At 39.8% G+C, this 288,358-nt stretch overlaps 1 protein-coding gene across 1 annotated transcript; it reads left to right on the forward strand.

Moving 5' to 3' along the window:
* The first annotated feature begins 15,755 nt into the window (after positions 1-15,755).
* LOC136869374 (hapless 2) lies at positions 15,756-232,707 on the forward strand. Its single transcript, XM_067144842.2, has 11 exons — positions 15,756-16,614; positions 46,464-46,589; positions 71,845-72,017; positions 80,698-80,870; positions 84,551-84,735; positions 107,688-107,938; positions 140,486-140,764; positions 159,271-159,460; positions 179,531-179,702; positions 181,457-181,546; positions 232,038-232,707. Exons 1-11 carry the CDS (start codon positions 15,818-15,820, stop codon positions 232,047-232,049), a joined length of 2,448 nt encoding a protein of 815 aa, XP_067000943.2. The 5' UTR covers positions 15,756-15,817; the 3' UTR covers positions 232,050-232,707.
* The last annotated feature ends 55,651 nt before the right edge of the window (positions 232,708-288,358 follow it).

Below are 288,358 nucleotides of genomic sequence, written 5' to 3' on the forward strand. Positions count from 1 at the left end.
TATTGACTTTCCGGTTAGTACGAAAAGGCGATTCGACGATATGGAGCTCGATCATTCAGATATTACAACTGCATACGTGTTCGCTGTTGATCTAATTGTTCTTGGCGTTGTTGAGATGATTGTGCTGCATAACTCGTAAGACTTCAGGTCTTTCTTCCTACTGATCTGCTGATTCTCTGCTCGCCTTTGAGAAGTTCTGACTCTAACACGTCCATTGTCGTTCTTTGATTGCGTGTTGAGAGTGGCGGCCTATGTTCGACCCTGGGCGAGGCATTACAGATGATTAATGAATGTCTTATTATGATTAAAGACTAAAGTACTGTGACTAACAATCTTTTATTATTAAGGATATGAAGCCCGATCATTCAGATATTGCAACTGTATACGTCTTAGCTGTTAACCTAATTGTTCTTGATGTTATTGAGACTATAATAATAATAATGTTATTTGTTTTACGTTCCACTAACTACTTTTAAGGTCTTCGGAGACGCCGAGGTGCCGGAATTTAGTCCCGCAGGAGTTCTTTTACGTGCCAGTAAATCTACCGACACGGGGCTGTCGTATTTGAGCACCTTCAAATACCACCGGACTGAGCCAGGATCGAACCTGCCAAGTTGGGGTTAGAAGGCCAGCGCCTTAACCGTCTGAGCCACTCAGCCCGGCATTGAGACTATTGTGCTGCTCTTCTTCTTCTTTTCGATGCAGCTCATAAAACTCGTACTATGGCTGGCGAAAACACGGACGACGATCGACTACTTTTAGAGTTTTGCGAGCACATGGCACATTTATTAATGTTTATTCACATTTACAATAACAGGCAATGATTTACCTAGGTACATGGAAGTACATCTCGATCACGGCATGTTGGATTCCTATTCCCACATAACAGGCAGTGAGTTGCCTAATTACATGAACTTCCTAGCAAGAAAGGTCCTTCATAAAACATGGTGGCGTGTTCCCGTCCTCCTATATGCAGCAATTCTTACCCAACGACATGAAAGATATAGACTGCTAAATATACTCGTTACAGCGCCTGTAACTGTCATGGTGGCTGACACTTCTTCGCCTTGATAGCTTTTTTTTTTCCTAGTGGCTTTACGTCGCACCGACACAGATAGGTCTTATGGCGACGATGGGATAGGAAAGGGCTAGGAGTTGGAAGGAAGCGGCCGTGGCCTTAATTAAGGTACGGCACCAGCATTTGCCTGGTGTGAAAATGGGAAACCACGGAAAACCATCTTCAGAGCTGCCGACAGGGGGATTCGAACCCACTATCTCCCGGATGTAAGCTCACAGCCGCCAGCCCCTAACCGCACGACCAACTCGCCCGGTGCGTTGATAGTTAGCCCTATTATCAGTTGAGTTGATGAGGTTATTTGTTATTGCAAATTAAATTTTTATTTAAAAATAAACACATTTTCAAAGACTCTTAATAATGCATTAACGTTATAATGAAATAAGGGCAGTGAATATGGTAGGCATTTGCTTGGTTTAAATAAGAATTACGTATGTAGAAGGACCATACACTAACTATAAAGTCCTCGACTACAGGAAGACATGTTATACGTACAGCAGTTCATTGAGGAATGCACACGCGTAGAGAAAGATACCACTGCCTTTTAATGGCATACCTTCAGTGTCATTCTGGTATAAATTTTGAATGTTGCTTCTTGGTCTAGTTTGTTAGGTTTTATGCATTTTGCTACTTACCATATGGCTACCTTCTGAGAACTGCCGTGCAACAAACACCATAAACGCCCGTTGCTTGCGGCATAGAATATATCTATGACATCTCCTGCCTCACGTAAGGGGCCACTAAACGGGGTAACTCCAGATTCTAAACTTGAGATCAGAGCCCAGGCTGAGTGTAGCCTTCCTTCCACATACGGTATTGTACCAACTTCACCACTTTAATAGTTCTATCGGACCTCACTTGGTCAACTCTCGCCTGACTTCATTCTACTGAATTCATAGCCTACATTTATTTATTTGTATGTTTTTGTTTTGTTTATTTTATCCTTGTACGCCTTGTTAAAGACCGTCCTCCATCACACAACAACTTCTACGGATCATGTCTGTCTGTAGGAGATTCAGAGGAAATAACCATGTTTTGCCTTCAAGTGTCATGGCTCCCAGTGGCTCAAGTAGATTCAAAATCGAGCTCAGTAGCTGCAGTCGCTTAAGTGCGGCCAGTATTCAGTATTCGGGTGGTAGTGGGTTCGAACCCCACTGTCGGCAGCCCTGAAGATGGTTTTCCGTGGTTTCCCATTTTCACACCGGTCAAATGCTGGGGATTACCTTAATTAAGGCCACGGCCGGTTCCTTCCCACTCCTAGCCCTTTCCTGTGCCATCGTCCCCATAAGACCTATCTGTGTCGGAGTGACGTAAAGCAACTTGTAAAAAAAAAAAAAAAAAAATGTAGATTCAAAGATGGCCATCAGATTAGCAGTCTATATGTTTGATGTTGTTGGTATATGAGCTAGCGAGAGAAAGGTTCTTTATAGAGGATCTTCGAGAATGAATGCTATTACATTCTACACCTATCTTTTTTGCTATTTGCTTAACGTCGCACCGACACAGATAGGTCTTATGGCGACGATGGGATTGGAAAGGCCTAGGAATTGGAAGGAAGCGGCCGTGGCCTTAATTAAGGTATAGCCCCTGCATTTGCCTGATGTGAAAATGGGAAACCACGGAAAACCATCTTCAGGGCTGCCGACAGTGGGGGCTCGAACGCACTATCTCCCGATTACTGGATACTGGCCGCACTTAAGCGACTGCAGCTATCGAGCTCGGTCACCTGTGTATCAGAGTGCGTTAAAAGAACTACACGACAAGAAGAAAGAAATATGGAGCACGTTTTACACTACGGATGCTATGATGACTCAAGATTGGCAACGTCCAAATTACGACCTGCGACATATCATGACGCGATTCGCTGTGCATGGATTCCATCACAAAATATGCGACAAGACAACACATCACGACCCTACTAATGACTGTACAAGCAAATTGTGCAAGAAACTTTTTTTTTTTTTTTTTTTTTGCTAGTTGCTTTACGTCGCACCGACTCAGATAGGTCTTATGGCGACGATGGGAGAGGAAATGGCTAGGAGTGGGAAGGAATCGGCCGTGGCCTTAATTAAGGTACAGCCCCAGCATTTGCCTGGTGTGAAAATGGGAAACCACGGAAAACCATCTTCAGTGCTGCCGATAGTAGGGTTCGAACCTACTATCTCCCGAATACTGGACACTGGCCGCAATGAAGCGACTGCAGCTATCGAGCTCGGTGTGTGCAAGAAACAATGCGATCGGTACCATCTTCGAGAGTGAACGGAAAGAACAACGTCGTTGACCTCATTTTGTAGTGAATGAGCAATGTACGATATTGTATTTATTTCTTGGCCATTGGCTGCATTAAATTCTATTATTTTTGATGTTGTTCTTACCGGACTATAATGAAATGGCGTATGGCTTTTAGTGCCAGGAGATCCCAGGACGGGTTCGGCTCGCCAGGTGCAGGTCTTTTGATTTGACTCCCGTAGGCGACCTGCGTGTCGTGATGAGGATGAAATGATGATGAAGACAACACATACACCCAGCCCCCGTGCCAGGGAAGTTAACTAATGATGGTTACAATTTCCGACCCTGCCGGGAATCGAACCCGGGCCCCTGTGACCAAAGGCCAGCACGCTAACCATTTAGCCATGGAACCGGACACCGGACTAAAATGATATAGCGTAAGTCGTTGTCACCTAGCGACAACCTGTCCATCAAGGTCGATCCAATCTTGGTGCGGCTTTGTAATTAAATTAATTCCATAAAATTACTCATTATAAAAAATTACCTATCCGATTTCGTTCAAACCACTTCCTAAACACGCTCGTATTTGGATGCAACGTTGTGTCAAACTTTCAAGTCAATCGACCGACTACTTTTAGAGTTTTGCGATCACAACATACGCAGGCTGAATTTATATATATAAAGATGTTCCTGTCTCCCCATTAGTGTAGCCAATGCAGTTTTTTAATGAATTCCTGTGTGTAAGTTTTAGGCAACCCATTGATCTAATTAAACTTTAACCATTAGGTGATTTTCAACGCCGGTAAACAGATATTTTCAAAGTAGTCTTGCCAACTTCAATGTTTTTATTTCTGTACGGGTCTAGCTGCTCTACAAGAAATAGTTAAATTAAATCGCCATTATTGTCATTTTTTACAATTTAATTTACTGTCTTGTGTACTTTTGTTGTTTTCACTTTCTTCTCAGATTTTAATTCTTTCAGTTTCTGTCGGAGCTTATAATATTATTTTCTTGCATCTATCAGTTGACTTCGTCAACAAGATAGATTACCTTCTGTTTCAATTGTATTTATGTTTTCGGGGTACTTTTTGAGTTGGGATGGATACTAGAATTGCTACTTTTGTCATAGGATGTAGAACATCTTCGTAGGTGGAGAATAAAATTGCCTGTTGTCCATCTCACAACATTGTCGAGGTCTTTTTTGCAGTTGCTCACAATCTTTTAACTCATTTATTACTCTATACAGAGGAACATTTTTAAAATAAGCTTTTTTAAACTTTCATGCTCAATAAAAGCATTTTTGAACTATGTTTGTAATTGTGATAGGATTTACATATTTTGAGGTTTCTGTAACAAATTTATGTACATATATATGTTAAGAGTACATACGAATCCGGACTTTTGTTATAAGCCTAAAATTTATTATTTTTGTCTTCAGTTTTGACACATTTGTTATCAGTTAGGTGAATACTTATATTGAGACGATCACAAATACCTAGTTCACTAACAGGACGAACTAACCAAACGTGGTTAAAATCATCGGCCCGGCAGTAAATCGAACCCTGAACCCTATCGAACTAAGTCCATTACGCTGAACATTTATCCAAGTGGGCGGAATTTCAGAAAAATATTCTTAAGACATTTTCCATAGGCTGGCCTATAGAAAATAATTCATTTAATCTATTCGTCTTTTGTAAAATAAATATTCAGTTTTCAGTCTAAAATTTTACAGGATCCTACCAGACTTCATCACGAATAGTTTTCGCGCATTCGTGCTAAAAGAATAAAAAAATAATATTTTAAACGTTAAATTTTCATGATGATCACAAAAATATATTTCATCATTTCGAATTTTCCTTAGAGTAATTACACTTGTAAAACCCTTACGTACCGGGCGAGTTGGCCGTGCGCGTAGAGGCGCGCGGCTGTGAGCTTGCATCCGGGAGATAGTAGGTTAGAATCCCACTATCGGCAGCCCTGAAAAAGGTTTTCCGTGGTTTCCCATTTTCACACCAGGCAAATGCTGGGGCTGTACCTTAATTAAGGCCACGGCCGCTTCCTTCCAACTCCTAGGCCTTCCCTGTCCCATCGTCGCTATAAGACCTATCTGTGTCGGTGCGACGTAAAGCCCCTAGCAAAAAAAAAAAAAACCCTTACGTGAATCAGACAATTAACAGAAGACATAATTTTATAGTACTTAATGAATAGTACTGACTCAGAAGCACGAAAATAAAGGCTCGCAAAGAAAAACTTCTAGCCCGAGGAAAACTCAACAGATGTAGTACAAATTCAGAACTACAGAAATTTGAGCAAAAACCCAACATATATTTCCTAATGGATAAGTATAGCAAAATTAGACATTCTAAAGTCGTTTTTGGGCATCTTAAGTCTCCCTATAGCATCGTTCTGACTACCGGTTAACGTGTTATTTGTTATTAGTCATAGTTTGATCGTGATCTCATGCATTATTTTGTTGCATCAGAACACACCCGCAAGTTTTATTAAAATTATATCATACTTTATTAGTACTGAATGAAATATAGTCTGACCATAAGTAATTCTGCAAAATTCAAGATATAAACAATTCTTCGCGAGTGTCAATAAGCTGGAACAGACCTATCAACTGACTCAAAACACCTACAAGCTATGCCTGTTACGAAATTCGAAGCTGAATCACACAACAGTCATCCGCCTGGAAGCCCTGTGTACCATGTAATGCCTGTCACCGAACAGAAAATCTATATTGAGGCTATGTAAATCAGAGAAAGATATATATATGTATATTCTTAGAATGATCCTAACCCCGGTACTGGAGACAGCAAAATTCAGAGTTCTACCCCCGATAGAGAGGCTCTATGAGGCTCTATGACTGAGCCAGAAAAGCGAGAGCAGTTTTCTATCTTCGTGTGGCATGATCATCTCCCAAACGACTGACCAATCGCCGATTCAGGTTCTGGCAAAATAAGAAAGTCCGTACCGCAGGGCTATTGGAGAGTGAGACATAAAAGAACTGGAGCTGACATACAAAACAGGTAGATTGTGAGACAGATCCTAAAGAGATTCCGCGGTTTTCAGGAAAAACCTCCGAAGAAGGAGGGTACCCCCTGGTCAGAAGAAAGAAAGGAGCTATACCGGGGGAATATGCGACAACACTTGGCAAAGATCAAAGCCCAACGGTGGAACAAGCGCGGTCTCAAGTAGGCCTGTAGGAACGAGGAAGAATCAAATTAACTTTTATGCAGTGTTTAAACAAATAATTATTCTATATATATAAGTTGTAAATTCATGAAATTAACGTATATTATATAAACAAGAACAAACTATTAAATATAACCCCTGTGGGTGGGGGACGCAGACAGAGAATACACCCACGATATCCCCTGTCTGTCGTAAGAGGCGACTAAATAGGGCGCCCAAGGGATGATCGAATTAGAACCATGAAACTACTTATGATTAGTACCATCACGCGGGGAACACCATGGGTCGCCTTTACTTGCGAGTAGTACCACTATGTTAGGTACACAGTAGGTTTGTGATCAGTAGCAACAGAGAGTGGTTCACTGTGGTTTTACAGTAGCCAGGATCAGTACCTGTATATGCGGAACACCACTGGCTTATGTTGCCAGTGATTAGTACCATTATGTGAGAAATACCACGGTTCTGGGCGTTGCCTGTGATTAGTACCACTATATGAGCGACACCGTGATTAGTACCCACTATGTGAGGAATATCAGAGGAATACCGGCGCCGTGATTAGTACACCTATGAGGGGCACACCATGGGTTTGCGTTGCCTATGAGTGGCGCCATTATGTGAGAAACACCATAGGTCGGTGTTACCTGTGTGACGTACAGTACTTATGAGTAGTGCCATAATGTGTGGAACACCGTGAGTCTATGCTTCTTTTGATTAGTACCGCAACATGAGAAATACCATGGTTGTACTTTATTTGCGATAAGTACCATTATTGACCTGGATTTTGGACCCCTTTCGACAACAAGCATCATCGATTCAGGATTGTGCTTTGGAAGCAGCCCCTTGGTCAGCATGTACTATTGTTTTAAGATAGTTTCTGAGAAGATGGAGCATTGCGGGTCAGATCCACTGATTGTTTTAAGTTCATTATCGTATTTTTGAATTCTATTCAATGGATCAATTCTGGAATTATTTTAAACTTTCAGTATTGTGAGTTGAATCTGCTGATTATTTTAAATTCATATTCATTTATTCATTCTTCATCATCGCGTTTTGAATTCTGGTCAGTGGATACATTTTGGTCTTTTAAATTTGCATTACATTTCGTCTCATTTCATACCATTAGGGGCCGACGACCTAGATATTAGGCCCCTTTAAAAGGGGTCATACGCTACTCATGCCATGTTTTGTTACCACTTGACAAAAATATGACTACCGGGCGAGTTGGCCGTGCGCGTAGAGGCGTGCGGCTGTGAGCTTGCATCCGGGAGATAGTAGGTTCGAATCCCACTATCGGCAGCCCTGAAAATGGTTTTCCGTGGTTTCCCATTTTCACACCAGGCAAATGCTGGGGCTGTACCTTAATTAAGGCCACGGCCGCTTCCTTCCAACTCCTAGGCCTTTCCTATCCCATCGTCGCCATAAGACCGATCTGTGTCGGTGCGACGTAAAGCCCCTAGCAAAAAAAATATGACTATTTCCTACATTATTTCAAGTAGGACATTGAAAATCAATTTAATGGTATATAACATCCTAGCGTATTGTTTGATGTAGTACAAATCAAAATTTAATGTAAAGTAGCCGCATTATTAATTAACAAATTTTGATAAATTTATTAACCACATGATATGACAAAAAACATTATAACTCTTTAAATATGAGCTTAAAGGTTGTTTTATTTCTTTAGAATTAAAACTGACAGAATATTGTAGAGGATGGACTAAGATGAAATCTCTAAGTGCACTCAAATTAACTTGGCAGATTAAAATAATATATACATATAATTTTTACATTTTTATGACCTGTTTATATCATTATATTACGTCTAAATTTTGTTTTTGTTTGTTTGCTATTTGTTTTACGTCGCACCGACACAGATATGTCTTATGGCGACCATGGGATAGGAAAGGTCTAGGAAGTGGAAGGAAGCAGCCGTGGCCTTAATTAAGGTACAGCCCCGGCATTTGCCTGGTGTGAAAATGGGAAACCACGGAAAACCATCTTCAGGGCTGCCGACAGTGGGGCTCGAACCCACTATCTCCCGATTACTGGATACTGGCCGCACTTAAACGACTTCAGCTATCGAGCTCGGTCTCTAAATTATGTCTCAGTTCCATTATTTTAATTCATCCTCTATATAATTCCTTTTTGACCAACTATGCAAAGTTTTATTTAGATCAGACAAATGGTTCTTGTGATATTACGTCTCTTGTTTGAAAAAAAGAAGTTTTCAGGAAATCGCTTGTAAAGTTGTCACACACAGGTGAATTCACCGTTCACCTTAGAAGGCTCCACTGCCATATGTTATACCCTCTGTCTGGATGTTCTTTGATTTTTATTCCAGTCTGAGTCTTCGCCTAGTCCTTCTAGCTTCCAAAGTTGAGTTTTTTAAAACTGTTTTTTTCAGCTGAATCTACACGTACCTTGTCAAACTTGCTCAAAGCTTCCACGGTAGTCTTCCCAACTTTGATTCGCAATGCTTTCAGTACTTGTAGACTACTGCTAGCTCCATCATTAAAACTGGCCACTGCACTGTAGGTTGCTATTTGAACAATTTCATCACCATTGCATGATGTTTTGGGACAAATGGACCAAACTTTACAGTTGAATGACTCATTTGCATTTTGGTTTCTCCCTTTTAGACATCTTCTTAATAACTCTGTTTTGCCAACCCAGGTATATTAACTTCCAGGTTATTTCACATTTCCATGACACAATTTGCAACACAAATGTTCACTTACATTATCCACTAAAGAAGAAAAATCTATAATCCTGCATGACACGCTTTTAGTATCCTTAGCATCACTGACAGGTGGCCTAAGCTCTCACCCAAGTTTCCTGGCTGATGTCCTAGGCCTACTGGATACGTCAATAATAACATTGCCATTATCACCTGTCTCTTCATTAGAAAAGCGGTTTCCATCAAATCTACTCTTTTTCCGTCTTGCAACGTTTCCTGTAGGCATTATGATCACAATTCACAACACAATGTAATAGACGCACGTGGTAAGTTTCAAAACAAAGTGCTACTACCCCAAGGAGAACACAACATAAACCTTGGAAACAGAAGTTCAAAGCTTTCCACTCTCAAAAACAACTCGCTAAACCAAGGATACAGGCATGGCCTACGTGTATACTAACCAACCATGCAGCCAGTGATATAAGAAATTGACAAAAGAGAAACCACACAACCGTCTGGCGCTGTACATTTGCATCCATAGCGACGTAGCCACGCTCATCACAATGTGCAAGCTGTCACTAAAATGCAAATATCTCTAAAACTATGAGGAATTTTTACATAAAACTTCGTATCTGTGTTTAGAAAGCCTCAACATTTCCTATGAGATTTATTTTTTAGTATAATCTACTGTATGACCCCCCTTAAACAACAAGCAAAATATTCTATTAAGTATGACACTGAGATGACATATTTTTAACATTAATAATCAGTTTTAATAAAAATGTAAGTATATTTTCTTATTATCGAGGCACTGGAAGATTTTTAATATTTATGTAACCTGTAAACATTTTTCATAATTATAGTGAAACAAATTGTTATCTCCATTTTTTAGACTAATGACAGAAATCTTTGTCTCATGCTACACGCGTGTGTTAAAGCGTGCCCCGTCCGCTGGACTGTCATAAATGTATCTTTACACTTAAACCGTTGAATTGTAAAAGGTTCTGCTGTAAAAATATGTCAAACCTTTTTCTGTAAAATCAATTTGAAAGTACAAGTATAGCGTTTTTATTTGCTTCACTTTTTGTCTTGGGAAAATCCTGTCTTCCCGAAAAAATACAGGGGACCTTGCTACTACAGATGACTCATGTTTATGTAGTTGTCTATATAAATTAGGCAATTGTCTTGTATGAGCCCGTCTGGTAGCAATGATCAAGTCTTTATGGTCTGCCACCGTGGTTAGTTTGTTCGCGTTTCTTTGGTGGAAAATGAAGAATAAAATCATCCTCAAAATGTTCGCCGGCAGGGTAGAAGCGTTGATGGAATACCATTTCTAATCACTATATTGCGTGCCAAAAGCTTGGGTAATTCCAAACCTCACCGCGGTGTTCATGTGGAATGAGGGGGGCGTATGACTTTGTTGGTGGTAATTCGTGCGTCGGATTAGCACGTAAACCTTGAGCAGACACCGTGGTGTTATTCGACAAGGGTAGGCTGCGTTTTGAGACCGGGTTTCACTCTTTCCTTACCCCCATCATAATCATCATCATACACTCAGACTCGCAGATCGTCAACTAAAAATACCTGCACCAGGCCTCTCCGAAGGCAACACATCCACACATCACATCTCACATAGTCTCATATATTGTAACTGTTTCTCTTTTATTCCAGTTTTGATCTCGGTAGGATACTTCGATTTTATTTATGGGGACCCTCCAGATCAGGGCCTCTCAAACGCCCAAAATCTCACGCGTGCAAATTGAGGCGCAGAGTTCCTGTGCACAGTGCATCGGTCCCACTCGAACCAACGCTTCATCTCTGGGCTACTCGGCTAAGCTGGCTCAACTCGGCTCGGATTTGGAGCGCTACGGAGCAAGTGAGGAAGAGGGAGACAGGCGTGGGGAAATAGAGAGACAGCGCTTTTGCTCCAAATCGAGAAGTGGGGCTCTGCACTACTTTGTCAACATGCCCTCGGCTTCCGGAGCTTTTTGAATTCTCCGCAGCATGGAGTCCACAGAATTGCTGACATGTTAAATAGACGTTGTAGCCGTCATATGGATATTCGCGTGGTAAATCCACACTATTTCTTCGAGCAATCTCAGTATACACATTCGACCAGAAAGGCCTATTGCAGCACGACTGACCCTATGAGCAATACCATTCATGACAGATGCCATAACTCAGCACCACCTATACCCCAGCAGCTTCCATTTTGTCACAGCCATGGATGAGACTACGACTTGCTCTGGCCGGCCTCAAGAGAGAGATGCAAAAGAGCTGCAGCCATCAAGAAATAGTAGTAGGAACTGGACAGTTATCCTGCTGGAAAACGAATCCTTGTCGATAACGTTTTGGGGCGAAAGAAAAAAAAACGCGTTTTCCAAAATATCAATATATTTGCGAGTGGTTAACCGGCCATATGCAATCTAACATGCCAGCGTCATCGCGAGAGATCCAGCCCCAGCATGACATGCTGAAGCGTTCCGACCTTCGACGCCGTTCCCATGGCGTGGATCATATCTGGTACTAGGCTCGCGATACACTCGGAGAGAACCCCTGCCAGTCACTTGAGATACATGTCTCGACGGAGAATACGACGCTTCCTCGGACTACATTCCCTAACTGATAAAAAAGGGTTTCACGGTCCACAGCATGCTCCTCTGACATGGTCTCATTCCCGACGGCCCTCCGACTACGAAGATGACGTCTCTTCTAGGATCAGTGGTAGAGTGTCGGCCTCTGGATCACACAGATTTCTGAAGGGTGAAAAAAGAGTCATTCGACACTCCACATCGTACGATGTTGGCATGTAAAAGATCTCTGGTGACACATAGGCTGTTTTACCAGACAAAAATTAGACATGATACTGTAAAGGCTTTTGGGCTTATGCCGTGTCAGAAAATAAGGTGAAATTCTTTACGTTTCGCAGAAAACTGCGTTATCAGAAGGAAATCTCGACTGTCCACGAGAAAGGCTTCTTAAACAATGACGTTTTGAATTTTAGACGTTATAATAGAAGTAGAAATGGCTTATGCCGACGGTGGTATAGGAAAGGGCTAGGAGTGGAAAGGAAGAGGCCGTGACCTTAATCAAGGTACAGCCCCAGCATGTGCCTGGTGTGGACATCGGAATCCACGTGAAATCATCTTCAGGGCTGCCGAGAGTAGGGATCGAAGCCACTATCTCCCGAATGCAAGCTCACAGCTGCGCGCTCCTAACCGGACGGCCAACTCGCTCGGTGACCCTCGGGTGGGTCAGGGATGTTAAACCCTGATCATGTTACTACCGAGGTTGTGATCAGTAGTAGCTTTGTTGTCAGGGTTAGTTCCCTTTGACTGGCTGCCTACTCAGGTTGGGAAGACCATTGTCTTTCCCTTTTACTCACATTAATACTGGGCTGCTGCTTCTTCCGCCACATACACTTGTACAGTAGTTCATCTTCTCCACTGTAGTTACCGCTGAGGTCTTTACTCATTACTCTGAGCTTCGGCCCCCCATTTTTTGGCTCCGGGGGGGGGGGCGGGCGTCGCAGCATTATAAAGCTTCAAGATCAGGACAACATAACAACACTCTATCTAAATTAGAGACCATTTTGCTGGACGTAGATAAAATGTAGATTGTGAATATTTATAAATATAAAATTGTATGCTAAATCAGTGGCAATATTGCTTGACATAGATCATGATAGATAGGGCCATACTAATACCTAAGGCCGTAATGAAAATCCTACAGCCAGTTTCCAGTCATTTGACTAGGTCAGGAATGGAACGAATGAAGCCCCCGTCTAGTGGCGAGGGTAGATTGTGCCGGCTGCCGAAGCCTGTCGCACTCCTCTGGGAAAATGATTAATGACTGACAGATGAAATGAAATGATACTGGAGAGTGTTAATGGAATTAAATATGACAGGGAAAACCGGAGTATCCGGAGAAAAACCTGTCCCGCCTCCGCTTTCTTCAGCACAAATCTTACTTAGAGTGACCGGGATATCTGGGATATCCCGGCACTAAAAGCCATACGACATTTAACAACAGTCAGCGATCGTTTCCGATTATTTGTCCGATTATTTGATTCATAACAGCAGAGCTACTGTCTATTTTCGAACGCATGGAATATTGTGTGGCGTTACACGTTTTAATTATGGTATTTAACTCAATTATATTAAAGTTTTGAAATTAGTTTTAACTCTTGTCTGGCTTTGTCCTTCCTTCCAGAAAATACCGAAGGTGTCTACGGCAGGGCTGGCTCGTAACAATAGTAATACAGAAAACGATGGATAAAAACATACAAACACCTACATCCGGGGCCGTATTTGAACCAGTAGTTGACAGCGCACAGTTCCAAAACTTGACGCCATAGTCGGAGGTGGGCCTACATATGCCACCGAAAACTTTCTTTGCGAACAACTTGGAAGTACGCTGCTCAAGGCTCAGCCGAATTCCCATTAATCATAAACACACCTAATTCTGTCTGCTTTTCTCAAATTCGTGAGCAAAGTACACAGTATAAGGCGTGAAGTTTCAGACTAATTATTACTTTTATTAATATTACCTCTCGTGTTGTAACTCTCTTAATTGTTCGTTTTCTGTTTCAGGGTTTCTGTTGCTCTTGCGATGCTATGGTTAACGCACAGAGGCAACCTCCTTCAAACGTACTTCATCCCATCTTATTTCCAAAAGGTGATGCTGAAAATAATCGGAATAATAGCTACCTTGCACATAATTTAAAAGGTCAAGGACCCGAAAGCGAGTACAAAAACAGTAACCGTGAACCTCCAGATGATGACAGACATCGATCACGTTATTCTGCTAAAATGCGACCAACACCTAAAGAAAATAAGCCCTCAAAAAGGTCGAAAAGAAGTGCTGATAATTTCAGAGACTTTTCGAAAGAACTGGATCTATATAATCTGAATGATGCATATGCAGAAAGTGGAATACCATCTGTAGGAAATGTTATCACTCATCGCACAGTAGTAAGGAAAAAACGAAGACGAAATTATAATTATTTTCCAAATAAGAAACGAAGAATTAGAATCACAAACATTCCCAGAAGATATCGAGCACATGAAGGTGATAGGGAATATTATGGTGACCGCATGAAAGGATATTGGATAAACTCCCCTGAAGATAAAGAAATTAATGATTTTGCATCTCTAATGCCACGATATTTACACTCAGGTTTAATCATTTCCAATAAATCTATTTTAAACGACAAGAATCATCACCAGTTCTTCTATGGTAAATATGAAAATAATGATGGAAGTAGTTTGTTAAATCGCCACGAAAGATTTGAGCCGTATAAAAAAACTCAGGTAAATTTTGCACATTTTAAGGCTTATCATGACTACACTCCTCCACTTCCTTTTAATTACCTTGCAAATGTTCCGCTAGAACCTGCAAGAGGATTCATGTATAAATGGGACCCCCTTAAGAGTTATTGCAAGGATGATATCATAGACAATATGAATAACACAGTCATTGAGCACGAACTACCTCCAGTCCTGGAAGAAAGGAAATACACGTGCGAGCGTAGCGATGGAGCATTGGTTGGGAAAAACCTCTTTCCTCATTGCGTTTTAAAGACGAAATATCATTTCAAAAATAATACTGCAAATCGTCTTCATAATAGCTGTAGTGTAAACTCTGCAAATACCTACGGAAATGAATTAAGTAGGTGTAGACATGCGGATTGCTGTTACAAACCACCCACAAATTTTATTTGCCACTGCAAGAAGAAACTTAGGCGGAATACACTAGCTAAGAAGAAAAAGAAACCAATCTGCACTTGTCCTTGTAAATGTGCCTGTTCTTGCCCAGGTTCGGCAACGTTACGAGTCACTAAACTGAAATCCTCTCAATCACTAGAGAAATCAAGTTCTGACACTGAAAGTGAGGTTAAAGAACATGCCAATAAACTTTTGACTATGTTGCAGGAAAGCAATAGAGCGCAAGTTGGGCCACCCGATAATGGAAATACATACCAGTCGAAAGTAAAATACGGCCCTTATAACAGTAGCATCGGAAAAACTAAGGAGAAAAGTAATCAAGCAGTTGAGAATCAAAATAGTGGAAACAATCTTCCTCCTACTACTAATGCGAATATACAAGTAGCCACTAACATAATTCCAACAAATCAACAAAATAATAATGATAATGATAATAATGTTAATGACTTTAATAACCCTAGTGGAAACACAACTTACAACCAAAATAACAAGAATAGAAATTCTTCCCCAATGTCTTCTCAGAAGAAGATAAATCAACAAGAGAATATTAACGTTAAGACTGTTTCTCAAAAGGTAAACAGCGGAAGCAATTCTAATAAAACTAAAGTTCAGTCTGCAGACGTGGCAGATTCTCAGACTCCTTTGCCGGAGCAAGACAGTTCTGGAACTAATACAAACAAAATTCCCTCTCAGCCTACAAATATGAGGAAAGGAAGACCGAAAGGAGGCAATCATCAATCGTCTCTATCTGAGGGAGAATACTTTGAGAAAGACAAAGCTAATTTTATTCCTAATCTTCATGACCCTCCCCTATCTTCTTATGAAGGAGCTATATGCTCGTCGTCGATAAGTCGTGATCCAGCTTATAGTTCAGAAAATAAATTCCTCAAATTACTGTCTCGTGGAGCTGCAATGCCTCAAATTGTATTTCCCATAAAACAGTCATCTGCCATGAATAACTTCGTGAACGGTTTTCCAGTTATAATGAAACCACAATTGCTTGCATATCCTATTGATCCAATAACATTTCATCCAGGTTTATCTAATATCAGTCAAACTGGACTCAGTGAAGGCGAACAGGCTTTCTATAATTTGAGGAAAAAGAAATCCCCCAAAACAATACGGTCCTCAAAATCCGAGAGACCGCTGGATATTGTTGATTTGAATTCCTTACGGAATCGTAATAAAGAAGTCTACAATATATATCCACTTCATGGAATTCCAAATAGGAATGATTATCAGTATGTAGAATTGGGTGATATTTCTTCGTATTATGGGACGGACGACTATCTAAAATATGTTAAAAGGAAAGAGCGAAGCGAACGTAATAAAAAACGCACGAAGAGAGAGGTTATTTCAGAAGTTAAGGACAGTGCCGAATCAGAAGTCACTGTTAATTATGGAACAGTGGCGAGAGAAAAAATTAAAATCGGTGACATAAGTAATGAGCCGCGAATTGGACGAACTGTACCCAACATTGACAATAATTTCAAATTTAACACAAGAACAGGTGTCGATGTCAAGAGAGAGACATTTAACACCAAGGATATCAACTCGTGGATGAATACGTGCAGGTTGAAGAGGCAGGTTTTATCCAATGGATTGCAAGTTCGAGGGGGCCAAGACTGTGCAGACAGAAGTACTCCTCCAAACGCTGATCCCAGGACGTACCATGAAAGTGCCCATTGCCTCAGATTTAGTGATCTTTGGTAAGTGAAGTATACATTTATTTATATAACATAATATATTGCATATCTTCGTTCCGCCTGCGAAAACCGCTATGTGATAATGTTTTGAGAGAAATACTGACCCGCAACACATATCATTAAGAGCGAAAATGCTTTGAAGACACCTTAGACGACAGAACGTTACCTGCCAAAGTTCTAAGCTAAAATATTTCACAGAGCGGTTTTCGCAGGCGCAATGGCGATATGGATGTTAGATGATGATGATGATAAATACAACATATTTTTCTCCTATGTCTATATTTCCATCTGTAGCCGAACACAACTCTTCGTTTTGTGTCAAGCATAGTAGCTCGGAATCATTTGTAGGCACAAAAATAAGAGAAAAAGCTTACCAGTTTAAAGAAGATGGAATTGTTCATCATTTACAAATAAACATGCGCTACTTTGCGTGTCTCATCGTTCCCTACAATTCAGAATCCGTGATCCTTGAGTTTTCTAACAAACTGTGTGCACGTTTGATTGATCACTATGTCTGGGCGTGAGATATGGAGCCACCGACTCCTTTTGCATTTACTGCGCATCTCATAGTAGTATTATATTTCCACAAATTTTTCTCTTCTCTTACCTGGGGGATCGTAAGAAATATCGGGAAAACATAGTTTGAAAAGCAGTCTCATAATTTAATTTGTTACTTTGAACATATTCCCCAAATTTAACGGTCGGATTCAGTCTAAAAACGTCAATAATTATATTTTGTTTTGACATGAACAAGGTCACGCCCCCCTTCATGGCTTCATCACGACAGGAATGTAAATATATTTTTCATTTGAACAGGGCAAATTCAAAAAGGTTTTGTTGATAGATCCAAGAAGGCTGTGACAACATTGCTGTTTGGACAAATCGTACTTCAGCAGTAAACAAAGTGCTAAATGTGTTGTTATGAACAAGTTTTTGAAGTGAGCTTAGTAAGTGAGTGAATTAATTTTCAACATAATATACGTTTAGCTGATGTTAAAATGCACAAGTTTAATCCTCAAGATTTTATAAAGAAATGTCGCTATTTGCGAATTCAGAAGAAAAACACAAATATCGTGTGTAAGGAATCTACCAATAAGGTAATTCATCCGAACATTGTGGTAGAGCATCAAAGAAGAAACTTGGATATTTTACATCCTCTGACACCACTAAATGTAAGGTAAATAGTGGATACTACTACTACTAAAATGTTCTCTTTTGTTACGGTGAATGATATGCTCGGAGAAGGTGAGGGGTGTTGGCGGCCGTGGCCTATACTAGCAACTGTCCCGGCATTCGCCTTAGTGCAAGAGAATGGTAAACCACCGAAAACCATTCTCAAGAGAGCCGACGATTGGAGCCAGCCGTGAGGTCTCCCGAATACAGAGGCGTAGAGTCACGGGAGAGCCGTGGCCACCCCTCCTCTGCTCGGTTGGCCGGTCGGAGGGCAGAGCTGTTGGACCAAGGACCAGCCGTGGCCACTTGTGGGCCGAGACCCATTCTGTTTCCACCGACAAATAGTGGGTGTATACAGATTTAGAAATATTGTGTAATGTGAAATGTCCTTCTAGTACATGTGCTAACTAACTTATGGCAAAAGTAATACCAGAAATACAGGTATGACCTATATTAGTTATTTTGTTTAGGTAAACCACATGTCAAATTATCTTATTTCCCGTAAATTACATTCTTTTATAAATAAGGAACATTTTCACTTAATTTTAGAGCTATTGTTCTGAAATTTATTACAGTTAATTTAAGCTTCATTTTATAATTCTATAAACAGCTTTTTCCAGATATGTTTTGAAAGGAGATATGGATTCACGTATATACAGTATGTAAAAACCATGATCATTTTTAATTACTATCAAAATTAAAAATACGTATATTGTTTTACAGAGTTCTTCATTTGCCTTCATAGTCATTGTAAAAGAGTCATGCTCACAGGTTTTTGAGAAAATATTACTTATGTCATTGCAGAATTTTAACATAAACATAACATAAATTTGCATAAATTAAAAAATATGCATACTTTACTTTCGTAGCAGTAGGACATATTTTTCTAATAAATGTTCATGTGCAAGCAAAGTTTGGTGAAGTTATCTATGAAAAGGGCCAAGTTTGACCGTAGATCTTTTAAACTACTCTATTATTGCGTGCATCTCTCCTTAATATCGCATTAATATGTAAAGGTTTCCGGCAACAATGAAAAGGGATAGGATCAAGACTGGAAAGGTAGCTACCGTAGCCCTAATTAAGAAATCCTCATAGTGGCTTATGTTGGGGTTCGAACCCACCGTCTCTAGAATACAACCTTAAACGTATGTTGATGTGCATGCTGGTATACAATACAAGTTTAATAGCTTCGATCATGTGCTAAAAACCTTCTTCATGAAGTTCTACAAACGTTTCAGTTAATTGAAAGGCAACAAATAGAACGTGTCATTTTATTCATAAAGCAGTTGGTGTGCTGGTGTGGGTGGGGGTGGGGAAGAGAACAACCCACCTTTAAAAATTGCCATAATATATGCTACATTTTTTATTCTGAGTCACTGCTAATTTCCATTTCATTCCTTTTTTTTCGACTGACAATTATTCTGTAGTATATGCTTTCTTTTCTTTTAATCTTGCCATTCCATCAGTGAGTTTTTAGATTCCGACATTATGCGCACCAGTATGTCACCACCATCTCCTGAATAATAAGTGAACTACTTCTGTTTTTCGGATGTTTTCTATCGATATACAGCTCTGCCCACCGATGAAGAAAGGGAGGCTCTGGCTACTGATAAATTCAACAGTCTAGGCTTACTATATAATAGAAGGTCCTGACGTACCGATACCGATATTGTGTAGAAGGAATACTGACTGTGGGGTGATTGGGGATTTAACTATGGAGTGGGTATGAGGGAAACTGGGAGTGAGATTTATAGATTCTAACGGTTGGACAGGAGATACTGTCTCCCCTCAGATGGCCTTCACTTGAACCGTACTGTTACGTATTAGTTAGTGGGAGGGATTGTTTTAGAAAGGTTATAGAGTGGTACATTTAGGGAATATTGTGCACTAGGGAGCGGTGATGAGAATATAGGAAGCCGGAAGCCAAGTAGGGATCATATAAAGTTGTTAGGGTTAAACTGTAGTATTGTAAACGAAGGAATATAATTAATTTAACTGATATGTATTTACCAGATATTGTAACAGGAGTCCGGCACCATGGCTAAATGGTTAGCGTGCTGGGCTTTGGTCACAGGGGTCTCGGGTTCGATTTCCGGCATAGTCGGGAATTTTAACCATAATTGGTTAATTTCGCTGGCACGGAGGCTGGGTGTATGTGTCTTCTTCATCATTATTTCGTCCTCATAACGACGCGCAGGTCGCCTGCGGACGTCAAATCAAAAGACCTGCATCTGGCGAGCCGAACTTATCCTTGAACACTCCCGGCACTAAAAGCCATTCGACATTTCATTTCATTTTCTAAGAGGAGTTAAATCATGGCTGAGAAATTATATCGTGGATGCGGAAATTTTCTCATGGAACTGGAGTGTTTATCGTAGAAACAGGCTACGAACGACAGAAGGGGTAGTGTTCACACTGCTGTAAGAAGAATTTGTAAGATACGAAAAAGCTTTGGATCAGAAACACGAAATTCTATGTGTAAGGCTCATATCTAAAGATAATGGGCAACTTTGGGGTGTTCAGACCTGGAAGAGGTGAAGCAGATGCGGAATTATTGGAAAAGATATTGGCGGGGAATGACACAGAAAGGAACGTGATTGTAGCGTGTGATCTCCCTTTACCAATATATATTGACTGGGAAAAAATGGTAAGTTAATCTAGGAAGGACGACTGAATCAGAAAGTGATAGAACCAACTAGATGGAACGTGTCTAGACGTAGTGGTGATAAAAACAGGTGAGCTCTATATAGACACTGAAGTGATAGATGGTCTAAGTGATGGTGAAGCTGTGTCTGTCGAAGTTAAAAATAAATGCGATTGGAAAGAAGATTTAAAAAGTAGGACGATTAGGCAATATAAAGTCGTTGATAAAAGAGGCATGGGAATTTTAGGAAAAGTAAATATGATAGGTGGAAAATGGTAAATTAAACTGTAAACGACCTTTGGGATGGGTTTAAAGTAATTGTTGAGGAGAGTGAAAACAGTTATGTGCATTTAAACGTCGTAAGGAATTGTAAAGACCCACTATGTCATAACAGAGAAATAAAGAGTGAAGGAGGTGTACGTTAGAAAAAACAGAGTTAGGAATTGTTACGGAAGTAAGGAGAGCCTGAAGGAACATACCAGGAAATTGAATATAGCAACAAAAAATCAGTTAAGGATAACATGATGGCAAACATAATTAGCATTCATGTGAAATTTAGAAAACAAACGGAAGGATATTTATAGGTAGCCCTACTTCAAGGTAGAAAAAGACCCGAAGAAGGACATAGCAGTGATCATTAATAAACAAGGTGTGTGTGTGTGTATGTGTGTGTGTGTGTGTATGTATGTATGTATGTATGTGTGTGTGTGTGTGTGTGTGTGTGTGTGTGTGTGTGTGTGTGTGTGTGTGTGTGTGTGTGTGTGTGATGCCCAACCATATCTACGGCATGAAGAGAGCTTGAATTTTGAACATAGGCAGATGGAAGGGGATCCAAATGAACCTCAAAGTCGGATTTTCAATTCTCGCGTTTGTTGGTGAGTTATGAACAAAAACCGGCAGAAAAAGTTTGTTAGGATATGACGATCCATCGTGATGTCACAAGGATGAAATGCCTAGATTCACTGTCACAAGGCAATGTACATAAGACAGGTAATACAAGTCAAGAAGCCATTTTAACTCCATGACGTAGGAAGCCATTTTCTGTATCTGGCACAGGGAGCCATGTTCAGTCCGTAATATCAGGAAATGTTCGTCCGTGTGCATGTTGCGATGCCCAGCGAAATCTACGGCACGCAAAGATCTGAAATTTATAACATAAGCGTATCCTTAGATACGGTGCAACGGTTCAAATACCGTTAGAAACATTCCTCTGTATCATTATTATTATTATTATTATTACTATTATTATTATTTGTATTATTATTTATCTGTACTGTTATTATTACTATTATTGTAGCTATTATTATTATTTTTCAGTCAATTATATCATCTTATTTCTATATTTCTTAATTAAATATCGCTTGTTTAATTTAATTGCATTTATTATGTAATGCATGTGTGTGTTAGCATTAAGATTATTTATACACAGGTTTGCTGCTTTATATAGTATATGTATTTACTTGTGAAACTACTGTTAAGACATTGCAATACTGTTACAGTAACTGTTGAGTCATCGCTCTGTCATTGTATGCATTTAAAATATGAGATAATTTAGGGAGTTTCTAGTTTGCCTCAGGCTATTTAAACACAATCTGTAATACTTTGGATCTGGGTTGGAGTAATGGCATGGACTATTTTAGCTGTGACGTGCGTGTTATATCATGTGACAACTAGTATCTATATAAAGAGCAGTATCCTACAGCGGTTTGTCAGACGGATGGTGAATAGTGAGGTAGTCAGTTGGATGGACAGCCTCGAACGATGAAGTGTTGTAGTCAGTTGGAAGGAGTCTTGGTCAGTGGAGAATGAGGCTACAGTTAGTCAGTCAGTCAGCTGGAGGTAGAGCAGTGACATGGATACGTAGTCGCCAGTGACCAGATGGATTATGCTTGGAGTGAAATTAATGAAATGGCGTATGGCTTTTAGTGCCGGGAGTGTCCGAGGACATGTTCGGCTCGCCAGGTGCAGGTCTTTTGATTTGACTCCCGTAGGCAACCTGCGCGTCGTGATGAAGGTGAAATGATGATGGAGACGACACATACACCCAGCCTCCGTGCCAGCGAAATTAACCAATTAAGGTTAAAATTCCCGACCCTACCGGTAATCGAACCCGGGACCCCTGTGACCAAAGGTCAGCACGCTAACCATTTAGCCGGACATGTTTGGAGTGTGTTTCGTGTATCTGTTCGTTCGAGTTCTTGTGTCAGTTCGGTGACAGCCGAATATTAAGTCGTCGTAATGCAGACTAACAGTTATCAGTGAATTAATTGTAAAGTGTGATTATATTTTCAAGCCATTCTATATCTCGTTTGTGAAACTAAAAGGATACTTCACCAAAGTAAGTCTGAGATTCCTACATCTGATACCAACTGAAAGGAATAACTCATAATAACACTCAAAGTGTTCAAGGCACTGTTAAGTGAAACAGTGAGGGATAAATTTCTTGCACAACTTTTAAATATCCGGTCAAGAGGATTTCAAATTTAATGCCTAGCGTTTCTTTCAATTGTAATTTCAGAGTTTTATATTATCATCTGAATTACCGCAGCAAATCTTGCCATTTAAATTATAAATATACATTTTGTTTAGTATCAAATGCAATGAATTGTTTTATTTCACTGGTAGATCAGATAACCTCAAATTTTAGTTGGGAAACCAAACGACAATGTCCTTTTCCCAGAACCTATATGTTATACTGTCAAAGTAAGCGTATTACCCTACACCTAGAGATGTTCAGGATTCTCATTCTATTACTGTTACTTTTATTTGTAGCCGGTGCTCATCAACAATTGTATGTGTAAGTAATCAGGGAAGTACTGAGACTACATAGTGCGACGATTGAGTATTTTATTTCATGAATATTTTAATTCGGTTACATTTTAAATTAGTGAGCAAGCACAAAGTGTCACCCACAACGTGGAGCACGAAAAATTCAGAACTTATTCTTAATGACAAAATACCACAGGTTAATTTTGGGAAGATTATGCACATCTAAGCCAAGGGAATTTTAGCCGGCAAATGTGAGGAGTATAATTTTTTGTTACATATTTGTATTTTGGGGGCATGTCAAGGGATTTTAAAAGGGAAATCAATTTGAGATCGCGTACTATTATTACCGAACCAAAGATGGACAAGGAAGACAATAGCAAGTCACCTACCGATGAGGCTATTGTTTCTGCGAAGATGCAAGGTGAGGTTGAGAATAGGGAGCTGGTGAACACGTTGGAAGGTTCTGAGGTAATTCAGGAAAGTGCAGATGTTGAGAAGCACACTGAAACTCAAAAGGAAGTCCCAGGGGGATGAACCAAGATCTTTTTAATTTGCTCATATCCAGAATGACCGAGCTCAGCGAAAATAGTAATAAACAAATTAACTCTATAAGTAAACAGGTTAACAGCAAAATAGAAGTGATTGGTAGCTGTAGCAAAATGAAAGAACTGATTGGTAGTAGTAACAGTACGACCAATAATAAAATAGATAGGTTATGTGAATCACTAAATTCCAGAATAGGTACTAAGATATTAGAAGTAAATGATCAAATATCTAAGTTAGAAAATAAGTTAGATAAAGGAATGTTGAAATTAGAAGTGAAATGAAGTTGAGTCGGAGCTATCTTCATACTCAGATCCAGCATTCAAGGGAACATGTACAGAGAATAGTAACAATATCGTAAAGTTAAGTAATAAGATTTCTAGTAATCGGGAAGAAATTCACGAGATCGTAGAGAAAAGATTCGACAAGATCCATAATGCAGTTGTGCAAGATACGGGGAAATGTGTCAGTATAGTTGAACGGGTGGAAATGAAGCTTGGTCGGGTCAGTAAGCTACAGAACAGAGAGGAAACTTTGGCACAGAAGGTGACAAAGAAAGAAGAAAAATTACCGGAAGAATTGAGAATAATAAAAGCGAATGTTGAGAGAGTAGTGGAAGAAAAGTTTTGAATTACCAGAGAGTACTACGGCAAGAATTTAGAGGTCAGACGGCAAGAGAAGTGGTAGTAACGAGTGCTTTGTTCAGCAGGGACCAAGATTTGCCTAGGTTTTCTGGAAAAGAGTTTAATCCTATGGAATTTGTAAAACTAATTGAGAAAAGATTTGCAAGTAAGTTGAGGGATAATATTATCTAATGGGAATACGTGTTGGAGATCTCGTCAAATATTGTTATCGATGAAGGTAAAACATGGTTTCAAGTTACCAGAATGAAAATCTACAGCCTGTTTCCAGTCATTCGACTGGGTCAGGAATGGAATGAATGAAGCCCCATCTAGCGGCGAGGATGGGAATTGTGCCGGCTGCCGAAGCCTGTCGCACTCCTCTGGAAGTGTATCAGAATAAGATGTCTAATTTAGGAGAATTTAAAGGGAAGTTCATTGACAAGTTTTGGGATGAAAAGGTACAAGGTCGCGAGAGAGGCATTATGCTTGGTAAAAATAGAAGAGTATAGGGAGGGGGAAACCTGTTAGATAATTATCAGAGGAGAGATAGTTATTATGATCAGCAGAGGACTAATAGAAATTTCAATGGTGATAGGGGTCAGCAGAGTTATCAGAGACAATCCGAAGATGGGAAGCGTGAGAATTTGAGTTATCAGCGATATAATGATAGGCAGCATATGAATGGTTTTAATAGTTTAATCTTGGTCCAAGCTAGTCACTCTCTTGCTATAACCCTAATTAATATTACACAAACATGTATTATTTCGATAACAGTGGGGATAATATCATCTTCTTTTGGGATCGGATAAAGTATGTCACGTGGACAGGCCGAAGGTAGAAGTTGAACAGGTAAGTAGTATGAATAATTGTGTAGTACCAATAGATATGAAGACAATGTGATTGTGGCCTAAGTAATGTTAAGTGAGGTATTTTAAGTAATGACGAAGTCATAGTTAATAAAATAATTAATGGTAGTAATAGGTTAGAAGTAAGAAATGATCTATTAAGATATCTACGTCAAGAAGGGCAAAATTGGACGAATTCAGTTCGGGTGACAAGGTGCTACTAAGAGTTCCATTTCTATCATCAGCCGAGACAGAAAATATGTATAAATTATTTCTTATGTATCAGGGGTATTTCACGATTGTGAACCGTAACAGGAAGTGTGCATATTCCTTACAAGATCTGGAAGGGATAATTGTCGGTACTTATAACATCAGAAATTTAAAGAAGTACGTTACGTGAGATTTGTTGAAATATTAGCAAGATGATTGATTTTTGTAATAAGCTGGCAAAATAAATGTAGCTTCTGTCAGTTTGCGAATGAATCAAGTGTCGTATTGATGCACTGAACTCCAGTACATGGAAAAATAAGTGGTATATTGTTGTGAATTGAATGAGACAGAGAGAACGGGCAATGTGCGAGAAAAGTTCTCATATAAGTGATATTTAATAAAATGTATTGATATGTTGAACAAAAAGAATGTTGTATATTAATTTAAAATTATTTGTGTGCGTTAATTTCAGTGCTATATTGTTATGAATTGTGTGATAAGGACAGAACGGGACACTAGCGGTCATTTATTATGACAGTGTGCGAGAAAAGTTCTCATATAAGTGATATTTAATAAAATGTTTTGATATGTTAAAAATTGTTGTATACTCATTTAAAAGTGTTTGTAGGTGTCAATGTCAGTGTTATACTAAGTTGTTTATAAATGAATCGACTCATTGTTGTATATCGATTTATTTATGAGGGAGGCGAATTGTAACGGTTCAAATCATGTTACAAGCATTCCTCTGTATTATTATTATTATTATTATTATTATTATTATTAGTGTTATAATTTATCTGTATTATTATTACTATTATTGTAACTATTCTTATTGTTTTAGTCAATTATATAATCTTATTTCGATATTTATTGGTTAAATATCGCTTGTTTAATTTTATTGCATTTATTATGTAATATATGTGAGTGTTAGCGTTAAGATTATTTATACACAAATTTGCTGCTTTATATAAAATATGCATTTATTTGTGAAACTACTTTCAAGACATTGCAACATATGCTGCAATACTGTTACAGTAACTGCCGGGTCATCACTCTGTAATTGTATGCATTCAGAAGTATGAGATAATTTAGGGAGTTTCTAGTTTGCCTCAGGCTATTTAAACACAATCTGTAATACTTTGGAGCTGGGTTGGAGTGATGCCATGGATTATTTTAGCTGTGACGTGCGTGTTATACAATGTGACAACTAGTGTCTATATAAAGAGCAGTATCCTTTCGCGGTTAGTCAGTGAGGTAGTCAGTTGGATAGACAGTCTCGAACGATGAAGTGTTGTAGTCAGTTGGAAGGAGTCTTTGTCGTTGGAGAGTGAGGCCATAGTTTGTCAGTCAGTCAGCTGGAGGTAGAGCAGTGACATGGATACGTACTCGTCAGTGACCAGATGGATTATATTTGACGTGTGTTTGGTATACCTGTTCTGTCGAGTTCTTGGGTCTCTCAGTCAGAAAACAGGAGGTATCCAATTGTAGAATCTTCGTGTGGCTGACTTTGCTGTATTGAGGCGTTTAACTAAAAATTTTATCACGGGGGAATGTGGCAGGGTGGCTTTATGGCTATTACTTGTGGCTAAATAAGAGAAGAATTACAAACAACTTGTGGAATTTTATTTAACAAATCAATAAAATAACATTCTTCTTGATTGATAGTGGCTTGAATTTACAAACATTTCCGAAAGTCTCACTTTGTTGAATTTTACAATGTTCATTAATTTATCGAGATGGGCATGGTTCCTTCTCCACAGATTTCCCAAATAGCTCGTATTGTACAGGTTTCACGACTCATTGACGTGCAAATTAACTGAAATAGGATCAAAATAATCTCAATTAATTGAAGTTGGGACAATATTTCGACAAAATGTGGTTTAAACTGTCCTCATGGACTAAAATTTCAGCTTACAAAGTTGTAGTATCTGAATTATTCTCTTCCTGGAGATAAATAAAAATTAAAATATTCCTAACTGCGTTTAAATCTTATTCACATTCATCTGAGAATAATAATACTTTCCAATTCTTTCTTAGGAATGAATCTAATATAATCATGTGCTTCAAATTCTATCACCAATCATTTTCTATACAAAATTTACATAAATTTAATCACTCCTTCCCGTTTACAAATTTTTTAACCTATTCAACATTATTTACAATCAACATTCTCATTTTCTAAAAGAAGTGAAGCTTTCAATTACTTATATTTTAATTTTAATTGATTAATTAATTAATTGATCATCAGTGCTTAATTATTCACAAAAAATGACTTAGGATTCCTTTTAATTTTAATCCTTGAATTAATAGGAAAAAATTCATAAATTAATCAATCATGGATTAATTATCATCGCTTAGACTTAATAAATATATCTCTGATTTTTAGGTTGCTAGATTGAGAAATTGATTTATAGCGCTCAATGATTATTAGGCGTTATTTAACCCTAATATGATTTATAGAAGTCATTTCCAGCATTTTCTATTACTCATTATTCATTTGCACTTCGACTTTTCCAATGTGATACTACCATTGGATTCTGACATTTAGAAAATTATCTTCCATTGGATTCTGACAATATTCGAAAATTTATTTTGCAATGGTTAACTTTTATCTATTAAAATATAATCTATCTTTGTTTAAGAAATTATCACTTCATAAAAATTCCTATTAGAAAGTATTTAAATTATGTTGTCGAATAGAGTACCTGTACTGCCCTAATTGCTTTCAGTAAATGCTATAATTTCAACAGGACCTGACCTTCCACTACGTTCAGAACGTGAGAAGTCCAGAAATACCTTTATGGATAACATATGGCTAAAAATGTACTCTAACAGTAATACATCAATCTACGACACACACACTCAAGTACAAGTTCACCTTAGGATGTGCTACACGGTATTAGTTAATGGCAGTGTTTTTGTCGTATTTTACACGTAGCCAGCATCATAGATGACCTTAAATAACATTAAACATAAATTAATAATCTCAATTTTATGGTTTGGTGATTGAATGGTTAGAAAATCACTTCCATGGACTATCATATATCTATCAGAATATTGTCACCTTAGAAACTTGATCTGAAGAAATATTACTACAAATCTACACTGAAATTTACCTCCACATAATTAGGATTAATAGTTATCTGAATGATCATTAAACGTCAAATAAGCCAGCGGTTTCTCTCATCCGCAACACGTGCTCGAATAAATATCTTTCACAGGAACAATCTGCTCTAGATTCAATAACATGGTTAACTGATATACCGTATATTCCAACAGTTTGAATCGAACTCCTTTCGATTAATTAGCAAGTCTCAAACACTTCACTAATTTAATTGCTCAGCAAGAATGTTTACTTCAAGCTATTTCCGATCCTCATTTTCACTTATCTCATAATAATAATAATAATAATAATAATAATACTTCAGTGATTATTATTCTCAACTAATAGATTGTTATCAGAATAACATGTCCTATCACTTGGAATTAGTTTGTGAAAAAATAGTTCTACCATCAGATTCATCTCAACGCGTGGTTAGATGCAGTTAATTCAAAAATGATTTAAATGAATAATTAATTGTCGTTGTAATTATTACTATAATGATTATTATGTGCCAGAATATGAAAAATGAGTGAAATTTGAAGATTGTACTTGCATTATTTTGCTAAAATAGACTGAAGCACACTTGCAACTAATCAACCAACACCTGATAAAGATTGAAGAAAAGATGCCAATTCTACGTAAAATTGGCTAGAAATATCTACTTCAAAGAGAAAGTCATATTCTAATCTATAGATATGAAAGATTGATTACATGAATTGGTACTTAATTTGCTCTGATGATCGTCGATTCCCTGTGCTATACCTGCATTATGCTGGATGTCCGGGGTTCCATGGTCGGTCATGAAGGTTCACCGCCATGGCTTCGTCTCCTCGGTTTACCTGACCCGCTTTGTATAAAGATAAGGTAAATCCAATATATATATTTCGTTGTTCGTCTCACGCTGCATTGGAGAAACGATGGCTGATGTCCTCTTGTTTTTCTCATGCGGAGAGCTGAAACTAAGGTCAAGCCTTAAAATTTCTGTTCCCTTGCACACATCTCAAGATAAAGAGAAGCAGGATGATGATTTATTTTATTTATTTCGTATGGCAAAACAAGGATACATTATAAATAGAAATACATATAAATACATATTTCTTAAATAAGTATGTAATTTACAGGTCAGCATTCAAAACTTAATGTCCAGACTTTTCAGCCAGTCCACTGCTTCTGTAGAGGCACTATGTAATTCTTGAACAGATCCATTGAATCTTCTTTTTGGGCAGTCCATAACAACGTGCTGGATGGTCTGAGGCACATTATCACAGTCGCAGAATGGGTCTTCAGATTTTTCCCACCTGTGAAGCCAGAATTTACACCTTCCATGGTTTGTTCTGACTCTTACTTTCTCGGTAAGTTGAAACTAGGAGGAGCTCTGCAAGGATGGTGGATTAAACCCAGATGGTCAGGATTTGAAGAGGTCCATTCTTTACTCCAGATCTCATCAGCATCAAAATGTGTTTCCAGGAGCTTCTCGCCTAACTTCCATGATGGGTTTTCTGGACTTAAATCTCTTTGGTTTCTGAGGATTGCAGTCCTGATGTAAGGGCAGTTGAGGATGATGATGATGGAGAAGATGATTTCAACGTTTCTTTACCATCAGAGCTTTTTAATTCTATTTCATTTTCTAAGCAAGAAGCAATATAGTATAAAATAATATTTCAACGTCTCTTTACTATCAAAGCAAGTTCAGTTTTCCCTACAAACGTCATCGTAGAAGCACGTACTACATTCAAACAAATTCTACAGTTTCCTAAACATTAACTGTCTGCGTGTAGACACAAAGTTATCAGCAAGTTTCTGTTACCCTATGTAGTTGCAAGATAATGTAAAGACCCTTACCTACTCGTAGAAGGCCTGCAACTGCTAAGAGCGTATCAAGATTCTTGTTACACTGAGTTTAAAGCAGACATTTTAGATTTAGGAAATAAATTACGTCATGCGGGTATTATTGAGTAATAGTTCTTCAAAGTGAAGACCTTAACTTAAGCTATCTCTCTTACAGTACCCTAAATACTTTCATATTATCTTACCCCTACTCCTAAGCCTTTTTATATGCCATAGACTATATGCCTTTTCTGGTGAGATCTAGTGTTTACAATACACTATGTCTTCTAGTATAGGCTAGAGCAATTTGTACTTTCATTGATCTGTCTCAGTCTTATCCTTGGCGTTGACAATATGAAATGACTGATGTATGAGCGATGCTAGTAATGCCATTCTTACGCAGCCAGTCCTTGCTATGAATGGTGTGGGAAGGTTACTCATAGAGGCGGTTGGTGCATACATTTCAGTGGGCTTGGCAGACTGATATGTGAGAGCATCTTTTGACTCGGTGAGAAAAGCAACGGAAAACTACCTCACTCCTCATTTCCATCTTCAGTGATGCCTAGGCCATCTATGACAGTTAATGGTGGAACTGTTGAGGATCCAACCAGCCTTTGGGCTGAGGACTGAACATAGATAGTAGACTATAATGTTGCAGACCCTTTAATACCCTGCTCCCCTCAGGATGTTAACTCCGTCTCTAGCTGTAGAGCTGGTCTCCAGTCCGGATAAAAGAAGAGAAACATCCTAAATAGTAGACTAGCTGAAATTGTTGTTTAGGGGAAGTTTCAATACGCCATTCTCGTATAAATGCATTTGTAGTGGTTCTATAAAAATACATCATAACGAAAGTAACAGAAATTAAATGTCTAGCCATTTTTGACTTAACATGGTCTTCTGTACAGGCTATTTTTTAAAATGCTATTTGTTCGGAGCGGTCTAAAATATGGTCCACTCGTAGCGGTCCTGTACCCTCCTTTAACCTATATGTCTCCTTTAGCTTTATATCCATTACTTAAGCCGGAGATTGAACTAGAGTGCCTGATAGTAAAAGAATTAGCTAAAGCGTACAAGAATCGAACTTGAGCTAGAGTTAGTATTATTATAAGAGAATTATAAATTTGGTTATTTTCTATGTACCCCTATCCTATATTTTGAAAATGTAGGATTAAACAGTAGAAAAATTATGTGAAGATATAAAGTAGATAAACCGAAACATTTTAAGCTAAAGAACAATTTCCTACGACTGCTACTTTCGAAGCTACTACATGTTAAAATTAAGGGATGTTTTCATTTCCAAATTATTTTTTACTCTAAAAATAATTAAAAGTATCATCCCAGGGATTTTAACCTTAAAAGTCATTTTGCTCTGAAAACTTAAACAGTCTGGGATGAATTAATATATATATATCACCTGTTAGAGGATAATAATTGATTAATTTTAAGCTAATATTCAGTTTTCTAGGACCATCTATTTGAAAGACACTGGTATTGAGTTTTAAGTTAATGGTTGTTTACACCCCAACCTATGTTTTACTCTAAACGTCATTTAAAGTATCAGCCGAGACTTCTTTAACGTTAGATGCCATTTTTACTCCGAAAAGAAACATTCTGAGGGAGAGTTCGATATATATATATATATATATATATAAGTTAAGGGTTGTTTTCACCCCCCACCCCCACCCCTCCTATTTTTACTCTAGACGTCATTTAAAGTATCATCCGAGATTTTTAACATTAGAAGTCATTTTTACCTTAAAATTTAGAAAAGAAACAGTCTGGGGTGAGTTGCAGGATAATTTTTGATAAAATTTAAGTTAAAATCAGTTTTCTAGGACCATCGGTTTGAGAGATATTGAATTTTTAACACAAGTACATTTTAAGATACCACTATAGTTACTACGTAATACAGGTTATCAAACAAATTCTACATAAGAGTACACTGGGCTGATGACCGCGATGTTACAAAGCTCCTAAGCAATCAGCAACAACAACTTAAAAGAACAGTTTATTAATGACACAAATAGTTCACAAAACACACTACTACAGTTATTAACGTAACACAGACTCTCGAACAAATTCTACTTACATATAAGTATGTATGACCTGGATGTTACAAAGCTCATAATGAATAATGAATAAACAACAACAACTGAAAAGAACGGTTCGTTAACGGGAGAGTATGAAACACATATTTAACACAAAAAATGCGTTTAGTTACCCTGTAGATTGAAGCCTGCGAGCTAGCGTAGGGAAGGGCAGCCCGGTGAAAAGGAGGAGGCTCCAGTAAGCTTAGGGTTGAACCCGAGCCTGCACAAGCCCAGAGCCATCTACAATTAAAGCCGGAAGGTATGCTCGGCAACGCTGTATCTATCTGTCAAGCGGAGGCCGAGAGAAAAGGGGGCGTGTCCGACTTTGAATTGACTTCAATGATATTCAGCGCACTTAGACCAACATGATGGTTATGAAAAATATACACACTGTGAAAAATGACACTAAATCAAGAAATGCACTCAGTAAAGTTAGAAATACACATTTTACATGCATAAAAACAAAACCCTTTAAAGAACAGTACTCACAAGCTCAATATTTATGGAGTGTTGACAGCTTCCTTCGTTTACTGATTTTATCATCACTGCTGGCATGACTCTTGTTCTTAATCTGCTTTCTATAATTATTCAACATGACGTTGCAAAATGTGGACAATAAACAGTCTATTAGACTATTATTGTCATGCCCACAGTTACCCTGTTCAAACCAGAACTGTTGATTTTCATCTCTCCCTAAAGCAGCTCTGGATAGAGAGAAGAGAACTTCTTTGTGATTTCCACAATGCAGGTAGTCTTCCTTGTAGTCTTCAGACACCAACAAGGTAAACATTCCTGTCACTGTTACACAGACACACACAACACAATCTGATGGCACCACTAACCCACCTCTCTGAAGTTCTTCAAAATAGGGGTCATCTGTTTCATTGCACTGCAGGAGACCTAAACATGTGTCACAGCTTATCCTTTTGGATATTGCCCTTACTGCATACCCAGAAATGTATATTACACCTGACATCTCAAAATGCCCATCAGAAATGACATTTCTAACTGGCTACAGTCAAACTTCCATTTAAAAAGAAGTTAAAGAGATTACACGGTAATAGTTAACAGTCGTATTGTTATTGATTATTGTCGCTCCTCATATTCAAATATTGCATTGTTGGCTACAGTCGTGAACAAAGGGTGTAGTGTAGTCAAGTAAATATAAATAAAAATCAGCTGACCTTGTATTCCATTCATTTGTACTTCTGAGTAGGTAGTTAGTATCCGTAATTTATATTTCGCTCCCTCGATCTTTCAGTATTTATGAGCGGTTAGCTAATAATAATAAAGTTCATATATCCCAGTAATTGCAGTTAAAGTCCCTGGAGTAGTACTAGTAGTAGTAGTTTTGATAGAAATATTTGAGAAATTATTGTAGACAACCTCGTATTTTTCAGTAGGCCTAATTAAGGACACTTTTTATTTCTCCGTCCCGTGGAGTAGGGAAAATAATAGTAATCCACCAGCTGTAATAATCACATAACCACATTTCAGTAGAATTGTAGTGAAGATAAGGTATAATATATTAGATAGTATCTTGCCAGTTATATTCGTGTTTTTCTTCGTGTACGGCAATCCTTTTGATACTTAAGCATTTAACCAAACGCAGTGTAGTGTAGTGTAGATACATTGTAGTATAGATACAGTACATTTAGATAGTGCCGTATCTTGCGTGCTATATTCGTGTTATCTTTCGTGTATATCTATTAGACCGTAATACTAATAATAATTTGTCTAAGCATTTAGCTTCGTTGGTAATCTTTGAGTACAGTAGTTCTTGCAAATTTCATTTCTGTTGTGCTTAGTAGTGACATACGATACGGTACCGGTATCGTAATTAGGATACGTCTGAAAGTAGTTTAAAAATTACTGTAGTGTATTGTACAGTAGTATACGAGTAATATCCTATTAGAATTTAGTGTGCTCATTTTATTATTGTAAAATATTTGTGTAGTACTGGTGTGGTAAGAGGTATCCGTAGAAACTCTTACTAAAATATTGTTGAAATTAGGATAGGCTTAATTGCAGTTTGGAATTGTGTAGTTCTTGTGTATTACTTTCGATATTCAGTAATTAACAGCAGCTTTTATCCTGTTAGGGGTTGTAGGATAAAAAAATTAAAAAAAAAATAATAGAGCACGACTAAGTAGTATTGTAGTGTAGTCGTATATTAATTACCTTATTGTTGTGTACTATCCCAGACAATATATCCCTCCGTTCATTTATTTTTTTGCAAATAAGTTATTTTATTTTCTTAATTTAAAATTTCCCCCCCGTAAAGAATGGCTAAGGAGCGCGAGTGTACTTATTGTGGGTGTGGTGAGGCATTGAGGGGTATGAGGGAGGAGTTGGAAAGTTTGAGGGAGATAATTAGGATTCTCACAGAAGACGGGAAGGAAGATAGGACTCCCTCAAACAATGTACAGGTTACAGTAGGTGTACAAGAGGGAGGGGAAGGCAAGGGAGGAGTTGTAGAAGACAGGTGGTCTAATGTTCTAAGGGGAAGGAGATTGCAGGCCAAGGGCTCTATTCAGGATCAGAATTCAGGACAGGTGTCTGTGCGAAATCGGTACGAGTCACTCCAGGTAGAACAACAGAGGGAAGATGAGGGACAGGGAACTGTTGCTGAGATGCGTGGAAGTAGGAGGAAGGGAAAAGGTAGGAAAGGGAAATGTAGAATAGAGGATAGGAAAAGACAGGTGGAACGGGGTCATGGGAAGGAAAAAAGGGAGGAGGAAGTAGCTTCTGCAGCTATCAGGAAAGATAGGGCTGACCAGGAGGGGAGGGGATCAAATGAGGTGGGTAGGGTTGAGGCTCTGGTCATGGGGGATTCCATCGTTAGACACGTGGGGAAAGTGTGTGGAGGAAAGGGAACCAGGGTAGAATGTTATCCAGGAATTAGGTTGAGGCAGATGTTGAGGAAAGTAGAAGAGAGGGAGGAGGGGAAGGAGAAGGTGGTAGTGTTTCACGTTGGTACCAAAAACGTAAGGCAAGCTGATATAAGTACCAACATAGTTGGAGATGTGTGGGATCTGGTAAATGCAGCACGGGTGAAGTTTAAGAAAGCGGAGATTGTTATTAGTGGAATACTGTGTAGGAGGGATACTGACTGGAGGGTGATTGGGGATTTAAATGAGACTATGGAGTGGGTATGTGGGAAACTGGGAGTGAAATTTCTAGATCCTAATGGGTGGGTAGGAGAAAGGGATCTGCGCTCGGATGGCCTTCATTTAAACCGCAGTGGTACGTATAAGTTAGGAAATTTGTTTGGAAGGGTAATAGGGAGGTACATTCAGGGAAACGGGATGGCCTAGGGAGCGGTGATAAGGGAACAGGGAACTGGAAATCAAGTAAGGATGACATAAAATTGTTAGTGTTGAACTGTAGAAGTATTGTAAAGAAAGGAATAGAATTAAGTAATTTAATAGATATATATTTACCAGATATTGTAATAGGAGTTGAATCATGGCTGAGAAATGATATAATGGATGCAGAAATTTTCTCACGGCACTGGAGTGTGTATCGTAGAGATAGGATAGGAAAGGTGGGAGGGGGAGTTTTCATTCTGGTGAAAGAAGAATTTGTAAGCTACGAAAAAGTTAAAGTTAAAGATGAGACACATGAAATTCTAGGTGTAAGGCTCATTTCTAAAGATAATAGGCAACTTGATATATTTGGAGTGTACAGATCGGGAAAGGGTAGCACTGATGCGGATTCGGAATTATTTGATAGGATAGTCAGCTATGTGGGAAACGACATGGAAAGAAATGTGATTGTAGCGGGAGATCTGAATTTGCCAGATGTCAATTGGGAAGGAAATGCGAACGACAGGAAGCATGACCAACAAATGGCAAATAAGTTAATATGGGAAGGACAGCTGATTCAGAAAGTGATGGAACCAACCAGAGGGAAAAATATTTTGGATGTGGTGCTGATAAAACCAGATGAGCTCTATAGGGAAACTGAAGTAATAGATGGTATTAGTGATCATGAAGCTGTTTTTGTGGTAGTTAAAAATAAATGTGATAGAAAGGAAGGTCTTAAAAGTAGGACTGTTAGGCAGTACCATATGGCTGATAAAGCAGGTATGAGGCAGTTTCTAAAACGTAACTATGATCGGTGGAAAACGGTAAATAAAAATGTAAACAGACTCTGGGATGGGTTTAAAGAAATTGTTGAGGAATGCGAAAACAGGTTTGTACCTTTAAGGGTGGTAAGGAATGGTAAAGACCCACCTTATTATAATAGAGAAATAAAGAGACTAAGAAGGAGGTGCAGACTGGAAAGAAATAGAGTTAGAAATGGCTGTGGAAGTAAGGAGAAATTGAAGGAACTTACTAGAAAATTGAATCTAGCAAAGAAGGCAGCTAAGGATAACATGATGGCAAGCATAATTGGCAGTCATACAAATTTTAGTGAAAAATGGAAGGGTATGTACAGGTATTTTAAGGCAGAAACAGGTTCCAAGAAGGACATTCCAGGAATAATTAATGAACAAGGGGAGTGTGTATGTGAGGATCTTCAAAAGGCAGAAGTATTCAGTCAGCAGTATGTAAAGATTGTTGGTTACAAGGATAATGTCGAGATAGAGAAAGAGACTAAGGCCAAAGAAGTAATAAAATTTACGTATGATAACAATGACATTTACAATAAGATACAAAAGTTGAAAACTAGAAAAGCGGCTGGAATTGATCAGATTTCTGGGGATATACTAAAGACAATGGGTTGGGATATAGTACCATATCTGAAGTACTTATTTGATTATTGTGTGGCCGAAGGAGCTATACCAGATGAATGGAGAGTTGCTATAGTAGCCCTGTGTATAAAGGAAAGGGTGATAGACATAAAGCTGAAAATTACAGGCCAGTAAGTTTGACATGCATTGTATGTAAGCTTTGGGAAGGCATTCTTTCTGATTATATTAGACATGTTAGTGAAATTAATAACTGGTTCGATAGACGGCAATTCGGTTTTAGGAAAGGTTTTTCCACTGAAGCTCAACTTGTAGGATTCCAGCAAGATATAGCAGATATCTTGGATTCTGGAGGTCAAATGGACTGTATCGCGATTGACATGTCTAAAGCATTTGATAGGGTGGATCATGGGAGACTACTGGCAAAAATGAGTGCAATTGGACTAGACAAAAGAGTGACTGAATGGGTTGCTATATTTCTAGAAAATAGATCTCAGAGAGTTAGAGTAGGTGAAGCTTTGTCTGACCCTGTAATAGTTGAGAGGGGAGTTCCTCAGGGCAGTGTTATCGGACCTTTATGTTTTCTTATATATATAAATGATATGAGTAAAGGAGTGGAATCGGAGGTAAGGCTTTTTGCGGATGATGTTATTCTCTATAGAGTGATAAATAAGTTACAAGATTGTGAGCAACTGCAACGTGACCTCGAAAATATTGTGAGATGGACAGCAGGCAATGGTTTGTTGATAAACGGGGCTAAAAGTCAGGTTGTGAGTTTTACAAATAGGAAAAGTCCTCTCAGTTTTAATTACTGCGTTGATGGGGTGAAAGTTCCTTTTGGGGATCATTGTAAGTATCTAGGTGTTAATATAAGGAAAGATCTTCACTGGGGTAATCACATAAATGGGATTGTAAATAAAGGGTACCGATCTCTGCACATGGTTATGAGGGTGTTTAGGGGTTGTAGTAAGGATGTAAAGGAGAGTGCATATAAGTCTCTGGTAAGACCCCAACTAGAGTATGGTTCCAGTGTATGGGACCCTCACCAGGATTACCTGATTCAAGAACTGGAAAAAATCCAAAGAAAAGCAGCTCGATTTGTTCTGGGTGATTTCCGACAAAAGAGTAGCGTTACAAAAATGTTGCAATGTTTGGGTTGGGAAGAATTGAAAGAAGAAGAGCTGCTCGACTAAGTGGTATGTTCCGAGCTGTCAGCGGAGAGATGGCGTGGAATGACATTAGTAGACGAATAGGTTTGAATGGCGTCTATAAAAGTAGGAAAGATCACAATATGAAGATAAAGTTGTAATTCAAGAGGACAAACTGGGGCAAATATTCATTTATAGGAAGGGGAGTTAGGGATTGGAATAACTTACCAAGGGAGATGTTCAATAAATTTCCAATTTCTTTGAAATCATTTCGGAAAAGGCTAGGAAAGCAACAGATAGGGAATCTGCCACCTGGGCGACTGCCCTAAATGCAGATCAGTATTGATTGATTGAACTGCGCTTTTCCATACCTAGATGAGTGCAAGCCCAGAACACACTTAATCCTAATTTTCTTCTCACTTTCTATAACTTGAAGTGCAGTAACATTGTAGTTACAACCACTAAGCTGTCTGTACTGACCAAACCTTCTTTCCAGATTGTCACTCTGAAACTTCCCTAACAGTAAATAATTTGGTTTCACAGTTTCAAATGAAAATTGGATAATTTTTAACAGGACAGTTGTGGTATGTACCAAAGCTCTTGAAGTGTCAATTGTTAAGTGACCATGAATCAAATTTAAATCATCCCAACTGCTTACCCACTGACGTCACTGAGGTATGCTCATGATGTGAAATGCGCCGCTGTGCTGCGCACGTAGCGAACGATAAATGGGACACGGCGTTGGCGAATGGCCCACTTCGTACCGTGATTTCTCAGCCGACAGTCATTGTAGAACGTGTTGTCGTGTGCCACAGGACACGTGTATAGCTAAGAATGCCAGGCCGCCGTCAACGGAGGCATTTCCAGCAGACAGACGACTTTACGAGGGGTATGGTGATCGGGCTGAGAAGGGCAGGTTGGTCGCTTCGTCAAATCGCAGCCGATACCCATAGGGATGTGTCCACGGTGCAGCGCCTGTGGCGAAGATGGTTGGCGCAGGGACATGTGGCACGTGCGAGGGGTCCAGGCGCAGCCCGAGTGACGTCAGCACGCGAGGATCGGCGCATCAGCCGCCAAGCGGTGGCAGCCCCGCACGCCACGTCAACCGCCATTCTTCAGCATGTGCAAGACACCCTGCCTGTTCCAATATCGACCAGAACAATTTCCCGTCGATTGGTTGAAGGAGGCCTGCACTCCCGGCGTCCGCTCAGAAGACTACCATTGACTCCACAGCATAGACGTGCACGCCTGGCATGGTGCCGGGCTAGAGCGACTTGGATGAGGGAATGGCGGAACGTCGTGTTCTCCGATGAGTCACGCTTCTGTTCTGTCAGTGATAGTCACCGCAGACGAGTGTGGCGTCGGCGTGGAGAAAGGTCAAATCCGGCAGTAAATGTGGAGCGCCCTACCGCTAGACAACGCGGCATCATGGTTTGGGGCGCTATTGCGTATGATTCCACGTCACCTCTAGTGCGTATTCAAGGCACGTTAAATGCCCACTGCTACGTGCAGCATGTGCTGCTGCCGGTGGCACTCCCGTACCTTCAGGGGCTGCCCAATGCTCTGTTTCAGCAGGATAATGCCCGCCCACACACTGCTCGCATCTCCCAACAGGCTCTACGAGGTGTACAGATGCTTCCGTGGCCAGCGTACTCTCCGGATCTCTCACCAATCGAACACGTGTGGGATCTCATTGGACGCCGTTTGCAAACTCTGCCCCAGCCTCGTACGGACGACCAACTGTGGCAAATGGTTGACAGAGAATGGAGAACCATCCCTCAGGACACCATCCGCACTCTTATTGACTCTGTACCTCGACGTGTTTCTGCGTGCATCGCCGCTCGCGGTGGTCCTACATCCTACTGAGTCGATGCCGTGCGCATTGTGTAACCTGCATATCGGTTTGAAATAAACATCAATTATTCGTCCGTGCCGTCTCTGTTTTTTCCCCAACTTTCATCCCTTTCGAACCACTCCTCCTTGGTGTTGCATTGTCACTGTCAGTCAGTGTATCTCCGGACTGTGCTTTCACTGGGGTGAGAGAGATGACTTCCTTAAAGGATCCAAATGCAGAATGCATCATGAAAGCTTGTATTGTTCTTGCTTCTTGTAAAGGGCTATTCTTGGCTTGACCAATGAGTACTCCGTTCTTGTACCCAAGAGAGGGATTCACATAAATTTCATCAAGACTTAAAACTACATATTTTTCAATGTCTGATAAATTCCTTGTCACTCGGTAAAGAAAGTTTCTGTTTTCCTTTTCCGAATTAGGTGACACTTGTAAATTTGCTGCTAATTTTTCAAGGTACTTAGGGTGTGGTAGTATCAGTGTACCACTCTCACGCAAAGAACAATAAGCAGCATGAGACTGACAGTTCAACATAAAGGCAAGAATCAATGTACTTTTTGAGTAACTCTTTTTCCTTTTAGTACAAAGTTCGAATTGTTCCCTTAAGAAAACAAGGTTAGATGAGAAGTCTGTGCTTTCACTGCTAACCTCACAAAACTCTATGAGCTTGTCAAGCATTTTAAGTACATTACTTTGTACACATTCAACACTACTAGCAGTGGCTCCTGTATAATTTAATAAATATTCATTTAGCTGAGACCACTTGGAGATTTTACCATCAGCTAAATATTTAATTTCTTTGACTGACACCTGATAACTATTAACATATACAGTCACATGCATATCCTGGTGAATTTTTAGTAAATTACTTACATTTGGCAAATCATCCAGATTTAATCTGTATATGCAAAGAAATTCATTACAGATACTGATCTGCCATACTGACATGTCAATTTTGGTATGAAGAAGGGATCTTAAATGATTAAAGTCAGCTATTAAGTCATCTTGAAGCTTTGATTCCTCCAAATCTGTTTTCCTCTTGTTTTCCATACTCTTAATTTCCAGTCTCCTATCTTCAGGATCTTTTCTTTTTACACTCTTTGATGACAAATATCTGGGCAAATTTGGGAAAATAGTTGGACATGAATTAGGAAGAAGTTCATTAGGTTTAGGTGGTTGTACAGTTATATTGCCTTTACCATCACAAAACTTTTCCCCTTTTGAAAAACTATCGTCTGTGAAATGTTTTTTACACACGACTGAATCCTTACCAGGTTCCCAATTATCCCGCTTAACTTGACGAATCCACTTTTGTTGTAATTCCTCATCAGAAGGAAACCTAAATGAGGTAACATAACCATCCTTTTTGATGTCATAGTTGCTACGACACATGGGAACACAACATTTTCTGGGCATCTGCAAGTACACGAAACGTGTTATTAATAACCCAAATTCGGGCATGCCTTCACGTATTTCGATAATAGGTTCTACGTATGTCACTCAGTCACCTACCTTGTTACATATACTCGAACATATCCATGAAAAATACAAGTAAACACAACACGAAGTTCACTACACATCAACATACACAGATAGCTCCCGCGCTTTCGCCTCCGCCTCCGCTGGACGTTGCCAAACTTACATGACTCCGGCTTGTAAAATGTAGACGGCTCTGACAAGCCCGTACACTTAGCCAGACATGCCTACGTTTCAAATCGCCCGCGCCTACTATTCAAATTTCCCGCGCTTGTGACGTTACATTCACGTGACCGGCAACAGCTAATCATCGCAATTACCTTCGGACTGGCAGTAACATTCCGTTCTGTTTCCCTTTCAAGCGTTGTTATTTATTCAACTGTTCTACTATATTACTACGTTTTCCATTTTATAACTTTCCCTAATAATGAGCAACCGTAGGCCTATACGCACATTACAATTATTTTAAACCAGATAATATACTCATAACGTAAACTCCTTAATGTTACCTGAGAATAACTACTAATGCAACCCACAATCATACAGTGCACTACAGCTCAGTTAACTGTGACGTCACACCCTTATGGGTGGGGTGGGGGCTAGAGTAACATCCAAGTATCCCCCGCCTTTTAAATATGCGACTAAAAGGGGGACCAGGTGCTCTCAACTTGGGAGCGTGAGTTGGTGTCCGCTTTTCCCGTAGCTGAGTCAGGCAATGCTCCACTTACTTGTGGCAGGCTCCTCTCTTTCATCTTTCCCATCCGACTTCCCTTGTCAACACTTGTTCCTTTCTGACCCTTGCAATATTTAGAGGGGGGCTTCAAAAAGTAAGTTACACATTATTATGGCAGGCCAATTGTAACTTTTATTGAATTCTGCACTATATTAGAAAGTGACACAGATACATGTCACCAAGCCTCTGTAAATAACGTTCTAAACGTTCTACCAATCGTTCAGTTCCTCGACAATGGAAATCCGCTCCTTGTTCGCGGAGCCACTCGAGAACCGCTCTGCGAAATTTCTTATCGTTTTAAAATCTCTTTTCCCCCAAATGTTTCTTCAGCTTGCTGGACAGATAGAAATCGCACGGTGCAAGGTCCTGGATTGTATTGGCGGGTGCTTCGATACTTCCCATCGAAAAAAAAAAAAGGAAGCGAAGCTTGTGTTGTGTGCGCCATGTGGTGTGTTGCATTGTCGTTCAAGAGAACAATGCCTTCGCTTAATTGTCCGCGCTGCTGCTCTTTGTGGCGTTGCGCAGCGACATCAGTGTTGCACAGTAAGAATCGGCATTAATGGTTTACCCTTTGCCATAAACTCTGTGTACATAACTCATTCAGAGTCGAAGAAACTGTGGCCATGGTCTTCCCAGCTGATGGCACAGTTTTGCATTTCTCCGTTCCATAGACGGTCTCTTTGTTTGAGGTGTAAAATGATGCACCCATGTCCCATTGTTCGTAATGATGTGGTTTACGAAACCATTGCCTTACACGAGAATAACCCTGAAGGAAGTCCAGAGACGCCATAAACCTTGCGTCTTTGCGTGCAGGTGTCAGTGATCGCATAACACAATTTCCGATACTGCAGACGATCTCGAACGATGGAATGAACACTTCGTATTGAGATGCGCAACTGCTGAGCAATGTTCGCGATAGTCAGTCTGCGATTGCTGCGAATCATTTCCTCGATTACCTGGACATTGTCATGCCTGTGCGGCCTTGGTGAAATCGTTGGCACCATTTAGCTCTGGCTGGACGTGACATTGCATTTGGTCCATATACCGCCAGAATTTCACGGTGAATCCCTGAGCCAATTAGACGTTTTGCCCTCAAGAATTGTACTGTCCCGTGTACTTCAACTTTGAAGTACGTTTCCAGTTGTTACGGTCTTTGTACTTGATAGTGTCTTTGCTTACTATCAACCTGCTAGAAATAACGTTGTAATTGAGATTTGCGTTTAAGAAAGTGCCCTTGATCGGGACACTGGACAACAAGATATCAAAGTACCCAGAACTGACAGAACACAACCGCGCAGAGTGCCGAGAAGCGTGCAACGTGAGAATATTACAGTTCAATACATCATGTCAACATTACCGTAAACAGTGCAATTTAGAGCTCTATACATGTGCATAAACAAGTTAAAGGGCCGCTACCCAAGAGTATTGCCGTAGTAGGTACCAGTGAAAACAGAAGTAATAGGGGAAAGGAACTCGTGAAAGAGAATTTTGGAAAACAAGTTTGGAAATAACAAACATATTATACCAATCTCAAAGGGTAACAAATTATATTTACATCAAAACTAATAGTATGAACCAGCATAAGGCGTAATAAAAAGCGTTAGGTTCGATTTTAAGACACGTAGGTGATACCAATTTTAATTACATCGTCATAATCGAATTCCTAAGCACCAATGACTACAATCTTTGGACATATGTTCCGACACTGCAATTAGGGGAAAAAGAAAAAGAATGGAGGGGGGGGGGGACCCATAAATTCTGAAAATCAGTTTCTTTGCATTATATTACACAATACGCTAGAAGGGAGGTACATCAAATAAAGTTTCAGACTCGTGCCAGTAGAATACAAAGTTGCAAGATAAGCTCACAAATTGATACAATATTTACAATATGACATTGTAATGTAACCTCATGCCAAACAATTCAAGAGATTCAGAATTGAAATAAACCGATCTCCAGTTTCAGGGACTGATCCTTTTGGTAGATTTTAAAAAAAAAAATTCTAACAAACGATCCCAGAAGGGATTAAAACACACACACATACGCAGAAGCGATAATAAAATAGAAGCTAACCGATGAACATACAAATTAAATTAGCAGACCACATCTTTTGAGCAAGCGCCATTTTTACGCAAAATTAACAGATAAATGGGATAAGGAAAGAAATAAAATAGATAGAAGATAAAGGATAGAATGAGGAAATAAGAAACGGAGGTATGGGATAGGATAAGGATCAAGCCGCCAAGTCCCCAGCACTAACAGACGCGATGCAAAAGTTCATCACAAAAGTAAGGAATGTTTATGGACTAGAATATTAGATCAGCTGTCCAGTACACCATTTTTCACCACATTTTAGGAATATGAATGTCCAAAAGGCAGAACATTTGCGCTGCATGAATACTCAGAAGTATCCTGAAGGGAGCAAAGTTCAATTTTCGTTACTACGGCGAAGCCCAAGTATAGGAAGGTAGGGCACGTTAAATGATAGAAAGAAACAGTGTCTGCTCACCCTTAATAGGAGTCCAGTACGAAGTTTACAAGTAAAATGGACACGGCCCAGCCGTGTGGAGAGTTCCAACTCCCACTGTCTTGAACAAGGTTATACCACAACTGACCTGCCGAATGAACGACACAAGGCCATATATATGTATGCCAGCGGGGTAGATCGAGAACATACTATAGGCGTGACGTCAGAGTGGATGCGCCATACAGGCAAGCAGTGACAGCAGTAATACAAGCAGCCGGGAAGCAGACAGTTCGTAACCGCAGACGGAGAAAAGAGCACCAATTCGAAGGGGAGAATTTTTTTTAGTAAGGTAAGCACAAACAGCTCGCAACACAGTTGACGCGCCATTTCACTCGCACTCTGTGATGCAGCTGTTATTATTACCGCAGCAGAACTGTGTCTGCAGAAAGCCCGGCACATGTACTCTCTTCTGACCATGCACTACTTTTGTTCCGCAATGGTCTGTGAGTGGGACGACATGTGTAACTTAGTTTTCTGAAGTCCCTACGTAGCTTTGTGAGGCCTAGGGACCCTTTCATTTTCACGCCCTTCGTGACCCTTGTCTTTCTTTGGCCGGTACCTTAATTTTTCGAAATGCCGGACCCCTTCCATTTTATCCCTCTGATTAGTGTTAATAGAAAATGTTTACCCAGTTGTATTTCCTCTTAAAATATTAATCACCACCACCACCGCACACCCCTTTGTCAATGCAATGTGTTCGCTTCCCGTATAACCACTCTCTGCGTTTCCCAGCATCTGCACACCACTTCATTACACTATTGTCATAACTAGGGCTCGGAAGTTAAATACCTAAAGATTGCCTAAAAGCGTCTTGTAAATAGACCTAAATGTATTAAAAAAAAGGACGTAAAAATGCGATCCAAATTCACTCACAATTTTAGTTTTAATTACATGTTTAATGAGGGAATATCATCATCATCATTAATGCCCCACTCCAATCGCCTGTGTGTGGTTAACAAGCCTCCTCCACTCCTTTCTGTCCTTCCACTTTTCCTGCTCCATTACTTCGGCCACATCCAATCCGGCTTCTCTAATGTCCTTCCAAATCTGATCCATCCACCTTCTTCTCGGTCTTCCAACTGGTCTCTTTCCCTTAACTTCTCTTTCCAATTCCCTGTCCGGCTCCATGGCTAAATGGTTAGCGTGCTGGTCTTTGGTCACAGGGGTCCCGGGTTCTATTCCCGGCAGGTTCGGGAATTTTAACCATCATTAGTTAATTTCGCTGGCCGAAAAGAGGCAAAAAAAGGACAAATAAAACCCACCATTTTCTGGCCTACAATGACCCAGAATGAACATAATTATATTCCGTTGGGACTCGTCTTTTTCACCTATGTTCTTAAAAATTTTAATGAAGGAGTATAATGTTTTAAAATAAAAAAATTCTGGTGGTACTCAACAAACAGTTTTTCCTCAAGTTTCGAGCCCTAGTCATAACCAAACTCGTAAAATGAACTAGACTTGAAGGAACTGTAACTGTTTTGTGCACTGTCTCTGGAGAGTTCAGGTTTTGTTGTCTTCCATTCATGGAACGATTTTATTGTCATGTTTGCATTTGAAGTCTAAACAACTAAATCCGTGTATTTTCTTTTGAGGCAGGTACACAGTATATCGTGTGCGAGAACCCGTGACAGAGCATGCAGTCCACATTCAGCTGTTTGAAAAACACAGCCTCGTAGATGGGACTGTGTATTGGAGAGACCTCACGAGAGGAAATACGGTCAGGTAAGACTAAACATCTCCGTAAACATCATAAATGATTTTCTTCTCATAATTCACGTATATATACAGAGGTGTGAAAATTATTAGACTCAGCACTAACCATTTCTTATTTCCATTGTCGCATTATGTATTACTTGCCTGTCCATAGAAATCTTTTTGTACTGCAGTGGAGCTCCTTTATGTTTTACTTGTTGTCTGTTTAATTATAGAGGGAAAGTTACATTTTCTTGCAATTACATCAGTCAATAGACTCCTCCATCAACATGAAATAATTCTAATGTTGAGGATTTTAATTTCTCTTTTGAGTGCAATCAGATGAAATGGAATTACATTAAGTGCTTCTGTGATATTTTGCTTTACTTGTGGGCCATTAAATCCCTGTGCTTTGTACTATTTACAATCCAAATTCTTGAAAACTTGTGTTGTAGGATTAGCAAAAGGCAAAAGAGAAATATTTAACCTCAATATAATATTGTTTTAAATACGAATAACACAGTATTTTACGAAGTTTAGCAAGTCGGATGAATATTTGACTGAAAAGGAGTTCTATGGAACAAATAAGAAAGACATGTGAGGGCAAAATCTAAAACTAAGGCAATTTAATGTTTTGACTTATCCTTTGAGTGTAATGATTTTCACACCTCTGCAATATAATATAATATAATATAATATAATATAATATAATATAATATAATATAATATATGTACAAAACATAATTTTTCTTCTTTTTACGATTTCACTTTCACTTCTTCTCCTTCCGCCACGTTCCGCATGCTAGATGGGGTCGCAGTTATCTACCGTGTCAGACAATCGGCGGTGTTTTAAGGCCAGATGCCCATTTTTTAGTATTATGGCGGACAGTGCATAGTCGCGCAAAGTAAGGCTCCTGATTAGCATGAGTTTGAAGATGTTGTTTTGCCGTGTAAACGATTTGTGTCGCGGGTAATTTTTCCTCGTATTGTGCGTATACGGAAGTGTCAAATAAGTAATGCTTGTGATTATCATCTACCAGCAGACAAAAATATTATGCCACCTAAAGTGAAGCAAGTACCATTAGAGAGCCTGGTCAAGCAAGCCATCCAGGACACGCTGCGGAGGAAAGACATCCTGAGCACGCTAGTCAACCTAATAAGTGGCGAAGGTAGTTGTGGAACAATTGCAGGAGTTTGTAGATTTCACTACATAGGTAATTGACGACTTACGGAGTGCTCTCTGTGATAGGGACAAAGTCATAAAAATACCAGAGCCTCAATTACAGGAAAAGACAGAATATCTGGAGCAGTAAATGTGGCGCCAATGCTTGTGAGTGTTCGGAGTAGCTGAGTCCGCGCATGAGAACACAGACGGCATACTTTTAAATACAGCAAACTCCCGATTATCCGGGTGTGGATTATCCGGTTTGCGGGTTATCCGTGCACATCCAAGATTTCTTGTATTTTTATTTCCTTTATTTTTGTCACGAAATTTTGAATAGGCCTACGTGTGAACTCTCGACTGCAAGTGTTCTGGAGGCATGCTTTGTTCGAGAACTAAACACTGAACAATGTACTGTAGAACAGTTCTTTGTTGGTGTTCTCTGATAGCAGTCATGGCTACGAAGCGAAGGTAAGTACTGTTAACTTAAAAAAAAAAGGCTTGAAGTAATTGAAAAGTTAAAGAAATTAGAATTAATAAAGAAATTAGCGAATAAGTATGATAATGGTGTATACTTTTTGTACCTCAAGTGTTTTTTCAACAATAGACGTTGTAAGTTTTATAATGGCCTACTTGATTGATACAAGTGTTTCTTCCAGTATTGTATGTTCTGTATTATTAAAAGTTTCGTTGTGCATTCAGTTATCCGTGCGAATTTGTCTAGGATAATCGAGAGTTTGCTGTATTGCCCAGGAATTAGGGGTCGATCTCTGTCTAGAAGACACTGATAGGTCACACAGAATAGTAAAAAGAGAAGGCTCTGAACTTTGGAGTGTGGGTTGGCGACCACGGGGCCCTTATCTGAGTCCTGACATTGCTTCCACTTACTTGTGTCAGGCTCCTCACTTTCATCTATCCTATCCGACCTCTCACGGTCAACTCTTGTTCTTTTCCGACCCCGACGGTATTAGCTTCCCTAGGCCTAGGGAGTCTTTCAATTTCACGCCCTTCGTGGCCCTTGTCTTCCTTTGGCCGGTATTTTCATTTTTCGAGTTGTCTGATCCCTTCCATTTTTCCCTCTGATTAGTGTTATATAGAGGACGGTTGTCTAGTTGTACGTCCTCTTAAAACAATAATCACCACCACCATTATATAACTGTGAAGTTTGTGTCTTTTCGGAAGAGGAATGCAATATTAACAAACAAGAAAAGACTGAAGGGCACAAACAAAACTATCCGAGATCTCACTTCTCTGATACTGAAGCTCCTCCAGGAGGCAAATTCAAAGTACGGAGTGAAAAATACGTAGTTGAAGGACGGGACAGTTTTGGTGAAAAGAGGTGACAGGAAATTTCGGGTCAAAACTCGCCAAGAACTAAACATCATTTAATCATAAGCCTAAGCTAAAACGAGGCAAAATCTCTAATTCATTAGGAATACTGATTGTAGAATTTTAAAATATTTATTAAATTTTATTGGCAACTTAGATACCAAATTCCAGGAAACTGCTCTAGTTAGTATTTAGAAACTGTCAAACTGGAATTTTTTATGTTAAAGCAAGCAAATGCCTGTAATTACAGCCATCAAATCCCCCTCCTCAAACTTCAATCTCCCCTTCCCTTTCTTCAACTGCCCCAACGGCATTCCTCCTGTATCTCCAGGCTCCCTGCTGGTGGGCCACGTAAACACACAGAGCCTGCTTTCCCATTTCACTGAATTTTCAGAAATATTCTCTAACAACGATATCCGCGCAATATTAATATCTAAGTTCAGATTAAAACCCAAAATGTTACGTATGGAGAGTTACAAGCTGATAAGAAAATATAGAGTAAGAAAAGGTGGGAGAGGCATAAAGATAAATCTGCGTAGCAATATTGCGTTAAACGAAATACGCAAAATACCAAATGAATTTCACAACGCCCCAGAATTCTTATCTATAGAACTGCAAATTCGCAGTGCTAAGTGTTTACTGCGTGTTCTGTATCGTGCCCCGGAGACGAGATACGTTGAAGACCTGGAGCAAGCACTGCAGGGTCAATTAACCAGGTACGAGCATGTATGTAATTTTAATGAGAGACATAATAAAATGTGACTCTGCTGAATATTTAGACGATTGAAATCATGTTCACCTCACTCAATATGACGATTCTTCCCTTTAACCCCGCACACCATACAGCTATTTCCCAAGCACTACTGGATCTAATCATTACAAACAATAATGGCAGAATGCAAACTCGTGGACAACTGCCAGGTTTCGGACCATCCCGATATGACTTTATTTAAGTAATATGCTCACTGAAATGACCCAAATATGAGCGTAAATTAATTGCCTTCAGACTTAAGAAACCTATACGAAGAGGCGTTCATCAAGAACGCACTCAGGACACCATGTCACAACGTACAGCTTGTACATGACAGTGAAGACAGAATAATCTTCTTTAATGCACTAATTTTAGCACTCTATGACAAGCATGCCCCCATACGGACAGCGTGAGTAAAACGAAAACCATCACCTTGGTTGACGCAAGACAGGGCAAAAACTGAGGAAGGAAATTCAGATTATAAATATTATATAAAAATTATAACCTTAGAAAAGTCGAAAAGTACAGAACAATTATCATTTGTCCGTTGTCCGCTTCTACTTGAATGCCATTTGTAACTATTATTAGTCCTGTGGTGGTGCTGTGGTTGGTCTAAATCCTGATTGTTTGTCGAGTAATTTATTTGTTAGAGTAATTTATCTGTTTGTGAACGACCTTTTCTAATTCAGATCATCAGGAATGCTATCCATACGCCATACATATGACATTTAAAAAATTACCATTCTGCCAGTGTATGGAAAAGATTTTGCAACTTTGATCTGACAAAAAAAAAAAAACGAGGAAAACACTGACTTTCAACCAATTTGCATACTTCCTTGTCTTAGTAAAATATTAGAAAAGGTCGTTTACAAACAGATAAATTACTCTAACAAATACTCGACAAACAATCTAGGAGGAAAAGTGTACAGTTTAATAAGGACAACTTTGTAATTGACACCAAAAATAGATTTTCATCCCTTAGGGAAGTAAGCGATACGCAAGGTACCGGTATCCGTATAGGAAGCAGTCAAACGTATAGCGCAAAATCCGTTACGAGAAGCGGCAAAGTTAGGCCTAAAATCCCACACAGTGCACCGGCGAAAGTATCGAACGTTCTTATATTTGGTGATAGCCAGGCGAGGGGAATTGCGGAGAAAATGGTCAATGAAGATATTGCAGCATCGGCAGTCATCTATCCTGGGGCCCCAATGAAGAAGGTATTGGAAAACACGGAGCAGGCGGCAAGAAATCTCGGAAGTCGTGATGCAGTAGTGATCATCGGCGGGACGAACGACGTAGCTCACAACGACGCTAAGAATGTTATTTCTGAACTTAAATGTACACTAGGTAAGCTGACTCACACTAACATCTTTGTAGTGAACGTGCCCCACAGGCATGATTTGATTAGAGACTCGTGTGTGAACATTGAAGTGGACAAAGTTAATACAGATATGGTTAAAATTTGTAAACATTTTCGTAATACACAGGTAATTGATAGCAGCAGTTTCGAGAGACACTGTTACACAAAGCATAGCCTTCATCTAAACAACTCAGGTAAACGAAAGATAGCAAATATTGTTCTAGATTTTATTAATCATAAGATATGTACTATAAAAAAGGCAACTCCCTTGAGTTATAATACTGACCAGGAAAACTAGTAGAAAGAGCCAGCTGTACTTCAAGCTGGCTCAGCCAACTAGTAATTGAAAGTAAGGAATTTCAAGTTACCCAATTGCAACAGTCAATTTTTAGGGAGGAAGGGGGTCTGAGATTGCTCTTGGTAAACTGTCAGAGTGTAGTAAATAAACAATTAAAATTCGGTACATTGATGGAATCTTATGAGACTGATGTGGTGATAGGAGTGGAATCGTGGTTGAGAGAAGGGGTGGATAATAGAGAAGTATTTCCAGAAGGGTACACAGTCTATCGTAGAGACCGAGGAGATAAAAAGGGAGGGGGGTGTTTATTCTGGTGAAGGAAACATATTGTTCACATGAATGGTTTAAAGATGAAAGGGATGAAATATTAGGGATAAAATTAATTTGTGATAATATGAAGGAGGTGGGAATTATAGGAACATACAGGCCAGGAAGAGAGGAAAGAGACATGGAAATATTTGAGAAAATAATAGATTATACTCATACAAACAATAATAATGATGTGGTAATAATTGGGGGAGATATAAACTTGCCTGCGGTTGAATGGAATGGAGCTGCAAGTGAAGCCCATGAACAGAAACTGGCAAATAAGTTAATTTGGGAGGGAGGATTTACACAAGTAGTACAAGAACCAACTCGTCTCAATAACTTACTAGATGTATTCTTGGTTAAACCATGGGAAATTGTTGATAAAACTGAGGTAATTGAAGGAATAGGTGACCATAAGGCTGTAATAATGGATGTAGGACTGGTACCAAAAAGGCTTAATAAGAGGGTCACACAAGACAAGAAATTGTACAGAAAAACTAAAGTTGATGAATTTGGGACTTACCTTAAATCACAATTCAGTTGTTGGATAAGTGAAGGGAGTAATGTGGATACACTTTGGGCTAAATTCAAAGGAATCGTTTGGGAAGGAGAGAAGAGATTTGTACCTGTTAAGAAGGGTAAAATGACCTCAGACCCTGTTTATTATACAAGGGAAATAAGAAAATTAAAAAGAAAATGTAGAATAGTAAACAGGAAAATCAAAGAAGGTAGGGAGAGTAGAGAAAGTAGAAAACAGCTAATGAGGGAACTGAATAGAGTAAAAAAGGAAGCAAAAGAGAATTATATGAATGGCATTCTTCAAGAGCGTAATGACCACAAAGGGAAATGGAAAAAGATGTATTCATATATCAGGAATCAAAAAGGAAATGGAATGCAAATTCCTACAATGGTGGGAGAAGGGGGTGAACACTATTTAACAGATACTGAGAAAGCAAACCTCTTTAGTAGGGAATTTAGAGATTCAGTAGATTATTGTCAGGAGTTGGACACCGAAACAGAAGTTACAGAGGGACAGACACAGAGGGAAACAAGAAGCTTCTCGTTCACAAATGAAGATATTTTCAGAGAAATCCAACTGCTTCAGCAAGGAAAAGCAGCAGGAAGTGATCAAATTACTGGGGAGGTGATAAAGACAATCGCGTGGTACATAGTGCCTTATTTAAGATTTCTCTTTGACTATGTCATAAATAATAGTGTAATACCAAAGGAATGGAAGGAATCTATAATAATACCAATTTATAAAGGAAAGGGTGATAAAAGGAAACCAGAGAACTACAGACCAATCAGCCTGACCAGTATAGTTTGTAAAATACTGGAGAGCTTAATATCAAAGTACATCAGAGGGATATGTGATAATAAAAACTGGTTCATGAGGAGCCAGTATGGATTTGGAAAGAAATTTTCTTGTGAGGCACAACTGGTGGGATTTCAGCAGGACATATCAGATCAATTGGATTCAGGAGGCCAGTTGGATTGCATAGCCATAGATCTTTCCAAAGCCTTTGATAGAGTGGAACATGGAATATTATTAAATAAATTGGAGGGAATAGGATTGGACGTAAGAGTTACACGTTGGGTAAAAACATTTCTAAATTCAAGGGTTCAGAAAGTCAAAGTAGGAATTAACGTATCGCAGGAAGAGAAAGTTTGGAAGGGAATTGCACAGGGTAGTATAATCGGTCCGTTACTTTTCTTAATATACGTAAATGATTTAGAGAACAATATAACATCAAAAATAAGATTGTATGCAGATGACATAATTGTTTACAGGGAAATAAATACCATTGAGGATTGTTCAGAATTACAAAGGGACCTTGAGAGTATCCAACAATGGGTTGAAGAGAATAACATGAAAGTTAATGGAGGCAAATCAACTGTTACAACATTTACAAACAAGAGTTTTAAAACTGAATTTGAATATACTTTGGATGGGGTAGTTATCCCAAAAGATGGCAAGTGCAAATACTTAGGTGTAAGATTTGAAAGTAATTTGCATTGGAAGGGTCATGTGGATGACATTGTTGGGAAAGCATACAGATCGTTACATGTCATAATGAGGCTACTTAAAGGATGCAACAAAGAATTAAAAGAGAAAAGTTACTTAAGTATGGTTCGTCCATTATTGGAATATGCAAACAGTGTTTGGGATCCTCACCAAGAATACCTAATAAAAGAAATAGATAGTGTGCAGAGGAAAGCAGCAAGGTTTGTAACAGGGGATTTCAGGAGAAAGAGTAGTGTATCAGAAATGTTAAAGAAACTAGGGTGGGAAACTTTAAGTAAGAGAAGGGAGAAAACTAGACTTATAGGTTTATATAGAGCCTATACAGGAGAAGCAGCATGGGGAGATATCCGTGAGAGGCTTCAGTTGGAAAATAATTATATCGGCAGGACTGACCACAAGTATAAAATTAGAAGGAATTTTAGCAGAAGCGATTGGGGTAAATTTTCATTCATTGAGAAGGGTGTGAAGAAGTGGAACAGTTTACCAGGGGTAGTGTTTGATCCTTTTCCAAAATCTGTACAGATATTCAAAAACAGAATAAACAGCAACAGAGTGTTAGAGGGCATTCGACCAGTGCAGGTTAATGTAAATAAAAAATGTGTGTGAATAAATTAATTCCATCCCCTGGTCTAAGGAGTTTGGACTCCAAAGTAGGGGACTGACTGTAGGGGTGAAGTACAGTGGGGACTTCGAGGGCCCTGAGACCGCTACGGTAGCTTTGAAGGCCCTTCAGGAACTCTGAAAAGTGGTGGTAAAAGGGGCTCTGGTTAAGACGCAGCAGGTCGTTATGCTACTTAGGTTCCAGAATGGGTAAAGAAAAGAAAAAGTAAATAAATGCAATGTCAATTTTAATCTTATACCAGTTGTACAGTATCATTTGAAGTAATTCCACATACTGTACATCAGATGACTATATTTGTAAGTAGTACAGGAGATATTATAAGTAGAATTTTGTAAACAATGTAAATTTATTGAGGATGAGCTGTATGTTTAATAGAAAAAAATTGTTAGCGTAAATTATATAATATTGTATTATAGGAAAATTTTATTCTCTTGTTAATTTAATATTTAGTGCTTGACAATAATGTATTTTAGTGTACCATTTGCCACCGAGGTAAACACGTCATTTGCAAATAAAGAGATTTTGATTTGATTTGTTTTGATTTGATTTAGACCAACCACAGCACCACCACAGGACTAATAATAGTTACAAATGACATTCAAGTAGAAGCGGACAACGGACAAATTATAATCCTTGTAGCTTTAGGCCCGAGTAAAGCATTTGTCTGTGTCGATAAGGAAATATTATTAGCTAAACTAAAATCACTAACATTTCCTTCTAGCACACTTACGTGGCTGTACTCGTATTTAATCGGGTGAGAGCAGTGCGTGTCAGTAGGCACGAAAGTATCATTCTGACAACATACTGAACTACTGTACAGTAGGCGTAGTTTAGGGCGCCGCTACTCTTTTCATTGTGCTTATATGACTTACCAGAATATGTGAAACATTATAAATACCATTTCTATTCAGATGAGAGACAACTAACTATACTGTACATGTTTATTCAACTTAATTACTCACCTGAAACAACTCGTGAACCGATCAAGATATTGACATCCTGTTTTCACATTCAGTAATCGTAACAGGGGGCTCATATTCGTATTTACAGTATTTTTTCATGGTGTTATTATTTTCTGAGATATTGGTACTTTCTTTTTTAAATGCAACTATACTACCTATTTTCTATACCTAGCCTTAAACCTACAAACATTACAAATTCAGCACCGTGATTATTTTGAAAAGCAGACAAGTACTTCTCGAGAAAATGTAATGTATTCGAACGTGCTTCATTTGCTAGCTTTGGGCTGCCCTGTTCGATTCACGCTACGTATGAAACACGAACTAGCTGCTGATGTAAAAGGTTACTTCACCTTCTTCTGAGAGCTAGGTATTTGCTCTGCTGTGCTCATAAATACACTATATAAAATGTATGACTTAACACCTTTAATATCGCCGTAGGTAACAGGTAAAGGAAGAACGGATATGCGACGGGTTCTACGGGACAACATTATTATCCTGAGGTGACATTAAACCACACAAGACCGAACGAGCTAGCTGCACGGTGTAGGCCGCTTAGCTGTTAGTGTACGTTCGAAAGACGGTAGGTTCGATTCTCACCGTCGGCAGCCCTGAAGATGGTTTTCCGCCGTTTGCCATTTCCACACTATTTTCGCTTTAATTAAGGCCATGACCACTGCTTTCCCAGTCCTGAGTTAGTGCTAACACTAGGAAAAAGAAAACCATACATCACTGACGTCAGGAAGGACATATAATTGTAAAACTGGGCGAAATCGACATGCGTGACACGGATCGCAACATATCCCTACCAAGTTGTGAGGAAAGAGGCAGAGAAAGGAGAAACATTAATAAAAATAAGAAAAGAAAGAAAGACCTAATACGAATGTTTTAAAGTAATGGTGCTAGTGGAAGTGAATGTTATTTTAAAAAGTAGTGCAACTGGACAATCACCCCTTCTTAACACTAATCAGAAGAGAAAAGAAGTGGGTTCGATTCTTCGAAGAATAAACAAAAGAACAAAATGAAATTGAGAACCTCCCTAGGCTTCGCAAACCGAATGCCATCGAGATCAGAAAAGAATAAGGGTTTACTAAGGGAAGTCGGATAAGAAAGGAAACCGTCGCATATCCGGTATTCTTTTACTTGTTACCATTCAGCCAAGGAGCCGGACCGTTGTTAATTACGAGAGCCACTGAACAAGTTAGGCAAAGAGACCTCTCATTACGTAAATATAAATTTCTCCCGTTACGGACGACAGTTATATATTTTGAGTAAGATGGAGAGGCCTCACCCGCGAACCATGTGACTTTGCCGGGGTGTGGAGGCTTGTACGTCCCAGTGAAGCAGTAGTCGAACCGTACGTGCAACCATGTCGGATACGTATCTGTCGAGAGACCAGACCAACAAATGGTTTGTCGAAAGGGAGACAGTGGCCATCCAGGAGTGGAAAGGGCAGATGTGTAGCTAGCTAACTGATAAGGTCTTGTAATAATATTTATCGTGCTTTAGCTATGTTGATTGTTACATGGCTGGAAGCAATGGGAGACTGCAGCCGTTACTTCCGAGGACGTGCAGTTGTCCCTGAATGTTCGAAGGATGTTCTGATAAAAGCTTCTTCCTAGGTAAAATAGTCCCCCATTCGTATCTCCGGCTGGGGTATTATGCTCCAGTGGCAGAAATTGCAATTAAAGGCACCAAATCAATGAGTATATAGCTATAGGGCCTATACAGTTTATGAATAGTTTATCTTCATTTATTGTTCAGATCTCTTACTTTCAAGAAGCACTGCATGAACTGCAAATCGAAAGTCTCCACCAGGAACAATCTTTTACGGAAAGTGGCCGGATCATAGTGGGGTAGCCAATCTGAAACCATCCGAACTTCTGCAATGGCACTATGCTATTCTGCGGCAGAGTATGCGTGACCTGTTTGGTATAATTCAACATATGCCAAACAGGTGGATATAGCTCTCAATGAAACTTGCAGAATTATAACAGGTTGTTTGAAATCCACTCCAGTTGAATGGCTCTACCACCTTGCAGGAATAGCACCTCCTTCTGTTCGAAGAGAACTAGCTGCGAACAAGGAAAGAAAGACAGTGGAACAGGAAAGGACCCATCCTCTATATGGGCATGAACCGCATCTGCAACGTTTAAAGTCAAGGAAGAGTTTTCTCAGAACCTCAAAGGAACTTACAACTACTACTGAAAAAGCCAGGTTGCAGTTATGGAGGGCTACATCCTACCTTCCTCCTGGCTGGATAAGATTTTCTGAAACTCTACCTCCTGGCTACGACGAAGAATGGATGACCTGGAAGTCCCTGAATAGACTGAGATCTGGAGTTGGCAGATCCAAGGTTAATTTGGCAAGATGGGGCTACATAGATCAAGAAAAAATCCAATGTGAGTGCGGAGAAGACCAGACCGTCCAACATATGCTCCAGTGTCGACTATGTCCAGCCTTCTGCACAGAAGATGAACTATATCAAGCATCAAAAAATGCATTGGAAGTGGCCAAGTTTTGGCCAAATGTAATATAGTAATTATAACTGTGTATAACATGTATGTTTCTGATACGAGAATAATAATTTATTGTTTGGAGGCCTCATACTTGTTGGAATGTTAGAAGTTTGAATCGTTGTGGTAGGTTAAAGAATCTGGAAAGGGAAATGGACAAAATAAAGTTAGATGTAGTTGGTATAAGTGTAGTACGTTGGGCAGGATATCTAGTCAGACGACTAGATAATTATCAACATAATATCAAACAAGGGAAATGCAGGATTTGGTTTAATAATGAATTAGAAAACAAGCCAACGGTTAAGTTACTATGACCAACAGAATGAATGGATTATTGTTGTCAAATCAGACACCAATCCAATGCCCAGCACAATAGTGTAGGTCAGCCCACTAGTTCAGCCGATGAAGAAATCGAAAGAATATAGGAATAAGTAGATTTAATACAATATATAAAAGGACATGAGATTCTCATGCTGATGGGAAACTGCAGTGTAGTAGTAGACCAAAGAAAAAAAGTAAAATGAAATGGCGTATGGCGTTTAGTGCCGAGAGTGTTCGAGGACATGTTCGGCTCGCCAGGTGCAGGTCTTTCGATTTGACACCCGTAGGCGACCTGCGCGTCGTGATGAGGATGAAATGATAATGAAGACGACACATACACCCAGTCCCCGTGCCAGAGAAATTAACCAACGATGGTCAAAATTCCCGACCCTGCCGGGAATCGAACCCGGGACCCCTGTGACCAAAGGCCAGCGCGCTAACCATTTAGCCATGGAGCCGGACCAGAAGAAAAGGTAATATGGTAAAATATGGATTGGGCTAAAGGAATGAAAGAGGAAGTCAGCTGGTAGAATTCTGCACCGATCATATTATTTAGCCCTTGCTAAAACTTAATTCAAGCAACACCACAAAGGACAGATGTATACGTGGACACGACCTAGAGACTCTAGAGCAGTGGTTCCCAACCTTTGCCAGCTGACGCCCCCTTTTTCAGATACGGGTGGTCATCGCGCCCCCCCCCCCTCCCCACGGTCGCTTCTATAACCTCTCCGATATACTGTCGTGGAGGATAGTGACCTAACCGAATGACACTAGAAAATGAATAATTCCATTATTCAATTCTTTATGAAAAATAATATGAAGTACGCGCTTTATATCTACGACATACTAACTTCATTCTAGCACAATACAAAGAACACACTTCTTTTACAAAAAATCCTTCAATTAGTCAACAAATGTCAGTGAGAGGGTTGACACTGTTTTCTCTTGGTAAGATTCGGTATGTTTGGTTTGATATTCGACAGGGCACAGCGGAGATCACTTGCAACATCAAGCCGACAGCGCTGCTTTGTTTTTATGACACTCAGCGTTGAAAATCCTGACTCGCATAAATATGTCGTTGAAAATGGGACAGTGACACGCAATGCTGCTTTAGCTATTTCAGGATACACTGCAAGATAGTTTACCCAAAAGTCGCCCAGTCCTAATAGTTTGTATTCATCTTTTAGCTTTGAATCACACTTCAAATCTATGGCTTCTTCTTGAAGTTGTACTGGCAGGGTGCTTCAATGTCAATGGCAAATGGATTTCTTGTTAACATCCAGGACCATTCATCTGACGAGATATCAGGAAAGTAGGAATTGAATTCTTGTGCCAGGGAATCTAAATGTGACTGAATTTGCATCTTAAGTTTATTACGATCACGTTCATTTTCCGGCAAAATTTCATTAAGGCGGTGAAAGGATGAGAAGTTGTTCAACTGAAGCCGGCGTTTCCATAATTGTATTTTTTCCAGGAAAGCTCTGATGGCATCATAAGCAAGCATAATATTGGAGTTTTTGCCTTGGAGATTTAAGTTCAAACTGTTCAAAGCTTCAAAAAAATCGCAAAGATATGCCAATGAGACGATAAAATTGGCATCAGTAAACACTTCATACAGATCGTTCTTACCTTCACCAAGAAGAAAAATTTCAACTTCAGACTTTAATTCGAACAGCCGAGCCAACATGTTCCCTTTTGATAGCCAGCGAACCTCTGTGTGGAAAAGGAGAGTTTTGTGATCGGCTTGAAGGTCAACACAAAGGGCTTCAAACAATCTTGTCTGTAAAGTACTTGTCTTCGCAGAGTTCACAATTCTTATAGCGACTTTTAGAGTGTTATTAAAATCTTGGGGCAAGGTTTTGGCCGCCAAAGCCTGTCTGTGAATCATACAGTGGGTTCCCATGATATTTGGATTTTTATCTTTGGCCAATTTGAGAAACCCAGAACGTGACCCGATCATAGCAGGTGCACCATCCGTACATATACCCACTACATTTTCCCAGGAAAGTCCATGTTCTTGGAAAAAACTATCGATGGCAGAAAACATATCACAAGCTTTCGAAGTTGTTTTCAAACATTGGGAGAATAACATTTCTTCTCTTAAAATTCCACTGTCGACAAATCGACAATATACAATCAGTTGACAACAATGGGCCACATCGGTTGTTTCATCACACTGAATTGAAAACACTGGAGATGCTTTCACCTTCTCCAAAATTTGCATTTTAATGTCTTCTGACAATTCTTGAAGTCTGCACTTCACTGTGTTATCGGAAAGAGAAATTTAAGACAATTTCTGCCGACTCCCTTCACCCAAAACTATATTTGCAACTAATAACATACACGGCTTTACTAATGTTTCCCCAATTGTGTGTGCTTTTTTGTTTTTGGCAATCAGAAGAGCTAGTTCGTATGATGCTTCCACTGCTTTCTCATTTTCTTGGTTAAAAGTACCCGATGAATCTAATTTCATACGTTTTAGTGAGTTGAGTTTAGTTGCAAAAAAATCTGTGGGTTTGTCTTTTGAGCCTGAATGATTCGCGTTTAAATGACTCTTCAAACGCACGGGCCTCATCGCATCGTTACTCAGAACACAGTGGCAGATTACGCATTGAGGCTGTTGTATTCCGTTCCGTTCAACGACTGTGAAGCCATATTTAATGTAGTCATCATTGTACAGTCTCTTCTTGGACATCGTTATCAATTTAAAAAAGTCACAGTATTAAATAACACAATTCACACAGTCGCACTTTACAGCGAAGCGTACGCAACACTCACAATACACAACTTGACAGACACGTCCACTGCGAAAGTATGCGAGGCACAGAATCAACAGTCGAAGGGCCTGGCCACTGATGGTCTATCGGCGGTGTGTTGTCATGGCCATTACTGCGCCATCTCTGATGGGACAGTTGTACTATGTAGCTCTCGTCCACCGCCGTCTCGATCCTCTTATCGAGACGGCGGTGCTCTCGCCAATTTGACTGCAAGGGAAAAAGAAGAATGTGTAGGGGTAGGAACAGAGCATTCAAGGACGAGCTACCCACAAAACGAGTCTATATGCCGCAGGGTGAGAGGGAAGGAGGAACTTCCACTACATTTGTTGCTTCTGAAACTCCGATTTTATTTGTTCTTCAGAGTTAATATCGACTCCTGACTGTAGTAACTCATTGCCACTTAAGATCTTTGGTGAGAAAAAGTCACTGTTTCATTAATTGCTGTGGTTAAACATTAATTAGTTGTAGCCCAAAATACCAGTAGGCCTACATAGAATTTCACGCTAGCCGTGAAAGCCAGACATGTCATATTAAATAAATGTATTATAATTAAGCCTACTATTATTGCCTTATCTCCTGTTGTTCTCGCTACTAGATCAATTTGATATAATACCGACATTTATACGATTATCTCCTTCATGTAATATATTTTGTTTATGAGAAAAACCTTGTACAGTACGTAACAATAATACTGGAAAATGAAAGCAACTACTACATCGTTGATGAGTTGAAACATATCGCGTATGGTCATAGTTTACATTCACGCAAGTAGGTCCACAAAGTGTGCAACTAAACGTGCGTTGAGTGGTCTTGTTCCCAGACCTGCTCTCAGGTTACATTTTGCTTCTCACAACACAGCAAATTCCTTATTTCACCTCCAACCTCGCGGCTCCGCAGAGGTTTGTGCCGTCAGATGGCAATTACCAGTGCTTTTGAACGATTGACTTGGCGCGACAATCATTTGGAGAGATTCGAAAAATGTTTATTACACAAAATTGTAATATTCGAGTTAAAATCACTTCACGCCCCCCCCTGATAAAGCCCCACGCCCCCCTAGGGGGGCGCGCCCCCCAGGTTGGGAACCCCTGCTCTAGAGGATACAAATTGGACTTCGTTACGGTTATGCAGAGATTCAGAAACTAGATGTTGGATTGCAAGTCAATCAATCAATCAATCAATCAATCAATCAATCAATCAATCAATCAATCAATCAATCAATCAATCAATCAATCAATCAATCAATCAATCAATCAATCAATCAATCAATCAATCAATCAATCAATCAATCATCAGTGATCTGCATTTAGGAATGTCACCCAGGCGTCAGATTCACTATCCGTTGTTTACATGGTATTTTTTTAATGTCTTCAAAGAAAGGAGTGCTCTTTCACCTCTGCTGTTTGTGAAAGCCATGGGTGACCTAATGTAGGACTTGGTGATGACGATGCTTGTTGTTTTAAGAGGCCTAACATCGATGGTCATCGGCCCTATACGTTTTAGGAAAAGAACTCAATGCCTTGGTGTTCGCTGAAACTAGATGTAACATATTCAAATACCGGCATATAAACAGTGTATGATTCTTACCTGCTAGAATAACAGGTGATCTGCAGTACATGTCGGAGTGGAGGTTGAAGGACCATTTCTTTTCTTTAGTACTACAGTTGCCCCCATAGTAGCTTGTAATTCCTGTTTGGTAAACGTACACTGGTGACATGCTTTTTCTTTTGATTTCATGTGCATCCTCTGCACTACCAGAGAACTCAACAGTTCGGTGTTTATATTAGCACGGAATTCACTCTTGTTCTTCCTCACCAAACTAAAAAAAATTCCCACTGGAGCATTGCTATGGTGTACTACTGTATAAGAAGGTCAACATTAGGTTATACCTGAAGCATCAGTGATTTTCAATATTTCGAACCAAAGTCTGTCGGGCCCTTTCATCCTTGTCAAAAGGGAATCCATCAAATTGGAAACGACTAAACTCGGTTTCCAAAGAATCAATTTCTTCTGATGACAGAATTTTAGAAAACCGGTCAATCATAAACTCTATTGATAAAAAACTCTCGGATTTCCCCTGGAAAACATCAGCAACTTCAGCTTGCTCGAAAAACTTATTCCTAATTGGTCATTTGTTGACAATGTATTCACATGATTTTGTATAGAACAGTCTCACATCGGAATAAAACTTATTCAATGTAGTTTCAACTAGTGAAACTGCCCTTATGTTTGCCCCGATGACCAACTCACTGTCACTTTTCTATAATTTAGCAGAACTAAATTTCATATCAAGCAAATTACTATCGGACTCTGGAACAGAGGATGCCCTCACAAAGTGAACAATAAGGTTGTTGTATACAAGGAACTTGGTATACAGTAACACAACATAAAGTTTACTGCTTCAATAGTTTTATACAGTATTTACAAGAAATATAACTAAACTTTTCTTGAAGCTTGATTAATGGCACGCAGTTAATGCTGATATATTTTTTTGCTACGGGCTTTACGTCGCACCGACACAGATAGGTCTTATGGCGACGATGGGAAAGGAAAGGCCTAGGAGCTGGAAGGAAGCGGCCGTGGCCTTAATTAAGGCACAGCCCCAGCATTTGCCTGGTGTGAACATGGGAAACCACGGAAAACCATTTTCAGGGCTGCCGATAGTGGGATTCGAACCTACTATCTCCCGGATGCAAGCTCACAGCCGCGCGCCTCTACGCGCACGGCCAACTAGCCCGGTAATGCTGATATTAAAAGGTAGACTGAAGGTCTGTGGCGTATATACATTTATACAAAGAGAGAGTCCTATATACACATTCAATCCTATCTTGATGAGATAGTCTGTTCCAATGAGAATGTCCTTGGATAGTCGAAAACTATCTGCTGAGTAATAACAAGCGTAACTCGTAGCGAGAGTTCGTATTAACAGGAAGCTAGTATTAGGCTTAGACTTATAAGGAACTTGCATTAATATTCTTAATTAGCAGAATGCTAAGATTGACGTCGGAGCACTGGGAGGACTTGAGGGAGTAGCTGAATGCTTGACTCGGGGCTCGACGTGGCTACGGGGATCAGGGAAGGTGAGGCAATGTCCAGAGGTGAGACCTCACGGCCAGAAATCAGTCCACCTGTTCAAACACATTTTAAAGCGGATGCCTCTGTGTCTGACTTGCGGTGTGGTCTGGTCGTTGGACACTGGGGTAGTCCTGGAGAGGCGAGGAACGTTGCTCCTTATATAGCGCTGGCTGACGTCAGAGCCGAGCATGCCAGGTGCAGTGCAGTCACCTCGTAGTCTCTGGAAACATCGGTGATGCGGCGGGCTGCGGAGCTTTAGGTTCGGAGGACACACACAACAAAGGTCACTGAAAAATTAATTTAACATTGAATGAAGTTTATGAATAAGTAGTATCTCTTGTTGGAGGAATACATTTAAGGAGTTGAAAAGTGGAAGAACAGAGCTGAGAAACAAAAGGTAAAGCTTAGTAGATGGATTTTCAAATTGTTCCTTAACGTTCAGAAATTTTGAGTTGACCTTGTCAGAATCTGGTTCACAGAAGAGCATTTTTAAAGGGTTCTGCTGTTCTAAGACTCTTGATACACACTGTAGAAGAAATAACCATCTGGGATACTTTGGAATACCTTTAGCCTAAAGCATTTTGCCTCTTTGAACTCTTCAGGAAATAGTAATAAGTATCAATTAAAAACTGTTCAGTATTAACATTTACAAGAACACTGCACCCCTTTTGAGCAGCTAAGTGCACAAGATGACAAACATAGCCTTGCACACGAATATTAGGATTCTCTTTACAAATAAAGAAGCTCACACCTTTGGAAACACCAGTCATAGTACTTGCACTATAACATGCATAACCTACGCAGTTATCCCACGGAATCCCCCTTTTCTTCAATTCATCATCCAAAATATTGAATATTCCTTTGACTGGATTGTCGTCGGATTCCCGAATTGTAAGGATTATCGTTGAAATTTGCGTAGATGCCAATCAATCAATCAATCAATCAATCAATCAATCAATCAATCAATCAATCAATCAATCAATCAATCAATCAATCAATCAATCAATCAATCAATCAATCAATCAATCAGTACTGATCTGCATTTAGGGCAGTCGCCCAGGTGGCAGATTCCCTATTTGTTGTTTTCCTAGCCTTTTCCTAAATGATTTCAAAGAAATTGGAAATTTATTGAACATCCCTCTTGGTAAGTTATTCCAATCCCTAACTCCCCTTCCTATAAATGAATATTTGCCCCAGTTTGTCCTCTTGAATTCCAACTTTATCTTCATATTGTGATCTTTCCTACTTTTATAAACGCCATTCAAACTTATTCGTCTACTAATGTCATTCCACGCCATCTCTCCGCTGACAGCCCGGAACATACCACTTAGTCGAGCAGCTCTTCTTCTTTCTCTCAATTCTTCCCAACCCAAACATTGCAACATTTTTGTAACGCTACTCTTTTGTCGGAAATCGCCCAGAACAAATCGAGCTGCTTTTCTTTGGATTTTTTCCAGTTCTTGAATCAGGTAATCCTGGTGAGGGTCCCATACACTGGAACCATACTCTAGTTGGGGTCTTACCAGAGACTTATATGCCCTCTCCTTTACATCCTTACTACAACCCCTAAACACCCTCATAACCATGTGCAGAGATCTGTACCCTTTATTTACAATCCCATTTATGTGATTACCCCAATGAAGATCTTTCCTTATATTAACACCTAGATACTTACAATGATCCCCAAAAGGAACTTTCACCCCATCAACGCAGTAATTAAAACTGAGAGGACTTTTCCTACTTGTAAAACTCACAACCTGACTTTTAACCCCGTTTATCAACATACCATTGCCTGCTGTCCATCTCACAACATTTTCGAGGTCACGTTGCAGTTGCTCACAATCTTGTAACTTATTTATCACTCTATAGAGAATAACATCATCCGCAAAAAGCCTTACCTCCGATTCCACTCCTTTACTCATATCATTTATATATATAAGAAAACATAAAGGTCCGATAATACTGCCTTGAGGAATTCCCCTCTTAATTATTACAGGGTCAGATAAAGCTTCACCTACTCTAATTCTCTGAGATCTATTTTCTAAAAATATAGCAACCCATTCAGTCACTCTTTTGTCTAGTCCAATTGCACTCATTTTTGCCAGTAGTCTCCCATGATCCACCCTATCAAATGCTTTAGACAGGTCAATCGCGATACAGTCCATTTGACCTCCTGAATCCATCGAAAAGCGTCACAACTAATGGGTAGAGCTTTTTGTCATTCATGTCGTTGCTGTCGTATGTTGCCAGGGCAAAGAGCTGGGACTTCATTAACTCTGTTACCTTTTCCTCGCCTGTAGAAGCCAAAGTTTTAACTAGCGCTCCCGTTTTTGTTCTCGCACAACCGTACGTCGAATCTATTTTCGAATCGGGAAACATTTTCTTGAAAAACGTCCCGCATGGTCACTGCAGCTAAAGGCAAATTCTGTTCAAGAAGAAAAATCGTAAACAACAACTCCGTGTTTGTTACTGAGCTTTCATCTTCCGAGGATTTCGCAAAAATGGTTAAATTCTTGTTTGTGTCCCTCAGCTTAACTGTATCCGTTATGAATTTTGCTAGCCATGTGTTTACGGCAATCGTCTAGCCCTCCATGCACAACTGGAAAATCGCGGTTAAATTCACTACAAAACACGTGTGAAGGAGATTTTGAGTAACGCAGTAAACAGGACCATTCTTTCGAGTATTCCTTCCTAAATTTTTGAACTATTTTTGGTTTCTTACTAGCGTCACTAGTTACGTAACGTCACCACACGTAGGCGTATTTTCCTGCACAAGAAATCACTTCATTATTTCAAACTTTTCACATTTCGTAACGCACGATTAGCATATATCCTAGAAGAGCAATATATGTAAATTTGGCAACCAAAATCGCAATAAATACTTCTTCAACAGTCACGCACACAGTATTCACAATGAAACGGAATTTGTCACCACTTTGCCGCCAAAACAAACGAACTGACATCCTTGCATGGAAGTCTAATCATGTGACGAACAAAGATAACTCCGCACGATATACCAGGTGCCTATTTTTCCGGTACTGGAAGATACAATACCGGCTCAAAAGATGGATAGCCAAGTTCAAAGTTGAAAGTAAGGAAATCAAAACCCGTTGCCATGAAAATGAGTAAAAATGATACCGGTTGCCAAATACAACTTGATGGACAATATATTACAACAGTACACGAATTCAAGTTCCTTGGGAACGTGGTCTCAAACAAGGGTGGAGTAGGGCAAGAAGTACTTAAATGAGTAGCCAATGGGTCTAAATTATATAAAATCATACGTCCCTTGATCTGGGGCAAGAAGGTACCTGTACAAACCAAGATGTTGTATGAAAGGTATCTTTTTCCCCTGTCCACAAATAACCTAGGCCTGTGAAATGAAGTTTCTTAGGAATGTCATGCAGAAAACACGACACGGTCATGTTAGAAATGGCATGTCAGATCATCTTTGGACTGGAACACCCAGTGTTCCCGACACCATCTTGGATGGGCCTAACCTCACAGGGTGGCTAGATGCCCTTCCCGCCGCGGCAAGGACCTAGTTTTATGGTTAGATGCCCTTCCCGACGCCATCTTGGAGGGGCCTAACTACACTGTCGCCATCTTGCACCCAGTTTTATTGTCAGATGCCCTTCCCGTCGCCATCTACACAGTCGCCATCTTGAGCCCAGTTGTACGGACAGATGCTCCTCCCAACGCCATTTTGCAGGGGCTAGTTTTACGAACAGACACCGGATGCCCTTCCTGACACAGGGAAGGTAAATTGATGCCCTTCCAGACGTTATATTTTGCATAAGAGAGCAAGGCTAACCTCACAGTCGCCATTTTGGAGGGGTCTAACCACAATTTTATGACAAGATGCCCTTCCCGATGGCAACAGTCGCCATCTTGGAGGGGCCTAAACTCACTTTTACGCTTAGATGCCCTTCCCGACGCCATCTTGCTAGATGCCCTTCCCGACGCCATCCTGGAGGGGCCTAACCTCACAGGGTGGCCAGATGCCCTTCCCGACACCATCTTGCCAGATTCTCATCCCGACGCCATCTTGCAAGATGCCCTTCCCGATACCATCTTGGATGGGCCTAACCTCACAGGGTGGCTAGATGCCCTTCCCGACGCGGCAATGACCAGTTTTATGGTTAGATGCCCTTCCCGACGCCATCTTGGAGGGGCCTAACTACACTGTCGCCATCTTGCGCCCAGTTTTACTGTCAGATGCCCTTCCCGTCGCCATCTACACAGTCGCCATCTTGAGCCCAGTTGTAGGACAGATGCTCCTCCCAACGCCATTCTGCAGGGGCTAGTTTTACGAACTGACACCGGATGCCCTTCCTGACACAGGGAAGGTAAATTGATGAAATGAATGACATGATATATGATAGTAGGAAGTGAGAGGGCAGAAATTCGGTAGTAACTCATACCCCTTCTCCTGTCGAATGGCATCGTGAGGTTTGCATAAGGCTTTACGTCCCCATCCGACATACAAATAACTATGAACAGCGTTATATACCTCCCTCGCTGCGGAGAGGATTTTTGAAATTTAATTGTTACGCTGAATGGCTCGGGCGACGCTGCTCTTCTCGTCGCAAAAACTGTGCACGATCAATCCTGTTTTCAGCTGTGTGGGTAGGGTAGAGGGAGGAGAGATGACCCGGAAAATGCATTTCTGCAGTAAGAGCTAGATGGCTACACACCTGACAATTTTTTTGAATGCATACAACCTATATATATATTTGGTGTTTAGAACATACATTGTCTCTTGTTAACTTACCTTGTTCATAAAAATAAAAAGATGTTTACACCTTTAGTCACTCCTTACGACATGCAGGGGATACCGTGAAATAAATCTCTGACCTGTCTATAAATCGAACATAGCCACACACAAAATTATTGAATAAACGGAAATCATAAATTTAGTAATTACAATTGATGAGAAAACTGATAGTATGTTGTTGGCATGCACGCAATCTAGATTGAGCCAAATAAGTATACATGAGACAATACGATTATTATTTTTTAATATTATTATTTTCGCCATTGCAATGTAGCAGTTAATGTGATTATCTATTATATATACTCGTATATTCTTACGGAATAATCTTAAATAATCGCCAACGTGAATTTCAACTACATAAAACAAACAGCCGTTGAGAGCAGAGTGCATTATGAAGACAAATTTTGACCAATTATTGTGACAATATTAAATAATCGCTTTTATGAACTTCATTTACCCAAAAGCCAAAAACTGGCGATTACAGCAAATGTTTTAGTCAGTTATTGCTCATGTGATGATGAAGATGACGATGATGATGAAGGAGGAGGAGGCATCGTTCATAGTCTGGAATTGATTTACTGTCGCATGTGGAACATGAGTAAATGACCATTTGGTCGTCATTCGTATAGACTCTCATGTCACCCATCGATGTCCGCCGTGCTTTGTCTGGGTTACGGTCTGATGTAATTGTTGCGGGTATTGGTTGGATGTCTGTGTTTCCACACGCTCACACTAGGCACTGTCGAAAACGTCAAGAAAATTCCTTCTATCGTCCCATTTCTGTGGATCATACATATTCTGGCAACTACTGATACACTGGTCCATCATAGCATTCGAGCTCTTCGATCCGTCCAATGGAGAAGGTGATAGGACTGAAGGAACTGAACACAACAAAATAGTCTTCACCGCTGACACTGGAGTTTTCCGTCAAATACTGTTGTAGAACCCTAGCACATGGGACAAGAGTGGACGAAGTGCAAGGCCATGAAAAAATTTCTGCTTATGGCTGTCAATTGAGAGGCCGTTTCTCAAAACCAACATGCGTGTAATGTTCAGGACTCATCATCATTCCAGTGTCATTGGTTAACATCATTCAGCCTTAGGATGCCTTAATTAACTGACAATGTTTTCAAAGTCATTTGCAGTATCCATGATACTCGAAACAAGTGACGTTTTTAATGCGCTATTGTGGCTCCGAGGAATGAACAGGTCGTGGAAAGAAATGGAAAAAATCATGCCGTGAATTCCGAGCGAAAAAATAAAGTACATGTTAACTTAGTTGTGAACGACGATGCATTTCATTATCCAGTTGAGTTCCTAAATTATATTTTTTTACCTCGTTTGTAGCAATTGAAATTACGTAATGCTCTCGAGGAACCTAAACGCTCCGAAACTGTGCCACGGTATTCACCTAAGAAGTAAAGGTGTTACACGGGAATACCACTGAGGCAGTAATTTAACATGTACTGGAAGTGATGTTGCGTTTATACGACTCAATGCTTTCTAATTTAAGCGATTTCAGTTCCGTATGAGTGTTTGCTTTACAATGACCATAATTAAGTCGCAAGAACAAACGCTCACTACCGCCAAGGTAGAGCTTGGAAATTCTGGTTGTTTCTCGCCCGGCCTATTGTATGTTGCTTGTTCTCTAGTCAGGTCCCCTAATTTTCTTTTTATTCATGCGCCAGGTGGTGTGACACAAAAGCTTGGTTATAGTGAGTCTTTCCAGATCCATCTCTAGTGAGATACAGTGTATAGTGTCTCCTAGGTCAACACCATATGGGTAGGGGCAGTAGAATAGCACCCACGGTATCCCCTGCCTGTCGTAAGAGGTGACTGAAAGGCGCCCCAAGAGCTCTTAACGCGGGAGCGTGGGTTGGCGACTACGGGGCCCTTATCAGAATCCTGGCATTCTTCCACTTTTTTGTGCCAGACTCCTTAATTTCATCTATCCTATCTGACCTCACTTGGTCAACTCTTGTTCTTTTCCGACCCCGACGGTATTAGAGCATCCGAGGCCTAGCGAGTCTTCCATTTTCACGCCCTTCGTGGCCACTGTCTTTCTCTGGCCGATACCTGTATTTTTCGAAGTGTTGGACCCTTTCTGCTTTTTTCTGTGATTAGTGTTAATAGAGGCTGATTGCCCAGTTGTACTTCGTCTTAAAACAATAATCACCACCACCACCACCACTACCACCATTACTCTCCTAGGTCAAGTTTGTTACCTTCCCTTTTCTGTCTCAGTCTCATCCTTGACTTTGACGATATGAAAGGACTGTGCTTTTGCTATTTGTTTTACGTTGCACCGACACAGTCAGGTCTTAAGGCGATAAGAGGATAGCATACGCATACGCCTAAGAAGGAAGTTTAGCCTTAATTAAATTACAGTGTTAGCATCTACTTGGTGTGGAAACGGAAAACCACACGAAGAACCATCTTCAGGGCTGCCGACAGTGTGGCTCGAACTAAAGGACTGAGTATGAGCGAATCTAGCAAAGCCATTCCTTACGCTGCCAGTCACTGTGATGAATGGTGTGAAAGTGTTGCTCATAGGGTCGGTTAGTGTATGCGTTCCAATGGGCTTGGCTGACATACTGTATGTATGACTCGGTGAGCGGGAAACCACCTCACTTCTCATTTTCCTAGAACGAGGTAATCTACGACAGTTGATGGTGGAGCTGTTGAGGATCCAACCAGCATTTGGTCTGAGGACTCAACATACATACATACAAGAGAATGAATGTTTAAAATTTTACTGAGTTGCATCCATAACATATTTCACACCTTCTACATTACTGAGACTTCTAGGTCAATCGTTCACTTACCACGGAGTCTGTCATTTGACCGAGAGTGCCTGTTTTCAAACTTTCACTCCAACCGCAGATCAGATTGCTTTTCTACATTTAACTGAACCATCTACCTACATGGCCTATCTGTCGAAGAGAGTTACGATAACTTATCTAGTATCCTATATAATTAATGCTTTGGTAAATCTCTTTTTTTCAGTCTAGGATACTTCCAGAGACATGTGAAGGATGAGCTTCCAACACTGTCCTTCAAGTATAGCTCGGTGAAGAACATAGTCACGGGTCCATTCAGCCTGGATCCAGACACAGCAAGGATCCTGATCCCTCAGCCTGTACCACCAAGTAAAGTAGAGATGTATCCTCAACTCCAAGGTAAGAGATATAAGAATTTCATGTTGCTAGGCAGGTGGAATAAATGACACTACTTTAGAAAATACGCAGCTCGGTAGCTGAAGCTATGTGATCATATATAAATACATTGTTGTTGCTTGTTTTTAAAGGAGTCCAACGTTTAGGTCATCGGCCCTACATACAAAAATGCATTTATAAAACTACTGATCATTCACAAGGTGGAGTTATGCAGTAAGTAGATGGTACATCTCCAAAAACTTTCGGACGATTAGGCAGACGGCTAATATGTCTGCGTGTTGATGTTCTATATAGCTGAATGGGTATAGAACCAAACCCTATGGCACTACAGCCCTTGAAGGGCTTTGGCCTACCAAGCGACCGCTGCTCAGCCCAAAGGCCTGCAGATTAGTAGGTGTCGTGTGGTCAGCACGACGAATCCTCTCGGTCGTTATTCTTGGCTTTCGAGACCGGTTGAGTGGGTATAGACTTAGAATTATGAGGCTGTTATGCAGTGTCTTTGGAAAATCACCACAGCACACTACGATTATTGGCACTGTGATAACATTCTTGGCTCTCCACATTGCTTTAAATTTCACCGACAAATCAGTGAACTCGGACATTTTATCTGTGTATGTTGCCTGCAGATTGTGGGAACTAGGGCATGCAATATCTGTGATGTAGCAGGCTTCCTTCGTCTTATCAAGTAGCACGATGTCTGTCCTGTTGCATTGTGTCTATCGTCTTGTCAGTGATGATACTTCTATCCCAATAAATTGGACAGTACTTATTTTTGTGAGCTATTATTATTATTATTATTATTATTATTATTATTATTATTATTATTATTATTATTATTATTATTATTATTATATGTACATTCGTTTAGCCTCCTAAGGAGCACGTGGAACCATTAAATAGCACTGGTATTCTTGATCTTCTTGTTCTTATCTTCCCAAAACTTCCTCATCCTTTAACTATGGACCTGTCGTCCTTCTTGTGTCCATGAGTTTTTGAGTTTTCAAGATTTTCTCAGATGGATTTTTGGGTTTAAATTTATGGGTGTTGATCTTTTGTCTGTATGTATACCTTGTGGTTGCCATTAGTATTATTATTATTATTATTATTATTATTATTATTATTATTATTATTATTATTATTATTATTATTATTATTATTATTATTATTATTATTATTTACATACTATACGCCCACACTGGAGCACTTAAATCAATGCATTTGAGTTAATTTTTTCTTTTTCTTCTTCCAGAACTTTCTTATCCTCTCCGACCTGGAAGCCCTTTGTGTGTCCGATATAGTATATTGTTTCCGTTAAACTGTTTTTATTTTATTATATTATATTATATTATCGTATCGTATCGTAATCTGCTTACCCTCCAGGGTCGGTTTTTCCCTCGGACTCAGCGAGGGATCCCACCTCTACCGCCTCAAGGGCAGTGTCCTGGAGCTTCAGACTCTGGGTTGGGGGATACAACTGGGGAGGATGACCAGTAAATCACCCAGGCGGCCTCACCTGCTATGCTGAACAGGGGCCTGGGTGGGGGATAGGAAAATTGGAAGGGATAGACAAGGAAGAAGGAAGGAAGCGGCCGTGACCTTAAGTTAGGTACCATCCCGGCATTTGCCCGGAAGGTAAGTGGGAAACCACGGAAAACCACTTCCAGGATGGCTGAGATGGGAATCGAAGCCACCTCTACTCAGTTGACCTCACGAGGCTGAGTGGACCCCGTTCCAGCCCTTGTACCACTTTTTAAATTTCGTGGCAGACCCGGGAATCGAACCCGGGCCTCCAGGGGTGGCAGCTAATCACACTAACCACTACACCACAGAATATTATATTATATTATATTATATTATATTATATTATATTATATTATATTATTCTTCTTAATGCGTTTACCCTCCAGGTTCGGTTTTTCCCTCGGAAAAATGAAATGGCGTATGACTTTTAGTGCCGGGAGTGTCCGAAGACAAGTTCGGCTCGCCAGGTGCAGGTCTTTCTATTCGACACCCGTAGGTGACCTGCGCGTCGTGATGAGGATGAAATGATGATGAAGACAGCACATACACCCAGCCCCCGTGCCATTGGAATTAACCAATTAAGGTTAAAATCCCCGACCCGGCCGGGAATCGAACCCGGGACCCTCTGAACCGAAGGCCAGTACGCTGACCGTTCAGCCAACGAGTCGGACTTTCCCTCGGACTCAGCGACGGATCCCACCTCTACCACCTCATGGGCAGTGTCCTGGAGCGTGGGACTTTAGGTCGAGGGATACAACTGGGGAGAATGACCAGGACCTCGCCCAGGAGGCATCACCTGCTATGCTGAACAGGGGCCTTGTCGGGGGATGGGAAGATTGGAAAGGATAGACAAGGAAGAGGGAAGGAACCGGACGTGGCCTTTAAGTTAGGTACCATCCCGGCATTTGCCTGGAAGAGAAGTCGGAAACCACGGAAAACCACTTCGAGGATGGCTGAGGAGGGACTCGAAACCCCTCTACTCAGTTGATATCCCGAAGCTGAGTGGACCCCGTTCCAGCCCTCGTACCACTTTTCAAATTTCATGGCAGAGCCGGGAATCAAACCCGGGCCTCCGGGGGTGGCAGCTAATCACACTAACCACTACACCACAGAGGCGGATTATTATTATTATTATTATTATTATTATTATTATTATTATTATTATTATTATTATTATTATTATTATTATTATTATTATTATTATTATTAACTTTAGTTCTGCAGAAGTTCTTTTGCGTGCTGATAGGTCTATCGACACTAGGTGGATGGTTTAGAGCAGGACTGGCCACAACGAGGCTCGCGAGCCGCATGCGGCTCTTGAGTCAGTCTTGTGCGGCTCTTGACACCAACCTTAGAGTAAAATTAAATGATATAATTAATAGAATCTAACGACATCTCGCGGCTGGCGGCAGTCAGTAGCAGTGATGTGCGGCTTAACGTTATTAGCGCTGTAGGTCAGTGGTAAGACATGGGAGGTGAAGATAGTTCCGGCGCCTTCCATTTGATAGTGCTTTGAGCGGGAGAGTGTCAGTGAGCCAGTGTTGTGAGGTGAAGCCAGTCGCGTTCACGTATAGGCAGTAGCGAGTGTCGATACTTTTCTATGTGCAGTTGTGTGCTGTTTCAGTACAGTTGTGGCTTGGTGTCCGAACAGTTGCGATGCTGTCTAAGAAGCGTAAATATGAAGAGGAGAATCGAGCTTTTAATACCGACTGGGAGGAAGAATTCGTTTTTGTAGAAAGAAACGGTAAGCCAACGTGTCTTTTGTGTCAAATAACTTTGTCACAGTTCAAGGCCAGTAATCTAAAACGCCATCGTGACACTAACCACAGCGGTTTCAGCAGTTAAGAAAAACCAAATTGAAATCACTAAACGGAAAAACTTCATGGTCAGAGTAGGGTTATGTCAATTTTTACCAAGGAAGCAGATTTGACAACCGAAGCTGGCTTCATCTTGGCTTTTAATATTGCAAAAGCAAACACGCCTTACATAGAGGGGGAGTTTATTAAGAAGAACATGGCACAAGTTATTTCTGTTTTAGATCCCGAAAATAAGAAACTGCAGAAACTGAACAACGAAATGCCCGCTGCTAGACACACAATAGAGAGGCGAGTTTCTGTTATTAGTGCGGATATTTTAAATAATTTACAAAATATCTTAGCGAGTGCTCAGCAGTAAGTCTGGCTCCGGACGAGTCTACTGATATCAAAGATAAACCACAACTAGCTATATTTGTGAGGTATGTGTCAAAGGACTTGCAGGTGGTGGAAGAACTTTTAGACCTGGTTACTTTGAAGGATACTACTCATGGTTGTGACATTAAAGAAGCCCTGGATGGTGTTTTACGGAAAACTCAGTGCCTATCGATAATATTGTCAGCTTTGCTACCGATGGTGCACCATCTATGACTGGCACTAAACAAGGGCTTATTGGGCTGTTAAATGCTGACACATCATTTCCTGATTTCCTACCTGTACATTGTATTATTCACAGAGAACATTTAGCAGCAAAATATTTTCAGTACCCGCATATTAAGCAGGTAGTTCTAAGAATTGTGAATTGTATTCGCTCATGTACCAAAACACACCGACAGTTCAAACTTTTATAGAAGATATGAACAATGATTAGCTTCCTGATGATGTATCTTGGTACTGCTTAGTAAGGTGGCTATCAGTAAGCAATGTTCTTGACAGATATTTTGAATTACTTGATCCAATCAAACAGTTTATGGAAGGAAAATCATTCCCTGAACTTAATGACCCCCAGTGGTTGTTAGATTTGGCTTCTTTACAGATGTGGTCTAGCATTTAAAAACGCTAAAAATATCTTTACAAGGAAGACAGTGCTTTGAGCGGGAGAGTGTCAGTGAGCCGGTGTATTGAGATGAAGCCAGTCGCGTTCACGTGTAGGTAGTATCGACACTCGCTACTGCCTATACGTGAACGCTTCACCTAACGACACTGGCTCACTGACACACACTCCCGTTCAAAGCAATATCTTCCTTGTAAAGATATGTCTTAATTGGCCCAGGCTGTATTTAGCTTTCATAGGAAGTTGAAGCATTTTGGGAAAGACCTTCAGACTGAAATATTTTCTCACTTCAAGTGTTTGAAGAAAATTACTGAACGCCTTCCTGACGTTCGGGTGGAAACCGAAGATTACATGAGTAAAATGTCTGGCCTTGCTGAAGAAATCAATGGCAGATTTAATAATTTGAGATCACTTAAACCTTAATTTTAATTCCTGGAAAATGCTTTCTCTGTTGATGTTGTGGGCGATGGCAGTCCTGTTTCATCACCAATAACAAAGGATACAGCAGCTGTAGAGTTGGAGCTACAAGAACTGCAAGAGGACGAAGGACTAAAAGGACTCAAACGAAGTGTCGTTTCAACCATAGAATTTTGGGAGAATGTTCCAGAAGAAAAATACACACTAACAAAACAGTGTGCCAGAAGACTAATCTCAATCTTTGGGACTACTTATGTGTGTGAATCACTGTACTCAACGATTAAATTCATTAAATCTAAATATCGATCTGAACTAAGTGATGAACATTTAAGTGAACTTGTGCGAACTGCGCTTACCAATTATCAGCCAGATTTCAAAAAACTAACAGCAACAATGAATACTCAAGAAAGCACTTCTCAAAAGTAAAATCTCATTCCTTGATGTGTAACTGAAAAATAATGTTATGTGTAGTGTAGAAAATAAATGTTCCTTAATTTCTTATAAAATGAAAAACGTGTCTTCATTTTAAAACCATTTTCTAAACATTCTCCCAACATTTTGTCTCCTAAATTTGCAGCTCCCAGAAGTAAGGTTAGTGGCCACCCCTGGTTTAGAGTATCTTCAACCACCATCGGACTGAGCCGGGATCTTGCCCATCTCTTTGGCCTCAGAAAGCCATTGTCCTCCATAAAGTAACTCATAAGTTGGGCTGGTGATTTTTAGCATTTTGAAATCAGAAACATAGTGGTTTAAGTTTTCATTTAACATTTTGTAGTGTTTATAGTCTAAATTGAATGGATGAAAACCATAACGGTATAAGTAGCATTTTGGTCATTCAGAGAAAAAGGCATTTAAACATAGTCACCACTCATATAAAGCATGCTATTTGTAGTTATACCACCCATCACTAGAGCACAGAATATTACCGCTATCACATATCTTTTTGCTGGTGAAAGGATACATCCTCCCGGAGTTACATCCTGCACTTAACTCATTTTTTTTAAAGTCACTTATACCGTTATGGTTTTCATCCATTCAATTTATGATTTAGCGTTTTACGCGTTTTGAGGAATATAAAATTTGAGTTAATTCCGATAAATATTTTATTTATTTATTTATCTATCTATCTATCTATCTATCTATCTATCTATCTATCTATCTATCTATCTATCTATCTATCTATCTGTGGCGAAGTTAAGGCTCACGGTCCTCTCTTACACTTAACCACATAATATCTAAAATGAACTTCAGAAAACAGAATAATGAAATAATAAAATAACATTAAAATCCTAACCACACTCATTCTTCCATTCAAACTCGCATTCACACAAGCTGGTTATACATTTAATATTTAATCTCAGTAATACCACTTGAAAGAAACTAAAGAGGTGCAATTACAGTACTAACACTAACTGGAAGGGAATTCCATAGCCTTGCACCAGACACTTGAATGGAGTGGTTATATGATGATGAGCGATGCAAAGGAATTGAGAGGTGTAGTTGTCGATCGCGTGTTATGTCCCTGAGAGGAAGAGAGTAAATTAAACTTTGAGGACAAATACTGGGGTTTAGATTCATTCAACAGACAAAATAAGAGAGTTTGCCCTCTTTAATTTCAGTGTTTTTACCATGGTGGCATCTATCATTACAATATCACAATAATTAAGTATTGGAAATATGAGGGTCTGGATAAGTTTAATTTTCATGTTTATTGGAAGAAGTGATTGGCGAGTTTTGAGTGGGTGAAGTGACCAGTGAATTTTGCTATAGATTTTTGTAATGTGCTCACTCCAGTCTAGTGTGTCACTTAATGTATTGTGATAATATTCCTGTGAAATTAAAATTGCATTCGAATAGAGTTAATAGTAAAATTAAACTACATAAAATGTAACAAAATTGTGCGTTTATTTTAAACTGGGGTAAACTAAATCACAACGGAAAAGGCAAATCTATACTGATGGAGAATTAGAATAATGAAAATTAAAAAGTATCAAATTAACGTAAGTCATGTTCGTGGATCGGTAACATTGTTGCAGGAACATGAATCATAGAACATACCTTGAACATATTATTATCGTTCATGTTCTCCTATCATCTCATAAGAATGGACCCACAAAAACACCTAGAGTGTGGTTGGAGAAGAAACTCGAAGGCAAAAGGTCAAGAAGTCAGCCAAGGAAGAGGTTTCGAATCGCCGTCAGGAAATCGACAAATTTAGAAACGAGACTTCCACTCCTCGAGAAGAACTTAATCCTGGGGGTTCATTCTCTCTACACCTTAAAAAGAGAACAGGGTTAATTCCCGGGGACAAAGGTGGCCAAGGTAAATCAAAATACAGTAGAGATAATACACGACAGTCTGTGAGTTATCGAGGGACAGCGATTGGAGCTCAGTCTAGCGGAGTGACCTGGAGTTACTGATCCTGTCATAAGAGCACGTGTATTAGTTTGTGAAGTTTTTGGTGTTATTTATGCGTTTGCAATAAATTAACATAAGTAAATAGTAGCGTGTGTCATTCCTTTATATCTCCTCTTAACATGAGTGTGCTGTTTTTGGCTGCAGTAACTATGAAGTGCACAAGGATTCGCGGTCTTTCTTCCGTTTCCCTCGTAGCAAGAAAATGTAAATGTAATGTTTTTGCATATATATTCTTCCAGCGACAAAGAGATTTTTCTAGTACTTCCTAAACTTCTGACCTGCGGAACCCATATTTTAACTGGCTTGAAATAAAATAAGCTTATTTTATTGTATAATGCAGCAGTTAACCTTCACACCGATGTGTTGTTGTAGGTGTGATCTGGGTTTTGAAATTACAGAGAAGCGACCTCGATAAGGTATATATGAAAGAAGGACGTTACGGTCGAATAAGAATTACACGATCTGTCCAGATCATTTTTAGGCCAGCGACTTTACAAATCCCCGACTACATAGCGAAGGGCATATTGAATTCTTACTCTAATTGTACGTAAATATTCCTCAAAACGTAATGATTGGTAACATTTTCATGCTTTTCTTTATTTTGTCCCTCTTTTTAGATTAAAGACGTGATATGTACAACACAGAATCTCCGAAACAATAGGACATGAAATGCTACCGCCCCTTCCACAAGGGGTAGTCCTTCCTAGAGAAAAAGACAGGAATGTGTCCATCTGTTTATTGAAAAGTGTCTTAGTGTAATAATACAATCTGTTTTAAATGAGGGAATAGACAAATCTAACCGGAAACGTCCAGGCAGGAATGCTAAAGCAAAAAAAAAAAGTAATGCATAAATGAAAGATCAAGTCCTTTCAGAGCAGTACATTTCACATCTTGATTATATGTCTAAGTCCAATCTTTAAATAATAACCTGTTAATTAATTCTTCTTCCATTTATCCAGAATTGCTTTAGCAACTTTGAAGTTAATATCCTAATAACACTTTTTTTTCTAGACGTAATTTATTTATCCATTTCCGTCTATGAATTTCCGTTGATATTTGAATTTAGCGTGATATTTCAGGTCACGCCACTAGGAGCGCCACTTGCGAATTGTCTTCCATTTTGACAAGGCTAAATCCCGAAGTGTCGTGTATTGTCTATACTGTATTTGCTAGAACTAACCACTTTAACCCCATATAGTGCCGAGGTTACCAATACTGTAAGCCTTTGCCTTCCACTTCTCTAAGAGTCTTCGTAACCTGTACGGAAATGGCTTCACTTTGCTTTATGCCATGTTTTCTGCCGTAAAAGAATTAAATCACCGATTCGATAATCGACTTGCTTTTATCCACCATCACTGTATTTTGTTCAGATGTAACATGAAGTAAAATTTCGTTTCATAATTGTTTTTAAAATTATCGACAAGATGAGAAATAACATATATTATTAAATTAAACTTTTTTTGCCCAAACCAGTAATGCCACTGAAAGTCTCTTATATCTCACGTCCTATTTTTCATAGGTGGGCCTAATGAGTACCTTGTTGTGGATAATGAAGAAATTTCTTTTGACGGCGAGGAATGTGATAAAGCTGGAGTTGGTTTTGAAGCTTTTGTCAAGCAACCGGACAGATGTGCAAAGCCGAAGGGTACCTGCCTGAAGAATCAGCCAGTACACTTCTGGAGATCGGACATTGTGAGTGAGTTTTATATCATGGTATTCTTCAATCCTTTTCTATTTAAAAAACAGGTTTCATTCGCAAATACCATTAAGGGTTTTTCTCACTTTGTGAAGTATGTGTGTCTTGTGTTAACATGATCATTAAACTCACTAATGAATATTTGTTAAAACGTTTCCAACGACATGGATCAAGTACTATGTTAAAGAGGATTATAAAGTCTGGTTCTATATAGTTGGTATCGGAGATATTGATGGGCATCAAGAATGTATGAACTTCCAGCAACTACGCTCCCCAACTGTACTCTAAATTCTTCTGCTTCTTACACTTATTATTTTATAGTTTCGGAACCGTACTTGGGCCGGTGAGCGTTACAAAGACATGAAAGTTTGAAAATCGACAGTGCAGGTGATGACAGCGTTCAGTACTGTGTTTCATTCTGATAATAATGTTATTGGTTTTTACGTCCCAGTAACTAATTTAACGGTTTTCGGAGACGTCTAGGTGCCGGAATTTTGTCCCGAAGGAGTTCTTTTACGTGCCGGTAAATCTACCGACACGAGACTGAGGTATTTGAGCGCCTTCAAATACCACCGGACTGAGCCAGGATTGAACCTGCCAACTTGGGCTTAGAAGATCTCATTTTAAAGAGAATGGACAAGTGTATCTATCAACAAAAGCACGACCTCGAATTGACGTCATCGGATTATGCAATAGTGCTGCCATCTTGAGATAGTAAAATCGCAATGACGCATGACTAAAATTAGTATACCTCTGGTCTCAGGCGTGCTAGCACGTCGAGTGAGGTGTCGTTTCATTTGTCTCGGTGAGTTCGATAAGTGTGCGATAAAGAGATCAAATAGTGAACATTAGAAAAAATGCAGTGTGAAGAGCTGCGAAGAAGTGCGAAACATGTTTTCATTTCGTTAAATGTTGCGGCATATGGCAGTAAATAGCTTCAGAATGATCGAAAAGCATTGGAGAGATTAGGGCAGCTTGTCGGAATTCCAAAGGCCAAAATCACCAATGCCGAGCATCAAAAGGCTATCGGGAGCGTCTCAAGATTAAATCGGCCGAGCGTCATTAGGTGAGTTAGTTCTGCGCTGCTGGAGTCCCAACCAAGCACAACTGATGCCTTAGTGGCTGAAAATTATTTGAAGTTCATGACCTTGAAGATTTGTAATAATGTTTAGAATTTCGAAATGTCAACAGTAACATTTCAAACCTACACTGACTAGGTTGTTCATTTCGACAATACCTATTATGCGGTGTGTATTCTACTGTACGTGAAAATTTGCGACCATGACTTCAACACACCCCCAGTCGAATCTTCAAGGTATATTTTACTGGTCTAGTCTGATTTTGTTCAATAGATTTTCCTAAGAAGAGGAGAGTTCCATTCCAAGATCAAATCACAACGCACACTACAGCGGAAAAATGTGGATTTCGGTAACACTGAGTTCAGTGGACGTGTTTACTCTTTAGTTTTACTGCTCCTTCACGGCAAACAAGTCTTGTTTATTTCGTTTTAGAAATAAACGGCCGCTCGATTGTATGAAAACGATATGAAAACGATTGTAACACATTTGGAATTACGTATTTTGTACTTGCTGATGAAATTGTGCACATATGCTGTCGAACAATTATTTCGGAATGGTGCTCTATTATCATTGCCTAGCGTCCGAGAACATCTTGTTGTTCCAAATGAGGATCAGTGATAAACGGCAACCGGAAATCTGAAAATATTACTACATTAGAACAAATGTCATCGTTTCCTAGAAGAAGTTAATGCTAGATTCATACGTCCTATGTATTTTAGTGCTTCTGAGAATTCACTTCCCTCTTGAGAGGCTCAAGACTTGAGAGCGTGAAATGGCGACTGCAGGGCTCCCAGGTTCCTCACATTATTCATCTTTTATATCTGACTTCCCGTGGTTTGACTCTTGCGATCCGGACGGTTCTATGTTTTTGAATCTTTTTCTCGTCCTTCATAAACTCTTCCCTTCATTTTACCGATCCCTTCATTCTTCCATGAGCCTTAGTTGACATTGAACTTGCCAGTTTTACAGGTAAAGAAAGAATGTTTTCAATCAATCAATCAATCAATCAATCAATCAATCAATCAATCAATCACTACTGATCTGCATTTAGGGCAGTCGCCCAGGTGGCAAATTCCCTATCTGTTGTTTTTCTAGCCTTTTCTTAAATGATTGCAATGAAATTGGAAATTTATTGAACATCTCCCTTGGTAAGTTATTCCAATCCCTAACTCCCCTTCCTATAAACGAATATTTGCCCCAATTTGTCCTCTTGAATTCTAACTTTATCTTCATATTGTGATCTTTCCTACTTTTAAAGACACCACCCAAACTTATTCGTCTACTGATGTCCTCCCACGCCATCTCTCCACTGACAGCTCGGAACATACCACTTAATCGAGCAGCTCGTCTCCTTTCTCCCAAGTCTTCCCAGACCAAATTTTGAAACATTTTTGTAACGCTGCTCTTTTGTCGGAAAACGCCCAGAACAAATCGAGCTGCTTTTGGATTTTTTTCCAGTTCCTGAATCAAGTAATCCTGGTAAGGGTCCCATACACTGGAACCATACTCTAGTTGGGGTCTCACCAGAGACAAATATGCTCTTTCCCTTACATCCTTACTACAACCCCTAAATACCCTTATAACCATGTACAGAGGTCTGTACCCTTTATTTACAATCATATTTATATGATTACCCCAATGAAGATCTTTCCTTATATTAATACCTTAATTCACTGTTTGAACAATACTGTTTTAAGGGCACAATGATGTCTAACAATGGACTTAATTGCACCACACTGTTCCCTACTGAAAGCCAAAGGGAAGTAACTCACACCAATGTGGAGTTAAAGGCTTCCTTGTACTCACATCTTAGGAGCAAACAGAATCAAGTGGCATCCAATACCATTTGGCTCTATGAAGGAGTGGAGTTACTACTTTTTGACTTTGGGATATAAAATTATTTGGACTTATTACTCACTTCATCTAAAAGACCACAGTTAGGTGTAACAAAATCACTAATAAACAACAACAACAAAATTTGGAGTTACATTTCTTTAGCTCCGGGCTACAGAGTTGATTAATTACTGGATATATGCAACATTTTTGCCCATTATTCATCTTCAGGATATTACCTTATTTACTACGTTACTAGAACCGCGAGTGGATGATTTAAGATACTGTATAATATGACTTAGAATTACTTCATTGGATGTTCATTGTAGAAGGAAAGGTCCATAGGACGGTTGATGATTGTTTAAAGTTCACTGACGTTATGAATGTACTGGGTCTGTCATAAAGTTCCTTTGAAATTGTACATAAACGTGAAATCTTAGCTCACAACTTACGTTTAAAAGTTAAACATGTATGAAGTAGGCCTGTATATTTCAATTTCCATTTCCTTACCTGCTAATTTCGGTACGAAAGTTCCCATTCATCGAATTTCAAGCCGTCTCATTTTTGTTACATGTTACATGTAGTCTACTACGTTTTCATTAGTTTGAACTTCAGTTTTAAGAATTGAAATTTTATTTTTCCAAAGGAGGAGGAAATGTAGGCTATAGTGTACTAGGAAGATCGGCTTGATGAAATCTATTTGGGAAACAATAGGATTTAGTATTGTTCTATCTCTAATCATATGTTTGTTACTTGTGTCTTAGGAAGCTCGCGTGGCTGGTCGTAAAGGAAGATATTTCCTAGAGAATTATGGAACTGTCCCAAGAAAACCAGTGAAGACTAACTATAGCAGCGATGAGACCTTCCTAGCTCTGGAGTACCAGGGCAAGCACACCAGTCTGATAGACGTGGAGCTGAAGGCCGACTTTAACGCTGTTGTCAGACTCGGGTACGTCTCAAGTAAATTCTCTTAATCTATATTACTATTCAGACACTATGTTTGTGATGTGATTATTGTTTATTTTATATCAGTTACTAATTTAAACTTGTGTTCGTCATTCAGAAATATTTATGTTTCGGGATTCCTGGACGAAATATTGATGTCAACCTTGTAACGTTTATTTATACCCCAGTGTAATCTGACGTCCCTGCTCCTTTACGTTAATTAACTAATTAATGTATGTATTTATTAATTTTATTTATTTATTTATTTATTTATTTATTTATTTATTTATTTATTTATTTATTTAGGCCGCCCGGTAGACATGATCGCTAAGGCTCGTGGTTAGCCGGTTCGAGTCCCGTTGGTCGAAAAATGTTGTTCGTCAGAATGTTAGTCGGCAGGGTAGGAGAGTTGGTGGTACCGATACACAATTATTTCTAAGCACGAGGTCAGATGCCTAAAGCCTGGATTGAATTCCGAACCTCTCCGCAGTAATCATATTGTACCCTTAATTGACGACCTCGGCATCGTAAGCAAATACTTACGGACTCTTAGGGGGTGGTTTTTGTCCTTCGTCGAATGGTCGGTAGGGTACGAAAAAATATATTAACTACTTGAAATAAGAAGAAATAGAATTTTGCTTGCTCATTATTTATTAAAATTCAAAAAGGATAAAATGAGAACAGACAAATTAAATTCATTTAAGTTACACGAAGGCACATAAAAACAGAGTAAATTCTCTGAAAAGTTATCATAAATAATACATTGTTTCCTTATTAATTAACCCAATGATCTTTTGATGTTTCGTTATATTAATACCACTGTTAGTTGAAGAAAAGAAACCTAAAAACTAAATATTGATTTCTAGCTAGACTATAGGTTAAGTTGCATGCATGTGAAAGTTTGGTTTCTCGGATATCGATCTCAAAAAGTTCATCCAATGTAAGACTGCCTGCCGATCAAATACCTAAACATGGTACCAGACAATCACCCAATGGACCATTATTCAAGGTCACCCATGCCCGGATGGCAAGAGGGGGAGGCCCCCTCCCCCGCCCCTAGTTCTCAAGGAAAGGACAAAATCTAATGTAGTTGGGTGTTTATTTTTTAAGGAAAATGATTTGAAAGTCGGTATTACATAGAAGTGGTTCAACACTACAATATTATTTATATGGCATTTTTTACATATAAACTTCATTCTTTCTAAATATGAGTTCACTCATGAGAAGCTGCCGTTGCGGTCTGAAAGCGCGGTATACAGCGAGAAAGAGCGCGCAAGCGCAACATCCTTTGACTAATCATCCCCCATATTCAATCCTACCCAAGTCCACGCGACGACACAGCACAACAGACTTCAACTAGTCAGAATTAGGGATTATTTTTTGAGAACGAGTACATGGGAGTCCCGGAGCGTAAACTATGCACCTCTACTCGTCTGTTTCCGCGACGTGCCGATGAGTCGGAAAATCTACATCACGTGCACTGGCGGGGGAAAAACGATCAGTCGTGAAGAAGAAACATTTTTCTCCACGCCAGGAAAGAAACCCACTCTTCGCTATTCTAACAAAAATCTAATAATGAGTTCGAAGTGAATTTAATGAAGAAGAAGAATTTGAAGAGGTCGAAAGTTTCCCTTCTTAACAAATGGGCCTTTTCAGGGGGTGATTAATTAGGATTTTAAGTAATTTAGATTGCTACGTCAAGTAGAGCCGAAAAGATTGGGAGGTAACCAGTTAAAACAGGTCGTAAGTTAGCCAAGGCGACGTTTGAAACGGGTGTTCGGCTTATTGGTCCTTGCGACCTGTTTTAAGAGTTGGATGCCCGGGTCGGTAGAATGACTGAAGAGGATTCTAGACTTGGCCATCTTGATTATTTATTTTTATTAGATCTCAAGATAGGCGCTTTTATCATTCGTCGGAGGGTTTTATTTTGGAAACGCTGGAGTTTTAACATGTGGGTTTTCGAAATATAGCACCAGGCCTCACAGCCGTATAGCAGGATGGGCCTGACACATGCTAAATATAGGCTTCTCTTAATATAATTAGAGATTATAAAACAAAAGTCTCAGAGCTGCCACCCGTGTCGCGGTTCGCTGTAAAGCCTGTTCCTTATTCTGTTTCCATTATAAACCTCGGTCCATAATTCTTCTTTTTCTACCGATTTTCCCACACCTGTGGGGTCGCGGGTACGAACTGTGTAGCACATGTGGATTTGGCCCTGTTTTACGGTGGGATGCCCTTCCTGACGCCAACCCTATATAGAGGGATGTAATCATCATTGCGTGTTTTTGTGGTGGTTGGTAGTGTAGTGTGTTGTCTGAATATGAAGAGGAAAGTGTTGGGACAAACACGCAGTCCCCGGGCCAGAAGTATTAATCAGAGGCGATTAAAATCCCCCACCCGGCCGGGAACCGAACTCGGGACACTCTGAACCAAAGGCTTCAACCCTGATCATTCAGCCAATGAGTCGGAAACCTCGGTCCGTAATAAGATCTAGATATTTAGTTTTGTTAGACCAGGACAGTGGGACATAGTTAATCGTCAGATGACCAAGTTTAGGCCGGCGCTTGGTGAAAACAATTGCCTGTGTTTTAGTAGGGTTTATTTTCACGTTATTCCGGACGCACCACTTCCAGAACAGTGATATCCATTTTTTCAGTATTCCGACGACATAGTCATTTCACTTCTGACAGGTATAAATGGCTATGTCGTCAGCAAACTACTGGACTCCTACGCCTTGGTAGGAGGGAAGATTGTTCATTATGGGCCGTATAAAACCGGGGAGAGAGCTCCCCTTGGGATACTCCGGCTCGGAGGGCCATTGGGGTTGATTTCTCCCCCTCACAGGAGACTTAAAAGCTCCTATTTGTTGAATATGATTGTATAATTTTGACTAAATAGGCTGGAATCTTATATGTTTCCAGCAGTTTGACAATTACATTTTCGTGCCAGACAGAATCGAAGGCTTTTTCTACGTCATTGTATGTCATTGTCAGGTCCCCATTGTCGTTTGAAAGTTGAGGCTTTTCTGTGTATCTCACTAGTCAGTCGTTCGTTTTCGCCGTCGTCATCGTCAGAAATATCGTGAGTTACATATTGACTCTCAATTGAGTCTGCGAAGGCCTCAGCTTTATCGCAAGGGGAGAATACTAGTCCTTAGTGGCCGTGAAATGCACACCTGGAGGTGGAGGAGGGGGGGATAGGTTTAGTCAGATTACGAGTAATCCACCAGAATTCACAATCTGACTCATTTTTTGAGAGATTACGGCAAAGTTTCTCCCATTTATTTCCAGCATTCGGTTGCGTACTGTACCAGTAAATATACTTTAAGTTTGGATGAAGTATTTCTCAGGGCTGTTACAGGTAAATTATAACTAGGGCTTGGTACAGGAGGAAGGGTCCAAGAAAACTTGAACATTTACTAAATAATAAAGTTTTATTCAGATAAATGCATGTTGACGTGCATATCACCTTACTGCAGATATTTGCTGTCTTCAATATCGCCTATCAGGTAACCCGTACTCCCAGGTCACAATGAGAAGAGGCTGGAACACCCAGGTCGGCTTGACATGGGATCAAACTCGAAACTCTGTATGTCTGGACGGTCTCCGACGTTCTCCGACGATGTTGCGAGGTAATCACTCGTCACTTTACTCACACGAGTGTCCACAATTGCACAGTCCCCCGACACATTTGTTTAACAGTACTGTTTGATTTAATATTATCGTGACATGCAGTCGAACTCTACTAATCCCTTGCAGATAGAATTTAAAAGTTCATTAAAGATGAAGATGCGGATAGCATCGAGTTTAGAAAGAAATAAGTCACAGTTCATGGAAATAAAATTATAGAAATAATGAAACTGAAAACTGTTCACACACTATGCACAGTTTGTGGTTACTTTCCACTGAAAGATGGACGCACTTGACACAAATAAAATATGCGACTGCTCAAGAGTTTATCAAAAGACACTGCTGTTAGTACCACACTAATAATTAAATACTTCGTAGAAAAAATGCAAAGTTCAAAAAGTAATTCAGTTTGAATCGAACAGCATTCACTTCAACTCATAAATTGAAAAAATAAGAAAGTTAGTAAGTACCGTTGTACATTAACACAGTTTGAATTGATTATCGTTCAGAATGAACCACTTGTGTCGAAGCACACGAGTATACCTTTTACAATAGGTAAGCGGTAGAGTGTCGGCCTCCCGATCCCAAGATAGCGGGTTCAAACCCGGCAGAGGTAGTCGGATTTTTGAAGGGCGGAAAAAAGTCCATTCGACACTCCATGTCGTACGATGTCGGCATGTAAAAGATCTCTGGTGACACAATTGGTGTTTACCCGACAAAATTCATTAAATCTCAGCCATAGACGCCCAAGAGAGTTTCAGTTTACTCGGTCTGCCATCTAGTGGGGGCCTAGAGTAAAACGGAACGTCGAAATTGACGAGCAGACAGCCAGATGGCGTCAAATTGAAATGTCTGCACACGGTAGCTGAGGCCATACGATTATTATTATTATTATTATTATTATTATTATTATTATTATTATTATTATTATTATTATTATTATTATTATTTTATTATTTAGTGATGAAGTTTGAACACTTTCATGAACACTCTTATTAATAAAGAAATTATGCTAACTGAGTTTTCATAGAATACCATTGTCACTTTTAACAATCTTTGTTCAGAGACGAAGTTCCACAGTGGCAAAACGAGTGAATTTAGAGTAAGTATGGGTGACAAATTGCTGGAGGATCATTTACAAAACCATAGTGGAAAAGCAAAATATACAGTACATCACACAGAGTTCAAAACAATTTAATTAGTATATGTGATTCTGTGTTACAACACGAGATTGGATGCCGAGGGAATTTCTTCATCTATTTTAAAATTTGTTGAAAATTTGGGGCTTGATACGAATAAGTTGATTGGCTTCGGCTTTGATGGCTGTTCGACAATGACAGGCCATGAAACTGGAGTGCAGGCCGCAGGCTAGGATTAGGGAAAAGTATCCTTCAGCTGTTTATTTCAACTGCACATCGCACGGACTAAACGTAGTTGTCAATGACATTAACAGCGTTCAGGAAGTTCGTAACACTGTCGGAACAATAAAATAAGTTATTACGTTCTTTAGAGAAAGTGGATTGCGTAGGAAAACAATACCTAACAATCTAGTGTTCTGTGAAACTAGGTGGTCACACAATTATACATCAATCAGGGTATTCAAAGAAAACGTCTTGGCAATAAAGGATAGTCTCAATCATCTTGCAAATAACCATGAAAACAATCAAGGCACCAGATCACATGCCAGCCAACTAGATAATGTAATATCATCAACTACATGTATTACTTGTCTGCACATCATATCAAGGAATTCTTCGTATCGAGAACCAGTAGTGAACAAACTCCAGTATACTGATATGGATCTCCTCTCAGTCTGCAGATTGTCAACTCTGGCCTGCGAGTCAATTTTCAAAAGCAGAGAGAAAACAACGACGAATTCAGAAACATGTTCGAGGCAGTAAAAGAAGATAGTAAGGAACGTGACATAGAGATAAAAATCCCAAGATTGGTTGGAAGGCAGACCCACAGATGCAATATGAATGTCCAGTGCTCATCGCCCGAAGACTATTTCAACGTGGCAATTTACAATCCGTACATGGATTCTGTAATCACTTCACTTACTACAAGATTTTAAAAAGATAACTTTCAAAGGTGGAATTCTTCACCCACATTTAATGAAAAAGGAGAAGAAAGAAGATTTCATGAGGGACATAAAAAGTTTGCAAAACTTTTATCAAATCGACAACTTGGAAGCAGAAGCCAGATTATGGTATGACGTCTAGACTAATAAGGAGTGTTTGGAAAAAACAAAGCTCAATGATATACCTGCAGAAACTATGTTTTACCGAGCAGTAAGGAGATTACTTATATTCTACCAAACCATACCCCCTACAACTTGCAACGCAGAGTGTTCCTTCAGAACCCTGCGTAGAATGAAGACGTGACTGAGAAGTACAACTGGGGAGGACCGTCTGTCAAGCTTGTGCCTTCTTAGTGTCCACAGGCAAAGAGCAAAAAGCCCTGGTTTCTAGGACGAAGTGATTGACTTATTCGGCAAGAAGGATATAAATTTAGTTTGCTTTCTCGGAGAAATATTGATGCCAAATCCATAACCTAACCTATGCATAAAAATAATTTACCTTACGGTTTGGTTTTTACTTCAATACCAGTGTACAATCGTTTTTAGCTTTTCTGTGTTAATGTGTAAGGACTTTTCTCCTGCATTTGTGTTGCTAAATATTCACTGGTTTTAATAAAGCAGTTAAAATAACGTGTTATCCTTTTTCTTTTATAGAGTATGAGTACCGTGGCCTAGTATTTCAATAGCAGGACAAAGTTTTTAACTGGGTCGGAACTGGAATTTTTAATGGCTACTTGTAGCCATTCATCTTCCAAAATATTAAAAATACTACATACCCCCAGGTCTAGGCTCCCCCCCCCCCCCCCACAAACTATCATATGGGCGCCCTTGCCATTATTTAAGACGGCACAACGCTAAGTTTAACTAGGACAAGTCGTTAACTATTAGCTTACATAAGATTAAGTCAAATGTGTTCCTAAGTGAGACATACTGTTCTGGAATTCAGTTTAAAATAACAGAAGAAGGTAACAAAATGATGAATGCATTACTTGAGTAAAAGTGATGGCCAATTCAGAATAAAAATGCATAAAGCAAACACAAGGAAACCCATGTTCCAAATGAATATGTAAACGACATCGAAACTGTAAACTACTCTTAGACTTTTATGTTTAAATTATTAACGACAATAATAATAATAATAATAATATTTCCCGAACGTAGTGACAAATCACGGAGTATTTCGACTTCCCAGTGGTTGCGCTAAACTCGAATAATAATATTTTGGAACGATCCTCCCTCCACATAGATCAGAAACACATGCTCTTCCTTGCGCAGAACAGCAAGAGATGACACTTGATAAAGTATTGACCACTTGCTGTTCTGTCACGGAGGACAAATTTACAGTATCCGCGGAGACTGTAGTGGCGGTGCGCTGTGACACTGCCTTCGTGATGTCCAGGCCGTAGTGTAACGAGCGCGGGAAAGCAATCAGCTGATCTTTAGGGGGGAAGTTTAGCGCTTGAGTTAGTAGAGTTAAACATAGATTTTCGCAGTTTTATTGAGATTTTTAACGATGGCCGCGTGTTCACTCAGATATATGTGAGAATGAGTCGTCATCGACTGCATTATTAAGTGGAAAGTCGTTAATTAGTGAAGAAAACTTAGTGTCAGCGTGTATTTATGTGAAGCTATAGGTTAAGAAGATCGTTCTTCAGTGTTTTAATTTTGTAGTTTATTAGCGTAAAGTTATATTTATAGTGTAAAATTAATTGAGTTAGTGCATTCTGTGTTTTATTATTAACCACGAATTGTATATACTTAAATTAAGATGATCAGTGAGGGAAATCACCATGCCTAAGCGTTGCTGTGTGCATGGCTGCAAAGCCAATTATAAACAAGGAGAGTACACTCCGGTATTAGTGTTTCCTTCTGATGAAGAACGAGTTAAGTTATGGAAGAAGGCTATTCCCAGGGAGAATGTTAATGTTAATCACAACACAGTTGTGTGAAAACACATCGTGAGAGAAATAAGAGTGTCCCGTCCAGATGGTGAGTTAATTTTTTTATTATGTCATAAACATGGGTAACATTAGGTAGGCCCTATATTTTTATGTACTCAGACCTACGGCTTATCTGAATTTGGTGTATTTGAAAATGCAAGTCTTATTTATGAGTATCACCGAGCTCCATAGCTGCAATCGCTTAACTGCGGCCAGTATCCAGTATTCGGGAGACAGTGGGTTCGAACCCCACTGTTGGCAGCCCTGAAGATGGTTTTCCGTGGTTTCCCATTTTCACGCCAGGCAAATGTTGGGGATCTACCTTAATTAAGGCCAAAGCCGCTTCCTTCCCATTCCTAGACCTTTCCTGTCCCATTTTCACCGTAAGACCTATCTGTGTCAGTGCGACGAAAAGCAAATAGAAAAAAAATATGAGTATCAAACAGCAGTGTTATTTATGTAAATCTTATCTTCTCACAGATTCAGATCTTATTTATGAATTGCCTCCAGAAGTAAGATATCTGAATTTCCTAAATCGAGGGAGCTTAAAGTATCCATCAGACATGTCAATAGAACTTGGAATTGAGGTGTACAAAGTATTTTGTGTGTTGGTGTCAGATATAATAAGATGGTATTTCTAAATTCAGACAATCCTAAGTGTGTCAAAAAATCCCTGGCTTTGGAGTCAATCCAGTTGGCTGATTCCCTAGTCATTTGTGACTGCGGGAAGAAATTGGAAGACCTGGCCGGACAGTGTAGGCCTATAAATATTTGGGTGAATATATTTTTAAGTAACTTTTCCAAAATTCACACCGACTTGTGTATTCAACAAAGTGCTTCAAAGAGAGCAGACCTACTCCATACTGGTGTAACTTCCTGTAAGAGGTCCAGGAAAGCTGCAGTGTTCATGGAGTGGAAACAGTGAGGTACAGAAATAATTTATATTTGTAATAAATAGTAATGGTAATTGGCTGCATGTTTTCTGTCAGTGTGTATGATGTGAATGTTCCAGTTGACCAGAAAATGAATAAAATCGCAAGAATATGTCTCAAAGTGTTAGGCTGTACTCACGCAAACGAACGTATATACGCGAGAAATGAACGTTACGGAGAAGGATATGCATTGTATGTCAGAATTAACAAATGTTTGAGGATAGATTTTGGTTTTATAAGGTGTTAACAGTTCTTTAAGTAATTTAAACGAGTGTGTTATTCAAGCGGAGCGTATGCGTATCGCCTTCAAGTTCCCCCCAAAGCGTGACGTCATCAGAGGTACAGTACGGCCTGGACATTACGAAGGCAGTGGCTGTGATCACATACTTTATGTAACGAGTTCATTATTGAGTGATGACATATGATGCTGTTGATGGTGATTCGTCCGCCTGATAGAGACGTTAAGTATGGCTCAGAACCCTTGTTGCTATTCGACAGGACTAAGCTATTTGCCGGAACGGGGTTTCACCTTCTTACTTCGTACTATCATATATCACGAATTTCATTTCACTTCGTTAACTCCTCTGATGATTTTGACGTCAGGTATGGTATCCGATCGTAAAAACTCGCTACGGAGATTCAACTAACTTCATACGCGACCCAATAGAGAAAGGGGACAAGGGTTGGACACAGTTCATTGATTGATTGATTGATTGATTCATTGATTGATTGATTGATTGATTGATTGACGAGAAGAAAAGAAGTTTACAGTTTGCTTTTTCGCATAAATATTAGTGCCAAATCCATAAACTAACATATGCATAATAATTTACCTTACGGTTTGTTTGGTGATTCGACCGTCTGATAGAGATATTAAGTCTTATTTATTTATTTATTTATTTATTTATTTATTTATTTATTTATTTATTTATTTATTTATTTATTTATTATTTACATCTCAGAGTCTCATCTGACATAGCTTGGCCACCTAAAAACGGCAAGGTTCCCCAATGATTGCAAAGCGAACCACAGACATGGCAGTGGCATAAGGGACGACCAAAGACGAGATGGAAGGATTGAGTGACACGCGGAATTCTGTTCTCTCAGAGAATTATGCCTTCGACCGATTCTTATGATGAAGATGGACTAGATATAAGGCCCCCGCTGCAACACGGGAATATTGCAAGGAAAATGAATTAGAAGAAAAATATATTCTAAAATGACAAATGACATTTGTTATTGGTGCCTCGTAAAGGAGATGATATCAATGCAAGAATAACTTGTAAATGTAAAATTGTCCAATTACTTTATAGATAGTAATTTCGACTGTCGAACGGAGGCTTACGTATTAGTACTAATTATAAAGTGCTAGTATATTGTTAATAACAAACAAAGACTGAACAAAACCCAGGAAGTAACTATGGATACAGAGGGTATAGATTACGCTATCACATTAGTGTGCTAAACATCTTTTAAGTAATGTGATATTGCTTATTCATTTAGAAGAAGTCTTCTGACTTACTATGGATACCATTAGAAAGGCTGATAGGGTTGTCTTCGTCGTGATATTTTTGCGTCGATGGCAATGGCTTGGAATGTGAGTAATCTGTTCCTTATAGTAAATTGTCTAAATACTGTATCTCCTTCACCTTTCTTCAGACTTCGTACTAACTGCCGACGAATTTAGCAATGTTGCGTCAGTTAGGTATAGCCTACATAATATTGCTTGCTTTGTTTCGATACTGAATGGTCGTTGTCTGATTTATTATTAAGTGTTTCGTATGGTGACAGGTCGCTTGCTCTGTCCACAGAAAATTCGCCAGTTTGTCCTATTCGAAGATTTTTATTTTAGCTTATGATACGTCATCTACCTTCCTTTTTAAAGACCATCTGGTTGCTACATCCTCTCTTATTCCTCTCTTTTCTTCAACCTGGCCTTCAGTAACCGCTTCCTTCGCAAAACAGGCCCCATACAACTGCCTTTTCTTCGTAAAATCTCCTGAAGAATGGTCCTTCGCTCGTTAACTCTTCTCCAACACCAGTTTTCAAAATCTCTTGGTGTTTTTGTTCCATTTTCCTGAGAGTCCATGTTTCTGCTCTAAGCAGGTTGACAGTCCAGACGTAGCACTTTACTAGTTCTTTCTTTGTCCCCAAACCCAACTTGCGGGTGAGAACTGTACCCTTGGCCATGGCTTGAGCCTTTACCTCCTTCGTGCACTGCACTGAGCATTCGTCACGATTATGCTATCCAAGTCGCGATACTTGAAATGCGTCATTCTAATGTTACTGGATTCCAGCTGTAGTGTTAACTGTTTGTCGTTGATTTTTAACGTTGGTCATTATTCATACACTATATACTAACGTGTCCGTCATAATCTGTAATTCCTCCCCTTTCTTCGCCAGTATTACTAAGTCATCTGCATATCTTACCGATTCTATTACTTTTCCTCCAATTTTTAAGTCTCCCGTTTCCTCGCGAGCTTCCCTGGCAAGCCATTTCCCGTACAGATTAAAGAGAATTTGTGATGCGCAGCATCCCTATCTTGCACCCCTGTTTATCTCCACGCTTTTGGCCCCTCCTTGGTTCAGTCTTAGTTTGAATCTTTGTTGAATATACAGACTACCGATTAGATTTCCATCTCTCCAATCAATACCTTCCATTTTCTTCTTCTTCTTAATCTGTTTATCCTCCAGGGTCGGTTTTTCCCTCGGACTAAGCGAGGGATCCCACCTCTACCGCCTCAAGGGCAGTGTCCTGGAGCTTCAGACTTTGGGTCGGGGGATACAACTGGGGAGAATGACCAGTACCTCGCCCAGGCGGCCTCACCTGCTAAGCTGAACAGGGGCCTTGTGGAGGGATGGGACGATTGGATGGGACAGGCAAGGAAGAGGGAAGGAAGCGGCCGTGGCCTTAAGTTAGGTACCATCCCGGCATTTGCCTGGAGGAGAAGTGGGAAACCACGGAAAACCACTTCCAGGATGGCTGAGGTGGGAGTCGAACCCACCTCTACTCAGTTGACCTCCCGAGGCTGAGTGGACCCCGTTCCAGCCCTCGTACCACTTTTCAAAATTTCGTGGCAGAGCCGGGAATCGAACCCGGACCTCCGGGGGTGGCAGCTAATCACGCTAACCACTACACCACAGAGGCGGACACCTTCCATTTTACTTGGTCAAAAGCATTCATCCACTCAATGAAGCAGGCACTTCATTCTTCTTTTACTGCCAAAGCTTTTGTTTGTCGTTTGTTTCTTTATCGCACTTACTTCTCTAACATCCGAGCCTCTCTTTGATATTTTTCTGGGAGCACCGATGGCATCTTTAGTTCCTTCCCCTCTCCTGAACCCGAAATGGCCCTTTCCTAACACTTCCTCTATCTTCTTTACCAGTCGCCTAGTCAGTATCTGATTCATTAACATCGCAGCATGTGAGATAAGGCTAACGATCCTATAATAACTTAATTACTTGACATTCTCTTTCTTTTGTAGTACAATCATCGTTACTTATAGGAAATCCTTAGACCATTCACTGGTGGCATAGATCTTGTTAACTTTTACTCCTTCCTCTCCCATTGTTTTCAGTGTCCGATGGGATTTCATGATCTCGTGTAGCTTTCCTTCTGGCCCTCTCATCCTCACTTTTCAGTATACGTGGCGTCCGACTCGTTGGCTGAATGGTCAGCGTACTGGCCTTCGGTTCAGAGGGTCCCGGGTTCGATTCCCGGCTGGGACGCTGATTTTAATCTTCATTCGTTAATTCCAGTGGCCCGGGGCCTGGGTCTTTGTGCTGTCCCCAACATCCCTGCGACTCACACACCACACATAACACGCAGTTACCTACACATGGCAGATGCCGCCCACTCACATGGGAGGGTCCACCTTACAAGGGCTGAACTCGGCTAGAAATAGCCACACGAAATTAGTATCCGTGACCCTTTGCCGTCTTCCTTTGCTGTTCTTCTTCCAACTTCATATCGGTTCCATCTGATCGATTGGCTTTGCCATAGTGATATTCAATGTATTTTTCCCAAAAACCTTTAACTTCATTTTGTTCCCTGATTTATCTTCCTTGTTGGGTCTTCCATTTCCCGAATTCAGGTCCCATTTTACTTCCATCGTAGTTCTCTCACTTAGGTATACATATCCTATATGCCGAGTCTACCAAATCTGGAGGTCCGTTATCTCATCACTAGAGCTCGGAATTCCATGCAAATGCATGTTCCTATATAAGCTGGTTACACTTCTGAAACTTTGCAAATATTCGTTTTACGACTAATCAGTTCCAAATAACCGTATTGTTTCCATGCATGTTTGCATGTTTTGGCCTTTTAGGGAAAAAATTCATGCATAATGTATGTTATGAAAATTCTGGTTTTTAATAGCGAATAATTGGACATTTACATTGGATTATATGACTTTTCTTCTGACTTCGACGCATATATTATGTTAACTTGCAAGTTAGTGCCTTTTTTGAACATTGGTTTGCAGAATTTGGGACCGTACGTTCACGTTATTTGTCTATCATTGAAAGAGAAAGAAAATGTATTCGTGGTATAGTACTACTTGACAACCAAAGTTAGATGTATAGCGGTCCCATAATTCAGTTAGCCAGTTAGCTCTAATCCTTAGAAACAAGGTGTCCCACTAAAATCTGAATCCTAAATTTTGCACTACTAAATGACGGCTATTTCTTTCTTTCTTTCTTTTTTTTTTTTTTTTTTTTTCGTCTATGTTAGGCGAAGAAATCAAAACTAGAATCACACTTCTGTGACGCCGCATTACTGAGATAGCAGCTTACAAACCTTAGTTTTGCACTGAATCCTGTTTTGTTTTCCTGAAATTTCCTACCCCAAACTCCGAACTCTCACTGGTCACACGTCTGAGGCCAAAATGATTGAGAAAAGAAGGGAGTTGGAAAGCAACACGCTTACACGCTTCAAATTGCAATTTAGTGTTGGACTGTGCTGTGAAGTCATGACACCTGTTAAAAGTGCACGAAGAGACCTCGTGTCTAAATGGATTGAGGGAGGGGAATTTCTAATTTAAAAAAGGGATAATTTCTTCTCTCTTCGTCCTAAATATCTTCATTTAATTATGAACCTGTCACTTCTTGTGTCCTAGAAAGACCATTTTCTGCGTTCAGGAATATTCTGTCAGATAAACGAATGAACTTAAATGAAGAACATGTGGAGAAATTAGTTGTTGTACAGTTTTTCAAAAGGAAATGGAACTATAACAATGTAGAACTAAATTTTGTTAGTGCATATTTTGTAGGTTATTGTGCATGTTCCGTCATTTGAGAGTGCATGAATGCATGTATATTTTGATATTTGATAGTGCATGGAAACCCAGCCTGTACTCATCACATACTCAGCTGAATCGTGGTATTGCTTCCACTTACTTGTGCCAGGCTCCTCGCTTTCATCTGTCCTCTCTTGGTCAACTCTTGTTCGTTTCTAACTCCGACAGTATGTAGGTTGCGAATCCTAGGCAGTCTTTCATTTTCACGCCACCGGGCGAGTTGGCCGTGCGGTTAGGGGGGCGTGGCTGTGAGCTTGCATCTGGGAGACAGGGTTCGAATCCCTCTGTCGGCAGCCCTGAAGATGGTTTTCCATGGTTTCCCATTTTCACACCAGGCAAATGCTGGGGCTGTACCTTAATTAAGGCCACGGCCGCTTCCTTCCAACTCCTAGGCCTTTCCTATCCCATCGTCGCCATAAGACCTATCTGTGTCGGTGCGACGTAAAGTCACTTGCAAAAAAATCATTTTCACGCCCATTGTGGCCGTTGTCTCTCTTAGGCCGATTACCTTCATTTTTCGAAGTGTCGAATCCCTTCCATCTTTCTCTCTGAATAGTGTTAATAGAGGATGGTTGCCTAGTTGTACTTCCTCTTAAAACAATAGTCAATACCACCACCACTTCTTTGTCTCAGTTCCTTGCTCAGCCTTCGATAGTTCTTGTCTTCTCTCTTTACTGTCAATATTATTCCATCTCTTTCTCTCTTCCATCTTACCAAGTATAGCCTATGAAATCCATGGCTTTCTTAGTATCGTTTTCATCCTACTAACCATTTCTTAGAGTAATTATTAAGCACTTCTTGATATTTTTCCACTCTTCTCCAAGAATGTCTCTTGCACTTCCATGTAATTATATTTACAAATCGGTTGTTTCGTCTCGTGTACTCTTCGGATTTTCTAAGCCCCACATATACTTCTCATCCTTCTCTTCCTGATTTCCTTCATTCTGGTACTGATATTTCAAGCTAACAGAATATGATCGGAGTTAATGCCGACTGATGGTACAGTTGTCACATCATTTTCTTCTTCTTCTTCTTCCCGAGCAAGTGGCTGCGCGGTTTGGATCACATAGCTGTCAGCTTGCATTCGGGTGATAATGGATTTGAACCCCATTGTCGGCAGCCCCGAAGATGGTTTTCCGTGGTTTCCCATTTTCATACCAGGAAAATGCTGGAACTGTACCTTAAGGCCACGGTCGATTCTTTCCCACTCCTAGCTCTTTCCTATCTATCGTCGTCAATAAGACCTGTGTCGGTGTGACGTAAAGCAAATTGTAATATTCTTGCGGTGCCTTCTTCTATCGAAAGTTTGTGATCATCATGGCTATTCTACTTTTTGAGTCTACTGCCTCGAAAAAAGACACCGTGCTCGTCTCGAACCAGTCCCTCAGGTTCTCCAGCCAGGAGATTCTTCTGAGAGCTTCTTCATTTTAATGAAGGTGTTCATCTTCATCAAGATTACACCGAAGGTGGTAGGAGCAGTAGTGCCGAACACGCTCGGTCTCCGCTTGCTGACGTTCATGAGCTTGGTCTTTACCACGTTCATCTTGAACCCCTAGTTTTGCAAGCATTGTTGACTCTCTCCAGCAAGGTACGAAGATCTTTTGTGCTGTCTGCGAGTGGCACTGTATCATTTACATGATGAAAGCGGCTGTCTCCAGTGCTTCGTCCAGAATGGTCTTTGAGCAGATGTTAAAAAGCAGGGGAGATATTACACAATCCTGACCGACTCCTCGCTGGATTTCGATCTTTTCAGACATGCTGTCTTCCACGCAGTCAGTGGCTTTCTGGTTCCAGTACGAATTTGCGATGTTGCGAGGTGTTTTTTTTTTTTCATCGAAACGAAACCGATCTTATTTTATACTTACAGCAGTCTTCCGTCTTGTACTTTACTCCTTTTCGTAAACGATAAAATACGCATACACGTTATTGTCCACATCCTGGCAACGCTGTACTAGGACTTGTGTGCGGTATAGTGCATCCGGCGTCCTAAATCCATTCCTGAACCCAAATTGCACTTCCGAGAACGTCCGCTCGCACCTAGAGGAGATTCTGCCATGGATGATCTTCAGAAACATTTTCAGAACACGGCTCATAATACTGATAGTACGGTGTTCCTCATATCGATTTATGTTTGTCTTCTTCGATAGAGTGACAGACGGGGAATTGAACTAATCGATTGGAATTACATCTGTTCTGTACACGGTATGTGAGGACGTCAGTGCCATCGTTGTCCATCGGCAAACATCTGATTCTGTCCTGCTGCCTTACCACTCTTCAGTTGTCGAACAACTCCTCGCATCTCGACCTGCAAGATGTCGAGCACGTTGTGCTGCTCTGGACTGGCGACCTCAAATAGCTGCACAACGTACGCCTTCCACAGCTTAACAGCTGTGTCCGTACCAGTCGGTTTTCTCGTCGACCAGCACTTTAGCGACGTGCTTGCTATTCATCATCAGCCTCTCTTTGATGTCCATTTGCAGGCCGACGTTGTCGTGTCTCTTTTGCAGTTCTTCAATAGGAGTAACTTTGATGACAAATTTCTTCTTGAGCGGCTTTGATCTTGCTTCCATTTCCCAATGTATCAGGTTATATCTCTCATTTCCGTCTCTCGTCTATTAAATCCAGAATCTCATTCGTCATCGATGGCTGATTATTCCTCCTCATCTCTGCTGTTAAGTGCTTTTTCTCCATCGTGATGAGCATCTGCTTCACACCTGCCCACAACTCCTCCACATCGCGTTCCTCATTCTTCAGCACAGTCCTTGGCCCTTTGTGAATGGTCTTGAACTATAACTTCATGTTCTCAACCACTGGGTTGTGGTTTGACGTGCTGTCAGCTCCAGGGTATGTTATAACTGACTGGAGGTTTTTACTGGAACCTCCGGTTGACCAGGATGTAGTCAGTCAGGTTCCTGACTATGTTCCTGTTCTTTCTTGAGGCGATTTCCACGCATAAAGACGGCAAGGTGAAAGTTTGAAATATTCCACCACTTTTCCTGCTCTTTCCTCCCTTATCTTCGCATTGAACTTGCCCACGATGATATTCAGATCTTGCTCTTCATCATTCGTTATCATCTCTTGGACGTGACCTGCTCGACCTCTTAATCCTCCTCATCCACAGTTGCTGCATATATCTGGATAAATAAATTCTTAACGGTGCGGCTCACTTGGCGGGAAATTATCACACTGACTCTTTGCCGGTGAACCGACTCGTTGTTCCCCGCGTAGTACATCGTGTGGTCGTTGGACACGCATTGTCCATACTCCAGACATCTCATTTCACTTACACCAAGAATCTCGATTCCCAATCTCTTTATCTCCCGTGTAGTATGGATGATCGTGTCTGCTTCATGGATTAGGACGTCCCATGTTACAGTCCTGATGGCTCACTAGGAGATTCTCAACACCCTCTGACCATTTGAGATCTGCCGGGGACTGAGGTCATATGTTTAGTATTCTCAGCCATGACGATTTTTACAAGGGAAAAGTAATGTGGATGCCCTCCGCATCGCAACGCAATACCCGCTGATCCAGCTCCGCGTGACGGTATCTAGTCGTGAGCCCTTTCCTTGCACAAGGACTTATTCGGCACCAAGCCAGTTCTGTTGAAGCTTCTACCCTCCAACAAGATGGGTTCCATTGTGATTTTATCCACTAAGGACGATCACCCTGTCCACGGCACTCTTCCGCCCTTGCCCCTCCCAGGAGCCTCATGTTAATTAACCGTCGGTGTTGAGTCGCTGGCGAATGGTCTACTCCATTACCATGACAGGGTAACATGGCCAACTAAAACATTCTTTATGCCATTTCTAAATCTTTACTTAACTAAGATGAAATCAGTCTGTTGTCTACCCCTGTCCCCTGGACTAAAATCTCTTCCGACGCTTCTTAAACCACGTTTTGGTAATTACTAATCCATATCCCCGCTACTATTGCTTGTTCCTAGTGGATATGTATCAAAAGGAGTAATACAAGGTTGTATTCCGTCCCCCTCCCCCCCCCCCCCTCCTGTTGCTCTGGACAGGTGGTATGGTGAAGTGTCATTCGGATGAAGGATGTTACAGAATTTGCGTTTTGCTGATGATACTATTCTATTGGCAGTCAGTGAATATGAACTTACTGAATTGTTCTAGTGGATAGAAAATGAAAGTATTTGGGCTAGATTGGAAGTGAATAGCAGCAAAACCATGGCGATATTTGTTGGTAGAGGAAAGCAGTTCCAACCAATTTAGTGGTAGTCTAGTAGGCCCAGATGGTGTTTATTAATTCATTTATCTTGCCTTCTTGCTGAACAACATTATCAGCTGACAGAAAGAGACCATCGCGCCATTGTACGAAGTCATACAAGTAGGGGAAATTGTAAGATGAAGTTCTCTAATATTATGCTTGTACATGAATTGCTTCATTTCTTATCATTTTACTTTTTCGTGTGTTTTAACCATATTAATACAAGGCTCTTCAGTTTTTAGAAAAATACTTTGATATTTCATAATATTGTAGATGATTAGATAAAATTGTAGAATATAGTTTAGATATAAGTACCACTATGTTTATATGTTTATTGTAGTTTATGTGACGTATTTGCCACTGTAATTGGGACAATAAGTCCTGTAGTGTGCAATAAATAAATAAATTAATTAATTAATAATAAATAAATAAATAAATAAATAAATAACCCTTATTAAAAAGATAACTCTGCAGTTCTTTGGACATGTATTAAAGAGAAAAAAATAGCCTTGAAAAACTAGTTGTACGAGGAAAAGTGTAGGGAATCAGACGCGTGGATGAGCTCCCAGAAGATGGATAGATCAGATCAAGAACGCAACTCACGCACCACTTCGAGTGACAGTCCAGAAAACACAAGATCGTGGACAGTGGTGACAGCTAGTGGACTCCGTCGAATAGTAAAATACGCATGCGATCACGATACTCAGCCATGATTTATGTGACTAAGAAGAAGAAGACGAAAAGTCCATATGAATTGTTTTCTGCTCTTTTACCCCCTGCACTGTCCCAATATCCTATTATGGTCTGCATTTTCCCTCTTCCGTGATGATTTCTTCGGTCTTCTCCTATATTACTTCTTCTTCATCATAATCCGATGTAGGTATAATTCTAATAATAATAATAATAATAATAATAATAATAATAATAATAATAATAATAATAATAATAATAATAATAATAATGTTATTGTTTTTACCTCCCACTAACTACTTATTGATGGTTTCCGGAGACGCCTGGTATAATTTTGTTACCATATGTTTTCTTTTTCATGTAGTTCATAAATGTATTGATTCACAATTAGTTTCGGCAGAATGAAGAGCCTAACAGTTATAAACTATATAAATTTGTCACTGCAAACTTGAACCTCAATTACATGTTGTTGTTTTTTACTTCGTACGGATACAGATAGGTCTTATGGCAACTATAGGATAGGAAAGGGGTAGGAGTAGGAAGGAAGCGTCCGTGGCCCAGCGTTTGCCTGGTGCGAAAATGGGAAACCACGGAAAACCATATTCAGGGCTGCCAACAGTGGGGGTTGAAACGCACTATCTCCCGAATGCAAGTTGACAACTACGTGACCCAAACTATGCAGCCACTCTCTCAGTTTTGGTGGTTTGAACAGTTTTCTATCAAGACGTTAATAGACCTTATGTCACCGGTAGCTATTGGCCATCATCTAGTAGGGCCTACGAATTGTGCCCGTTGAGCTGCATCCTGCAACACCGGGTTTAATACTGGCCAGGGTAGCCGATTTTTGAAGAGCGGCGCTCAATATCGTAATTGTTGGCATGTTGAAGACCTCTGATAGTGAAACTATATGTGCCCTCCTTATCACTTTAACTCATAGTCAGAAATCGTGTCGACTCCTGTAATTTTTTGTTTATAAGGAATTATTTCGTTAGATGGGAGGGAGAACATTAACATTGTGCCCGTTCGCACGTCCACGACAGATTACAAAATGGCGCCGACCGAAGGTATGGGCCTTGTAATCTAAAACAAGCAAGGAATAGTCACCTGCTATGATGTCTCAGAGGGCCATATACTTCTCGGAATGGTCATGTATTCGAGTAAAACGGACAGTGGACGGTCTATAGTATTGTTTTCAAAAAATAGAAAAAAACATTCTTCATCTTGAATTTTCACGACATCGAGAGCGGACGCAATTACCGTCATCGGATATTTCTTTTGGAGAAGCAAAGGATTGTATAAGAGAAAAGAAAGAATACAACGATTGAATAAGAATAAAATATAAGTCTTCGCCTGAATTCAAAATCAGTTGAGACGAAAATAAATGTACTGAAGTCGTTACGTAAGAAAGTGCGGATACAACGAAGATACGACGAAAAATAAAAATAAGTTAAATTAAGGATAAACGACGTCAGAGAAGAATACTGAAATGGCAGTATATAGCATTATTATCTTCAACATTGACACTATCAAGAAGATGATCAAGATGATGTGCTAAATTCAAATGATGGACCGACCTGGGAACAATTCATTTTACCATACGTCCTGAAAATGACGAGGAAGGCGACGGGTAACCATCCGACCGAACCATGACGAAGGAAGGAGACGGGTAACCAGAAAGTACTACCAGAACGAAGGAGCGGATGACGTTCCGGATGTCTAACCCGTGACCGAACCGAAGACCCATCTACTTCCAATGGGAATGGAACAGCTGGACCAGGGACAACCATGAGCGAGCTAAGTCATTCATAACATTTTATTGCATAATTTTTGGTTTGCTTACACATGTACCTTAGGTATGTGCTGATGGCAATTGTGGACCGATAATATAGCAATGCAAGTGATGATTACCAACAAAGTGTAAGATAATTAAAGTTTGAAGTTACGATTTAATAATATAGCAATAGTTTATGCTATATCGACCTGAACATTTGAAAGAAGCGTGAGGTTTGTAGAGAAATATGAAACAGCTGATTGAAATGACATACTGGGAGTGTATAGAGATTTCATTGAAGTAATGCATGAAGTTGACGTCACGTATGGTTGTGCGCGGTGTAGAAAGAAACATGGAATTACGCATTTGTTTGGTTCATAGAAAGGGCATTGAACTTCATATGTAAGTTATGAGAATCTGCGACTTGTGAATTTTATTAAGAATCAGTGTAGTATTTTATCGTAGTCGTTAAGTTGGGAAACGCGATATATTTTTATGGCGGCTACGGTGTTTATAATGGATTGATGTTGTTATGAGAAAATGAATATGGTAATTAGATGAAAGTTTCGAGTTATGTATAGTGATTTGAGAAGGTTTTTACGCGATGCAGGATCTTCGTGTACCTGCTATTCAAGTTATACCACACTACAAGTGAATTATATGATTTATTTGCGTAAGAGTGCCCACACCGCGGGAGCTACATAAGCTAAGGTACGAACTGGATTTATTAGTATAGATGTATGCTCGTGACGAAATTGTATCTCAGTATAGATGACTTATTATGAACATAGAATAATACGACTTTGAATAGCTGTAGTTAAGCAGAAGTATTGCGACACCGATATATATATGAGATTATGTTTTCCAAACCTCACAGTTTAGCGCTTCCATTTTAATTGCAAGAGAATAAAGTAGCTTGCATTGTGGTTGAAAGTTATTGAAAGATAACTATTAAAAGGGACATTGAACCTATAAGGGCATGTGTGAGACAGCCAAAGATTACGCTGAAGTTAGATAGATAGCTAGATTGGTTAATATTCTCCGTTTTGAACATACATTTCTTTAACGAACTTCAGCTAGGGAAAGGCTAGAGTAGGAGCCGTATTTAACTGGCACTAGGAAAGAATGCCTTGGTTCGTAAGGAGTTTCAATGCACAACGAGATCGTTGCAACAAAATCATGTCTTCGGATTTTATTAAAACCTAACTTAATATATTCAGTTCTATTTTCGATTTCCTATAATTTACTCAGAACTACTTAAACGTAATTCCAATTAATTCACACTTAATTTATTAATCTATTTGTGATGCATTGCGGCTGGATATTATATCCAAGTGAGATTGTTTAAATACGACTAAAGAAAGTGAACTTTTGGAACGAGTTAATTGTGTCGATGTTATACTTATAATTCAAATGCGAGGTGGACCTCAGATGTGTCCAGTGATCTGTTGTAAATGAGCAAATATTGAACTTCAACTTCACAGAGGAACTGATCATTTTAAATAATTTAAATACTGAATATTATTTCATTTTATTATACGAGCCAGCGCTGACTCATTTTCATTACGTATTTTCAGTTAATTTGAATAATGCGTTGCATAATTTGGAAATTAGTCATTTAATATTTTATTAATAAATATTTTGTTATTTTTCTAATTGCTGGTGTCATGAGTTCTTTAATTATTGTCTAGATTGTAAGTTAACTACTAGCTAAGTAAGGTACCGTATAATTAAGTGTTTATTTAACCATGGCTATTTTTCTCTCAAGGTCAAACTCTGATAAGGTTTCCGGCGATGATTATCATTATGTCGTGAGTAACGATAGGTATCACCCGTGAGTTGGAATTCTCTTGGACTCACGTAAAGCGAATTCTACAGTAGGATTACATGTCCTACTTGCCACAAGTAAACCCTGAGGTATCCGCTGAGCGACTCCATTTCGTCAAACTAGGCTGCCCAACGACGAATTAGAAAATGGATGTATCGGGCAAAGAATGTTTAACCCGGAGCGGTTGCAACATTATAATTCAAATATTGTCTTTCGTCAAGGCTGACTAGTCCGACATATTTCAAGAATTGAGAAAGGAGGCTTGACTAGTAGTTGGTAATATATCGTTCCGTATCTCACTGTATTTACATTCATTTGAAGTAATCGAAAGATGAATGATATTCAATCCTCCTGAGTTAACTATAACTTGTAGAAAAAAAGACGATGGATCGTCTCCGGGTATTTAGATCTAAATACAAGCCACTACGTCTAAAATCCTTCATCATGTTACTGAAATTCCTAAGGAACTGTACAGTCTGAAGTTCCACTATCTTACTACGTTTTATTCAATGATTTCTCAACCTCTGCAGAAGGAATTTAGCACATTTCTTGTTTGTTGCAGGTCTTCCGCCCGGATCACTGGGGTGATTGTGGATAGTACCAATCCTGACACGACTGTTATTTCGATCATGGTGACTAACCTGGGTCTAGCTTCGTCGGCATATAAAGTGCGGATAGATGATTGCCCGTCGGATGCTCCTCCAAGTTGGTCCAAGCAAGAAAGCCACCTCCTCACAATTCCTCCTCAGCAGTGCCATGTGTTCCATTTGCAGCTCTCCGGTGTGTGTGGCATGGAACGCGTCTACTGCTCGTGTATGTAGTTCACTAATATCTTTCTGTCTTTGGTAAATTCATTCGCCTGTTATCACCACGTAGATTTGAAGTTTATACCAACTAAAATGCTTAGTAACGTAGCGTGACCAAAAGCACTGGGGAGGGGACAATGCTTTTCAAGAACCCTGCAAAAAATATATAATATACTTAAATGCGTACAGTTAACTTCAAAAGGGACTCTACAGATATAAGGTCGTTATTTAAGTTATTTAAACCACTAAACAAAGACAATACTATACATAAATCATTATAGAATTGAAGCTGTACTACTTCCAAATGCGTAACTGAAAGTTCTTGAATTCCATTTGGGATATCTCAATTTCTAGCATTGTCCCCTCCGTTACTTCTGCATCGGCATGGGTGGTGGCGGTAGAATAACACCCACGGTATCCCCTGCCTGTCGTAAGAGGCGACTAAAAGGGGCCCCAGGGCTCTGAATTTTGGAGCGTGAGTTGGCGACCACGGGTCCCTTAGCTGAGTCCTGGCATTGCTTCCACTTACTTGTGCCAGGCTCCTCACTTTCATCTATGCTATTTGACCTCCCTTGGTAAACTCTTGTTCTTTTCCGACCCCGACGGTATTACGTATGGAGGCCTAGGGAGTCTTTCATTTTCACGCCCTTCGTGGCCCTTATCTTCCTATCGCGGATGTCTTCATTTTTCGAAGTGTCGGATCCCTTCCATATTTTCTCTCTGATTAGTGTTACATAGAGGATGGTTGAGTTGTACTTCCTCTTAAAACAATAATCACCACCACCATCATTCTGCATCAGCAAGGTAAAAATACGTGTGTGCTTGTAATTTAACTAACAAAGTCCAGTAATAAGCTGTGTTCCATTCATTCTGCCCCAAATTCCAAACTTGATATATATTGACCACCACCATCACCACCACCAAGCTACATTGCTTAGACATAGGCCCGTTCTACAAAATACTTATTTTTGCTTTTCGTTTTAAGTCGCGCCGACAGTCTTACGGTGACGATGGATATGACAAGGCTAGACTCTAAAAGGAATTGACCGTTGTCATAATTAATAACAACGTGCGTAGTTGTACTCTTTGATGAAAACATGACCAATTTGAAGCTGACATTTTAGTCTACACAATAGTGGCATGTATGTAAAGCTAACACATCCTCAACATCGCTGTACTTTCTGTTTTTGAGACGAGCGGTATTTCCTCCCTACACGATGCTGAGGATTATCAGAAACGAAGTATTTGTCTGGTATGAAAACGAGAAACCACAGAAAACTATCTTCAGAGCTACCGACAGTGGGATTCGAACTCGCTATCTTCCGAATGCAGTTTCACGGCTATGTGACTCGAACTGCGTAGCCAACTCGCCCGGTTATATATAATAATTATATTATATTTACGCGATCATATATTTGATAGTATAATATGCTCTCCTTTTCTTGAAATCTAAAATTCCAGCCTTTAATATATAACTGCACCAGATACATTTCCGACGTTGGTGTAAGAGCTACAGGTTTGTCCGGAAGGTTTTATGGTTTTCTGGTAGTGTATGTTGGCAAGTTCCGTATGAAGTTGTACGGTTTGATAAAATCGAGATCAATAATTACAAGCTGCCATTTTTGCAACAGTGTGTTCCTTTCAACAATCACAGTTTAAACTGATATTTTTCTTTCCGATGACACAACGTTGAACGTTATTCCCCAACTGCTTCTCCAACACTTGTTCAAATCTTTCTGCCCTCATCTCACACAAACTAATAAACTTGCACACGCAACAACGATGTCTGTGTCTGGGACGTATATAATATGAACATTTAAGTTATTTTATTAATTTATTGGTTCTAAAATGAAATTCTAGTAAACGGCGAGGTTAAGTTAATCTTAGAATTTAAGGTATATATTATACATAGGCTACTCTATTAGGCCTATAATATGTACTATTTACGATCTTCTTACTGGTTTCTTTATTATGTATATGCAACAATAACTACGACAATGTACAACTGGTATGCAGAGTAATGATGAGCCATAGAATTGAATTGAATTGCGTCATAGCTGGCAGTGAATAAGGCATAAGGGTCTTGAGCGAATTAGGAAAACATTAATTTAAATAAATCCAAGTATATAAGTGGCGCTCAAATGTGTAACTTGGTCGCGATTTTGTGGAAGAAGATTCGATTAGGTACCGTAGTTGAAAACATTGACGTGTGTTTTAGTCCATTTCTAATGGTAGTAGTTGCAGGTCGGACAATGAATATGTTTCAATTGAAGACGTAAATTTCGAACATAACATATAAATCTGAGAATGGTTGCTTAAGTGAATAATTATGTAATGGCTTAAGAATGAAGACTGCGAATATAGAGCTCCATCAGCTTGAAGATTCTTTTCCGAAAGATCCACTTTCAAATAGATCATTCAACTCTTCTTCTTATTATTAGGCTAAACAAGAACTAGACAAGCAATACGTAGGTTTTGGTTATGCTACTCGCTAATCTACATGCGATATGTTATCATGTGTGTAAGCTCTTCGCCGAACGAAGCAAGCATTTCGCAGATGCATGTTGTAATGGTAAAGATTGTCGCCGAATAGGAAAAACAGACAGAAAAGCGCGTAACATCAATCATTGACATTATATCTTGTTAAACTACACGATAAATGGAAGAAACGTAAATCTAATATGTCACAGTTTATCAAGGAAGAGAATATGACAGCAATTAATTGTTATACTCTCCCTGATATTGATTGCATTTATTGGCTCTTTGTAATATCTCATTTCTTGGTCACAATGGAATACCTATGTATTAATACAGAGGGAACTTTTTTTGAACTGCTTGCTATATATGGCAGTTACAAAATCCCGCATTAACATTGAGGAAAATAGGACCAAATATTTAAGACCTCTGATCCCTATAAATGAGCTAATTTCACTCCTGTCTCACTCAGTATCAATACCTATCTATTGTAAAAACGTTAAGCAAGTTCCATCTTGTTAGATATAATCCTGAACACAACTAAAGAAGATCAGCTAAGTGTAATCATTCAATATGTTAACATAGAAGCGGGAAATTCGGTATTTTTTCCTTATAGGCCCTATTTATCCTTCTTTATTTGAGTTGTATAAGAAAGGTGAACAAACTGGACAATTGTTTAGGAAGAAAATCATTAAGATACTGACAGTAACGACTTGAATTTAACAAGTTTCACGGCCAAGGGTATGATGTTTCGGCTACTATGAGAGGAAAAATAACACAGTCTGCAAGAATGTATCAAAGATTGTGCTAACATCTGCTTATGTACACTGCATAGGTCGTAATTTAAATTTAGTTCTTAATGATTCCGTTGGTGTTATTTAAGAAATAAGGGACATTTATACAATTATTGTAGAACAAGTTTGTGTTTGTAGTGGAAGTTTTCTACGATGGCTGAAATTAAATAGTGACATGAATAAAGAGACAACCAAACGCTTAGTAAAAATCTTTGTCCAATGGGATGTTATTCGCGATTATACCAATTATTCGCATTGAAACGTGTGCTTTTGCAGATGATATATAATTCCGTTCTCGAACAATTATTTTGAAAAAATACAACTCTTGCATAGAAAAGAAAGAGTTCACTTCACTTTGTAGTACTCCATTGTAAACTATGACAGTACACCAATATTGTTTCAAAATGTTTACAAGGAAAGTCCATTTATTTATTGACGCCAACAGCAATGTTAACACTGCGCTGCTCGCGCTGTAAATTATAACGCAAGTGCTCGCGCTGATGACAATTATAATCCATTTTAAATCCTTTATTCTACCTTAAGTACTAATATACGTATTTCACAGGTCATCTTTATCTATTCAATAACGGCATTATCTATTCGAAAAATTATACCTTTTATTTTTGAAACTTAATATCACGTGCTACAAAGAATCTTTTGAAGAGTATGACAGAACTTCCCAAAAATTTACAACTGTTTACATCTCTCCGTGTCCTCAATCACTTTCACTGTCTGTTGCCCCCTCTCTTCTTTCACACGAACAGCGGAGGCAGACTATCTGCGTGATCAGGGCAAATCCATTTGAAACACGTACTGCAGGATTCCCGGGTGGTTTTGTCGCGACTTCTTCGGCACTTGCAGCAGCATCTTCGCGCTCCAACTTGCGGATGGTTAGAGGGTCTCTCATCATCTTCATTTCCAACAAATAACTTACACAGGCTCTTCAGTTCTTTGGGAATATTTCTTGTTGTATCCTCCTTAATATATGGGTATGATGAGATCCATTGACAGGTCGTATAGGAACTTCCTCCTCAAAATATTTGGAAAACCACGGTTCTTCTTATAAATGACTAATGCATTGATTCCACAAATGTTCATCAGATCAAAAAAATACTTTCAGTGGCCATCGTCGACAGTTTCTCTTAGGTAATGTCCTATGTTAGGAATACTATAGTCAGTCTGAAAACTTCGTGAAGATGATAAAAATTATAGGTAACCTAAACAAGAAATTGTGACATCAGTGCTCGCATGGATGACTATTGTACCCCTGGATGACAAAAGTCATCCGCGCGAGAACTGGAGTGTTAAAAAACGCCGAAAAAATATTATAAAAGTTAAGGCAGCAAATTTCGAGTATTATTTTAAAGGCAAAAAGCTCGAATTCCTGGAAAGTAGACCCTGTCTCCAAAACAACATAGCAGCGCAATGTTAAACAGTCCTTTGATGAATTGGAAGGTGATGAACAAATACAGAACTCAGGAGAATGATTCCGAGTATTTGTTTTTAACAGTTGCCTGGACATCATTCAGCAAACTAGCGTTACCAGGATCGACGGATAGGAGTGGGGTCGGGAGGTGAAGTTACAAAAAAAATGATAGAACATGATACCGATTTCCCATACTGCAACAGTTATAGAGTCTTCGGCAAGCATAATTATCTAATTTAAGAAATGTTTATTTTGTTTCTCTATCATCAGTTTTTGTTCATTTTCTTTTTATAAAAATTCCATGGAAGATCTAACTCCCATTACCCCCATCCTCCCTGGATACGCTTATGGTTCAGCAGCTTTAAGTACGTTTTAAAAGTATATCTCACTCAAATTGTCGCTGATCCAGCTATCAGAATTCAGCACCGAGGAGGAGATGATTGGAAAAGCCAGCGGTATTTCTGATCTGTGTACAATGGAAATGATAAAAACCTGGGGCCCTCACAGAATGCTTGCTAGCGGAAAACGTTGGGCATTCTTTAAAAGCCGGTTTTGACATCTCCATGACATTGAGCGTCCAGTTAGAAAGGAGAGGGATTAGGAGGAATTAGGGTAATGTAGGTGGCAGGCTACGATGTTATTATGTGTCACTCAACTAAGGAAAATATTTAGTGATCTAGTATTCTCATTCTTGGCAGAAATCCTATAATATTATGTACAAAAAAGTAATCAGTTTGATACATTGGTAATTATTCTACTTCTTCTACTCAGAGTTTTTCCACTGGTGCAGGGTTCACTCTTTGGATCGATGAACGCCATTTTAAGCGATCAAAGGAAACGTTCGGTGTCAGCTGAACAATCTCCATGTCAGCAGCTAGGGTGTCTTGCCACCGTTGAATTAGCATTCTGCATGGGCACAACCACCGACGGTGAAGGGCATCGTGAGCGATGGTATCATTCCCTGCTCCCACTATATGGCCGTACAATCTCAGGCGTCCTTTTCACGTTTCTCTTTGATGGAAACAACTCCTACTCTCTCCGGATCGTGTTGTTGGTTATGTGATCAAGGAGTGCGACTCCAAGAGACGAACGTAACCTGCACATCTCCATGGCATTTACAGGGCACTCGGCGCTTTTGGTGACCGGCCAGCTCTCTGCCTCCATACACCGGCACTGGACGGACTATAGTGCGGTTGGGTTGGACCGGCAGACGCCCATCGTACAGTATTCGTGTGACTCCCCTCCATCTAAGCCACACTGCATTCACTCTAACACTCTAGGAACATAATTCTAAAGTACAACATCACAATCGAAAGAAATCAGTAGTTAGACGTATTTCCGACTTGAGTACACGGTGACGATTGTACCCATCATAGCATGTACTCTTGATGGCTATGCCTGTCATTGTAGCAGAATGAGTTAAAAATGCACTTTATGGTGCACGCACTTTCTGACCAATACCACCGTCACTCTGATAATAATTCTAATAATAATTCTAAATATTTTTTAATATTTAATTTTCACTGGACCTTGACCATTAATTGTGACGCTGCATGTGCTCGGGTTAGTTTCCAGGTACTAGGTCTTCTTAAAGTGTAGATGCAAGCCGTATTGGATTTGGTGTTCACATTTGAACACAACCCTTCCGTTCCTCTTTGGTTGTAGCTTCAAGTAGGATGTCGTCGGTAATCAGTACGATCAAATTAGGGTCGGGAATTGTAACCATAATTGGTTAATTCCGCTGGCACGTGGACTGAGTGTATGTGTCGTCTTCATCATCATTTCATCCTCATCACGACGCGCAGGTCGCCTACGGGTGTCAAATCAAAAGACCTGCATCTGATGAGCCGAACTTGTCCTCGGACGCTCCCTGCACTAAAAGCCATATGCCATTTCATTTCAATACGATTCAAGAAACACTCAAACTCCTCATGCATGGGGGTGGTAGAATAAGACCCAGGGTATCCCCTGCCTGTCGTAAGAGACCACTAAAAGGGATCCAATGGGATTTTAACTACGGAACGTGGGTTGGCGACCACGGGGCCCTGGCATTGTTTCCATTTACTTGTGCCAGGTTCATCACTTTCATGTATCCTATCCGACCTCTCGTGGCAAACTCTTGTTCTTTTCTGACCCCGACGATATTAGGTTTACAAGGCCTAGGAAGTCTTTCATTTTCCCTCCTTTCGTGGCCCTTGTCTTCCTTTGACCGATACCTTCATTTTTCGAAGTGTCGGACCCCTTCCATCTATTCCTCATATGAATGTTAATAAAAGATGGTTGCCCAGTTGCACTTCCTCTTAAAACAATAATCACCACCACCATCACGAGAGACGGTATCCGTAACAAGTATCAAGAGCAGCAGTGACAGCGCTAATCCCTGATTAACTCCAGCTCCACAGGGAAGTTCCCAGAGAGGCCAGCAGTACACCTCATTCTGATACAAGTATTCTCTTAAAACATCCGGAGCCAATCCACTAATCTGGCACGCCACGGCCGCGCAACACGTACCAGATATGCTATATAGCGCGATGTTATGTTATTGCGATACACAAGCAAGCGCTCATTCTTTTCTCGACATTACTCCAGAAGCATGCAGACTGCAAAGATAGCATCAGAAGTACTGAATCATTTTGCAAAACCACACTTAGTCCAGTTAATAAATAATTTTCGATTGCGTTGAGTAAGGTAGTTCTAAAATGCTGGTACTGTAAAAGTATACATTGAGATGACTCGTGATACTAAATTTGCAATCTCGTCAGATTTCCACCGGCACCACCACCTTGGTAAAATGGCAACAAAAATATCTCGGTCCTGTGCATTTTAGCGCAAAAGTGGTTATTATCACAAAGATAAAATATACAATTTTCTTCGAATAATGTTCGTGTTTTTTCCGTGCAATCAATAGTTTAGATGTTCGGCTCCATGGCTAAATGGTTAGCGTGCTGGCCTTTGGTTAAAGGGGTCCCGGGTTGGATTCCCGGCAAGGTCGGGAATTTTAACGATCATTGGTTAATTTCGCTGGCACGGGGGCTGGGTGTATATCGATGGCCTAGAATGAAAACCTCGTATCTCACAAAGTTCTTCCTATCCATTACTTCCCTTAAGACTGGTTACGCCTCCCAGCCACACATGAATACGCAGTCCATCAGAACAATGTTCGTTGTGTTCTTTATTCCAATGCCGACATGTGAAGGAAAATTAACCTTATCGTACCGTACTGTAGGAAAGTATGTCTGCGTGACGTATTTACTGACTCCTACAGTATAATTTTATAATGTCCATTTTCCTTTACGCACCAGCATAGGAAAATAAACCCAACGAACATTGTTCTGATGGGCTGCATATTCATGTGTGGCTGGGAGGCGTGACCAGTCTTAAGGGAAATAATGGATAGGAAGAACTTTTTGAGATACGAGGTATTCTAGGCCATCGATATGTCGTCTTCATCATCATCATTCATCCTCATCACGACGTGCAGGTCGCCTATGTGTGCCAAATCAAAAGACCTGCACTTGGCGAGCCGAACATATCCTCGGATACTTAAGGCACTAAAAGTCATACGACATTTCATTTTTTCTATAGTTTAGAGAGTGAGATATTTCGTATTAGAAAAGATGCCTTTTTCGTACTCATTCACTTTATTTTTATTTCTTTTATCAAGTGATACTGTTTCTATTTTTCTTTTACTGGTTTAATGTCGCACTAACACAGCGAAAGTTAGCGGCAATGAAGGATGGGAAAGAGTTGGCATTGGGAAAGTAGCAGTCGTGGCCGTAATTAAGCTACAGCCTCAGCATTTGCTTGGTGTGAAAATGGGTAACCAAGGAAAACCCTTTACAGGGCTGCCGACAGAGGGTTTCGAACCCACCACCTCCCGAATGTAAGCTCACAGCTGAGCGATCCTAACCGCACCGTTCACTCAGTCGGGGTTTCTATTTTTATTTTTAATGTTTCATTTACATCGCTTAACCCGTCCAGCAATCCCGGACCATCGGTTAAATAACCAGCGAAAATCGGGGAGGTGAAATGAAATGGCGTATGGCTTTTAGTGCCGGGAAATCCCATGACGGGTTCGGCTCGTCAGGTGCAGGTCTTTTGATTTGACTCCAGTAGGCGACCTGCGCGTCGTGATGAGGATGAAATGATGATGAAGAAACACATGCACCCAGCCCCGTGCCGGGGAAATTAACCAATGATGGTTAAAATTTTCGACCCTGCCGGGAATCGAACCGGGGACCCCTGTGACCAAAGGCCAGGACGCTAACCATTTAGCCATGGAGCCGGACAATCGGGAAGGTAACGGCATTGCAACATCGGAAACAGTATTAATGTCTTTTAATTAGACCGTCATCATAGTTTTTAACCTGATTCCTGGCGCTGCTTAAATGTTTATTTGAATAGATACAAAAAGTCTTACTGCTTTTGTAGACGGCATTTTTGATGTGGAGAATAGCCGTGTTTGGCTTTGTACAATATACAGAGTGGGCGAGAAGTCTCCGTACCCCCGTAGGTAACAGGTTAGTATCAAATGTTATTTAGGTTATGTTACGTATGCAGGTTGGTAGCTATATTATTTCTTATTAATTGTTGGAATCAAGTGTTGGAATGTACAGTATATTGTCGCAGTCAAGTGATAGTGTGAAGCTAAGACAGATGTGAACGGTAGGAGTTATACTATTGAGGAGCGGTCAGTGGCAAGTTTGTGGTTGCACGAACAACACACGGGGCAGACAATGAGACAGATTATCGGAGCATTTCAGGAAAGGTTTACTAAGGCTCCACCACGAAAAGCAACACATCGATTGGGACAGACGTTCTTTTACCACGAGCAGTGTTAAAGACAGGCCGCGGAGTGGAAGGAAGAAGATACGAGAAGAAACACGTGCATCGAGTGAACAATCTCCTATGAAGTCGACGGGTAAACGTTCCGAAACTCGGTATACCAAAAACAACAAAGCGAGGTTACATTAAAATAGACCTTAAGTTCTGACCTTTTCGACCGAGGATGCATTTCGCACTACACCGGACATGTTCAGAAATATGTCAAGAAGAACATTGAGACGTACAGAACTGTGTTTACAGCACGATGGGAAACATACAGATATACTGGACACTTATTACGTAAATAAGATAACCTATATAACATTTGATACTAAACACTTACAGGGGTACGGGAACTTACCGCCCAGCCTGTATGTCACCCCTACCATGGAAGGTATTGTAATCATGCGAAATGTTAATATTAAAATCCGCGTCATAAGATATGAACTGCGAGAGTGAATCTTCTTTAGTTGAAAATGATAGGTACATAATACTAGATATTTCAGGCAGAGTCTCGTTGAAGGATGCAATGAATCCCATAGCGCAGCCATTCCCAAACTGTGATCCGCGGACCCCTGGGAGGTCGCAACGATACTCCAAGGGGTCCGCAATAATAATGTAAGTCGTAAGTACTTAAAGAACGAAGTACACACACAATTCATAGACCATTATACTACATTTAGCAACTAAGTCTTCACTGTTGTATAACTTATATACAGTATATGTAACTCGTAACTTGGCCGATAAATAGTACAAGTTAGCAGTGGAAAAGTATGTCCAAGGCAGTGTAAGTGATACAAATCTGAGGCACTTGGAATTGCTAATATCCACACTCAGACCATATTGTCCACCTCTGGTTGATAAAATCTCGTGGATCAGAAAACCCTTCTTTGAAACAGAACATGAACTGCCCTCCATTACGAAAGATCACCTAGCCCTTCGGTTAGCCCTTCTTGAAAGAAAGAAAGTGAGAAATAAATTGTATGATATGGGTGGAGGATCAGATGGAGTGGAATGTTTAGCTCCAGGAAGTTCCATGAATGTATCACAACTCCATGTCTCTGATTGATTTTTTTGTTCATCATACCCAGGGGCATAGCCAAGAGTGGGGGAGGAGTTTATTGTGGGTTAGAACCTAGAGGAAATTTTACAAAAGGAAAATAGTTTGCTAGTGGCTTTACATGGCACCGACACAGATAGGTCTTTTGGCGACGATAGGATAGGAAAGGACTACAAGTTGGAAGGATGCTGCCATGGCCTTAATTAAGGCACAGCCCCAGCGTTTGCCTGTTGTTAAAATGGGAAACCACGGAAAACCATCTTCAGGGCTGCCGACAGTGGGATTCGAACCCACTATCTCCCGGATGCAAGCTCACAGCTGCGCGCCCCTAACCGCATGGCCAACTCGCCCGGTCAAAAAGAAAATAAACATAAACTGACAATAAACTAAATAAACATTCAGAGACAGAATGGTAGAACCAACCGATCTGTTGAATATATTTTCTAAGAAGCCTCGAAAGTTGGATTTTAGATTGTAAACTCAACATACCATTCGCCGTAAAACTGTTTACCTTGATCTTTATTTAAATGTATGATTTTGTTGTGTACTGCAGTCTGAATACCAAGATAATTCAATTGTATCACTGTCCTTATAATGACAAGTCTTACATGCCCGCACCTCATACATAGGAGAACCTTCATTGTGTTCTACATCATTTTGTAATTATAACCCCCTCCCCCTCAGTTGGCCGATCCTGGCTACTCTACTGTGACATCCCCTATACCTTACAATTTCTAGAAAGGAAATACTGCGTTTAATGCCTTCCATGACAATATACCTGTATGAGTGTACTTTTTTTGCTCTCACACAAATGAAAACGAAGTACAGAAACAGAGCTATTGTAGAGGCTAATCTTCGATTAGAGTGCCTAAGCTTGTAAAACGCTTGGTCTTTGGAAAACAGCACTATCCATCCCATTGATCCAACAACCGTAACAAGTAATTTTTTCAAGTAAGTTTCCAGATCCAGACAGTTCTCGTAATTATTAGCGAGTGTCACGGTGTTTTATGAAATTTGTGCATGTATAAGGTATCATTATGTAAATGAAGTTAAACTAAACTTCCAAAGAAAATAAGAACTATTTCTAAATTATACGAATAAAATCAAACATGGTATCTTTACAAACTTCTGTTTTTTTGTTTACTGAATGCAGCATTATTAGGTTCTGTGGCTAAGGCGTCCTTGAAAATGCATGTAATATGCTCAAGGGGCCTCAGAAACAAGAAGTTTGGGAAACCCTGCCATAGAGGAACGAGCATGTATTAGTTTTTAAGACTTGTATTTCAAAATAGAAATCTAACGAGACCAATTTGCAATGGTGATATAAATTATCTAACCAGGCGAGTTGGCCGTGCGCGTAGAGGCGCGCGGCTGTGAGCTTGCATCCGGGAGATCGTGGGTTCGAGCCCCACTGTCGGCAGCCCTGAAGATGGTTTTCCGTGGTTTCCCATTTTCACACCAAGCAAATGCTGGGGCTGTACCTTAATTAAGGCCACGGCCGCTTCCTTCCAACTCCTAGGCCTTTCCCATCCCATCGTCGCCATAAGACCTATCTGTGTCGGTGCGACGTAAAGCAACTAGCAAAAAAAAAAAAAAAAAAAAAAAAAAGATTATCTAGATCTCGCTGCGGTGATAATCGGTTGCACTAAAGTCGTACATTTTGCCTCCCTGTTTTCTTGTTAAAATAATTCGCTTTAAGAATATATCCAGTGATTCCGGTATAATGTGGTCTACAGCCATGCAGAAAATTATCAGGAGAAGAATAGGATGATGATTCATGTAGCTTGCTTCGGATACCCTGTAGAAGCCTAGGAAGTTTTTCATATTCATATCTTCGTAGCCCTTGGCTTTCTTTTGTCGATATCTTCATGTTGTTGCTTTCTGCATTCTGCATGTTCTTCCTCTGATTAATGTGAACAGAGGATGGTTGCCTATTTGTACTTCCTCTTAAAACAATAATCACTACCACCACTATCCTCTAGTATACTGTAATTGCCACTGCCTGCTGCTGCTGCTGCTGTCTCAGCAATCCCCGGACGCTCTTCATTCACATTTCTTTCTTATTTTTATGCCAAGATTTGGTAACTGAATTACATTCCATGGTGTGGGAGCAAATAACTGGACAAGTGTTCACAGTCTCTACAATGAAAATAGACTATCCTATCCATATTTTAGCAACAATATTTCTATTGTCCTTGTATTCCGACGAAAATCTCCTCTGATTTCATCTATAAGCTCCAGTAGATTAAATTGAAATTTATCACTGTTTCCTTCCAGGAACGCATGTACACCGTCCGTCCAAAAAGTTTCGAGACTGGATTAATAAAAACAGCTAAAACTTAAGATGACAGTTTCAATGCTTCAGGTATTGTACATAGTCTCCCCCACTTGAGTACAGCGCTCAGAACGTTCGTACAACCATGTGAAACTGTCAGAAAAGTCCTTCTTTGTGATATGGTTCAACTCGCATGTCGGTTATGTCATCAAAGCGGTGACCCTGCACGTGGATTTTTATTTCGTGGAATAAAGGAGGTCACTCGGCACCAAATCGGGTGAATACGGACGGCAATTGAGAGCTTGCACTTGTTTTTCACTATAAACTGCATGACAACTCCAGCCGTGCGAGCGGGTGCATCGTCGTGCAGCAAAAATAATTCCCTCCCCTTCCCCTGTTGCGGAAATATCCTCTGAATCTTCTCGCAAAACCGATCCATAACACTCAGATAATACTGGAAATTGACAGTGGTGCCGTTGGGAACAAATTCCCCGTGGATAAAGCCGTGAGCGTCAAAAAATACGATAAGCGTTGCTTTGACTTTTGATTTCGTCATTCGCACTTTCTTGGCTTTTGGCGAAACATCAGAGCCCATTCTGCATTTTGTCGTCTTGTGTTAGGTTCGTATTGATAACACCAAGTCCCGCCACCCATGAAGATTTCTTTCCAGAAAATAATAGCCCGCGTTTCCCATTGCAATCAAGTCACGGCACGCGTTATTGTTTTTGTTCGGGAGTGAAGGTTTGCGGGACAACTTTGCACACACTTTTCTCTTCTTCAAAATATTCACAATAATGTCTTGAACACTTGATTTAGAGATTTTCAGCTCTTAAGAGATAACTTTGCATGGGAGATGACAGTCGGTATTCAAAATATCACGAATTGTCTCAAGGTTTCCGTCGGATGAAACTGAGGGGGGACGCGCTGATCTCTCACTGTCCTGAAGTGACATTTGCCCTTCTTTAAAACGTTTAAACCGCTCAAACACTCGTGCACCATTAAAAATATTATAGTCGTAAGCCTTTTTCAACGACTCCAATGTCTCCGTAGTCGTTTTACCGAGCAAAACGTGAAAGCGAATCACTGCTTGTTGCTCCATTGCGCTTTGTGACACAGCAACGTTGATACAATTCGGCTGTACGCCCACTACTTAACACTGCCTGCTCACAACTGACTAGTTGAATGCACATCTGGTGTTTACGTTGTTATTTCTAGCTGCCACCGTAGTTACTGCGCTGACGTCGTTTATACGCCAGGAATAATATGAGTCTCGGAACTTTTTGGATGGACGGTGTCTCTCTCACTGCTTCGTTTATATTTGTAGCCGGTGGACGAAGTTTCTCTTTACCAGCTGTAGGCTGTCTAGACAGTTTTTGCAGGATTTGTGATAATTCGCATCTGCTGCAACCAAGTCGGGAGAAAACTTGTTTACTAATTTTACGGGCCTATTCACGATTGCATATTCTGGCCGATTTTAGGATTGTGCCATTAACAGTTAAACCTTTGAACGTCGATCACGATTTCACGATCTCGTAGCTTAGCTCTCTTTAGCTTCTTTAATAATTGTTTTGTTTCTTCCGCATAGAAGATAAACGTTTTCTTTTAATCAGATGATTCACTCAAACTCGGTGAAGTTCACCGAATAATGGCAGCAAATTTACGCTTAAAGGAACCGACATATTTGTATATCGTTTACGGCATCGATAACAACTATAAACGTTGAAAAAAATGAAATGGCGTATGGCTTTTAGTGCCGGGAGTGTCCGAGTACAAGTTCGGCTCGCCAGATGCAGGTCTTTTGATTTGATACCCGTAGGTGACCTGCGCGTCGTGATGAGGATGAAATGATGATGAATACGACACATACACCCAGCCCCCGTGTCAGTGAAATTAACCAATTATGGTTAAAATTCCCGACCCCACCGGGAATCGAACCCGGGACTCCTGTGGCCAAAGGCCAGCACGCTAACCATTTAGCCATGGAGCCGGACACTATAAACGTTAATCCTTTTTAGATGTGTATTTTACTATCACTCCTGCTAACACTAAACACTCGACAAGTATTCAATCATTTCCCTTTCACAATCCAAGTAACACTTTCCGAAAATCTGTCTTCGCAAATAAAACACTTTTGCTCCGATGCCATCACGACACAGATGTGTACTGTGCTGTCTTACTGAATCGAAGGAAGTTTTGGGTGTCAAAGGGTCTATGATGCCTTTTGAAGCGTTAGTACTGTATAGAAGCGGGAATATTTAGCTCGACACAAAGAAAACTCGTGTCATTATAATTCTTTCGGCTGTTTCAACATCTTGCGATAGCTCACGTAAAAGTTCATGTCGGTCACCTCCATAGCAAAATTAAAATAATATACAGTGGACGCGTGGTTAAACGCGGCCCGGTCATCGCGGATTCGGATTTAACACGGTACAAAGTATATCTCAGAAAAAAAGTCATAATTTATTCAATGTAGTGATGAAACTTTATAGAGGCATTCTGCATTACACTCTATAATAATTGTTACCGACTCTGCGCTAAACAAAACTTCAAGGTATGACTGTATGGGGTCTTAGAAACTACGTTGCCTGTCTATTTACAGAAATAACGGAACGTAAACAATTAGCCAAGTTTTTGTGTACACAAGCGAAGTTAAGTTGACCTTCCGCATCTCCCTTAACAACTTAAAATTGTTTGCCTGCACTCGCACTTACAAAAACGTGACCGTGCTGGTTTTTAGCTTTTTTGAGACAATCCCATCTTGATTTCGGCCCAGCTGGTGTGATCTCACACACACAAAAAAAGCTTACTCTGTCAACTATAAATTGAACATAATCGATCGTGGGATGGACGATTCCACGAATTGTTGTGGGGTGGAATTCGTGCTTGTTAAGATGGAACTTTCATTACAGGAGAAAGAATTTGAAGAATTATCATCTTTAAACCATGTGACTTGTCCGATTGTAACACTGATCACCCACTAATCACCAGCCACCATTGACCTGCATTTAGGGCAATCGCCCAGGAGGCAGATTCCCTATCAGTTGTTCACGTAGACTTTTCTTAAATATTTGCAAAGAAATGGGAAATTTACTTGTACTGACCATCTCCCTGCGTAAGTTATTCCTAACTCCTCTTCTTATAAATGAATATTTGTCCAATTTGTCTTCTCGAATTCCAACTTTATCTATATACTGTGTTTTTTTTGTTTTAAAAACACCACTGAAAGGTACATGTCTACCAATGTCATTCCACCTCATCTCTCTATTGTCATCTCGGAACACACCACTTAGTCGAGCAGCTCGTCTCCTTTCTACTAAGTCTTCCCAGCCCAAACTTTGCAACATTATCGTAACGCTACTCTTTTTGTCGATTACCCCAATGAAGATCTTTCCTAATATTAACATCTAGGTACTTACAATGATCCCCGTATGGAACTTTCACACCAGTAATTAAAACTTGGAGGACTTTTCCTATTCGTGAAACTCACATCCTGAGTTTTAACCACATGTATCATCATACAGTTGCCTGCTGTCCATCTCACAGTGCTGTCGAGGTCTTTCTCCAGTTTCTCAACTTATAACTTATAACATCATCCACAAAAGGCCTTTATCTCAGATTCCAGTTCTCTACTCATATAATATTATTTATATATATAAGGACACGTAAAGGTATAATAATACTGCCTTGCGAAATTCTTTTCTTTAAGAGTACAGAGTCAGATAACACTTCACCTATTCTAATTCTCTGAGTTCTATTTTCTAAAAATTTAGCCACCTATCAGCCACTCTTTTGTCTAGTCCAATTGCACTTATTTTTGCCAGTAGTCTTCCATGATCTCCCCTATCAAATGCCTTAGATAGGTCATTCGTGATACAGTACATTTTCCTCCAGAATCTAAGATATTCTCTATATTGCCTCATATTTCCCGGTCAAGCTCAGCCAGCAGACGAGAGATCCCATGGTGGACCATTCGTTTGCAAGCTGTCCTAATTTTGGAGACATTTAAAGGGCAAGGGTTGACGACAATACAAGAAAAAGAACAATTTAAAATAGGCTTGACATTTATTATAAGATATGCACAAATAGTAATAAATTTAACAAACAAAATAATTCTTGCTGAAGTTATTCTTGAAGTTAAGATGGTTGAGTAAGTTTACAAAATCAATTCTTATATCTTGAGCATCGTTGACAATTTGGCTATTCTGTAAAGAATTAAAAAACGCCTTCCATTGGCTACGCAAAACAAAATTGAGTGGATGAACTCCATCCTAAACCATCATGAATCTCGATATTTTAAAGCTGGATTTCAAAGGTATCACTTTAAACAAAACAGAAACACTAGACGTCCACTTAAACTGAGTGGTGGATAACCATGTTATCCCTTTCAACTCTATCTGTATAATATTTACAAAAGTATACAACCTGTGACAATAAAGTTCGGTGATTAGTCCTGTACTATCAACATACTGTAGATGAACAATGCACGACAGTGACCTTACTGTCCTTCGAAATAGTCCCCTCCCATAACTATGCACTGCTGAGATCGGCGATACATGTCTTGCAAACTTTGCAAGAAGGCTTCATTTCGGATGGTGCTCAAAAGCCTCGTCACGTTTCGTTGGATGTCAGGAATATCGTCAAATCTCTTTCCTTTCAAAGCGAGTTTGAGTCGTGGGAATAGGAAAAAGTCTGGAGGATTGATATCTGGTGAGTATGGGGAATGTTCAAGTTGCATCACCCCCTTTTTTGCCATGAACTGTTTGACAATATTGGCTGTGTGTGGGCGAGCGTTGTCATGGACAGAAAACCAAGGACCTTTTTGTCCGTACTGGGGTCGTACCCTGCGTAGACGTTTCATGAAACGGGTCAACATTTCAATGCACCGTGCAGCATTCAACGTCGTTCCCTCAGGTAGAAATTCCTTGTGGATAATGCCTTGACTATCGAAAAAGGTGATGAGCATCGTTTCGATGCGTGACTTTTCGGCTCTGACCTTTTTCCGATGAAAGGATCCTGGAGAACGCCATTCCATGTTTTGCCGTTTCGTTTCAGGGTCGTACCTGATACACTAGGTTTCATCCTCAGTGACAATACAGTTCAAGAAATTTGGTGTCGCATCCGCCGTTTCGACAAAATCCTGTGAAGCCTCTAAACGTGCCTGTTTCTGATCGTCAGACAAGTGATGTGGCACAAGACGAGAACACGTTTTCCTCTTCCCTAACTTCTGGGTAACGATTTGTCGGATGGATTCACGGTTAATCTGCAGTTCATCCTCTATCATGCCCACACTTAATCACCGATCGTTCGTGATTAATGTCCTCGCCGTCTCAATGTTTTCGTCTCTGACGGCAGTCGCCGGTCTTTCGCTACAGGGGTTGTCAGAATCACTTTCCCGGCCTCCTCGAAAACGGGCGAACTACTAATACACACACTTCAAGGACAGTGCTTAATCTTCATAAACACGTACCAGCATCGCATGCGTTTCTTTCGGTGCCTTGCCAAGCTTGAAACAAAACTGTGCATTGATCTTTTGATCGTTCATGTTCCTGTTCACCGATCAGAACCAACGCACTATACACTCACTGTGTCAAACAGGTCTTACACGGCACTCATACGTTGCTCAACTGAACAACGTTGGGAGCAGGTGGTCAAAACCTGCTGCTACGCAGGTGCAGCGTTGTGTGTCACCAGTGTTGCCGAATCGACCGTTCTGACTTCATACACCGAACTTTATTGTCACAGGTTGCACTTTACTTTCTCTCTTAATTAATGATACATTCTCAAATAACACACGTTGAGATTATTAACTCAATTATTTGACTATCGGGCACTTAAAAATTATCAAATGAATTAATTGAAGTTAATCATGTCTTTACATGAACTTAATAATCGCTAATTATATTTAACATACCGGTAACGATCCTTTCTTTTATTTTACAAACTTGCTTATGCTTATGCTTTTAGAAAATTTCACGATCTTATTCACTTACACAAAATCGCGTTCTCGTAGAATTAAATCTGTCACTAACTTTGCATAAAAATTATTCAACAGCAGTCTCAAAGAAATGAACAAAACACAGACAACGCTGGAAAATCTGATCCACCGTGCTGAACACGTGGTCAGATTAAGAACCACATTTCAAGATATAGCACTTCAAAATAACTACTTCACACACACCATGCACACATAGGATAGTTGGATTTTATATGCAAAATGCAATAAATATCCCGCAGGATCACTATTTTACAGGCAAAATTACGTTATAATTGAGCACAGATTACATATTCCACATGAAAAATTCAGACATCATTTATCACTCATAACCATTATAATTTCTTTTAACCCGATCTTAAATTATTATTATTATTATTATTATTATTATTATTATTATTATTATTATTATTAGCAATGGTTTTTAAATCCAGCATCAACGTCTGAATTAATATTTAAATAAGAGGACACAATATGCATTATTGCGTGGCAATGCACTAGATGAAGCACAACCTAATATTCGTCCCACAGTGTTTCATGAAAATCTGAAATAATCATTTTAAATTCTTATTTATCAGAGAGGTCATTGATTATTAAGCATGATTTTAAATAATTGCACTGAGGTAGAAATATTCTCAGAAGGCAAACTACTCTAAATCTACACTAATAAATCCCAAGTTTACCAAGCAGGATGAAATGTAAAAAATATCACTAAATTACTCAAATCTAATAGAAATATTATCTGAAAGAAGAAGGTCGTTAAATTTTCTACAAAGATGGACAGGAAATATTATTGAAATGTACTTAAATTCTGCGACGAAGCTCGATTCCCGGAGCGGTCTGTTTTGCTCCCATGATGGTAATATTCGTCACGATCTCCCTCAGATGTTAATGGCGCCTACATGCTTAGCACCACATGATTGCTGTAGATTTCAAGTTCCACATCCGAGGAATCGATCCTCTTGAATGTAAAGTAGACATACTGGAATTGGTGTCGTAATTATGCTGGTGATAGTCCTCTTCTTTCTTCAGAAGTTATTGCTTAGCTGAAACTGACACAAAAATTTTAGAACAAGTTCGTGCTAGGCCAGACTGAATTATTCAAATGTACATGTAACTTGGCTCGTAGACTTCTCGAAGTAGAAGGGTATGTTCTAATTTTTTTGTATACGGGGGGCCCCCGTAGTTCGCTCCCCCGCCGTGACCATCGACTCAATCTACATGTCCTCCGACATGCTATTAATTTCTAAAAAGAAAAGAGCTGGGTAGAGTGGGAAGTTATACATGGAGTATCTGCCTGTTTCCATGTCAGACACGCTGCCAGGCGAGATTGTGTTAGGTATATGGTGTTGAAGTATGGTATTGAAGGGTCAGGGAAAAACCACATAGGCAGAAAGAAGAGAGAGCCTACATGTAAAACCTGACATCTTTTGATAGCACATGAAAGGATGTGGGCTGGAAAAAAGACCAGAGGTTGTGTTAGTTAGGAACAGGTAACATGCACAAAACATAAACCCATTCCTCGCCATTCCATCGTCTGGGGATCAGTCCGTCTGGGCACTGCTGTGACTAGCGCGGTCCTTGCCGGCTGCGGAGCTATGCGTCGAGTACCACTAGGACCTACCGCACGGCTCCACCTCCTTGGGGTACCTCGTACCCAGTCTCCGATCCTGGAGAATGAGGCCAAGCCCGCCGAGGTGGGGGCCTCCTGGAAGGGGGTGGGTCATGGCGCCGGGCCTCCTTCCTCTCTGCCCGCGCCATGGCCCGGTAGATAGGGCAACTGCGATGGGAGGCCGGGTTGCCCCCCCCCCGAGCAGTTGGCGCACACCGGCGCCTCCCTAAGTGTTGCGCAGGCCGTGTAGTGGTGATCACCACCACAGAGGTTGCACCTCACCTCGAGCCCACAGCTGACCTGACGGTGGCCCCACCTCAGACAGCGGAAACACTGCAAGAGCTGCTGAGGGGGACGTTTTACTCTCACCTGACTGCCACTACCCGCTGAGGTCCTCTCCTGATTGGCTCCTCGGTTGACTGCCGTCCTGGGAGCAGCCTTGGGTTGCGGCTGGGTGGCCCTCTCCTGGTGGGCCGGCGTCGCCTTCTGCTTCCTGGTCCGGCGTCGTCGTCTTCTGCTTCCCTGGGGTTTCTTCTCGGCAGGGGAAGAGGCCTCGTCCTGGGGCCCTCCTCCCGGCCTGGTGACCCCGGGGTAGCTGGTGGCTCCACTGCGTCACCGTCTTCTTCCTTCTCCTGGCTGGCGGCGGCGTCAGTTGGTGCTAAGACTTGACTGCGTTCCCTGTCCTGTGGGGCGCACATCGAGGTCTGTAGCTCGACAGACATGCAGGCTGCGTCGCCGTCTTCTTCCTTCTCCTGGCTGGCGGCGACGTCGGTCGGTGCTAACACTCGACTGCGTCCCCTGCCCTGAGGGGCGCACATCGAGGTCTGCAGCTCGACTGACATGCAGGCAGGCTGGGCCTGGGCAGCAGCATCGGAACGCCAGGGGGCGTCCTTCTCCACTGCTGTGCTGCTCTCCATCATCACGGGCGCACTCCTGGTTTGCGCCCGGGTAACAGGCCCTTCCTGGTAGGCCTGCGTCTGCGACCACTTCGCCTTGGTAGGTGGTCGACGATCCTGGTTGGCGGCCTTGTTGGTCTGCGTGTACTTCGTAAAGCACAGCGGTCCAACAGGGGTCGCGTCGAAGCGCCGCAGCGCCGCCGTCGTCGTCCTCGGTCCTCTGCTCCGTCTGGGTGGCTGCATCCTCGTGGCTGCCCCAGGCGTCCAGCTTCTCCTTGAGTCCTGGTAGCCGGGCGACCTGGTACAGTTGGGACACCAGCTCCGCGTAGACCTCGAAGCGGCGTGCGTCTTTAGGGCAGATGATGACCGCCCAGGAAGGGATCAACTCGCCGATCTTCTCTCCCAGGAACTCCAGCGATCACACTAAGGAGATCGATTATGTCGCTCGTTCCCCGATAGGTGTTCTTCCCCCACTGGTTGTACACCACCAGCGACGGGCGTCGAAAATCGGGGGCGTCCAACAACCTGAGCACCGCTTGTGGTTTCGCCACCGCTCCCTTGTGGTTGTAGTCGGCCGGTCTCGCTGGAACTGATAGTTTCTCCATCCTGGTCCTCCTGTAAGAAATCCTGAAACAGAAGAAAGAGCGAGCACTGAAAAGTGCTACAGCTCAGACAATGCTCCTTCGAAGATATACTAATAAGTACAAGTGCCTGGCTGATACTTGAAAAGTACAAAGCACCTGGCAAGGAGAGAGAAAGCGCAGCGAGAGGGACAGTCAGCTCGTCCTTTTGTGTTCTAAGGAAAACACTGAGTTTTATAGCCTCTCATTTGGAGGTGTGGCTCTCGGAGTAATTGTTATTGGCTTGTGTACGCGTAATTGTACATCGTGATTGGTTTAGATTGTTCTAGAAGTTACATGAAGACGGGCGAGCGAGCGCACGAGGCAGTGGGTTTAACCTTGGGACAGGCCAGCTTATCACGTGATATCCATATTTTATCGATCGATGAGGGTGAAGGGAAGAATCAATACTTTGAAATTCCGACTCCTCGAACAGCTGACTGAATGATATAGAAGACTGTCGCCAAAAATAACATGAAACTTCGCTCACATTGAATGAATGACACTGGCTATTACAGGCACATAATCAAATACTCGAAATGCACAAAATGACGGGGCATGTGCAACACATGTCAAACTGACTGGCCTGTAATCTTCGGCTTTATGTTTATCACCCCTTCCTTTATACACAGTGGCTATTATAGCAACTCTCCATTAATGATACATTAATGATACCTGGAATGTCCTTCTTGGAAAGCGTTTCTGCCTTAAAGAACCTATACATACCCTTCCATTTTTCACTAAAATTTCTATGACTGCCAACTATGCTTGCCATCATGTTGTCTTTAGACGACTTCTTCGCTAGACTCAAATTTCTAGTAAGTTCCTTCAATTTCTCCTTAATTCGACAACCATTCCTTACTCTATTTCTACTTCTCTACTTCTCTATTATAATATAGTGGGTCTTTGCCATTCTTTACCACCTTTAAAGGTATTTACCTATTTTCACAATCTTCAACAATTGCTTTAAACCCATCCTAGAGACTATTTACCTTTTTTTATTTACTGTTTCCCACCGATCATATTTACCTTTTAAAACTCCCTCATGTCTGTCTTATCAGCCATATGGCACTACCTAATAGTCCTACTTTTAAGGCCTTCATTTGTATCACATTTATTTTTTAACTACGACAAAAACAGCTCCGTAATCACTAATACCGTCTGTTACTTCACTTGCTCTATACAGCTTGTCTGGTTTTACCAGCACCACGTACAGAATATTCTTCTCTCTAGTTCGTTCCATCACTTTCTGATTCAGCTGTCCATCCGAGATTAACTTATTTGCCATTTGTTGGATTAACTTATTTGCCATTTGTTGGTCATGCTTCCTGTCGTTCAAATAACCTTCCCAATTGGCATTTGGTAAATTGAGAATTCTCGCTACAATCACGTTCCTTTTCGTATCGTTTCCCACATAGCTGATTATCTTATGAAATGAAAATTAAATGGCGTATGGCTTTTAGTGTCGGGAGTGTCCGAGAACAAGTTCACCCGTAGGCGACCCGCGCGTCCTGATAAGGATGAAATGATGATGAACACGACACATACAGCCAACCCCCTTGCCAGCGGAATTAACCAATTATAGTTAAAATGCCGACCCTGCCGGGAATCGAACCCGGCACCCCTGTAACCAAAGATCAGCGCGATAACCATTTAGCCATGGAGCCGGACATCTTATCATCTAATTCCGAATCAGCTTCTGAGCCACCCTTTCGAGGTCCGAACACTCCAAAAATATGAAGTTGCCTATTATCTTTAGACATGAGCCTTACATCTAGAATTTCATGTTTGCCATATTTAACTCTTTCGTAGCTTACAAATTCTTCTTTCACCATAATGAACAATTCCCCTCCTACCATTCTTATCCTATCTCTACCATAAACACTCCAGTTCCGTGAGAACAATTCTGCATCTATTATATAATTTCTCAGCCATGATTCGACTCCTATATTACAATACCTGGTACGTGTATATCTATTAAATTAATTATATTCCTTTATTTACGATATTTCTACAGTTCAACTCTACTTGACTTCCAGATCCCTGTACCCCTTATCACCGCTACCTACTCCACCCCGTTTCTATGAATATACCTCCTCATAACCTTTCTAAACAATATTCCTAACTTAAACGTACCACTGCGGTGGTTCAAGTGAAGGCATCTGAGCGCAGATCCCTATCTCCTACCCACCCATCAGGATCTAGAACTTACCCTCCCAGTTTCCCACGTACCCATTCCATAGCTCTTCCAGTCAGTATCCCTCCTACACACTATTCCACTGATAACAATCCCTTAAGCAATTCCTTAAACTCCACCCGTGCTGCACTTACCAGATCGCACACTTCCCCAGCTATGTTGGTTCTTATACCTGCTTGCCTTACGTTGTTGGTACCAACATGAAAAACTACCACCTTCTCCTTTCCTTCATCCTTCTCTTCTACGTTCCGTAACATCTGCTTTAACCTAATTCCTGCGTAACACTCTACCTTGTTTCCTTCACACAATTTCCTCATATGTCTAACAATGTAATTGCCCATGACCAGAGTCTCAACCCTACCCACCTCATTTGATCCCCTGTCCTCCTAGTCTCTCTTATCTTTCCGAACGGCTGCAGAAGCTATTTCCTCCTCCCTTTTCTCCTTCCCAAGACCCTGTTTCACCTTTCTTTTCGTATTTACTCTGCATTTCCCTTTCCTCGTTTTCCTTTTCTCCTATTTCCGCACTCCTCAGCAAAAGTTCCCTATTCCTCATATTCCCTGTATTGTTCTACCTGCGGTGACACATACCGATTTCTCACCGACACCTGTCCTGAATTCTGTTTCTAAACAAAGCATTTAGCGTGGAATTTCTTTCCCCTTAAAACATTAGACCACCTGTCTTCTACAACTGCCTTTTCCTTCCCATCCTTCTTGTATATCTGCCATACCCCGTACATTGTTTGAGGGAGACCTACTTTCCTTCCTGTCTTTCGAGAGAAAATTATCGCTTTCAATCTCTTCAACTCCTCCCTCATACTTCTTTAATGCCTGGCCACACCCACAGTTCCTACAGCAGCATACCTCAGCCATCTTCTTTACAGTATAATGAACAAAGCAAAGATAAAATAACTTATTCTGTTCCAAAAAATCAAAGGAAAGAAATATTGTCAAGGATATTACACAAAGATCACACGACAATAAGGCAATTATAATAACTACACTCCAATACTATTTAGTCATATTATATTATTATATTTTTATTCTACAGCGTCCTAAGAAAATGAAAACTGCCTTTAATCACTGAATATCGAAAGGACTACACAAGAATTACATAATATTAAGCTGCAGTTAAGCCAATCCTAATTACAACAGTAGAATTCTAGTAAGACCTACGTTTCTAGAGAGAGAAATGTCTACTACTACACAAATGTTTGGAAATAATAAAATAAGCACCCTAGTTTCTAATAAAATAACTACACTACAATGATTTAAAACTGTCAACTGTATCTTAATTACAATAGGTTACTATTATGAGCAAACAGAAATGATTACACTACAAAGCTAAATGGGCAGACAGATTATTACTATTTTACCCTACTATGCTCTAATAGAAATGAAAACTGCCGGTTAGTTAAATGCTGAAATATCGAAATGGTTACCGTACACAAGGATTAGGAATATATCAGACACGATACTATCTAATATGATAACTACACTACAATTCTTAACTGAAACAATAGAACTGGACTTAAAACTAAAATACTTGGTACTTGGGTTAAAATTCTTTTTCCACCTACGCGCTAACAGAAGAGAGATTTTTACCCTATCAGACAAATATTTCGCAATGATACAGTAAGCACGATAATTTCTAATAATACACTGACTGACAGAGCAAATGCAACACCAAGAAGGAGTGGTCAGAACTTTATGCCAATTGCAGGGTAGACTGACGTCACTGAGGTATGCTCATGATGTGAAATGCGCCGCTGTGCTGCGCACGTAGCGAACGATAAATGGGACACGGCGTTGGCGAATGGCCCACTTCGTACCGTGATTTCTCAGCCGACAGTCATTGTAGAACGTGTTGTCGTGTGCCACAGGACACGTGTATAGCTAAGAATGCCAGGCCGCCGTCAACGGAGGCATTTCCAGCAGACAGACGATTTTACGAGGGGTATGGTGATCGGGCTGAGAAGGGCAGGTTGGTCGCTTCGTCAAATCGCAGCCGATACCCATAGGGATGTGTCCACGGTGCAGCGCCTGTGGCGAAGATGGTTGGCGCAGGGACATGTGGCACGTGCGAGGGGTCCAGGCGCAGCCCGAATGACGTCAGCACGCGAGGATCGGCGCATCCGCCGCCAAGCGGTGGCAGCCCCGCACGCCACGTCAACCGCCATTCTTCAGCATGTGCAAGACACCCTGGCTGTTCCAATATCGACCAGAACAATTTCCCGTCGATTGGTTGAAGGAGGCCTGCACTCCCGGCGTCCGCTCAGAAGACTACCATTGACTCCACAGCATAGACGTGCACTCCTGGCATGGTGCCGGGCTAGAGCGACTTGGATGAGGGAATGGCGGAACGTCGTGTTCTCCGATGAGTCACGCTTCTGTTCTGTCAGTGATAGTCACCGCAGACGAGTGTGGCGTCGGCGTGGAGAAAGGTCAAATCCGGCAGTAACTGTGGAGCGCCCTACCGCTAGACAACGCGGCATCATGGTTTGGGGCGCTATTGCGTATGATTCCACGTCACCTCTAGTGCGTATTCAAGGCACGTTAAAGGCCCACCGCTACGTGCAGCATGTGTTGCGGCCGGTGGCACTCCCGTACCTTCAGGGGCTGCCCAATGCTCTGTTTCAGCAGGATAATGCCCGCCCACACACTGCTCGCATCTCCCAACAGGCTCTACGAGGTGTACAGATGCTTCCGTGGCCAGCGTACTCTCCGGATCTCTCACCAATCGAACACGTGTGGGATCTCATTGGACGCCGTTTGCAAACTCTGCCCCAGCCTCGTACGGACGACCAACTGTGGCAAATGGTTGACAGAGAATGGAGAACCATCCCTCAGGACACCATCCGCACTCTTATTGACTCTGTACCTCGACGTGTTTCTGCGTGCATCGCCGCTTGCGGTGGTCCTACATCCTACTGAGTCGATGCCGTGCGCATTGTGTAACCTGCATATCGGTTTGAAATAAACATCAATTATTCGTCCGTGCCGTCTCTGTTTTTTCCCCAACTTTCATCCCTTTCGAACCACTCCTCCTTGGTGTTGCATTGTCACTGTCAGTCAGTGTATAACTATAGTTCAGTTCTTATGAGTTTCGCCTTGACATTGTTGAACGCTGCCTTTTGGCGAAGACTTAGTGAATTAATAAACAGCCAATCATAGGCAGCCGATCGCTCCGATAGAGCGCGTTAGATTCGAGTTCCGGTTACCAGTGTTGTCGATCTGTTGTTTAACCACGTGCTATCAGCTGTGTGTTGTATTGTGCTCAGTTCTTGTCGCTGTTTTTGTCAGTTCACTCCGTGATTCTTGACAAAGCACCAACAATGACGGCTAGAAATAATGTGTTGATTGAGTGGTTGAAGGGGCATAATATTTCGGTTCGCAATGACATGAGGAAGGAGAGATCACATGCATCTTGTGAAACAAAACAAGCTCTAGTACCCAGTTTATGTGATGGATGAAATATGCAGGAGGCATGGGCATAAAGTTGTTCGCCCTCCATCATACCATTGCCATTTTAACACCCTAGAACCGATTTTGGCCAAGTGAAGGGTTATATAATTGCGAATAACCGACTCTTCATAGATTTTGAAAGACTTCTTTGGGAAGTCGTAGGCCATCTGCGCCTACATTCTGCGCAAGACTGGAGAAAGGCTGTGAGACGCAATCACAGATAAGTGAAGCTTGGGAAAGTGTCGCAGACGATTAAGGGCCGGTATTATAATAGAGGTTTAAACTGTTGGTTCAGTTTAAACTTCGGTTTATCTGCTAGTCGCGTATTATAAAACTTAATCTTAAGTTTAACTAGAGATTAATTTTACTGCCACTTATCTACCCTTTAAGCTGATGTTTAAGAATACATAACCTTACAACATGGCCGAACGAATGGATCTCGAAGATATTTTTGAGGTGTTTGAAGAAATATTAAGCGATGATGATGAAGTGGTTCAAATTATTGAACGACCACGGGCATCACGAGTTTTTCGAGCAAGGGCACGTCACTTGCATATATGGAATGAAACAGAGTTTTTAAATAGGTTTAGGCTTACAAAACAGACTCTCATAACCCTATTTCAGCAAATTGCTGCTAGAATGAAACATGCAACGAAAAGGTAACAATATAAAAATGAATTTTTGAACTGTTTGAATGTCAAAATATAAGTTTTAGAAAATAAAGTACCTTCTTTCTATTTCAGAAATTATGCTGTAGAACTCCTCAGTCAGCTACTAATAACATTGCGGTTTAATGCCACCGGTAGTATGTTTATTACAATGGGAGATTTAGGAGAGAATGATAAGACCAAAGTTTCACGGACTATATATAAATTTCTGTACTAATTGCACAAGCGATTCTATTTCCTTACAAGTAAAATTAGGACAATATTTATTGTTTTTATCTACCATTTTCCCTACAAGAAGTAAACAAAATATCGATAGTCATCTTTTCTCGCAAGTCACTGTTACCAAGATCGTATATTTCCCTCTTCACCTCAGTTTAACTTAGAGCGGCCATTATAAGACTCAACATCGGTTTAAACTCAAGTCACAGTTTAACTCAATCTTCAGTTTAAACCTTCATTATAAGACCGGGCCTTTGACGTTATTATCTCGTTACGGTCAAGCGAGAGTGAAAGTCAACAGACAATAACAATGCCGATATTGACTCCGAAATGAGTGGTGTATTCCCTTTGTAGGATTTTTCCTTCCTTAGGAGAAATTGAATCGTTTAGCAACGCGAGCTTTTATAGATGGCGAGTAGAAATGTTATTTCTTTTTCTCGCCTTTTATCTGTTCAAGAATTAACCTATTTTTATCTTATAGCCTTATCCTAAATATGTTATGTGTTCTTTTTAATATGAGTTATGCATTTTAATAAAATGATAATTTATTCTGGACTTATTTTCGAGTATAATTATCGTGTTGTGTGTCGTGAATCAGCTGTTTGTACTCGTAACAATTACGCATCAGTGTCTAACTTCCGGTTAACTGATATAGATGTTGATTCCCATAGGGAACCTGTATCTATATCATCTGATGGCCAGGCAGGCATAAATTTTTGGTAATGAGATGAGGTCTCTCATAGTGAATTAGCACTGACGGTGGCTCCAAGTAGCTTACGCAGTGGCCTCCACGGTATGCACTAGCCATGCGACTTGGTGGGTGTGCTATTTACCAACTGATGAGCCCAACTTAGCACACTGTGGCGAAACGGTGGCAACCAGGAATGAGTTAGCTGGGGAAAAGTAATGTATAATACCCAATAACGGACCGTTTATATTGGTATTATTCCGGTAATAATAATAAAAATCGTACGGCCTCAGCTACCGTGTACAGACATTTGAATTTGACGCCATCTGGCCAATTTCGACGTTCCGTTTTACTCTAGGCCCACTAGATGGCAGACCGAGTAAACCGAAACTCTCTTGATCGTCTATGGCTGAGATTTAATGAATTTTGTCGGGTAAACACCAATGTGTCACCAGAGATCTTTTACATGCCGACATCATACGACATGAAGTGTCGAATGGACTTTTTTCCGCCCTTCAAAAATCACACTACCTCTGCTGGGTTTGAACCCGCTATCTTGGGATCCGAAGGCCGACACGACCACTGATCCACAGAGGCAGGTATTATTCCGGTTAACTGTCAAGTCGAAACTTGTAGAAACGCTACTATACACTACAATGATTCTAAACTGTATTTAGACATATCCTAATAATTGCAATTATTGCAATTGGTTAATTGAAACAACAGAAATATAGTAAGAATAAATCCTTTTTAGAAAGAATTTTCGTTTTATTCCTACAAGCTAACAGAAATGGCTGCTCTTAAATGCTGAAAGATTCAGGGTGCAAGTATAAGTTACGCCGGAGACTTGAATTACCTACTCAGAACTACAATGAAGTTATCGGAATACAGGAATCAGCTGATTATTAACTTTGTTTTCTTTTTTTTTTAATCTGCTTACCCTCCAGGGTTGGTGTTCCCCTCGGACTCAGTGAGGGATCCCACCTCTACCGCCTCAAGGGCAGTGTCCTGGAGTTTCAGACTTTGGGCCGGGGATACAACTGGGGAGCAGGGCCAGTACCTCGCCCAGGCTGCCTCACATGCTATGCTGAACAGGAGCCTTGCGGGGAATTGGAAGTTTGGGAGGGGTTAACAAGGAAGAGGGAAGGAAGCGGCCGTGGCCTTAAGTTAGGTACCATCCAGGCATTTGCCCGGAGAAGTGGGAAACCACGGAAAACCACTTCCAGGATGGCTGAGGTGGGAATCGAACCCACCTCTACTCAGCTGACCCCCCGAGGCTAAGTGGACCCCGTTCCAGCCCTCGCACCACTTTTCAAATTTCGTGGCAGAGCCGGGAATCGAACCCGGGCCTCCGGGGTGGCAGCTAACCACACTAACCACTACACCACAGGGGCGGACAATCAAATACTAAATAATTTATAATCACGTCGTACTTTTATGCATTGTAAAACATGTAAAAACATTGTTTGTTTCTTTGGTAAAAGTTTAATTACATAGTATTGAATCAAAATCTCAAGAAACGATTACCTATTGCCGCACTTAAGTTGGTGGAGTGTGAACCTTTACCTCTCTCTCTCTCTCTCTCTCTCTCTCTCGAAATTCGCTCAGAAAGCAAAAAAAAAAAACTTTTCTTTTTTTTGCTATTTGCTTTACGTCGCACCGACACAGATAGGCGACGATGGGACAGGGAAGGGCTAGGAGTGGGAAGGAAGCGGCCGTGGCCTTAATTAAGGTACAGCCCCAGCATTTACGTGAAAATGGGAAACCACGGAAAACCATCTTCAGGGCTGCCGACAGTGGGGTTCGAACCTACTGTCTCCCGAATACTGGATACTGGCCGCACTTAAGCGACTGCAACTATCGAGCTCGGTCATAAAAAACTTACCATTTTGTAGTTTTTTCCCCAATATTAATGGACCCGGGTACTTTTCGTTGTTTATAAATTGTTATGCCCCTCCTACTTCTAATTCCCAATTACCAGACGAATTGGCCGTGCTGTTATGGGGCACGCAACTATGAACTTGCATCCGTTTCGAGCTCCACTGTCGGCAAACCTGAAGATGGTTTTCCGTGGTTTCCCATTTTCACACCGGGCAAATGCTGGGGCTGTACCTTAATTCGAACCACGGCCGCTTCCTTCCCACTCCTAGGCCTTTTCTATCCCATCGTCCCCATAAGACGTACCTGTGTCGGTGTGTCGGTGCGACGTAACACAAATTGTAAAAAAAAAAAAGTTTAAATCCCAATTGCCGCTACTTTGAAGAATTTGACAATTTGTCTACAAGCGTTAGTTCTTGAAAACAATAGGTTCAAAAAATTTACTGAATTTAATCGCTCTAATTGTGGCTACTAGAAAAATATAAAAAAGAAACATGTGCAAATGTGAACATTGTATAAACGTTTCTCTGCTCTGGGCAGTGGCGTACGGTGAGTCCAAGTCGTGGGCTATCACTAGACTTAGGTTACCCCTTTTCGATGGTTGATTTAGTGAATGCCAAGCCTTTTAAGAGGTTGTTTCTTTTTTCTTTTCTTTTGTTTTCTTTACGTCGCACCGACAAGGATGTAGAAGTAACGGGAGTTAAATACCAGCACTCTGTTATCTATGAGTATAAGGTGAGGGTATATACGGTTAGGAACGCATGGCTGTTAGTTAGCAGTGGTGATCTGATAGACCGTAGCCACTGATCTCTATTACAGATAGAGATTAGTGACCGAAGCGTAGCATACCTATCCCCCTGGTCCCCGCACCAATCGAGCTCTCTATTACAGATAGAGATCAGTGACCGAAGCCTAGCATACCTATCCCCCTGGTCCCCGCACCAATCGAGCATACATCAACAAGCCGCGCGAGGGGAAAGGGATGCAGAGTCTGGGCTGCAGTATCTTTCTCACTGCTTTGAAGTTTTGTAAATGGAACAATGTGTCAGATGCTTACATTATAATGTACTTTAGATTTCCATCGTTCTCATTTGAGGTTTGGGCTTCACCGATAGCTTTGGTAGCCCTCAGTATACGCCACTGGCTCTGAGTTGTATTTATAGGCCTAAACGTAGGTATTCATACTGGCTTTTAGAAAAATACAATATCGTAGCATTAAGTACACAAAGCAGTGATAAAGAAAGTCATATAATACAATAAAAACTTGTTTAACAAATCACAGTGAGATCGGCGTAAAAGAGTTGGCATGTGGTTACTATTCACTTTTATTGTTGAAGGGCGTCGTCCTGTTCCGTGGTGTATTGGTTATCACATCTTCATAACACCCACAAGGTCCCCTGTTCGGAACCAGCTTTTTAAAAACTAATTATTCTTGTTTTCATCGCAGAATGTTTTGTTTGTTGCAGTGGAAGTGGTAAACCATCACCATGAACTCGTCGCTACGCGTCGAATCCGGGTACAACGTAATGATAGGTGCTTTTGTCTTTGGCACTGTCTTTGCGCTTGCATTGGCTCCGTCAACGGTCTTCAGTGCGAACCGATGACTGCAGAGCATTATCATGCTGCTGGGTTCCGTGGTTCGCTGCCTGTTCCCACACAACAAGGACCACTTTGCTTCATCTACGACTTCTGGTTCAATGTTCTTGTCTTCGGTCTTTCTATGCTGTTTGTCATGTTATTTTTAGGTAAGTGTTCATAATCCTCTCAAAATCACATTCATAGACAATGTTGAATTAAATTAAAATGAGTATAAATCACGGTGGTCACAATGACTTGGTTTCCACATCAATTATTTTAATACACATGTCGTAATGTTTGACTTACTTGCCTGAAGAAATATGTACCAGAGAAATTAAAATAGCCTAATAGGGTACCGGTATTTCAAACAATTACTGTACCGGTACATGAAATTTATAATTAAGACTTAAGTACTGGTATTCGGATAATAATAATAATAATAATAATAATAATAATAATAATAATTTTAAGATGAATACAAAGGAGAGAGGAGACTTAAGGCTTAGTGTTTAATAGCTTTGGTTATTAAAACAATAATCACCACACCAAACTTACTCCCATTTTGAAAACTTATCATCCAAAATCACTGTTTAGATTTCAGAGACAGTCGGAAAAAACACGGCAAAGTAGTTAAGGAAATGATAAGATTTCATCTCTCTCCAGTCAGGGTCAATACGGTCAGTACCATCAGTACTGGAAAAAGGGGAGGATTTGGGTGTGAGACATGAGGACCCCAAGCTTTTCCAATTCATTTGAATGGCTTTTTTCTTTACAACTGGCTTTACGTCGCACTGACACGTATATGTCTTATGACGGCGATGTGACAAGAAATCGCTAAGAGTGGGAAGAAAGTGGCCTTGGCATTAATTAAGGTACAGCCCTAGCATTTGCCTGGCGTGGAGATGGGAATCCACGGAGAACCATCTTCAGGGCTGCCGACAGTGGGATTGGAACCCACTATCTACCGTAAGCAATCTCACAACTGCGCGCTCCTAACCGCACGGCCAACTCGCTCGGTCATTTGAATGAATTAATGAGAATAATTTATGTGATAGCTGAGTGGCATTTTCGGTGGCTTCTCACCCAGCTAATGCCTATGGGATTTCTGAAATGTTCATATTTCACATAAAATTGGAGGTCCTGTGTCTGTGAGCATATCTACAGTCACATACAATACAAGGTTACTTGCTTTTGCTTTAACGATCTACGGACACAAAAAAGGAAATTTTCACCGTGACTCTTTAACTGTGTTGTGACTTATTTAGAGCTGATTCTCTAGGATGGGGGAGCTGAAACTAGACAATAACAGGTTGAGTATTTGAAGAATCTATATGCAATTTAATTCAGCAGTAAATTATTTCAGTTAGGGTAGATGGGTATGGATGTCATATGTCCTCTTTTTCTCGGACATGTCCTCTTTTTAACAGCACGAAAAGCGTCCGGCCGGATTTTCGAATAACTCGACAAATGCCCTCTTTTCTTGGGTGGGGGGGTTAAATTTATTTAAACCTCGCGCGGTGCTTAGTTACCTTATTGCCACATATAAATAGGCTACTTTGTTCACAACTATTGTTTACTTCGTTTTCTTTCTAGCTCAGTGTTGTTTATAGGTTATGTTCGTACATAAATTGTGTTAAATTGAGTTCTGAAAGTTTTGTCAAGTATTATTTTACCGTAAATACGAAAGAACATGCCGAAACGAAAGTGCTTGTACAGCGATCTCTTGATCGAAAAGTACAAAGCCTTTAAGAAAGGTCGAAATGACTCAGAAGCTGAATGTTCAATCTGCCCTCCTGGAACGTACATCTCAGTTGTTAACAAAGGTATGAAATCCATATTTATTGTTTAAATAACAAACAATGAACTGTCATAACAATAATAATGAACTGAAAATGAAAATCCACAGCCTGTTTCCAGTCATCTGACCTGGTCAGGAATGAAATTAATGAAGCCCCAATCTAGCGGCGAGGATAGGAAATGTGCCGGCTGCCGAAGCCAGTCTCACTCCTCTGGGGCAACGACGAATGACTGACAGATGAAATGTTAATGGAGAGAGTTGCTGGAATGAAAGATGACAGGGAAATCCAGAGTACCCGGAGAAAAACCTGTCCTGCCTCCGCTTTGTCCAGCACAAATCTCACATGGAGTGACCGGGATTTGAACCACAGTGTCCAGCGGTGAGAGGCCGGCGCGCTGCCGCCTGAGCCACGGAGGCTTTCAATAATAACGAACTAAATTTCCAAATTAATATATGCAGAAAGTTTAATGATTTTCAAACTAATGGTAATAAATCCTTTTCTTTCACCTTTCAGATGGTTTGGACTTGGAAGCACATGGAAAACTTCTAAACATACAAAAAATCGTCAATCTGTTGGCACGTCTTAAAAAAATTAACACGTTTTTCGCTCCTAAAGATAGTAAAGTGAATGGCTTAGCCCATGCAGTAGAAGGTGCCCTTGCTTTTCATGCCGTGAGACATCGACATCGTTTTAAGTCCATGAATTGCAACAGTAATCTGCAAAATGTTTTTTTGTAAATAGTCTGCTATGGCGGGATAAGTTTCACGCAGGAGAAGTAAAAACTGAAGCGATCATCAGTTCTGTTTTATCCCCACATAATTGACGTATGAACAGTATATAGCAAAGTAATTAAACATTTCCAAAATTATGGAATCTGTATCAATAAGCAAACCTACATCGAGAGCATGTTGAACAAAATTATGGAGCACACGGGTAGGACAACCCATTCCAACCCATTGAACTTGACAAAAGAGTGACTGAAAATAGAGCTCAGAGAATTAGAGTAGGTGAAGCTTTATCTGTCCCGTAATAATTAAGAGGTGAATTCCTCAAGGCAGTATTACTGGACCTTTATGTTTTCTTGTATATATCAGTGATATGTGTAAAGAAGTGGAATCAGAGATAAGGCTTTTTGCAGTGACCTTATTCTGTACAGAGTAATAAATATGTTACAAGACTGTGAGCAACTGCAAAATGACCTCGACAATGTTGTGAGATGGACAGTAGGCAATGGTATGATGATAAACGGGGTTAAAAGTCAGGTTGTGACTTTCACAAATAGGAAAAGTCCTCTCAGTTTTAATTACTGTGTTGATGGGGTGAAAGTTCCCTTTGGGGATCATTGTAAATACCTAGGTATTAATACAAGGAAACATCTTCATTGGAGTAATCACATAAATATGATTGTAAATAAAGTGTACAGATCTTTGCACATGGTTATGAGGGTATTTAGGGGTTGTGGTAAGGATGTAAAGGAGAGGGCATATAAGTCTCTGGTAAGACCCCAACTAGAGTATGGTTCCAGTGTATGGGACCCTCACCAGGATTACTTGATTCAAGAACTGGAGAACTCAAAAGAAAAGCAGCTCGATTTGTTCGGGGCGATTTCCGACAAGAGAGTAGCGTTACAAAAATGTTGCAAAGTTTGGGCTGGGAAGACTTGGGAGAAAGGAGACGAGCTGCTCGACTAAGTGGTATGTTCCAAGCTGTCAGTGGGGAGATGGCGAGGGAGGACATCAGTAGACGAATAAGTTAGGGTGGTGTCTTTAAAAGTAGGAAAGATCACAATATGAAGATAAAGTTGAAATTCAAGAGGACAAATCGGGCCAAATATTCGTTTATAGGAGGGGGAGTTAAGGACTGGAATAACTTACCGAGGGAGATGTTCAATACATTTCCAATTTCTTTGCAATCATTTAAGAAAAGGTTAGGAAAACAACAGATAGGGAATCTGCCACCTTGGTGACTGCCCTCAATGCAGATCAGTAGTGATTGATTGGTAACTGTGCAAGTTATAGGTGGTATTTCTTGCTTCGGTGTTGCAAGTGAGGGAAGCAATCACGGTTCATTGAAGATATTCCCAATTCTTGTACAGTAGGCTACTTTGATTATAAACATGGTGGGATAAATACTCAAGATCTTAAGGTTAAAAGTACCCCAAATAAAAAATCTGAAACAATAGTTAATTATGTAAAAGACTCTCTACAGAAACTTGGGTTAGAAAAGAAAGTGGTAGTTTTTTCGGGAAACAATGCCAACACAAATTTTGATGGGATTAAAAGAGGTTCAGGAAGCAATGTTTTTAGTCCCTTAAAGAAGGGACCTAAATGCAAAGTTGGTTGGAATGGGTTGTCCTGCCCATGTGGTCCATAATTTTGTTCAACGTGCTCTCGATGTACGTTTGCTTATTGATACAGACTCCATAATTTTGGAAATGTTTAATTACTTTGCTATATACTGTTCACACTGTGGAGTTAAAAACAGTTTTGTGTAACTGTAGACATTAGATACAAGAAGTTCCTTTATTGTTCAAAAACTTGGTGGCTTTCGTTGTTTGCATGTGTTGAAAGTAGTGATGGGAATATCGAATGTTTTAAACTATCGGTAGACTACCGATTGTGAAGCGTGACTGTCGAATGTTTTCATTCGGTTTGAAATCGGTTATAACGTAGTAATACACGTTTTGTACTGCCGTAGTACCAGTAACTAGTAATAAGCCATTTGCTAGTAACTACCGAAATGTGGATTGTTGTATTATACTACCAATGTTTATAATGTGTTTCTTTTCCTTTTGGTAGTGATATACGCGGAAATATTGAGACTGGTAACAAATGTTCCACAATGGTCGAGTTAAGTGATTGGAAACTGAAATGCGTTGGTCTATAAAATAAGATGAAATGTCCCGATTTAGGTAATTGTGGTCATTATGTTTCATTTCAAATAAAATGCATTTTGTGTCCTTAATCCCAAGTTCATAAAATTAGAAATGCTAGGTAATTTCAGACGAAGGTTGGGTTTACACCTTATTGTAATGACACCACATATTGAAGTAATGTGAATACAACAAACTAAACTAAATGAAAAGGCAACATATTTTCCTAGGACCGGGTAATATTGCATATATTAATTTAAAAATAATTCCACTCATTTAAGGTAAATTTTCAATCATTAGAGGTTCATGGTTGGTATATGGAAAGTATTTATAAAAACTATAACATCATTATCTATTGATAAAGTGCACAATAATAAATTTGCATTTATCATTATACAGTTTTGAGTCAGTCATCTGTTCAATTATAATAAGTGACTCTGACTTTACTCCACAACGAAAGAGGAGGCCGATTTCAGCGCTTACTAGAGGAAACATTTGGAATTTACGATCAGAATGAAAATCGAATACAAACGGAAACAATCGGTTGTAACGCTAGTTGACGACTATCGAATAATTCGGTGCCGTATTGTTTTCATTCGATGTCCCATCACTAGTTGAAAGACTGATTCACATGTTCCCTTCTTTGCAGTCTTTTGTTCTCATAATTCTATCCCCATTATTATAAAGAGATGTTTTGAACATGAGATGAGTGGTGAGGTTGTGATATCCATATTTAATGCCAACATTCTTGAATTAGAGAAGGAATCAAATTGTGTTGCTGAAACTGTCTCTATATTAGAATCTACAGTGGAAAAACTACAGGGAAGACATAATCGTAAATTGTCTCTCAAAGTGAAAGTAATTGTTGATATGAAGAGGGAGGAAAGATATTGTGCACAGTGTGATAATTTTAAGAAGGAAGTAGGAACTGTTTATGCCTCAGCGATAGAGTATCTGAGTCCGCCTCTGTGGTGTAGTGGTTAGCGTGATTAGCTGCCACCCCCGGAGGCCCGGGTTCGATTCCTGGCTCTGCCACGAAATTTGAAAAGTGGTACGAGGACTGGAACGCTGGAACGGGGTCAACTCAGCCTCGGGAGGTCAACTGAGTAGAGGTGGGTTCGATTCCCACCTCAGCCATCCTGGAAGTGGTTTTCCGTGGTTTCCCACTTCTCCTCCAGGCGAATGCCGGGATGGTACCTAACTTAAGGCCACGGCCGCTTCCTTCCCTCTTCCTTGCCTATCCCTTCCAATCTTCCCATCCCTCCACAAGGCCCCTGTTCAGCATAGCAGGTGAGGCCGCCTGGGCGAGGTACTGGTCATACTCCCCAGTTGTATCCCCCGAACCCAAAGTCTGAAGCTCCAGGACACTGCCCTTGAGGCGGTAGAGGTGGGATCCCTCGCTGAGTCCGAGGGAAAAACCGAACCTGGAGGGTAAACAGATGATGATGATGATGATGATAATAGAGTATCTGAAAAAGTGGCTGTCTCAGTATGAACAATTTCAACCATTTAAATGGATGAAACTAGGGAACATTCCAACATGGTAAGATGCAGAAAAAAAGTGTATTATACCTGAAAAATAATAGAAATATCAAAATTGATGTTGTACTGGTACTGTGTTTCAATCAGTTTTTTTTTAATTTTCTGAACTTTATGAAAAACAGTGAAAAGAAACAACAGGAATCAGCAGCTCTATTGTAGTGCAAATATTTTAATGAGTCGCCAAAACCATTATGCTATTCAGAACTCCTAAAGTTACCTGAATTTTTCTTTTTAATTCCAAGTCATAATGAAAAGATAAAGCAAGTATTTTCATTGCTTAATTCACAGTGGATTAAGGACAGAAACAGTTTCGCAATTGAGACTGTGAAAGGTATAGTGTGTCTGCAGTGTGACTTCAAAAATTTCACCACTATTTGTTGGAGAACAAAATACTTTTACACAAGATTCCATCTTCAGAAAAGTGTGAATGGCACAGGAAAAAAAAATAATTACAAAGGTGATAGGCCAATGGTTTTTGACAGTAGCTTAGCCAGTATGAACCGATTGGAGGGGGGTATGATTACAGAATGATGATAACATAATGAAGGTGCTTGTGAATGTATGGTGCGCATGAACGAGTATCATAAGGACACTGATACAAGTAAATTATGTTGATATTCAGATTGCAGTACCGGTACATTACAAAATCTGACATTAAAATACAGAACAAGAACAATAGTATCAAAGTATAGTTTTACAGCGAATGGTATGTTCAGATTACAATCTAAAATCCAACTTTTGAGGCTTCTTAGAAAATAGATTCAAGACATCTGTTGGTTTTACAAGTTTGTCTCTATGAATATTCAATAATAATAATAATAATAATAATAATAATAATAATAATAATAATAATAATAATAATAATAATTGCTTTACGTCCCACTAACTACTTTTACGATTTTCGGAGACGCTGATGTGCCGGAATTTTGTCCTGCAGGAGTTATTGTACGTGCCCGTAAATCTACCGACACGAGGCTGACGTACTTGAGCACCTTCAAATACCACCGGACTGAGCCAGGATCGAACCTGCCAAGTTGGGGTCAGAAGGGCAGAGCCTGAACAGTCCGAGTCACTCAGCCCGGCTTGAATATTCAAAAGAACCAACCCTTTCAGTCGATTTCACTTATTTATCATCAGTTTATGTTTATTTTCATTTGTAAACATTCCATAGGGGATGGGAGTTCTAACCCCCAATAACCTCCCCTTGGCTACACCCCTGGTCTTTGATGAAAATGAAGCCGTTATAAGTGATTAAGGTGCAGTGATTCCATCAGTAGACTGTGTCCTCTTTGTTCAGGTTGGTGGTCCTGTTTTCTTAGATCGGTGATATGGCATCCCTCTAAGATGGAAGCACAGTGAAACGGAATATAACTAAATGGAAACAACAACATTTTTGAATCATTACAATTTTACATCCCCCATTACATACATGGGGTATCACCCTCCAAAACATATTGGCAGCCGAAGAAACTTACGACAGACAGAACGCAGTTTTCTGAAATGTAACATCTGTTTCATTGTACCCCACATAGTGGGGTAACTACAGTTAAATAGACTGAAGGGTACAATGAAATATGTTTATGTTGGATATAATAGCTCATTTATACCCCGTTTGAAACACTTACTTACAGTAAACATTACAGTAAAACATATTCAGTAATAAAATATTGGCAGTAGGCTTACTCAATTATAGCATAGCCTATAGGCCTATATCCCCGTGCTGTAGGGGGTAGCGTGCCTGCCTCTTACTCGGAGGCCCCGGGTTCAATTCCCGGCCAGGTCAGGGATTTTTACCTGGACCTGAGAGCTGGTTCGAGGTCCACTCAGCCTACGTGATTAGAATTGAGGAGCTATCTGACGGTGAGGTAACGGCCCCGGTCTAGAAAGCCAAGAATAACGGCCAAGAGGATTTAGTCGTGCTGACCACACGATACCTCGCAATCTGCAGGCCTTCGGGCTGAGCAGCGGTCGCTTGGTAGGCCAAGGCCCTTCAAGGGCTGTAGTCCCATGGGGTTTGTTTGTTTTATAGGCCTATACAGGCAAAATCAATACCAAAGGAAAGATACCGATGACCCTTCTGTCTTTTCGTCTGTGTGGATTTTACTTGGGATTCACGAACTGCTGCCATGCCCTCAATTTGTGCGCTTATGAATGTATTTTCCATCTTGTTACGCTTCCTAAGAAAGCTGACTTCATATTCATTATCAGTGTCCTCTCACTCGTAACTTCTCCAACACAGAAGTTGTTTTTTCTTACCTAGAATCTTATATTGGACAAGAACAAAATCACAAATGATAGGATTGAACTCCTGATCTCCAAAATTGTCAGGTTTTAATGATTTCGTCAGATCATCCAAAATTTCTTCTTCATTGTCTGTATCTACACTCATCTGAAGTTCCTAGAATTTCCAATCAATTTTCTCTCTGAATAAAGACTTTTGACTGTACTTGTTACTTCATTTCTTGGTAGAAATTCAGTAACTACTCCCTAGGTTTTATAGCATTATAAATGGATTGGAAATAGTACAAATCTTATATGGAATACTTTGTAGAGGACAGATGTGTTCACTGTGACCCACCCAACAGCCTCCGAAAGTACATTTACTTTTATAACCTAATGTAATTTATCACGCATGTCCGACTCGTTGGCTGAACGGTCAGCGTACTGGCCTTCGGTTCAGAGGGTCCCGGGTTCGATTCCAGGCCGGGTCGTGGATCTTAACCTTAATTGACTAATTCCAATGACACGGGGGCCGGGTGTATGTGTTGTCTTCATCATTTCATCCTCATCACGGCGCGTAGGTCGCCTACGGGAGTCAAATAGAAAGACCTGCACGTGGCGAGCCGAACCCGTCCTGGGATATCCCGGCACTAAAAGCCATACGACATTTCATTTCATTTCATTTCATTTATCACGAACCATTCTTTATTGCTGAAGCACTCAGTAACATTTCCATTGGCTGAGACACAATCGGATATAACGTCATTTCCAGCAATCAAGTCAAATGCATTCCATTACCAACCCGAACACAATAAAAACACAATTAAATACTATCTGTAACGAAACAATGTGCAGTACAAAATAATTTTATATTGAACTTAACAAAATGTAGCGGTGAATAGAGCACGCTCGCAACCTCAAAAAATTCGTGCACCCGTATGTCAGCGTGGAAGTTCGTCTTGAATAAGAATTCCGCCAAATAGCCGGCAAAGGCAAAGTGAACTTTTTTCTACCGAGGATCTAACCAATCCAGACCAATCGCATTATCACTGACCCGAGTTACACATTAATTCAGCTTTTCACCACTGTCCAACATAGAATGCACTGCTACCGCTCTACCTAAAAGCCGCTTCGCAGCCCTAACCTGTCACTTACACCCCCAGACAACCTTTGGCTTGATCACAGTCCTATGGTTTTGTCACTAGCCCAAATGATAAATTAATTCAGCTACAGAATGCTAGAAACAAGCCTCCGGGCCTCTCACAGCTGGGTTTCGTGGTTCAAATCTCGGTCACTCCATGTGAGATTTGTGCTGGACAGAATGGAGACGGGAGAGGTTTTTCTCCGGGTATTGCGGTTTATCCTGTCATATTTCATTCCGGCAACATTCTCCACTCTCATTTCATTTCCTCTGTCAGTCATTAATCATTGCCACAGAGGAGCGCGACAGGCTTCGGCAGGCGGCACAATTCCTATCCTGACCTGGTCGAATGACTAGCAACAGGCCGTGGATTTTCAGTTTTTTCAATCCTAAAAATCGAACAGCTACTTTGCGACCCTAACTGAATGATTTTGTCTGTACTACTAGTTCATAAGTTCAAAAGTAGTGTTGCCGCATCAAACAATGTACCGATAATTGTCAAGTTCAAGAGTTGGCAGCCTTGTGCACCGCACAGGTGCACAATCAAATCGGCCACGAGAAGTCCGCGTGAAAGAAAGAAACAAACAGTGCAATCGCGCGTAGATGTCTGCACTGAAAAAGTGGTAATTAGGTTATTCTTTTCCGGATTGTTTGTTGCAAACCTGCTCTTTCTCTTATTTGGATACTTTGGATTTTTGTGTGCCAGCCTTTGGATATCGTTTGAAGATTCCAGGGCTTTTTAACAGGTCTTCACACTGGTACCTTTGTCTGGAGTTAACCTGATACACCTCCGCCCTCCACCTCGCTGAAAAGACTGACGTTCAGTTTCTTTGTCTACAGTTCAGTAATGATGGGCGTTTCTGTAGATCCATTCTCTGGAGTAGCATTGTCAGTAATTTCCTTGGAAGGCTGCAGCACTATGCCTGATGAAGGCCTACTTGCTTCACCACTTGATGCTTCAATTATTGTAGGCCTGTCTGTCACATAGCTGCATCAGAAATCTATCAGTAAAACTATGTTGACCAAATTGAAAAAATCCTATGTTTTGGAAACCTGAGGGGCTCCGTTCACAAAGCCAGTTGTATAATAATAATAATAATAATAATAATAATAATAATAATAATAATAATAATAATAATAATAATAATAATAATAATAATAATAATAATAATAATAATAATAACAATAATAATAATATCCCGTGAGGTCTCCGAAGTTAAGCAACCCTGGGCGTGGATAAGATTTGGATGGGTTGTAACACGCTGTTGGTGGGGGGGTAAGGGAATGGAGGAGTGGAAAGGAACTGGCCACCCTACCGTACGTAAACTACGGCTCAGGCGTACCTCTGCGGAGGTTCGGACCTGCCTTCGGGCAGAATACACCCTTACATTTTTATAATAATAATAATAATAATAATAATAATAATAATAATAATAACAATAATAATAATAATAATAATAATAATTTTATTGGCTTTACGTCCCAATAAACTACCTTTTCGGTTTTCGGAGACGCAAGGTGCCAGAATTTTGTTCCGCAGGAGTTCATTTACGTGCCAGTAAATCTACCGATACGAGGCTGACGTTTTTAAGCACCTTCATATACCACCGGACTGAGCCAGAATCGAACCTGCCAAAGTTGGCGTCAGAAGGCCAGCGCCTCATCTGAGTATCAATAGCTGCATTGTAAAATGATTTTAATACCTTATATACAGCGACATCCAGCGGTTGAAGTCAGTGTGAGGAAAAGTTACAATTTATTGTTACTCCATTATATCTGGCAATGTTTATTACTTAAAGCAATAGTTGGTCTCATGATTGTTGAGTAATAACTAGGGCTCGGATCTATATGCTCGATAAAATCTCCAAATAGGACCTATGCTCGAAAACCATGTGTTATATGCTCAATAGATATGCTCGAAAAACAAATTGTATGCTCCATAAACCCATTATATGCGGTTAAATGTGTAGAAATTGCTCGAAAAACGCCGTTAAAAACTGTAGAAAGGAAACTGCAACGAAAATAAACCAATAACGTATCTTTATAAAAAATTCTGGTTCCCAAAATAGGCACATCACTAAAATACCTCACATTTCAAAGTGAAAGGATGCTTGGGGCTTCCAGAGCTAATCTGACGAGTCGCACTCTAATCCGGCAGAGGCCAATTAGGGTGTGTGAATGACCTCACTAAAGGTTAAAAACCTGCGGTTTTATTATTCGCACCAGATAGATTATTTCTGTTTTCGAACCTTAAGGATGGTCAGGGCCCGAATTCGGGGTGGGGGGTGGGGGGAATTCGAAGAAGAACAAACTAGTTAGACGAAAACCACAAGAATATGCATCTATTATGCCGTTGCTGGCAGGACCTAGTGTTTACAATGCACTATGTCTTTTGGTATGGGCTAGAGCAATTTTGTTATTTTCATTGATCTGTCTCTGTCTTATCCTTGGCTTTGACAATATGAAAATGACTACGGTATGAGCGATGCTAGTAATGCCATTCCTTGTACGGCCAGTCCCTGCTATGAATGGTCGGTCGGTGCATGCATTTCAGTGGGCTTGGCAGACTGATATGTAATAGCAAATTCTGGCTCAGTGAGGAAAGCAACGGGAAACTACCTCACTCCTCATTTCCCAAGTACGCCTCTTCAATAATGCCTAGGCCATCTATGACAGCTGATGGCAGAGCTGTTGAAGATCCAACCAGCCTTAGAGCTGAAGACTGAACATACACATACATGCATCTATTCTGAAAACTGTTGTTTTATGCATTTATATGCTCGATAAATTTAAATTCTGTTGGTCCCAGAGAGATGAAAATACCACCGAAAGGCTTCTTTCAATGTGTACTATTCAGGAAAAAATATGCTAATATGCTTGAATCCGAGCCCTAGTAATAACAATGTAGATGAATAGAGCTGTTGGTGTGGTGTGTGAATAAAATGTTTGATGACTTCAATAAAAAGTTGCATCCATCCAACGATCTATCTATCCGTCCATCTGTTCATCCATCCAAGTGGTAACAGTTGTGCTCCTTTTGCTCAAAAGTACATTTTGCTACTTGGTGAGATCCCTTTTCAGCAGTTACTTCCTGTGATTTCTGGACTGTGGATGTACAGTAGAAGTTTCATCCAAGTTGAAAACTCTAGTTCTGTTTGAACATTTTGGATGGGTGTTATATACAGTTTCAAGATTTTCATAAAACATACTGACATTGGGTCTATTGAAAGGTGCCGATCTGGATAAGCTACATGCTTCCAGACACTGAATACTTAACCCGGGTTGTATCTTCATAAAATTGGGAACCCGTCAATCCCCGCTAATTGATTCTCTTCCCAAATTTTTGGGCATGTTATACCATTAACTATGCTAAACAGTGGATGTCCTTGGTCGTCGGACCATAAAACATTCTGGAGCAAGTCAGCACATATTTTACTAAATCATTGTCTTGATCATTTGGGAGCGTGATTAACTCAGTGGCTTAGCTGTTGGTTTCACACCCGGAAGGTTTGAATCCCGGCCGATCCTGGGTTGAGATTTTCATCTCAAAATTCATGTGGCGTCAGGAAGGGCATCCGGTATTAAATCCCCGGCCATAACCAAAATGATTCTGGCTGGCTCCATCAACCCCAAAAATAACGGTGGTAAGCTGAAGAACGTATTGTCTTGATCATTTTTGAGCCACCATTTTTCTTCTTATTTACATACCTATAGAGTGTAGCGTATTTTAAGCTTTTGCTTGTGCGGCTTTATGTAAGCTTAGATTTCCTTCAGCTAAAGCAGCTTCATACGTGCTATCTTCTGATAAGTTCCCCTTTTTGAGTCTTTCTGAGCCAATTTTGAACCATGATGCAATCTGTAAGTAGCAGAAATGCTTGCACTTCAGTGTGTTCCATAACAAGTTCCTTACAAAATACACTACTAGAAAAAAAAAAAAAAAAAAAAACAAGCAACATCATCAAGGACAAGGTCATTGTATTCACAAGCGATGTGATGGGTAGATCATCATTACAGGAGTATATGCTTACAAATTCAAACCAAATGAAACACATATGTCACAGTAAAAGGTGCCCAAATACTAGTTGCATCAATACACAGTGTAACCCCTGTGGCAGCAATGCAGGCGTGTATTCGTGCATGCAAACGATCATAAAGGTGCCGAATGGCATCCTGCAATAGATTGTCGCAAGCATTTTGCACCTGTTGATGTAATTCAGCAATGGTTCTTGCAGGGTCTGCTGAACGCGTAGATTCCCGCTTCATCATGTCCCATACGTGTTCAATTGGTGAGAGATCCGATGATGTTGCTGTCTGGGGCAGTTGTTGTACACCACGCAGTGCATGTTGCATTGCAGCAGCTAATAACAGTAATTTTGTGTGGCTATTTCTATCCGAGTGCGGCCCTTGTAAGGCATACCCTCCGATGAGGGTGGGCGGCATCCGCCATGTGTAGGTAACTGCGTGTTATTGTGGTGGAGGATAGTGTTATGTGTGGTGTGTGAGTTACATGGATGTTGGGGACAGCACAAACACCCAGCCCCCAGGCCATTGGAATTAACCAATCAAGGTTAAAATCCCCAACCCAGCCTGGAATCGAACCTGGGACCTTCTGGACTGAAAGCCAGTACGCTGACCATTCAGCCAACGAGTCGGACATTGCAGCAGCAGTATGTGAACATGCACTTTCCTACTAAAAAGGCACATTACCTTCCTGGAGAAGAAATACTCCCATTGATACCCATCTATTTCTGCCGGGAAATTAAAAGATATCCATAATTTAGAGGTACCCACTATTCAGAGGTGTCATTTAAGAGAAGTCGCACTGTATGTGTATTCATAAGTAGGCAATGGAAAAGGAAGAAATAAGTACAAATCAAGTCATATGTAGAAAGAAAGGAACAATGGAAGTAATACATAACAGGGAAAATACAATGACAGATCAGTGTGGAGAAAATGGAGAAATAGAAAGTAAACACAATGAAAGGAGAATCTCCACATCATCTTCTCATCATACACTTTCTATATCAGGACTGGGGGATCTGTCAGGATGGCCTCTCAATGAGTGTCAAAGTCTGCCCTCCTGATGAGACTGGGAGGCAGAAGCGAGCTCACTGGGGGATGAGAAGAGGTGGATGTGGATAAGGGAAGATTGATAAGGAGATAGCCGATTTATCTGAGGCAGTAGTGTGTGAAAGCCGGCCCCGTGGTGTAGGGGTAGCGTGCCTGCCTCTTACCCGGAGGCCCCGGGTTCGATTCGCGGCCAGGTCAGGGATTTTTACCTGGACCTGAGGGCTGGTTCGAGGTCCATTCAGCCTACGTGATTAGAATTGAGAAGCTATCTGACGGTGAGATGGCGGCCGCGGTCTAGAAAGCCAAGAATAACTGCCGAGAGGATTCGTCGTGCTAACCAGACGACACCTCGTAATCTGCAGGCCTTCGGACTGAGCAGCGGTCGCTTGGTAGGCCAAGGCCCTTCAAGGGCTGTACTGCCATGGGGTTTGGTTTGGTTTAGTTTGGTTTTAGTAGTGTATGAAAATGTACTGTTCTTAAAATTTCTCCAATCACAAAATACAGTGACAATGACTGGAAAATTGTTACTTTCCAGCTGTGAAACTATCAACAAGCATGAGGCCTCCAAACAATAAATGGAGGGATACTTTTCATATACTGTATATAGCTATATACTCTTTGATTTGGTGCATTTGCTGTAATTGCAATTTCTGCCACAGAAGCATCTTTATTTCTTTAATGCTAGCTGTGAAAATCACTGTTTTATTGTTTTATTCTGAGAGTTTTATGGGGCACAACAAATATACCAACCTCTGGTATATTCTTCAAATTCATTTCTAAGAGTAAAGTTTACAAAAACCTTCATTTAATTAGCATAATACATGGAGACATCAACTAAATAAGGCAAAAAATAGAAGTACCTAAATGAACATGAATATGGTCATACAGAGGATCCAGGAGGTCCAGACCCTCCTCGAAATTTCCTCTGCTTTTCTGAAAGTACGATCTATTTCAAATAGTTTTTGATGCAAGCTGAAGTCATCAGTGGTGAACGTCTGCTAGAATTGGAGCTCTGTGTATAATCATATAACAATGTGTAATAAACAACATTTACAGTAATTTATATAAAGTAATTGAGAAATTTTGAACTTCTATTGGTAAAGTAGCTGGACAGTGTATCTTTTCTTGTTGCAGTGAGAAGAATACAATACAGTGCTTATTCGGTATATATGCCCTACAGCATACCCATAGAGCTAAGATAACACTACTAATATTGCTTCAGAGAATGATTCTGTATCTACAAAATTTAGGTGAAATATCACCTTGATGACAAATGGTCCCTGACCCCCATCTGTAACAAATTTCTAAAGATGAACCAACATTGATAGATCAGCATGGAAGTACCAACACAAAAACCCAAAGAGATAAGAACAGTTTCTATATCGTCAAACACTGCCATCTTCGCAATAGGAAGGCTGCTACTTGAATAGTTGACATCTTTATTTCAAAACGCATCCAGAACTGCATGATGGATGTTTGAAGAAGTGGATGCGTCAAATACGGAAACATTTCTTTTTCTCCACTTTGGACCCAGAAATTATTCAAGGGCAATGGGCAGGAAGGCATGAATTTTTGAAATTGAGATGAAGTTTCTCATAGTACATTGGCACTAGCAGTGGCTCCAAGTAGCCTACGCAGTGGCCTCCACCGTATGCACTAGCCATGCGTCTTGGTAGGTGTACTATTTATCAACTGATGAGCCCAACTTAGCACATTGGAGGGAAATGCTGGCAACCAGGAATGTGTTAGCTGGAAAATTTATAATATCCAATAACGGACCAACTATATTGGTATTAGTGCGTTAATTATGCGAGAAAATATGGTATTTATTCTGTATCTTCTTATCAACCAGCACTATTGATAGTAATCTCCCCCCATTTATGGAGTGATCAATAAGACCGGACTCCTGTTTATGCACTGAAAAATGCATAAAAATAAATATGAAATAAGTTGAAGTGCATAAATAGTACTGGTAATGGAAAAAATATTGTATGGTACATGATAGTATGCACTTTATACACTTGTGCTAAACTTTCTGCTTGTGAATCAATTCCTTATTCTTAAAACATAAATAACTATACCATATCAACATTAATTAAATACAATCTTACTGTTTATAGATTCAAATTGTATTTTGTACAGTTAGTAGCTTAGGTACCTTACAGTTATTAGCTTGAAGCATTTTGCCACCTAAGCTGTTGGGTCATTTCCCAGTGCCCAAGCCTTGGTGTGGAGTTGCTGGCTGTATGATTTTTCCATTACCATAACCTGGCAATTATTAAACAATTTCTTTATGGAAATTCATAATACTAATGTTGGTGTTTTAGCTACACGCAATTACGAACAACTTCCTCTTTAATTCTTTAATCCTTATTATGTCACTTTTGTTGCAACAAAGAAATATTGTGTTTTCCTGAAGCCTAATGCTTACAGTCCCATCCTATTTTCTGACTTAGCCATTGTGCTAATCCTAGCTTCAATTTTGTAGTAATGGTAACCCAGGAAATTTTCATTTGTCTGCCAAGTGCTTTCCTGAGGAAATCCTGGTCTGTCAGTTATGAGAGGAACTCTGTCATGCTGTATTTATGCTATCAGGTTTTGCAATCAGTTATTAAATTTCTCCTACTGACATCATATCAGCCAAAGGCACACGACTCAAAATAAAAGGGCGAATCAAAAAGTAGGTTACACTAGCTTGCTGCGAGAGCACTCTGTGTGTCGTGACTGTGGCCAACACGGAGCAAGCTACAGTAACAGCTGACGCATCTAATAGGAAGGTTGGTGTGGTATCCTGTCGTGTTGTGTGTGCAGAGCAGGCTAGTCTCAATGGCACATCAACTGAATATTCACTCCACATTAGAGGTGCGTGCAATGATCAGATTTCTCTGGGGTAAACGGCTCAATTGCACGGACATTCATCGTTAAATCACTGCTGTATGTGGTGAGCATGCAATTTCTCATCCAGGTATTGTAAAGTGATGTAAGCAATTTGATGCAGGACACACGGATCTCTCGGACGAATATTGCAAAGGCAGGCGAAAACACTGCAGGGAATTACCAGCAGGCTGAACATTTTGTATGGCAGTGTGTTCTCCATTGTTCACCAGCACCGTGGATTTCATAAACAGTATCAAAGACAGGTTCCATGTCTGCTCACCGATGTTCACAAGGGACAACATTTCCAATTGTCACTGGCATTTTTGCAATGGTATTCTGTGGAGGGCAACGAGTTTCTGTGGTGAATCATCACAGGGGATGAAACATGAGTCTACTACTTCACCCCCGAAAGAAAGGGATCATCGATGGAATGGATGCACACCACATCACCACCACGAAAGAAGGCCAAGATCCAACCTTCAGCAGGAAAGGCAATGGCAACAGTGTTCTCTGACATGGAGAGGGTGGTGCACGTGGAATTTATGCTGAAAGGCACGACAATCAACTTGGTTTCGCATTGTCAAACGTTGAACTGGCTGCATAAGGCAATTAAAGGAAAGTGGTGGGGAAAATTGAGTACTGGTGTGATTTTGTTGCACGATAACACAACACCTCACATGGCCTGCCAAACGTCCAAACTGCTGCAGCAATTCAAGTGGAAGGTATGGCAACATCCTCCATAGAGTCCAGACTTAGCGCCATGCGATTATCATGTGTTCGGTAAGCTGAAAAAAAATCTCGGTGGATGACTATTGCAAAACTATGAGGAGGTGAAAGTAGCTGCCGCCAGGTGGTCACACAGCGCTGGAGGTGATTTCTACGCATCCGGAATCGAAAAATTGGTTGACCGTTCCAAGAAATGTTTACAGTCACTCGGGGACTATATGGAAAATTGAACTTAGAGTGTATGTTGTCATAGCCATGTTGTCTATGTGTAGGTGTTTTTATAAATGGCCATAAGTTGGAAATGTAACTTACTTTTTGATTTGCCCTCATATGTCCAAGATGCTCCTCCTTTTCCCCACTAGGCCTTGCAGTGCTGTTCTTTGCTTTCTATTGACATGCCTGATATATACTGTTTCATATTAACAGGGTTCCTGAAGGCCCTCTTTGGTCTGTGCTGTCCTACAGTTGGTGTTTGGGGTTTAGGGATGTTGATAGACCCACGAACTCAGGATCGATACTATGAATCACATTTGGCTGGCAGGAAAGTGGTGTACGATGACGAAGGCTACCCGGTGCATCCTTGCACTGGTGAACGGACAGTACGGATGACTTCCAAGTAAGTAACACTTGACAGCTCTCTTTGTAGTTGTCAGGGAAGATGAATGCTGAAGTATCACAGAAATAAAATGGGAAAGAATTTCTAGCACATAAAACAGCTTGTTTTCAGCAGGAATTTTTTAAAAATGGTGTAGGGGTAGCGTGCATGCCAGGCCCCGGGTTTGATTCTCGGCCAGGTAAGGGATTTTTACCCTGCACTGGTTTCCTCAAGGAAACACTCGAATGCATATTAGCTGATGACGCGACTACTGCTGATCTGATGGTGAGATAGCGGCCCCAGTCTAGAAAGCCAAGAATAACGGCTGAGAGAATTTGTTGTGCTGACCACACAACACCTCGTAATCTGCAGGCCTTCGGGATGAACAGCGGTCGCTTGGTAGGCCAAGGTCCTTCAGGGCTGTAGTGCTATGGGGGGTATTATAAATGTCACTTTGAAGGACTGAAGGGTGAACTGCAGAATGAATTCATTCCATAGTAGTTCAGATCTATGAATGAAATAATGTAAATCCAATGAAATATATTGATTGATAATCAGACAGATTTTACTAATACAGCTGATTAGTTTCCTATGCAACAAATCATGGGCTTCAAGATAACAGGAAGTTTTATTAATCTCTGAGCATAAACACACAACAATAATTATTATTATAGAACAAATCAAGCTTTTATGCTATTTTCTGTTTTGACATTTGTTTTACATTGTAAAATTTGTCTGATTATCAATCAATATATTGAAATCTGTTTCTCGCAACACCCACTGGTGCAGTGGATTCATGACCTTCTAGCCAGGTTAAGTGATGCTGGCACCAGAATCACTTTCGCGTGGCTTCCGAGCCACGTTGAGATTGCGGGAAATGAACTTGTGGATAAAGCTGCAAAGGAAGCGGTACTTTTACTTCTAAGACCTATGAATGTACTTGCTAAAGATATTTGTTCTCAGCTACATTGAACCATCGTGGCGTCCTGGGAATCGAACTGGCTAGCTATCCAAACTCCCAACAAGCTGAGAGCAATTAATAAGACAACTGTCGTGTGGTGGTCCTCTTCCGAGCCTTCATGGAGAGTCCATAGTATTGTGTAGGCTGAGGATAGGTCATGGACGATCTACGCACTCTGATCTACTACTTTGCTATTTGCTCTACGTCGCACCAACACAGATAGGTCTTATGGCGACAATGGGACAGGAAATGCTTAGAAATGGGAAGGAAGCGGCTATGGCCTTAATTAAGGTACAGCCCCAGCATTTGCCTCGTGTGAAAATGGGAAATCATGGAAAACCATCTTCAGGGCTGCCGACAGTGGGGTTGGAACCCACTATCTCCCGGATGCGAGCTCACGGCTGCACGCTCCTAACAGCACAGCCAACTCACCTGGTGCACTCTTATCTACTAAAGAAGGAAGACCCCCTCCAGTGTCTACTTGTGGTCCTGACTTAACAATGGCCCACATCCTCACAGAGTGCGCTGATCTCTCTGGCCTAAGATGGAGCCTCAGCCTGCAGGAAACACTCAAACGCATATTAGCTAATGATGTGACTACTGCTGATCTCATCATCCACTTTATGTGCAACAGTAGACTAATCAAGGATATGTAAATTTCAAGTGTTCTGATACGCAGGGAACTCGTGTTCAATACCTTTTTTGTCTTATTTTGTATTTCGTTTCTAAATTCCTATGTTGAATAAATAATTTTGTTTTATTTTAAATTTCTTTCCCTCTCAGTTTGTTCAGAGAGTATGATTACCTAGTTGTGCTTCCTCTTGAAACAAAAATCACCACTTTTATCAGATTTACATTATTTCGTTCATAGATCTGAACTACTATGGAATGAATTCATTCTGCAGTTCACCCTTCAGTCCTTCAAAGTCACATTTATAATGCACCATTTAAAAGTAATATTGCTGAAAACAAGCTGTTCCATGTACTAGAATTGTACTGTATTGCAATTGACCTATCTGAGGCATTTGATAGGGTAGATCATGGGAGACTACTGGCAAAAATGAGTGTAATTGAACTAGACAAAAGAGTGACTGAATGGGTTGCTATATTTCTAGAAAATAGTATTAGGGTAGGCGAAGCTTCATCTGACCCTGTAATAATTAAGAGGGGAATTCCTCAAAGCAGTATTATTGGAACTTTATGTTTTCTTATAGACAGTAATTAAATGATATGAGTAAAGAAGTGGAATCAGAGATAAGGCCTTTTGCGGATGATGTTATTCTGTATACAGTAATAAATGAGTTACAAAGATTGTGAGCAACTGCAAAATGACCTCAATAATGTTGTGAGATGGACAGTAATCAATTGTATGATGATGATCATCATCATCAGTCGTATTACTCATTACTGACTGTCATGACCCCATTGTTTTGTCTCTAGAGAGTTACATGCTTCACAAAGTGTCGCCATCCAATGTGATCAGCTTTTCTTAGGATATTCTGAAGAGGAAGGCCGGTTATCTTCCTAGCCTGATCTAGCCACTTGCTTGCTGTCCTTTCACATAGTCTTATGATGATAAACGGGGTTAAAAGTCAGGTTGTGAGTTTCACAAATAGGATAAATCCTCTCCGTTTTAATTACTGCATTGATGATGTGAAAGTTCCTTTTGGGGATCATTGTAAAGTATCCTGTTTATATAAGGAAAGATTTTCAGTGGGGTAATCACATAAATAGAATTGTAAATAAAGGGTAAATATCTCTACACATGGTTATGAGGGTATTTAGGGATTGTAGTAATGATATAAAGGAGAGGGCACAGAAGTTTCTAGCTAGATCCGAACTAGAGTATGGTTCCAGTGCATGGGTCCCTCGCCAGGATTACTTTATTCAAGAACTGGAAAAAATCCAAAGAATGCAGCTCGATTTGTTCTGGGTGATTTCCGACAAAAGAGTAGCGTAACAAAAAAATGTTGCAAAGTTTGGGTTGGGAAGACTTGGGAGAAAGGAGGTGAGCTGCTCGACTAATGATCTGTCAGTGGAGAGATGGTGTGGAATGACATTAGTAGACATATAAGTTTGAGTGGTGTCTTTAAAAGTAGGAAAGATAACAATATGAAGATAAATTTGGAATTCAAAAAGAAAAATTGGGGCAAATACTCATTTGTAGGAAGGGGAATGAGGGATTGGAATAACTTACCGAGGGAGATGTTCAATAAATTCCCAATTTCTTTGCAATCATTAAGAAAATTCTAGGAAAACAACAGATAGGGAATCTACCACCTGGGCAACTGCCCTAAATGCAGATCAGTAATGATTGATTGATATTATATAGTAAGACTGGGAAGGAAGCGACCATGGTCTTAATTAAGGTACAGCTTTGCTTGGTTTGAAAATGGGAAAAACACAGAAAACCATCTTCAGGGTTGCTGACAGTAGAGGTTTGAACCCTCTATCTCCCGAATGCACACTGACACATATGAGACACAAACCCCACAGCCAACTCATTCAGTAGTTTTAAATTGTATAAAGTTTTCAAGGCATCAAAGTGATCAGCAGAAGGGAATCAAGGAAATGTTTTGAAATGGAATATTTCTCATGTGCATATCATTCCCAGAGAAAACTGTAGGCCTACTCAGGTTGTATAAATGGAAATAAAGTTGTACATTTTTTCATCAGTATTGAAGTACATGAAATTTTACTACCGTCTCTGCTGTTTTATGATCAGAAATAGTTGTGTTCTATTCCAAACATGGTCCATAGTAATCCACAAAGGTAATACATTCACCGTTATTAGGGAATTGTGAATTCTCTACTTGACACATTTGTTAGTGGAGTGTGTTCTCCCTTTACTGATTACAAAAGTTCTTAGCATTGAATCATTCAGTCTATATATAGATTGTTCAGATAATGTTCACGCAAAAATATTCAGACAATTGTGGATATGTAAATAAATGAAATAAAAAAGGTTCCACGGTTTGGCATCACTTTCCCTAGGATCTACATATCCTCGATGTGGAGCGTTGTACTTTCTCTCGTTGAGCCTCTACATTTCAGTGATCACTAGATAACGTTGCTAGTAGTGTCTTATTTGCCAGAATTGCTGTGTGGGTCAGTCATTCAATTGTTTGTGGTACTGGTATGACACCATTATAAACAAGGAGCAATATACTTGGGTGGAGAAGGCAGGCATTCATCTCATATGCAGCACAGCCTGGTCATGAGGAGTGACTGCTCAGTGTCTTTATAGGAGATGAAACAATCTCAGATGATGTCCAGACTATCATACATTCAGTTCCTTTTTATCAACAACTTTGAGAAATGGGTGTATTCCAAGGTAATAAGCAGTGTTCTCCCCAGAAATTTTTGTCTGCTGGGTGGCAGGGATAAATAGCCAGGTGGGGAATACTACGTAAAAAAGGAATATGATGACATTTTAATGTATTCCCCTCAGTAAAATCCGACAGGTAAACATTAACAGCAAAATTGAAATATTTTAGTGTTATTATCCCGAACAAGACATAACAGAGTATTTTGAACTTCTAGTGTTCTACTCCTCATTCATAATCACATAGCACTGGGTTTTACCACTCTGTTACTGTGGAATACCCTCATTGGCTGAATGGTCAGCGTACTGGCCTTCTGTTCAGAGGGTCCCGGGTTCGATTCCTGGCTGGGTTGGGGATTTTAACCTTAATTGGTTAATTCCAATGGCTCGGGGGCTGGGTTTGTGTGGCATATTCAACATTAGAAATCATCCTAGGTAGGGCCCTCACCTTCACAGACATGCAGGTCGCCTAAAAGGCTGTCTACTAGAAAAAAACCTGCACCAGGCCTCTCTGGAGGCCATACGCCATTGTTATTATACCCCTTGGGTTTGTGAAGTTATGTGAAATAATGCTTGCTTGTGATTCAACACCAATCCAGGCACCACTCGTGCACAACACTGTGTGATAGTCAAGTTAAATATTTAAATTCTGATTTAATTGATGTGCTGACAGTAATTAAGATTTATCATTTAAATTATCAGTTTTACAGTATTTAGGTCTGAATTTTAATCTGGAGCACCCAATGACTCAAATATGTATTAATATGATGTAACTAGCACACATCTTTGTTATGTTAGCCAGATGGTCTGTAAAAATGGCAGCGTGGTGTGCCCATTAAAAAGGTACTAGGGAAAACACTGAGAAGTACAAATAAAATGCAGAGAGATTGTTCTGCTTTTGTCCTTGTGATCTCATCTTAAGTTGCATATATGTATACTGTATTTCCCTGTGTTAATATTACTATTTTGAGTGCCAAATATTTGCTCCATTTTACTGGCCAGTGTACATGACAGAGGACATCCCCGTGTTGTGTGTACTGTTCACTTTGAGGAGGCTATGCTAGATATGATTGAACAAAATGCCTCACCTAGCATGCAAGCTATTGCAAGAGAATGGGATGCTATATAGCAGTTTAACTGTTTAGGAGGTTCTCATGAAAAACAGGACCATCCGCTCCATAAGCAATGGGTGCAGGCTGTGGAGCCTGATGACTATCCTGGTCATGTAAATTTCACTCAGGTGTTTTTGCAGTGTATATTAGATGAACATGATTTTTATGTTGTTGCTGCTGCTGCTGTTGTTGTTGTTGTTGTTGTTGTCGTTGCTGCTGTTGTTGTTGTTGTTGTTGTTCCATTTCTGTACAGGGGCGGGTATGAAGTGAAAAGAATCTTCATATTGTGTTTTTACAACCACCCTTCCTGATGTCAACCTCATCAGAAAGTTAATTAGATGAAATAAGTGATGTTATATATGCTAGTAGGAAGGGACAGGGTGAGACCTGGTGCTGGCACATAGCTTACTCCTGCTGAATAGCACCAAGGGGTATGCTTGAGTCTTAACAGCCCCCTCCAATGGACGAATCACCATCAGTATTATCATATGCCCTCACTCCATATGCACACTATGGAAGTTTTGAATTGAATCCAGGATTTTTGGGCCTGCACTGTAGTGATTAGAAATTGTATAACACCACCACTTGTACCCTCCCAGCCAACAGTCTGATTGTGAAATTTTTTGATGAACGGGACTCAAATGTCTAACTGTGTAGACTTGATGCCTTTATGATAACGGCCACTAGGCAGGCATGAACATGATTTTGCATCAGTTGTTTTACGTTGACCTGGGAGGGAATGTAACATATGGTGTTACAAGGATCCACATGCTACTGTTGAACATGACAATCAGTACAAATTCTGTGTGAATGAGTGGGTGGGTGTTATTGGATACTACTTGATCAGAAGATACCTGTACCAAAATGATTGGGCAATAAAATATACAGGATAGTTCTTAAGGAAATACTCTCTGAACTAATGCAAAATGTGCCTCTTGTAATAAGACAGCAAATGTGGTTTCGGACCAATGGGGACCTAACTCACTAATCTCTGCTGGTGCATCAATACCTCACTACTTTATTCCATAACAGGTGGATAGGTTGAGAAGGACCCATTGCCTGACTACCCGATCTCTGGACTTGGATCCTTTTGATCTTTTTCCTTTGGGGACACAATGAAGAGTATTGTGTATTTGATGCCCATTTAAAGCGAAAAGACCTGGTAGCAAGGATTGCTGCCATTATGTTGTTATGAGTCTGTCACTCACTTCTCTGGCTATTAATCCTTTCTGCTGACCTGGGAGGGGGACATGAGGGGCATTTGCTGGAATTAAGCAAGTGATTTGTAAAGAAGTACAAAGTACAATGCCCCAGCTGGGACCTAGGAAAAGGTGAACTATCCTATGTCATTCTTTTAGGTCACTACACTCATCCAGTTTTTTGACACATTTTTTTCAGAACACCCTGTAGATCAGATTTTCAGAAAATCTCTTATTGATTGAACTGAGTTGTTTGTTAATTATGAAAAGTAACAACTTAATTGCAGTTTTTATGGTAAACAAGTTACTTTTCTGGAGTAATTTGAACCAAATATATTTGGCTGCCTTCAGCAACTGACTCCTAGAACAGAATTCTTGTCATTTGTCACTTACCAGCATTGTAGATTACAAGACAATTTTGTATGATGTGTTTGAAAATGCATTTGATATGAACTGTGTCTGTTCTTTGAGAATGCTGGTGTCTGAGTTACAGTACATGAATACTTCATATTTACAGTTCTAAGTCTATGTATTTTATGCTTGAGTATTTTTATCCTGTGTCTAATACATGGATGCCAAATGCAGATTCAGTTATATATCTGAGTGCTCATTGTTATTTCAAGTACCTCGTGATGAAATGTCCACTGATTAGTCCAATGTAAAATGTGGGAGATTCTCTGTATTTGTGTTGGTAAAGTTGTCTGCTTTTTTTTTTTTTTTTTTTTTTTTTACATGTGCTACTGCATATAGGATTTTGGTGACTCTGGTATAGGAAAAGACTAGGAAGGAAGCTACTATGCCTAACTTAGGTACAACCCCACCATTTGTCTTGGTGTGAAAATGGGAAATGTTGGAAAACATCTTGTGGGCTGCCAATCATGTGGTTCAAAGCCACCATATCTCAAATGCAAGCTTATGGGTGCATGGTCCATACCATACAGCCAACTTATTCAGTACCGTATACATAGGTCTGTGGTTAGGTGTTTTTTTTCGCTGTATTGAGTACTTTTTTTCTTTTTTTTTCCTTCAGATTGCTGGAACAAGTTCTTGTGTGTTTATTGAAATATATTAGCATTCAGAAAATTAGGATACAAGACAGCATATATTATCACTTATCTTCAAAACTTAGCAGACAGTAAAGAATTACTTGCCAACACAGCGTAGTACAGTAAAGCCTAGGACTGTGAGGATAATTCATTCTGTAAATGCTTTCAGTTCAAAGTACTTGTACATCAATGCACATTTTGCCATAAGAAATAATTGAAACTCAGATTATTAGTCTCAGAACCCAAAAATATGTATTGATATACGGGAAGCAACTTTACTACATCTTCTAGAACATGTAGCCATTGCTTTAATACTCTCATGACTCCTTTTGCTACATCCAGACCAGTGGCAGCCGGTGGACTTCCAGGTGGGTCAGCCACAGCACTTTTTCCCACAAATCTTTCTTTGCTCCTGACCAGTACCACCCCACTCATTCAAGTCTTCCATGTGAAAACAAACTAATTCACTGCTGCCAACCCTCACAGATGCGGGATGCAAGCCAGATGCCCAATTTGAATAAAAATTTCTGGTCTCAAATGTTACAGTTCAATATAATTATTCATTATTTTTCTTCTTAAAGTATAAATAATAGGGCAAACAAGGTCATAAATTAGTCTTTAATGTTATTGTATGGAACCATGGAGATTTGGCTTGTGCATGCTCGAATAAGGGTTTGTGAGGACATCTTCTACTACTCTGTTACAGACTCTGCCCACGTGAAAGCCTCTTCCTGCATCCTCCCCTCAAAACCATCCACCAGCGCGCTTCCCCCTTACATCTCAACTCCCTCACCAACACCATATCCTCAGATGGAAGCTCGAGAGTCCATGCCTTATCTTCATCCTAAAAACATTTACCAGTGAACTGCACGCTGAAAGTCAGTCACCTAAGTTTGATAACTTATTGCCGAACCGTCTTTCTTATTGATGAGGATGTACAGTTTTACAGTGAAATGTAATTTTCTTAGCAATTATTTGAGTCCAGTATTTGACTTCAAATGTCGAGAGAAAATAAAAGAACCTTTTCGTTCTCTAGGAAGGACACTGTCCAAGAGTCCTTAAGGGCTGGCTGCTACTGGCCCTTTAGTTCTTTAATATTGTGGAAATAGTTGATGTTGATTTTTGTGTAAAATCTTACAATATCGGGCACATGCATTCTTTGTTTGTACTTCTCGATGATTTCCTTCTTAACTTTCACTATAATCATCTTCTACTTACTGCCTTTAACTCCAATCTTGGAAACATCTGCTTGTTGAAAGATTTGTTTCAGTTTCCATGACTCCATCACTTGGCATCAGGTAATCTTTAGTGGTCTCTAGAGTGCCAAATCTTGAGGCTGTGACTTATGTGTTGAATTTGCAGACAGAAATACTAAAGAAATGTCATTCTCTTTGCACAGGTTTGGAGTTTAGGTTGTCTCCAATAACCACCTTCTTCCCAACCAAGCCCCTACAGTGTGGTATAATTATCTTATTGAACCGATCAAGAAAGCGGTATCCATCTATCCAGTTCAATTTGCTTTAGTTGTAATGAGTTCCACGTGGCACTCCTGTCAATAAATCATACAGATGTTGAGCCTTACAGATGACATAAGGTGGTAAAATAGTCCTATCAGCAGTTACTGTGGACATCACAGATGTATTAGACTTGCCTTCATTCATCACTCATTCAGGATATTTGCAGCCTCTCTTGAAGAACAGTTTGTGCCAATCTGGAAAATCAGCAAGACAAGTTTCATCATAATTGATCACCCCAGGAGGGACATCTTCAAGAGTCTTTTCCATTTCTTAAAAATGCTTTGTGATGTCTGCTGATGACACCATTTTGCACTCTGGGAGACAAGAATGAAAAGGCTCAATCAGTTCCTGGCATATATTCTCTGACTTTAAACATTCTGTGTCTAAGGTGTTACTTGACAAGCCATTGGAGATCAAAAGTACTCACTGGGTAACCTCACTCACAACATTTCAGAATACACTCTATTCTTGTTTACAATTTGTTTTACACGCACTGACACAGATATGTCTAATGGCGACGATGGGATAGGGAAGGCCTAGGAGTGGGAAGGAAGCATCTGTAGCCTTAATTAAGGGCTGCCAACGGTGGTGTTCGAACCCACTATCTCCTGGATGCAAGCTCACAGCTATGCACCCCTAACCGCACATCCAACTCATGGTCCTGTTTGTCTCTAGATAATAAGTGTTGTTTAACTGTTCATATGTGGAACCATTTCATATATCTGCACAGCTGTTTATGGTGTATAATGCGTTTTTGGTATGATTGGATTGTGTGGGGACAGATTTTCAGATTATGGTGTGGGAAAAGTGCATATAAGTGAGGTAGAGAATGAAGGGACCAATCTTAACACAGTCTTCTGTTTAACTTGTTTGACATAAATATGAAATATACTACAGTAGAATATCCATGGTAGCCTGTCATAAGAGGTGACTAAAATGGGAACCCTCAGGTGCTCTCAACTTGTGACCGTGGGTTGTTGATCATGGGGATCTTAACTTAGTATGGCAGTGCTTCCACTTACTTATGCCAGCCTCCTCACTTTCATCTTTGCTATCCGACCTCAACTGGTCATTTATTGTTCCTTCTCACTCAGATGGTATAAGGTGTGCGAAGCCTAGAAAGTCTCTCATTTTCATGCTGTTTGTGGCCCTTCCATTTCCTTCACCAATACCCTCATCCTTCATATTGTCTGACACTCCTGTATTTTTCATCTAATTAGTGTTACAAGAGGATGATTACTCTGTATTTCCTCCTAAAACAATGATCATCAGCACCAAAGTGAGAAGTCTGGATACTGCGATGTAAGGACTCAGCCAGTGCAGTCCTGAGGTTACCAGTGCTGCATGCTTGTAAGTAGAGGGGCTGCCTAGCCTAGGCAGTACCAGGTGTATGCATAAGTCTTTTATGGTTTCACTAAGAGAAGGCACCAGCAAACAGTCTGCAACGTATGAATTTGACACATACGTCAGTTTGTTCATCTGACATTAACTTACAAACACACGCAAGTTGAGTCCACTAGTAGCGTCTGTGTTGTCGACGTTTGTGCCTGAAAAGGAACATTTGCAGTAGGCATTGCTTTTCTTATTTAATCAAAAGAAAAAGGCTGTGGACAGTCGTCGTTTGCTGGTAGAAACATATGGTGAACACACTCCATCAATTAGAACATGTGAAACATCATTTTGACAGTTTAAATGTGGTGATTTCAATGTGAAAGACAGTGCTTTGTGTCTGGTGGGACCAGAGCAGTATTGTGTATTATGAACTCTTGAAGCCCAGCGAAACCATTAATACACAGCGCTATTGCCAACAAATTATTCATTTAAATCACACATTGATCAAAAGATGACTGGAAAGGGCCAGAAGACATGGCAAAGTGATTTTGTTACATGACAATGCGCTGTCTCACACAGCAAAATCAGTGAAAGACACCATGAAATCGCCTGGATGGGACATCCTTCCACACCCGCTGTACTGCTCCGACCTGGCGCCATCTATCACCTCTTTGCATCAATGGGGCACGTGCTCGCAGAGCAGCAGTTCAGCAATTTCGAGGAAGTTGGAAAATGACTCCACAAAAAGTTTGCCGCAAAAGACAAGCATTTTTTCTGGTATGGTATTCATAACTTACCTGAAAGATGGATGAAGTATTTAAAAGTCGATGGCCAATATTTTGAATAAGTAAAAAATGAATTTCCCTTGAGAATTATGTGTTTTCTTTACCACAAAAACTGGCAAAAACTTATGCATGCACCTGGTAAAGGCACACTTGGTTCACTCAGAAGGAGATGGGTTCAATTCCCCATTTAGGAAGTTGAAAAATTTTAGAAACAAAATTTACACTTCTGGAGGTGCATACAGCCCTAATATTCTTGCAGCTGATACAAAAAATGAGTACCAGGTTCTTTCCTGGGGGCATAGGTGGCCAGCCATAGAGCTAACTGCTCTATTTCTCTCAGTGCCAAGGTTGTGGATAGTGGAGGCTTGTACCTTTCACTCCTTCAATGGCCTTTATGGTCTGTATGGAGATGGCTTTGCTTTGCTCCCTTATAGAAATCCCCTGGAGAGTAAAATTTAATGATATGCAGGTAATACTTTGGTCATATTATATGCTCTCACCCACAAGGGAAGAAGATTCCGTATACAAACATTATATTCTATTTTCAATGTATGAGGGTTGTTCAATTGAAACATAGACTGAGCTGGCAACACAGCAAATAATTAATGGGACATCTCAGAGGTCATAGCACTGCATGATATGGTGTTTGGTGTAACTGTTCAGAACATGGTCAATTTGAGACACATGTCCAATAAGTAGAGGAAACATTGAAGCATTTCTTCCTTTCCCATTTCATTACGGGTCAGGACTCCTCGTACTACAGTTCCACTAGTGGTAAGTTGGCAAACTTGATTTTTTTTTAAATCACACATTGATCAAAAGACGACTGGAAAGGCCAGAAGACATGGCAAAGTGATTTTGTTACATGACAATGCGTTGTCTCACACAGCAAAACCAGTGACAGGCGCCATGTAATCTCCTGGATGGGACATCCTTCTGCACCCGCTGTACTGCTCTGACCTGGTGCCATCTATCACCTCTTTGAATCAATGGGGCATGCGGGGAGTCAAACCCACGACCATCGAATTACTAGTCTGAGATCTTACCGCTATGCCAACTACTGCCCAGCATGCGTACTAATGTAAGTGGCTTATATGGTGCGAGAGCTGTGTCAACATTTTTATTTTCTATACGCTTGGCCATCTGGAGTTCCCACTTCGGGTACTTTCTATGTCCTATGAATTTGAGCGAATTCGGTGGTGATGAGTAGGGAATGCCTCCTTGTGAGTTTCTCTGTAATTAGAGTAACTTTAAAGGAACCTCTTATGTATTCATTCCAGATCTTGTTGATTCGGGTGACACCTCCAGCCCATCTAAGTATTTTAATCTCATTAATGTGCTGTGGTTGATCATACACCATTTTTGTGGTCCATCATTCTGCTCTGCAGTTTTGTAAACCTTGCCTTTGGTTCATAGTGGCATTTTGGGATTGCTGAGTACTCTCAGCAAGGATCTCCTCTCCAGCGAGGCAGTCTTTGTCCATTACGACTTCATCGACACTCACATTGGTTATCAGTATAGAAATGAAATATCTGAAATGGGGGACACTTGGTAGGTGTCCGAATAAATACAACATGGCATGATTCAGTTCTTTTGCAAAGGAGGTGCCCAGGAAAACTGTCACAAAATGTTCATGTTCTCCACAATAATACGTGTTAACACACTGCCTAAGCAACATTCGATTGTTGGTGCTGTTTCTGCTGGGGCCTTATGGATCATCCTCCTTCCAGCCAATATCTCTCAGCTTGTGACAGTCATATCTTTGGTCAGCTGAAAAAAGCCCTGAAGGGTAAGCATTTCACCTCTGATCAAACGGTTCCTGATGCTTTATTGAGGAAGGTATAGAGAAATTTGTTCAGCATTGGGACAGGTGCCTAAAAGATGGGGGGATATTGAACCTGTAGACTCTCTTAACTATCATCAGCATGCTGTCATTTTGATATAGTGTATGTTGTGCAATACACACAGGTAGTGCAAATGGTTTGTTAGTCATGTCACATACCTAATGTTTAACATGGATATGTTTCTGGGCTGGGGGTCTGTCTGGAATTGGCATAAGTAATTTAGCATTGACAGTTTTGCATTGACATAAACCCAATACCATTACCAGATAACCAGTATACGTCATATGGATGTAAGAACGATGCCATTTTGGTGGACAGAAAGACGTGTTTTTGGAAAATGTTGATGTTAGATGTATTAAACCTCCAAAGAGTAGCTGTAAACAAAGCAATGGCAAATAATTTTAATGGAAAAATATTAATTAAAATTTTGGAACACTGCAAAAGGAAGAGGAAACTATTTATTTTGATTTATCTGAACTCTTTTTATCTCCCGTGTGGGTGGAGTGAAAGGAAGTATTCTTTATCTGTACCCCGTGCATGCCGTAAGAGTAGGGCTGCCGTAAGGTTCTGGATGAAATTCAGGAGACCAACATCGATAAGTTCCAACTATAGGTGCCGACTCCATAGGAGCACTTGCCCCTATACATATAGTGGTACAGGGACGCAATTGTGTTTTTCTCCCGTAAGAATATCTGATATTTTCATTCTTGCCCCATGCTCAAGACCAAAAGTCGGCTCCTATAGTTCCAACAAGTGTATTTGGTTAATTCTGTTACCAAAATACACACTTCTTATATGATGTTAATGTTAAAAAACTAATAGAGAAATAAAAAGAAAACATACGGTACTTTATGTGAAACACCTATCATACTTTACAGACCACTCCAAAATTATATAATATTCAATGTTATTTACATATATTTTTAAGTAACGTAGAATTACTCATTTCTCAATAACACGAATAAATGAAAACTAAAAACCGTATTTATTTACCTTTGCTTAAAGATATTAATGACACAGAAGTACCCTGATGCTGCTGCCAATCATACTTTTCTGAACTTGACTTACTTTTTAGCAACTCATCAATGTTTTAAATGTAATCATGAAATACCTGCCAAGATATTTCTTTAAAATTGTATTGCAGCAATAATATTGATATAACAGATTCTACTTTCAGTCTATTTCTGTCATCTGTCCATTGTGAATTCATTAAAGAAAAAAAAATTCACACATGCATTAAGGCCAGGTAAAAAGAAATAGGACTGAGCCAATTTAAGCAATTCAGAATATTGCTCACTGGATTTACATTGCTTTAAAAACTAAACGCATGGATACAAAATAATTTTCATCATCATTCAACCCACTGCTCCCGGTTGGAAGTTGATAGCGTTAGTGTAGGTCAAGCCTGTTACCATGACATCAGGTAATGTCGTCAGATTCTGCTTCAGAATGACCAACCAAAAAAAATCCATTCCCTTTCAAAAATATTTGAGCAAAATTTTAAATAATTTGCTCTGATTTTTAAAATTCAGGACATTTAGGGATTTTTAAAAATTCAGTCAGGATGTCAGGGCACATGCTCAAATTCAGGACAATCCTGCTTTTTCAGGACGTGTGGCAACCCTACCTAAGAGGCTACTAAGAGGGGAACAGCCAAAGAATCTATACTCGCTCTCTTATCTACTAAGCCCCAAAACATATCCATGATTCTATGTTTTTCCATGTAGCAGAGAAATTTACATATATCTTTTTAAATTATAATTTTTAATATGTGGTCCATAAAATCCAGGTTCTAGAAGAGGCTTCTTCTTGTTAATGACACAGATTTTTCTTGCACCCAGATCTTATATCTAGGTTATTGGAACATCTCATCTGATATCTGTGTTTTTCCTCCTCTGCCTTTCCCCCTTTCCCCTATAGCATGAACAGGAGGAGGAGGAGGAGGAGGCTGGTTTCTGGATGTGGTGCACTAGTATGCTCCTCTTCCATTATTTTGAGAGTAAGAATTTGTGGTTTCCTGTAACCAACTCCTTCAGAGTCTGAGCTGTAGCATTTCAGTTGATGTAGTATATTGAGTTTAGGTAAGAGGTCACTTCTGATCCAGTCTTAGTGCACATTCTAATTGTAGCTTTTTAGTGGTAATGTCCGACTCGTTGGCTGAATGGTCAGCATACTGGCCTTCGGGTCAGAGGGTCCCGGGTTCGATTCCTGGCCGGGTCGGGGATTTTAACCTTAATTGGTTAATTCCAGTGGCTCGGGGGCTGGGTGTTTGTGCTGTCCCCAACATCCCTGCAATTCACACACCACATATAACACTATCCTCCACCACAATAACACGCAGTTACCTACAAATGGCAGATGCCGCCCACCCTCATCGGAGGGTCTGCCTTACAAGGGCTGCACTCGGCTAGAAATAGCCACACGAAATTATTATTATTATTATTGGTAATACATTTTGAGGTCAAATTGTTTCATTTTTGGACTTATGAGGGCAGTAAATATTGATAGCACGCAATATTTAATGAACTAACAAGTACAATTGATTACAATCCTTCAATCTACTCACCTGCAAAGTCCATTACCTTTAGCCAAATTTTGGGAAGCCATTGGGGACCACTGACAAGGTGTTCTCTGTTGATGCAGTGACAGAACGCCCTACTGCGCAGAGTACGGGACCCCTGTGACTAAAGGCCAGCACACGAACCCATTTAGCCACGGAGCCGGACACTGTTGCAATAGGTGCTTGACACTGTTTGCGTCAGTACAATGTGTGTTGTCATGCAACACGATAGCGCGATCGTCTCGCAAAAAAAACATGGACGTTTGTACCATATAGCAGGATGCAGATGTCGCTACAGAAAATCGGCAATAGTAGTCGCTGTTGACGATTTTTCCCTCAGGCAAAGCATGCATAAGAATAACTCGCTCGTAGTCATGTGCTCCATTCAGCATAAGTTTCACCCGACTGGGTTCCTGTCAACATTTTTGTGGATGTGGTGAACCTGGGTGACGCCATTCATTCGATCAATGTTTTAATTCAGACACGTAGGCTCGTGCCCAAGTCTCATCAGTGGTGACAGTACACTGCACAAATGTGTCTCATTCGTTGCGGTATCTGTCCAGGTGCATGCCTGCCAGTGTATACTGGTGCCATTTCTGTATGTCATTGAGTTGATGTGGAACCCAATGGGTCGCAATTTTCCTCATGTTATGACATTTCGTCAGTACTCATATGTATTAAATGTTTAACAATTAATTTATTGAAAACCACCTATTCAATACTATTAAAGTCCTTAAGACTATAATACAATCATTATATTAAAGTTTAAGTATATGTGTATTCATTTGTGCATGTTAAATACTAATCAGGTACCTGATTTTTGCCTTGAGGAGGTAATTTGACTGATGATGCCCTCAATGAAGGGCGAAACATGTCTCAAGCGGAATTAATAATAAATTCCTAAATGCACAATTTATATGTATTGAATAGGTGACAAAATAAACCATTTAGCATCCTACATTCATAAAATAAATATACAGAACGTCTACAATGAACAATATATGGAGGTGCAGAGGAGTGTCAGGAAAGCCAAGCAGCAGTGGGTAGAGGATAAAGCCCTCAAAGCAGAGTACGCCATGGGAGTCAGCTACTTGAAAATACTCTCTGAGGTGGTCATGGAGAGGAGGCCCTATGAGAGTAAGAATAGCAACATATTTCCCTGTTTTAATGGAGAAGAACAACTAGAGAGATTGAGCGAGCTTTCTGTGAATCTGTTAAAACATAGCCAGAGAGAATGAAGGATCAGAGGAAGAGAGCAAGGAGCCAGCAGTGCCAGACCTGAAAATCAACATTAAAATGCCAACTAAGGAGGAAATTATTGTGGCCTCTGAAAAGATGAAGAATTGGAAAGCACCCAGGACTGATAATACCAATTCTGAAATGATTTATTACACTTTCAGCTGAGCTACTTCATCTTTTTGTAAAGGTGCGAGAACAAAAAAAGATTCCAGAAGACTAGGAAAGAGGTTTCTTGGCAAAACTGCCAAAGAAAGGTCATGGAATACTGTGCAACAATTGGTGAGGTATCACCTTACTATCAATCCCAAGCAAATTGTTCATGAAGTTAATTCTCAGCTAAATTACAAGGTGCGTTCCATAAATAATGCAACCAAATTCATAAAAAATCATTTATTGAATATATTCGTACAAATAATAAAAAATCTTCAAAATAGCACCCTCTTGCGTCAATACACTTCTGGAGGTGGTGTTTCCATGCCTGGAAGGCCTTTTCCGGAATGTCCTTTAGGGCTGATATAACATGCGCCTGGATTCTTTCAATCGTGTCCCAATGTTTTCCTTTCATGACTCCTTTTAACCGAGGAAACAAATAAAAGTCAGCGGGAGCCAGATCAGGACTGTAGGGAGGCTGGAGAACCAATGGGGTGTTGGTCCTGGCCAGGAAGTCATTGACAATGAAGGCGCTGTGACTCGGCGGATTGTCTTGATGAACTTTCCACGTGTCCTGGATGTCGCTTCGGCAGCACAAGACCCTCCTTTTCAGTCTTTTGAGAACTTCCAAGTAGAAAGCTGAGTTTACTGTAGTCCCGGTAGGTACGAATTCATGGTGGACAATGCCTCGGACGTCGAAGAAGACAATGAGCATGGTTTTGATCCTGGACTTGCTCATGCGTGTCTTCTTGGGATGGGGCGACGATGGGGTGTGCCACTCTGAACTCTGCCTTTTTGTCTCAGGGTCATACTCAAAAATCCATGACTCATCACCAGTGATAACTGAGTTAAGAAAATTAGGATCATTTTCACACATTTCCAACATTTCTTGGCACCGAAGCACTCGCATGTTCCTTTGTTCGTCGGTCAACACTTTTGGGACCAGTTTGGCACACACCTTTCTCATGTTCAAATCTTCGGTCACAATGTGGAAAATGGTTGTTTTTGCCATGTTTAGAGTTTGTGCTATCAATTGAAGGCTCAGCCGTCTGTCAGAGTTCAAACAATCGCGCACACGTGTCACATTTTCGTCGACTCATGAGGCTGATGGCCGTCCACTGCGAGGTTCTTCGGTGATCTCCTCTCGGCCCTCCATGAACGACTTGTGCCATCGGAAAACTTGTGATTTGGACAAGCAGTCAATCCCAAAGGCCTGCTGAAGTAATGGAAACATTTCGATGGCGGACTTCCCAAGTTTAACGCACAATTTGATAGCGTACTATTGCTCTACAGAACGATCCATTGTGCCGTGTTACATGAACTCAAAACAGGCTTGACGGAAACGCACGTCCTGACTCTCCGGCAGCTCGCTGCCGAATGAGATGAAGAGCGTTTGAAGCTAACATGCCCATCCATCTAGCCCAGCAGGTTAGAACACGCTGCAGTGTACAGTTGCATCAGAAAAAAATTGGTCACATTAGTTATGGAACGCACGTTGTATAAGAACAGATCCTGTGTCAAGAAGTTGACTTAAGAAAGCAAACATGATCATAGCCATGGGACCTCTAGTTTTATGTGGAATACAAATCACAGGGAATTAACATTTCAATTCAAATATTCTACCTGCATTGGCTGGAATCCGACAGATTAGCAGTTAAGCAGTGCACTCTTCGCTGATGAATTAATCCTCACCTTTAGGTCTCCAGATGGCAGGCAAGAAGGCCTGTGGTGCATTTTGTTGTCTGTACCTTCTTATAAAGGATATTTGTGAGGCACTATTCATATATTAATGGCTCCTTGGATTAAATGTCAGCATACTAGCCTTCAGTTTAGAAGGCCATAGGTTTGATTCCCAACTTCCCAACCAGGCCAGAGATTTTGACTTTGGTTAAGTCCTCTAGCTAGGGGATTCGGTGTTTGTCTTTGTCAACAATCATCTTCATTCTCATACAACACATCTTACTACAGACCTTCACAGAAATATGCAATAGTGAATATTTCCCTATACTGTACGTACAATTGATATCAGGAAAGGCATCTGGCCATAAAAGTGGTCTGATTCAGTACCTACCTGAGAAAACTGAGAAACGGCTGGAAAAATAAAAAAGAAGATCATTCATATTTTCTTTCCTGTTCATGGCATCATTTCCAGAAAGATTGTAGATTTAATCTGTTACTCTTAAAGTTATTAAGTTATCATAATTTCAAGTAAATTTTCAGAAGTTATCAACTTGAAAGATTTCTTTGCCACTAGGTGATACCATAAACCAATTCAGTACTATGTCTTTCACATTCTTTCAACTATTGATGTTAAGAGATGCCATTGCCAGACATTGCTCTGACAGGGATTTATTTAACATGCCAGTAAATGTAGTGACATGCATTTCTTGTATTTAAGCACTCTTCTATGTCAGCTGACACTGCCAGGATTCAATTCTACAACCTTGAGCAACCAAATAAACTGCTGAACATAGCTAAATCGTATGTTATAGATCATATTGGTTGTCATTGGAAATGTGGTCAAGCTTATTTGTACGTTATCTCTTAGTCTTTATTCTTATGGTACTGACCTTCTGACTTTGACCCTCTCAGAATTCCTCATATGAAATCAGACAGATCAGAAAGCAATGATGCAGGGAATTGGTACTTGCTTATAATGATATTTTAGCTGTGCTGAAAGTAAAGTTATGAGACATATTATGGCCATTCTGAATTATTAAAGACCTTTAAATTTTTCTGTTACACTGTAATATACTTGTTTATGACCATTGATCAGATGTGTAAGTGAATGCCCATCAATGATTAGGCCAAAGACAAAAAAAGATCATTTATATTTTCTTTCCTGTTCATGGCATCATTTCCAGAAAGATTGTAACTATTGACACTATATAGAAATACACTGTTATGTCAGTCATGTTGTACCGAGTATTATCTTTCTGGAGAACAAAATTTACTGCAGTCATGTTGACATTCATCAATTGATTCTATTCCTAATATCAGAAATGTGTTTATTTTTTTCAGAATAGGAGAATTCTGTCTGAACCTAATCTTCTTCTTGGCCTTCCCGTTCGTGATCTTGACTGCACTGTGCCGGCGCTGTTGCAATAGATCACCATATGACTGTGATGCTGAAGCTGGTACTTGCTTCCGGTGGACCAACTCTGCTGTTACAAATCGAAGGGACTACAGGAAGGTACCGGAACATGGCTCTGAATCATCTTGTGACAGAAGTGATGTAGGAAGTAGATAACGAATCCAGTAACATTCATGAAAAAAAAAAAGAAAGTATTGGATGAATGTTAATTATAGAAGGAATTAAAGACAGTTATTAAGATACTGAAATGCTTCTTGAATGTTTATTCCATCTCAAGGACTACAATATAGTTGTCATTTAAATTATGACTAAAACTTGTAACACCAATCTCTGTAGCAATGTGTGTTAAGTCATGAATGTCTGTGCTAGACCATCATGCTTAAACTCAAAACAGTTGTAAAATCAGAGCTTTCTGTGTTATGAAATCGGTGCAGCATGTCAGCTATGTTATCAAAGTGACAAAATTAGCATGTATCCTCTCATGATCTAAGATATGATGTACCCTTTTCAATTCCTCTTTATCAAGGAGCTCAGATTGTCCAAGTTATTAGAGCTTTCTTTGCACTTTGGTGCATAATCAGTTTTAACATGTGAATATTCACATTTCTTTTTCACAACTGCATAACTCTTCTAACCCAATTAAAATTCTTGCTCGCTCTGGTACTGTTTATATAGTATACACTTTTGCTGCTGTCCTCTTCTCAATTTTTCCTCTCAGATTTCCCTTGTCCATCTCTCATTCTCCTGCATCTCAGCCTTTGAGACTCGCATCAAAAGCTTTGACCTATCATTGTCTGTTCCAAATCTTAACCTTGATGATAATTGTTAAATAAACACAGTGTTACCCAGATCAAAGTATATTCCAGGTATAATAAATAGTAAAATAATAGGAAATTGGAACAAAATATAAACATAATAATCAAATGAGGAATTGATCTGAGAGTTAATGTGGAGGACTAAGGTACTAGTAGTATGCAGATTTAAGATGGTAAGAGTTGTATCCTAGGTAAAATTCTCTTCTGTGTTCTTTAACGTTTGCTTTTATTTAGCTGTTGACGAGCCCAATATCTTGTTGAAGGGTGGAACGCCAACAGGTAGGTAAAATGCATCAAAAATACTTTGATTTGGTATTCTCGAACTGTGGACAGAAAGCATTGTACAACAGTAGTTCTGAAAAAGACATATGAGTGCTGGGAAACTAGATAGCATCAAAATTGTTTGTCAACTGTCACAGTAATTTATATAACTAGCATTCATGATTTCATTATACATTTCAATTATATTTCTGTTGAAGTTACGAACAAATGTAATTCACAAATGTAATGCATGTTGAACCTTGAGGGTCACATTACTCCCAATTTAAGAAATAAATGATGATATACTTTATTTCTTCTTTTTTTTAATCTGCCTAAGGAATTGAAACTAGGTGTGATATTGGCTAAGATAATGTAATGGAAAAGAAAAATTGTATCTTGAAGACATTATATTTAAATGGGTAAAATGAGGCTGGGCACATGCCCCTTAAAGGAAGAGGAAAGAATTCCAGTAACTGAAATTATAGGATATTAGTGTTGAAAAAAAAAATTAATACAGAATTATAAATGGCTGGCTCTAATAAAATGAAAAAAAAAAAAAAAAATGAGCCAAACGCTGAGCTGACAAGCTGTAAATCCTGAAGTTCCCTTTTAGTCTCCTTTGTGATGATATGGAATACCATGAGGGATACCTTCCTCATCACTTAGGGGAAAAGAAGGGAAATCCAGAGGAAAGATTTGACAAATATAAAAGCAGATTTCTTTAGTCTCTGTTTTATTGAAAACAAATGGAAATGGATTTCTTTCTTTTTCTTTAAGGAGTGTCCATGCCCCTATGAACGTGCCTGTGACAGTGAGGAGGAAGATACCAAGTACGTGATGGGTGAACTACAAAGAAGTCGTGAATCGGTACGAGTAAGTAATATAAGGAGAGTAATGTTCCCAGAAGTGAGAGGATAACAAGAAAGTTAATATTTTAGTTAAGAGTACTGAAAGGTAACTTTATTGTATACACTTGATACAACATCATCAAAGTTAAGTTAACATGGATGTACAAGGAATTTCAGGGAGGTTTTAAGAGTTCCAAACGTGTATCGAAATTCATTTCAAGGAGATTCAGAGGGTATATGGGAAAAGGAATATGCATGAGATGAAAACAGATATACTGTAGCTGGTAATTGGATTGTTTATGAAGTTAGGAGAACAGGACTTTATAAAGTACTATTCCAGCATTCACATGAAATGAGTACAGTATGGAGAAAATTCACACTTGCATGGGAAAGATTTGTACTCAGTCTGTTTAAATTCTTGTACACAGTTACTCCAAAAAAAATCCTGTCAGGATCTTTGTTTTGTGTAGGTCTTGCAAGGAAACTGTTGGGGATGGACCAGAATGAGTGCAATGAAACTTGGAAGGATAATCAATTTTGCCAGCATAAACTGGTGATAACAGTCATTCTGCTATAAAATAATGCTTGCTTAATAATAGTATTTTGTTGCTGCATTTTCAAATGAAACAAGATGTATCAAAGGCATCGATTGTAATGAAATGTAGTAGGATGATCAGTTGAGACATCAGAATATTGCTGCATATCTGTCATTGTTACATAGGCTGTCCACAGCATGACAAAATGTGTGATCCTGAACAGGAATGCAGCAATTTCCTTGTTTGTGCTAATAATGGAATTATATTAACGTGTATTTTATATTTAGATGACCAAGATTTTATACTATATAACATTTTAGCTTTGATTATAAATGATGCAGAAGTATTAAAACGCTAATATTTTGATATTTTCATAAAATATACATGCTAGCAAAATAGGTTTGTAGAGTGTAAAATTCTATTTGTGATGCCAAAATCTTATTTTTGGTATAAAGTGTTTTGTGTTCTTCCAAAATAGAACCATTTGTATATTTCTACAGTAGCCTGGCCAGATGTCCTGCAGTCTGTGTGAAATATCAAATATCTCAAAACTATCCTGCATTTTAATATTATCCTACTAAAAGTCCTACAAAATATAATTAAGTTCCATCTTGAACCATTTTGAATTCTTCAGCTGTTTCCTTGGACAGCAATGTTTGCTGAAAACAATGCATTCAAGTCCAAAATATGAATAAGCAGTTCTCTGACTGTGGGAAAAAAAAAAAATCATGATGTATGATGCTTTTGCAGTGTCATTGAATGAAAGTTATAAACAGGAAGAAATATTTATGAATTTATGCTCCTTTGCAAGTTATAAATCTCATTCCGTATTGACTGTTATCACTTTACAAATAAAAGTATTTATAAAATCTGCCTTATCAATACAAATCAACTCATCTGTTAGATGGAACTAAGTCTATACATGTTTCAGCCTATTCTCAAGGCCATCTTCAGTAGCAGTTTCCATCTAACAGATGAGTTGATTTGTATTGGTAAGGAGGATTTTATAAATACTTTTATTTGTAAAGTTTATGCTCCTTCATAATGAGATTACATTATTTCTTATTATTAATAGTTACCTAGACTTGTATTTTGTAACATGCTGTATTTGTAAAATTGCCTTTTGTTAATGCTGATTATTGTTTTATAAATGTAGTTTAGGTATTCTGATACATACGGTAATGATAACATACATGGTGTGAAATTTTGGCCACTATTCTATAGTACATATGCAAGGTCATTGTACATCATCCTCATCGTCGTCATCATCGACTTACCGCTCCAATTTTCATCACTTATAAGCTTCATGTTCTGTATCATTTGTGTGTAAATAAATAATAAAATTGGTGGATGTTCCTCCTAATCAATACAATTTATATATGAAATACACAATATTATACAGTATTATGGTACTAGATTTGGCCCAGCATAGGGCCATCCTCAACCATATAACCATGAATATCTTAAAGACTAATATTAGCCTAAGCATAAAAATGTTTCTAAACCTATACACTTAAAATCTTGTGAGTTTGTTACAATAAGGCTTGGTAAAGTGATTCTGTGCTTATGATGATGATGACATTTAAAGTGGTTTTATACTGTACACTCCTGAACTCTTTGAAGTGTGGGATAGTTACGGTGTTGAGCTTTATGTCGACGACATATAATTCGCGTTATCCATATACAAAATGTGGTGCAAATACATCGTCCCCCCCACCCGCCTCTGGCAAACTAACGAATCTGAAAAAAGTCAAAAAATTAGGAGAGGTGAAAAAAGTTGTGATTACTCATGTCAAATCAGTTTTTATATTTAATGATTGGTTTAATGTGTTAGCCATACAGAACGAGCTGCAGATGTGAGACTTTCTCAGAGGGTAGACCATTAGACCAAAACTTCAGAACTACAAATTTCCAATTTTGTCACTTTCGCTAGTTTGCCAAAGCGGTGATGACATATGTAGGTGGTTGACAAGTGATTCAGTCCACACACACACACACACACACACACACACACACACACACACACACACACACACACACACACACACACACACACACACACACGCGATGACTAGGAGGGAACATCATTCTCAGTACTATTTGAGTTGGTTGAATGGAACATGTAGTGTTGTTGAAATCTGAGGTTGTAAGTCAGTTGTGTATGTCTGGCTTACATGTACTGGATATCTGTAAATATAGAGAATTTATATAAGAAACTTGACTGCGCAAGGCTAAAGGTGTGAGACATGTGTTAAGTAATGTACTTACTCACTCTGGTTCATGCACTACATCAAAGTCATATTGCCCGCTGTCATATGTGCAAGATTCGCTGTGTGGTGAGAGGTCTTGAGTGAGGGGAGGGGAAGGCGTGATGGTTAGCTTGGAGGTGGAGCTTCTATTCGTAATGGGGTTTGATGTGTGTTATGTGGGTTGGAGAAATTTTTGAGAAATGTTTTGGGAATTGGTGGAATAATGAAATCAAATACCGGTAACTGACTTTTTCAATTAGGTCATTTAGATTATAATTCAGATTGGCGTACTGATCGACTTTAATGAAGAATTCTCAGAAATGTTGAGCTGAGTGCATTTTTGAGAAATTTTTAAGATGTGTGAATCTTGTTTTATCACACTGAAATTGTGTTTGAGGTCTGTCATATGCTGGTCCTTAGCCAAAAATCTATTGTGTTTGATAGCATTGGTGTGTTCCAACGCAGTGTGTAACAAAGTTCCTTCCTGTCTGTGCCACGTAGCTTGCTTTGCATTCTTTGCATTCCAGTCTGGGTATATTTCTAGATTATGAAATTTTTTAGTGGGATTAATTGTATTTGAATAATGAAAAAGTTGGGTAGCATTATTGGTAGTTTTAAATGCTATTTTTACTTTATGTTTCTTAAACACAATAGTTACAGTATGTGGTGGATATTGCTGTGGTCCAAGGTGAAAATTGAAAATACATTTTTCTTATTTGATTCCTTGGCTAATTTAGATTTAAGTTTATTTTTGATTTTAGATATTAACTTGTTAACAAAGTCCTTGTTGAAGCTGTTGTGATTTGCTATATTTCTAATAGTGTTTATTTCTCTGCGTAGATTTTGTTTTGATAATGGTGTGTTGTGTGCACTATAAATAATGCTATAATAAGCTGCTCTTTTTTGAGATGTAGAATGTATAGAATCTTGTCTTATAGTGTTTGTTCTTTTTATGGATTCCTGTAGATATTTTATTCTAAATGGTCACTTTTTCTGGCAAATGTTAAATCCAAATAGTTGAGTGATTGTTTAATTTCTATCTCTACTGTAAATTTAATGTGTGGATTCATTGTGTTTAGTTTCTTTAATATTTGGTTGCTATGAGTGTGTCATGTATCTAGAATTGCGAACACATTGTCTACATATCTCATCCAGTAATAGATGTTATCAGTTTTGCTGGTCTTGGTATAGTGCGTACTCAAGATGGTCTAGGTATATTTTGGCTAATATGCCTGATGCTGGCGAACCCATTGGTAATCCTTTTTGTAGGTAGATGTTGTCATTAAATTTGAAGTGATTATTATCAAGAATGAACTGGAGAATAGCGATAAACTCATCTACTTCATTTGTGCTAAGATGACCATGTGATCTGAGATTGTTCTCTGTTAGTGAAATAGTATGATATGTTGGTATACTTGGATACATATACTTGATGTCATATGATGCTTTATTACGATAAGGATAGACCTTTAAAGATTTTGTGTTGTTGTAAAATTCTATTGTGTTTTTGATGGTTTTGTTAGCCTTAAAAGTCAGGAATTTACGTGTAAATTGTATGTGGGACTGGGTCTACAATATATGTTTCATGGGTATGTTGTCTTAATGAATTTTAGAAAATGCTTTTGCTGTAGGGATTTTTGTGTTCATAATAATCATTTTGCTGGATTCTTGACCATTAAGGAGAAAGCTAATGTCTTTCATTAGTGTTTTTAGTTTGTTTTGGATTTTGGTAGTTGAGTCTTTTTTAATAGCTTTAAATGTGTCATTATTTCAAAAAAAATGCTTGTTCTTACTAATATAGTTCACATAATTACTTCTTCTAGACACTACATCAGAGTCATATTGCCCGCTGTCATATGTGCGAGATTCGCTGTGTGGTGAGAGGCCTTGAGTGAGATGTAGAATGTATAGAATCTTGTCTTATAGTGCTTGTTCTTTTTATGGATTTCCTGTAGATATTGTATTCTAGCTTTAGCAGATTTAGCTATTATAAGGTTGTTAATTTTTATTTTATTTTTGAGCGTTGTTATTTGCTGGTTACTGGAATTATTAGTGTCATTACTATTATGATTTCATTTGGTTTGAAGTGTCTTTATGTAGTTAGTTTCTTTTTAACCCCAAATCTAACCTCATCATGTAGTTCAATAGGTAATTTACTACTACTACTACTGCTACTACTACTACTACTACTACTACTACTACTACTACTACTACTACTGAAGGGGCAGGCGGGCCTCTTAGACGGTGACGCCGTCCCTCAAGCCAGGAGATTTGTTACGGTGAAGGAGATGCTTGCAGAAGGTGAAAGGGTTGGCGGCCATGGCCTATACTAGGAACAGTCCCAGCATTCGCCTTAGTGCAGGAGAATGGAGAACCATGGAAAACCATTCTCAGGACAGCCGACAGTTGGGGCCAGCCGTGAGGTCTAGCCCTGTCCCGTCTCCCAAATGCAGAGGCATAGAGCCACGGTTGAGCCGTGGCCAACCTTCCTCTGCTCAGTTTGCCAGTCAGAGTGCAGAGTTGTTGGACCACAGACCAGGCGTCCCCACTTATGGGCCAAGACCCACTCTGCATCTACCAACCGCAATTTATTTATCGCTGCTTCTGTTTCTACTAAAGTGGTTGCTAAATGGTCAAATGTATTGTTTCCGGGCCAATTGTGTTTGGGTCCTCTGTTCAGAATATTTAGTTCTTCCTCACTGAATTTGGTATTAGTTAATTTTTTTATTGGAGGATGAAATTGTTTGGAATTATCTGGTAGAGTCACTGCTGCATGATTCAACTTTGTTTGGTTCGTTGGTACTTGTTATATTATGGTGGGTTTGGTTATTGTAGTTGTTATGTGCCTGTTTGAGTTTATTTTCATATCTAAGGTGTGCTGTTTTTTGATAGTGATATCCTCAAGTTTTTAGGGCATTTGGATTAAGAAATTGTTCCAATACATGGTTGATACATATTGAGCAGCTTCTAAATGGGCCTCATATAATTTCAAATTCCAGAAGTTATTCTGTCTATATAAGAATTTTACTTTGTCTCAGAACCATATCATGTTAATAATAATAATAATAATAATAATAATAATAATAATAATAATAATAATAATAATAATAATAATAATAATAATAATAATAATAATAATGTTATTGGCTTTACGTCCTGCTAACTACTTTTACAGTTTTTGGAGATGCCGAGATGCCGGAATTTAGTCCCACAGGATTTCTTTTATGTGTCAGTAAAACTACCAACATGGGGCTGATGTATTTGAGCACCTTCAAATACCACCAGACTGAGCCAGGATCGAACATGCCAAGTTGAGGTCAGAAGGCCAGCGCCTCAACCATCTGAGCCACTAAGTCTGGTCAAATCATGTTAGTCTTTGCATTGAGTTAAACATGTCTGGTGTGTGTTTCTATGTTTTTTGTGAAAGCCTTTCAAAAATTTTAGAATAAAATTATGTGATATACATTTTTTCAAAAACTTTTTTATTTTTATTTATGATGGCCAATTTAGTTTTTAAGGTAGCTCTGTATATGCCTTCTAATGTGCCTGGTTAGTGTTAGGTTCATAATTAAGTTTTTACATACATCCAGTACATTCAAGCCAGACATACACAACTGACTTACAACCTTGGATTTCAACAACACTACATGTTCCATTCAACCAACTCACATAGTACTGAGAATGATGTTCCCTCCTAGTCATCAACCATTTTTTAGACTGAATCACTTGTCAACGCCTACATATGTATTTGCACTACATTTTGTATTTTTATCTTTTTAACATATAGAGAAGAGAAGAAGAAATAGAAGAAGAAATTCCACAGCCTGTTTCCAGACATTCGACCAGGTCAGGAATGGAATGAAAGAAGCCCCATCTAGCAGCGAGGTTTGGAATTGTGCCGGCTGCCGAAGCCTGTCACACTCCTCTGGGACAATAATTAGTGAATGACAGATGAAATGAAATTATATTGGAGAGTGTTTTTGGAATGAAATATGACAGAGAAAACCAGAGTACCTGGAGAAAAACCTGTCCTGCCTCCACTTTGTCCAGCACAAATCTCACATGCACATGGAGTGACTGGGATTTGAACTATGGAACCCAGCGGTGAGAGGACGGCGCGCTGCCGCCTGAGCCATGGAGGCTCTTTTTTAACATATAGATAACATAAATTATATGTTGACAACATCAAGCTCAACACCATAAGTGGCCTACAATGCAAGAGTTCAAGAGTGTACAGTACAAAACCACTTTAAATGTCACCATCATAAGCACAGACTCATGTTACCAAGTCCTAATGTAACTGACAAGATTTTAAGTGTATATGTTTAGAAACTTTTTTATACTTACCGAAAATATGGCTTACTGGGCGAGTTGGCTATGCGACTGTGAGCTTGCATCTGGGAGATAGTGAGTTCGAATCCCACTGTCGGCAGCCCTGAAGATGGTTTTCCATGGTTTCCCATTTTCACACCAGGCAAATGTTGGGGCTGTACCTTAATTAAGGCCATGGCCCCATACTGGGGCGAAACACTCGTAATTTTGACGATTGAGTTTCCTGAATTTAATTAGCTGTCTCAATCGAAAGCCATATTTTTGGTCATGGTAGCCCGGGAGGGCATATATAGCAAGTGGAGATGCAGTTCTCCCCTACTACTCGGCATTGCATTGTGCTTATCACCTCTATAGCTTGCAGTGGTGTTGTTACCGGTGTGCTAGCCGGCCAGTGTCTTGGGAAGGTGCGGTATCCAACTGATGAGCCCATGCCACACTGGGGGTGAAACATTGGTAATTTTGACAATTGAGTTTCCTGAATTTTATTTTAATGCTCAGTGTAATTAGTCTTTTTATGGATGACGATAGCCCCATGCTGGGCTAAAACTAGTACCATTATATAATATTGTGTACCAAATATAAATTGTATTGATTAGGAGGAACATTCACCAATCTTATTTTTTATGTATTTTGTGTCAATCTTATAAAAAAGAATATTTAAAATAGGATACTGGAAAGATCTGCCTTTACACATGATAAAATTAATTTTTGGATCCGTATTGAAAGTATTTGTATTAAATTAGGAAATTAGAGAATTAGGAAGACACTGAACAATATAAACATATGTGTCATTTAAGATCTGCCTCGCCAATACACTTTATGTTCAAAAGTCTTATTTATTCATTAAAAACATCGTACATGTTTAGAGAAAAACAAACATTCTCTTCCTCAGCAATAATCTGAACTTATTTCTTGCACAAAACAATGTTTTCGATATGAGTTTAAATGAAAAACTTACAGATGAAAATCCATTTTATAAACAAGCATTTAAGAAAGAACAATAAGATTTGAATATCTTGAACATATTTAACAAGTGAATCTTCTATATTCAGTGTATAATCATTGCTCTGGATTCAACCAAAAAAAAAAAAAAAAAAAAAAAAAATGGATCTTTCCAGCATCCTATTTTAAATAGATTATACAAGTCAATACAGGAATGAATAGCACCTATTATGGTCAAATTTATCAATAGTGACCACTCCAAGTCACCCAGCTATTATTCAGTAATTAATTAGAACAGTACTGTTTATTTTACAGCAAAACGCTTTTATCATTAAATCAATCAATCAATCAATGATTTGCAGTTTGGGCATTCACCTAGGTGGCAGATTTCCTACCAGTTGTTTACCTAGCTTTTCCTTAAACGTTTTCAAAGAACTTTGAAATTTATCAAACATTTCCCTTGATAATATATTCCAGTCCCTTACTTCTCATCCTATAAATGAATATTTGCCTTGATTTGTCCTCTTGAAATCTAACTTTATCTCCATATTATCTTTCCTACTTTTAAAAGCTACTAATGTCATTCCATGCCATCTCTCCGCTGACAGCTCGAAGCATACCACATAATACCAATAATATTTGGTCTGTTATTGGATATTATAAATTTTCCAGCTAACTCATTCCTGCTTTCAGTGCTTTACCCCAGTGTGCCAATTTGGGCTCATCAGGTGGTAACTAGCACACCTACCAAGACTCATGGTTAGTGCATACCATGGAGATATAACAAAACTAAAATGTTTTCATTCCTCCCATGAAGGGGGAGGTGGGCCTTTAGATGGTGACACTATCTCTCAAGCCAGGAGATTTGTTACGGTGACGGAGATGTTCAGAGAGGGTGAGGGGATTGGCAGCCATGGCCTATACAGGAACTGTCTTGGCATTCAGGTTAGTGCAGGAGAATGGAAAACAGCGGAAAACCATTCTCAGGACAGCTGACGCTTGGGGCCAGCCGCGAGGTCCAGCCCTGTCCCATCTCCTGAATTCAGAGGCGTAGAACCACTGTAGAGCCATGGCCACCCCTCCTCTGCTCGGTTGGCTGGTTGGAGTGCAGAGCTGTTGGACCACGGACCAACCGTGGCCACATATGGGCTGAGAACCACTCTGCATCTACCAGTGATGAAGGCCACTGCATAGGCTACTTAGAGTCACCGGCAGTGCCAATGCATTATGAGAGATTTTGTCTCTTTTTCAAAAACTGATGCTTGCTAGGCCATCAGATGTTGCAGAATGTTACAGAATATTTCAGGTTCCCTATGGGAATTGATTTCTGTAACATACCACATAGTCAAACATCTTGTCTCCTTACTCCCAAGTCTTCTCAGCATTAAGTTTGCAATATTTTCATAACATTACTCTTTTCATAATTTATAAGTTTCACTTCCGTGTTGACATTTGACTTATATGATAGGAATCAGTCGAGGGATGTTTTACCTTTCTACACTTGATATAACGTTTATCATTTATACCTTTAATAAATGAAGATTAGTTTTGATTCTCTTGGAATTATCATCAGTTTAAACAAATACATAAGTCAGAAAAGGTATCAGGACTAACACATTTTACATGGAATATGCCTTAAAAATTCACTTAAGTTAGTTAACATGAGTTGTATATCATAAAAACACATTGAAGTTTAAATGACTTCCTTAGCGTCCAGGTCACAATAATTGAGCATGTGTGCAAAATTTTAAGGAAAGTCTTAAAATATTGTGTAAAACTTGTGGTTGAGATAAAGTTCCTGTAGATGCTGTGAATGTATCCACAGATATAAAGATATATGTTAAAAATGTAAACACTTGATTTGGTTTATTTATTCGTAGTTGAACCATCAAATAGTTTAAAAACGTGTGTCAGAACTGACATGCAGACATGGGCAAGCAGTGCACCTCCAGCTTTCGTAGCAATAGGATTATGAGAGCAAGGAGTAAGAGAGTAAGTACTATCAAACCACTCTCCAATAGTTAAAGACCAAACACACATTAGCTCTCACAAATTTTTTCTTCTTTCTCCACAGACATTCACCTTTTTGTGACTACATGTTCCATACAACCAAGGCCCTACCATCATTATAACTTTTAACATCAACATTCAGCAGTGTCACTTTCAAATTACAGCAGCTACTATAAGCAACGAAGGATGTTCCTCCAACTCCTTGGCAACTCTCTACATAATTCATAAATAAGCAACAGCTGGGTACAACCTCCGACTGCCTTAACATCGGCGCTCTTACAAGATTTATTTATTTTTTTGCTAGATTTGTATGTAGATGAAAGAAACAGAGCAAAACAATTTGTTGTTGAATTCAAAAAGAAGTCGTGGGAAGATTTTGGTAATAACCTGGAAAGGCTAGGTCAAGCAGCAGGGAAACCTTTCTGGACAGTAATAAAGAATCTTAGGAAGGGAGGGAAAAGAAAATGAACAGTGTTTTGGGTAATTCAGGTGAACTCATAATAGATCCCAGGGAATCACTGGACAGGTGGAGGGAATATTTTGAACATCTTCTCAATGTAAAAGGAAATCATCCTGGTGGTGTTGCAAACCGCCAAGCTCATGGGGAGGAGGAAAAAGATGTTGGTGAAATTATGCTTGAGGAAGTGGAAAGGAGGGTAAATAAACTCCATTGTCATAAAGCAGTAGGAATAGATGAAATTAGACCTGAAATGGTGAAGTATAGTGGGAAGGAAGGGATAAAATGGCTTCATAGAGTAGTAAAATTAGCATGGAGTGTTGGTGAGGTACCTTCAGATTGGACAAAAGCAGTAATTGCACCTATCTATAAGCAAGGGAACAGGAAGGATTGCAACAACTATCAAAGTATCTCATTGATTAGTGTACCAAGCAAAGTATCCACTGGCATCTTGGAAGGGAGGGTGCGATCAGTCGTTGAGAGGAAGTTGGATGAAAACCAGTGTGGTTTCAGACCACAGAGAGGCTGTCAGGATCAGATTTTCAGTATGCGCCAGGTAATTGAAAAATGCTACGAGAGGAACAGGCAGTTGTGTTTGTGTTTCATAGATTTAGAGAAAGCATATGACAGGGTACTGAGGGAAAAGATGTTCGCTATACTGGGGAACTATGGAATTAAAGGTAGTTTATTAAAATCAATCAAAGGCATTTATGTTGACAATTGGGCTTCAGTGAGAATTGATGGTAGAACAAATTCTTGGTTCAGGGTACTTACAGGGATTAGACAAGGCTCTAATCTTTCACCTTTGCTGTTCGTAGTGTACATGGATCATCTGATGAAAGGTATAAAATGGCAGGGAGGGATTCAGTTAGGTGGAAATGTAGTAAGCAGTCTGGCCTATGCTGACGACTTGGTCTTAATGGCAAATTGTGCCGAAAGCCTGCAGTCTAATATCTTGGAACTTGAAAATAGGTGCAATGAGTATGGTATGAAAATGAGCCTCTCGAAGACTAAATTGATGTCAGTTGGTAAGAAATTCAACAGAATTGAATGTCAGATTGGTGATACAAAGCTAGAACAGGTCGATAATTTCAAGTATTTAGGTTGTGTGTTCTTCCAGGATAATAATATAGTAAGTGAGATTGAATCAAGGTGTCGCGTCGCCATAAGACCTATCTGTGTTGGAGTGACATAAAACAAGTAGCAAAAAAAAGATTTTTCACTACATTTTAAGTGTCCTTAACCTATTTGATAGTTCGACTATGAATGAATGAACCAAATCAAGCGTTTACATATATCTTTATATCTATGGTTACATCCACAGCATCTACAGGAACTTTATAAAACTCTCAAATACAAGATTTTACACAATATTTTAAAACTTTGCTTAAAATTGTGCATATGTGCTCAACTCATGCTGACTACTTAAAGTGAATTTTTAAGGTATATTCCATGTAAAATGTGTGTTAGTCCTGATACATTTCCTGATGTATGTATTTGTTTGAACTGATGATGATTCCAAGAGAATCAAAACTAATCTTCATTTATAAAAGGTACGATGAAAAAATAAAGTGTTGAATGGTGGAAAATCCCTCGATTGATTTCTATCACATTACTCCTTTGTCAGAAATCCTCCAGAATAAATCGTGCTGCTTTCTTTTGAATCTTTTCCAGTTCTTGTATCAAGTAGTCCCGGTGTGGGTTCCATACACTGGAACCATACTCTAATTGGGGTCTTCCGAGAGACTTATATGCCCTTTCCTTTACATCCCTAAATACCGTAAAGTGGGGTAACTTTGGCCATACAGGGTAACTTCGGCCACTGACGAATAGCAACACTTATTTTCTCCTAGCTCCTATATTGGAAAAGATGAACTACTTGCAACAACTAAAATGCTCATAAAACAGAATGCTCTTTCAACACTCAGTTGTCCAGATAACATTGTTGAGTCAATCGATTCTTTTTTTTTCTGGAGCCCCGACTATTGTCTTCTCTGGTAACAGCGGAAAACAAACTGTTCTCTAGCCCCAGCATTCGATTCTCCATTCCAGTGGTTTATGGGGTCAAAATGTAAGTTTGTCTGGTAACTGATCAACACAATTTGATGCATTTTATTCAAATAGGTTTTTCAGGGAATAGTTTTGTGATGAAAGCTGTCCTCTTCCGGGTTAATTTCGGCCATGACAAGAACGTACAGAAAAACATTACATGGCCATGGATATTGTAGTTACAATCCTGTTTACTTTAGAAGAGATTAATAAAGGCACAATAACAATAAATGGGGAAGTTTATCCCAACAGGGAGGGGAAAGACAGTTTCCATTTTCAATGATAAATAGACGGATATCAGTTGATATGGACGATACACATTTAAGAACTTGATGACGGCCCAGATATTTTCTAATTTAGAAGACAGTGTATTATGAGGACAGTCTTCAAGACTGCTTGTTTTCCGACCGCCTTTTCTCTCCATACAATTGGGCTTTATGATTTCCGTACCTTTTATTTATTATCTTTTGTACCATTACAAATATTTATGCAATGCAACATGTAATTTGTAATATCATACAATGCTTGTACACTTAGGCTAAATAAAATAGCTTCCTCTTTGAGGAAAAAGTTAATTTGATTACTACACATCTGTTTCACCATAAATCGTTTTAATTTGTTTGTGATTGTTGATACTGGGCATTTTGCAGGTTTTTTAAAAACATTCATGGTGGCCGAAGTAACACTACATCAAAGAAAACTTTGTTTCTTGAGTTATTTTTATGGCGGCCAAAGTTACCCCAAAACATGGGGTAACTCCGGCCACTCTTTCGATAATCATTATTCATTTGAATAACAATTAGAATTATGTTCATATTTAAAAATGAAGAACAAAACATGGCAGAATTTATATTATATTTTTCAGAAAATTAGAGGGAATATTTCACATTTTATTTTTAAAAATATACGAAAAAGTGGCCGAAGTTACCCCATTTTACAGTACTCTCATAACCATGTAAAGAGATCTGTAACATTTCTTAACAACCTCGTTAATATGATCCCAATGAGATTGTTCCTTATTAACACCTAGGTACTTATAGTGTTTTCCATGAGGTACTATCACTTCATCAACACAGTAATTAAAACTGAGAGGACTTTTCCTCTTGGTGAAATTTATAACTTGACCTTTTATCCCATTTACCATCATACCTTTGACCACTGTCTATCTAACAACATTGTCTAGGTCTCCCTGCAGTCGCTCATGGTCCTGAAACTCATTTACTATTCTATACAGTATAACATCATCCACAAATAGCCTTATCTGTGATTCCAGTTCTTTACTCATATCATATATATATTTAAGAAAACATACAGGTCCATTAATACTGGGATCCACTGTTAATCATTACAGGATGTTCTTAAATACATGGATTTTTAGTTTATTCTACAAAATAAAAATTAACATCTGAGAAAAAGCATCAACACAATTGTGCATGTCAGGACTTAATTCACTATTTACAAAAAAGAAAAATTACCTCAATGCATGTGAATATACATACGTACATGATCAAATGTTCTATTCTACAGTGGGGAATAATTTAAAACAAATCTTCGTTCAAACCTACTCTAATTCTCTATTCTATTTTATAGAATTTTAGTCACCCATTCAACCACTCTTTTGTCTAGTCCAGTAGCCCTCATTTTTGTCAGAAACCTCCCATGTTCTAATCTATCAAAAGTCTTAAATTTAGGATATGTTAACTGATTGTTCACACAAATTATATTGAAATCTCTCTAGACAATCCAAACAATTCCCTTGTGAGTTAGCCTGTAATAATGCCTGGTTTTAAACCTAGGGAGTGCGTAGTGAACTGTTTGGTTCAGACAGGTAATTTTATTTTTGAACAAGATTTATTAAATAATTACAAAACTACAGAGGTATTTTTTTCTGTGACTTTTTATTTGATTGATATAGTCTACACATTTCTTTCTATATGTATATGATGTTTCTGGGGTAATGGAACAGCTTGTAGGTAACTGTGCAGTAGGTACACTATTCAAAATCAATATTTGAACAACCTATAGAACTACATTATAGAGATAAGAAACGAACATTCTTATATTCAGAAATCAAGCTGACTGCAAAATGCTTAAGTCCAGGACAAAATAATAAAACCTTACCAAATATACTAGTTCAGTATGTTGGGTGGGAAAAGAAAATAGTTGAATTTAGTTGGACCACACAGTTGAATGGCATTAGAGGCTTCGTCTGGCTTTAAAGATGGACTGGGTGAGTAGCATATGAGCTGCCCGTGCGCGCAGTGGATCCAGTTGCTGTATCAGCCAAGATCACAACTGACAAGCTGGGATCCTGTGCTTTGGGGGAACTGTGAGTGAGTTATCAGTCTGAGCTAAACAGCTGCTGAAACTGCACATGTACAATAGTGTGCTAAGAAAGCTATTGTTAACAATGGGTCTTTCTCTTCCTTAATGAGTGTTTGTTTATGATTTGTATGTGCATACAGAATTAGCTCATTCTTAAAGGAGGCCCCTTGGGGGCTCTGAAATTTCGAGTGTGGGTTAGCGACCACAGGGCCCTTAGCTGAGTCCTGACATTGCTTCCACATACTTGTGCCAGGCTCCTCACTTTCATCTATCCTATCTGACCTCCTGTGGTCAACTCTTGTTCTTTTGCAACCCCGACGCTATTAGGTTGCCAAGAGCTAGGGAGTCTTTCATTTTCATGCCCTTTGTGGCTCTTGTCTTCCTTTGGCCGATACCTTAATTTTTTGAAATTTCAGATCCCTTCCATATTTTTTCCCTGATTAGTGTTATATAGAGGATGGTTGCCTAGTTGTACTTACTCTTAAAACAATAATCACCACCACCACTTAGCTCATTTCATCAGAAGACTGTTTTAAAAAGAATTCCCTGATAATTAAGCTCCAAGTTTCAAGTCAAGAACTAGCAAATGAAATGGTTTGTTCTGTTCTTTTCTAGCCATGATGTATTACCTACAGTAGATATCAAATTTTTATAAAAAGTAGTTTGTTTAATAAGGAATGAGAAATTAGAAAACCACACCTGGGCATCTGGAGTGGGACGTTGATGATGATGATGATGATGATGAAAAAATGGAACATTAGTGAGTTACGATTGCAAGTATACTGGAATGTTAGTTGGTAAGACAGGTACCAAGCCAATGCCCAGCACAATAGTTCAGCAGATAATAAAGAAACTGAAATAATATGAGTTGAGATAGAAGGTTAAAAACAGAATGTGAAAGTAGATGTGATTCTTATATTGGTTAAAAAATTTCAGAAAGTGGGGAAAATGTTCAAGAAGTGAAGATGATAATGTACAGTGCTGACAGAAATAGTTCTCAGTGTCATCTGCCTTTCAAGAACTGAACCAAGATACCAATAGCACACTAAATAATGTTACTGAGTATACATGGCCCACTTATTAATATGAACACTGCCTTCAAGAGGGGTACAGAAAATTTTATCCAGACACCTCATGTTAAAAAACATATTTTGGAGCACTTTGAAGAGAATCAAGGTACCAGGATAAGAAGATTAGCCTGAACATTGAGGTGGATATGAGGACCTCCCATGAATTCCCAGGAATTCTTTACCTATACAGTACTTTTCTTTTTTTTTCTGTCAAAACTATTCTGTTAGAAGACATGCTTTTTGCAGTAAAAATGTGTAGCCTATGTGGCAATGCATGATGGTACTCATCCTCATTTCAATATTTTTAGATATAGAAATCATCATCAGGTATCATAATACCTCAATGGAATCAATCATTAAAAGGTCGAATACTGGTGTTCTTTTTTGTCAGTGTACATATTGATAGTGCCTCATTCCTAAGGACAGATCAACAAAACTGAAAAGGAAAACAGATAGGCATAAGTTATAATTGATATAAATTATACACATTGATTGGAAGTTGCTTTCTGGTTATATAACTACAGAATTATTACAGTATCTAGAAATCAAATTTTTAAAAAGGTAGTTTGTTTAAAATAAGGAATAAGAAAATGGAGCATTAGTGAGTTACTATTACTAGTGTATTAAACTGTTTGTTGGTAAGACAGGCAGCAATACAATAGTGCAGGTTTATGCATCTAACAGTTCAGCAAATAATAAATGAATTGAAATAATATGAGCTAAGATAGAAGATTAAAAATAGCATGTGAAAGCAGATGTAAACTTATGATGTAGGAGTGGAATACAATATTGGGCTAAGGAAGAGAAGATAATATAAGGACTAGTACATAAACAAAAGAGGAAGTTGGCTTGCAGAATTCTGTACTGATCCTAAGTCGGCCCTTGCAAATACTTGGTTCAACTGCCAGGATGTTCACTGTTGAAGGATCAACTTCATTCTCAGTCTTTCAAAATCATTACAAGGAAATTATACTCTGCGACACTATCATCTAAGTTTGACATGCTTCACATGGTTTAATTATTCTTGTACTCATAAGCAGCATTGGTATTGGTGTTTAGAGATTTAGGAATTGAATACACACCAGTTTCAAGTCAAGAACAAGCAAACTAAATGGTTTGTTCTGCCATGATGTGTTACGTACTATTCAGTGCCATATTATGGCTTGCAGAAATACCATGTATAAGGGTCCTCTACACACTCATACTTATTCAGAAGCAAGTCTTTGCAAGCTAGTCATTTCTTACTAGAATGTTGATAAGGTAGGTAAAATATACACTATGTAGTCTAAAATCTCTGGACACCTCAAAGAACATGCTCTGTGTGACGTCCCGCTGTGCATCACAGTGTATCAACGTTAAAGGCATGTTTTCTGTCAGAATGAGTCAATGTAGAGAACAGAGTGAGTTTGAATGGGGCATGATCGTAGGGATCTACAAGTTCGGGCATTCCGTCAGAGATATTTCACGGGAGTTACATGTGTCCAGATCCAATGTTAGTGATGTTGCTGTGAAGTGGAAGTATCAAGGAAAGCACTGAATCCAATCATTGCTTCCATAGGCCTAAGAAATTAAGCGATCGGGGCCGCGAGCATTGGTTCTGGTCAATGGCAAAATGAACACATTTTAGACATCTACCACTCGACCCGTAACAATAGCAACTGCAAAAAGATCTTTCTCCACTCTCTATCACTTGAAACTGACTTACATAATAATTTTGCAACAAAAATTGATGTCATGGCTTAGCACTATTGTCAGTACATAGATAAATAAATATGAACCCAAATGAAGTATTGGACATTTTGGCTATAAAAATTATTCAAACTGGACCTTGTCTTATATTGAGCATTATTAATTTAGTTCTAACAAACAAAAGATTGTACTGTGTGATTTTCGAATAGATTTTTATGAGGAGGCATTGCCCATTTTTACTTTGCATTGTTTTCATAATTTTCAACATTTAAAAAAATAAATATGTGTCCATTTTGATTAATTTGAATTGCTTTATTTAGAACCTGAAAAAAACTTAAGTTTAGATTTTAATTTACAGCTGGCCTCTTGAGTGGTGTTTTTAAAAATAGGAATGATCACAACATGCAGATAAAGTTGGAATTCAAGAGGCCAAATTGGGGCAAATGTCTGATTATTGGAAGAGGACTTAGGGATTGGAATAATATACCAAGAGAGATGTCAATAAATTACCAGGCAAGTTGACTGTGTGGTTAGGGGCGCGCAGCTGTGAGCTCACATCTGGGAGATGGTGGGTTTGAACCCCACTGTCGGCAGTCCTGAAGATAGTTTTCCGTGGTTTCCCATTTTCACATCAGGCAAATGCTGGAGCTGTACCTTAATTAAGGCCACGGCCACTTCCTTCCCATTCGTAGGCCTTTTCTGTCCCATCGTCACCATAAGACCTATCTGTGTCGGTGCGACGTAAAGCAACTAACAAAAAAAAAAAAATCATCTTTGGGAGTGGAGCACCCTCTGGAAGAAAGACTAAGGTCTGATAGACTTAAATAGTTCAGGCATGTAAAGTGAATGCCAGGCACTCAAACACCACATGCAAACATGGAACAGAGAGTCAGTGGAAGGAGACTTGTTGGATGACCAAGGGAATGGTGGCTGCACCAACTGAAGATAGACACAAAGAGAAGAGGAGGGAACTGGAGAGTGATCATTGGCAGACAACACTAGCGAGATCTCACTCAACAGCACCCAGCAAGCTAGAAGTGTTACATTATGATGATGATGATGATGATGATGATAAATCCTTGGTCTATTTATCAGTGAGAAGGACGGTGATAAATAATACGAAGTGAGCTTTCTTAGAAAGAAAGAGTATCCAGATGGAAAATAGGTTCATAAAACCACAAACTGAAGGCAGGCCAGCAGAAGAATCCCTAGTACATACAGCATACCACAGTACCAACTGCCACAGAAACACACAATAGTGAATACGCCCCTCCTCCCTAAACACACATTATTGAATGAACGAAGAGACAGAAGGGTTACTTCTCCTTTGGTATTGATTTTGCCCACATAAGCATCAAATAAGCTACAGAAGTGTAGGCCTTCTGCCATTATTTTATTACTGAATAGGTCATAATCATCCACAGCCTGTCTCCAGTCATTCGATTAGGTTAGAAATGTAATGAATGAAGCTCCCAGTGGCGAGGATAGGAATTGTGTTGGCTGCCGAAGCCTGTCACACTCTTCTGGGGAAATGATTAATGACTGACAAATTAAATGATATTGGAGAGTGTTGCTGGAATGAAAGATGACAGAGAAAACTGGAGTACCTGGAGAAAAACCTGTCCCACCTCTGCTTTGTCCAGCACAAATTTCACATGGAGTGACCAGGATTTGAAGCAAGGAACCTAGTGGCGAGAGACCAGCACCCTGCCACCTGAACCATGAAGGCTCTTACTACTGAATATATCTAGTTTTTTTTTTTTTTTTTTTTTTTTTTTTTTGCTAGGGGCTTAACGTCGCACCGACACAGATAGGTCTTATGGCGACGATGGGATAGGAAAGGCCTAGGAGTTGGAAGGAAGCGGCCGTGGCCTTAATTAAGATACAGCCCCAGCATTTGCCTGGTGTGAAAATGGGAAACCACGGAAAACCATCTTCAGGGCTGCAGATAGTGGGACTCGAACCTACTATCTCCCGGATGCAAGCTCACAGCCGCGCGCCTCTACGCGCACGGCCAAATCGCCCGGTACTGAATATATCTAGCTATAATATAACATGCTTAAATTCATAAATATGTGTTTCAAATAGAGTATAAATATGCTACTGAATTCAACATCAACATTTCATTGTACCCCCATATAGGGGGTCTATAGTCCCTTATTTCAGTTGCCAACATGTTTTGGTGGGTAATATCCCATGTGTGTATGTGTGTGTAAAATTTTTATAATTCAAAATTTAAGATTTTTGTTGTTATTTCCATTTTATAATATTTTCTGTTTTGTTGTGTCCCTATCTACCCTACCCCTCAATGATTTCATGTACTGTATAGTAGCAAATGAGTCATAAACACTACACAAAGGTTGGTGTACCACATGGTGGTTAAAAGATTAAGATGCAATTTGTTATAAATAAATAGTAAAACTAGTATTATAATGCAACAAAAGTGAATTTCAAACAGATGGCTTTTAAAACCTCCCTGAAAAATTATTTTGTTTATGTCCAGGCATCTTTGAAATAAATTCCAGTGCTATTAACATAGAATTATATTTGATTTCATTTTACACATTATTGTTCTTACAGAGTGCTAAATAATCCTCGCAGTATCTGGGAATATGACACTGAAGATGTACTTAGGCCTAATTAGATTTAGTATTCTGCACTATATAGATATTTATATAAAAACCAATTTTGTGCTATCTGTGAAGCTCATTCTGTAATCACAGCCAAGTTGATGCATTGCTCTAACTGATTTAGCTACTTTAGCGCAGCGTAGATCTAGTTGGCCATGCTTTAACTCAATGGGCATGGCACTATCTGCTGGCAAAGTTGTGCAGCGTGGTGAGCGAACTGTCATCTGTTGGCAAAGCTTGTAAGTTACTATGGTTCGAGGCTACTCCAACCAGTTAAGGTTGTTAAGGCATTTACAGCCAGCTGTAGACGGAGTGTCTGCTTTCAAGTTGCTTATGATCACTCTTGGCTGCAGTATATAATTTATTGTAATTTTATTGTAATGGATATGTAATGTATATACACATCATACTATCACCCCATGAGTAGCATTAAGGAGTAAAGTAGGTGGAATAATTATTAAGAACTGCTTTATGCTGAGGTGTACTGCCCGACAAAGTTTTGTGTTTTTCTACCCTATCAATTTCTACCAGAGTTTTGAAAGCTCTCCCATCAGTAGCACTAATGAGATATAGTATCGGTGCATTCAAGTCCCTCTCAGTTTAACAATATCCTTGAGCCACTACTCCTAATCATCAATCAAGGAATCGATTTATCTAGGGTTGCCATATGCTTGGTGAGAAAACCAAGATGGAAGAGTATACGAGAAAGAGAGAGGGAGACAAAAAAGGTGTTAATAGATGGGATTATAGGATTTTGGAGCTGTTATACTATGTTATATTTTCCACCTACCTTCTGTGTTTGTAAAATCGAGGATCGAATTTGAGCACTTATGTATTCAGTCTACACGTAGTCTAGGATTCCTGTAGGAAGCACATCTGTGAAGAAGACCATACTGTCCATAACAGTAACTTAACTGAGCTATTTCTCATGGAAATAATTAGCACGACTGATGATTGAGATATCCCATGCCATTTGTATGGAGGACCAGCAACAGCAGCAGCAGCAGCATCATCATCACCAACGGCAAAAGACTACAAATATGTATGGTATGAGGCAGTCCATAGCTGATATGGAAGCTATAATATTGTACCCAATCATGATAGCAATTATGTAGCAAAATTTGTGTTTACAGGTTAAATTGTTTAGTCTTAAAAAGTCAACTGAAACAAAATAACCAATTCCCATACATTGAAAAGGTTTGTATATCTAATTATAACGGTCAGTGGTGAAGCGTGGGAATTATTTTGAGTAAGCTGAATGGAACACAAATATTCAGATAATAATAATAATAATAATAATAATAATAATAATAATAATAATAATAATAATAATAATAATAATAATAATAATAATAATAATAATAATAATAACAAAAAAATGTGGTTCGTGGTGTGGATTACTGTAGTTGTGTCCTAATTCGTGAACCATTGGTAATGGCTGAGTGGCCTAGTAAATGGTCCTGACAGTCGGAATACCACATCGTACGGACTGAGAGTGGGCATCTTGGACATATTCTGAGTTATGGTATTCCTTGTGCTCAGGCAGCTAGGACTATATAATCCACTGGTGGTCCCAAACTTGTTAGAGGGGAGGTCTACACTGGGACTATGTATAAATAAGGGCAGCGTCCTATTTCACAGAATTTTCACTGAGCATGCTCAGAATGTTTTAAGCAAGCCTCAGACCTATGAGAGTAACAAAATCCCACTTCCATTTGACAGGCAAGGAACTCCTTGGAAACAACTTGACAAACAAAATGGAATTTGATGGGGAACTATAAATATTAATTGGACTTAGGAAGAAAGGAAGTAGAACTGGCTGAGTCAGCAAAAGGGATGCATCTGTTAGGCAAGGTGTTCACTGGCATCTTGGAATGGAGGGTATGCAGATAAGGAGAGATAACAAGAAAGAGATAGAAAATTATAAAGTGCTTGACAGGTGTTTAAAAGGAAGGATAGAGTGTGCGGTAGAACACTTCATCGGAAATGCTATTGTACGCACATACAGATACTCCCATAAATATTCGGCCAGTCTGATTTTGACACACTTTTATTGGGTAATTATTCTTACAATATAATGATAATGTATAATACAACAAAACATGTAGGAAAACATAATACCATGTTCTAGAGACATTGTGATGCAAGTCAAACTCTTCTGACAGTCATTAGTACGCCATCTGTCCTACCTTAAATAAAAGCAATAATTCCAGTGCCGCCTCAAAAATATTCGGCCACTATACAAAAAGCAATATAAACTCGCACTATTCACAACTCTGTTACACATTCAGTACTTTGTAGGTCCACCTTGATGTTTTATGACCTCTTCCAGTCAATTCGGCATACTGGCGATAACTTTCTTGATATAATCAGGGCTTAATGCCACCCATTCTTGTTGCAGTCTCTTCTTCAAGTCTATGAGGGAACTTGGCAGCTGCAATATGCAGAGCTGCCTTCATTTGACTCCACACATTCTCGATGGGGTTCAGGTTGGGTGATTTGTGGTGGAGTTTGCAAAACCTTCGAGCAGTTGTACAGCAGCCACTCCCTGAGAAGATACCACTTTCTTTCCACACTCCTCTAAAACAGCTGCTGCCACTTTCGGAGCACTAACTTTCGGATTTCGTTTCACATTGCGAAGCACAAACCGCTCCTTTCATTCTGTCAGCCTTCTTGGTCTGCCTGTCTGGGGAACTGAATCGATTCTGTCTTCATTTTTCAATTGTGTGATTATATCTCCAACTATTATTCTACATGTTAAGCATTTGCAATATCTTTCTATGCGATTTACCTCAAGCATGATAGAAAATAATGAGCTGGCATTCTTTAAACGTGGTATTGTGTTGTCTTTTGCACCCTATTTAATACCGTCCGCAACACTGCAGCAAATGTTGTGTCTTGTGGCACCACACTATTGAACTGAACATTTTGGAACGCTATCTGCCCTGTGTCTGTCAATGAACACAACGGCAATCCCGGCTTTTCCAGGTGACCAAATATATTTGAGGCGTGTCATTTCACCCATGTGAGCAATGTCCTTGCTTTTACAGCATACTGTAAATCAATGCTCCGTGATTCCTCTTCGGCATTAGCAACCACATGTAGTTGCATTACTTAGACACATTTGGTTTCACATTCTGCTCATGGTTGCGTTATTGTCATCACTTTCTCGCGCATTTTATCAGTGGCCGAATGTTTATGGGAGTGACTGTAGTTTAATGAGCAAATGATGTGGTTAGATTTGGCAATTAGAGGAATTAGGACGACAATTGTCTCAGTGTATTAAACATGTGAGAGTGAAGATGAGGAGGAAGTTGACAAGTTTTATGAAGAATGACACCATACTCAGGATCAGCAGCAAGGATAGGATAGTGCTAATGGGCAATTTCAATGCGAAATTTGGAAATAGAACTGAAAGATACGAAAGGATTGGCAATCAATATCGGAAAGATGTAGAAGCCTATAGGAACAGGAAGTGTATGCTGGACTTCTATGCTAATATGGGATTAGAAGTTATGAATACATTCTTTAAGCATAAGGCTAGGGGTACCAGATCCATAATAGACTATATCTTGACCGACTTTGAATTCAGGAAATCTGTTAGGAATATGCAGGTTTTCCAGGGATTTTTCAATGATATGGACCATTATCTGATCTGTAGTGAACTAAGTATCTCTAGGCCTAGGATAGATAAAGTGAAATCTGTCTGCAGACAAATAAGTGTAGAAAATGAAAATTTCCAGGACGATGAAGTTAGAAGTACATGGATATGATTACCGGTAGTGAAAAGTTCCAAACAATGGACATTAAGCAGGTTCAGGATATAGGTGATGATGATGATGATGCTTGTTGTTTAAAGGGGCCTAACAGCGAAGGTCATCGGCCCCTCAGGATATAGGAAGGGAATGGTTGGAATACAGGGATGTTGTAGTAGAAACAGGAAGGGAATGCTTAGGAACAACTGTGTGTAGAGATGGGAAAAAGCAAACATCTTGGTGGAATTATGAAGTGAGAGCAGCTTGTAAACATAAAAAGAAGGCATATCAGAAATGGCTCCAAAAAAGGACTGGTGTACACAGGGAATTGTACTTAGATGAAAGAAACAGACCAAAACAAATAGTTGTTAAATCCAAGAAGTCTTGGAAAGATTTTTGGTAAAAAACTGAAAAGAGTAGGTCAAGCAGCAGGGAAACCTTTTTGGACAGTAATAAAGAACCTTAGAAAAAAAGGGAAAAAAAGAAATTGTTTTAGGTAAATCAGGTGAACTCATGATAGATCACAGGAAATCACTGGACAGGTGGGAGGAATATTTCAAAAAACTTCTCAACATAAAAGTAAATATTTCTGATGTCATGAACAACTGAGCTCATGGGGAGGAGGACAATGATGTTAGTGAAATTAAACTTAGTAAATAAATTCCATTGTTATAAAGCAGTAGGAATAGTTGTAATTAGACCTGAAATGGTGAAAAATAATGGGAAGGCAGGGATAAAATGGCTTCATAGAGTAAAAAGATTAATGTGAATTGTTAGTAAGAAACCTGCTGATTGGACAAAAGCAGTAATTGCACCTATCTATGTGTAAAGGAATGGGAAGGATTGCAACAACTATCAAGGCGTCACTCATCAGTATACCAGGCAAGGTGTTCACTGGCATCTTGAAAGGGAGGGTATGATCAGTGGTTGACAGTAAGTTGGATGAAAACCAATGTGATTTCAGACCACAGAGGGGCTGTCAGGATCAGATTTTCAATATGTGCCAGTAATTGAAAAATGCTACGAGAGGAATAGACAGTTATGTTCATGTTTTGTAGATCTAGAGAAGGCATATGACTGAGTTCTGAGGGAAAAGTTGTTCACCGTACTGGGGGACTATGGGATTAAGGATAGATTATTAAAATCAATCAAGGACATTTATGTTGACAATTGGGCTGCAGAGAGAATTGATGGTGAAATGAGTACTTGGTTCAAGGTACTTACAGGGGTTAGACAAGGCTTTCACCTTTGCTGTTCATAGTTTACATGGATCATCTGCTGAAAGGTATAAAGTGGAAGGAAGGGATTCAGTTAGGTGAAAATGTAGTAAGCAGTCTGGCCTATGCTGATGACTTGGTCTTAATGACAGCTGGTGCCGACGGCCTTCAGTCTAACATCTTGGAACTTGGAAACAGTTGCAATGAGTATGGTATGAAAATGAGCCTTTCCAAGACTAAATTGATATCAGTTGGTAAGAAATCCAGGTGAACTGAAAGTCCCATTGGGGAAACAAAGTTGGAACAGGTAGATAATTTCAAGTATTCAGGATGTGTGTTCTTCCAGAGTTGTAGTATAATAAGTTAGGTTGAATCAAGGTGCAGTAAAACTAATGCAGTGAGCTCACGGTTGTGATCAATAGTATTGTGTAAGAAGGAAGTCAGCTCCTGGATGAACTATCTTTATATCAGGCCATTTTCAAACAAACTTTGCTGTACAGGAGTGAAAGCTGGGTGGACTCTCATTGGTTACAAGTAACAGGCATGAATGTAGTGAGAATGATTGCTGGTACAAAGAGGTGGGAACAATGGCAGGAGGGTATTAAGAATGAGGATATAAAGAAAAAGTTAAGAATAAAATCGATGGATGAAGCTATACACATAACCTGGCTTCAGTGGTGGGGTCAAATGAGGTGAATTTAGGCAGATAGGTTACCTAGGAGAATAATTGACTCGTCTCCCGAATTTACCGCTACCCACCTTCCCATCTACAATCGCAAGTTTAATAATTGGACTACCTTCCGTACCACACTCTCCTCTGAAATTGACAATCCTAATGTGAAAAGCTCTGTCAAGATTAGCCCAGCGGGGTTAGAGTTGCAGAAACTTCCGCCGTGGGACCGAGCGTTGTCGAACGTAAGAAGCACCCCTCCACCCCCCCCCCGCCATCCATCTGAAATCTTTACTCAGATTAAGATTAAGAACATAGTATGCAGGTTGCGGCGCAAAACCAAGGGCCCGTACTTGGAACCGATGCAAGCGTATTATGATTAAAAACCACTAGCAAGAATTTTGGTGGTCTGTCTAGGCTAGCGAGTCTGAACGTGAATGATAACTCCCTCTGCAGGTTGGCTCGGAAATTTAATAGCAATATGTCTGGCATATTCACCCTCCATGGCAGGAACGGAATGACCAAAGTAGAGGAGCAGTGATAGTTCTAAATTCGCTGAGTCAGCACTTTTTTCTGCTGCGTCAGCACCCAAGGTTATTGACCCCGGCTATTGACCTTGTGACGTCATGACCACGTGCTCTTGTTTGTAAACAAAGCCACATGCTTTTATGACAGCTGTCAAGCTGACAGCTGCCATCTTTAAACAACAGGGCATCGCTAATCTCAGTGCTGCTATCTTTACGGCACTAAATCTCATGACTGCTACCTTATGCACATGGTGGTGGGCAATTTGAAAATTTCCACGTGCTTTCTGACAGCTGTCAAGGTGGCAGCTGCCATCCTTAAACAAGAGAGTATCGTGCTGCTACTTTATGCACATGGTAGCGGGCAATTTGAAATTCCATGTACTTTTTATGACAGCTGTCAATGTAACAGCTGCCATCTTTAAACAAGAGAGCATCGTGCTGCTACCTTATGCACATGGTAGCGGTAAATTTGAAATTCCACGTGCTTTTTTGACAGCTGTCAAGGTGACAGCTGCTATCTTTAAACAACAGACTATCGCTAACTTCAGTGCTGGCATCTTGACAGGGCTAAATCTTCATGGCTGCTACCTTATGCATGTAGTAGCGGGCAATTTAAAAAATTCCACGTGCCTTTTTGACATCTGTCAAGACAACAGCCGCTATCTTTAACCACATGCACTTGTTTTGAACATGACTTACTTGAGTGCTGCTATCTTGATGGAAGTAACCTTTATAGCGCGGAATTTAAATGGATCTTAACAGGACTTAGCTACGCCGCGGACAAGCAAGCTTCCCTTCTTAACCTACTATGATTTTAGTTATAAAGCAATCTGCTCTTGTCGACATATCACCATCTTATAGCAAGGTACCCTTTTGAACATACTTACCATCTTTTACCAAGCTGTCCTTCTCAACATACTATTATCTTAGAGAACTTTGTTTTTAGGTATACTTAAACCAAGCTGCTGTTTTCAACACTCTATGACTTTGTTAACATACTTACTATCTTAAACGAAGCTGCTGTTACCTACAACAGGTGTTTAGAACACTGATTGTTGTGTTCAGAACAATAAAACATGTTTACTGCTTAGCAGGGGATCCTTTTGTCCTAAGAAGGTCGATTCGAACAGAGAAAAAATAAATAAATATATATCGTCTACTGCAATGATAACAAGACTAGAATCGAACACTATAGTCGATGCCGTTACTTACAACAGGTGTTCAGAACACTGATTGTTGTATTCAGAACATGTTTACTGCTTAGCAGGGGATACTTTTGTACTAAGAAGATCGATTCAAACAGAGAGAAAAAAATTGCTTACTGCAACTCTTCTCAACATACTTACCGAGCTGGTATTCTCAACATACTATTATCTTAGAGAACCAAACCAAGCTGTTTTCTAAACATATATTTAATGCAAGCTACTCTTCTGAACACTCTAACACCTTCTTTCTTGACATACTTACGAAAGAAATTTAACAGCCTCTTCTTCTTCCTCTTTCTCATCCTCCTCCTCCTCCCTCCTACTCCTCGAGTGCAGACGTAGAATTTAAGCATATGATCCTAACCATATCTTGCAAACAAGAAGAGGGAGCGATAGCAGGAGGAGGAGAAGGTAATACACATGTGAACAAAGGAATACTAATCTAAAATAAAAGAATATGCCAATTCTACATTATTTATTAACATTGCATCTTGTATATACAAGTTTTTTTTTTCTGCATCTTGAATCACAATATAATTTGCTGTACTACAGCATTAGTAATTTCCCCTTCTTATTTGTACAACTTAATCATTCTCTGCATCTTGAATGATAATGTAATTTTTACAGTGTTGGTGTAACTCTCCCTTCTTAAATGATAATGTAATTCCCTTTCTTACAGATCATGTATGTACAGCAATGTTAATTATGCATCTTGTTGCTGACCCTCCATGGAACACTTGAATCACTATCCCATACACGTTTATCATCGAAAGGAAGCAATGAACATTTATTATTCTCGATCGTATATACATGACGTTTGCGTGATTTAATCCTTTTTTTACGTACAGAAAGCGGCATTTCTAGATGTGAATACATCGCGATAGTGTTGAACGTGTAAACGGCTAACGACGCCTGAACGTACGCCTTTTGCTTTCTTAACAGATTGTGGATTTTGTGTGTCATAGGCATACATTTTTGGTGCTAATTCAATAAACTCAGTCATGATATTCATGCCACATTCATCTTTCATTAGCCCTACGACTTTCTTGTTCTGTGGCCGAATGTTAAATGGATTACTAGGTGAAAAGGAAAAAGTGTCAAAGTACCGAGAATGGTTTCGCATCACATCGTAGACGTCTGCCTTCCGAATATGATAAATTAAACTTTATGTATCCATATACAAAAGTGTAAGATCAGAAAACTGTTGCTTTGCACATCTATAATGAAAATCATACATTTTTAATTTTGAAAAATCAAGTATAGCCATTCCGAAATAAATTGGCTTCGCATAGACGATCTCAGTTTTTCATTTCAACAGAAATAAGGTCACGATCAGTAACATGATAGGCTTTGAAATTTGGTTTTGAGATGTACTTGCGTGCCCCGTACCGGCCATCCCATTCATTAATTAAATGAATGTCGCTATGTTTGCGTTCATTTTCCGCCGCGAATGCCGCGTTCAAAAACAAACATGTCGACATCCGTAAGAAGATAAAGTAGAACACCAGTACACTTTAGCATCGCATCCCGTGACAGACCGGGTGTTGTGTAGTAATAGCAAGGGCCTAATCCGTATATAGATAAACACGTTATACATAACTTTTCAAACACATCACAGAGTAAAAGTGTATCTACCTTCAAATACAAGTCTGCATTTTCACCTAGTGTGTGTAGATGAAACGTTGACTACACCTGGCAGGCATGCAAATAGTCTTCATCTGAAATTGATGCCGTATGCTTATCGTATGACGATGAGCTGAGTGACGGTGTACTACATTCACTTAACACACTTGTAAATGCAGACTGAAGAGGTAATTTTGTTTCTTCTAATGTTTGAAAGCTCTCAATATAGTCATAGGACAGAATACCTTTCCTTATACAAAGTTTAAATTGCTCAGAATCTGGAAAATACTCTCGAATGTATTTCAAGTCGTCGCTTGAAAGCCCATTTGCAAGTGTATCAAGTGAAAAGTTTATAAATTTATAAGAATCTAGAAAGCGAATGCTAATATCTCCTACACGATAGCTGAATGGAATAAAGCGTTCATGATTCTGCGCAATCACGGTGAACTTTGTACAATTTAATTGTGCAAACTCACGAACAATGAAGTGACTGTCGTAGCCTGACAAGTAATGGAAAAAGCATGGAATGAATTTTGGAACAAGATATGAAAGATTACACGAATCATGTGCAGGTCCGCGATATTTTCCAGTAAAGTGGCAGTGATCTCTAACCTTAATCTGTGGGGAAATAATTGGCTGTTTACAGATATGACTGATCGGTTTCATCATGCAAAATCATCTCATCCAACGTCATTTGAATGGGCACTGATTGCGAAATAAGAGTATGAACGCGTTGTACTAACTCTTGTAATTTTTAACAGCCATGCCGTACAGTTTTCTCCTCGATACATCTTAAAAAAGGATAGAGATGCATCATACGAACAAACGACTTTGTAAGCTACTGAAAACGGAGCGTGCTTTTGCACGTAATCAACGTAGGATTCGCTCAAGTCTGGTTGACAACGATCAAAAGGTACAGTAAAACATTCAAAATCTGCATAAACAGTAAAGATAACAGGTTTCTGTCGATAATAATTCTCAAACTTCATTTCTGCATTTTCCTTGTTTGGCAGAACAAGTTTTACGGCTGGGTGTGTCGCACAATTATTTAAGTGTGTAGCTAACAAGCTTTTTGTTGTAAAGTACTGCAAACATATCTCACATATACATTTTTCCAACGTGCGATGAAAGTTGAGAACTTAACAAACGCGAAAGATTGGCTATAAGGCAGTAGTAGCTTGTGTTTTCATTGCAAACATACAAAAGATTAAGATGATGATGTTTCGGAGATGAAGCTGTGTAAAGTGGTCCTACAATACTGTCTCTGCTGACACCGTACACAGAAAAGGAAAAATTAGGTTTTTTAAACGTAGAAATGTTTGTTAAATCCATAGGCAAATAAACTCCTTCAAAATTTAATGACTGTTGCAACTGAATAAACATTTCCTTATACTGAAATGTTTTTGAATGATTACGTGTTGCTGGTTTCAATGGCATTGAGATACATCATAAGAAGCAATAGTCATCGTTATTCCGAATATTGATCTCTGCTTTCTCGTTTGCAATGGCTTGAGGAAGTTTAATGTATTGCCTACCTGAATTCAAAGGATCGAAATTACATACAGTAATTTGAAGATGCGAAATTTATTGCTCGCACCCTCTTCAAACTTTCGAAATTTAGCCAGCAGTTCGTCTGCGAAACCATTCCAAAATATTGTCCGAACATGAGAGTTTTGTCATTTTAGATGAAATGTCAAATATTTCATGGATTTCCTCATCTTTGAATAGAATGAAGGAACAAGCAATGCTGGCGTTTAGTTTAGCGCCGTATGCATAGTCAGCAAAGAAGTGACTTTTTTCTTCGAAAACATTATAGCAAGAGAGTGAGAAAGAATTTGGATCTAAAAAATTCAATCAATTTCGTATAATACCGCTTAGTATACGCGATGAAAAACATGTATATATAGTTTCCCAGGTCGTTGCCATAATTACACATCAACAAAACTAATGATACAAGATTTGTTCTCTATTCCACGGTATATAATACAACTAGATCGTTGATTTAGTTGTTCCAATTCTAAATCTGTTAGCACACTCAATCTATTGGGTAGAAATACTTGGAAGTCCTCACAGACACACAAAATTTTAGTTTCCGAAGCGAAATCAATTTAAATGACTCATTTAGGTGGAAGACTGGTGAGCAGCCTGTTTGAAGGAGCTGAAATATGACCTAGCTGGTTAATCCTCTCCATTTTTCTACAAAAATGCGAAATACTATTTTTAAAAATAAAAAAAAACAATTTATACATCAATTTGATAAAGAGATAGAAACACACCATAAGATGTGCGCGTTCAATGTAGATATACTGTATCTTGCGTAGACAGCAAACTGCGACTCGGATAAAGTAAACGGCAAATATCAATGACGACGATAATTCTCGTTGTTGCTAGAAAACAAAAAAATATTAATGTATGTCTGTATCTTGAAGGGTAGTTAACTCCTCAACAGCTCTGCTATCAGCTGTTATAGATAGCCTAGGCATCACTGAAGAGGCGTAGTAGGTAGGGTAGCTTTCCTCACCGAGCTAGAAGTTGTTACTGCTATGCCTATTAAAATGCATGGACTAAACAACCCTATAAGCATTAGTTTTTACATGATTTATAGCAGGCACTCAGCTCGAAGTTTATTCGAATCCACAACAACTCTACTATTAGCTGTTATAGATAGCCTAGGCAGCATTAAAGAGGCGTACAAAGTAAATGAGGAGTAAGGTAGTTTCCTGTTGCTTTCCTCACCGAGCTAAAAGTTGTAGTCTGCTAAAATGCAAGTACTAACCGACCCTATAAGCAACAGTTTTAGCCAGACACTAGCTGCATAGCTCAAAGGCTAGTTAAATCCTCAACAGCTCCGCTATCAGCTGTTATAGATAGCCCAGGCATCACTAAAGAGGCGTACAAAGTGAGGTAGTTTTTTCACCGAGCTAGAAATTGTAGCCTACTAAAATGTATGCATTGCACGATTTGTAGCAGACACTCAGCTCTAAGGTTAGTCGGATCCGTAACAGCTCTGCTATGAGCTGTTATAGATAGCCTAGGCATCACTGAAGAGGCGTACAAAGTAAATGAGGAGTAAAGTAGTTTCTCTCGTTGCTTTCCCCACCGTGTTAAAAGTTGTCGTCTGCTAAAATGCAAGCACTAACCGACCCTATAAGCAACAGTTTTAGCCAGACACTAGCTGCATAGCTCAAAGGCTAGTTAAATCCTCAACAGCTCCGCTATCAGCTTTTATAAGTAGCCTAGGCATTACTAAAGGGGCGTACAAAGTGAGGTAGTTTTTTCACAGAGCTAGAAATTGTAGCCTACTAAAATGTATGCATTGCACGATGTATAGCAGACACTCAGCTCGAAGGTTAGTCGGATCCTCAGCAGCTCCGCTATGAGCTATTATAGATAGCCTAAGCATCACCGAAGAGGCGTACAAAATAAATGAGGAGTAAAGTAGTTTCTTGCTGCTTTCCTCACCGAGTTGTAGTCTTCTGAAATGTATGCACTAACCGACCCTATAAAACAACAGTTTTACATCAGACACTAGCTACATAGCTCGAAAGCTGGTTAAATCCTCAACAGCTCCGCTATCATCTGTTATAAATAGCTTAGATATGAGTAAAGAGGCGTACTAAGTAATGTAATTTCTCGTTGCTGTCCTAACCGAGCTAGAAGTTGTAGTCTGCTAAAATGCATGCACCAAACAACCATATGAGCAACAGTTTTACACCAGGGACTGGCTGCATATTACTAGCATCGCTCATACGTTTGTCACTGAAAGCCAAGCATAAAACCGAGAGAGATCAATAAACTTACATTTTTAGCAGATAGTACTCGGATGTAGACGACAGATATCAATGACGATGATGATTTTCTAAAAAGAAAGAAAAATCGTAAATACACGAAAAATCAATAAGAATAATAACAATAATAATAATAATCAAAGAATTAAACTTACTTTTCTAGCAGATGGCACTAGAATAATGTAGACAGCAGATATTAATCACGATGATGATGATGATTTTCTAAAAAGAAAGATAAAGGAACCGTATGCATATATATACACGGTTAACTTCTTTATAGAATTTTTTTAAACAGCGTGCATACATACCTTAGTTCAAAGCAGCTTCGATCAAAAGTGAGAGAATACGGTAAATTGTATATACGTTTATACATACACGAATTAATGCAGTCAGCACTTAACACGCAATAAACTGCGACAACGTCTGGATTAATGCCGCGCGCCCGAACATCACACACAGAGTACTTCTCGTACTCTGTCTTATTGTCATGTGGACAGGAAATTTTTTTATGACAGCATGCTCGTTGCGTACAGTCGTAACAAAAGTTTACTCACTACATCATCCGACTTCTCTTGGAGGTACGAATCGAACTTGCCTCTACTTATTTGACCTTCTAAGGCTATAAGTTGGGTTAGTGACTACGAGGCTCCTGACCTGAGTCTAGGCTCAGACGAAAGCCCTATCTTACTGCAAAGAATTGTGCTGTTCTAGCGACGATTACAACCCGCAGCATTTACCTAGTGTAAAACTATAGGATTCGAACACACTGTCTTGTAGAACGCTTACCCTGTCCTTACCGAGAAAACGAACGGGGAGTATCTGTGTACCGCTGCTTAACCTGCAAATCTCGGTCTTTACTGAGAATCAAACATAAGCAACCGCTGCAGAGACGGTGAAGTGCCAGAATTTTTTCCTGCAAGTGTTCTTTTACACAAAGCTGACGTATTTAAATTACTATTGAACTTAGCTAAGATCGAACTTGTCAAGTCGAACCCGAAGTCTAACCGCTGCAGAGACGGCGAAGCGCCGGAATTCAGTCATGCAAGTGTTCTTTTACACGAAGCTGGCGTATTTAAAATACTACCGGACTGAGCTAGGATTGAACTTGCCAAGTTAAAACAGCAATGCCTCAACTGACTGAGCTACTTTGTCTGGCAGGTAGAGGCATGAGTTAGTATCAACTTCTGATAACCTGCGAAATTGACTATACAACCTATTGTATTCTATCCTTAACCTATGCGAAAGTATTCTACCTCAGTCAAACAGGCTGTTGATTTTATTAAGAATACAACCTACGTGTGTATTCTTTTGACGAGCATGTACTTTTTACTTTATCCTCCCGAGGTTGGCGAATAGCACTGACCGTTTACATTCCAACGCAGCTGTGCTCTGAAGGGTGAGCGCACTAGTTCAGCAGCTTACAAATTATACGTCTTGCCTAGAAGCTCTAAAATCGATTCCTAAAAAATATTTTGTTTATGCCTCTTATAGTCTACAATCTGTTTATCCTAGTTTCCTTTTTTAACACACGAAGTTCGTCTCCCAGCGAATTCGGAGGATTTTATGTAGTCTACGCCCTTCCGTAGCGCGCCTGCCTCTTAGCCGGAGGTCCCGAATTCGATTCCCAGCTATTTACGCTTGCTTCTTTTCCGGGGACTACGAAGCAACTGCTGAAGTGCCGCTGAGCAGGCCAAGGTGGTGGTGGTGGTGGTGATTATTGTTTTAAGAGGAAGTACAACTGGGCAACCATCCTCTATATAACACTAATCAGAGAGAAAAATGGAAGGGGCCCGACACTTCGAAAAATGAAGATATCGGCCAAAGGAAGACAAGGGCCACGAAGGGCGTGAAATGAAAGACTCCCTAGCCCTCGCAAACCTAATAGCGTCGGGGTCGGAAAAGAACAAGAGTTGACCAAGGAAGATCGGATAGCATAGGTGAAAGTGAGGAGCTTGGCACAAGTAAGTGGAAGCAATGCCAGGACTCAGCTAAGGGCCCCGTGGTCGCCAACCCACGCTCCAAAGTTCAGAGCCCCTGAGGCCCCTTTTAGTCGCCTCTTACGACAGGCAGGGGATACCGTGGGTGCTATTCTACCGCCCCCACCCACAGGGGGGGCAGGCCAAGGCCCTTTCAAAATGCTGTTGTGCCGTAGAGGATTATTTTTTCTTATTGTTAATGTCAGTCCCGGTGTTATACTACCGCCCCACCTACAGGGGGAGTTTGTATAAAATGTGCTGAACAACGTGCCATGCCCCCTTGTGGGTAGGGGCGGTCGAATAACACCTACGGTATCCCCTGCCTGACGTAAGAGGCGACTGAAAGGGACCCTAAGGGCTCTGAGCTGGAGAGCGTGAGTTGGCGACTGCAAAGCCCTTAACTGAGTCCTGGTATTTCTGTCACAACTTACTTGTGCCAGGCTCCTCACTTTCATCTAACCTCTCCGACCTCCCTTGGTCAGCTCTTCTTCCTTTCCGATCCAGACGGTATTACGTACAGAGGCCTAGGGATATGTACTGTATATATTAGACCGTGCTGTGATAGATGCATCTTCAAGCAACCTTCTTGATAGAGAAGTACACAAACACAGCACATCCCCCTGTGAGTAGAGACGGTAGAATAACGCCCACGGTAGACTTAATTACACGAGGTTAATAATTCTACTACTTTTCTCTACATATACGGGTCGCGAGCGCGAACAGTGTCACACATGTGGATTTAGTCCTGTAGAATCAAACTCGGCGCTTTCGAGTAAGAGGCATTAACAGACGTGTGTATATCACATAGTAGTTGAATAACAAACTTAGTGTGCCCTGCTTGTTGTATGAGCTTTTAGTTCCCAAGCTAGAATCAAAGATACGGTTTTACCGCCGGGTAGCCATCCTGATGACAAAGCAGAAGCGTGCAGGCCTCTTACTATTTAGTTCAAATCCCCAGCAGGCTATTCAGCTCAGCAGCGGTCGCTAGGCAGGCCACATCCTTTTTAAGTAGCGTAGGGTTTAGTAGTCGTAGATTTTTACGTAGACTTTAGAGTTAGTACAACGTCTACTCAAGAGCTATTTAACGGCTCCGGTCTAGAAAAAGATTTGTCGTGCGAAACCTTATAATCTACAGGTTTTTCAGCAAACCGCTGCAGAGACGCTAAAGTGCTGGAATTTAGTCCGGCAAGTGTTCTTTTATGCGAGGCTGGCATTTTTTAAATACTACCGGACTGAGCTGGGATCAAACTTGCCGAGTTAAGTAAAAACGCCAGTGCCTCAACCGATTGAGCTACTCAGTCCAGCAAGTAAAAAAATAATCTAGATTCGCACTGACAGCAGACTGTCAAAAAAGCATGTAGATTTTCAAATTGCCCGCTACTACGTGCATAAGGTACTAGCTATGAGGATTTAGCCCCGTCAAGATGCCAGCACGATGCTCTGTTATTTAAAGATGGTAGCTATTAAAAAAGGACGTGGAATTTCAAATTGCCCTCTACTATGTGCATAAGGTAGCAGCAGGCAGCCGTAGAATTTCAAATTTCACATGCCCACGTGCATAAGGTAGCAGCTATGAGGATTTAGCCCCGTCAAGATGCCAGCACTGAAGTTAGCGATACTCTGTTGTTTAAAATTAGCAGCTGTCACCTTGACAGCTGTCAGAAAAGCACGTGGCATTTCAAATTTCGCGCGCCTACGTGCATAAGGTAGCAGACATGAAGTTTTAGCCCCGTCAAATTGCCAGCACTGAAGTCAGCGATAGTCTGTTTTTTAAAGATGGCAGCTGTCACCTTGACAGCTGTCAAAAAAGCACGTGGAATTTCAAATTTCGCGCGTACGTGCATAAGGTAGCAGACATGAAGTTTTAGCCGCGTCAAGACGTCAGCACTGAAGTTAGCGATAGTCTGTTTTTAAAGGTGGCAGCTGTCACCATGACAGCTTTCAAAAAAGCACGTGGAAGTTTTCAAATTGCCCGCCACCATGTGCATAAGGTAGCAGCCATGAGGTTTAGTGCCGTAAAGATAGCAGCACTGAGGTTAGCGATGCTCTATTGTTTAAAGATGGCAGCTGTCAGCTTGATAGCTGTCAAAAAAGCACGTGGCTTTGCTTTCAAACAAGAGCACGAGGTCAATAGTCGAGGTCAATGACCTCGGGTGCTGTCTCAGCAGAAAAGGTACTGACTCAGCGAATTTGGAACTATCACTGCTCCTCTACTGACCAATTCAGACAAACAAGAACAACAACAACAAAAAGAAGTCCGACGCCCTGGCGGCCACGTCCAAGAGTGCGTGTACCCCCGAACGACCATAGAGTTAGTAAATAATACACTAGAGGTAGCACTGGCGCTGCAGCCGCGTGCGAAATTGAGTGAGCGCGCTGTTTGGCAAAAGCTGGATTGTTTGGCACTGCCACTACTGGAGCTTCCCAATAAATTGAAGATATACTTCTCTATATACTTCTCTGAAGAAAAATGCCTGTCTCCTGTGCAGCTTATGGCAAAGGCAGATGTTCCAACTCCTCCGATTTTAGCGGGAGACTCTCAATTTTTGGTCCTTCCTCCCTCTCTCCTTATCGCAGAAATTTATCTCCCGATTTTCAGGCAAGGTTTAGTCTTCCTGTATTTTTTTTAAAATCCCACGTTTTTCCTCGTTCTTTAAGCAGCTGGAGAAAGCTAATATTCAGTGGGCACTGGCAAGGCAGATGCAGTCATTGGGTGGTACCGGTATTCTTAAATATGACAGAATCTCTAACGTGATGCTTTATATTTTGTCATCTCCACATAGCAATGCAAACTGTGAGACTATTTTTAGCGTATTTACATGGACAGTAACACAGTTCTGATCAATGCTGTCCGAAAAATAATTCTCTAAAAAAAACTTTAACCTTAAAATCCGTTCAGCAGGGCCAGTGCTTTGAGCATAATTTTAGTTCAGACTCGAACTTACCAATTTGGGCTCAGAAACCCATCGTCCAAACCGGCGATGACAATATTTTGTCTAATGCCAATGCTTTTAGGCCTAAAAACTCCCTCATTCGCTTCGTACGAGAGGGGACATTTTCGGTCGTTGGGTAGAATTATACCGAAGTCCTGGTCATTTACACAAAATATAGCGAAATATACGTGCCCTCCTTCTAAACGTATGCTGTTAGAAACTTGAAGTGAACAGTTTTGTGTTACTTAACTCTTTTATCACGCATTTCTCCTGTAATGCTTTTTGGGCTTTCCCTTTCTACTAGAGAGAAGCTTCGAAAATATACTGTAGTATCTCAGAAAGTTTACATGTAAGAATTTTAAACCATATCTATATCCACACAGTTTCAAAAGTCCCCTATAATTTACATTGATGAGTACAGTGGAGTGAGTTTCTTGCCAAACAGTTGCGATTTCAACATCCTCCGCTCGCTACAGTGATTCTCTCGCAGACGGTGGCGCCGCTGCTACCTCTAGTGTATTATTTACTAACTCTATGCAAACGACGACTCTGCGACGAAGATTTCGTAGGATTTGTTGAAAACGAACTTCATGAGACTGACGAGACTAACCTCCTCCCCCCCCCCCCCCCCAACGCTTTAAATTCATTACGCTGCGCCGTGCCATTCAGAGGCTCAAGAAAAGGAAATCGCCTGGTCTCGACAATGTGTCAACGGCTTTTCTCAAAAAACTACCGAGAAAGCTCATGTCATGTCTGACTAAAGTTTCAAATGCAATTTTCCGGTTTGGTCACTTCCCGCCTGCTGGAAAATTGCTAAAGTAATCATGATCCCTAACCCTTTAAAAGACAAGACTTTCCCACAAAACTACCGCCCTATTTCCCTTCTCGGCATAATTTCCAAGCTTTTCGAGACCCTCTTCCTTACCCGACTGAACACAATTAGCCTATAAACGACCGCAACTTAATAAACGACGAATAGTCCGGATTTAGGCGAGACCATTCCAACAATCATCAGCTGATCCGCCTCACTGAGGAAATAACTAAGAATTACAATGATCAAAGACACGACATTGTGCGCGGCTTCGACATGGTGTTGCACCAAGGACTCGTTTTTAAGTTAAGGATTAGGCTCCCCCCACCTCTCCCACACGTAGTACAATTGCTGACGAGCTACCTAGCTGACAGGAAATTTCAGGTGCAGGTTGACACGGCACGGTTGGACCCGCGCCTATAGGGACGGGTGTCCCAGAGGGTAGTTTCATCCTACCGACGATTTTCAATCTTTATACGACTGACATGCCAAAACCAACGCATGCACAACTGTATTTATACGCGGCTGACATGGCGATATCCTCTGTCTCGTGGCAGGCATCTGAATTGAAAGATAACTTATAAGATGCGCTCTCCACTCTCAAACATTGGTTAGAAAAGTGAAGAGTTAAAATAAACGTTTCGAAAAGTAGCGCCACGCTCTTTACGAATCGATGGCCCCACCCGCCACCCCGACCCAAGGCCCATGATGTTTTCTGGCGATGTCATCAGGTTGACAAAGAAAACCAAGTATCTAGGTGTCACCCTAGTTCAGGGCCTCTTAAATGCCCAAAATCTCACACGTGCAAATTGAGGCGCAGAGTTCCTGTGCACAGTGCATCGGTCCCATTCGGCGCGGCTCGGACCAACTTTTCGTCTCTGGGCCACTCGGCTAAGCTCAGCTCAACTCGGCTCGGATTTTGAGCACTACGGAGCAAGTGAGGAAGAGGGAGACAGGCGGAGGGAGCGAGACAGGCGTGGGGAAAGAGGGAGACAGCGCTATTGCTCCAAATCGAGGAGTGGGGGTCTGCACTCTGGTCAACCAAGCGAAGTCGTCTTTTGCACCGTGCACAGAGCATGCACTCTGAGAGGCCCCTGCCCTAGTTAGAGGAGTAACGTTCAGTGATCATATTTCAGTGCAGGAAAATCTGCTCCTGCTGTATTTTCTCTCTGAGGTTGGAGGCGGTAGAATAACACCCACGGTTTCCCATGCCTGTCGTAAGAAGCGATTAAACGGGGGATCAGGGGCTCTTAACTCGGGAGCGTGGGTTGGCCTCCACGGTTCCCCCTAGCTGAGTTTGGTATCGCTTCCAATTACTTGTGCCAGGTTCCTCACTTTCATCTATCCTATCCGACCTCTCTTGGTCAACTCTTGTTCTTTTCCGACCCCGACGGGAGCATTCGAAACCTAGGAAATCTTTCATTTTCAGGCCCTTTGTGGCCTTTGTCTTTCTTTGGCCGATACCTTCATTTTCCGAAGTGTAGGACTCCTTCCATTTTCCCCTCTGATTAGTATTAATAGAAGGTAACGCTCCAGTTGTACTTTCTCTTAAAACAATGATCACCACCACCATCTCAGCCTGGAAGCGTGAGTTGGTAATCACGGCTCCCCTAGCTAAGTCTGACATTTCTTCCACTTCTTTCAGGCGCCTCATTTTCATTTTTCCTCTCTGGCCATTCTTGATTAACTCTTGTTTTATTGTGACACACACGGTATTTGGTTTGCGAGGCCTAGGAAGTCCGTCATTATTTTCACGCCCTTTATGGCCTTTCTTTTACCAATTCTTTCATTCTTCGAAGTGTAATAGCTCTTCCATTTTCCATCTGATTAGTGTTAACAGAGGATGGTTGCCCAGTTGTACTTCCTCTTAAAAACAATAATCATCACCACCACCTCATCGCCATGTATTTGTTACACAGAATCTTTTCTACCCTTATTCGCTATCAGTCGACCTAAATGAAACTGCGATTGATGTTTTAAAGAGAAATCCAACAAGTATTAATAATCAGTCTCTCTTAAAAGAGGTGTCCAATCCCACGAAAGATGATGATGATGATGATGATGATGATGATGAAAAAAGTGCAATGATAGGCGTGAAAACGGAAAACTGTCGAAGACCGTTGGAGTCAGAAGAGGACAAGACTTAACGAAGCGAGGTCAGATACAATGGATGAAAGAGATGAATCTGGCACAATGGAAGCAACGTTTGTCATCGGAGGTTCCGTGGTTGCCATTTCACGGTCACAACTTTTCTGTTTTTATTGAACAAGGCTGTGATGATATAGTCTAGTATGAAATTGTATATGGAGATGATGATAATAATAATAATAATAATAATAATAATAATAATAATAATAATAATAATAATAATAACATTCGTTTAACGTCCGTGGAACTGTGGTGGTGGTGGTGATGATGATTATTGTTTTAAGAAGAAGTGCAATTGGTCAACTGTCCTCTATTAACGCTAATCAGAAGGACAATGGAAGAGATCCGATACTTCGAAAAATGAAGGTATCGGCAAGAGAAAGGGAAGGGCCACAAAAGGCGTGGACATGAAAGACTCCCTAGCCGTCGTAAACCTAATACCGTCGGGGTCGGAAAAGAAGAAGAGTTGACCGAGGACGGTCGGACAGGAAAGATAAAGGCGAGGAGCCTGACACAAGTAAGTGGAAACAATTCGAGACTCAGGTAGGGGAACCGTGGTCTCCGATCCACGCTCCCAAGTTGATAGCCCCTGATCCCCTTTTAGTTGCCTCCTACGACAGGCAGGGGATACCCTGGATGTTATTCTACTGGCCCCACCCACAGGGGTCGTCCCTGGAACTACTAATGATCATTATATGTATCTGTCACCATTTCTTGATGGATGCAGTATTTTTGTATCAATGTCTTGGCACAGGCCAGAACAAAGAGTAGTTTCCATCTCATCCATGGCTGTGGCACTATGGACGCTGCTGGGGTACGGGTGGTGCTGAATAATGACATTCAGAGCATAACCAGTGTGTCTGAGTGTTATGAAAGGTGTTGCTCATAGGATCAGTCGTGCTGCAATAGCGCCTTCTGGTCCAGTGAGGAAAGCAATGGCAAACTACCTCATTCCTTATCTTGCCTAGTACGCCACATTTGGGCTCTGCCATTGGTTTTTGCGGTTTCCCTATAACTGCATAGCCTTTGGTGGTGCTGTTTGAGGATTTAACCAGTCTCTGGGCTGATGACCTAACAGACAGACATATGTACATGAAGGAAGCCTCCGTGGCTCAGGCGGCAGCGCGGCGGCCTCTCATCACTGGGTTCCGTGGTTCAAATTCCGGTCACTCCATGTGAGATTTGTGCTGGACAAAGCTGAGGCGGGACAGTTTTTTTCCGGGTACTCCGGTTTACCCTGTCATATTTCATTCCAGCAACATTCTCCAATATCACTTCATTTCATCTGTCATTCATTAATCATTGTCCCAGAGGAGTTGCTACAGGCTTCGGCAGCCGGCAATATTTCTATTCTCGCCGCTAGATGGGGGCTTCATTCATTCCATTCCTGACCCGGTTGAATGACTGAATATATATGACGGTCTTTTTCCCTGTAATTAACCTGGTACTCATTTCTGTTGAAGGCTGAATGAATCCCCGGACAAGAAGTCAGTCTCACTTAAATCTCTCGCCTTCCCAGAATGAGAGTCGAATTATCGACCTTCTTGGTGAAACGAGGAAGCCTTATCCGCCTCGATTAGAAAGCCCTCTGTATTTGATGTTGTTAGATACGTAATATGAAAGAAATGTTATACTGTTCATTTCTCCATTAAAATGAAATCGAAGCTTACTGCTGGGACGCTTTTGCGAATTTATTTGAATGGTATACTGCTGAAAAATTACTGAAATCTGGGGTGATTAGTGGTCATTTCAGTTGCTGAATAAAGTACATTCCGAGTATTCTTCTCATATGGCAACCCTAGATAACTATTCATCATCGAATACTGTATCTATGTGTATTCAACTGGCTGGCTGTTTGGTGTACCCAGAACCTAACCGTAAGGTCAAACAATATTGTAAAAACAAATTTATAATAAACAACACTTCGTGCAGCATCGGGTACAACCATATTTCAGGTAGGCTGTGGAGTATTCTGAATTGGAGTTGTAAGATAAAATTGTAGGTTGATTGATTGCATGAATAATAGCATCGATTATTTAAAGTAAATTTTCTTTATGTATAATCATATATGAAATTACGTTGATTTTCATATGCTAGTTGTGACCATGACAGAATGAAGTAACGTTGCTTTACATTATTTGGTATTGTTGTTCTGTGTAACTTTGTTTCTCTGATAGGCTTGCTAGAGTATAGAAATATTGCCAATTGTCATCGTATGTTAATGAAACATTTTTTCCAACGACGTATATAGCTGTATTGCCTGAATTTTGTATTAATCAAGTATTATGGAATGATATTGTTCTCGCACTTTCAGTGTTAACGTGTTGGCTTTATGAATGATTGATAGGGTATCGTATAAGAAGGGAACAAAATGTCTCCCACCCACCTCACCCCTATTCGAGTTCAGCATCTCGCCATATTCTTGAAACCGTTTCCAAACAAGACTACGGTCTAGATATTTTAATAATAACTAGCATGTACCCACAGCATCGCCCGCGTTTATTAATTCAACCGTTAGATGTTTTTAAACCATGTATTTAAAACAAAAATGAAATACAGTATATGTATGTTTATTAACACATATAGTTTTTGTATAAATTACATGAATTACATTATGTTCAATTATATTGTTACTTTCAATGCCTAAGATACCAGATTGGTGGATCGTTCAAATAATATTAAAAGACCGTATTGCATAAAAATAAACTCATATTTCGTTGTAGAGTTTTTGGATAAATTATATTAAGTGTCCTTTCATTTGGAGCTGAAATGTGTATTGTGTTTGCCTTTCCAACTCTTGAACAAGTCACGTTACAGTTGACCATGGGAGAAGCACCGTTTCCGAAGATTGATGCTACAATTTTAAGCGATTGTCCTTATGCTTTGTTAATACATACATACCGGCATAGTGAAACTCAAAGAAGCGGGGAACTGCAGAGTCTAAATTGAAACGATTGAAACAGCATATCCGAAGTGATGATTTGAATCTCAGCAATGAATACTACATCGCCCGCGGTATGTCCATTCATGATGGTGTCTTCAATAATATTCGGCATCACTTCCTTGATTGAGAGTCGTATTCCATTGCAGGGGGAAAGAGGATTCACATTCCTGAAAAGGATAATCGGTGCCACAATCTTCAGCTTCAAGATTTTCGAGGGTATTCCACGTGACTTCAAGTTGTTCAAAAGTTCTGTCGTGTAATTGACAGCCTCATCTGTATTATCCCCCTGTGGGTGGGGGCGGTAGAATAACACCCACGGTATCCCCTGCCTGTCGTAAGAGGCGACTAAAAGGGGCCCCAGGGGCTCTGAACTTTGGAGCGTGGATTGGCGACCACGGGGCCCATAGCTGAGTCCTGGCATTGCTTCCACATACTTGTGCCAGGCTCCTCACTTTCATCTATCCTATCCGACCTCCCTTGGTCAACTCTTGTTCTTTTCCGACCCCGACGCTATTAGGTTTGCGAGGGCTAGGGAGTCTTACATTTTCACGCCCTTCGTGGCCCTTGTCTTCCTTTGGCCGATATCTTCATTTTTCGAAGTGTCGGATCCCTTCTATTTTTCCCTCTGATTAGTGTTATATAGAGGATGGTTGCCTAGATGTACTTCCTCTTAAAACAATAATCACCACCACCACTCACTCATCTGTATTACATGTCGCGTCGATAGACTTGTACATTTGCAGAACACCGAGCTAGTCTTGTAAAAGTTGCTTGTTGATTACGTTCACAGCTTCATTTATCGGACCAAGAATTGCTTTTTGACACAGCCATGCGTCAACATTTTAATTGAATGGAATTAATATCGGGTTGATTTTGAGCTTAACCTATAAAATAAATAATTGAAACAATAAAAAGTAGTAAAATAATTAATGAAGGCATGTCTTGACCTGTAAAATGATTCATCTAAGAATACGCCTTTGTTAACAATTTCAAATCTCTGCTTGTGATAGATTTGGCTGGGCATCGTACACGTACACACGTACACGTACACGCGTACACGTACACACGTACACGTACACGTACACGCGTACACGTACACACACACACGTACACGTACCTAATAAATATGGCTCCTATAGTGTCGCGGACCGAAAATGGCTTTCTACGCCATGGACTTAAAATGGCTCTTTGACTTGTATTGCCTGCCTTATGTACGTCGCCTAGCGACAGTGAATCTACGTGGTACAAACCGCACGTTTTAACTCCTTCTGGTTTAAGAGGTGGTGGTGGTGATTATTGTTTTAAGAGGAAGTACAAGTAGGCAATCCACCATCCTCTATAATATAACACTAATCAGAGAGAAAGAACGGAAGGGGCCGACACTTTGAAAAATGAAGGCATCGGCCAAAGGAAGACAAGGGCCACGAAGGGCGTGAAAATGAAAGACTCCCTGGCCCTCCATACGTAATACCGCCGGGGTCGAAACGAACAAGAGTTGACCAAGAGAGGTCGGATAGGATAGATGAAAGTGAGGAGCCTGGCACAAGTGGAAGCAATGCCAGGACTCAGCTGAGGGCCCAGTGGTCGCCAACCCACGCTCCAAAGTTGAGAGCCCCTGGGCCCCGTTTAGTCGCCTCTTACGACGGGCAGGGGATACCGTGGGTGTTATTCTACTGCCCCCACCCACAGGGGGGTCTGGTTTAAGAACTTGAGTTTTGTGAAACATACACGTTAGCGTTTTATATAATAATAATAATAATAATAATAATAATAATAATAATAATAATAATAATAATAATAATAATAATAATAATAACTCAGCGCATTTGATCGCAACTGAATTGCCGTTGCCAGACGCATGAGCCATTTCAAGTCTGAAGTTGTGCAGACACTGGGCTTTCCACGGACCGCTGTGTCAAGATGTACCGTGAGTACGTGGATTCGGGCCAAACCATCGCCGAGGTGTACGCTGTGTTGATGGCAAGCGTCTATCTCAGAATGTAAGAGCGGATAGACGGCATATCGCTCGCGAATTAAATGCTGGACCATAGACTTAGTAAATAATACACAAGAGGTAGCACTGGCGCTGCATTTGCGTGCGAAGTTGAACGAGCGCGCTGTTTGCCAAAAGATAGATTGTTTGGCACTGTCAATACTGGAGTTTCTCGATAAATTGAAGTCTTATATTAAGGAAAATGCCAGTCTCCTGGACAGCTTATAACTGCACAGGGAGGTTCATAAAGGGCAATGGCGTATCATTTCACAGGTATGTTCATTTGAAAATTATTTTCGTGCGAATAAAGTAATAATCTGTGCGACACTTATCGTCATGTGGATTGGTCTACTTACGCTGACTTCGTGGTTTCTTTCCCTCTCGGCGTGAATCAGATTCTTTGGACTTTACCACGAAGACTGAAATTAATGTTTTAGGAAATATAAGGGAAGACATTTTTTCATTCACTGAATGGCCATGTCTTTGAAAGCAAATATCCAGAAAATCCAATGAAAGAATATAAGTTACGAATATGGGCCTATGTATGCATCGTGTTGGCAGATCATACATGCATGATCCCAATGTGAGAAGTAGGTTAACAAAGATAATTTTGTTTCGTAACCAATAGGTTGATACACTGTTACTCTTCATTATGATCAGAAAGTAATGTTGATTTCTCAACATATTTCTTACAGTGCTGATTATATTGACGGGTAGGCCTATACCTGGCTCCTCATGGCCATGATTACTCAGTGTTTAGAGGGTAACCGGATCTATTTCTTTACCTTTCTTGTAATGACAGTGATGTGCATGATACCGAGCGAGTGGTTGCGGGTTTTGGGTCGCGTAGCCATGAACTTGCATGTGGGAGGTAGTGGGTTCGAACTCCCCTACCGTTAGCCCTGAGGATGCATTTTCCGTAGTTTCCCATTTTTACACCAGGAAAATGCTGGGGATGCACCTTAATTAAGGCCACGACCCCTTCCTGCCCTTACCTATCGCATCGTCTCCATAAGACCTATCTGTGTCGGTGCGACGTAAAGCAAATTTTAAACAAACAAAATAACAATGTAATTTTTTTCAATTCTCTTCAGTCATATCATTTACCACTCTCACTTTCCATTGAAGGAAGTCATTTTACAACTTAAAATCTTAAAGAAAATCAAACATTTCACGAAAAGCTAAATAAAAAACTCCATAATAGATTGAAACCACAACCGAGTGCCATATTTCCATTTGTAATCACGTTTAGAAAACAGTGGTGATAATAATAATAATAATAATAATAATAATAATAATAATAATAATAATAATAATAATATAATGTTATTGGCGTTACGTCCCACTAATTACTTTTACGGTTTTCGGAGACGCCGAGGTGCAGATATTTTTGTCCCACGGGAGTTCCTTTACATACCGGAAAATTTCCGATACGAGCCTGACATATTTGAGCACCAAATATCACCGGACTGAGCTAGGATCGAACCTGCCAACTTGGGTTCAGAAAGCAGCGCCTTAACCGGCGGTGACAATATTTTATCTACTTTGCTCCAAAATCTCGCCAATGCTTTTAGGCCTAAAAACTCACTTATTCGGTTCGTACGAGAGAATGTTTTCGGTCGTTGAGCTGAATTATGCCGAAGTCCTGTCCATTTATTACATTTACACAAAATATAGCGAAATATACATATGCGTATCCTAAAAGTGTGCTGTTAGAAGACTTAACATGAACAATAAATTAATTTTGTTTACTTAACTGCAATGGACATCGTCCTCTCTTATCAAGCATTTTTCCTGTATTCGTTTTGGGCTTACTTTCTACTGGCTAGAAACGTCGCAAATATACTGCAGTCTCTGAGAATGTTTACATGTCAGAATTTTAAACCATATCAATATCCACACAGTTTTAAAATTCCCCTTTTTACATTGAAGAGCACAGCGGAGCGAGCTTTTTACCAGACAGCTGAGATTTCAACATGCTCCGCTGACTACAATGATTCTCTCGCAGACGGTGGCGCCGCTGTTATCTCTAGTGTATTATTTACTAACTCTATGTGCTGGACCACGGCCGACTTGATGCGTCGCTCTAGCGCAGCGAGGGATCCAGTCGGCCGTGGCTGGACAACAGTGAAGGGAGAGCAACCATACCATCCACAATCATCTCTTCGCAGTGTGTTTGTGACTGGGCGACACGACAAGAGTCCATACATTTCCAGAAGAAGATCTCTTCGCAGTGGAGTACAGAAGCAATAGGCCTACTAGCGTACATCTGTTCACCGCACATCACCAGGCACAAAGACCGACATGGGCAAAAGAACAGAGCCTTGTACTTTCGAAGCATGAATAAAGGTCGGCTGGACAGACGAGTCGAATTACCAGTTGGTACACGCCGATGTCAGGGCACGAGTGCACCGCCAAGTGGGCAAGACAGTGGATCTTTCTTGCTAGCAGGGTACAGTTCTGGTTGGTGGCGTTGGTGTCCTTGTGCGTGAATTGTTCACGTAGGACAAAATGGGACACCTGGTATATCCGCCAATGTCCATTGCCGGCAAACGATGTAGGAAAATGCTGTCAGCTTATGTCAACCCATTTGTTTGTCTCCAATATCCTGCAATAGCCACGTGCCTACAGTGAGTCAATGCACCAGCCCCTCGCTCCCGAATCGTTACCGATTGGTTCGATGAGCACTCCACGAACATGAGAATGCTTGCATGGCCATCAAGATCATCCAACCTCTATCCTATTAAGCACATCTGGGATGCTGTCGAAAGCGATGTGCGGTCCCTGGACCCTGCTCAGTCCACTACGTGCTTTATGGAAGGCGGTGCAGCGATCATGGATCAGTGTGGTATCATCCCGAATGTTTTCGAGGATTACGTGAAGCCTGTGGCGAGAATGCATTACCGTATAGGACGGTTGCACCATGGGTCATGGCGTTTCGTGCGGTCGGAATAAAACTGCGGATTTGCACCGCACAGGTCAGCTGTCCATTCCTCAAGATCAGATTCAGTGGTCTCGTTTCCGTACACCATCAATGGACTGTCCGGAAATTATCCGTAGAGGTTGGTCTCAGGCATCAAACGGTGTAGCACATACTGACGAAAAATGAGAGAAAATTGCGTCTCGTTGGGTTCCACATCAACTCACCGACATACAGAAATAGTCGCAAACAATGCCAAGCTCTTATTGCAACGATGCATTGGGAAGTCGTGGAACACCTCCGTACTCACCAGACATGGGTCCTTGTGACTTCGACCTGTTTCCGAAGTTGAAGGAATCCCTCTGAGGTCACTGATTTCCTGACGTGGCATCTGTACTCCGCGCAGTAGGGCGCTCCGTCGCTGTCATCAACAGAGCTCGCCTTGCGAACGGTCTCCAACGGCTTCCCGACATTTGACCAAAGGTAATAGACTTTGCGGGTGACTACATTGAAGGACTGTAATGCAGTTGTACTTGTTAGTTCATTAAATATTGCGTTCTACCAATGTTGTCATTACTTTATTACAGCTTTCGTATAACGGAGGTCAGATAATGGGGGCTGACAGGACTTCGTAAGGCTAAATGAATATTTCCCAGTTGTACTCCCTCTTAAAACAACACTCATCTCCACCACCTTCATAAGCCTAGTGTAGTAAATCCCCAGTAGTTGCTATCGGGCGTGTTGACCGTGCGGTTAGGGGCGCGCAGCTGTGAGCTTGCATCCGGGAGATAGTGGGTTCGAACCCCACTGTCGGCAACCCTGAAGATGGTTTTCCGTGGTTTCCCATTTTCACACCAGACAAATGCTGGAGATGTACCCTAATGAAGGCCGCCTCCTTCCCACTCTTAGGCCTTTCCTACCCCATCGTCGCGATAAGGCCTATCTGTGTCGGTGCGACGTAAAACGAATAACAAAACAAGTTTCAGAGCACAGTAATTTTTCGTACCAGGAAGCTAAAGAGTTCTCATGGTATGGTTCTTTCCTGTTGAAATACGTTTTAGAGTGTTTTACACTAAATGTGAAACATTTCTAATAGGATGAAGTAGAAACTTAATATATATGTACCATTTCAGATGGTTTCGGTGTTATTAAACAAAAGTCTAAAACTTTATTCGACACTGTAGTCATTTAGAATACAAGCTGGAACAGTAGATAAATATATACTTTAGATCTACGCTAGAGTTCCAAAAGCGTTGCGTAATTGACCATACAAGAGGAGAATGTTGTACTCTATACTTGGCTTTCTGTAAGCAGCCACTTACGGTTAAAACTAGTGACACATTTATGATTTTAATTATATTTTAATCATCCTTCTGTGGACGGTCAAAAGCTGTGCAACTTTTTAATTTGAGTTGTTTAAAGCCTGGAGAAGAGATTTAATTAAAAATCAATATTCATACAATTATAACAACGTCCGCGCGGATTGCTTGAAGCCAAAGTCTTGAATTTTGGACAGTCGTGACTTTAGGTGACCGTAATAGTGTTTTAAAAGAGGTATATGCAGACACGTTAGTCCTGATAGTGCAAGCACAATATCAATGTGAACATTCCAGACAATTTATAATACATATCGTATATAGACGTTTTCTCTATTTGTGGATAAAATTTAGAATGCATTCTTCAGGCTGAATTTAGAAATAATATGTTTCAGAATACGTATTAAGTGTTGAATTTGGGCAGCGCTGCTTGCCGTGCCCCATCGTCCTACCTCGCTTCCTTGTTATGCGAGTTGTCCAGGCCATGCCACTCCAGATGTCGCCGATCTCCATTTGTAATCAGTGATCAGTGGTTGGAAAACGGCTACAAGTTTGGATGGCGTGGGTAGACATTATATATTGTGAAGATAAAACGCCAGTATAGTGCCTCTTGTAATATATTAATCACAGGCACTATGCATTCATTTAGGGAGAGAAAGAAATAAACTGTGCCACAAAATTCTCGTTTAGCCTTATCAGCTGATTAGCTAATGGTCTTTAGCACAAGTTTAGACGCCTTGCTGAAATAATCTTAAAAATCGAGAAGATTTACAAGAAAAGTTACAGCATACGTGAACTATGAGGACTGTAGCTGTTGGGAGCAAAGTTAATCTCAAGGGGAGGGAGTGCAAAGTTAATTGGATGGGATAAGAGTTGATTTAATATCATTGGCGAGAGAGAGACATGTTTACATAATGGGTACCTGTGGTAGGAGGAGGAAAGGTCTTTCTTAAAGGAAGTTTTACGGAAATGCTGACAGGGCTATTTCGTTGAGGTTTATTATTATTCTTAATGTCTAGTATGTCTGGTATATGTTACCAGCGCCTTTCAGTCCCGTGCAAAGGTTTTTGTTATGGAAACAGGTTATTTCAGTTATCTCTTTGTGTTTTATATCATATATTTAATGAAATATTTTTATTTTATTGGTAGTTCCCTTTAGTATTGTAAGTACTGTATATTACGCAATTACATGAATAGATGCATGTATGCCAATTACTGAAAGATAAACTTGTATCCGTTTTACCAACTACACCAAATTGGTGTACTTATACATTAAACTTACTTCTTCTCTTCACCTCAGCGGAGATGAAATCTTCATTAATACCTTCACTCGCAACTTTATTTTTTCTGCCTTTGAAAATTCTTTTACTTCTTATAATAGTGTCACAGCATCCTTACCCTCCTTCCTACAGGATTAACTTTGTCTCCCGCTAAGGTTTAAGAGAGAAGCAGAAAAAGCCTATATTGTAGTCATAACTCTCAAGTATTCTTACTGTATAATCTTAATAATAATTCGAAGTACAGTATTTGGAGGATCACAACAATAGAGAAGGAGAAAGAGAGAGTACTGGATCCATATAGCTCCAACCACTAGAGCTGGAGTCTGACAGCTGTAGCGTAGTTAAGTACAACACATTGTCTCCAATTGAACGAAAATTCGTATATTCACAATTTGACAGGATAGATTTTTTGCGCTTCTGTTCGAACAGTTGATAATTTATTTTTGAGGCAGGACCACAAAACATTTTGCAGAGGGGAGAACTGAACTCTTTAGCAAATATTTCTTATTTAAACAAGATACTAAATTTCATTGTCATAGTACTTTTCAGACCACTCTGAAGTGTGACTTAATGCAAGTGCTATGTTTGAGTTACTGTCCCGAAGGGTGGTTGGATCTGCAAATCGCTCCGTTGTAGACTATGAGACTTTCGTGTGGAGGCAGAAAACAAATAGCTGAGGTGACCAGTTCATATTAGCCTCCACTGACCACCATTCTGCTTAACAGTATGAAATGTACAATTCTTCTTCTTCTTACACAAAATGCCAAGCGAGATACACTACACTTTTCGATAATAGCATCAGCCAGAACTTCAGACATAGGAAGATACCTATATATGAACATGTATAAAATATAAGACGTGATCAAAAAGTTTCTGTTTGAGGGCGTTGCTGCAGCGGACATTCAAAATAGTGCAACTCCGATGTGGGTATATAAGCACAGACATGTAGGCAAATGAATTAGTGTGGCTGTCGTGTCGTGCTGAAGTGCGTGCGTTAAATGGGGCCACGTGAACTATGGCGACGTTATTACGGAATGCGTCCAAACAGGACCAACGTGTTATTCTGTTCTTGGCTGTTGAAGGACAACCAGCGGTGGATATCCATCGGAGAATGAAGACTGTGTATGAGGAAACACGTCTGTCGAAAACGACCGGTGTGGAATGGTGCACAAAGTTCCGTGGGGGTCGCGTTTCGACACAAGACGCCGATCGATCTGAGAGGCCAGCCTCATCCATTACGGACAACAATAACCGGGCGGTGGATGAGGCCTATAGTACTGATCTCTCCCCTTGGGATTATCGCGCCTTACGTCCCCTCAAAAAGGCCTTGAAAGGTCAATGATTCCTGTCGGACGAGGATGTGGAGCAGGCAGTTACGTACTTCTTCACGCAGCAGGACACGGCGTTTTACCACACGGGGATCTTCAACCTGGCGCTTCGGTGGGATGAGTGCTTCAATGCTGATGGCAATTTTTGCCTGACTGGCATCCCGATTTAGGACTGTACGGCAGTCGAATGGAAACTTTTTGATCGCCTTTTGTATTTTTGGCCTAAAATGAGTTAGAATTTTCGTAGTAGAGAGTCCAGCTCAAAATAATTCAGTAAAGTATCTCTATACGAGCCATGGAAGATATTGGAGGAGTGCAAGGTAAAGGCTTCCACTGTTATAGTGGCATCAGCACTAAGTGGTATAGAGTGGTTAGCCCTAAACTCGATCCCTTTGGCTCTTTATATTAACATGGTGGTATTTTGTGGTAAGGTTGAGTGAACTCCAGGGACGTCTCCAGGGAAGTCTCGTTTCGAAACTTAACGACTTCCTGGCGGAAAATCTACCTATTGCTCACACAGGTAAACATATCATGCCTTCATTACCTCAGCTAGACAGCCCCAACATTTTACCTTTATAATAGACTGGAAAGGGATAATAATTCCAATAACTGATATTTGTTTATCCCATATTTGAAATGGTATTTCATGAAGCATAGCTATCGGTATAATCAAGATATCACCGAGGCCGTTCCCCTAATTCTAGAGCACACTGAAGAAGGATTGTTAAATCTACCCGCTACAAACGTAGCCCTGAGTTGAATTTGAAGTTATTCGGGGTTTGAGGTAGGATATCGTAGAATAATGCCGGCTATTCCAATAGGTAAGACATAATGCAGATCGCCCATGGGTGTCAACCAAAAATTCCTGCACCAGACATCTCCGGAGGCCACACGCAGTCAGTCACAGTGAGAATAAATTGCAGTAAATTGTTAGAAATCGTGATCATATTAATTTCACTATACTTTCATAAGTTGGTAGATTTTGGCAAGAGTGAGGAATGCCATTTAATACGTCTGAGAAAGAAGACAACAAAATACCACAATGAAAGACATTCAAGTAACATTATTTATCTTTTGACAAAAAATTTCAAACCATTCTCAGAGTTAAACTTCTGTCTGCATAAACACACACTACATACAAATATGCACGGGAAGTTTTCGAAACATTTTCTATTTAGAGAGCAGGATTGTATGTGTGAAAGATATACACGTACAGCTGATACCTATATGAGAAGCTGTTTTCCAAAATGTACCAAATCCAAAAGTAAAGGAGACAGGTAAAACTCTCAGAGTGTGAAATTTCAATTGAAAATTAATTTTAGTTCTTTTATTGTGTTCAGATATAATAAATAAATTATTATACATATAATTCCTGCTAAAACTTCTGCATTGTAGTAAATATTCAAGAAAAAGTTGGATTTAGTACTTTATGACACTGAAATTTTAAATAATTCCATCTGAAAATCATAAATATTGCTGCAGTTATTTAAAAAAACTGTCTCTATTTAAATGTGCAATGATAAAAATTAACTTATTTGCATTGGAGGCACAGATAAGTTAAATAATATTAAATGAACTCATCGAATACAAAAATGTAAATTAAAGCGTTTTATTGCTGATGATCATACCGAGCTCGATAGCTGCAGTCGCTTAAGTGCGGCTAGTATCCAGTAATCGGGAGATAGTGGGTTTGAACCCCACTGTCGGCAGCCCTGAAGATGGTTTTCCGTGGTTTTCTATTTTTACACCAGGCAAATGCTGGGGCTGTACCTTAATTAAGGCCACGCCTCTTCCTTCCCATTTCTAGGCCTTTCCTATCCCATCGTCGCCATAAGACCTATCTGTGTTGGTGTGACGTAAATCAAATAGCTGATGGTCATGTGCCCGGCAATGGCTTCTCATTGACTGCATGGATACGTTACCTTTTGGCCAATTCACCCCGTGAGATTTGGTACTTATTGGCGTAAAATATGGTTTTCAACGCCCTGCTTAACGTGGATTTGGGTCGTTTTGGCGATCATCATCTAAGTTTTGAAATTTTGGAAACAAGCTTCTCATATAGCGAGCGACGATTGTACTCACAAATACTGTTCACGAGACTTGCTATGTTTTACTGCGCAGTCGTCTCCTCATCTTGAACTCAGAGTTTTCATAGTGCCACTGGAAACACATACCTAAGGACATTATTTTCATATCGTAACAGACGTGTCATAACATGAACTAGGTGACTATTTTTATACTTCACTTTCGTGCCTTAATTTTTTACAATATTTTAGTTTTGATGGCGGATATGCATAGTAAAATGACAGGAACATCTTCAGATCTTACATCGCGAACAGTCACCACTAATATTATTCCATTAGTGATGGGTCATAAGAATTATTTTAAATGTTATGTCCTCTTTGGTAACTCTGATCCATAGAAATGTCAGTGATTTGTCCAAGCCATAATTTTAGCTTCATTTTAAGTACCTGGTAATCAAATAATGCATATACAGAAAATTATACAAAAAGATTGGTTGAAATATCTATACAAATTTTCCTTTCATCATTTCAAGATTTGATGCTACTCTTATCGACTGTGATATCAAGGCAAGCTCGTTTCAGAGTTATAATTTTTTTATTGATTGGTTACAGCTAACAAATGCCTGGAACATGCCTGTCAGTCACTTACGATAAAAGTATCGCTTCCATTTAAGAAATGGAATTAATAAAATAGAGTTGTACTGAAATGCTGCTAAAATGTTGAGTTTCACGGAATTAGGATACAGAAAAGCGCGCTAAATTTAAGCATGGTAAAATGTAAGTATGATGTGGACTCAAAGATAGCCGCCATCATAAGAATGAGGTAGAACATGAAATCCTCTGCGTTCATAAAAATCGCCTCAAATAAATACTATTAAACCATTCTGAATGAAAATATGTGTATGCTTATTAATTATTTGTTGATACTTAGATTTAATATAAATTAATGTATGATCATTTGAACAGAAGTTACATTTCTGGTCAATTGTATGATCCAGTAGCAACGATTTACTAACATCCCTGGTAATTAATCAGCTGTTTGACAATTATGGCGCTGTTGTCAGACTCCAACTCTCGTGGTTATACTTGTAGGATGGATTACAAAGACGGAGGCGAGAACGTGGTGGAGAGAGAAAGAGAGACTGTTCTGAAAGGTCAGTGATAATGAATTTATCTTATTAACAAGTAGTTCTTTGTAGAACTAAATCGAATACTTTTCATGTATCATAGAATATTTTTATGTGAACGTTTACGTAGTAGTTTACAGCTCAGTTTTATAAATGGAAATACTGATGTGATATAATTCAAATGTTGGTAAGGATTGCTTCACCCACGTATGATGTTTGGTAGGAGCTAAATTAAAAGTATTCGAGATATATTCGGAATTATTGTCATGTACCATTAAATATTGATAATACTGTCATAATAATGAGTGAAAACTTAAAATTTGCCCACTTGGTGCCTTAACTTTAAAACATTTACCTTAAAAATTATCCATGATATCAACTCTTCCTTTTTTAGTGTTTGGTGTGCAGCGGGCCAATTTTAAGTTGTCCACGTTTTCTGAAGTATTGGATGAAATTGGGAAACTATTAGAAAAGAGTTCAAAATTTTAATTCAAGGATTACCATCGGTGGGATAGGTGCCATTACCAAATGGCAGCAATCAAATCGAGGACTCTAAACATTGTACGACAGAAATAGTCCTTTTATAGCTTCTAGTTTTCTTGACAATGATAACGATATCCAGAAGTTGTTTCCATATTTAATATGTTTAAAGACCATACCAGGCAGATCATAGTTTTTATTTCAAAGAAACATTTATAATAATGGTGTTAATTTGTAAGGACATTTAGTATAAGGCCTATTTAATATTGTTTCCTAACTTGTCATTTGACGGCATTAAGACTACAAAAAGCGACTTCTACTCCCAGTATCGATGCGCAGTTTTCGGTGTTGAATACATTTTCAGACTCGCCATTTCATTTCTACCAAACCAAACCAAACCAAACCAAACTCCATGGCACTACAGCCCTTGAAGGGCCTTGGCCTACCAAGCGACCGCTCCTCAGCCCGAAAGCCTGCAGATTACGAGGTGTCATGTGGTCAGCACGACGAATCCTCTCAGCCGTTATTCTTGGCTTTCTAGACCGGGGCCGCTATCTCACCGTCAGATAGCTCCTCAATTCTAATCACGTAGGCTGAGTGGACCTCGAACCAGCCCTCAGGTCCAGGTAAAAATCCCTGACCTGGCCGGAAATCTAACCCGGGGCCTCCGGGTAAGAGACAGGCACGCTACCCCTACACCACAGGGCCGGCCTTCCATTTCTACTGGGTGGGAAAATAAAACTGACCAGGAAAATAGTTATAAGATTGACGTGGAATTGATCCTTGTTAATGAACAGAACTGCCCATTACAGGAAATGCTGGAAACCGTGATTTCGATGCACCAATCGGTTGCTGTCACATGTCTGCGCGTGCGCATCTCCCGAGTACGTCGCTCTGTCATTACGTGTAAGCGAGGGAGCGGAGCAGACGTGTTAAGCGACCAGTTGAATGCAACACAAAATGGTGCTCACGATAAAACCGCGCGTGTTCATTGTCGAAGTGTTATACGAAGCACGATTCGTGGAAAACCTGTGTGGAACTCTTCTAGCAAGAGTTTAAAACTTGAAGTGTTTTAGCAAAACCTCCAGCAAAGCCTGCAATGCAAAACTTAGTGGCAAAATGGCGCGAAACATAATTCAACGCTTACCTGTGCTTTTCTTATTAGGTGCCAAGAAGTTACAGTTAAATTGTCCAAAACGTTCTGAAGGTCATAGATTCATAGCTTTATGCTTGTAATAATAATAATAATAATAATAATAATAATAATAATAACTTTAACTATCCGATAAGAATTCGAACGCTAGAAAACACTACTCGAGTGAAGGAAAGCCTGGAACGAAGTCCGACGAAATCTCAACGCCGTTTTTCTATGCAAGTGGGAATTAGGAGATCGCCACATCGAAACATTATCAAAAAGGACCTGCATCTATATCCTTACAAATTTAGTGTTTGCATGCGTTAAAGCGTCCAGACGAACCTTCGCGTGTTGAGTTCTGCCGGTAGTTTCTGACTGAAGTGGAGTCAGGATGTTTATATCCTCAGCTTTTCATTTCTTCAGATAAGGCCTGGTTCAGCCCGTCAGGGTATGTAAACTCACAGAACACGTGCCATTATGCATCAGAATATCCCCATCACTACGCATCGTTACACGATTCTTTCACCAAACTGTTAATGCTAACTGGTAAGCCCGTATGTGGATCACCTCACAGAAGATGAAGGACTGTATGGATATGTTCAGCAAGACAGAGCGACAGTACACACTGTCTGTCACGAATGCATGGGATGTTCGATGAGAAGTGGACAATCAGCAGAGGCGGTACAATCAACTGGCCACCTCGATCGCCAGATCTCACTCCCTGTAATTTTCATCTGTGGGATAAATTGAAGGATCATCTGTACTCCAATATTCTTCACATATTGGTAGAGCTACAGCAAAACACTGAAGACGCTATTGTTGCTGTCCCTCAGGCAGAGCTGCTACATGTGTCTCACAGTTTTATAAATCGATCACAGCTCTGCATCGACGTCAACGGTGGTCATTTCCAGCATCTTCTGTGATACTCATTAACAAGCGTCAATCCCGCGTTAGTCCTATTGTAAATATTGTAAATATATATAATAGTAAACATTTTCCAGGCCAGTTTTATTTTGCCCACCCTGTATAAGTCATAGGATACGTGACCGTTTGTAAGCAAAGCAAAGTTACCTCCGTACAGGCCATGAAGGCCCTTGGAGGAGTGGAAGGTAAAGGCCTCCACCATTGTTAACCTCGGCACGTGATGGGGTAGAGTGGTTAGCTCTACGCCCGGCCGCCTTTGCCCCCAGGAATTAACCTGGTACTCATTTTTCGTGTAGGCTGAGTGAACCTCGGGGCCATATGCACCTCCGGAAGTGTAAATCTCGTTTCTTAAATTTTACGACTTCCTGACGGGGATTCGAACCCACGTCTTTCCAGGCGAACCGAGCACGCCTTTACCGCCTCGGCCAGGGAGCCCCTTAACCGATTGTAATAGTGGCAATATCTCCCTCATTTTCGGTCAGAAAACGCCGGTAAGAAAAATGTTTGTACCATTTCTTAATTATATCATTGAAAATTTCACATAATTCAACGTTTACCTGTTCTTTTCTTATTAGGTGACAAGAAGTTACAGTTAAATTGTCCAAAATCATACAAAATAATTATTAATTAACGTGTTGAAGATCGTAGATTCATAGCTATATGTTTGTAATAATAATAATAATAATAATAATAATAATAATAATAATAATAATAATAATAATAATAATAATTGTACGGCCTCAGCTACCATGTGCATGCATTTTGATTAGATGCCATCAGGCTGCCTGTGCGTCAATTTCGACGTTCCATTTTACCGGATTTCTCTTGGGCGATCGATGGCTGATCTTGTAATTAATGCTGTCGGGTAAACTGCAATTGTGTCACCGGAGATCTTTTGCATGCCGACATCCTACGAAATAGAGTGTCGAATGGACATTTTTCCGCGCTTAAAATATCCGACAACCTGTACTGAGTTTAAACCCACCATCTTGGGATCTAGAGACCGACTCTCTATCACTTACGCACGGAGGGAGCTGGTAGTAACGGTAAATTATATTACCTCTACCTTATCCTGCTTGTTCCAGCTAAACTGTTATTTTCTATATTTAAATGTATTCTTTATTAACACGTCAAGCGTTCATATTTCTAAAGCTACAAGCTTTAAGGGGATTAGTGTATGCTACAATATTCATTAATCGATTTTCAAACTTGATTTATATTTGGAGCCCTACTATAGCAGTACAATCTGATGAAATATTTTTTAATAATATCTGTATTGATTTTGTTTTGAATAAAAAAGTAAAATGATGCGTTTTAGCAGTTAGTGAAACGTTAGTGTGTTAGTGTACGTGTGTGAAAACTTTATCGCTCTTTTTCTGTAAACTATATTTAAAAATCTATTTTACTCATAACTTGCAAACTATATCTTAACGATTCCATCCCCCCTCTCCCTGTATACTTAGGTACAATATCTATGAAACTGACCAGAATCAAATGCCACGGGTTGATAGTTATTTGGACAAAACCCATCTGCATGCAAGGAATAGTCCAAAATGTGTTATATTAAGGACACACAATTAAAATTACTAATTTTACAAATATGTTTCTGTGAATTTAAACAGCGCAATTAAAGAAAGAGAATGCAAGTATATCAATAGATTAATGGTATCTTGGGGGCTCCGGAAAAATTTCCTTTTTATCATTGCATTATATTTCATGCCTAAGAGAAGAAGTCACACATTTTCTATGAAATTACGTCCGTCTAAAATAAGAGGTTTTGAAGTACCGTACTATATGAAATTGGTACTGAAACACTGCTCAAGCAGAGCACTCGGATCGGATGTTGCTAATTGTGCATCGATATTGGAGGCAGTAGTCGGCTGTTGTCAGTAATACTCAATACACAAATGCGTTATCAGAACTGTCATCACAGATCACATCTACAGAAATCCTTGCTATTTAATAACACCGACGTCTCAACATCAAGTCATCTACAATCGCTTGATTGCTGCTAAGTTTCATGCAAACTTTCACAAGGACGCCATCACCATTTTGTTCACCATTTGTGATATTGAAAAAGGACCATCTGAGGAAATCAATAGCGTTTCATCACGCTCAATTGGGAGTGTAGATGATAGATTATTGGAGTTAGTTTAGAATAATTTACGTGTCCTGCTTATATCTGGTGGAAGTTACATGCTTGCATGTATTCGGCAGTAAAACTCGGGTCAAACCTAGTTCGCTGCAGCATTTCGTTATTACTGATTATTATAGATGATTAGATGATAGATTATTGATGATTATGAATGCGACATTAACTACTGTACAGTCCGTTTTTCTACCCATTCTTGAGACAAGAAGGTTGACATCTGATGTGGATGTGGCATTTCAACAGTATAACGTGAGACAGGCCGAAAGGATAGGGAGATGGTGGTGGGACAGACCACTGGAGTAGGCATGGTCCCCGAAGCACAGGCGGGGCCGAAGGTTGTCAGCAACAAACTTTCATCAAAGTCGTCATGTGATATGTCCAGTGAACTGTGTTGATCAAGTTAATATTCATCAGTAGGCCTTCAAAAACTCATGATCAAGATACAGAACTTGTGTAATGCGAGTAAAATTCCTTTTCGAAAACCTATTATGCTTTGAGCGAGATTCGAGACGTACCCAAGCCAATGAGAGGTAAACAGCGATGCCATACAGCCAGCATTTTCCCAGCCTATTTATTTAAATTCATACTAGAATGAGAATGGTTCATGGAGTTGATTACTGTAGTCACGTCCTAGTCCGTGAACCATACGAAACGACTGAGCGCCCCTGTAAGTTGGTCCTGAGAGTCGAAATACCAGTTGTCAAGATATAACGGTAGTATTTCGTACATATTCTGAGTTGTTGCCCTCCTTTGTCAGGCGCCTAGGACCGTAGCTTCCACCGGTGGTCCTTTACCCATTGGGGGAGAGTTTCTATTTTTTTGCTAGGGGCTTTACGTCGCACCGACACAGATAGGTCTTATGGCGACGATGGGATAGGAAAGGCCTAGGAGTTGGAAGGAAGCGGCCGTGGCCTTAATTAAGGTACAGCCCCAGCATTTGCCTGTTGTGAAAATGGGAAACCACGGAAAACCATTTTCAGGGCTGCCGATAGTGGGATTCGAACCTACTATCTCTCGGATGCAAGCTCACAGCCGCGCGCCTCTACACGCACGGCCAACTCGCCCGGGGGGGGGGGGGCAGAGTTTCGCACTGGGACTAGGTGTAATTAGTGTAGCGTCCTACTTCACAGAAAATTTACCGATCATGCTCAGAATGTTTCAAGCAAGTCTCCTCGGACCTATGGCAGTGACGGCGTCTTACTTACATTTGAGAAGTCGAGGACTCCTTGGAAACAACTTGGCGAGCGAAAAGGAATTCGATGGGGGCTATCAATATTAATGGGTATTATGGAATGAAGAAAGTAAAATCGGCTGAGTCATCAAAGCAGATGCACCTGGATGTGTTATGAAATTATAAACTTTTCTTAACAGATGTCAAAAGAGGAGGGTTAGAGTGTGGGATGGGATTGTTGATTAGAAAAACGATAGCACGTAACATACTTTCTGTTGGGTATGTAAATAAACGAATTATGTGGAATGACTTAGCAGTTGGAGGAATTAAGGCGAGAATAGTCTCAGTGTATTCAACGTGTGAAGAAAGGTATGAAGTAGGCAAGTGTTATTAAGCATCGAGTGATATCGTAGTCACGGTCAGCAGCAAAGATAGGATAGTGTTAGTGGGAAATTTTAGTGGAAGAACTGTAGATAAAACTGAAGGATATGAGAAGGTGATGAGTGTGGGGAATATTCTTCTTCTTGGGGTGCCTATCCATTTCGCATGTTGGCGATCATCAACATGACAACTCATGTTTTATCTGTGGCTGATCTGAAAAGTCCCTCCGAACTTTCACTGAACCATGTTCTCAAGTTCTTCTTCCAAGACATTCTTCTTTTACTACCAGATCCTCCATTTCTATATTCCTGTGGATAATCAATTGTAAATATTGCCTGATTATCATGATATACCCTAAATACCCCAGCTTACGAGATTTTACTGTCAAGAGGTCTCATTGTGCTTTCTTATTTTGCTAGAAGGATGCCATTTCTGATATTTTTGTAAGTAATCGTGTCCTACCCACATCTACCTATCCCTTCGACCTGTCTCACGTTATACTGTTATACTGTGCCATTTCTGAAATAACAGGAATTTTACTTTTCTTACTGGAAATTCGATCACTCCCATACAATAAACTGTAAATCATACCTTGCACGCTTCAATCCCCTATATTTGTAATTGTAATAGGAAACTTATAATGTGTCAGTTTTCTTTGAATGTATATACACTAGTGTCCAAAAGTTAAGCATAATCACTAAACGAGGCCATACCGCCTGATAGGAATGTCAGACGGATTGCTGATCAAACGGAAGCTGAATTACACACCGTATGTCACACAGATTGTTCAAAGAAACAGTGTCAGAAAGGTTCTGATAGCTAAGGTACATCTTTGACAACAACTAACAAAACTTGGCAATGTCTTCCACAACAAAATATGCTGTTAATATGGTGTATGGTTACCTCTAACGGCCACACATGCTTCGCAGCGACGTGGCATGCTCTCTATCAGATGGTCCAAGAGCTCTTGTGGCAGTCGATCCCATTCCTCCGAAAGGGCAATGTGAAGGTCTTGGAGGGTCCTTGGTGGAGGCTGACGCCAACCCACGCTGCAAAGCTCAGAGCCCCTGGGGCCCCTTTTAGTCGCCTCTTAAGACAGGCAGGGGATACCGTGGGTGCTATTCTACTACCCCACCCCACAGGAGTTCCGGCTGCTGTTGCCATGAGGAGCAGGTGGAAATGAGATTTTAGATACCTCGCTACAAATAACTGATCTAATGAAGTATACCGCTCAAGCGATTCTTTGGGGCAGTGATAGTGGTGGTGATTATTATTTTGAAGTGTAAATGTGTGTGGGGGGGGGGGGTGAAACGCAGTATTATTATCTCCTCATAATACTAATCGTAGAAAAAAAGGAAGATTTCCAACCTCTGGAAGATTGAGAGAATCAGAGCATCGAAAGACTTCTTAGGTCCAGTCAAACTGATCTTCGGTATCGGCAGAATGTATTTATTTATTTATTTATTTATTTATTTATTTATTTATTTATTTATTTATTTATTTACGTCAATATCATGGATTCTTCCTCACTTACATTACAATGTACGGCGACAGACTTATTTCTACTACATAACATTTACAGAAATAATAACAGTATTAATAATATTATCATGATACTAATGATAAAAACAGAAAACAAAAATAATAAAAAATATCTTTACACTATGATCCTGTATAGAACTATATCAATTAAGTGCAAGCCTTTGACAAGTATTACTTGTATTATGTATGTATGTTCAGTCCGTCAGCGATGCCGCTGGTGGGATCCACAACAGCTCTGCCATCTGCTGTCATAGATGGCCTAGGCATCACTGAAGAGGCGTACTAGGGAAATGAGGAGTGAGGTAGTTTCCCGTTGCTTTCCTCACCGAGCCAGAATTGTTATTACATATCAGTCTGCCAAGCCCACTGAAATGCATACACCAACCGACCCTATGAGCAACATTTTCACACCATTCATAGCAGGGACTGGCTGCATAAGGATTGGCATTACTAGCATTGCTCATACCTCAGTCACTTTCATATTGTCAAAGCCAAGGATAAGACAGAGACAGATCTATGAAAGTAACAAAATTGCTCTAGCCTATACCAGAAGACATAGTGCACTGTAAACACTAGATCCTGTCAGCAAAGGCGGAAGTATTACTTACAGAAATTATATAGACAGGGATGAGGTGTATGTAAGCATGTACAGTATGTATGCATGTATTTATTTATGTAATGCAGGTATGTATGTATGTATGTATGCATGTATGCATGTATGTACGTACGTATGTATGTATGTATGTATGTATGTATGTATGTATGTATGTATGTATGTATGTATGTATGTATGTATGTATGTATGTATGTATGTATTGAGTAGTATGTATTGAGACGGCTGGTGGGATCCTCAACAGCTGTCATAGATGGCCTGGATATCACTGAAGAGGCATACTTGGGAAGTGGGGAATGAAGTAGTTTCCCGTTGCTTTCGCCACCGAGCCAGGGTTTCCGATTACACATCAATTTGCGAAACTACTGAAACTCACGCACCAAACGACCCTAAGAGCGGCATTTTCATACCACTCATAACAGGGAATGGCTGCGTAAGAAATGACATTACTAGCATCGTTCATACCTCCATCACTGCCAATATATCGAAGTCAATGACAGATCGAGACAGGCTCAGTGAAAGTACAAATTATTCTAGCCCGTACCAGAAGACATAGTACACTGTAAACACAAGATCTCACCAGCAAAGGCGTAGGGATCAGGCGGGAAAGAGGAAACAGATGAGGTCCCTCTAGTAAGTGGAAATGATAACCAGATTCTGCTTCGGCCCAGTGATTGCCCCTTCATGCTCTCCCAGAGAGAACACGGTTTAATCGAACAGTGTCAGTTAGAGATACAAGCGATAGGTACGATTTTTACAGACAAATTAGTCTTAGTAGAAGACGATCACTTTTAGTCCAACATTGGCTCGGGAGACGTTCAAATTGAAACAGTTGCAGAATATTCCTATCACAACAGCATTTATGTTAGTGACGTGGATGTAGGTGTTACTGGATAGAAAGTAACAATTGATTTGAAGTATGTCGGTGTAACTTTTATTCTTTAATTCATATACCAACGGTAAAATTGAACAATTTCGGATTTAAATACTTTTTTTTTTGCTAGCGGCTTTACGTCGCACCGACACAGATAGACACTAAACGTAAGCATTTTGGTTCTTCATTGAACTACTTGTATTGATAAATATATTCCAATTATTACTTAGGTCTAGTCCTTTTCTCCATGTCTCTCTCCACAGTCGTGTCATTCCTTTTTACTACTCTCAATATTCTGAAAAGAAAAAAAAATGATATTTTGGAAACTGTAAATACTGTATAGGCGAAGAATATCCTATGGTCATTATGCAAGATACTATGTAGTGACTGCTTTCTATGACTGATTAAATATGGATGCGTAGTTTAAGAGTTGATAATGGATGATTGGTAGATTAGATGAATGAATGTGAAGTAATGTGGTTGAATTAATGGATGCCGGAATGAAGAAATGACTGAGTGAATGTGTGTATTTTTTTTTATAAAGTTGGCGTTGAATGTTTTGTTGATGATAGCGTTTGGAGTACGCGACTAGAAGTGTGAAAAATGAATGAGGAAATGAACGTATATATGTAGTTTTATGTCTGTTTGTTTGTGAAGCTGGCGTCGAATGGTTTATTGATGATATGATGTTGTAGTAAGCGACCAGAACTGTGAAAGATGCATGGATGGTGGCGTGGTGTTTTCTTCACCTGTGATGATTCAGTTGATATGGTATGTGTCTCACACCATCCACCCAGGTTACCATTTTAATAATAATATATGAAGAATTAGGATGGCGATGTTCATGTTGTAGATGGGGTGGGGCCCCAGGGGCTTTAAATGATGTAGATGAGCATAGGCCTAGGAGAGGGGGAGGGGCTGGGGGTGGGGGGCGGGGTGGTTACTAAAGCTTCAGGCGGTGTGAAATTGAAATGTGTATTCAGTACTGAGTGTAATGTCTGCAAATGAAGATTCAATGCTTAATTATCAGCTGTCTGTAAGTGCGCGAGTGTCAAATGGTGGTGGTGGAATAGGTGGATGTTGTACAGAACAATGGTAATAAACCAATCTTATCATGTCCTCCACGGTCGGTGGGGAAAGCAGTTAAGCGGGTTGTGGTGGTGCTGGGTGCAGTGGCCACAGACGGAATGTTCTGCATTGCATTGGGAGGTGTCTGTAACAGCGAACTAGCTGCGGTGGAGGGGCGCAAGATGGTGGTGGTGGTGGTGGTTGTGATAACTGTCTTAAGAGGAACTACAACTGGGCAACCATCCTCTTAACTCTAATCAGAAAGGGAAAAATGGAAGGGATTCGACACTTCGAAAAATGAAGGTATCGATCAAATAAAAACAAGGGTCACGAAGGGTGTGAAAATGAAAGACTTCGAGGCCTCAAATGTTCTAATAACGTCGGGGTCAGAAAAGAACAAGACCAAAGTAGGTCGGATAGGAAACATGAATGTGAGGAGCTTGGCACAAGTAAGCTGAAGCAACGCCAGGACTCAGCTAAGGGCCCCATGGTTGTCAACCCATACTCCCAAGGTAAGAGACCTTGGGCCCCCTTTTAGTCGCCCCTTCCGACACGCAGTAGATACCATGGATTTTATTCTTCCTCCACCACCCACAGGGAGAAACCGGGCAACCACCCTTTATTAACACTGATCAGAGAGGCAAAAAATTGAAGGGATCCGACACTTCGAAAAGTGAAGGTATCGGCCAAAGAAAGACAAGAGCTACGAAGGGCGTGAAAATGCTCTAATACCGTCGGGGTCGGATAGGATAGAGGAAAGTGAGGAGCTTGGCGCAAGTAAGTAGGAGCAATGCCAGGACTCAGCTAAGTCGCCAATCAACGTTTCCGAGTTGAGAGCCCCTGAGGCCCCTTTCAGTCGCCTTTTAGACGACAGTCTCGTCAAAATCGACGTAGGTGAACCTCGTGCGCTTTCAATGCGTTGTCCTACCGGTTGGGGAAAGGTGTGCTGAAGTATTTAAGAGCAGTATATCACAACCTGTAAGATTTAGTGACTCAGCTATCACTATATCTAGTAGGTAGACTCAGTTTTCATCATTACACATGAACAGAAGGGAGACTTAAAAGCTATTCAGTTTGAACCTGCTCAGTTATATAGAAAGCGTACAGTACAGTGCAGACAACAAACATTCCTGTGACGAGCCATTAGGCAGGGAGAGATCCGAATAAAATACTTTGTATTGTAGCTTTCGAGTGAATTCAAATACCAGATTGAGCATCTTTATGTGATATACCGTCTATAATGGTATGGGAAAAGATTCTATCACCATGTTCGAGTAAAAAGAATACATTTGAATGAAAATGGCAAGTTGTAAAGTGGCATCCTATAACTGTGAATTCATTTATCTATGGTAATACTTTAAAAATAAGGTGTTTGATAATTCCTATAGCAAAACAAGCTAAACGATTTGCAATAGGAATTACTGTATCACGTGAAAGCTCAATAATAATAATAATAATAATAATAATAATAATAACAATAATAATAATAATAATAATAATGTGACGCCATTCAGACTGTCTGGGCTTCAATTTTGACGTTCCATATCACTCTGCCAGATGTCAAAGTAAACCGTATCTCTATTGAGCGATTTAAGGCTGAGAATACTCTCGGTAAACACCAGATTATTCATCAGAGATTTTTTACATGCCCATTGCATATGTTATGGAGTGTCGAATGGACTTCTTTTCTACCCTATAAACATCCGACTACCTCTAAAGGATATAAACCCCAATCTTGGGATCTGGAGGCCGACACTCTACCACTGATCCACAGAGGAAGTAATAATAATAATAATAATAATAATAATAATAATAATAATAATAATAATAATAATAATAATAATAATTACGGAATACAATATCCCCTCAGCACAAAGCACACATTTTTGCCATGTAAACCTTAAAAATCCTACCTGGTATAACATGTAGGAGAGAGAGAAAAAGGAATGTTCATTACTTAAACTAGTGATTCGCCGTCCAGCCTCAGAAACACTGTATGTCGGCGCTGCGCGAGCAGTACCACGTATCTGACAGTGCTTTTTCTGTCAATTATTTACCGTAAGACTGGTCACGCCTCCCAGCCACATGTGGATATGCATCAGAAGAATTCTCGTTGTGTTCGTTTTCCTGTGCGCACTTGTAAAGGAAAAAGGAACCGTACTGTAACGCACTCTAGGAATGTATGTTTGCATGAATTATTTACGCACTCCTAGAGTATAATGGTTCGTTTTTCTTTACACATTAGCATAGGAAAATGGAATCAACGAAAATTGTTCCGATGGGCTGCATATCGATATGTTGCAGGGAGGCGCGACCAGTCTCACGCAGTCTCATGCTCACGCAGCGACAATATTTATTTGTATAGCAAAATATTACGAATCGTTCGACATTTTCCATACATTCCGACTGAGAAGTCACTGCCACTGGCTGAAATTTATTACACATGACGTCACTCCCATAATTCAACACAGATTTCATTATCAACTACGACACAGTAAAAAAACTCAACCAATGATTATCAATTAACTTACACACGTAAACGAAGTCTAACTGGTCTAACCCCTTATGCTGACAATGAACGAATTGTGAACATTTTTCTATCCCATTACGCTGAAGATAATCCAATGATGGTATCTTTTTAACTCCTTAATGCTTTAGTATGCCAATGGTCTGACATGAATCAGTTGGTAATCGTGTCATGATTTAAGGTGATCGTGTGAAGAAGGAAGATGTACTAAGAACAAGATAACATAGACATGCGGCTGAGGGGAATTGTATACCATTCCTATATCCGCATGCCTTCGTTCAGAAACTTTAATATGCTTCTAAGGTACACTATAATTTATTCATTAATGTTTAGTTATTAAATTAGTTCTGCGTAACGTCATTCTTATTTACAGACGAAGGATGAAGATAGCTGGAAATAGCCTAATCAGTTTCACGGATATTGTGAAATTCTGGGAATAAAAACTTACGTAATGTATCTTTTTTTCATTCTAGCGGCCTACAACACCATGGACACGACCGGTAAGTACGCATAGTCCTATGACATCTAATCTACACACTGTTATTTTACACGATGGTTTGAGGTAGGTTAATTTGTATCCGTAGCCTGGAATGGACTACAACAATGAAATCGTGGTGTGATGAAATTCAAGAGTTTTAAGATGAACCCTCTGTTATTGGTACTACTCAGTCTAATTAGCTAAACTAAGTACTCTACCTTAATTCACTTCTCTCAAACATAACTGAGTTGTCCAATAATAGTGTTCTTACAATTCTACCAGCGTACTGCATGGCTTGACTATGAATCACGTGGGTAAATTAGTAAATGAGTGTAAGTAATATATTGAAACATGTCATATGCACAAAAACTACAGGTATACATGACAACGTAAAGCGAAATAAACGAAACATAGCTCAAGCAGGCCACCAGCTAATAAGATGACATCGATTGTTTACACACAATAAATATTGTACTGATATTCGATAGTCTGATAACCTCGATGTTTTGACCTTTCAAACTACCTTAATCGTAGTCAGTATCACACAGTGTATCACAAAAGTAAATCCATGTATGCCAGTTTAACATATAGTTATTATCCTAAGCCTAAAAATATGACAAAAATTACATTAAGAATAGGAATTTGAGAGCAAGTGAGCTACTAGATAATCAAGGAACTTCTCACATCAATTGTTACTATACTCAGTTCACGGAATCTGTAATGTAAGGTCGCGCTTGACGTCATTCAGGAGAGGGCTGACCCTTTCCGCTTAAGCCTATGCTTCCTTTAGGCCGATGAGACACGGAGCGGTTTTTGCCGACTGTGACCAAACACACGAGGGAGCGCGACGTTAGATGAGACAAGACCAACAACATTTAAAATATAGACTGTTACTCTGATGGCCATCTTTGAATCTACTTGAACCACTGCAGCCATGACACTTGAAGGCAAAACATATGCTTATTTCCTCTGAATCTGCCATAGAAACGATCTGGAGAAGTTGTTGTGTGATGGAGTACGGTCTTGTGCAAGGTTAAACTGAATAAATAAATAAATAAATAAATAAATAAATAAATAAATAAATAAATAAATAAATAAATAAATAAATAAATAAATAAATAAATAAATGTAGGCTATGAATTCAGTAGAATGAAGTCAGGCGAGGTTTGACCAAGAAGGGTCCGGTAGAAATATTAAAGTGGTAAAGCTGGTAGAATACCGTATGTGGAAGGAATGCTACACTCAACCAGGGGTCCGGTGGTCTCAACTTTAGAATCTGGGCTTACCCCATTTAGAAGATGCCGTAGAGATATTCTACACCGCAACCAACGGACGTATGTGCTGCATGTTGCACAGCAGTTCTTAGAAAGTTGCCATAAGTAGCAAAACATAACAAACCAGACCAAGAAGGAAAATTCAAAAATTATACCAGAATGACACTGAAGGTATGTCATGAAAAGGCAGTGGCATCTTTCTCTACGCGTGTGAATTCCTCAATGAACTGCTGTACGTATAACATTTCTTTCTGTAGTGAATGTATTGTTAGTGCATGACGCCGAATTATCCATCCTTCTACATACGTAATTCTTGTTTTAACCAAGCAAATGCTCACCATATTCACTGCGCTTATTTCATTATAACATCAATGTGACATTAAGCATGTTTGGATATGTCGTGTTTATTTTTAAATAAATATTTAATGTGCAATAATGTCATCAATTCATTGAACTAATAAGGGATTAACTGTCAAGACCAAGAAGTGGCAGCCGCCATGGCAGTTACAGGCAAAAGTTAGTTCGCTGTGCTCAACCAGGGACGCTGTAACGAGTATGTTTAGCAGTCTATATCTTTCATGTCGTTGGGCAAGACAAACTACAATTTTCAGAATACAGTACAGAAAAAAAGAAACATGACTGCCGTATCGTGCCAAAACTGACCTAGCGAGAAGTAATCTAATAATGTATGAATTGATACTTACAAATGATGCCGCGTAAATTCAGCTGAAAGTACAGTATGTATTCAATCTATGGCGCTAGAGCGCGCACAAAGTCTTCAAAACGCTCGCTGCACCGTCAGCTAAATGACAGGCCGAGTCGGCAAATCTGCCTCCTGTCGGCGAGCACCGCTGTGTCTGTTTCATCCCATCTGATACAATAGAAACATGCGCCGACTCGGCGGCAGACTCGGCAAAAACCGCTCTGTGTATCAATCACAGGCGGCGGCCGACGCGGCTGCCGACTCGGCAAAATCCGCTCCGTGTGTCATCAGCCTTAGGGTACGTCCAAGATGCACGCTGGTTTTCTGAGTCAGACAGTCGGCGCTGAATGTCTGACTCCGAGTGGCAGGTGGGATGTGGCCATTATGAAAGCTGGTTGTCAGCGCAGACAGAGCTGCCACAAAAGAAAAGATATGAAATACAACTGATCAGTGTAGCATGGAACTAACAAGAGAACAGGCTGCAGCTCTACTGCTGCTAAGTGACAATGTTACATAACGAATGAGAAGTGATATACATCCAATAAATGAATTAAGATCTATTTACGGGGAGTACAAACACCTTTTTCCACAGTTACTTGTCGACGAAAACAGATTTTTGAATATTTCAGAATGAGTTCGGATACGTTTTGTTTTATTTTGTTAAAATTTGAACACAGGCTTACGAAGAACTGGGCGAATTACCACACTCAACACGAAAATCAACAGCCTGTGCGGCAGGTTGTCTGAAACCAGAATGAACGAATCATTCCGGTAAATATCTGAGTCAGACTACCAGTGCGCAGGCTTCCTGCGCGCAGGTTCATTATGGCCAGTCCCGCTTAAAAACACAGGACATACTTATGTCGACTCGGCGCCGACTGTCTGACTCAGAAAACCAGCCTGCATCTTGGACGTACCCTTACTCTCTTCCAATCAGTCAGCGTCAACGTGAATCTCCCTCTCGGACTCGATTCCTTCCGCGGGTACGTGAAATTTCATCACAATTTTTGTCCTAAATGGAAGATAGAATTGCTTTTACGAAAATTCAGATTAAAATTAACGTTAAGTTAATAAATACCATTATTACTAGAGAAATGTATACATATATACTTTGCTAATTTACGACTATGAATTCTACTACGTCACCACGCTTCAGTACATCTTGCTTATATAACACTTTTCTGTGTGAAGTCTTTGCTCACTTCTTTGCTTTGCTTGATATTACTTAGTGGGGCGAGTTGTTGACTTGTGCCCATAACTCATTAATTAATATAATTATTAATCCAGGGATCATGGTATTTTTCTTCCAACAAAAATAATTTTTTGTTACGATATACTTTTCACCTCCATTTTCCCGTTTGAACTGCCCTCGCTAGTCATGAGGAAAGATATTGAGAATCCACAGATATAGCAATTCCATTCGTCGGTGCTAGTTCTGGACCTCAGGAAGAAAACAAAAGACGGCATGATGAAGCGGAATGTCACAGAAGAGAGTTGTGTCTACCAACGACCTATATTATGCTAAATAGACTAGCGGAAGACCTGCCATCTTTGAAGAAATTGAAAGATGCCTCGCCATGCTTCTGGTGGTAGCAAGGAACAAATAATCACTTATAAAATTATATATTTCTTTTTGTATGCTCTCTATTCGTGCAATTAATTCCAGAACACCAACATATCTATAGCTCATAGAAAAATTAAGAGCAAAGAAGAGAGAATTTTATTCGACGGACGCAATTGGCAAGGAGGAGGATATGAGCTCAGACACTTGATTACATGCTTTGCAATACATGGATTTCATTATAAGGTGTGTAAAATTAAGATATTCCATCAACCAGACACGGACTGTGAACGTTGGGGTAAGAGTTGTGAACGTTAGGCCTATCATGCCATTTTGTACTTGTCGCTAACAGCCTTCTGAAAAGATGACTAATGTTGTGTTATTAATGTAAATTTATTTTGGCCATTGGCTGCAATAAAACATATTATTATTAGAACACGACGTGGGCATCTTTCCTTGTTGACAACCAACAGTTGACGTGTGCTACCAGGAAACCTGGTGGACGTGTTGCAACTTTCTTTAGCTAAGAGCGCTATATGGGCCCGTCCAGCCAGTCTACGTAGTATAATGTAGGTCGTTGGTGTCTACAGCGAAATAGTCTCTGTAGTTACGTATCTATATATCTCTACTAGTAATAATGGTATTTATTAATTTACCACTAATTTCACTGTTGGAAAGCAATCACTATCCTCCATTTAGGACAAAATTACAATGGAATTTCATAGACTTTCATGGATACGATTCGTTCATGGAACCTCGTTCTGCACTAGACTGCTCATTGGACGCAAACTATGTCCCTACCTGCTCAGAAGACTTGTTTCCTCACTGCCACTTCACTGATTCCTTGAATGGATCATGATGATGATGATACTTTTTTAAGGGAGCCTAACTTCTACGTCATCAGCCCCTCCGTGAATGGAGGTTAGGAAGCATAGCAATGGGTAGGTACTTTTATAATTGTAATAATAATGTTTAATGCGGCGAATGACCAAAAGTAATTACAAGTGAATTATTTCTTAATTCACTCGAGGACATATTTTTTTCTGACAATCAGAGATGATATCTTTCACATCGCTTGCTACACCATAAGCAATACATTGAAGATTTGTTACATGATACGTCTTACGTTGGCAGCACATTCAAGAAACGCTGTCTACATCATTTGTTCGAGAGCTGGAACTATCAACATGTTCTAAACGAACTACCGGCCAAGTTCTACATCACAGAAATCGAATGATCAGTAATCAAAAAAGATTGAGATGTTAGTCACGGAGAACGTACAGTCTCTCAAATAAAACAAATGAAGAATGGGCGCATGGTATCGTATAAAGTTCTTCGCAGATACATCCAAGACCGACTACAATATATCAGACCGTAATATCGAAACCAAGATGGTGGACGTCGTGGGCCTAGTAGTTGCCGACTGATGATGGTTAGGTAGCACGTAATAACTTCATTTCAACGATAAACCGCTACATATCCATAATAATGTTCTTTTACGTCCCACTAACTACTGTTCAAGTTTTCGAAGAGGCCAGAATTTTTTCCCGCAGGTGTTCTGTTACGTGCGTAAAACTACCGATACGAGACTGACGTATTTGAACACCTTCATTTCAAGAGTTACATTAAAACGTACGTACTTAGAAGAAAATAAAATAATTGAAATGATGTACATTAAAGAACAAGTACCTAAGAGCTTACTGAAGATAAATACACACATACATGTACTGTATAATAATTTGTCTTTTTTTGTTTTATGACAACCTATTGATATGTTTTTAGGCATTCATACATGTAGTTATGTCAAATCAATTCCCTTAGCATCAGGTACATTATGAATAAAACAACACTGACATACAGAAATATGCAAGTAAATAAATACCACATGCAATAGGCTTCTTTCTGATGAATAACTTTGCCAGTAAGAAAACTATTAAGAGAGAGCAGGTAGAAAATAGAAAGTAGTGTTATGTAAATAGCAGTTTACCTGGTAAGTTTACATGCTGTTGAGCTTATGATCCTTGCGGATCTTCTGCTTCGGTCCTAAGTCCTCAGTATTGCTCCTCTTCATCTGTTGAATATGAATTTTTTTTAGCAATGTCCTTCGGGACATTTTTGTCATGCAGAAGTTCTGAGTAGTTTTTGACACAAATGTTCGCTAGGACTTGAATGCACTTCTTCAAAATTTTTATTAATGTCATGCGACACTTGCAGACATAGTCAGCATTACGTAAGGTATGTTCAGCCATTTGGAGACCTAGTTTCACTACAGCATCTCTCTGTCTAATTTTAAAAAATGTGTTTCATATTCAATACTGATAAGGGTTTGGAAAGGGCAATACACATCAAAAGTAAGGGATAGAAGGAAAGCTGAAGGGTGCTTCAATCCACTTCTGTTTAGCTGAGTGAAGTATGAATAAAGTTCCATATTATCACAATCAAGAAGTAGCTCTTCATCAGATTGAAGCATTACTTTACATTCCAAACACTTCTCTCATTTCCTTAGTTTCTCCAGGACGGTCATGCTCGTATAACTAGTAATACATACCAAAATTCTCTGAGTTTCTACAGGAATAGTTGAACAGCGAGACTCATCAATAGCAGGTTCCAAAACATCCAAGTTTTCATCTACTTTCCTCTGGGTGAATGTTACAACTAGATCCTTTAAGGTAAACTCTCCTAACTTGGCAGACTTTAACTTCAGCAAACGTAGGACTTTGAGTCTTCGATCAGATTCAAGTATCTGTTCAACAGATACATTGTACGTGCAGCCACTCAGTCTCCTATAAGCTGCGAAGATTCCCTCCAAACTATCTGTCTGTAGCTTGGATGTGAGTATATAGTCATAAAAGTACTTATCAAAAACGTATTTACATAGATCAACAATTGCGAGGAGTGTATGAGGTAAAGCTGTGTATGTGTCATTAGTGAGCTTCCCTTCGGTCTGCAACATGTGCCAGATATCAACGTAACTTTTCAAAGTTTGCAAAAAGAGGAGTTTGGTGTCATTGGCCCCATAAATTTGGTTTGCATCCTCATTTAAGGTATATGTTCCCTTCATAACATGCTGAACATTAACAATGTTCCACCATTTAGAGATTAATTTTGAAAATTGGATGGTACGCTCATTTCGTAGCATCTCTAAGGCCACAATATTTTTAGGATAAAAAATACTCATAGCTAGAGCAACGTTCTGCCTCTCAATAGCCGTGGTATACAAAGCCTTCTTGGTCAAATTTGGAGCTAGTTTTAATAACATCCTCTTCTCATAATGAAATAGGTCTCTCAAGTCTGAAAAAATAGCCTGAATGGTTGTGAATTGGCATGTCGTCTTACCTTCAGGAATGTTCAACTTCTCAATGACAGTGAATGTCTGTTTAACATCTGGGATAGCAAATGATTCACTGGACCTGTTTAACCAATTATTCCGAATACACTTCAATAAATGCACGTTGTCAAAGAGAAGAAACAGAGACTTGGAAGGATCAGCTGGATCAGGGACACAAGTTTTTAGGATCCCGCCGCTTAATAGCTCAAACATTTTCCTATTTGTTCGATGATTATCAGAGACTAAGCACACTACATCAAAGTTTAGTTCATTCATAACTTTGAGAACATTTACTGTTAGTTTCAGTAGTGTCTCAGCATCCATGTTTTTTACTGGGAAGAGACCTATGACATCCTTGTACTTCGAATGTAAGGATGAACACATAAAAACCTGCATAGTGGTGGCTGCCTCAGACTCAGACCCATTTTCAGCAATCCCCATTATCTTTCCTGCTGTATATGTCAGCTTGGCATTAACATAAATTTCATCCATCATGACTGTAACAACTTTATCCTCATCATTCAAAAGTTTAAACTTCTCCATTAAGAAAGATTTTTGAGAAGATCCAATAACACAGCCTTTTGGACCTATTCCACCTAATAATTGACGAAGATATGCATGATGAGGTAGAGTCATAAGGTTAGTTTTACGAATGGACTGATAGGCTCCTGGATATGAGTAAGAAATTGTGGCAGCCCATATAAGAAGCTGTACATGACTTACTACAGACAATTCCAACTGTTCTAGAGCAAATTTAATTTTTCTACATCTTACTATATCCACATCACTGTCAAGAACCAAGGCCTCCTTTAAAAGATTCACTAGGACAGAAATTCTATCATATGTGAAAACATGTTCATCACTGTAATTTGAAAGATGACTCACCAAATTGTCCAGCTTACTCCACCTATTACGCTTCAGGTCACTGTATCCTTCACACTGCAGTATCCACTTGAACTTCTCAGTAGGCACACACAGATTCTTATAAAATACTTTAACATCTAAGGAACTCGATACTTTGAAACACACATTCATTGATGGCACATCGTTAAATTTACCACCATCATCTATCTTAATAAAAAGAACACTACTTTCACTATTAATTACTGTGAATGGAGCCACCTGTTTTCTGTCGAGAATTCTTCTGAAGTCTTCAAAAGATGGTATTAAATCCTGCTCACACCACTTAGCAAAATTCTTCTCCTCCCTGTCGATCACTTGTTGTAATCGTTCTTCTGGATTTATCCTGCCTTTGGGGAGCCTAATTGTATGGTAAGAAGGTTGATTTGGGAAAATTGTAGGAACTACATCAGGAGTTAATTTGGGAATTTTAAGAGGGAGACGAATAGGCTCACCATTTTCGGTTGGAAAGAGATCTTCCCTAACCACAAATTTTGCTTCGAAATGTTTCACACATACAACAGTTTGGTCTTTGACTTCCAAATTTTCCCGATGAATATTCCTTATCCATTTCTCCTGTAAATCTCTATCTTTAGGTAATTTAAAAGTTGAAGTATCCGCAATGGTATAGTTCGATCTACAGTACAACCAGGAACGCAGCAGGAACGACCCATTTCGTGAAATCTTACAGTGTGTACAGTACGGCAATATATACACAATAACATACTAACAATACCAGTACACACACTCTTAACAATACACCATACTAATAAACCGTTATAGATTAATTTAAAATTTAGTGCTTGACAATAATGTATTTTAGTGTACCATTTGCCCACCGAGGTAGACACTTCATTTGCAAATAAAGAGTTTTTGATTTGATTTTGATTACTATTTCACCAAATATATACTTAATACTTTAATTACTCGATCAAAATAACACTTTTAACACAATGTAAACAAAGTCATGAACCAACCACCATGTCTCAAACTCTCGCCCACGTAAGCGCCATTTTCCTCCCAATCGATAGTAGTATTAAGGTCTGATATATTGTAGTCGGTCTTGATACATCTTTCTCACAAACAATTGAACCTAAAGATATGTTTGTTATGAGTAGAGGCGGCAAACTATCGATAGTAATAGCCATCGATATTTTCCGATATTATGAGCTCTACTATCGATAGTAATCGATAGTTTTCAAAAAGTTGAACGAATCATATCATTATGCATGAAAATAAAACATTCATTGAACACAATCCACAAAATAATAATAATAATAATAATAATAATAATAATAATAATAATAATAATAATAATAATAATAATAATAATAATCAGTAGAAATTACAACTATTTCATACTATGTAATTTCTGAAATTCAAGGCGGCTCCATGGCTAAATTGTTAGCGTGCTGGACTTTGGTCACAGGGATCCCGGGTTCGATTCCCGGCGGGGTCGGGAATTTTAACCTTAATTGGTTAATTTCGCTGGCACAGGGGCTGGGTGTACGTGTCGTCTTCATCATCATTTCATCCTCATCACGACACGCAGGTCGCCTACGGGAATCACATCGAAAGACCTGCATCTGGCGAGCCGAACTTGTCCTCGGACACTCCCGGCACTAAAAGCCATACGCCATTTCATTTTTTTCTGAAATTCAAATCGGAATCACTCGTAAATCTCTTTAGTGGCATGTCCGAGACATTCTCGAGTTGCACGCGCTTGCTCATAACGTGACCGCCCGAGAAATTCTTGTTCAGCTGCAGTGTTCATTTTGCGATCGCCCGACTATTTCTCGGGTATAGTAATATCTTCGGAAAAATGTTTTGCAGCATTCTCAACGGATGGCAGGAGAGTTTTCAGTTGCTTTCGTGAAGCCTTTGGCCTAAAATTTGCCTTATCTTCTCTCGCCTATAAGTTATACAGTCTCTGACTCACCAGCTGACAAGGTAAACAGAAATGGCGAGCGCGAAACGAAAGAAATGTTTGCCTGATGACAAAATAAGAGACTCCCCTACATCAAAGATGAATCTCTAAATGATATTGGTAATTCTGATACTAGTGATAATGGTTTGTCGCATGATGACCTGGTATTTCTAATGAATGAGAGGAAGATATTTTGTCGGAAACGATGGTGATGGGAGATGTAAAACATACATTCGTGCGGAAAAAATGTAAGCCTCTAAATACTGAACGATCTAATATAATTCCATTTACGGGATATTCTGGTGTAGAGGTTGTATTACAGTATTACCGAAGGTGCGTGCGATTGACAGTTTCGAACTTTTCCCACACTCATTGCACTTAACTAACTTTTTATCCTCACTACGCCTAAACCACTTCCAAACGTCAGGTATCTTCCTTTTGGGCATATTTATATGAAGTTCACAATTTTAAACTGGTATATTAACATTACTACCAAACCGTGAAACAGCTGTACAATTTCTGTTAGTGCGAAAAAAAGCCAATAAGGAAAAGGAAACTATCGTTGACTATCGATAATAGTCAACTGACTATCGATAATAGTCAACTGACTATCGATGTCAGACGATAGTGGTCGCTATCGATAACCATCGATAGCACTATCGATAGTTTTCCGCCTCTAGTTATGAGTATTCACAGGGTTTGTATCTACATGGGAGATAATAATTAAAGTTAAGTCTATTCTTCTTATTTTTTGAGCGGCTATACATAGCGTTGAATACGTGCAGAGCATAAACGATGTCTATATTGACTATATACACAGAAAACGGAGATACATGTTGACTCTCAACCTGCATTTATAAACAATATCGTAAATCATGCCTTCTGTTAATTCTGGATTTCGCTCATTGTGGACCTGGCAGAATTGTATAGCCTCAAGGAGAAAGATCTAAGTGAGGAACTGTGAAGAGACAGAAATAAATTGAAAAAAAGCTTATTAAAAGAGATAAACTGCAAAAGAAAACACACTCTTTTATTAATTATCAATTGCATGCTAGCTATAATACTCGTTTTTGATACCTGTGTGACCAAATCTCTTCTCTTTGGTCTAATTCGTCATTAGGATGCACAGAAGACTGAGGAAGAATATTCTAATTTAATATTAACACACTTAAAGAGAATCCTTGTTCCTTAGACCTGTTTACATACACTTAATATGACAGTTTATTCTAAGTTCAATATTGATATCTCCTGAGGAGACTGGAACTCTGCCATCTTACTGAATTAATTAAGGATTATTTTCAAGAGTGACAGTGGAGAAATGCACCTGTATTTTGTGTGTATGTCTCTTCAATGAGACAATCTGGCTATGGTGACAACTATTTTTAAAGTTGAATAGTTTTGTTATAAAAATGAAAGGAGCATTAAAGACAAGCATCTAAAAGTATTTTATGAACTATAGCTTAATAATAAACCTGTTTTGTTTGCTTTCCTTGGAGAACTTGTTTAAATGGACAAATATTCCAATACCAATTAATCCATTTGAACTTGAAAGTTAATATATGTTTCGTATTGGTTAGTTTAGCATCTTGGACCTATGAATTTGCCTGGAAGTAAAATATTAACATGCAGTCAGCATCCTGGCTTGGGGAACTCAAAATATGTTCGGCCTGTTCGTAGCGGGCTATGATTGAGTAATGCGGTTAAATAATCTGAATTCGTTACTGCTACCTAAGATTTTGATAACACTGGGGTATAAATAGTCTTGTCAACACTAGAGGTATGGGCCAAAGGGACAGGAGAATCCTCATATTTTACCGTGTAAGTCTAAATTATACCCTACCTTTTGCAGTAGTGTGTGTTTTTGCTCCTCATTAGACTATGTAATCTATAGTGTAATAAATTGCATATTTAATTTAATAATTTGTTGTAAAATGCACAATTGCTTTTGTGTCGAAATCCCCTTCTTCTGCTCGTCAGTGCTTTTTTACGCTGATTTTCAACTTCAGTTCAGCTTCAGTTCAACTTTTACACAGACTTCTATAACTAACTAGACCGCCGACTCGAGCTATGGGAGTGAGACCACGTCCACCATTTGTCGCGTAAATTCCTTATTCGGATGGTTTTTGACTATTTCTTCACATGAAATACTGTGCAGAATACAAATGTACAGATACAGTATCCTCAGTGTGGAATATCCAGCATTAGAAGAAAACTGTGTCATGTTAAGTGATCAGATGGCTCATGCCGTATGGCATGTGTGGATTTAGGTGGATGTAATTTTACTTACTCCTAGAACAAATTACAGCATGGTATTATCAAAATTTGTTTAATAACGATATTAACTCCAGGATAATATCGTCAATCAGGGGAGTTCGACAATACAGAATAAAGTGAGGTTAGGGCATTTTAAGTCGCAGCAACATTTTACAGTTACTAGATTTGATAATGGTTCTCATTTCATTTAACAATAATCTTCATAATGGTGCTGCAAGATTCTACAACTTCGGTGCAGGCTGCCCCATAAAATTTAGAACATTACTTTAAATCACTATAACACAAGGACAGATGATTCTTGTCTTTTAGGCATATATCTATGGAATTACCATAAGCTGTGTGTTGTCAATGGTGCATATTGATATTTAAATTTACATCATGATTTAGTAATAGAAGACTGTGTATTTTTATTCGTCTTCAGTGTATTCGATGATTATTCGTTTTATGACTTCGTAGCACTGATGTTAGTTAATATTGGAGAGAGCGCTAGGTGTAACTTTTGCGAGAAAATCAGCAGCCAGTTTAAGAATTTGTGATAGTTTTGTGGCCTATAAATATTCATTTTTCACGTTTCGGAAACCTAAAAGCGGTCACAATAATTAACGTACCCGGTACGTGGTATTGCTTTAAGAGGAGAGATGTGTTCATTACGATAAGCAGGAAACCGCCAGCCCGCCACAAGAAATAATGCATATTTACTTTTATAAATAAAACAGATACATTATCTGTGCTCTCCGTCTTGACAACACGTCCAACAAAATGGATAGCAGAAGCTGATGACTGCTAGTTCTCACGAAGAAATCCAGTTGTACCATACTTATTTGTGGTTAGTAGGCTTCTCCGTGACAGTCACACTCTTCTATTTTTCTTCAGTTACAGGAATGTCGTTGGCTACAGTCATGTATGTTTCGTAGCATGACCAACAGCAGGTTGTCCAATAAATTAAGGGTTTTGACCATCGAGCTAGAAAGAAGTGTGTCTGTTTATAGTACAGGTGGAATTTTACTGCGTGTTACTCAACCTTAATAGCATAATAAATGGGAGTTTAAATGTTGAAAAACTTACGTGGTATTGCTATTTGCTTTACGTCGCACCGACACAGATAGGTCTTATGGCGATGATGGGATAGAAAAGGCCTAGGAGTGGGAAGGAAGCGGCCGTAGCCTTAATTAAGGTACAGCCCCAGCATTTGCCTGGTATGAAAATGGGAAACTACGGAAAACCATCTTCAGGGCTGCCGACAGTGGGATTCGAACCCACTATCTCCCGGATCCAAGCTCACAGCTGCGCGACCCTAACCGCAAGGCCAACTCGCCCGGTACGTAGTATTGCTTTAAGAGGAGAGATGTGTTCATTACGATAAGCAGGAAACCGCCAGCCCGCCACAAGAAATAATGCATATTTACTTTTATAAATAAAATGTAACACGCGTTATTCTCTATTAGTTGAGCAGCTATTAGCATTGCCGTTGGCTGACAAAAAATCAGAAATGACGTCATTCCCAGCAAACAACATAAATACGTTCCATTAGCAACCCGCGTAGAATGAAAAAGCAAATATTACCCGACCAAGGCGAGTGGATCCGCGGAAAGAAAGTGAACTAGTGCTGTGACGTTGGTGCAGCGCACGGAAATGCCGTATAGTCAGGTTCGACGAATTAGAATAACATATAGAGGCGGAAGCGCTGCCTGGCTGAAGCTAATTGAACGAACGTCCGCCATGTTTCCAGTGGTCACATAAGCAAGGGGGCGTGGCTGTCGATTGACTAAAATTGTTGACAATACGCATTATAGAATTACTGGTGAAAAATTAAAGACCGTTAGCTCGGTCTCCTGTTAGATAATATTCTGCCTCAACGCTTACATTGTGACGTTCTTTGACATGTTGTTTTTTTCGGAGAACTTGAGAACTTTGGGACTGATTTAGCTAAACCCCTGTGCATCTGTTTAATTGAAAGAGCAGGCGTATGATATATACATGTATAGTGTATGAATAAATAACCAAGAAGAAGAGTAAAACGGGTAGTTTTGTTTCTGTCCTAACAGGCCGGTTAAGTTCAGTTACCGGCTAGTGATGGAGCGTAAACCGAATAAAATAATTCATGAACAGGTTCGGAGTGTTATTTACAATATCGTCAATTTTTGTGATCGAGAGAAGAAAGAAGGTATGTAAATACAGGTTACAAATGCTACTGAACGTGCTGTTGCCTCTACCGGCTGTAGCAAGGAAACAATATGTAAAATACGAAAAGAGAGCCAACTTGAATAAAGTGGAATGAGCAAAATTAGGTTACCTCGTAAAAAATGGCAAACCGCCTGTAAATAAAATAACACTGGACGATATGGATAAGTGCATTATTCGCAGGAAATTTGAATATTTTGAGATTAAAAAAGAAGTTCCAGCAGTACGGAAAATACTAAAATTCTGCAAGCATAAGAAACGCTCAGAAATATAGTCTAGTCAATTGGATTTAGGTTTTAAACTGTAAGAATAAAATACATTTATTGTCAGACGCACTGATATAGTGGCTCAAAGGGCATTTTTCTTAGAAAACTAAAAATAAATGTTTGATGCATACGACAGTTTCATTATCTACAGTAAAATTCTTGCAAAGAATACACCGAATCTATTTCACTCGAAAGCTTTTTTTTGCTAGGGGCTTTACGTCGCACCGACACAGATAGGTCTTATGGCGACGATGGGATAGGAAAGGCCTAGGAGTTGGAAGGAAGCGGCCTTGGCCTATATAAGGTACAGCCGCAGCATTTGCCTGGTGTGAAAATGGGAAACCACTGAAAACCATTTTCAGGGCTGCCGATAGTGGGATTCGAACCTACTACCTCCCGGATGCAAGCTCACAGCCGCGGGCCTCTACGCGCACGGCCAACTCGCCCGGTCTCTCGAAAGCTTTATCCTTCCATTAGGGCAGGAATACCCGAAGAACTGCCCCTTTTTTTTTACTTATAGAGAGGCACACAACGCTGTTGATCCATGCTAACTACATTCTATAACACCGTCACTCAAACACAATGAGAAACAAACACTTAACCTACACCGCACTACGTGCAAACACGAAATAATTAACGTCTTTATCAGTATTGAAAATCACGAAGTACGATCACAAGCAGACTCGAAATAATGATTTCACATTTATTACTTTAAATTCGTAACCGCTATCACATACAACCTATGCATGGACTGTGTTCATATTGCCGCTAATCGAAACCTGCCTTAAGGTCTAAGTACTATACGCGAACCTTTTCTTGAGTATTGTAGTCGGTCTTGGTTAGTGCTCCAGTTGTTCTTCTTGGCTAACTGTACTGCAACGACGTCATGTTCGTTACTATAAGCTCATTCGTTGCCTACGTGATATACAAGGCCTGGAAATCGTTGCCTGCGCTATAATACAAGGCCTTGAAATGCAACGCTGGAAATACTGGGCAGCTGATGGAGTTGCGGAAGTTTCAAAATACACCGCTAGATGTCATCTTTATGGGCTGACCTACACAATGTTCTTAAATGGGAAAGAACACATGTATATTGATATTCACCTGATAAACTCAAAAATGGTACAAGGAAGGGAAAAATTTGCAAAAAAATAAATCAGTTTAAATCATACAATACTTATTTCGTACCTGTCGGTCTGTAATATTTTGAAGAATTGTTTTTTCAAGATGTTCCAGTCTCTTCAGTAGTGTAGCTAAGGTAATTTTTAATTTATTCCTGTGTGGAAGTTTTAAGCGACCGTCTAAGCTTTTCTATGCCACAAAACAGTTTTCTTTCACAGTAGTTCCACCAAATTTGACGTTTTTCTTTCCGTACGGGGTCTAGCTGATCTACTTTCTTCTGGATTTTGTTGTTTTCGCCTTTTTCTCAGATTTCAATTCTTTCAGTTCTGTCGAAGCGTATGAATTGCGTTCTTATATCTGTCAATTGACTTCCTCGGCAAGATAGTTTTCATTCTGATTCTATTGTATTTATCTCTTAGGGATTCCTTTAGAGTTGGGGTGGATAGCAGAATTGCTACTTTTGTCATAGGAGGTTGAGGTTTTTGTCCATAGGTGAAGCTGCCATTGATTAAATTCTTTCTGGTTTTGACGAATCTAATCTGGGGCAGGATCATTTCTGCGTTTAGCACATACACTGAAGAAAATGGAAATTGCAACACCCACAAGGAGTGGTGCTACATTACTGCAATTGAACATGCAGGACGAGTGTTCGGTTGTGATTCGATTATTACACGTCCAGGTCCCTCTGACCGCAAGTTTGGACAACAATCAATACAGGATGTGCCCACCACGAGCTGCAATGCATTGATGAATTCGTCGAGGCATGGAGTCAATAAGGCCCTGGATCGCTTCTTGAGGAATTGTGGCCCATGTTTGCTGCACTGCACGGGTCAGTTGTTCCAGAGTTGTGGGTGGCTGAGGACGGTTGGCCAGTTGTCTACCCATCATATCCCACACATGCTCAATAGGACTGAGGTCCGGGGATCTGGTGGGCCATTCTAAGGTTGTGATGTCGTGGAGAGCTTCTCTGGAGATGCGTGCAGTGTGAACCCGAGCATTGTGCTGCTGAAACATCCCATTAGCAATGTTCGCCATCATAGGGACAACCACTGGATTGAGTACCCTATCAACGTACTGTCGAGCAGTCATAATGTCCTCAACAAGCACTAATTGTGATTTCACATTAATGATGTGGCGATCCTCTCTCACAGTTGTCTGTCGCGCTGGGCCTGTGCCAGGTCTACGAGTGTGGGTACCTTCATTTGACCACTTGTTGCCATACACGTTGTACCGTTGATGCCTGTCGGCCAACACGTGCAGCGACAGTCCTTAGCGATAATCCAACCTCACACAGCCCAATTATCTGAGCCCTCTCAAACGGCGACAGTTGCTGATAGCGATTACCAACTGTTTGTTGTGTAACGTGGGGTGCCACAGCTGCTCGAATTTACTCTTCTCTGTCGTCGAGGCATGTTTGACGGGGAACACTTTGCACAGACTGCAAGTCAACTACGCCACACCAGAGTCCGTATACTGGAGTTGATTCCTCCGCGACCAATCACGTGGGGAGACCTGTAGCAACAATCCAATAGGTCTGAAACTTTGATCGTTTACATATCTACATGGCATCGTTCCATATCTTAAAATCAACACAAACGACCAATGCCTTCATGGTGTTGCAATTTCCATTTTCTTAAGTGTATTTGTTTATGATTGGGGTAACCACTGAATATGGATGATAGTTTATTTGGAAGAAGCCACTTCTTTGTGAGGCTAACACTAAATTCAGATTCAAGCAAATGATTGCTATACACTTTCGACGGTCTTGTTGGTAACCATAAAAACCCTAGCTTTTTGCCTTACCTCAATATGGCATTCCACTTCCCTAGAAAGGTTGGATCAATAAGAAACAGATGGAACATCACATTTTTCTTTCTTTGTATTGTTTGAAGTACATCTTAAAAGAAAGAAGTGCACCATTTTTAATACTTTACTCACATTCTGATATTGTGCACGAAATTTACGTTACATGGCTTGGCCCTGCAATAATTATCACAGTATTGACAGAAATACCACATTATTTGTGGCTGCCATAAAAATACTAAAGTTAATCTTGGGGTTTTGGTACAGAAGTAGTCGGAGAAACAACCTATAAATTGTTACTACTTCAGTATTAAACGTTTTCATTTTGTGCCTCCCAGAGGGCTATGCACATTCTCAGGCCAAGGAGATTTGAAGCCGTGATTTATGGTGCGGAGACGGTGATTGGGTGGTGCCCGTGGCCTATACAAAGATATGGACAAAAATATGCCTTAGTGCAGGAGAATGGAAAACCACGGAAAACCATTGTCAGGTTCGCCGACGGTCGGAAGCAGACACTCCGCCTCCCAACTGTAGAGCTGCAAGACTAGCAAACCTAGTCGTTCTTGAACTGAAGGCCATTCTGCTCAGTCAATATCAATTATTTGAATAAATTACAAATAAATAGGGACCGATGACCTCGATGTTAGACCCCTTTGAACAACAAGCATCAGCATCATCAAACTACAAAATAACCAAGCGGATCGAAACCAACTTATAGACCGAATAAGGTGTAACATTATTAAAGTTGTAATTAATGAAGGAAAAACGATAACAGGATGCATCTATAAGGGTTCTATAATTCGTACAGCTATAGCACGCCAAAAGATACCACGAAAACCATTAATAAACTGCCAACATATCACATATTTAATGCGAATCTTATACTAAGTTACGACTCTAATTCACCGACAACAGCCCATAACCCTGACATCTACCGGTAAGACTACAAACCTAAAGAGTCCCGCTATTCTGGCGGAAAATCGCCCGTTCTTCCAGGCCTTGTATATTACGTAGGCAAAGCTCATTCCACGTTAAGAAAACAGTATTGATCTTATGGACCTACAAGGAGTGAACACACCCCCTCTGAGACACCCATTAAGTTCTCGTGTTTACGGGATATTATACTGTACTTTGTAATGTATTATGAAATATAGATATAAAGGACGATGCACTTTTGCCCGTGAGTTAAGTTTGCACTCTTGTGCACCGTGCTATCGCGTCGTTCGCGGGAAATAAACAAACGACAGTCATGCCTGCGCTGCAAGTTGTGACTTCTGGTACTAATGTTGAGAATCACAAGGTAAAACCACAGTCTAACGTAAAACTTTGCAATAGTACGTTACTTTTCACAGACTAGATCGAATGAATTACTGCACAAACTATAGAAACAATACAAAGGATGATTCATACTTCATATAATTTTTTTAGTAAAGTGCTCAGCTTTTGGTGATTATCAGAGTTATGTTGCCTGTGTATGTAAAAGAATCCGGCATGCATAGGCTACAGTAGTCGTACTTTTCTTTTATGTTCTCTTTGAAAAAATTGTCTCCTTTTTTCATAATGTCACCAGTTCACCACCACTGACTAGTTTACGCAACATAAATAATATTTTACGTGAAAAATTTAAGTTTCCAGAAGGAAACTAAATTTAATTAAATCGATTGCAAATCTTAAAAACATCCAAGCTATTTAGGCCTTTACATATATACGCATGGTTGAAAGTGATTTGATAGATTATGAGGATGTTCTTGTACAAGAAAATATTAATGGTGCTTTTTACAGCTATGTTACAGAGTCATATTTCATGTTTCGACAGACTGAAAAACTAATAGTTTTATGAGATAATAGTAAGCAAGGGACGCAGATAAGACAATGTACGCTTCTATTGCAGATTGTGGGCAAGTGTAAAAGAGGGCCGTGAGCCCTGACTTCGCCACAAACGTAAATCAAGAATAAATAAATAAATAAATAAATAAATAAATAAATAAATAAATAAATAAATAAATAAATAAAAGAAACATAAACGATGAGGGTAAATAACAGCTGACGGAGCTATGACAGCTCTCGGATGTCCCAAACGTTTTTTATTGGACAACCTATAATATCACAATCGCTTACGTTCTCTTCTTATAACGTCTCCGTTCCCACACCGCAGACATTACTGAAAAACCGCGATGGCTGTAATTTCGATAGTTTTCGTCCCTTTCAACCGTAATTTCCACTTTCTATTAATTGTACAAACTATATGAACTACTGTTCATAAATACCTGAAAACACTGAACGAGCCTTAATAAACAGATTCGCTATGCATACTTATGAAATAATTATTATACCTTTTCAATTGGTTCATATATAACGGATCTAAACGGCGTAACGTTACATGATTTTAAAAGGGGCTGATAGAAGTCAGAAACGTTGCGATTTGGTTAACGGTTAGTGTTTGTTTACCGGTGCTGAGTTGAAGTTACTAAGGATATTAAATCCATGTCGTAGACAGATGGATGGTGAGTGTCCATTGTGCAGTATAAGATCGTACTCCATGGCAAGATCGTTCTGTACGTCCAGCACTGACAATTACTAGAGTGCAGCGTCACTTTGCAGGAATCTCAGTTAGTGATGATTTTTCTTCATCTTTTGTGTTTGTGCGAAATTGATCATGTCACGTCATCCTGTGTCTTCTGCAACAGTTTCATCGTTTATTACTCTATGACTTGCATAGTTATCGCTCTCTCCAAGGGCTAACATGGACGAATTATCGACTTATCTGTGAATCACATTTCTTTGTAGGCGAACACAATGAAACGATTGTTGTAAGATGTCGACCGGATGAAAGATCTCACAAGCCATATTGCGCCAACTCAGGGTATTAGGGTATGGAATGCAATTTAGTATAACGGCAAATAGCCTCTAGTTTGTGCCACCATTACAAGTTTCCATTGGGGCCGATGACCTTAGATGTTAGGCCCCTTTAAACAACAAGCATCATCATCATCACCATCATCATCACGAGTTTCCATTATGTTGACGTTGTTCTGGGACTATTAGGATTTCCGTTCTTGCAGCCCAAGCCCTAGGCCATATTTCCACAAAACAATAACAGGTAGCATGTAGCAACTACACGCTATTAAACCTAGAAATGCAGGACGTCTTCCTGGAAGACTGTGTTGTAATTCTTCAGTTGCAAACGTCTCTTAAAGAGACGTCTAAATACAAACGTACGATATATTTATGTAGTCATAAAATGACTTCGATTGCAAACTATGGACGTTGTGGGTTGTTTTGTATTTATTTTTGAAAGTGCTTAAGAAACAAATGACGACTTCCACGTGGTCATTAAGGCTGCATGTACTTTGTTGATGACTCTGAAATATAGCGCTTGAAATTCGAATATTTTGTGACAGTATCGACAATTGCAGTAATTATTGTGTAGAGACTTACGAAAAGACTCTCTGTGTTGATTGTTATAAGGACCCTGAGCAAAATACAGGTAAAATAAGGCGGACCAACGGAGTTAAGATGAAGACAGTGTCCTAAATTTGTAAATAATTAACACGGGGTTGTTTCGGGGTCAGGGACGCAGGTTTTGACGTAAAATACATGCCACGTAATAGGTGCTGTAGAAATAAAGTTATTATGGGCTTGAAATTTTATTGTTGAAATTATATTTCTTAATTATATTTCACAGTCACGGGTTTCAAATCTTTTTCCACTAGCTGGGGCTGCAACAGCGCATAACTCGCCTCACTATACTCGGTCGCCTTAAATTTTAGACGCTTCCGATAAGCCTTTCGGTGCTCGACTTTGGTGATTTTCGACTTCTGGAATTCTGAAAAGATTGATCTTTCAAATGTATTTTATGAAACTTTGAAGGGACTTATTGTCCATATGCCCCATTTTTTCAAAAGAAAGGTATTTTTCGTACTTTTTCGCATGGCAGTTTTCTTAAATGTTTACCTCACATTACCTGCTACCACGCCGGAGTCCAAAATGTTTAGTATTTTATTTTGTGTCTGCCGTACACATCATGAGAAACTCAATGAGAAGAATTAAACACCTCACATTACGTGCTACCACGCCGGAGTCCACAGCTAACCAGAATCATTCCGGTAAATATCTGAGTCAGACTACCAGTGCGCAGGCTTCCTGCGCTCAGGTGCATTATGGCCAGTCCCGCTTAAAAACACAGGACATACTTATGTCGACTCGGCGCCGACTGTCTGACTGAGAAAACCAGCGTGCATCTTGGACGTACCTTAAGTGTTAGTAGCTCAGCACAGCGAAAGCAGGGACGCAGAAAAATGCATTTCTATCTCTCTAGTATGGTACCTCCAGATGGGAACGCTATTGCATCATTCGTTGACATCATACCGAGGTCAAACTCTTGTTTCTAGGTACGTATGTCCTTCCTCTTTAAGATGAGATATTGAAAACTGTCATCGCACTAATTGTCTATCAGTGACATCGATTTTAAAACTTTCATGTTTTTGTAACCCTCGCGGGCCCAAGTACAGTTATTCCGAAACTATTAACGTATTCTTCGCCAAAATTCTTCAAAATCGCTCGTATTTTGCTGAAAATAACTGTTTATCGCCGTAAGTAATACAATGTTTCTAAGCTTCCAAATATCATGTTTTAAAAATAAGTTACACGATGAAAATTCAGTTTCTGCGAGGAAAAATAACGAATACGTCCATAAGATCAACAATTTATTAATGTAATTTTATCACAATTTAATAATGTATAATAATTTCATACGATTACAATATCTTAGTTACTTTTCCCGTAATTACTGTATATAGAAGAGTTCTTTCAGCGTTTTTAAATTCTTCTTATTGGTGTGTAATATGGGTATGTCAGGACTGAGATGCATATACAGATGATGTTCTCTGTTCCAATTCACTGGGGAAAAATAACTGTAGTACTTGACAGTTAAACCTGCAGCAGTTACAGGCTTAAGAGTTACAACATCTCACATCTACTATGGCCCATTGGATCTTGAAATGTATCACCTATCAAAAATGTCTGAACATGATAATGATGGATGTGGCATTGCGACATTACAGGAGTTTGCCGAGCAAATTTTGACGAGTTTTGGGCGGAATTGAATGATACGTGGATGGCTATTACTCAGGAAAATGCAAAACAGTAATCTTATTCGATGCCTAGGTGAGTGCGACGTGTTGTGAAAGCTACGTGTGGACTCATCATTTGTTGATATTTTGCAAATCTGGAAGATACGACAGTGAAATGTTAGTATATTTTCAGGCTGAATAATTGTCATGTACTGTTAGAATCAACTTGTTCCACATATGCCACATGGTGTAGTGGAGATGATGACCGTTGATAAAATTTGACTAAGTTCCTCCACTACATGGAGAAGCATAGAAGCATGGATATGTTTTCTCCTGTCCTATTATACATAGATGACGAATACAGGTTGCCATGATTACCGTGGTGTCGGAATATTGTCGACATAAAACTGTCCACGCTAATTCTAGACTCCAGCCAAAAAATACAATATCCACGTTAAAAAAAAGGGTATAATCGGATCTAGAAGAAAGCCGAAGAGATACGAACCTTCGAGAAATATAGATATCTAGTAAAAGAACAGACAATACAATGGAGGGCTGGATAAGAAGGACTCCTCATACCCCAGAAGGCCTAATGTTGTCGGGGTAAAAGAGGGCGAGAACTAACCAAGGGATGCCGCATAGGAAATATGAAAAGGAGGAGCATCTTATAAATAAGTGAAAGCAAGGCAAAATCTCAGTCACGGGCCACTTCTAGCTCACAAGACGTGAACATCTAAAATTGCCTCATAGTGATCCAATATTTATAAATAGTGGTATATAATATTGATATTATGTCATATTTATTTATGACCTAACTATGCATTTGAAAACTTAGTGTTGATAGTTTATTTCTTATATTTCGCCTCTTATATCTGCTTCTCGATTTCACTGACTGCAACTCATTTCACGCGACATGAATTATCTAGTTCAATTAATGAACTGTCACATTTGAAAGGGCGAACACTTCCTAATAATTTACTTGACCTTCTTGGCTTTCAAAACACTTGAACAATTTCAGCAGTGAAGATAAAGTAAATAGATTTGATATATGTTACAATATATTGTGTGCACATTTATTGCAATTTTGATAATATCGGTCAGATTCCAAGATAGTCCCGTTCTTCGCAGAAGGAATAGACAATATGGAAATTACTAAACTTGAAAGAAAAATACACATATCATTGCATTCAATTTTGGAACCCAAAATCATATCCAGAAACACGTAATTAAAATGATTCAAAATCATCATCCCACCCGCGTTAACTTACGATTACTCTGAATAAGAAAAATGCAAGAAGCCTTTACAGTTTTGGAAAAAAATCCGAAAATGATTTGTGGACATATCAATTAAAACTACATATGGGCAATAAAATAAGAATCGAAAATTAAGTAAAATCTACACCGAATGCGACATTCTAGCAATTTTTAGAATCCTAAGACGATGTTGGCTAGGCATTTGTGAAGAAACACTCATAAAAAGCTCTAGAAGGAAGAACTGTCAGTTGGTGAGAGACCACTGGAAAGACCTCGAATCAGGTGATTCAAGCGAGTAGAATCTGATCTAGAAATTGTTGATGGCAAATAAGATGGGGTAAACAGTAGAACACGTTAGAGAAAAAAATTGTGAGTGAGGCCACGGACCGATTGCGGCTCACGTGACCAACGATGATGATGATGATGATGACCGTTGACTCGGGGAGCACAATCAAATCAGGTTCGTCGGAAATCATAAATCGTAAGGTATCGTGCTTAACGCGTGACCTTTTTTAGAGCCCATTATAAACCTCGTAACGCATTCATTCTGGTTGATTTTCTGGACACTAATATAATTCGTTTCGTAGGAAAATTACACTACAAAAACCTCAAGCACACAGCATATCTGCATGAGATTGTAAGGCTACTTTGTGATTACCCTTAGCAAGAGGAAAGTGGCATATTTGCGAGTTACAAAGTGTGATTGTGATGTACGGCATTTAACAGGTGACGGCGTTCTTATCAGTTCGGATCGCTTATGTGTAGTGAAGATACACCCAGCAGTCATTGTTTAAGCTCATGAAATCATTTCGAGACAGTCAACGAATGTTGGAGTGTAGAACAGAGGAAGAAACTTTTATTGACGAAACCAGGACTGGATGAGAAAGCATTTGACAGCAACAGTGCCGCCGAAAGCAATGATTTCAGTGACGATAAAGTGATGACAAAGTACATTTTATAACATCAAGTGTGTGTGCAGTAGGTCGAAGTTCAACATAAGCTCCGTCATCACACAAAAGGCTTTTCGGAAAGATATTTGGTGGTTGCTTGTACGTTTTGGACCAGACAGCGACTAGAAGAAGGAAATTGTAAATTCGGTGTACCCTGTGTACCCAGGGAAATCAATTGACAATAATCTATGCCCGATTTGGGCAGATGAGAAGAAGAAGCTTTTGATCAAGAGTCGACAGATCCTGTATAGTTATAATAATGATAGATTTATTGCAGCTAATAGTCATTAATAAAAATCAATTATAGTGAGAATAAAAGGTTATTCACTACATAAGTCCTTAAGGGACCCCTGCCTCCTATACAACTCAGCGTGATACAATTCACATTTCTGTACATATAGTTCACAGATACACTCTAAGTCTGGCTCGTGGAAGGCTTTGGTTTTGCACACTTGAAAGTGGAATCCGTGCACTGAGAAACGAGTTATCATAAATCAGCAACAAATCCTGTAAAACTATGAAACTCCACTTAAAGTAATTTTAAAATAATCTGAAAAAATCGGCAACAAAAATCAATCTCAGCTCTTCTTGCAGTTTCAAAGCATCAGAAAGCGGCAATGGTTAATTCAAGAAAGAACTCTTCGAATTTGGGCAATGGCTTTCAACATCGAGTTCGACGCTTTTGAATGAAACACAGTACCAGACATCAATATTATAGGTGAAGAAAGTTAAACTCGATGCAACATCGTTTCTCAAAATATGACGTACAGTCGAAGAAAGAAAGCTACCCAAGGAGAGACCGATTTTAAATATGTTATTTCTAAAGGAATCCTTTGTACGATACTAATCTCGGAGAAATTTTGTTTATAAATGTGAGAGATCAAAACAGGGCAGTGCTAATATGATTTGGAACTCGAATTTAACGAAATTTAACAAAAACTTAACAAAAATCATATGTATCAGAATACATTAATACTGTATATGCACTTATTTTTTTAAATGTGTGTTTTCCCAGAAGAAGCTGAGACCAAATGGAGTCCAGATTTCACAAATAGTGTCCGTTTTAATTGGGAATTATAAAACTACTGCTAAATATGTACAGTATGTAAGTCATACGCGTTTAATTTACGTTAAACTGCTCGTGATCTCAGTAGACGTCGAAGTGCTAGATTGTGGCATGAAACGGATTCTTTATAGTGCCTCAAAATACACTGAAGCTGGTGTCTGAAAAATGCCAACTGGTAATGTGAAGTTCAGTTTAAGTAAGCGGCTAATTAACTGCAACCCACCACTAGCCATTCAGGCGATCGAAGGTAAGTCTAATTATTTTGTAGTCTGTAAGTGTAAGTGTAAGATATGGAATTGCTCCTTTTACGTGACATTTTAAAATCGATTAACAGTGGGGATTCGAGATTAGTAAAACGTGAGTGTTTGTTGACTACTCGACGAAAAATAACTTTAGTGTTTTTGCTAAGTCAGGTTCTCAATAGACATGTTTCCTATTTCCTCTATATTATTTGCAGGAGATACCTGTTATATTATCTGTTTTTTATATTTATGAAATTCTTCAAGCGAACACATGTGAGAAATGACATGAATGCGAATTACCAGTACCATTAAGGATTGCTATTACTTGCAGCAATCATTATTATAAGTTATAGTGCCAACTCCTTTAAAGGTTTTGGAGAACTAGTAAATGATTGTTCAGTTTATAAGCAAAATTTTTATAGATGCAGATATTAAATTGAATCTATGAGACAATTTGTCACTATGATTAGAATGGGTGAGAAATAATTGAATTGATGTAATACGTCATATTAAATCATTTAAGAGGAGGAACGATGTTGGCAGTAACTATAACCAAATAGTTTGTCAAATGCTTTGCAACAAGTGTGGTTGGTGACTTATAGAAAATCTGACACAGGCAATAAACATTGGAAGAGTAGTGTAAATTTCGAAATTTAAAATAATTGCAATAGAAACTAGGAATACACAACATTTCTAAAGTAAATATTATGTTTGACATTTGTTTAAATTGTTCACATAGTCTTATTAAGAATATTAGTTTTCCCTCTGCATTAAAAACAGCTGTGAAACATCATCATCAACATGAATACAACAGGAAGTTCCCGTGCATACAGACTGAATGCTATAATTTATAGTAAGTATGCATGAATCTTCCAAAATTATAATTGATTAAGTGATGTTCACCTATAGTTGTATGTTTAATTTTAATTGCGACAATATACAATTATAAGAGAACGAAGCAAACAACACATCCTTTTAGTTGATAATATTATCGTACCGGTACTGAGAAGGCAACATATCCAAGCATACACCACATTACCTCCGTTTCTCTTGCACAACTCATGATATTGACTTCCTCAGTAGTTCGAGGGTTAAAATTCATATCAGTATTGCAATTTCTTGTGAGAACTGATATATGCTGACATAATCTATGCCACTGAAGTTCTAATAACCTATTACTCGACTGAGCTACGGAACTGTTTCACTAGATATTATAAGAGGATGATGCTAACAAGTCGATATATCTGTAGTTTAAGGGGAGAACGCTATTTTATAAATATCCTGATACGAAACGTCTATGCTTTTAGAACATATTCCAAGAAATTCATGCCTAAAATAACATTATTAACGGGTTAATTAAAATTCGACTTCTTGCAGGAGCCACGCCCCCCTGTTCTTTCAAATGATATTTCCTATGTTCAGTATTCAGAAAAATTTTGACAGGTGATCTGATATATAGCCGATTTGAGATGGCTGTGATGTTCACTTATTTGACAGCCGTACTTCCATCCGTGTAGTAGCTGTGGTTTTTTTTTGTTGACACCTACTGTTCATTTCGTTTTTGGATGTTTGATGATTAATTCTTATGAAAATAGCGACATTATCTTCATTTCACTAAGATTAAAGTGTAAGTTAGGTTGTTAGAGATTGGCAAATCTTTGTACATTTCTTAAGAATGTAATACATTATTACAGGTTTCAGAATAATAGATTTGCCATTTGTGAGTAAAGTAATGAGGTCACCTTGCCTGTGCAAAGTTTGTGGGGGAGAGAAGTTTGAGTACCTTCGATAACTGTATTCCTCCACTTTTCTCTTGTTAGCCATTTTATTTTTTCTTGCTTTTCTACGTTTAATAATTTAATAACATATGTATATTTTTCGAGAACTATTCACAGAATGTTAATGAAACTGGGCAGATACTTTTTTGCATTAGGTAGCATACCGTAAATTGTTTCTTCGGTAAGTCTTTTATATTGGTAACTGGAGTGCCACTTTTATGACAAAAATGAACAACCACCTTAAAAATCTGTTAAAATTCATAAATGTAAGGAATATAAATAAACTCTTACCATAAATATAAATTTTCCAAGTGGTATCACTATAGGTATTTTGAAAAAAATGTACCTGAGTGATGTGGCATGTAAAATGAGGTAAACTTAGCTAAAAGGTTTCCGTATCAATAAAATATGTCAAAAGCATCACTCATAATGCTTAATTTATTGTGCATGTGTGTGCAAAATTTCATTGGCCTATCTCACATTCAACATTTCACAGTTATTCATCCATCGTCTCCCCTTAATTCTGGTATTTTTATTAATCCAAAATCGGCACCTGCCTTACAAATAAGGTGACCATTGAGGTCCTGGACTATAAAACAATAAACATTAAGAGAGTATAATTAATTAAAATTAATTGATAATACTAATAATGTATAATACTAGCTGTAGTGTCTGGATCTGCTCGGTTACCTTTTTTATGTTTACTTTTAGGATTTGTATAACCTGTTTGAAGTGAGTTTTTATAGATTTCGATATTGTGACGTTTGTTGATGGTTTACGAACTCTTTTGTAGATTTATAAATTTCATGTGCACATTTTTAAGTTCTAATTTGAGATTATTCAATTTCGCTTTAAACTATTTCCTCGTGGCACCCCATATGGTCTGGGAAATAGTTGATCTTTTTTAAAAAGACAATAACATAAGTTATAACTGTATGCATTGACGCGTAGCACGATTGATACTATTCTGATTGTCACTGGTGCTGTCACCACTCAGCCTAGGTACCCCGAAAACTATGGAATCAACACTCCTCTCTGTCATTTTGGACAATTTATTTTTCATATCTTCTAAACCCCCGTGCCGGTGGGGGCTGAAGTTGGACTTAAACGGCATCCAGACTGTCACAATCCCTCTCAACGACCCCGTAAACCATGGATTCGCCACTAATATCGGTCGTTCTTGATTATTTTTACACCTTATCCTGACCCCTAGGAGTGTTAGGAATATCATACCCCACAGAATATTTTCCAGATAATAAGTCATACGTGTACCAAGTTTGCTTGAGATCTATACTGGAAAATACACACATACGTCCATAATCTTGGCCATTTTTTACATTCGTTTTCGCCCCTCTCAACCTGCATTGTAACTGGGGCTTTCATATGACTTACATGGCATCCAGAGTGTCACAGTTCACCTCGGAGACTCTAAAAACAAGGAATTCGACAGTAATATAGGTCGTTTTTGTTATTTTTTACATTTCACCCTCTCTGCTAGGGGACACGGGTGTCTTGCCTCCACAGTCGTATTTGCAGATAGTAAGTCATATGTGTACAAAGTCTGGCTGAGAGCTATGCTGGAACATACACACATTCACGATCTCGGTGATTTTGGACATTTTCTGTTTCACCCTTTCTCACTTCGTGCCGTTGGGGCTGAACTTGGACCTAAACGACATCTTTAGTGTCACTATCCATCTCAGTGACCCCGAAAACTAAAGATTGTACAGTGATATTGGTTGTTTTTATTACTGTTATACTTCACCTCTTTTACACCCCCAGGCCTGTATTCCACTGTAGAATCCTTGAGCTGACGTTGCCATGGTCATTTCCTGATCCTATTCGTATAGCGGAGTGTAATGTGGTGCCAGTATATCCATAACGGTTGGTTTTAGGGCCTTAAAACATGGCTTTCGGTCTCGATGGGGACTTACCGAGTTTTGTTCTTGGCTTCGTGAAGTTTAAAATGAACTTTGTCTCGTCCTTGTACGACAAATTCGATATTTCTCCCATATTAGCCTATGTTAAGGTGCCAAAGAGCCTAGATCTAGGGAATGGGGAGGGGTGTTAAAATTTCTTGTAGATAGAGTTACCCGCAGGGTCCTAAAAGGTAAGTATTCAGATTGGTGGAACGGTATGGATTTGTACAAGGAACGGACAGACATTCTGCTTTACATGATAGATATACCATATGTCTGGACGTCAGAGGTAAACTATCGTAAATGCAAACACGATGATTTTGAAGATTTTATCGTATGTAACTTGTTTTGGTCGTGTCTTATTGTGGGTATTCTATTGTATATGTATGTTTGCCAAGAATGAAGGTAAGCTAAGTGATACTATCTTATGTACAAGGAGAACCCAGCGATAAACAAAGGTAAGTGATCACACAACAGTTCGACTTCATTACGTCCACCGCACTCCTTATTGTATTGGCTCTCGCGATAGTTTACCAAGGTCAGAACTGTCGATTAGACCTGCTATAAGGGTAACAAAATATGCACCTTAGCAGCTTCACCTCTGACGTCCACATATAAAATATACCATATATATTAAACTAATAATAAAACTTAACATTTGATTAATTACAATTAATGCATTGTTATAGTGAGTACTCTATTTGCTACTTCTAGTAACATAGTGCATTTGCATGTATGATCTGGTTGAACGTCATTGGAGTTGATGACATTTCTTCTCAATTCGTTGTGAGATTTAAACAATCACTATTGCTACAAATGTTACGCATAGGCTTTTGAGGTGGTATGATATCCAGGCTGCGAGGGAAAACGAGTATACGTCAGAAAATGACTTGTACTGTACATAACAGATACTGATAGGACTAATGGAATATTGTACATATAGTTTGGTCTAACTTATACTACTTACACCAAGATCGAAGTCCCTACCAGGACTCACACCGTAGACTTACGTTGAACATTTTCTGACTTATACTCGTTTTTCCTAGCAGCCTAGATATATTCGTGGGTTGTCATTTACTAATACTCTGAATGTATTTCTGAAACAGCTTTATTTAGTGATATTCACTAATACAATTAAATGGATTTAATTAAATTCAGCACAGTTTAGAAATATGAATTATGATAGTCTGGTTAGTCAAACCAAAACATTATTAGTTTCTGGAAATTATGTTCCAAATCTATATTGTACCCGCCCCTACCCAGAAAAGGCTCCGTCATGAGATCTACAGGGCGTTAACGGGTTGAAAATATAATAAGAGAGGCGCTTAGCTAACATTACCTTAATGGCACACAGGGTAGGAGAAACGGGGCATACTTAACTGCGATGAGAACATATTCAAATTAAAGTTTAAATTAATACAAGCGGTTTATTATACCTTGATGACGATGGGAATGACACATCTATATCACAAATGAATTACATTAATTATTAACAATTCTTGTGGTTTATTATCGACTTGTAGTCGTGTGTGATGGATCCGAGTATTATTTATCGCAAAGCGATTTGCCGTGACGTGATACGAACGGAAACATTTACCATAAACACTGAGGCTATATGACATTATTAACAAATGAAATTAACATTCATGCAACAAGTCTGAGCGATCCCTATTCTAAAAACACACAATTATTTTCAACGAAATACCATTAAAGAAACTATACAAATGTAGAACAAACACCCTCAGTTGAATGCAAATTCGCCGCGCCGATGGATTAGACCCATCGCCGACGCTAATTATAGTCACAACATGATACATAAACAACATAGAAAACCACATATTATATACACTGAACACGTGAGGCATCCCATTCTTCATTTCAGCATTGTGGAATACCAATGCCGGCGTATGGGACTGAACTGACAATCCCTTGGGATGAAAGCTGGACACTGAAATCCCTAGCTAAATTATACTTAAATGAGTAACAACAGTAGTCTAACAAATACTAGTACCAATCACCGTGTCATTTATTAGCGAATACTTCATTCTGGTGTGTTGAATATTTTCTATTATTAGTCGATCCATACATGGCTTCCTTTCTTAGCTCAGGTCCCCATTCTACCGAGGCGGACACACACACAAAAAACACGTCTGTTAGCAAGGTCAGACGTATCCAACCCCTACCACGGTGGTCAATAGCCTTGGCTTTCACAGGCATAACGCGCCCTTTCTTTAACAAAATCACCTCATCCGGAGGTACGTTCACAATAAACTGAGGTCTATTCCTCATTAAGCAAATTGCATCTGCTTCCAATGAATCACCTCGATTCAACACACATTTTCTCGAGACCCATTCATAACTTCGCAACACGACACAGGTTCTTATGATATCAATATTCGTACGACTGCTATCATTACAATTATTATTATTATTGCTGGATTCATCATTACACTATCTTTCTACGTGATTTATCTGATATAATTCGATCATACTGTGTGATCATACCGAACTTCCTCTTACGATGTAATTAAATAACCCAATGGCAATTCATTCATAATTAAACCCTAATCAACTTACGATTAACACATAATTAATTTCTAATTAAATCGTCACACGGTAATACAATAATGAGTTAAATATTCACACGCTAATCAGCTCAATCAAATACTCACACTGTAATTAACTTCTAATTAAATATTCATACAGTGATTAACCCAATTAAATATTGTTCGTTTCTGGCATTGACGATATTTTTCCAGGGACTGAGATTTCGTTTCTTTTTGACCCTTGTTGTATTAGATTCATGAGCTTATTTTCTTAGATAGAAGCTTCTTTTTTATTCTATAACCATTTCGCGGTGTTTTAAACCTTTCCATTACTAAATAATGAATTTAAAGGCAGAAAATTAGGAAGAAACAAGTACTACTTTCTAACACAAACACACGAATAACAATCGGTATAAACACAACCATGAGTTGTCCACGAGGCAAGCACAACGTTTATGAACGGAGAGAGATCCTTTTATAAAACAGTCGATATAAATATTTATGCATAAAGAAATCATCTACATAGTAAAATAGTAAAACTATTAAAAATAAAGTAGAATGCTAATATTAATTATTAGATTATGTCATGTCTTCGTAATGAAGTAACCAGAACAAACAGCATGTTAATAACCGTGATGACTAGACTATAGCAGTAAGTATGAGAAATTTTAAATAAAAACACTTCCCATGGCTGTAAAAATGTGCTGCGACAGTATTAGCGCATTGCACTGAAAGAGTGAAAATATTGATCAAACTTAAGCGCTGCATGGTGTAGAAAAGGGGGTGTGGCTCTGTGTTGATTTAAAGATCCGCGGGAAATTGCAGTCGGTGCAGGGACTTTAAAGATGGTGGTAGCGTATAGGCCATGCTATATTTCGATAGTAGTATTTTATGACATCAAAATCAAAATTTGAAATTTTTAACAGATTCTCGAAAATTCACTCTTGGGTTACGGATATTTGTAATTCGGCGTTATGCTGTTGCTGATACTAAATAAGTAAATAAAATACAGTATTTAAATAGATCAAGCCTGTTGTATTTTATGACGTCAGAATCAAAATTTAAAAATTTTCACCGATTTTCTCGAAAATTCATTCATGAGTTACATTATAATAAGTTACCTTGCAACATGATACCATCAAAGTAGGATTGAAGAAATGAAGAGAAAACATGATCTCAAAGTAAGCTTCGAAATATCTCTGCAGCCAACAATTTGACAGGTAGCTGAATGTATCAGCGGGAGAAATTTAGCCTTTGCAAGCGTCTTGCCAGTTTTCTTTGCCATAATCGTATCCTGGATTTAGTTGTGGCTATTGTCATGTTACTTCCAAAGCCGCTTCTTCTACATGGCTCAAATACAGTATTCATCCACTGAATGGTAATAATAATAGATTTCACGTTGCAAGAATCATGATGATTCAAGAGCTTAATTCGATTAAGTTTACACCAAATATTTCTTCTTTTGCTACTTATTCTTCTCAGCCTTTCCATCTGTTGTTTAGGATCGGCGCTTGGTGTGGATTTGGACCAGTTTTAAGGCCGGATAACTTTCCTGACGCCAAACTTATATGAAGAGATGCATTCACTATCGCTTTTGTCTGTGGTGTTTGGTAGTGCGATGTATTGTATGTAAATTAAGAGAAGTGTTTTAAGACGAACACAGATACCCTGTCTCCGAGTCAGAGGAAATTAACCATATGCACTTAAAACCCTCGACCCACTCCAAAATGGAACCTGGAGTCCTCTGATTCGAAGAACATTATGCTGACCATTCAGCCAATGAGCTGGAATGTACATCATACACTATCTACCAAAATGTGCCTGGGCACCCAGTGCGGTAAGTCATTTGGTTCGTAAGGTGGGTAATGTGACCCTTGCAATACGTGATGCAGAGGGTGTAATCGTTGGGTGCAATGTCAGTGGATGTATAGCGTGACAATATTCACGAAGTTAAACAGGTCTGAATCTCTGGCATTCATCCTGCGTAAGTGAAATGTAGATGGACGATACGGTAATGACAACCTTTCCGTGCTACTGAAAGTGCTGACCAACAGAGATCACAGAACTTAAGGCGTTAAATTGTCAGAAACAGGGCACAGCTGATGATCACCATCAGACAAGAGTTTCAGGCAGCTGTAGGGGTATATGTTTCCATTGGAACATTGTGAACAGAGGCCCCTCAACTCGGATGTATCGATAGTGCAGCAGCACATAAACTGCCTACCACGAAGGTAGATAACAGCTTGGAGGCTCAAGTGGTGTTTGAACTAGACAATGGGAATCGGTTCTGTTGACTGACGAACGTAGGTTCACACTATTTCGATCTAATGGACATGCACGGGTATGGAGTTTACCCGTCTTCTACTAGTGTAGGGCCCATAAGGCAATTTGGTTGTGGTGGCGTGATGGTGTAGGAATGTTCTTCGTACCGCTGTGTGGGACCAATACTGATTGTTCATGGCTACATGAACTCATAGTTGTACAGTCAAATTCTGGACCATGAAATGCTCCCTACACTATGACCATGTTACGGACCCATGTTACAATCCCAGGCGGAACGTTGCGGTGGCTGCTATTCATTGGTATGCAAAGAATAATATTCACCGATTAAGCTGGTCTGCAGAAAGTCCCAATCACATTCCCATCGAACACGTTTTAGGCGAACTGGACCGGCAGGTGATGTTTGTGGAAATGTGTCTACTATTCACTGGTATGCAGAGAACAGTATTCACCGACTGGGCTGGTCTGCAGAAAGTCCCAATCACATTCCCATCGAACACGTTTTAAGCGAACTGGACCAGCAGGTGATGTTTGTGGAAATGTGTCTACTATTCACTGGTATGCAGAGAACAGTATTCACCGATTGGGCTGGTCTGCAGAAAGTCCCGATCATATTCCCATCGAACACGTTTTAGGCGAACTGGACCGGCAGGTGATGTTTGTGGAAATGTGTCTACTATTCACTGGTATGCAGAGAACAGTATTCACCGACTGGGCTGGTCTGCAGAAAGTCCCGATCATATTCCCATCGAACACGTTTTAGGCGAACTGGACCGGCAGGTGATGTTTGTGTAAATGTGTCTACTATTCACTGGTATGCAGAGAACAGTATTCACCGACTGGGCTGGTCTGCAGAAAGTCCTGATCATATTCCCATCGAACACGTTTTAGGCGAACTGGACCAGCAGGTGACGTCTGTGGAGATGAGTACACCTTTCCAACTATTGAGATATTTTAATAGGAAACAGAACATTCCAGCGGACGTCCTTCACGACCTAATCAAGAACATTCCTGACAGGGTGGCTACTGTTATACTGTAGCTGCAATAGGACACTCAACGAGGTTCTGACGGAGCAAAGACTTCAAGACAAACTTGTTAGATAAGTGCTCACTAGTTTCGGTTGATAGTGTATATTGATGGCACTATCCAGTGTTTCTGGCGCTATCAAAACATAGCATATTACATATATATACACATAGCATTTAGTAACTTGCTTTTGCAGAATTGTACTGTAAGATTCATCTCTGGTATCCTCACTGATTTATCACGTTTTTCCTGTCACATCTCCGTTAAAAGTTGTTTTCTACGTCGATAGTCTATATGCATACACAAAATGTATCCTATATTTGTTTTGACAGTTATAATTAGCTAATCATAATGTGCAGCGTACTAGACTGTTCATAGCACTGAGGGCACTATCCAATGATCCTGTCTCTTACATATTCATTTGAATGCTCTTCCTTTCTAGTGACGAATGTTTTGTAACTTTCTTTAAATTATATCGACATCCTCATTGCATAAGTGGGCTACAGTGTTGACCTATTAATCGTTTTGAGAGGTAATCTCGAACAGCTATAAGTCACACTAGCTATCGCTGTTAAACGTAGAAAATATTGATACGAAGGAATAGGTGAAGAAGTTACGGAATTCTTTTAACATTGGTACAGATTCAAAAATTGAGCTTAGGCTATTGTAAACTGGTCATACCGGCTTATATGCAGCTGGCAGTTCCGTTGAGAATGATCGCAGAAAATTTAAAAATATCTTAGAAATATTAAAATATATTAACAACATACACAAAATATCATGGCTTATAGCACAAAAGTGGACGATATATATGTAATAACTAGCAAGATACCCGTGCTTCGCTACGGTATTATACTGAAATTTATAATTGAATGCTTATTGTTTTAGATATATAATCCGCCGAAATTCGCGGTCTGACTCGTTTTCTGCGAGAACCCACCAAAATTCCCGATCTGACTCGTTTTCTATTACATTACGGCATGTTTCCTCCCATTTTTCAATCTTCGTTTCCAGCAATCGATTTCGTACTTCCCGGGCTAGGCTCAGGTATTCCTCCCGGTCAGTTGGGTCCGTAAATCTTTGCCATTTTTTCCTATAATCATTTTTAATATGGATAAAATCCTTCAGGAGATCCGGCGTGGTGTCATATTGGGTGCCTAGAAGGCACTGAACCCGCGGCCGGACTGCATTCTTAGTCATTACCCGTCCAGGAGCCGTTTCCAGCGCGGTCCGCAAATTTGAAGACGGTCCGGAACATTATTATTATTATTATTATTATTATTATTATTATTATTATTATTATTATTATTATTATTATTATTATTATTATTATTATTATTATTATTATTATGTGTTGCTGGAATGGATGATGACAGGAAAACCGGAGTATCCGGAGAAAAACCTGTCCCGCCTCCATTTTGTCCAGCACGAATATCACATGGAGTGAACGGGATTTGAACCACGGAACCCAGCTGTGAGAGGCCGGCGCGCTGCCGAGGATCCTAATAAGTACATTAAGAACAGTAAAATCAATTGGTCTCACCTCCTTCTACACCCCACCGCCGTTAAGTTTATTTAACGGCACCCCCCCCCCCCAAAAAATTAAAAGAAGGCTTGTTTCTTATGTTTAAAGAAGATTTCAAACACCAATGTTCACGTCTATTACCTTCAGTTTTGAGATATAAGTATCCCCATAAAAATTATTTACTTTTTTCCATTTCACACTCCTCCCCCCCCCCCTAAGTGAATTTTCCCGCAAAAAATACTTGTTTCTTTAATAGTAAAGGATCTTCTAAATACCAATTATCACGACTCTAACTTCTTCAGTTTTTGATTTATGTGTCCTCATGAAAGGAATTCAACTCCTTTACACTCCCGCCCTCCAAGATGGTTTCCCCCCAAAACGCGTTTTTCTTTGTTTTTAAAGGAGATCCAAATACGAATTTTCACGTCTGTAACAACTTTAGTTTTTATTAGATGTATGTATTCTCATTCAATTAATTCAATTATTTTTTCAATTCTTTCACCCCCCCCCCCTTCATTGGATTTTCCGAGAATACGTGTTTCTTTATTTTTAAAGCAGATTGCAAATATCAAATTTCACGTCTGTAACATCTTCATTTTTGAGATATCAATAGC

This window comes from Anabrus simplex, chromosome 1, assembly GCF_040414725.1.
Source record: "Anabrus simplex isolate iqAnaSimp1 chromosome 1, ASM4041472v1, whole genome shotgun sequence".
NCBI classification, from domain to species: domain Eukaryota; kingdom Metazoa; phylum Arthropoda; class Insecta; order Orthoptera; family Tettigoniidae; genus Anabrus; species Anabrus simplex.

Bases quoted from the DNA above. Each gene is read 5' to 3' on its own strand.
- LOC136869374 (XM_067144842.2), top strand. From the start codon at position 15,818: ATGCCTCAAATTGTATTTCCCATAAAACAGTCATCTGCCATGAATAAC. The intron at 72,018-80,697 runs GTAAGAGATATA...TATTTTTCATAG, and splicing joins GATGTATCCTCAACTCCAAG to GTGGGCCTAATGAGTACCTT. The intron at 107,939-140,485 runs GTATGTAGTTCA...TGTTTGTTGCAG, and splicing joins GGAACGCGTCTACTGCTCGT to TGGAAGTGGTAAACCATCAC.